Here is a 288,358-nt window from a genome sequence, read left to right as displayed (position 1 = left end):
TGAGAAATTCTGTCTTTAAGCTTCTATCTTATGTAATTATCTTTACATGTGCTTTCTTTTTATCCAGCTCAAAGTCGCTGTCTGCTATGGTTCCTCCCAGTCTGTTCATCTGGAGCTGTCTTTACTGAAGCACAGTTTGGTTGAGTACAGAGTGCCTGGGACACCTTCTTCAGGACTCTGCTTCCGACCTTCATTCTTTCCCATGAAACCTCCCTGCAGAGCAAATGCTAATTTGTTGTTTCCTTATACTTGATGAGTCATTTTTCTCTTGCTTTCAAGAATTTCTTTTTCAGCAGTCTGATTATATTTTTAAGGCGTGATTTTTTTTTGTATTTTTATTATTATTATTATTATTATTATTATTATTATTATTATTATTATTTTACAACACCATTCAGTTCAACATAATAGCCACAGAATCCCCTGTTCTCCCCCTCTCGCCCACCCCTCCCCCCAGCCCACCCCCCATTCCCACCTCCTCCAGATCAAGGTCTCCCCCGAGGACCGGGGTTGACCTGGTAGACTCAGTCCAGGCAGGTCCATTCCCCCCTCCCAGACCGAGCCAAGTGTCCCTGCATAAGTCCCAGGATTCAAACAGCCAACTCATGCCAGCCACCCCGGGAGGACCTGCCCAGCTTAGCGCCGGGTTCTGGCCACCGGGCAGCTCCCCTTCTAGCCCCACCGGGAGGGATCCCCATTTCCAAGCCCCCGGCAGCCCCTGCAGTCTCCGCGCCCTGCCCCCACGCCCATCTGCCCAAGACCCCAGCCACTTCCTGAGACTTAGAGACCGGCCCCCAGCTCCCAGCCTGTCCCCGACTGCCATTCTGGACCAGAGCTTGCCCCTGACTTCCCTTCTGGACCAAAGAGTTGGACAAGAGAACTCCCTTTTGGACAAGAGAGAGAATCTTCCTGAGTCTGTCAGCTCTTTGTGAAACAAGTCCACTGATAAGACCAAGAAGGAACCACAAGGAGATGGGCAGACGTCAAAGCAGAAGTACATACAGCAAAATGAAGAGCAAGGCGTGATTTTATTTTAATTTATTTTAAAGCTTGTTGACTTTGCTGATGGGAGAGATAACCTCTGTTTACTTCGGAGCTCTTTCCCCTCTCCTGTCTCCTTTCCGGAAGGTTCTGTTCAGTTTCTTTTAAATATGTCATTCCAGCTGGGCAATCTATGTTGATCTGTCCTGCAGCTCACCTCTTTTTCTTCCGCCATCTCAAATCTGCCCTCGGACTCCTCTTGTGGGTCTTTCGTGTATAGCTCTCTTTTTAACCTCAGAATTAAAGTTGTTTAGTTCAGTCGAACACTTAAACTTGTTTTGTTTTCCAGATCTTTATTGGCATTCTCTATTTCACAACCACAGCCATCGCACTTTCCTTCTGATAGTCAAATGTAGCTTCCTCCAACTCTGCCTGTTTATAGCAGCTATATCGATGTCTTTGCCTCGGGAGTCTGGACGTCCGGTCCCATTAGAAAGGTTCTGTTGACTTGCTCTTCTCCTGCCTGCCGGTGTTCTAAAGACTGGAAATCCCAGGGCCCGTGCGTGCTGCAGTGCGCCCTAAACTCCACTCCCCCTACTCCTCCAGGTTGCTGTTTTTGGCTCGGACTTCTGCTTCTGTTATTAACACACTCTCTCTCTGTGCTAATTCTCTCTGTCGGTCTCCTCTACCAAACACAGCTGAAGATGTGTCTGCTCATGGAAAGGAAAACTGGTTTTTGTTCTTAAGTCTGGCATCCCGTGGATGCACCTAGGAGGAGGCATGTCTTAGAGACCTGTCAACATCTGGGCATGGTTTGTGTTTCACACTCTTCATCGACTAAGGCTGATGGCTTTGCTTTTGAACTAGTGAGTACATTGACTGCCCAGGGAGTTTAGAGGTCTGCTTTGGCCCCTGATTCCTATTATCTGGCTTTTGTTTTCTGGATAAGAAATACTCTAATGTCTCCTTTAAGTGTTACATTCAGTTAGAAACAGAGAGTTGCTATTCTAGTTTGTTCAGCTGTAAGGAGATACCAGAAAAATAGCTGAATTGTTTCCCACAGCCCTGTTTGTTTCAAAGTCTCAGATCTAGGCTCTGGCTTCTGGTAGGGGTCTGGCCTCTACTTTCAAGATGGTGACTTGAACTGGATGGACAACACCCCCCGGGGGGGGGGGGAGAGAAGCCAGTTCTTCACGCAGCTGTAGCAAACCTAAAACCATTAGGATCTTCATAATGCCATTACTCTGGACCTAACCTCCCTCCCCATCAGGCTCCACCTCCCAGCCTGCTTCCCAGAACATGGAGTTTCCAACACAGAAGTTTGGGCACATTTGGACTGCAGCAGGAGGGTGACCCAGTTCTCCAGTCTCTCTGTGTATTTCTTGATATTAATATTTTCTTGGAAAACGTAGCTCATATCCCTCTCTAAAATTATTCTTAAATATCTTCCATTTACAATATTCAACGTTTTAAACAATGTTTATAAGACTTTAGGTTTTAAAACATATTGATATTTGCCGTTTAAAAGCCTGGACTCTCATAAATACACCATTATTGGTGGTAGATCTGGGACGCTCACAAGCTCACACACAGCTGTTTAGACTTAACCTGTTCTCATGTTCACAATGTAGAGAGCTCAGTCTCCCGTTCTCCACGTGCCCAAAGTTTATTCCTCTCCTTTGGTATATTAAACTGTTCCTCCCATTCTTACTACTGTGTATGTCCTAATATCCTCAGAGCCTTTTGAAGCCCATTGAACCGGGAGTCATCTTTCCCTGGTATCTCCAGGCTTGACCTATCCCTAGCACAGAGTCATGTACATAGTCGGCACTCAGTGGTGTTTGGTTCAGCGGGGCTTTTACCTTGCTGGAAAATTCATCTGTTTTCTCACTTCCCGTTCTCCACATGGGCCAAGAGGCCCAGAGTCTCCAAGGCCTGAGTGTCTCTGACATTCTCCAGCTTGTGCTTGTGAACATGTGCGGATATTAGTCATCTTATGCAGAGCAGGATATATCTGTCACTTCTCCCCATGTGAAACACTCCCTTCAACAAGATTTATTTTAAGAACTGTGTGAGAAGAGACAACTTCACAGGCAACCCTGTGAAAATCCAGTCGTTTGTCAACATCATGGAAGATTAAATCCCTCCTTCCATCCGACTGTTCTGACCCCTGATCACCAGGGGGCGCTGTGGATCCGGAAGCTCACCCAGTCCCCGCGGCTGGCTCAGTCCATGGAGGTTCCCTAACCTGCATCCTGCCAAATATGGTAATGGTGTTGGTATCCTGTTGAGAAGTGTGCTGTGTTCGTCTTTGACTGTTGCTGATCTTTGACACTCTGGGTGCTTGCTGGCCACTCCGGCCCCGTGTCACTGTCCCTGAAGTGACCGGGCTCAGCAAGCCCTTTACTTTTCCCCAGATAAAATCGAACCAATCCTATCAGAGGGCTTCCTCTTTTCCCTCAGTGTTGGAGGTACACAGAAAGGGAGTAGCGTGTCTCCCTCCTCCACACTCTGGGGCGGCTCAAGTTGGGTGAAAACCGCTAGGGGCCTGAATCTGTGCCGCCACAAGCTGCTCAAAGCTCCGTGCATCAGCTGGGAGGAATCACACCCCTTCCTCCACACACCCACACTGGGCGTTTCTATAGCAACTTCAGGAGAGGAATTTCCAGGGCTGTAGATCCTGTCACAGTAACCCAGTGCAGGAAGAGAATGTGGTATGTGGAGGGAGCTAAGGATCCAGAGCCCCTAGCAAAGCCGGCAGGGTGAGGCAAACAGCTCCAGACACAGGGAGCGGAGGGGTCAGGAACTCTGGTCCAGTCCCTCCTGGCTTCCAAGCAACAGGCATCTCGGAAGCGGTTCTTGAGCATCTTGTAGATAGTAATTGCACTTCAGAAGTGGTTGCAAGGATTAAATGAGGAGCTTTGCAGGCTTCTCATTGGATCTTTCCTGAGAATCTCCGCAGGCCAGACCAGAGTTGACTCCAATGGAGCGCTGCTTGTGGGTGTTTGTAGAACATAAAGGCAATTATACAACTGGATGCCTTCATGAGGAGACAAAAAGATGAGTATCAAAGCATTCTAGCCGTGGAGATGCTATGTTTTTTTACTTATAATAATGACACTATTTATGATAGAAAAAGTTTCTTTTAGCTTTTTACGTATCTTTGGACCCCAAAGGACACCTTTCAACAACGCAATGCTCCACATCACACATAAACATTCTTTAAAAAATTTATTTATTTTTTTATTTATTATGTATACAGTGTTCTGCTTGCATGTATGTCTGCAGGCCAGACGAGGCACCAGATCTCATTACAGATGATTGTGAACCGCCATGTGGTTGCTGGGAGTTGAACTCAGGACCTCTGGAAGAGTAGTCAGTGCTCTCAACCTCTGAACCATCTCTCCAGCCCTTGGACATAAACATTCCACATCTGAAAATCAGTGTGATTGTCTCTTAACACCCAGATACCGAGCATTGGAGATTTATTCCAGCTGTGAGTCTACAGGGCAGTCACACACTCTAGGGAGTAGGCAGCCCTTTCCCTTGTCAGCAGGAACCGGCAAGGGAGATAGGACCCGTGAAACGTGTCAGCCACTGTTGCTCACTTTCCCAGATAGCAGCCGTGCTCTGGGAGACCTGCCGAAAGGCTCCGAGGGACAGGACGTGTCAGAAAGGACTCAAGTGGATACAGAGCTGAGACCAGGAGGAAGTCCAGTCATGGACAGAGGCAAAGATGTGGATGCACAGGAGGAGTCAAGGACCTTTAGACAGAGCTTTTCCAAGGGTGACCCCATTACGCCCACACTCCCCCTAAGCCTTCTTCAGTAAGCCTCTGACCTCCTTTCTCTCAAGTGGGGGATAATACTCTCTTGGGCTTCTGAGGGGGGATTAAATAAGTTAAGAAGTCATCTCAGCTCCTGGCACTAACAGATTACATGAAAAACAATTTTTAACGTAGACACTTCAAACTATGAAAGTTGGGAGTTTATTCATAGGAATAAATCTAAGGGATTATCTGTGGGCATGGGTAGTGATTAGATGAGTAGACAGCTTTGGGACAGTTCTCTAAAAATTCTGTAATAAAACATTAGCTATCAGCTCATACCCAGGTTAAGTGATGCACTCAGAGTCCACCTTCTTGGCCTACATTTGGGCTGACTTCCTTCTCACAGTAGAGATGTTAAAACAGAGAGCCAAGCTTTGCACATGGATGTTTCTGGGACAAAGCGTTTCCCCATCCCTTCAGCACCATGCAGCAATTATTCATTCATTCATTCATTCATGCATTTATTCATTTATTTATTTTCTTTTATTGAAAACAGATTCTTTTATCATACAACATATCCTTATTACAGTTTCCTCTCCTCCCAGTTACTCCTTGCATCCTTCCCCTCCAGATCCACTCCTTTTCTGTCTCTCATTTGAAAAGAACATGACAAAATAAAATATAATATGATAACGTCATCAAGGCTGGACAAGGCAACCTCACAGAAGGAAAGGAGTCCCCAAGAGCAGACCCAAGAACCAGGGACCCACTTCTTCACACGCTCAGGAGCCCCGTACAAATACTAAGCTGAACGCTATAATATACACACAGAGGACCTGGTGCAGAGCCACATAGACCCGGTGCTTGCTGCTTCAGTCTCTGTGAGTTCATAAGAACCTTGATGAGTTGAATCAGAGGGACTTATTCTCCTGCCCTTCTGGCTCTTAGACTCTCTCTGCCTCCTCTTCCATGGGGTTCCATGAGCTCTGATGAGAGGGATTTGGTTAGACATCCCATCTAGAGCTGAGCATTCCAAGGACTCTCTGCACAAAGTGTCTGGCTCTGGGTCTCTATCTGTTCCTGTCTGCCGAAGAAGGAAGGTTCTCTGATAATGATGATAGCAGAATATCATTGGCAGTCATTTTATTGATTTTTTTTTAGACCAGTAGTGTTTGGTGTGGTAATTTATACTACTAGGCATCAAGGAAGATGTAGGGAGATAACCTGTCTGCTATCTGGGACTTCAGATAAGATTGAGATGAGGTATTGAAGGATGGAGCTGCAGACTTGACACACCCCTGTGGATAGTCCCAGCAGCTGGATGATGCCAGCACTGTTGACTCACCTCCTGGTCCCTTGGGGCTCTGTGGATGCTACTGGGTTTCTCCTCTGACTTTCTTTTGCCTCTCACAGAAGACACCTGACAGCTTCTTCAGATATCTCCCTCCAGGCTGCTGTGTCTACTATGTTCAGGGGACAGGCAAATGTGTATCCACATGGGACAGCTGTGAAGTGTAACTTGCCCTCCAAATGTTATATAAAAGAGTTCACATGCTGTACGGATTTTGCAATAAGAAATATTGAGCTCAACTTTGAATACAATAGGAAACATTGGAACCCATAATCAAGGATAAGGTAAGGATAGAAAATCAGGGGCTGGTGAGAAGATGGCTTCGAAGCTAAAGGTACCTGTTGCCAACACTGAGGACCTGAGTTTGGCTGCCAACACTGAGGACCTGAGTTTGATTCCTAAAATCTACTAAGTGGATGGAAAGAACCAACTTCTAACAGTTGTACTCTAACTGGAACATGCATGCCGTGGTTCATGTATGAATTTACACACACACACACACACACACACACACACACACACAGAGAGAGAGAGAGAGAGAGAGAGAGAGAGAGAGCATAAAAAATAACAAAAAGAAAATTGGTAAGATGAAACTCAGGAGCAAGGGGAATCCTGGCTAAGTTATCTGCTGCAAACTGAAAAAAAATAATATGAAGTAGGATTTCAGCCGATTATGACAAGCTAATACCTGGAAGAAGCCAAGGGCCTTCCAGAGGTCAAGCTGAGACTCAAGGAGTCTAGATGATATTAGCTCTTGAATAGTAGCCATTTTTCTGCAAAGAAATTTCTTGTGTGCTATCATAGCTTTTTTATTTAACTCGTTTTCTAAGAACCATGTGTTGCTTATTTATTGGGCACCATTTCCCCTATACAATGGAATATTTAGATGACCTTCTGTGATGACAGCTATACACAGCCAGAACCCCAGTTCAAGCCTCCCTGCAGCTAGCATCATTAGCAGTATCCGGCCAGGACCATCCCAGATGGATGAAAGTATCTTATCAGAGATACCTCTGTACTCTCTAAAAACAGACTTAAGCATCCAGACTATCTGTTTGAGAAGGCCTGGCAGATGTGCTAATTAAGCTTAACATTTTCCCTTTCCAAAGCTTATCTCTAGTTTTAGATCCACCTTTAACTATTAACTCACAACTAAAGGGTTTCTACTTACAGGTACATCAAGCTAACTCAGGCTGCCCAGTCAGGAGTGCACTCCCTTGCCCTGCCAGAAAACCACAGTAGCCAAGACAGCTTAGACAGATAAGAAAATAAGGGGTCAAAGGGAAATAAGGCAGTTTTATTTTCACTTGTCACTGATAGACTCCTAATACTTTAACCATTTTTTTTTCGAGACAGGGTTTCTCTGTGTAGCTTTGTGCCTTTCCTGGAACTCACTTGGTAGCCCAGGCTGGCCATGAACTCACAGAGATCTGCCTGCCTCTGCCTCCCGAGTACTGGGATTAAAGGTGTGCGCCACCACCGCCTGGCTACTTTGACCATTTCTAAGAACATAGTTGAGCACATAAAATCCCCCTTGCTCAGAAATCAACCAAATTCAGCCCTCAGTTGATTCTATTCCACATTAGTCACTTCCCTTTTGGGTTGTAGATGATGGCTGGCAGTAACCGTTCTTTTGAGTGGCTTTTATTGCCCCTTCTTTTGACCCTGAGAGAATTCAAGCCCAGTGGCCTTGCCTTAGCCAGAGCATTACTATTGCATGGGTATATAACTGTAAACCTCAGATACTTGAAAGAAGAGATTTGAAGAGAACTAAACTGGAGGAGAACTAGATTGGAGGACTAGAAGAGAGAACTAGAAGAATGAGATGGAATATGAGGAAGAGCCAGATGGGGAAGAACTAGGTGGGTAATAACGAGATGAGAAAGACCAAGATGGGGCAGAACTGAGATGAAGGAATTAAGATAGCACTTACAGGGAACAGCAGAAAGAGGTAGAGAGTATCAGGCAATAAAAGAACAATTTATGAGAGCAGAAAAAAAGCTGTGTAGAGAGCGAATTGACTCAGAAGCATAAAGTGTATGGACTAAAGAATTTTGTGTATGTAGATTTATTAGCATATCCCTCATATTAATCCACCACCGATAGTGTCTCTTTTGGAACTCTGGGTGAAGGCTATCGAGAGGCTGGACCTCAATAGCTTTCGTTACTTATCTAACAGGATTTCAGACAACAGGAGGCCGGGTGGAGCAGGCATCACTTGGGACAGCGGTGGGGATGAGCACCTGATCAGACAGCCAGAGAGGGTGATCATATATTTATTAAGGGTGTAGGATTCTAATGCTTCCTGATGCAAAAGTGGACTCATAAGCACCAGAGTCAATGATGGGGGGAATTTCAAGGGGTCGGACTGTGGGATCCACTTGATTTGACTCTGTGTTTTTGCCAGAGATTTTACCTTGCTCAGCCTCATCTGGTTTTCTGCCTATCTTCCTCTCTACCGTCCTGTTTCTTCTAAAATTATTCTCCTAGAAAATACCACTACAGGGTCTTCTCTTGGGCATACAGTCTTTCAAACCCTTGGTTTGGAAATGATTCTGGGGGGTACAGGTTTAACAATATGCTATAAGTTCCATTCATTTACAAAATGTATATTGATCATATTCTTCCACTCCTACATCCCTTCAAGTTCCCATAGCGCCCACCACCCATATCCCTCTCAACTTTGTGTCTTATTTTATTTTTTTATTTCTGTTATTGATAATGCTGAGTCCAATTAACCCTGCCCATTTATACATAGGCATGTAACTATCCATTTGGGGTGTGAGAAACTTACCAGTTGCCGTATTCCCAAAGGAGAGTGACCTGATCCTTTCCTTCTCAGCTGCCATCAACTGCCAATAGCTCATCTGATAATGTGAGGCTTGGGAGCCCCTCCCCCATCCACACTAGAATTTTGATTGGTCTGATTTAATGCAGGTAACCAAACCTGATGTAAGTTGATGCACACAGCAGCCGTCTCAGGAACAGCATCAAGCATTTCATGATTCTCCTCCACATTTGCCAGCTCTTACATTCTTCTGCCACCCTCTTTCTGCAAAGTTCCTTGAGCCTTGGATGGTGGGAGGTTCCTGTAGATGACCCATTCATAGCTGAACACTCGGAGGAATTTAGGAGTTATTTATACTCAGCACTCAACTTTGACCAGTTATAAGTCTCTGCATTGACTACTACCCACTGCAGAAAGAAGCTTCTCCAACCAAAGATGACATCAGTGCAAATCTATGGGTGTAAACATAAATATGTAGAATGCAGTTTGACAACATGATGTTTCAACAAAGTAACAGAAGTGGGTTCTTCTGTCAGGCCTATGATCTCCCCAGTCATGGGCTTTTGACATGTTTTTACAGCATCAGGGATACAATTCTTCCTTTGGTGAAGACTTTATATCCAATCACACAGCAGCTGGTATCACCATGACCACATTGTTGTAGCAGTCAGGGTCCAGCTCTGGCAAAGACCACTGATATATTTTTATTGGTTCAGTAATGATCTTGATAGGCAGATTATAAGACTAGGATTGCGAACTGGATCTTGTCACTGGTGACAGGTGAGGTATTCATAATCAAGATGAAGAGAGACAGTGAACAGCTGGAAGTTACGCTTATATTGCTCAGTGCTCAGGCATTGAGGACATTTTGAGAGATAGTAACTACCCAGACAGTAGAATTCCTTGGTTTGTGCTGATGCCATGGGTGCATTTAAAAAAGAAAGGACAACCAAAATTGGCTAATTATTGACTCAAAAGTATTAGTTCTAATAGTAGCTGGGCCAGATATGGTATTCTGACTAGTGTATTCAACATGGTTTCTAATAGGTGATGTGTGGGTGAGAATTGAGAAAATGCATTCTTTTTTTTTTTAAACATGGACCTTTTAGTGTGTGTGTGTGTGTGTGTGTGTGTGTGTGTGTGTGTGTGTTTCTCTCTCTCTCTCTCTCTCTCTCTCTCTGTGTGTGTGTGTGTGTGTGTGTGTGTGTGTGTGTGTGTGTGTGTGTAGCAGGATTCTTAGAGAGTCTTATTAATAAAAACAAATCCGGGCCAGGTATTGGGGTGAACACTGGAAGATCAGAGAGACAGAACAAGCCACAGCTAACCTCACCTGGCCAACTTCTCAGCTGGTCTTGTTTCCTCAGACTGGACACTTCTGTGTCCTCATCCTAATGGCTCTCAACTGAACTGTGCTGCTCAAAACCTAAAAGCTTAACCAGCCAAATGCTTCTAGTTTCTGGTCCTCATGCCTTATATACCTTTCTGCCTTCTACCACAACTCCCTGGGATTAAAGGCTTGCTTTCTGGGATTAAAGGCGTGAGTCACCATGCTTGGCTGTATCCTTGAACAGATGGATTTCTGCCTCTGGAATGCTCGGATTAAAGGCATGTGCTACCACTGCCTATCCTAAGTATCTAGTGGCTTTTCTGTTCTCTGACCCCAGATAAGTTTATTAGGGTACACAATATTTTGGGGAACACAATACCACCGTGTGTGTGTGTGTGTGTGTGTGTGTGTGTGTGTGTGTGTGTGGTATATGTCTGTGTGCAAGTATAAGTGCTAACTGAAGCATTTATAGCAGCCAGTGGAAGACATCAAGTATCCTGCCTATCACTTCTAGGAGGTGTTGGGGATCCAAAATTAGATCCCCATGCTTGTTCAGCAAGCACTCTTACCCATTGAGCCATTTCCCATCCACCAAAGCTGGACTTTGTTGCTAGAGTTTTCCGCCTTGCCCACAGTCAGGACAAATCTTTGTCACCCGCCAGTCCCACAGCCGCTCAGACCCAACCAAGTAAACACAGAGACTTATATTGCTTACAAACTGTATGGCCGTGGCAGGCTTCTTGCTAACTGTGCTTATAGCTTAAATTAGTCCATTTCCATAAATCTACACCTTGCCACGTGGCTGGTGGCTTACCGGCATCTTCACATGCTGCTGGTCATGGCGGCATCTGGCAGGCAGTCCTTCTGCCTTCCTGTCCTTTTATTTCTCCTCTCTGTTAGTCCCGCCTATCCTTCCTGCCTAGCCACAGCCGATCAGGTTTTATTTATTGATCAATCAGAACAACTTGACATACAGACCATCCCCCAGCACAGCCAAGTGCAGACCATCTCAAACACCTGCACTCAGGCCCATGGTCCTAATCATCCTCTATGCGGACCTGCTGGGTAACGCCAGAAAGAACCCAAGAAGGGCTCCCACAGGACATACAGAACATCCCACAGCAGGACTTTATTTTTATTTGCTTGTTTTTTAGAGCAACCTTGTATGCAAAGCGAAATTCAAGTGGTGTGGGAGCTTCCTATATATGCTTTCTAAGCCACAGCTGCCTGCTCTGTAAGCAAGTGTCATTTATTATGGAGTTTTCTTAAATATTTTCTCTAACTGTTGCCCACAAGATATACTAGGGCGATAGTGGAACAAATGTTATGGGAGTAACTGCCCACTCTTTGATAGGATTTAAGGCCCACTCCATGAGATGAAGCCCTCACCTGACACTGCTAAAGTGGCCATGAATTTGAGATTAGATAGGTCATAGGCTTTAGAGGAAAACCTATTATTATTCTGGTAGAGGAACATAGCAATAAAATGAGTGCTAATGACATATCCCTGTACCCATAGATCAAACCATTATTCAACCCCCATGAGAGAAGCTTCTTCTTACAGCAGGTGGTAATTAACATAGAGACCCACAAGTGGACAATGTTCAGAGAATAAGGGACTCTGGAGCACTGAGCCCTAACTGGAATGTCTTAATCAAACCTCTCCCTTCAAGGCTCAGGGAGCTATGTGGAATAGGAGATGGAAAGATTGTAGGATTGTAAGGTGGTAGCAACTCTAAGGAAAGGGCCTCTTCCCGACACAACAGAATGACTCCACATTTGACTCCAAGGGGACTGTGGCAGAATGCGCAAGACCTGCACACGTTCAAACCAGACAAAATCCAGCACTGGGGAGGGGAGTGGACACAAAGCCCCACCTCTAACCAGTAAGTTATTTCCAACGGATACCCGCTGGGAAAGGGAAATCCGTTTTCTCCAGTGCAGTGTGACTGAATGTATCAACCACACTCCAGGACAGACCTCATGCTCAATATTAAGTCGCTACCACAAAACGGACTCCACGTTTTTGTTGATTTTAGTTGCCATTTTGTTTTTTTGTTTGTTTGTTTGTTTTTGTTTGTTTGTTTGTTTGTTTGTTTGGTGTGTGTGTGTGTGTGTGTGTGTGTGTGTGTGTGTGTGTGTTTGTGCACCCCTACACATGTATGATATGTATTTTGCTTTGGTATTTTTTTGACATTCCTTTTTTGTTTGTTTTAATTTTGGGTTTGGGGGTTGTTTCGTTTGAGAGAGAGATGATGTGAGGTTAGTAGAGGAGGAAGATGGAAGGATCTGGGAGAAGTTGGGGAAGAGGAAATAATTTGATCAAAACATATTCCATGAAAATAAATTTTCAAATAAAATTATTACAAAAAAAGAAAAGAGATATTTTCTCTGCAAGCTGCCACCATGGCACAAGGCTGAAGCAGAGGGGACTGGAGTGGAAGGCCCAGGAGTTTGAAGTTGGCCTGGGCAACATAGCAAGACCTTGTCCCACAAAGAATTTTGTTGTTGGTGGTGGTGTTTTTTTTTCATGTGTTTACAATCACATAAGGAAGTATTAATATTTTTTCTTCAATTGTCACAGATAATTGAGAAAATTCACCAGGGAAAATATATTATTTTCATGCATTTTCTTTCTGTTGGAGAGTTTGGCTTAGTTATTTTATGGCTAGTTTTCCTTTGGGGAAAATATGCGTTGGGCCAGGGAGGTTGCTCATTAGTTAAACCACTTGCTGAACAAACAGGAAGATTGATTGATGATTGATGTGGAAGGTCCTAGCTCACTGTGTGCTGTGCTCTCTGGAGAGATGATCATGAGATGTGTAAGAAATTATGCTGAGCAAGCTCTGAGGAGCAAGCCAGCAAGCACGATTCTCCCTTGGGCTCTACTTCAGTTCCTGCGTCCAGGTTCCTGCCTTGAGTACCTGCCCTGAATTCTGTCAGTGATGCAGTGTGACCTGAGAGTTTTAAGATTAAATAAAACCTTACTCTTTAGGTTGTTTCTGACTATAGAGTATTATCTCAGCTATAGAAAGCCCAACTAAGGCACTAACTGAAGATATTTTTAAATTCTTAGTATTCAACCTAATGGATTTCGTTATATTCCATATACACCAATATAACTTGCTTATATTGTCCCTCTTTCTATTTTCCTTATTCTTTCTCCACTCTTTGGTCCCTGTACTGGCTGGTTTTGAGTGTCAGCTGGATACAAGCTAGAGTTATGAGAGAGGAAGGATCCTCAGTTGAGGAAATGCCTCCGTAAGATCTAGAGATTTTCTCATTTAGTGATCAGTGGGGGAGGGCCCAGCCCATGGTGGGTGGTGCCATCCCTGGGTTGTTGGTCTGAGTTCTATAAGAAGGTGGGCTGAGCAAGCCAGGAGAGGTAAGCCAGTAAGCAGCTCCCCTCCATGGCCTCTACATCAGCCCTGCCTCTGGGATCCTGCCCTGTTTGAGTTCCTGTCCTGACTTCCTTCAATGATGGACACCAATGCTGAAGTGTAAGCCTAATAAACCCTTTCCTGCCCAACTTGCTTTTTGGTCATGGTGTTTTGTCGCAGCAATAGGAAACCTAAGACAGACCCCCTCTTACACTCTCAAATAATCTCCTTTTTTATATCATATATGTGTATTTGAGAAAAATGCAATATTTTCTTTCTTCTGTACATTATCCTCTATCACAGATTCCCTCATTTAGACTCCTACATCTCCTTTCATGGTCATTTTTCTATTTTCATGTCATATATTTCACATGTAAATCTAGATTCTACATTTAATAAAGAGCATGTAGTATTTGCCTTTTAGTTAACATGATGAGCTCCAGCTCCATTAACTTTTCTGAAAAAGAATAACTCAATTTCATTCCTCTTTACAGCTGAATAATACTCCATTGCGAAGTGTTTTTCACTATCAGTTTTCAAGTTCCATGCCTTAAAATCTTAGTTCCATTTTCACTAGGGAGATATGGAGTCAAAGCCATTGCTCACATTTGATATTCTCCACTACTCTCCTCCATTCATACCCCTCCCTGATTTCATCCTCCAACAATATTTTTTGAAATATTGTATCTTTTCTTCAGTCTATGCTTTTGACACCTCTGTAAGCCTACATCACTTTGGTGTGTCTCTGGGCCTTCTATTTTATTCTAGCCTCTGTGTCTATGTGCTATCACCCTGTATGAGTCACTCTTCTGTTGCTGTGAAAAAACACCCCGACCAAAGGCAACTTAAGGAAGACATATTTTGTTTGGGCTTATGGTTCCAGAGGGCAAGGGACAAGCATGGCAGCCTCAGCAGGAATCTGAGAATCTGAATATTCAACTGTAAGCAGCAATCAGAGAGCTCAGAATGGAAAGTAGGGTGAGGCCATGGCATCACCAAGACCTCCTCCCATGGCATGCTTCCTCCAGCAAGGCTGTACCACCTGAACTTCCCCAAACAGAGCCAGCAACTGGGAACCAAGCGTTCAGACATCTGAGGTGATGTGGAGGTCACCACACTCCAACCACCATACAACACTCCCTGGCTCCCATGTAGCTTATGGCCATATCATAACAGAAAATTCATGAAGCTCAACTTTTAAAGTCCCCATAGATTTCACAGTTTCAGCATGGTTTAAAAGTCTCTTCTATGGCTCAAGGCAGTCTCTTCATTCTAACCTCCCGTAAAATGAAAAATCAATTTCTGAACTTCCAACATGTAACTGCGTAGAACACATAACTGCATAGAATATATTTATTGGTTTATTCTTGAGTATATTACTTTTTAGAGTTATTGTGAAGGGGAGTGTTTTCCTGATTTCTTTCTCAGGATGCTAATTGTTGGTGTGTAGGGCAGTTACTGATTTTGTATTCTGATACTTTGTGTTTGTCAGTTCTCAGTTTTGTGTGGCATCTGTGGGGCATTTTAAACACAGGGTCATGTTGGCTGCAAATAGGAATAATTTGATTTCTTCTTTTTCTTCTAATCACCCTTTCATTTCTCTTTCCCTATTGCTAAAGGTAAATCTTGGAGCACTGTATTGAGTAAGATTGGAGAGAATGAACACCGTTTTCCCATTCCTAATTTTAGAGGGAATGCTTTCAGTTACTCTCCATTTAACATACTATCAACTATAGGTTTGTCAGATAGAGCTTTAATTATATTGCAGTGTAGTCCTTATTTTCCTACTATCTTTAGACTTTTTTCCAGGAAGGAATATTGAATTTTGTTAAGGGTCTTTTCTGCATCTATAGATATGGTCCTGTGATTTTTTTCATAAGTATATTTATGTGATATATAACATTCACTGAATAGCATATGTTGAGTTATCTGTGAAAACCATCAAGGAAACCAAAGTGGCTGTGGTCTGTTACATTTTAATGTAACATTGACTTCTGTTTGCTAGTATTTTAGCAGGTGTGTGTGTGTGTGTGTGTGTGTGTGTGTGTGTGTGTGTGTGTATAGCTGGAAAGCTTTTCTCTGGGTCCCACCAAGTCTCCAGTAGTCCGGCAGCCCACTAATAAAATAAACACACAGACGCTTATATTATTTAAACTGTTTGGCCTAATGGCTCAGGCTTCTTGCTATCTGTTCTTATATATTAAATTAACCCATTTCTATAAATCTATACCTTGCCACATGGCTCGTGACTTACCAGTATCTTACATGTTGGTACTCATGGTGGCGGCTGGCAGCATCTTCTGACTCATCCTTCCTGTTCCCAGAATTCTCTTCTCTGCTTGTCCTGCCTATACTTCCTGCCTGGCTACTGGCCAATAAGCATTTTATTTATACAGAGCGATATCCACAGTGTGTGTGTGTGTGTGTGTGTGTGTGTGTGTGTGTGTGCGCGCGCGTGCGCGCGCGCACACACACACACCCATGATCACTGGGTAAATTGGTTTATAATTTCCTTTTTTGTTGTGTCTTCATCTTGTTCTGGTATCAGGGTAATCCAGCTTCACATGATCAGTCTGAATGTGGTTGTGTTTCTCTCACTCCTCTTTTGTGGACAGTTTTGAGGATAATTGGTTTTGGCATTTCTTGTGGTGGCTTTGGTAGAATTTGGCAAAGAATACATCTGGCTTTGGGCTTTGTTTTGTTGAGAGATTTTATTATTGCTTCAATCTCATTACTTGTTAGCAATCTACGAAAATTGTTTATATACTTTTGACTTAATTTGGGTAAATCATATGTGTCTAAGAATTTTTCCATTTTTTTTTATATTTTCAAGTTTGGGCAAATAAAAATGTTCCCTAAAGGTCCTCTGGATTTTTCTGGTGTCAGTTGTAACTTCTCCCACTTTTCACCTCTAACTTGAGTAACCTGTGTCCTCCTTCCTCTTGCTGAGCTTGCTAATGGCTAAGGTCATGTTTATTTTTCAAAGAACCAACTTTTGTTTCCACCAATTGTTTGTATTGTCCTTTTAGTCTCTAGTTTATGAATTTCTGTTATCTTGTTTCTCTATTTCATGAATTTCTGTCATGGTATTTATTATTCTTTCCATCTGTTACCTCCGGAACTAGCTTATCCTTTGTTGGTTGTTTATTTTCTTCTGGGTGCATCATTAAGTTCTTTTAACTCTTAAAGATGTCTATGTCTTATTTTATTTTATGTATACCAGTGTTCTGACTGCACATATGCATGTGTACCACATGTGTGTCTTCTGTCCACAGAAGTCAGAAGATCGCATCAGAGCCCCTGGAACTGGAATTATAAACAAGTGTGAGGCATCATGTGGGTTTTTGAAATGGAACCCAGGTTCTCTGTAAGAACAAGTACTGTTAACTACTGAGCCATCTCTCCAATCCCTGTTTTGTTTTTTAATACAATCACTTTCTCCTTAGAAATACTTTTGCTGTATATAAAAGATTCTGATAAGCTCTGATTTCCTTTTAATTCAGGACTTTTTAATTTATTTCTTTTTTCAGTGATCAATACACTGGTCATTCAAGCATGCATGTTAAATATCCAAATATTGTTATATTTTCAGTGATTTTTCATGCCACTGTCTTCTTACTTTATTCCACTATTGTTTGGTAGGGTATAAGAAATTGTTTCAATTATTTATATCTGTCAAGACATGTTTTATGATTTAAAATGTCACCTATTTAAGAGACTATTCCATGGGCTGTTAAGAATATAGGTTCCATATTGTTTAATGGAGTATTCTATAGATCTCAAGTCTGCTTTCTCCATGGCATAAACTAGCCTAATATCTCTCTCTCTCTCTCTCTCTCTCTCTCTCTCTCTCTCTCTCTCTCTCTCTCTCCCTCCCTCCCTCCCCCTTCCGTTTCTTTCTTTCTGCTTTTTTCAAGACAGGGTTTCTCTATGTAGTCTTGGCTGTCCTAGAACTCACTCTGTAGACCAGGCTGGCCTCAAATTCACAGAGATCCACTTTGTCTCCAAGTGCTGGCATTAAAGGTGTGTGTTACCACTACTGGCTCTAGTTTCTTTATTGGTGTTTACTTTGAATGACTTTTATATTGATGATAATGAGATGTTGAAGTCCCTCTTTTTATGTCTATTCTTGTTTACTCTATGAAACTGTGGGTTTTAATATTCAGTGCGTATGATTACAATTATAATACCCTCTTGGTTAATTTTCCATTTACTAATATATAGAGGCCTTCTTTATCTCTGCTAATTTTACTGTGAAGTCTACTATATTAGACATCAGAATAGATAAACAGGCTTCTGCTTGCCTTCCATTTACACAGTAAATAGGCTTTTTCCCCCCTGCTGAGTCTCTGAATGCCTTTGCCAGTGAGATGTGTTTCTTAAAGATAATAGCTAGATTTTGGATTTTTTTTCAGGTAATTCTCTAGTTTCAACTGCAACATTAAGACAAATTACATTTGGAATTATTTTTGGGAAGAATTTCTATAATTTTATTGTTTTTGTTGTTGATTCAGATTATTAATTATTTTCCCCTGCCCCTTATTTATATTGGGAGCTTACTGATTCATTGTGTTGGGCATTATGGATAATTTTTAGTTTTCTTTTGCTTGTCTGCTGCTTCCCATGCTATCTTTGTCCACACTCTTTGTTTGAGGTTTCTTTCTATAACCTCTATATTGCTGAATTGGTGGTTATAAATTACACTATTTTGTCATGTGATACCGTCAGTACTCTATCAATTTTAAAAGATAACTTTGCTAGATATATTAGTCTGAGTCCTGGGGGAAAGGCATTCGGTATTTGTAAAAATATTGAATCAAAAGAGGTTCTGTATTGCTCAAAGGACTCACTGATTGCAAAACCAAGAAATAGTTCTTTTTGTAAAATAAGTTAATCTTGTGGTTGAGAACATGGATTTAAAGTTAGATAAGAGTTGGGGTTGCAGAAAGCAAGTACATCCTAATATCTCTCTCTCTCTCTCTCTCTCTCTCTCTCTCTCTCTCTCTCTCTCTCTCTCTCTCTCATGGAAGGCAGCGTAAAGGTCCAAGGGATGCATGGACCCACTACCTGACTGAAATAGCCATGGGTGGATCAGTAAAGAAAAACCAGAAGACCATACATAATTCAATTCATTACTTTTTTCTGTAATAACCTGATTTGGCCTCAAGACAGCCAACAACCTGGCACCCGAACAGACAGTAATAGGCAGGGGTGGGTGAGGGACTAGAGAGGGAAGAGTGGGCTAAGGGAGAGGAGGGAGGGGGAGAGAGGGGTGCAGCACAGATCCAAAAAGATAGAAAGGTGGCAGGATTTGAGCAAAGTCCCTACCTAGTTTTGGTGTACATAGCGGGAAAGGGGCTTCCTAATATTGGGGAACAATGATGTATTTTGCCATTTTTGTTATAGAGTCTATGGTTCTTGGGGTCATATCATCTCAACTGAAATAGTTGTGTGTGTGTGTGTGTGTGTGTGTGTGTGTGTGTGTGTGTGTGTAAGTAAACATAAATTAATGTTTTCCTATGTCTTCCCTCTCTCTTCCTTCTTCTATATTGCTCTCCTTCCCTTCCCTAGTTAAAGCTCCACGTTTTTGACACATGTGTGTCCTACTGTCCCCATTTCTAGAGCTCCTCCCCTCCATCCCTCCCTTATTGTCACTTTTTACTTTCCTGCTTTCTGTGCTTATTCAAAATTGTATATTCATATCAAAAGATTTGGAGCTTAGATCCACAAAAGAGAGAACATGCATGGTTTATCTTTCTGGATCTGAGTTATCTTACTCCATATAATATTTAATAGCTAAACTCATTTATCTGAAGTTATAAATATTAGAGAAGAACCTATTGACGGGGACCAGGAGGTCCTTCATCAGTGACAGGGTCCAGAAAGAAAGGATGAGAAGATTAGAAGATAAAGTGGATAGAAGGTAGAGGAAAAAAGTTTGGAAATGGAGGTCTTGTGCAAAATGTGTCTTAGGTCATGCAAGCTTATTAAGAAGTACAGCACCTTATATGCTGTTTCCAGGGGGGAAATGTGACAGAGTCAACAGAAGCTATCTTAGTTGGGACAAAGTCAGGAGGAGGCTAACCAAGCAATGTTTCACAAAGGGAACACAGGGTATCCCCAAAGCATTGCATCCCAAGCACACAGAGACCTTGGGGCTGATAACTCCAGTCTCTTTAGGGCAGTAAGCCAAGTTCCCAGGAACAAATCTTTAACTCCTTTGAGACCCACACCTCATCTTCAGACAGATCTTGCCAAGTCCACTCCTGAGCAAGGACACAGTGGATTCCTTTTGTTCTTTCATGGGGGCCTCTGAGAAAGCCTTGGGTTGGTTTGGTTCTCAACACCTCCCACTGCCACTTTTTAAAAATTAGTCTATTGCTACCTGTGTTCTAACTACTTATCCTTATAACTGCAGAGAAGTGTAGCTTTCCCTCATCACAGAAGCTTCTTTTTGCAGGAGATGGAGATCATTACAAATATCTACAACTGGTCAAAGTGCAGAGAACAAATGACCATGGGGTCCCCAACCCCAGGGGATACATCTACAGCACAGCCCATACACCCAAAACACAGGGAACATTGGGGATGAGAGGATGAGAAGATGGTTAAGGTCAGTGGAAATCTTCCATGAGACTGTGCCTCCACAAAATGACAAGGACTCTTCCCCATGGTACCTCAACAAATATGGTTGTCTAAACAAGACCCAATGGTACCTCAATAAATATGGTCGTCTAAACAAGACCCGAGCAGGGACAACACCAATAGACACAGTAACACGAAAGGGGGAAGTCTCAAGAGGACCACCACTAGATAAAGGGTTACAGACAATTAACCGCTGGCAAGAGAGGAGGATCAGTCTTCTCCGGAGACAAGGCCCCATCAAAGGTTGGCCAACACCAAGTGGTCAGCTCTGAACACGTATATATATGAGCAACACTGAACAGACTCAGCAGGTTATATACTGCCTTAGTTAGGGTTTCTGTTATGATAAAGTGCCAAACAACTTGGGGGGATCTATTTAATCTTACAGTTTATAGTTTATCATCCAGGAAAGTCAGGACAGCAGCCTACAGGCAGGAACTGATGCAGATGCCATGGAGACGTGCTGCTTACTGGTTTACTCCTCATGACATCCTCAGCTTGCTTTCTTATGCACCCCAGGACTCCAGGGATGGTGTCACTCACAATAGGCTCGACCCTCCTACATCAATCATGAATGTAGAAAACGCACTACAGGCTTGCCCATGGGGCAGTCTGGTAGAAGCATTTTCTTAGTTCAGATCCCCTCTACCAAAATGATTCTCGCTTGGGTCAGGATGGCATAAAACACATAGCCAATACACATACATGCGTGCGTGCGTGCGTATGTGTGTGTGTGTATGTGACAATAATAATTATAGAAAGAGGTCTTGGATTTGAGGAATTAGGGGGTACATCGGAGGAGTTGATGGAGGCAGAGGAAGGGGTGGAAATGATGTGAATATGGTACTCATATGAAATTCTTTCTCTGTATACATATATATGTTTATATATAATTAAATCAGAAAAAGAAATGATAAACAAGATAATTATCCACAGTTTACTTTTTGGACTCATCTGTAAATGTAAGGTGGATCCTAACATACTTTTGGCTTAACAGAACAGGCCACTAGGTGGCACACACACATACACACACACACACACACACACACACACACACACACACACACACGCCAGATCTGAAGAGCTATGTGACTCAAAATGAAATTGCCATCAGAAGCAAGGCTCAAAATAGGCTGTGGGGGGTGGGATTGGCATGCGGAGATCCCTTTACTTGGATGTAAACCCCCCTCACAGGATTGGATCAGCTCATGTTCCATAGCTGGGATGAAGTGGTTTGCCACATGATGAGAAGAATAATGGAACATTTGTCATAGGTTTCAAAAATAACTATTATAAGGGTAATGAGCCTAGAAAGGAATGGACTTCCTTCCTTCCTTCCTTCCTTCCTTCCTTCCTTCCTTCCTTCCTTCCTTCCTTCCTTCCTTCCTTCCTTCCTTCCTTGCTTTTTTATTTTCTTCTTACTCTCTCTCCCCCTTTTCCTCCCCCACTCCTTTCCTTCCAGTACCAATCACATATCCAGGACCTAGCTTAGGCAAGCACTCTACCACTGAACTACATCCCCATCCACCCAAATCATCCTGATGGTGAAAGATTAGATGCTTTCTTCCTAAACTCTGGGAAAATGAAGAGTGAATACTCTCACACCTCCTAGTCAGCTCTGTTTCAGAAGCCTTAGCTAACCAAAGAAGACAATAAGCAAGTAACGTTAAGAGGGAAATTATACTGAAAATGAAAAAACAAAACCATCATAATTTGTAATTGACACATTTGTCTTTGTACAAATTTCAAGGATTGTACAGAAATGCTTTCAGAACAAAAAATGTGAGTCTAGAAAGACCGCAGAGTGTGAAGTCCATATGCGCATTTCTCTAAGCCTTCTGCACTCCAGCAACGAAGAGTTGAAAACTGAAAATAAGCAGAATAGGAAGAACAATGCCCCAGTTAACACAGGCCTAACACAAACAAACACTCAGCTGTCCCGGTTGTTCATGTCTCATACTCAAATGCTGAGAAGAGAAATCCAGGGGAGGCACACAGTATGACCAGTGGATGTGATGAATTATGAGTCATGATTGGAGATGGATGCTTACAATCAAGTCAGAAACTAGGCTTGTGAAGGACAGCAGAGAGGGTATGGATAGTCGTTATTAAGCAGTAAGTACTGACTCAATTGATGTTCCTGGGGGAAAGTAACTTTTACCGCTCTATCACACATCATGCAGGAGGTCAGTCCCAGATGGGGTTTAGACAGACATGTGAAAGGAAAGGTAAGGAGGGTGCTAAAGGTGGCCGCACCAGAGGTTACAGTCACGGTCTCAGCAAAGTCCCCACAAGAAGACACACAAAATAAAAGGAAAATGTTACTATATTTGAATTGGGATTTTGTGTCCACAAAAACAAGCCATATGAAAACAGAAAAATAAATAAATCAGATAGTCATCTCTGTTCATAACACACAGCTGGCAAAATACTGCAATTTCAAAGAAATTCAAAGATTAAGTTAGAAAAAAACTCAAGTTAAAAATTGAAGAATTGACTTATTTGCAATTGAACAGGAACTTTATAAAAGGGCTCATCCAAATGCCCAAAAGCATATGCAAAGGTGATCAGTTTGACAGTCGACAAGGAAATTATAACCTCTAAACACGTGCCTGCCCGCCCTCAGGATGATGTGTGAATGAGGTCCTGCAGTGGCAGTGGCATTGGGAAGCCTCACTCACAGTCATTCCCACTAGACCAAGCAGAACAGTGACATGCCGAGGTATAAAACTCCACACAGGACACTAACACGGGAGCTGCAGAGACGGCTCAGCAGTTAAGGGCATTTGCTGCTTTCAGAGGACTGGAGTTCAGGTCCTAAGTCCCAGGTCGGATGGCTCACAAGAGTTACTCAAGCTCCAGGGGATTTGATGTCCTCTGGTGGCTTCTGCTGCAGTCAGGGCACACACATAGACAAACACAGACACATAGATACATGCATATAAGTAAATGAGAAAATCTTTAAAAATCTGCTAAAATATGTTTGGAAACATACTCATAGTTACATTATGCATAATAATCAAGACAAAGCATTTCAAATAATGATCAACAACAGTATAAAGTAAATACATTCCATTAAGTCTTTAATGGAATTTAGTCTATATAATAGGTATTCCAAAGCTATGGAAAAAAAATAAGGACTTCTCTACAGTACTATATAGACAAACCTCACATATTTAATGTTATTTAAAGAAGACAGACAGAGAATGTACACTGTGATTTTATTTATATAAAGCTCAAAAATGGATAAAATATCTATGATGATAGCTTCTTAGGCAATGGATATCTCTGCAGGGTGGACTTAGCACAAGAAGGTGGGACCTGGTGATTACAGGAATAGTTTTGAAGCTCAACACTGTGTGTGTGTGTGTGTGTGTGTGTGTGTGTGTGTGTGTGTGTGCATGTGTGTGTGTGTGTGTGTGTGTGTGTGTGTGTGTTTGAAAGAGAAAGAAAGAACATAAAGCTGGGTAGATAGGGAGTAGGGAGGATCTGGGAATAGTTGTAGAAGAAGGTAAATATGATTAAAATATATTCCATGGGAAATTTTTCAATAGAAAAAGAGAAAAAAATGAAAGAAATGCAGTAGGGACTTGAAATTAACAGTGGTTTATGGATCTCAACACTTCACTGGTGAGCATTTACCTTTGAGTAATTGTTAAGAATAGCACTGAGACACTTATAATTTGGGTTGCTATTTTAATAGGATATTCAAGAATCATATTTTCTAGTTTTGATTGATTTGGTGATTTAAAGTATTTTAGTTTTTACAAACAACCACATTGAGTGCTTTAAGTGTACCAAAGTAATGTGAACCCAATTGTAATGAACAAAACTACAGACACATGCAAAGAAAAAGCCAATTCCATCCTTCTTTTCTCCTTCTCTGTAGAGTTCACTATACTTAATTTTTAAATAAATAAAAATGTACATGCATTGTCTTTCCTTCCTTATGCAAATGATATTAAATCAAGCATATTGTACCTCGGTTTTTGTTTTTAACATAGTCATAGGTATGGCTAGTAGCTATCATATTTTAAGAGTCATATAATATTTCATATTGTAGAAGATTAAAGAACTCCAAAAGTTATTTTCTAATCATTCTCTGTAGAGGCCTAATGTCTATCATCATAAATTTTGGCTGGACTGGATGACTTGCATACCCAATAGAAGGAAGCACATCCCTCTAAAGCTGTGATTCTCAACATTCCTAATGCTTTGACCCTTCAATACAGTTCCTCACATTGTGGTGATGTCCCAACCATAACATTATTTACCTTGCTACTTCATAACTGCAATTTTGCTACTGTTATCAATCATAATGCAAAATTTGTGGGGTTTTTTCCCTATGGTTTTAGGCGACCCCTGTGAAAGGATCATTTGACCCCCTTTGGGAGGGTGTGATCCACAGGTTGAGAACCATTGCTCTAGAAGCTTCTCCCTTGCTCTCTGGGCATGAGAGTGCATGAGGAGAGGAGGACCAAAGAGCTCTAAATTGAAGCGCACATGGAGAAATTCATGTGAGGAAGAGCCAAGGTTCCCAGTCACAGATAGAAGCCAGCATCACCTTCGCTAGCCAGCTGCACGGACTGTGTTCTCCGTGAACCTCTGGCCACAGCAGGGCTCTCAGCCAATGATGCAAAAGAACAGGACTATAGACTGTTCCCATCAACATAGAGCACATTGTAAAATTTGGGGCAAACTACACCATGAATCTTGTTTTAATCCACCAGATTGGGAGGCCGGCTATACATCAGATGGGTGCCCTGAAGCATAGAATCAGATGATGGAAAATTACTCAGTGCCACAGCACACTGGGCCTTATTTTATTTCTCCAGGTAGGCAGGAACCGTATGAAGAAACTGTGACATTGGTTCCTTTTTACACAGAGAAAAGGCGGTGTTTTGTCACGTTCTCACAACTGCTCTGATGATTTCATAGACCAGGCTGGAGGTGCCCCACATAACCAGCAGTTGGAGCATCAGAACCCATTTGCTGCTGCTGAGACATTCCAGGTCCATCTGAACTGATGGGGACAGTTAGCTCTGAAAGCACTCGATTCTCATTATTCTGGCGTGTAAAACATCACTATCTAACTTCAGACATTCCTTGGTGTTACAGTTCAACTGGAGGATGTCACAAGGAAGGCCTCTGAGTTCAAATTGGAAATAAAACACCCAGTGAGGCAAGGAAACCAAACAGCTTGTCAGAGGCTGACAGGATGGCATTCACCTCAGTATATTGGTACCATGAAAACAAGAGTCTCATTTGAGCAGTATGGTCATCAGTAAGTGGGAAAAGAATCATCTCTCAGTGACAATTCCTCCTGTTAAGATGACAGGCATGATTGAATACGTGTGATATTAGTATCCAGAAGATTGGGACAGGAGTATTCTGGGTCAGAGGCCATCCTTGACTATATAGAAAGACCCTGTTTTAAAACAAATAGATAAAGAAACAGGAAAAACCTCGGCTAGGCAGCACAGCAGAGCTGCCCAGGGGATGGAGATGTGGAGAAGACAGCCCCAATGCTGTGAGCAATGGAGAGCTGTCCCCATTACTCATCTGACATGTGGCAGCATGGGCAGAGGAGAAATGACGGCCCCCCATCAATGCCTGAGACAGGTGGAGGAGCTGGCCATAAAACCATAAGAGTGGGAGGGCTGTCCCAGTCCCTCATCAGCTGTAGCATTTGGGAAAGTGGCCCCTGTACATCACCTGGGCAACACAGTAGAGCTGGCCCTGGTGGTGGTAGGTGTGGGAGAGCGGACCCTGAGAGCGTGAAAGCAGGAGAACAGGTCCCACTCCTCGATCATTGCAACAAGAGGTGAATGAGCCTGGGCAATGCTGGAGAGCCCACCTTGGTGGTGAGGACAGGGGAGAACTGGAGAGTGGAATGACCCTGCAGCTGCCCAGTCATAACAGGGTTAACCCATAACTAGGGTTATGACTTGGCCTGTCCCAACATCCAGCACATAAGTCTGCACACCCAAAGTTGCAGGATCTCTACAACACAGGGCAACAACAGGAAGAGTCCTAGTGAGGAATTGGCATCAATAGTGTAGTAGAAACCAGAGTTCTTTCTTTCTTTCTTTCTTTCTTTCTTTCTTTCTTTCTTTCTTTCTTTCTTTCTTTCTTTCTTTCTTTCTTTCTTTCTTTCTTTCTTTTTTTTTTTGAAGACTTATTTATTATGTATACAGTGTTCTGCCTGCATGTATGCCTGCAAGCCAGAAGAGGGCACCAGATCTCATTGCAGATGGTTGTGAGCCACCATGTGGTTGCTGGGGATTGAACTCAGGACCTCTGGAAGAGTAGCCAGTGCTCTTAACCTCTGAGCCATCTCTCCAGCTCTGAAAGCAGAGTTCTTAAACCAGACCAATGACTCTCTGCAATGAACACTTGCAAGCAATGATATATGGACAAAGGTATACTGAGTGACTCACTGTGTCACACTACAACTTCCATGACAAGATTTTTTGCTTTTTCCTTTGTCCCCTCTTTTTTACTCTTAATTTTTGTGTTATTGGGGGGCAAGACAGGGGCAGATGGTAGATACAAAGGGACAGGGAAATGAATGGGATCAAGATACATGATGTAAAGGACACATGGAATAAACAAAAGAAAGTTAAAAGAAGCAGGAAAACAACTGAATAAGCAAACAAGCAAAGGGATACTTACACATTCACAATAATATCTGAGAAGCACATGTACAATGGCAACTCTTTTCATTTACTGCACCAACACATACCCTGGAATTTGCTACTTGCGGGCTAAGAATTTCTATAGAAAAAATATGCTCAAAACACTATAGATAAATCATTGTGGGACTGAAAACATATTCAAGCAACCCTAGGAAAGTTGGGAAAAGAAAACAGAGTCATTGATAAAGCAGAAAGAATAGCTAGAAAGCAGAATGGCAGACTTTAGCCTTCACAAATCAGTGATTTCATTGAATGGAAATTGTCCAAATATACCAACTAGAAGTACATAAGAAAAGATTTAAAGTTCTCGGTATGGGATAGTTGCTCAACAAAACCAGATGACGAGATCTTATTGCTTTAGATCTCTCCCCTCCCCCCTCTCTCTCTCTCATATGCGCGCGCGCGCGCGCGCGCGCACACACACACACACACACACACACATACACGTACACACTTTGGTTGAAAGAATTCAAATTCTTGTTTCACAAGCTTGTTTTCACAAGCTGGGACTGAACTGGAAAAAATTTCCCCATTGTTTAGCTTTCCTACTGCTAGAGGGTGCTATGGAGGTTACTGGGGGGAGAGAATGCATCAACGATCTTGCTCAGCTGTGAACCCCAAGTTTCACTACCAACTTGCCAGGCAAGATGTGCTCACCTTTGCAACAGTGGCACTACTGTTAGAGGTGTAACTGATTGCTCTCTGATTAGATTGGAAGCCTGATCTACAGGAAGGAACCTGTTCATGGTGCTATAAACTCAGCCCAAAACATAGAGCTGGAGAATTCACTGACCCTATGGGGAACTTACTACTGTTGCTTATTTAAACGGACACAGTGTCACACTGCCTTCCAAATATCCATGTTTATACTCTTACATAAATGTTACTCTTGGTCTTAATGAGTGAAGCCTCTCTTTTCCGTGAACTGAATGGCAGTGAATGCAGACTCATGGCTTCTCATAGTGCTGAGAATTAGTGATCGTTGGATGCTCAGTCCTAAACAAGACGTTTATGCTACTCCCTTTGAGGTTCAGGAACATGCGGGGGGGGGGGTAGGAAGAAGATAAGAGCTGGGAGATAGGCAGAAGGGCTGCTAGCTGCCATCCTTTGGGTGTTGCATGGCTGTTGCAATATTGAGCTCACAGCAGCAATGATTACTTGCACTGAGATGCACAAGACTGGGCCTGTCAACAATCTCTCATGGAGAGGGGAGGGGCTGGTGGGGCCCCATCTCTCCCTGCTAGTGAAAGGTTCTAGGAGGGAAGAATTCATTTACTCCAGTTGTGTGGCCATTGATGAGCCCACCAAACTGCACTGGACAGCTCCAAACCCATGGTCACACAAATGGCCTTGATTCAATTCAGTGGGTCACAAAACAGAACAAGAAGACATGCATGCAAGAATAGAAAGAAAAGGAACTTGTAGGGACGAGAGTGGGTTGATAGGACAGGAGGAGAGAGTAGTGCACGCATTTTACACATGGATGAAAGTGGGAAGAGTATATAGATTTTTTTGAGACAGGACTCCTGAAACTCACTGTGTAGCCCTGACTGGCCTGGCATTCATTATATAGACTAGGCTGGCCTTGAACTCCCATATGTTACCTGCCTCTGTTTCCTGAGTGCTGAGATTAAAGGTGTTCACCATGACACCTGGTCTGAAAGAGCAAATGTAAATAACTTTGAAAAAGTTTAAAAAACCTAAAGCAAAAGAACAAAACAGCACCGGGCAGTGGTGGCGCATGCCTTTAATCCCAGCACTCGGAAGGCAGAGGCAGGCGGATCTCTGTGAGTTCGAGGCCAACCTGGTCTACAGAGCAAGATCCAGGACAGGCACCAAAACTACACAGAGAAACCCTGCCTCGAAAAAAACCAAAAAAAAAAAAAAAAAAGACCAAAACAGCACAAATACTCTACTTCTTGGGCTAATGTAATGCCCAATAACAAATAAAACTTAAGCCACAGATTTAAAAAAGAAAAACTATGAATATAGTCTGAACTAAATGAAAGGCAGCATATAAAAACGACTGTGATGGAGATTTCTGCTTCCATACAGAGGAAGGGTACTTTTCCCAGTTCCTCCCACCCATGCAGCTAAAACACCTTGAATGTTGTACAGAAAGAAAATCCGACACCTTTGACAGCCGAGGAGAAGGCAGGCTGGCTAAGGAAAGTATGTCCCGAGGAAGGAGTTGGTGAGAATTCCCAGGGTTTTCATTTCATTCTGCATCCCACAGTGAGTACAGGAACCCCCAAAGTCACCAAGACAGCGCATACCGGAGGCAGGTCCTCTGCAATCAGAAAAGCAGCCTATGCAAGAGAGTGTTTTCAGGCAAACTGCGAAGATACCCACTCCCCAGACTCCACCTGTGAGCACCAAAGACAACTGGTTAGGAGACTCCCAGCCTTGCCAAACGGGAACACACAGCCAGTTCTCATGCATGTGGGTTCCTACAGAGGCCACACGGGAGGAATCTTTACTCCTGAGGGCTTAGCACTAATGAGGCTCTGTCTTCTGTCAGCCGCTGGAGGCCACATGAGGATCCGTACTGCGGTATCTTCCTTCTCTCAAACACAGTGGTATTAGAAGACACACAGTGGGGAGGGTGGGGCGAGTTCATCTCATTGGGTGTCGGCGGAGAACAGTAGGGCTCCGACTTCTCCCACCTAACAGTGCTGAGGCTGAGCCCCTCCACCCACAGGTGTAGTGCTACGAAAAGGCTAGCTAAGATTAAAAAAAAAAAAAATACATGAGTCCATTTGGTAATGTAATATCTCAAATGTCCACATTTTAATTCAAAATCAGTCATCAAACCCAGAAGGAGGAAAATTGCATCCTGAATGTGTAAAGAAACTCAATAGGCTTCTGTCTTCTTTGTGCTGTGATAACAAATTACCTCAGACACCAATTTATAAAACAGCGAGGGTTTGTTTTCTCGGTTTTGAAACGGGGAGGTTCAAGGTCACGCCTCTGTAGTTCGGAGTCTGTGAGGGTTTTTTTGTTTTTTGTTTTTTTTTTCCTACTTTCTTCTTACTGCATCCTCACGTGGCATCCGGGACAAACACTGTGACCTCACAGGTGGCAGGTACACGACCAAGAAGGGCCTGTCTAGATCCCTCCTGCCCTTTTGTAAGGCACTGATCCAATCCCGGGGCTGCTTAATTGCCCACCAAGACCCTACTTGTTAATACGGTTGCACTGGGAACGAAAATTTGGCAGGAATTTTGGACGGACACAAACAGTAAACCACGGCGGTGTCGAAACAAAGTGATGCCAATGTCGGAATTCCCTCTGCAGTCAGGTCACCCCGTGCTCACCGCCCTGGATAGCCACCCAGGACAGCCTGGCAAACCAGGGACTCTCATTCAGCGGAGGCTGGGGATGGAGAGCTAAAGACCCCTCTGGTGCTTTCAGGGCAGGGGCTCTTCGCTCCCTGCACTTAGCCACATTTACGAAGCTTTAGGGGTTTTTTTTGTTTTGTTTTTTTCTTACGAGGGTGCAGGCGCCTTGCAGGTGGCTTGGACCTACGGGTCAAATCAACACTCTCACCTCCGTAGGAACTGATACAAGAGTCATTGGGAGCGGCTGGTCTGATGCTGGAGCTATGGTTTCCATTTGGACTAAATCCTAGCAATTTCACCGGTGGTGGCCTGGCCCGCAGTCAGTTAGATAGCTTACTCTTTGGCGTCACCTAATGGCTGAAGACTTCAAGTGCAAGTCCCAAACTGAAGGGCAGTGCGCAAAGGTCATCTGTTCTCTGATTTCTGGACCCTCAAGAACAGCTGGGAGCCTAAGGATTCTTCTCTTGCTCTGCGGCCGCTTTACCAGGCACTCACAAACTTTGCCAGCAGACGTTCAGAATGGCACAGCCTCGTGGAAATAACTGGCAACAGCTAGCCAGATCGCATTTGCTCTTGCCCTTTGACCGAATAATCCAGGAAGCTGTAGCAAAGCTCTGGCGGGAGATACGTGTGTGCTTCTTCTACCTGCGTTATGATTTGTTGTAGTAAAAAGTCTAGGAAATGACTCAAAGATTCCCTCGATGGTGATACAATCCCACTGTGTGGTTTAGTTCTGCAGTAGAAACTGAGGCCTTTGAGCCCCAGAGGCTTGGCTACAGCTCTGCTCTATCTTCATGGGGGTTTGGGCCTGAGGGGCCGCTATGCTATAGCTAGCTGTTGGTCACAAGAGACAAGAGCATTGTTAGGGATTTCCCGACTTTTACTCGATTGCTCAAAATCGACTTTGTGTGCCGCAGTGTCTGGTATGGACAGCCGAGTGCCCAGCATGTCGCCTGCTGCTGTGTGCCCGTGTGTGTGTGTGTGTGTGTGTGTGTGTGTGTGTGGCTTTGTGTGCTTGCTTTGTGTCCCACGTTATGTGCTCGCTATTGTTTGTTCAGGATCCTGTAGTCAGCATCTGTGTCCAGCGCGTCCTCCTCCTGTGGGCCTGTCTTGTGGGCTGTCTGCACTAGAGGCCCACTGTTATGTTCCCGACTGTTTCTCACCCCTGTGTGCATTGTGGTCCAAAAGCCAGTGTCCTTTGTCATCTTCCAGATGTGTAGGCATATATTGATTCTGATACTGTCCCCATTGCCCTGTGCCTGTTGTAGGTGTCCCAAAGCGTGCGTCAGGCGTCAGTTACTTGAATCGGCGTGCCCAGAGTGCACGGTGTTTGTGTCCGGCACTGCCCGCCTAGGCTTGATGAACAATGTTGTGTGCTTGATTACTGTTACAGTTTGCACTCTGTCACTGAGACAAACATCATTGCCAAAAACAGCTTGGAGAGGAAAGCGTTTCTTCCATTGTACAGCTTAGTCCTTTATCAAGAGAAGTCAAGGTAGGAACTCAGGGCAGGAGCCTGCATACAGGAACTGAAGCAGAGACCAAGGAGGAATGTTTACAGGCTTGCTCCCCCTGTCCTGTTCAGTTAGCTGTCTTATACAGTTCGGTGCCACTTGCCCAGTGTGTGCACCCTGTGTGTGTGTGCGCCCTGTGTGTGTGCGCCCTGTGTGTGTGTGCCCTGTGTGTGTGCACCCTGTGTGTGTCCTGTGACCTAAGATGTACACTTTGTGATGTGTGCAGGTTGTTTCCTTGTGAAGTTTAGTCTCCATCTGTGTGCCAGTGTTGGAGACTTTCAGTTCCGCTTGGGCAGTGTTCAGGGTCTCATCTGGCCTCTGGCCACCCCTCTAACCTCTTTCTCCCCACAGTGAGCTCAGATACCTGGGTATACGTGTCTGGTCTCAGTTTCTCGTGTTCGACCTCTTCACAGCAAGCAGCTCCCCACTCCCCACACACTCCATTAACTTGGGAAGTGCTGGGAGGGTAAAGGGTCTGTCTGTCTGTCTTCACAGCCCACCCTGAGGGTCTCCAGGGCCTTTGAGGCTGGTGTAGGTGACAGAACAGACCTCCCTCCCTCTTTCGTGCTCTCTCCTCAGGAGACTGATTTATTTTTTCTCACAGCTTACACATTGCTCTTCTTCCACCTGGAGGGCACTGAGGAAGTCCTGTCAGGACCTGGGGGATAAACTCCACTTCCACTCAATGCCCTGTCCCATCTCATCCGCAGTCCCTGTCCTCTGACTGGTTCACATTTGTAAATAGGCTCACACAAGTCCTGGGAACCAAGGGACATTTGTTCTGGAAAAAAACTCTGACATTATATAAAATGAATCTGGAAGGCATAGGTGAAGTGAAACTCTCTCTCTCTGTGTGTGTGTGTGTGTGTGTGTGTGTGTGTATTCAAATACCCCATGTTCTCTCTCATAAGAGGAAGATTTTTTAAAATGTTTCAACCTTTTCCCTGGTGGTCTAGTGTTTACGGTCTGTGCTCTCAAAGTGGAATAGTCTAGAAGAGATGAAGTGCAGGGGAGGAGGTTGGATGATGTAAACCCAGTGATACAGGAAGCCTGTGTACCAGTGCTCTGCAGCTAGGTGGGGTGGCAGCTCACAGGAGCCCAGTTCGTGCTCTGAAGAGCGAGGAACTCGAAGGTGTGAGAAGAAATGCCAACCTGACATAATCAATTCAGAGCTTATCCAGGAAATGCCACAGTGTGTTGGAAAGATGCACAACTGTATGTTAATTGAAAAGAGAAATTAGACAAATAAAAGACGGTATAATTTCATTCCCCCATTCTGCATACCAAGTTGGGTGTCAATCTGCTGACAGAGAAGCCAGGGCAGTCCCCAACCCATGAAGGTGAGGGTATGCTGGAGAACTCCCCTCCTACCTCCTAATGGTCTTGGGTGGTGATGGGGTTCAGGGAGCCTCTGGGCCCCCAATCTGCTGCTGAGTTTTATGGCTCTGATTGTTGCAGTACCAGACAGAACCACGAGGTGGCAGAGCTGCCCTCTGTCTTGGGACACCAGTCCTCATAGGTTGCTGGAATGAAGAGCCCCCCGCTGGCCTGAGAGCACCCTCAGATCTCTTCCTTAAGGATGTGGGGGTATGACCAAGAGAAAGGGGTGAGCTTCATGAAAAGCAGAATTTAAAAGTATAAACTGGTGATTTTAAAAAGTCACTCTGAGAACTCCTGTTTCCTGTAGGTTGGGGCCATTAGAGAACAAAACATTTAACTTGGGTAGCTGAGTGTTTTAATTTGTAATGTCCCAGATTCGCTGTGTTTCCTCTGTGACAGTCTGGCGCCTCCTACCTTCCTACCTCTTCTGGGCCCCTGGTTATTGGGGCAGGAGGTGTGAAGGAGCATGGCCAGCTGTGACCTCTGGGGTTCTCTGTGTGGAGGGAAGAAAGGCTCCTGCACTTCCAGTGAATGCCGAAGGGATTTCAGTCTAGGACGCATGCTAATCACCATGTTCTCTGTGAGCTCTTGGCTTATCCCCACTGTCTAGGCTGTTGTCCCATCCTAGGCAGTTTGAAGGGTTTTCATTGTTGTTGTTTGTTTTGTTTATATTATTATTCTTTTTAATCTCTGTAACATTCGCTGTTTTTCTGTTGTGCTTTTGGGTGTGTTTTCTCCTCTTTACCAATTTGAAACCACAGGATGAGGATGGGCAAGCCTGTACAGTTCAAGACAGTAATTGCTTTGAGGATCAGCATTTTCACGTTTGCATTTTCTGGTTTTGCTGAAAACAACGAAATTCATAGAAGTCACAGATACTGGACGGGCACAGGGCCATACTCCCCAGGCTCATGGGGATCGATTCTCATGCCCTCAGATGGGCTATAGCGTTGACTATGCAGCTGTGTGTCAGCATTTGGAAGGTAGAGTGATAGGAGAACACACGGGGTGGTACTTATGTCTGGGGATTTTAGAGGACAGTAGCAGAAAGAGTGACAATCAGGACACAGACAAGAGCACAGCCTCAAGAATCCTGTCCCCGCCACTGTGAGGACAGTCTGCCCCTGGGAGTCCTCGTGTCTCTCTCATTGTTTGCTTGTGCTGAGCGCGTGCAGGTGTAACCTTGGGGCCTTCCACACCTGTTCGGCACACACTCGGAGGGCAGCCTCTGTGTAAACTGTACTGAAGGTGTCCTTCTGAGGACGGAAAAGTGTGAGTGTGTAATCTCTTTGAGATTGTGCAGGCACGGGGATGGTGTGAGCTTTTAGATAGACCTTCACTGATCTGCTTGTACACAGGAATAATTGGTTGCCTTTCCCACCCAGGCATCTGCCAAGGATTGCCTCTAAATCTCATTTGCTTTTCCTATAAAATGATTCATAATTTAGTGAACTTTCGGTGATGAGATGTCTTTTTGCTGCTGTGAAGAGACCAAGGCAACTCTTATAAAAAGAAAGCATTTAATTGGGGGCTTGCTTTCCCTTTCAGAGGTTAGCATCATGGGGAGCATGACAGCAGGCAAGTGTGATGCTGGAGAAGTAGGTAAGAACTACACCCTGATCTGTGGGCCAAGAGAGAGACTCTGGGCTTGTCATGGGCTTCTCAAACCTCAAAGCCCATCCCCAGTGACACACTTCCTCCAACAAGGCCACACCTCCTAATCCTTTTAATCCTTTCAAATAGTGTCACTCCCTGGTGATGAAGCATCCAAAGAGATGAGCCTATGTGGTTCACTCTCATTCAAACCACCACATGAAACTTTGTGAGTACAACCTTTGTCTTGGTCCTTTGTCCTCCGTACACACTAGTTCTTTCATGAGTTATGTTTTCATTCCTTTCCTTTGTGCTGTGGCTCTGCAAACTCCCTCCAAATCTCCCATGACTGCAGATTGTCTCTTTAAGGGTGTAGTGGAATGTGAGCTGGAGAAGGGTGGGGTGGCTCCCCTGTGGTGGCTCCTCTGGACCTTGGAGTGACTTAGGGACTGACAGCTGGACAGGGGTGACTGCACTGTCTTGGCAACAACAGAAACATGTGCTATAGAGCTGCAAACAGCTGCTGTGTTCAGGGGCTGGCTTGGATTTTATTTTAATTAATTTGGCAATGGGTGTAAAGGTTAGATACTGGTAAATAGGAGCTGGAGTTGGATCTTAAAGAACTTGTTAGAATTCAGCTCATAGAAGGATCATAGCACATGGGGAACATAAATAACTTCTAAAATCTTATGCATATGTATGCATTCTTCTGGTGAAAGTGGGTAGGGCTAACTGCCAAAGAAATGGAGACCCCGAGCGCTGACAGATCCACGTGTGCCATGGGACAGTTGGGCTCATTGCACTGGTCCTGGCTGAAGGGGGTGTCAGGGGTCAGGATTAAAGTAGGAATGAAGAATGGAAATTAGGTGGTTCCTTCTTGGTGTGTGTGTGTATGTGTGTGGGATTCCCAACAGGCAGAAGCAGGAAGCAGGCTGGAGGCTCAGCAGGGCAGGGTGCAGCTCAGGAGTCCAGCTGCTTCTTCGATTTATTGTTGAACTTAGAATCATATATTTGGTCACAGGCCTTCTTGCCTGAGAAATCTTTTGCCCACAGGAGAAGGGCAAGAGTCCCTTTCCACAACTGAATAGCAGTAATGACAGTAATAACTTTTAATAGCTTCTCCCAGTCTGTCCTTAGGATGCAGTGTGCCAGCCCAGGGCTCAAAATCTAATTAGCTTGGAAATACTAGGTGTGGGCAGAGTGTACATGTAGCAAATTACCACACTTTTATAGTATGACATTAATAGATACATTTGACAAACATTTACTTAGCACCACAGCCGGGTCAGATCATCCAGGGCGAGTGAGCCCAGAAAGCATAGACCTGTGCAGGGACATACTGGATGCTGCTCTTCTCTTTGTTTACTACTCCCTTCCAGAAAGAAAGAAAGAAGCTCCATAGCTAAGCCTCACCCTGCCCCAGGAAAGGATGGGGCACAGGCTTTCTCTAGGCTGGCTCCTTAGAGTCCTTCTCAAACTCCATTCTTGATATTCTACTATCGCTTATCTCAGAGAAACACACGACACCCAGAGGAACCTTGACAGTATTTCATAACCAGAGGAGAGATGCTGACAACATCCGGACGGCACATCCACTCAGGGCGTCTTGGCCAGCTGTGCCTTTTAGTGAGCCACAGAGCGGTGCAGACAGAGTCATTAGGAAATTACAGGCTGAGGATTAGCTGAGAAAAGGCAGGAAATTGAATGAAGTCAGTGTAAGGGCACCAGGAGGCATTTTTCAAGTTGTCTTCTCAGATAGGCCTTTGAAGCATAGCCAATGAGCACATATTAGATAAAAGGACCTTCTGTGCATCACAGGCAAACAACTGAGGAGGAGGGAACTTTCTAGATATGGCCCCTGTCCAGGTTCATCTCTACCGCCTGCCTGTGACTGGCTCAGAGTCCAGGGACATGGATCAAGCCAATCTTCAGTAGGCAAAAATGATTCATGAGATTACTTAGATGATTGCAGGCCCATGTGGGCATGTCTACCAAAAATGTCACCACGGAGGTACTGATGGTGGGTAATGTCTTAGCCTAGTGCCTTGAATGGACGAGCAGGCTCCCAACTCCACTTTACCTGATGGTGGAGTCCATGGCAGGGCACAACAGTGCCCCAGCAGCATGAGTCACTTGCTACTTGCCACAGGGCACATGCCTGGCCTTGTCTGGCCTTCCCTGTCCAGGCAGCTGGAGTCGCTTTAGCCACCTCTGGCAGTGACCAATATATTTCAAAGGACCTGGGGAATATACCAAAATGCGATAGACATTTGAGCACATGCTTCCTAGGCCTTGTTTAGGGGCTTTATTAATATCTCTGTCCAACAGCAAAAGCTCCTGCTCCTGGGGACCTGAGCATCCTTGACCTTAGTTTTCTTCCCTCTGTGCCCATGGACTGGCCTTTTCCATTTACCACAGTCACTTCTCTCTTAGGATGTGTGAATGCCTATGCCCAGTCCCATGCCACCTGCTTGAGTAAAGCAGGTGCCCCTTCAATTTCCAGGGTGGTGAGAAGCTTCAGACAGTTTTGAAGACCTGTATTGCAGAAGGGGCACCAAGAGCTCTGATCTCATATTTGTCCACTTTTTGAGGCACTTGAGGAAGATTTGGGAATGTTGGACCTGTCAATCACTTTAGCAAATAATTTTTGGGGGAAGGTATCTTTATAAAGGAATAATTTCATCCTTGTGATTTAATTTTGATGGGTCATATGTGTCTATAATATTTTCCATTTCTTCTAATTTCCCCAGTTTTCAGATTGCAAGTTGTCAAAGTATTCCCTAATGATCTTCTAGATTCCATTGGCGTATGCTGTGATGCCTTCTTCATCACCCGTGCGTTTATTCACATGGGGCTTCTTTCTTTCTTTGGGTTAGTTTGGCTAGGATTTCTCAAGTTTGTTTACTTTTTCAAAGAATGAATTCTTTGTTTCATTGGCTCTTTGCATTGTGTTTTTCTTGCCTCTCTTTCATTCATTTGTGCCCTGATCTTTATGACTTACTTCTGTCTTCTGCTTTTAGGTTTGGGTTGTTCTCATATTTCTAAGACTGCGGTGCATCATTAAGTTATTTGAGATCTCTCTGATCCTTTTTAAGGACATGGTCTCATGTATTTCAAAATGGCTCTGAATTTACTATGCAGCCTAATTTAAACTACTTGAACTCCTGATCCTCTTGCCTCTGTTTCCTCATTGCTGGGATTAGAGGATTATCAACACACTTTTTAAAAATGGCATGGGTGGTGCAATGCAGGAGAGATACCAATGAGCCCTGTAGGCTTCCCTCACTTAGTCAACCTCCAAGCTTGTCCTTTCCATGTTAGCTGGTAGAAATCCCCAGATGCTATTCCCAGGTAGGCACATTGGAGACTGGGTTCTCCTGCGTCCTCTAAAGACTAGTGAATAGTCTCTTGAACAAAAATAATGGGGGCGGGTGTAATATAATACTCTAAGCTAAATTTAATAGCTAAGGAACTGTGCCATGATGCTTAGAAAGGGACCTTGTGATCACATATATGTGCACATGTGTGCATGTGTGAGTGTGTGCATATTCATGTGTGGAGGGGCGTGTGTTGTCTGCCTGCTTCAATAAGGCTGAAAGGAAGAAGGAAGACTGAGACAAACAGTTCCTTTTTTTCTGATTCCTTCCTAACAGTGAGTTAGAGGACAGAACCTATAGAACATGCAAAAGAGATTTATTGTAGGAATTGGATCATGAGCCTGGAAAGACCAAGAAGCCTTGCTTGGCTTCTAGAAGCTGAAAAACCAAGGAAATCAGTGATTGTTCAGAGTCCCAAGGCTTGGGCGCAACAAAGTAGAAGACAGTGCCTGTTCATCTTGAGTTATGGTGATATTTTATTTGTACTGAAATGTGATTTTATTTGTATATTAATAAATAAAGTTGCCTTGGAGTCCGAGCTAATAGCAAGCGATAGCAGAAGCCGGGCAGTGGTGGTGCACACTTTTAATCTCGATCACTTGACAGGCAGATCTCTGTGTGTTCAAGGACACAGCCAGCATGGAGACACACGCCTTTAATCTCAATACCGACCACAGAAGACCTGGAGGTCTGTATAGACAGGCAGTGATGAGGAGGTCATGTGGTTGGGTTTACAACCAATAAAAAGGCAGAACAGAAAGTCAATAAAAAGACAGACACACAGTAAGTAGGCCTCTTTCTGAGGGGAAGGACAGCAGCGGCAGGAAGGGTAAGAAGGCGGTTTTAAGTTTCAACTCTCAGCTACTGCTCTGACCTCTTGGGCTTTTAATTCTGCATTTGGCTCTGTGTTTCTTATTTAATAAGACCCTTACATCTACATTGAGTGGCAAGAACAAGTTCTCCCTTTTAACTGTTGGTTCATTCAGGCCCTAAATGGACTGAGCTATGTCCACACACATGGGGAAAAGCATCCTGCTTTATTCAGTTCACCATTAGGATGCTCATCTCTTCTGGAGACACCTTCACAGGCACACCCAGAAATAACAGGTTGTCAGTTCCCTGGGCCTCTCCTAGCTGAGTCAGCGTCCATCACGAAGGATGCCATTAGGACTGGATTAGAGAGGATCCAAGGACGGGTCCTCAAGTTCATGATGCCCACTTTACCCAGGAAGCCGGAGGGTGTCCAGCAGTCTAACAGAGTACCAAAATTATGACCTAAGAATGATTAGGACTCAGACTGCCTCCCGAGTCCTTCCGTTCTGAGTTGCTGCTGAGTCGCAGGCATACCGCGTCCACACCAGTCTCTGCCAGTTTGCTGAGGCTGCGATTCCTCTGCTGCTCTCTGCCGAGATGAATTCTGCATGGGCCGCTGAGCGCGGTGTGATTGGGGTTGCCGCGATAGGCACATTCCTTCCAGCCTGCCAATGTGAGCTGAACAGATTCCAATTCTGCTAAGGAAACTGGAGATAATTTGGAGTTCTATTGAACTGAGTCCTTTTCAGAAGTGAAGAATATTTAAGTCGATTATGATTTGATATCCTTGGCCATTCGCTGTCGGGTGGTGGAAGGACGGAGGTAGCAAGTAGTAGAGTCGCTTCATAGCATGGAAAATGGCTTGTTTCCGGCTCATCTGAAGTTCCATGGCTTTTGTAATATGATTAAGCAAGACATCGATGAGCCACTGGCACATGCCCAATGCAACAGCACCCTTATGGGAATGTATTATACCCTAGGAACTGGGCTGTGTTTGCAGGATATAAAGCTGCAGGAGGCAGGAACAGCAGGATGCTACTCATCTTGTGCAGTATCACTATAAGCAAGACACCTGGTACTGTGGGAACACTTAGCAGAGGGCAATCAGTACTTGGAGAAGGTGTGTGGTTTTAGGATATGCTGTAGGAGAGATTGCCTTTGACCAAAACTTGAGTCAAACCAGGTGGGGCATGAGACAGAGGAACCAGTGGCTGGACATGAAGAACAGGTAGGGGTCTCCAGGAGTGCAGTCCACTGCAGATAGATGGAAGATGGAGTGAGTTGGGGGAGTGTTGTGTTTTGTGTTTTATAATGGCACTGGTAATAGTGGGAGGGGGAGGGCACAGACCACTGTCATTGCAAAGGGGTCAGCAGTTTTGCAGACAATGCTAGATTGAGCCTGTTGTGCTGTGAGTTTCTTTGAGGTTAGTTGTTTCTGTGGGTTTTCTTGTGATGTCCTTGACCCCCTGGCTCCTACAATCCTTCCTCCCTCTCTTCAGCAGGATTGCCCAAGCTTGGCCTTATGTTTGGCTGTGGGTCTCTGCATCTGTTTCCATCAGTTACTGGATGAAGGCTCTCTGATGACAATTGGGGTAGTCACCAATCTAATCACAGAAGATGGCCAGTTCAAGCTACATATTCAATTGCTAGGAGTCTTAGCTGGGGGACATAAAGGTCCTATCTCTTAATACCAGCCGCATGAGTGTCCGAGAGGAGAGACTATATTCAAACCATAGCAGGAATCATGCATACTGTTGAAGTCAGAGTAAGTAATCCCCAACTCAAGCCTGACTGAGCCTCTGTCTTTCTTTTTCTATTTCAAATATAACCCCCAGCCCTGCTCCTAATGGCTATTATAGTCATGTGGTATGCTCTGCTTTTGCCCCCAGCTCTTACCTGTGTTTTGCCTTTTTAGTAATATCTGACCCCTTGTGACTTAAACCCAATATTCTCTTTCTTTTATTTTTTATTTTTTGGTTTTTTGAGACAGGGTTTCTCTGTGTGGTTTTAGTGCCTGTCCTGGATCTCACTCTGTAGACCAGGCTGGCCTGGAACTCACAGAGATCTACCTGGCTCTGCATCCAGAGTGCTGGGATTAAAGGCCTGTGGTGCTGCTGCTGCTGCTGCTGCCGCCACTGCCCACCCCCCCACACCATTACCACCACCTGGCTCCCAATATTCTCTTAATGCGGTCAATGGACACCTTTGAGTTGATGAAAACACCTGCAGGTTCCCATCCACTGGAACTGTTTGTTCCCATAGTCTCAGCCTCCTTGCAGCTTTGGGGATGGTGGACCAACCACACCCCTCTTCCCCCCAGCTCGTACTTTGCACAAGACCACAGTCACACTTGTTTTCTGATCGCTCCTTTTCTAGTCTGCTTCGCAAGAGTTAGCCTTTTGCTTTGGGCTGGCAGAGTTACACACACACACACACACACACACACACACACACACACACACACACACACACTTTGGTGACCCACTTAACTTTTATTATTATAAGTTCCATCCCCAGTCTGCAGTTGAAGTTGGAATCTCTCTTCCGTGGGAGAGCATCTCACTGGGGACCAGCCTACCAGACTGACAGCTGCAGCCCTGTTCTTCCTCAGTGCTCCTGCCAATCCCCAATGGAATGACTCTCCTCATATCCCCCAAACCAAGCATCAGCAAGCTTTGACATCTTTACCAAACACGCTTTACTTCTCCCGGCTTCACTTGTACCCACTGACAGTCTTTCCTGACTGCAAAAGCCTCCATGATCTCCTCCACCTCCCATGCATCCTACTCAGAGACGGGGAGGCAGGCTTCTGCCATTGTAAGTCAAATGATGTCATTTCTCTGCTTCAGGCAAAAGGCACTTCACCCATTGCTGGTGGGAGTGCAAACTGGTACACAACATGATTCAGGGCAAGTGGGAACATCCATCAAAATGAAAAACGCACCTGCCCCTTGACTCTGCAGTACCTTCCAGGAATTTGTCTTCTGCGTGCATTTGCACACCCTCAAAATGATATATGTGTAAACTTATTCTCAGTGGCATTGAAACAACTCAAAACCCCACCAAGAGAAAGTCTGATTAATATGCAGCGGTATAACAAAATAGAATACTGTGAACCAATAAAAACACCAAAATAAAAACAACCAAGAAGCTCCTCATATGTTACTAGAAAAATATCTGTTGGCTATATGGCCATGAGAAAAAAGAAAGTGGAAAATAGCATCTGCTATGTTTTATAGGGAAGAAAAAGAAAGAAAATCAGTACGTTTGCTTCAAAGTGTGGGCGGGCTGAGCAGACAAAAGCAGAAAGTAAGATGAGTTACTACTGTATAACATGTTTTGACTCAATGCCGGAACCTTGTTGAGTGCATTTTTTATGTGTATGAAAATGGACTATTTTCTGAGATCAATAAGTGAACCTTGTTTCATGGCCACGGCTTCTTTTTCTGAGACTCTTGGAACCTCCCAGGTGTCCAGCCCAAAGACACTCGAAGATGGTACACAGCTAAATTTTCTCTCTGTGGAGCAAGACTGAGCCTTTCTCCCTGGCTCCTTACACATTTTTTTTTTAATTTCCCTGTTAAAAGTGAAAATATTGCTAGGATCTTTCCCAGTTTCTCACCATTTTTGCTTGATTTTCTGATGTTTCCTTTGGTATTTTCCCACTCATCTTTCTTCTACAACATGCACACTGCTCCAGGTTTCTGACACATCTGTCCATCTTGGGCTTTGTGCTTACTCTATTTCATCTACAAATCGCACCTGACAAGATTTCTCCCAATTCTCCTCGCCACATTTGTCTATAGATCCTTTATCTTTACTTGGTGCCTGTCACTTTTCATATCCATTTTGGACACTGTTTTCATCACGGTTTCTTTTCTTTTATAGAAAATAGATTTTTTTTTTTAAAAAAGACTCAAACAGAACTTTACTCCTGTGAATTATAATACAGAAAAATGAACAGTATACATCTTTTATTAAAGACAATTTTTAACTACTTGGTGCCCAAGAAGTTTCCTTTGGTCCAAATTCTTCCACTGTGTTCCCTAAGCAGTAACCAAAATTTCTCCATATTGTTTCTAGGATTTGAATCACAGGACATTGTGGTTTGGTGATTTAGTATTTGTTACCAAGTGAACATAGCTGCTGACTGTTGAGTCCTTTCTCCTCCCCTGTGCCCCTCCCCTTCCCTGCTTTTCCCTCATAGAAAATGGATTTTTTTTTGTACAATGTATTATGATTATGGTTTTCCTTCCCCAACTCCTCCCAGTTCCTCCCTGCCCTATTCCCTCCCATCTGGATCCACACCCTTTCCGAGTCTCTCAGAAATAAAAATAAAATAAGATAAAATAAAACAAAAAATTGGAATAGAACAAAACAAACAAACAAACAAAAGAAAAAGAGTATATAAAAAAAAGCACAAGAAACTCTTAGATGTAGAGATACACAGGCCCCATGCCCAGCAGTAGGTGGTCAACACAAAACAAACTCAACAGCATCTTTGGAGGTTCCTTTGTCTCATGATGTTGTGTCAGATCATTTTTTTTTTTTAAACTTTACAGGTCCTTTGAGTATACATTACAGCTTCTGGTTTTGTGTTTTTATGAGATCTCTCACTATTTCTTAAGTTCTTATTGTATCCAAGTCTTTTGTTAACTTCTGAATTCTATCAATGTGTTTTACTTTCTGTCTTGGTTGGGGAGGGTTGCATATGTTCTCAATGAGGGGCAAAGGAAGAAAATTCACAAAGGAAGCAACAAAGGATGGATGCCTGAGCTATGAAAACCTTGCTCACAAAGCCCTCCACATTCCCAGAACAGACCAAGGTGTTCCACATTACCATATAGTGTCATCTTGTGGTAACCAGTAGCCTTCTTCACAAATTGTGGCTAGTAATCCTATATTCAATAAATGTTAAGCCTATGATAAAGTAAAAAGGTGAGTTAGATAATTATGAACTTTGTCAAAATTTAAAGCTTTTATGCATCAGAGTAAGAATACAACCCACAGCCGGGCGTGGTGGCGCACGCCTTTAATCCCAGCACTCGGGAGGCAGAGCCAGGTGGATCTCTGTGAGTTCGAGGCCAGCCTGGGCTACCAAGTGAGCTCCAGGAAAGGCGCAAAGCTACACAGGGAAACCCTGTCTCGAAAAAACAAAACAAAACAAAACAAAAAAAAAAAAGAATACAACCCACAAAATAGGAAAGAGTAATATTTACAAGTAATAGATCTAACAAAAATTGATTATCTATACTGTACTAAGAAGTACTAAGAGTTCCTGCAACTCCACATGAAATAGTGCCTGTCCATAGCTTTTGCCCATTTTATAACTGGGCTTTCTTTACTGCTGAGGTCTAGACAGTCTATATTTACCGCAGCTTCCAACCTTTGGTTAGATCTTTGGAATTATTATTTCACAGCCTGAAGCATCTTCATCCTCTTCATAGAAACTACACTGAGAAAGGCTTCAGTTTTGATGAGCTCCAAATATTTTTACTTTTCATTGTCCAAGAAAATATTGTTTATCCTAGATTCTGAATTTCCTACCATTTCCCAAGACGTTTAGAGTTGACATGCTACATTTTAAGCTTTGAGGCATTGCTTTAGCTCTGGTATAGACTATGGGACTTGGGAAAACATTCATGCTTTCTTTCCCCATGGACACACAGTTGCCAACAGCCCTTCCTGAGGTCATCACTCTAAAACCAAGATGGGCAGATTGTATGGGTAAAGGTCTTATTTCTCTCTTCTGTTCTATGATGCCACATCACAACATCTTAATTAGTAGGAGTATCAGTAAACCTAAACCTTGATATTCAGTAGAATGTTCCCTTTCCCTTTAAGAAGTTTTAAAAATGGAATTTAGAGTTTGTAGCTTTGTGTACACATTTTAGAATAAACTTGTCTTATGTTTACAAAAAGAGATGATACATGAAGTTAAGAAGGAAAAGTGATGGTGTGGGGAATAGAGGAGGAACATGAGGGGAAGGAATCTGGGATAAATTGGATCCAAACACATTATATGCATGTGTAAATATTAAGTAAAATACTTAATTAAGGTATTCTTTGAGGGAATTTGAAAAGAATTTCTTTAAACCTATGGATCAAATTTGATAAAATAGTCATTTTACTCTCTAAATTTTCCACTCAATTTGCAAAATAAATTTTTCTATTTATTTGTGTCTTCTTTGTCACCATCATCAGTGTTTTGTAACTTTTAGCACATACATCTTACAGAGTTTTTACTTTCTTGTTTCTTTTTTCTTCTGCACTGGCTTTAAATTCGTGTCTAATATTTCATTGGGAAGGGGTGTGCATTACAAGCATTATTGTAGAGCCAGGCATGGGAACCAAGACTTGTAATCTCAGCATTAGCAGGCTAATACAAGAGGACCAGAGTTCAAGGCCAGCCTGGAAAACATGGTGAGAACCTAGATCAAAACAAATTAGCTTTTGCATATCCATTGATAGTCTGCAGAAATGTGGTCCATTCTTTACACTGATCTTGTGTATTAATCAAAGGGACAGAGATGCTGGAACAAATACATACTACAAAAATGGATTTATCAGCTTGCCTTAACTGGTATGGGATGGGTAGTTGTTGAACAATGTCTGTCTGTATACTAGAGAAGCTAAGAAACTGGTAGCTGCCGTTCACTGAGAAGCATGCCTCAGCAGTCCCAGTGGAGCACTGAGGCCCTAGAGCACTGGTTCTCAACCTTCCTAATGCTGTGACCTTTGAATATAGCTCCTCATGTTGTGGTGACCTCCAACCATAAAATTATTCCATTGCTAATTGATAACTGTAATTTTGCTACTGTTATGGATCATAATATAAATATATGACATGCAAGATATCTGATATGTGAACCCCAAAGGGATCACGACTCATGGGTTGAGAACTGCTGCCACAGAAGGTTCCTGGAAAGCTATTTGTCTTCAGTTCATGTTTGGTGGCCAAAGAGACAGGGCTCTGGTGTTAGTGAAGGACAGCAGCAGCAAAGGCAACACCTGAGTAGATGCTTATATGAGCAAGTAGCAAAGGTGAGCAGGTCAAAACAAGCTCTGCTTTTCTCTCAGATGTTTTCATATCTGGCCACTGTCAGAAGGTGCTACCCACTCTAGGGGAGGCACTTTCCTCCCCACTTAGTCCTTCCAGTAAATACCCTCACAGACTCACTCAGAGGCATATCTCTTAGATGTTCCTAGACACAATCTTGTCAGCCAAGCCTACCCTTGTCAGTTTGGTACCTAATCATATGTTCTTGTGTTGTACTTAATTTCCAAATGAAGACAACAGCAAGGTCATAACTCTACCTAACATGATATATTTATCCCATTGTATAACCACATATGCATGATTCTTCCCTCAAGATAGATGGTAATGTCCTTTGGGGAATGCTTGGTGTTTTATTACCCCATATTTATATATGACAATGCAGTTTTATGACTCTTCACTACTAGTATTATCTCAATTGACATTAAAATGTAAGTCAAAGAAATGGAGGAAAGAAAACATGAATATTCGATTAATGTATGTGTTATATGTGCATAAGCACTTTCTTAACAAAATAGGACAGACACACTCATGGCAGTTACAATTTGGTTCTGCAACTTGTCACATGATTTTAGCTGATATTTATAACTATCATTTTTCTACTATCAATTTCATGTTTCCTCCACCCTCAGCAAACACCTCGGTAGGTCTTTGTCTTAGTTTCAGGTTTCTTTTGCTGTGAAAAACACCATGGCCATGGCAAATCTTATAAAGGAAAACATTTAATGGGGTGGCTTACAGTTTCAGAGGTTTAGTCCATTATCATCATGGCAGGACATGGCAGCATGTAGGCAGACACGGTGCTGGAGAAGGAGTTGAGAGTCTTATGTTTTGATCTGCAGGCAACAGGAAGTGAACTGCATGTCACACTGAGCCTGATCAAAAGAGACCTCAAAGCCCACCTCCACAGTGACACACTTTATCCAGCAAGGCCACACCTATTCTAATAAGGCCACACCTCTTAACAGTGCCACTCCCTATGAGCTTATGGGGACCAATTACATTCAAACTACCACAGTCTTGGATCTTCTTCTGGAGGTATGACCCACACCTTCATTCCTAAAGGGTCTAGGCATTTTGTCATCCTGTCTGCATTGGACTGTTGTAGTTTCCCATTGACTTTAATCTCATGGATTTCCCACACTCCAGACATGCTCCTTGCCCTCCACTGTGGAAAACTTCTTCAGTTTTCTCATCAGTTTGCAACATAAATTATTCTATTAATTTGGTTCTTTTTGGAAACCATCATCAGCATTTTGCAATTTTCATCATATAACTCTCCCATGGGTCTTACTTGTTTATTTATTTTCTTTTTTCTATGCTGTTTTTTCTTGGTTGGTTGGTTTTAAATTCGTCAATAATATTTCATTCAGGATGAAATACTTAGAGGAAGCAGCCAGCTCCCCACCCCTGGTAGTCTAGAACAAGCAATGCCTTTCTTAGCATGTTGACTCAAGGACATTGGGAACCCAAAGTAGCCAAGAGGATATCTTAGCTTCCAGCTCAATGGAATGTTTGTCGTATCTCTTGGAAGAAGCACTTTCCCATCCAGAAGAAAGACTTCTAGGCCAACACAGCATAATCTGCAGGAACATAAACCAAAAAGTTGCTAGTGGGTCACTAGAGAAAATGGTGTTAGGTAACACCCATTGATCCCTGAACGAACCTAAGAATTTTGGCTATATGTATAACAATACCATAAATTGGACACTGATCAAGAGCATATATAGCTTTCCTTAGAACCATGACCCAGCATTCCAACGTATTGCCACCTATTTTGGCTTAACTGTGTCTAAAAGGCTACTCTATTCAACTGTTCCATCAAACCAGCTGATTCATGAGCATGGAGAATATCTTAAGACCTGTGGATGGCATTAGGCAACTGTTGCATGTCTTTGTCTGTGATGTGCACTCCCTGGTCAGAAGTAATGCTATGAGAAATGCTATAATGGTAGATAAGGCATTCTCTAAGTCCACAGATGGTAGTTTTAGAAGACACATTAGGTATAGGAAAAACAAATACATAAAACAAATAAGTATCTATTCCAGTGAGGTCAAAGTATTGCCATTTCCACAAAGGAAGTGGTCCAAGGCAGTCATCTGACTACCAGGCTGATCATCCCAAGGAACAGTGTCATACTGGGGGTTCAGTGTTGGTCTCTGCTGATGACAAATTTAGCATTAAGTAGTAGCCATAGCCAGATCAATCTCAGTGATTTTTCCATTCTATCTATCATGGTAACTTTTTTCATGAATCTATATAACAATGGCAGAGATGGCCAGGAAAAGAGGTTTACCCTTCCTCAGACTGACCATTCCATCTGCTTGATTGTTAAGCTTTTCCTCTGCTGGTCATCATTTGAGGAACAGTTACACAGGACACAAGCATCTTTAAGTTGTTTACCCATTTGAAGAGATCCATCTCATATCCTTTGCCTGAATGTCTTTCTTATCAATTTTCCAATCATGTTCCTTTTGAGTCCACAACCATCTAGCCAAACCATTGGTTACAGTCCATGAATCAGTATATAATTGCCCAGCTGGCAATTTATCCTTCTAAGCAAAATGTACAACATGTGCACTGCTCAAAGTTTTGTCCACTCTGAAGATTTCTCTTTGCCACTGTCTTTCAGGGTTGTTCCAGAAAAGGTTTGTGATGCCTCAGCTGTTCTGGGTGATGCCTGTATAGTCTGTAGAGCTATCTGTAAACTAGTCTTCCTACCTAAGTCAACTAATCATAGAGTGCACCCTATGAGGCCGTAGATGCATACTCAGGGACTGGTAGCAGGAGTAGGACATAGATAATTTGGGAATTTTATCTAACTTATTTGTGCCTTCAGGACCTTCTAAAGCTTGTTATTCTATCTACTTGTTCTCTTTGATAATAGATTCTTTGTGTGCATGTCCGTCTTTATGTCCTGGTGAGCCAGACAACAGCCATCTCATGGTGGGCAGCTCTAGTTTCATGGTGTTTCTGCTAAGGCTCACTGGGGGCCAAGAATTAGCTCTCAACGAATAGATGTTTGCAGATGACTACTGAGTCTAGCTTCAAAACCCCAAAGGCCTCCATTATGACTACTCCAAACAATATCTCTATCATCTGTCAGTCAAACTGTAAGTACTACTGGCTCTACTGGATAATATGGCCCATTCAGCAGAGCAGCCTGCCCAGAAGCCTGAACTTACTGAAGGGCAGTTCTGTCCTGTGCCCCATTCAGTACTAACAGTTTTCTGAGTACTTGGTATATAGGCTAGAATAACACACTCAAGTGATCTAGAAAAAATCATCCTGAGTGAGGTAACCCAGACTCAGAAAGACAAATATGGTATGTACTCACTCATAGGAGGATACTAGATGTGGAACAAGGATGACTGGACTGCTACTCACATCACCAGTGAGGCTACCTGTAAAACAGGACCCCAAGAAAGACACGGGGATCACCCAATGATGGAGAAATGGATAAGATCTACATGAACAGCCTGGACATGAGTGGGAGCAATGAAGGGCGAGGGTCGAGGGAAAGAGAGCGGGAGATCCCACCTGGATCAAGAACAGAGAGGTAGAACAAGGAACAGGAGACCATGGTAAATGAAGACCACATGAGAAAAGGAAGAAACAAAGTGCTAAAGAGGCCCACAGAAATCCACAAAGATACCCCCACAAAAGACTGCTGGCAATGGCCGAGAGACAGCTGGGCCTGACCTACTCTGGTGATGGGATGGCCAAACACCCCAATAGTTGTGCCATAAACCCCATCCAAGTACTGAGGAATCTGGATGCAGACATCCACGGCTAGGCCCCGGGTGGAGCACTGGGAATCTAATTAGCGAGAAAGAGGAGGGTTTATATGAGCGAGAATTGTTGAAACCAAGGTTGGATAAAGCACAGGGACAAATAGCCAAACGAATGGAAACACATGAACTATGAACCAAAAGGCTGAGGGGCCCCCAACTGGATCAGGCCCTCTGAATAGGTGAGATAGTTGATTGGCTTGATCTGTTTGGGAGGCATCTAGGCAGTGGTACCAGGTCCTGGGCTCGCTGCATGAGATAGCTGTTTGAAACCTGGGACTTATACAGGGACACATGGCTCAATCTGGGAGGAGGGGACTGGACCTGCCTGGACTGAGTCTATCAGGTCTATCTCAGTCCTCGGGTGTGGCCTTGATCTGGAGGTGGTGGGAATGGGGGGCGGGGCTGGGGGGAAGTGGATGGGGGCAGGAAGGGGGAGAATAAGGGAATCTGTGGCTGTTATGTAGAACTGAATAGTATTGTAAAATAAAAAAATATATATAATAAAAAATGTTTACAATAGAAAAATAAATAAATAAATAAATAAATAAATAAATAAATAAATAAATAAATAAATAAATAAAAATAAAACACACCCAAGTGAAGACTGTGCTTTCTCCAGAATCCAAATAGCCCCACTAAGCATTGTGATTCTTTCCTGGTGGTGAGAGAGGTCAAGTATTGTAGCTTATCTTTTATCTTACAAGAATATTTCTGTATGCCCCACACCACTGGTCTCCTGAAAAGTTCACTGAGGTAGAAGTTACTTAAAATTTTGTTGGATTAATTCCCACCATCTGGTGTTCATGTACTTTATCAATAAGTCCAGAGCAGTCTCTAGCTCCTTCTCTCTTAGTCCAACCAGCATAATGCCATCAATATAATGGACCATTGTGATGCCTTGTGGAGGAGACAGATGATTAAGATCTTTGTAAACAAAGCTATGCTGCAAGTCTGGTGAATTAATATATCCTCGAGGTAAAACTGTAAAGGTTTACATCTGGTCGTGTGAGCTGAAAGCAAATTGCTTCTGATCATCCTTATTGGTTTGGACAGAGGGAAAAAAATCTTAAGATTAATAGCTGCATACCAGGTAGAGGAAGATGAGGAAACCACAAACACAGTGCAACTGCAATTGGAGTAACTACTTGATCACATTGGAGATAAATCAGCTGCCATTCTCCAGGATCTGTTCATCCTCTGCAAAGGCAAATAGGAGACATAAAGAGCAACGTGGTGTGAACCACCATGCCTGCATTTTCCAAGTCCTTGAAGGTGTCACTGATCTCCATAACCCCACAGGGATGCGTGACTGGGTCTGTTGACTGTTTTCCCTGTCGGAGCAGCATTAATGGCTTCCACTTTGCTTTTACAACCATACTAGCTCTCACTACAAAGGTCAGGGAACCAGTATGTGGAGATTCTGCAAAGTTCTTCTTGTATGTGTCCTAATTATTCATTCTGAGTTGGTGGGAAGGACCACAGGATGGTTCAGGAACTCAATGGACCCATTTGAGTTGGATCTTAGCTAAAATTCCATTGAATGTTTGATCTTTATAAGTCTCTAGTTGTCCAGGTTAACTGGAGCGCCACCGTGTTGTTTGGAGTCTCCTGGATCAATAACAACTCAAAGCCTGTTTCTAGTAGTTCCACAAAGGTCTGATTATTTTCTTTTATCCAGTGTACAATTACATTATAAAAGGCTATGGGTTCTTTGGGAAAACTATAGGAGAAAGATTAATAGTAAACCTTTTTGATTCTGTATCAAAATTCCCCTCTGAGGGACATAGCCATTCCATAATTTGAAAAGTTCTGTGTCTATAAAATGATTCAAGTCTTGAAATTGGTTGAAGGGACATGTTTCTCTACTTCTTGACTCAAGATAGCCCTCCATTAATCTTTCCTGGAATTTCTTTGAGTACATAGAACAAGGAAGACCTTAGTAGGCTCCCTGCCTATTTAACTTTTGGGGACACAGTGATTAATTAGTACCAACAGAAGGCTGTTGTGAGCATCACTTTGCCTCTGCTGCCCATCATGATTGGGATTCTCAACTTGCCTTTGGGGATTCAGGGCTGCTATGTGGTCTTTGCTATTCTGAGATCTAGGGAAAACCATTGTAGCCAAGACCATCACTATGAGAGTTCTTAAGCACTCTGGTGCCCTTGTCACAAATTGGGCTCTTACAGTATTAGTGAAAGAGCATGTCTTCCAGACACTTTTCTTGTGGAGGAGTATGTTTTATATGGCAATGCCACTCCAGCATTCCAGTTTCTCAAGGCCTTGAATCCTTTCATCAACAGCAAACCACAGGAAATGGTGACTCTCCAGCTCATTCACAACAGACCATCTTTTAACCCACACTGGAACCCACCAAACTGTTGGCCCTTTTTTTTGACTACATGAATTGCAACACTGAACCCCAAATCTCTGTTCAATGGGTGCATATTCATAATCTTGGTTTGATTTAGGTTTATGTTTCTTTGTTACTTTATAAATGTAGAAGCAATCAGCCAGCAACGTTATATTCTTACTTTCCATAAATATTCAAACTTGTCAATAGGTAGTCATTAAACTCATTGTTCTTCACAAGGGGTAAATCAGTCTTAAATGCATTTATCTTGTGTTGGTCTTTATGTAGCTTACATCATAGGTTACCAGTGTTCTCCATGCTACCTGGGGTGTCCTTAGCAATTCTAGGTTTAATAGAGTTGAAGAATCTGCTTTGGATACCACCAAACCCACTATAGAAATTCAGCCTTGCAACTGTGTTTCCCCAGAATCATTCCTGGTATCACAATCTGTATGAGACAAGGTTCTCTAGAGGAACAGAACTAAAATAAATACATACTGGAATGGGATTTATTAATCCTGCTCACAAAATATAGGCCAGATAGTCCCACAATGGCTGTCTGCATGCTAGAGAGATGGAGAACCTGGTGTGTGTTTAGTCCTTAAGGCTGGATGACACGTGATTCTCTCAAAGTCGGGATATTCTTAGAAAACTGTTGGTCTGTAGTCTGCCAGGAGGCCAAAGAAACTGGGTTACAATGTCAGTGAAGGATGGCAACAGCAGAGGCAATATTGAGTTACATACATGTATCAGCAATAATAAAAGGTGGACAGACAGAACCCTGCATGGCTTTCTCCTCAGACCTCTTTATATCTGAGCTTCTGCCAGAAGTTGCTGTACACAGCAGAGGAGGGTCATTTCCCCACAGTAATCCTCCCAGGAAGTTCTCACTTGACTATTCTTGTTTTAAAGAACTCCAGAGGGTAGTCATTCTTTCTGGCCACTACGATTTTGTTTCTGATGAGAATTTATAGATATTCAATCTACAGTTAACTATTATTTCTCTTTAGCTACTTTCAAGATTTTTCTTGGTAATTTTCAAAACCTCACAGGCCTTCTCATCCCAGGGACATGTCTCTTAACTGACCCCAGAGCCAATCAGATTGATAACCAATATTAACCGTCATGCCTTATAAATTAGAACCTTACTCAACTTGTCAGTTCAAATGATTTTGAAATTGTGGATGTTTGTGTTTTGTCTCAAGATGCTGTCTGCCTTGGAGGATCTCCAGGTTTTCTCTGTTTGGTGTCCTGTTCTGCACACACAGTTGTCTTACTGGTTAAGATGCCCTTCCTTGTTTTCTGTGTAGTAGTTACCTCAGTCACAGGGCAGTGGTGCTGAGATCCCCAGCAGTCAACGTGGGTGACATTCAGAAGCATTGCATCTGCCTGGGCACAGATCTTTCATTTTTAGGGTAAGTCCCTTTCTCTCTTTGTGCATTTTATTTCCAATTAACCAACTCTGTTAGATGTCATAACATCACTTCTCATTTTAATAAGAACATTGATGTACATACTTTTCATATCCCTTTACATTCATAGTGCTTCTGATTTTGAACTGAGTTTCTCTTACGGTCTTTACAGCTGGACCTTGCTTTGAAATCCATTCTGAACCTCGGTCCTTTCATCGCTGTGTGAGGTTTTCTTCCTCAGAACTTAATCACTGACATTTGGAGCCTGCTGCTTTATCTTCCACCCTTAGTTTTTCCCCTCTGGTTTTCCCTCTTCTTTCTCCTTCCCTAACTTCATGTGTCCTACTGGAATGCTTTAAGTATTCCATCACAGCTTGTTCGCAGAGCCGTTGAGTATCCCTTGGTGTGCTTTTCAGTGGCATTGCTCTGGGCCTTATGGTGGATGCATGGGATATGGCACTGTCTCTTAGAATCATCATATTCTGTGTTAAGCACGGGAACTAGTCTTTTCAGGCCTCACTTTTACATACCATTGTCTGGACTCGTTTTCATTCTTGCTTCAATCATTAAATCGGTTTATGAAATTCTTGAGGAGAATGGAAGGGCTAATGCACTTGCTTATACTTTTGCTTTTCCCAATGTTTAGTCATCTTTCCCATTACTCCAAACTTCCCATAATAGCTGTCATTTGTGTTCTGTTTGACTGACTTCCCTAGATAGCCTTTAGAATAGGCTAAGTGGCACCCAAATTCCTACAGTTCTCTCTTCTCTTACTATGCTTCTATTTCCCTTCCTTCCTGAAAAACAACTCACCAGATCTAGGATTCTTATCTGAAAATTATTTTCTTTCAGGGCTTCAGAAATGCCTACTATGTCTTTCTGGCCTCCATCATTTGGTACTTGGCAAGAATATGGTTGATATTTAAATCTGTTTCCCTGTTGTTATTGTTTTACTTCTTGTTGGCTACTTTCAATTATATTCTTTTTAAATGATTTATTTGTTTATTTATTTGGACCTGCATGTGTGTATGTCTGTGTGAGCATGCAGGTACCCTGGAACGGAAGTTACAAACAGTTGTAAGCTGCCATGTGGGTGCTGGGAATTGAACCTGGGTCCTCTGGAAGAGCAGCTAGTGCTCCCAACCCCTAAGCCATCTCTCCAGCCCCTCAAGTATATGCTTCATCTGTAGTTTTCAAAACTTTTTTTCTGATTTTGTTTTTTGTTTGTTTGTTTGTTTTTGTTGTTTTTGAGACTATGTCTCACTCTGTAGCTGTGGCTGTCCTGGAACTCATTAAGTAGACCAGGATGGTCTTGAACTTACAGAGATCTGCCTGCTTCTGCATCCCAAATGCTGGGATTAAAGGCAAGCACCACTAAACTCAGCTAGTTTTCAAAACTTTGATATTATTAATACACATCTTTTGTTTTTTGAGACATGGCCCATTTATTCCAGGCCAGCCTAGTAACTGCTTTGAAAGCAGATGACTGAGTTCCTGATCCTCCTGCCTCCGTCTCCCAAGTGCTGGGATTACAGGTGTGTGCCACATACTTGGGTTAGATGATGCTGAGATGGAACCTCAGTCTTTGTCCATGGTGGCCAGCACTCTACCTACTGAATGGTACTTGCAGGTTCTGTTATCGTGATACGTTATTGTGATTGTGATATGATTTGAGGTTTATTTTTTATCTTTAATCCTGGGGGTGCTGTAAGTTGGTGGTTTTCATAAGTTTTAGAATTTTTCAGCTGTTATTTTTTCCTTGAGTGCCCTTTTCCCAATGGCACCTCTCTCTTCTCCTGGGACTTTGATGGTAATGTTTTTGGAACTCCTGTTATTGCCTACAGACCTCTGAGGCTTGGCTTATTTTTTTGCAATAAATTTTCTCCCTTGTACAGACAGGGAAACTTTCATTGATGTGTTTTCACTGGTTTTATTCTCTGGCATTTTTCTTATTTTTCAATTCTGTAATCACTTAATTTTTAGTTGCTTTTATTTCTTTGGTGAGCTTTTCTGTTTTAGTTTCTTAATATACATTAATATATATATATATAATATATATTAGAGATTTTCATACATGAATACAACATGTTTGATACTTAAGTTTCATTTCTTCCCTAACTCCTCCCAAATTTTATCTTCCACCCCCACTATCTGCCAGCTCTGTGTTCTTCTTTTTTTTTTTAATAGCCAGTTATTTCCAATTTGTGCTGCCCATATAATCATGGTGTGGGGCCATCCATGGCGCATGGGTCACCTTCCAGGGGTTACACTCTTAAAGAAAACTGAGTCTTCTCCCCAGAAGCCATGAATAGTCAATAGCTTGTCAGTTAGGAGTAGGGGCTCCTGAGACCCTCTCCCTTCTATGGTGGAATTTTGACTGCCTTGTTCCTGTGAAGACTACCATAGCTCTGAGCTCAAGAGTATAGTGATGCTGTCATAACCAGATGGTACTGCTTTGGTCCAGTATTCCCCAACCTATGACTCTGACAACTTTTCTGCCCCTTCTTCCATGATTGTTACTGGGCCATGGTGGGATGAGTATGATGCAGACATTCCATCTGCGTCTGAGTACTCTACAGATGTTATTCTTTGCATGCTGACCAATTGTAAGTTTCTGCATTAACTGTCACAGACTGCATGAGGGAAGTTCTCTAATGAGGTCTGAGAGCTGTGCTAATCTATGCATACAGAGACAGAAGTTTAGAGTACAGTTTGATACTATGTCAGTTTAGCAAAATAATGGTAGTAGCTTCACCCTGGGGGGCCTATAAGGCATCCAACCATGAGTTCTTAGCCAAATTTAAAGTATTGGGAATGTGTTTCCTCAAGTGGAGCTGGCCCTAAATCCAATCACCAAGTAATTGGTTATCCCTATAACATTCATGACACTAGTATACCCATGGACATATCTTGCCACTCAGATCATTATTATAGTTCTCAGGAGTTACAGCAGAGTAATATAGTTGCTTACAGTTCAGAGGTTTAGTTGATTATCATCCTTCTGGGAAGCACTATGATGTTCAGGCAGACATGATGCTACAGAAGGAGTGGAGAGTTCTACATCATGATCCACAGGCAGTGGGAAGAGACATTGAACCACTAGGCGTGGCTTGAGTTTCTGAGACTGCAAAGCCTGCCCCAGTGACATACTTCTTCCAACAAGGCCACACCTCCTAATAGTGTCATTCCCTATGGGCCTGGGGAAGCCTTTTTCTACCAAGCCACCCCAGGGGTTCATTCTCATTTAAACCACCACAAGGAGTGACACATATTTTCATTCCTGAAGGGTTTGGACCCTAGTCATCCTGCCTGGACTAGATGGCTATAGTTTTCTATTGACCTTAATCACATGACATGTTAACACCAAAGGACAACCTAAAGGATCTCCTGCACTCCAGACATAATAGACATACTCCTCCTCACCTTCACTGTGGAGAAGAACTCCAGTCCCCTCACCCTGTACTCTGGATCAATTCCCACTCCTAACACTGTAATTCCTTTCTTAGCCTGTTGGCTTAAGGGCATCAGAAGTCCAAAGTGTCTAATGGGACATATGTTGTATCTCCTAGCAGGAGCACATCCCTCTCAGGGGCTATAATTTCTGGACCAGAAAAACTTAAAGTTGCAGGAAAAGAAAGTAGGGTCCATGGGCTGAGATTCCCTACTGATATTGTCCAATATGGCATTTCTTCCATTTGTTCAAGAACTTTTCTCCTTATACATATGGAAGAAAACATAGTGGGCATCTTATCCACTTCACTCCTCAAAAAAACATCATGGACTTTGAGGTACCAAAGCTCCACATGTGTCACGCCACCATAAAGATCACGTTGCCTGTGCTGTCATTCTCTATGATCGGTCTGTCTTCTGCATGGGCCAAAAAGGAGAATTAAAAGGACATGTGGTGGGATCCACCACCCGTGCATCTTTCAAATTTTTAACGATAGCACTAATTTCTGTAATTCCTCCAGAGACTTGATATTGTTTCTGGTTCACTATTTTCCCTGATAGAGACAACTCCAACAGCTTTCATGTGGCCCGTTCACCCATAAAAGTCCTCACTCCGTAAGACGCAGAACCAGTGTGGAAATTCTGCCAACTTCTAAGAATAGCCATTCAAACTACATTCTGGAACTGGGGAAATAACCATAGAATGAGTGGAGGGATCCATTAGGCACACGGTAAGTCAGACTTCAGCTAAAATGCCATTAACCTCCTGTCCTTCATACGCCTCTACTTAACTGGAGGGTCACAGTGCCTTGGGGCTCTCCAGAATCAGTGTCAGTTCAGAACTAGTATCCAATAGACCTTGGGGTCTCTGATTGTTTCCTTTCCCCCAGTGTGCAGTTAGCCTAGGAAAAGGTCATAGTTCTCTCTGGAAAGGGATGGGACAGAGGCTAACAGTAAAACTCTTAGGTATTTTAGCAAGGTCCTTTCCTCAGGGGGACTTGGCCTTCCCTTCATTCAAGGGGTTCTGAGTCCACAAACTGGATCAAGTCTGGAAACTGACTTAGGGGATAAGTGTCTCTTGCTATGATCCAATGTAGAATTTCTTTTCATTTGTCCCAAGAATTTTTCTGATTATGCAGATGAAACAAAAACATAGTAGGCTTATTGTCTCTTTCATTTATGAAGGCGACTTGATTGAATAGCCAGTTCCAAGGGTCCGCTCAAGTCAAGCCACCAGAAAGATAATTTTGCTTGTGTTGCTCATTACAAGTCAGGCCATTATAGAAATTGCTTTGCCCATGCTCCCCATTACAGTAACTATGCTCACCTTGCCCCTGATGATTCAGTAGTGACACCTGGCTCCTGACTCTCTGGATCCTAATTAAACCCATTGCATTTAATTCATTCAATTGAACAGCAGTGTCTCCAACCCTAAGGTCTGTCACAAGGAGAAGAGCAGCCACAAAACTCTTCAAGTGTGCTGATGCCCTTGTCACCATTCTATATCTTAATAGCATTAGTGAAGGGTATGCGTTCTGGGCCTTCTCACGGTGGAGGATTAGAATTTACACAGTGCACCCACTCTAGCATTACAATTTCCCTGAGCCTTAAAATTCCTTCATCAACACAAAGCCACAGTAAACCTGGCATATCCAACTTCTTTTCAGTAGGCCATTTTTGAAAGATGCTTCAGCCAACCAGTCAGACTTTTGCCACTCCTTATACTGTGTAAGCTTCCATATTAAACCTAGGCTCTATGCTTAGTGGGCCCATGTAGGTAAACTCACCTAATCTAGTTTTATGACCCTTCAACCACTGTCCTACATCCTTAAAATCTATTCCCCCACATACTCCTCAGACTTCTACTTGAATGAATTAGCAAACTCATTAAGCTCTTCAGTGGTGTAATGTACCTCCTCACAGACTATGCTTTCTATCTCCCCTCTAGTATCCTGCTTAGCCTTGATTCTGGTTATAGATCTGGAGGCAAGTATTGGGGGTGCGTGTGTGTGTGTGTGTGTGTGTGTGTGTGTGTGTGTGTGTGTGTGTGTATGTGTAAATACTGAGAGGCACAGCAGTATTGTCTTGCCAGTCATCTTCTTCAAGGAAAATCACTGTAAGCTTCAAGTTTAGCAGACAATGAGAGATTAATTTCCTCAGCCAAAGGCAGGGAGGGCAGTACTTCAGGGGGTGGAGTTTGCATCCTCTACTAAGGGTGCAAAGACTACTTCATTGGGTGAGATTAAACCTTCAGTATCTGAAGGTTCAAAGTTCTCAGTCTTAGTAGTGTCCTCCCAACCCACGTTACAGGATTCTGTCCTTACCTATCAGTGTCCTTACTTTATCCACTGACACTCTTCAAGGCCAGGACTTAAATTTTCACTGGAATTCATCCAACATGAGGGCTTGGTTTTGATTTTCTGAAACTTTGAGCTCTAGGGCAACTAAAGAAAAGATTCTCCTTTGGGGCACATTTAGAAAACTTTAGGTTGTTTGTGTGAATCTGGAGCCAGTTCTCTTTTTTTCATGCTTTTAGTAAAGAGGCAAAATACAGAATGGAAAAAAAATCTTTGCTAGCTATTCATATGACAGAGGGTTATTATCTAAGAATATAAAAAATAAGCATCAAGAAAACAAATAACTCAATTAAAAATGGTCATGGAAATAATAGAGAGTTCTCAAAAGATAAAATACAAATTGTTGAGAAATATTTTTTTAAAGTGTTCAGAATCCCTATTCTTCAGGGAAGTTCAAATTAAAACTTCTTTGAGATTTCATTGTATCTTAGGCAGAATGATTAAGATAAAATGAAAAAAAATCAAACAACATAAAAAAACATAAAACAGATGACAGCCAATGGCAAGAATGTAGGGAAAAGGGAACATTTATTTATTGCTGGTGGGCAAGAAAACTGGTGCAGCAACTATGGAAATCAGTGTGGAGGTTCCCCAGAAAGCTGAAAATAGATCTACAACAAGATGCAGCTCTACCACTCTTGGACATGAACTCAAGGGACTCCATACATCTTACTAAAGAAACTATCTGTTTATCCATGTTCAGTGCTGCTCTAATCACAACAGCCAGAAATGGACACAGCCTAGATGCCAATCAGCAGATGAATGGATAATGAAAATGTGGTGCATTTATATAATGTAATATGGTTCAGCGGTTAAAAAATAAAATTTGCAGGCAAATGAATGAAGCTGTGAGCAATCATTCTGAGTGAAGTAATCCAATAAGACAACGATCGCATGTCAGATGTCAGATTTTAAGCTTTAGATACTACGGGACAATGCTGTAGGAGGGGATCTTTCGGGAATGGAGAAATAAAATATAGTGTTATAAAAGGGTGGAGGGGAAAAATCAAACATGAAGTGGAGGATGAGAGGGTGGGGTAGAGGAGGGAACATGGGGAAGGATAACTAACTGCTGGGGACCAGCCTCAGCAGTTTCGGGGGTCCGAAGGACAGGATACCTGGAAGGTGGAGTAACGACTCAGAGACAGTGCTCGTGCAAGCTTACAGGTCACTTTGGGCTTCTGCAGTTGCTAAGTAGCTTCTTTGCTACAACTTCTTTAGCTTCTGCTTTTGACTTGGTAACCTCAGCCTTTTATTTTCATAAGCAAGGGGAAACAGAAAGAAAAGGGGAAATCACTCAATTAGAATGTTCTCATAATTCCAAAGGTTATTCTTAGAAAATCACCAATATATTCATCATCACAGGAACTATCCCAGAATTAACACCAAAGCAAGCATAATCTATTTTTATTATTAATAATTATACGATCTTCTGAGCACTTGACCCAGAGGCTAGCAACATGCAATTTCGCAAAAAAGGTTTAGCTAGCAACATGCAATTTCGAAAATAAGAACAGTGATCAATGTACCAGACAGTCATTTCCTTCTCACACAGCCTGCTCCGACCTCAAGACCCCTGCAGCTGCCTAAGTTCCTCCTCAGGCCTCTGTAAACACCAAGCCCCATGACTGGTGGGCCACAATGACCTCAGACAAGAAATCTGCCCCTGCAAGTCAGCAACTTTTGTCCTTCTTATTCCAACAATTCCAAGGAAGACTTGATCCAATTTTCAGAGCTTCCATGAAAGGAAGCTCACCTTTCCTGGCAGCTCTTTTCAATCTAGGAACCCAAGAAAGCTTGTAGCAATCATTCTAACTGTTGCCACATTTTCTTCACACTCCTTCATGAGGAATCAAAATATCAGGATTAAAGTTGCCATGTCCCTTTTTTGGTGGAGGCCACTATTTTCCTCCTATTCTAAATTCCCACACTTCTAGTTTGTCATCCCATCTATATGTTACGGCATCCACAGTCTTCAGCCAATACCCCTTAGGGTCTCAAGTTTTACACTATGCCCTTGGAATATCCCCAGAAACTGAATTATTCATCATGGCCGATGATAAACATCATACCTTGTACTATAGTTGACCACACATTCGGTACAGTTTATCCAAGCCTAAAAAGATTCCCTAGGCTGCAGGTTCTTTCCCATGACCAGCATAACTACCTTAACCGCAGCCTGGGTGATCATCTCTGCATAATTTCCTATGAAATTTACTTCACTCCTTTCCTGTATCACAGAAATCACCATTGATCTAGGAACACAAAACATGAAGATCAGATAGGAAAAAAAGACTAACATTATAATAAGCAATTATATGGAGGAGAACATGACATGTGCATGCCATAAAGCATAACCTTGGTACATGTAGGCATTTCTGCCTTGACCCTCTAGAGGCATGCTAAGTAGAAGATCTGGAGGGGAATGCACAGAGGGTTGATGGTACATAATCTCGTGTCCCCTTTTCTCCAGTTTCTGCCCGCAGCACATCAGGCATCTTATATGACGTCCCTGGCAACTAACACTAAAGGCCTTTGTAAAACCAAGTGGAAACCTACTCCTACAGAAGCTTCCTAAAACATGTGTGTATGTATGTATGTATGTATGTATGTATGTATGTATGTATACATACACACACACACATATATGAGTTAAATTGAGTTATTCTATAATGGGAGATTAACAGCTCAACAAGACACCATTCACTACCAAATAACAAGCTCAGTACCAGGAACTGGTTACCTCTTTTGGAATTGTAGGCCAGTGAGTCCCAGGCATTACAGGTTATTTACAATGTTGGTTACTATCCAGGTCTTTACAATAAGGCCCAATAAGACACTGAGTACTTGAATCATAGACCAGCTACAAGGACATAATATCAAAACCACTCCTGATGACTTATCACGATGTCCGCAGAGCAGTGCATCACTCAGTCCTCTTCAAACTAACCTCTTCTTTCAGTAGCTGCTAATTAACACAGACACAACGCATAAGCACACAGAGACTGAGAAGCTCCAAATGCTCAGTCCTAAATGTGATGTTTCTATCTCATCCTTCCCCTCATGTCTAGGGATCTTTGAAGAAGAGCAGATGGAAAGATTTTTAAGAGGTAGAGGCCATTAAACTTCAAGAAAATGGTGTTTTCTAAATACAGCACAGCATATGACCATATAATCTCATAAAGATTGTGGTAACATGCACAAGACCAGAGTAAGCTCAAGACATACAAAATTGCAGCATGGAGGAAAGAAAGTGGGTCTGAAGTCCCACACCTAGCTGAGAAGCTTTTGGCATTTGATTAGTGTTGGGAGAGGGAAAGTTGGTTTTCTTTAATGATGTAACACATGGTATAGCAACCATTTTCCAGGACAGGCACGAAGCCTAAGAGTAGGCAACCAATACAAACTGGACTTGAAGTGTGGGTGGGAGAGGGAGAGGAGGAGGAGGGGGAGGGAAAGGGAGACAACAAGGGAAGGAGAGAAAGAAAACAAAGTTGAGTGAATAGGAGTTGGGGTGGATCTTGGAGGAGTTGGAAGAGATGAATATGATCATAATACACTGCATGAAATCCTCTAAGAATTAATAAATGCATTTTTAAAACATTTAAAAAACCAAACAAGATGGAGTAGCTATATTAATTTCAGACAAATGCCAAGCCTAGAATAAAAAAGATCAACCATAAAAAAATGATATATTATCATAAAGGGTCTAATTTACCAAGAGAACTCCAATTTTTAACTACATGTTACTTGCAATACTGCCAAAACACATGAAACAAAAGTTGACTGAACCTCAAAGAGAAAAAGATGAGTCTACTATTCCAGCTGGAGACTAATATTGTGTTAGGAATGGACTGATCCAGCAGTGAGGAAAGAATTGAATACCACTATCAATCAACAGCATCTAATTGACATTTATAGAATAATTCATTCAACAACAGCAGAATGCACAATCTTCCAATTTTACATACTTACCTTCACCAAAATAGATCATATTCTGGAGCCATAAAACATATTTAATGCATTTAAGATAATAAAATCAAAATTGTAACGTGTCTATATTGGCTTTTTGTACCATTCAATCCAGTAATGGATCTAGGCATTGGGTATCATTAGTGAATTTAGAAAAAGAAAATAATCTAGCTACAATCATCATGATAGGCCAAAGCACAACTTGTTGTCAAATGGATTGAATCCCAGGCTAACTGAGTCTCTGGATCCAGCTGCTCTTTTGGAGAACGTAGACAAGGCAGGGAATTGTATTGAGCTGCACAACGCATTTGTAACCTAAACAGGAGGAAATTCTACAGAGGAACCTAGATTTTTAACAGATCAATTGTGAGAAAGAGGTGGAGGAGCTACCCTAAGAGTAAAAGTTAACAACAACAATTTGGAAAACTAAGCAGACTTATAGTATAGTGTTGAGTGTATGTACTTGGATGGCAACGCCAGGCAGAAATGCAAAGATGTACCTATTACAAAAAAAATCAGCGTACTTAGTTATTCATGTAGAGGAAGGGGCTATATGTGCTTTGGGAGAATTTTTTTTTTTGACAGGGTTTCTCTGTAGTTTTGGAGTCTGTCCTGGAATTCGCTCCAAACCTCCTGTTTCTGCCACCCTGGAATCTGCTCCATACCTCCTGTCTCTGCCTCCCGAGTGCTGGGAATAAAAGCATGTGCCATCACCACTCAGCTTGGAAGAACTTTTAAGGGGTTGTTTCAAAGTATTGTTGCTCAGATGGCTACATTTGGCTTGCAATCAGAGTTAACTTCTCTGAACATTTGTTGTGTCCTAGTTTTCTGTTTCATTGAGGAAAAAAAAAACAATCAAGGCACACACAAACCCAAGAAATATTTAGTAGGGAATATGTCCATAAACTTGAAGGGAAGAAAATGCTTTGAGTGTGGAAACCCAGGTTCTCGTTTGTTCTCTCCTGGCCTTACGCAGGCTTAGGCATAGCACCTCACAATGAGTTTTCCTAGTCTTCTTTCCTAGGCTTCTCTGCTCAGCAACGTTTACCACAAATGTCACATCTGGGAAGATAACAGAAGGAATCTGAGTAGTGCTGATGAGCCAGTGAAGTGTTCCTCCCCAGGTTAGGTGGACAGAAGCTAAAGAAAGACCAGAGTCAGTCGGGTTCACCCTCTCCCACTCCCCTGTGTTCCTGGGAGGAGGCGGTGGGCACTAGAAGCATCTCCAGAATATTCTCCTTTTTGTCAACTCTTTTTTGGTTTCTTGCCTTGCAGTAGCCCGGCATTCTCTTCATAGTGTTCGATGAATTTCTGGGGCTTGGTGTATTGTTGTTTGTGTATTAAAACATGCCAAGAGTTGTGTGATATCAAAGCCAGCTTTTCATTAAATTTGAGGGTCCCTGCGTTAATCAGAAAACACTGCCTTAGTCCATGCTTTGCTGACCCAATGCTGGAATGTACAAATTATTTCCCAGCAGGATCCAGTCCATTTAAAAAGAATAATTCCAGCTTCAGGGGGATGACATTTCAGAAGTAAAGCCTTGGAAGGAGCCTCATGTACATGAGTCTTGTCTGTCAAATATAGCCTTGACTGCTCACAGTCAAACACATCAACTTTGCTTCTAGGTATAGATTTCACAATGGACATCCATTGCATCATGGGAATAAGGTCAGATTCATGCTTTCTATGTATTGGTCATCAAAATGCAACGGTTATTACGCTATGAGAGAATTGTCAAGCCATGAGATTTGAATGCCTATCAGCCCTGGAAATGGATATCTGCAGAGTCATGATAGTTAAACACTGTGCTTACATACAAGCCTGGCTTTGCATCTGCAGAATATTAAAACCTCAGATTTTCTCTCTGGAAATATTGGGTTTGATCCAAACTTTCTGTGACTACAAAATCTTTAAGTTCTGAGAATTAACAGACTCAGTCATAATGTCTTAAAGATGTGTCTGGAGATGTTGGAGCACTCTTCTCATGCACTCCGAGACTGAGAATACCAAGTTTATATTTGGCTAGGGCTAGAATATCCCATTATTTATGAAGTCTCTTTTGGACTAATGCATTCAAAGGGTTGAGAAAAAGGAAGGTACTAACAATGTGTTTGGTATTAACCACATATCATATTATTTACTTTTTATATGTCATTGACAGCGTGTGGTATCCACCCTCATTTTAGTTATTAGGACAGCACACCTGAGAGTAATTTTCTGTCAAAAATCAACTGGTAGATTTCATAGTCAGATCAACTGCATATCGATGTATTCATGTACACGTGTGTATATGTATATGTATGCATGTTTGTGTACCAAAGCTGAAATTTTAAAATATTTATTATATTATTTAATTGACACAGTAATTGTACATATTAATATGGTAGAGTGTGATATTTCAAAACATGTCTACAGTGTGTGATGAGCAGATCAGAGTAATTAGCATATCTGTAACTTTATACTTTTGTGTTGGGAATATTCAAAAACTTCTTATTCTTGTAATTATTGTTAATCATAGTTATCCTGCAATACTTGGGAAATTTAAAGTTATTCCTTCCATCCAACTGTACCCTGTACCTGCCTGTTACATCCTTTTTCCAGTATTCATCTGTATCCTTCCAATGCTCTGGTCATCATTGTTCTATTCTCGACTTGGGCAACAGCTTACAGGAAGTCTTGATACATAATGATGACAGTTGGGGAAGTAACAAGGTCATGGAGGTCTCAGGGGTCTACTTCTTGCCTGAGTCCCATCTCCATGACTTTCTAAGTCTTATCACTAGAGCCTCTGCAGTCTGGACAGAATAATACAAGAAGGTTTCATCTAAATAATGAAGTTTGAAAACAGTATTCTGTTGACTTATCTAGGATGAAAGCACGTATGTAATATTATACTTACCCTTCCAAATCTCTGGGCCACTCGGGAGATGTGTAGGAACAGACCTATCACTCTGCATATTTGAAGCATCTGCTACTCTTGAACCATTCAGACTAGTGGCTCTCAACCTGTGGCGGGTCTCAACTCCTTGGGGAGATCACATATCAGATATCCCTGCATATGGGATATTTAAATTATGATTCATAACAGTAGCAAAATCACATTTATGAAGCAGCAACAAAATAATTTTATGGTTGGAGGGTCACTACAACACAAAGAACTGTATTAAAGGGTTGCAGCATTAGGAAAGTTGAGAACCACTGATTTAGACCATAAGCCCCAAGGATTGGAACACCTGCATGTCCATTTTGTGAACTGATGACTACCATGTTGAGGAAGTGAAGGGAGTTATGAGTTTATTCTGTTTCTTCTTGGAGAGCAATGGTTTCACATAGCACTCAAATAAAGGAGGTGCTTAGAAAGCCGCCTAATTCAAATATGGAGCCGTGCTATGAAGATGTCTGGGAAGAGGCGGGGTTACATATTTCCCCAAACCTTTTCATACTTAGAGAGAGATGAGAAGACCCTGGAAGTTCAAGGCAGGAGCTCCCTGAGCTGCACATTGCTTTCCCGGGACGTTGTGGCCTGGGCCTTAGGCCTTTCCTCACCATTGTTTCCTGCCTGTGTTTAACCAGTGATGCTTGAACATATGCCTTTTGCAAATTCTACAATTGGCCAACCACCCAGTTTGTCCGAGATTCTCCCACGTTTATCTGTGAGAGGCATGTATCTCAGGGAAGCCTGCTTACAAGATGGCTGATCACTGTATTTATAGTTTAAAAATTTTGGCTAGTTTGTTTCCTCTTTGAATTTTCTGGTGTGTCTCTTTGTGTTCTCAGGCAAGACTCTTAAATGAACCACACCATGATGTGCCAAATCACATGGGATTCTGGGGACCTTCTCCACATGTGTTCTGGGATGCCATCCTGGTCTCCACCAGCCTTCATCCTCATCACATGTCTCTCTGTTTCACTTGTCTTCCTTGTTTACCGTACCCTGAACATCATAACTCTGTTACCTCATGTGAGAATGACACCATCAGTTTTGTCTTTACAAGTTAGTTAAGAGCATATGGCTTCTCACATACTACATGGCTCCTTGCTATAGATAACTTAAGTGTTAACTCTTTATCTTCCTGTTTCTACTCTTGAGTTGGTCTTCTTGATAGAAGCCAAAGACTACCTTGTAAGAGTTTGGGTGGGAGCTCCACCTCAACCCCTGGCACCATGGCATCTCTATACCCAAAGAGTCTGGAATGTTTGGAAGGAGTCTAGTGGAAGATCCACTTCAGCTCCCCTCCCCATCTCTTTCCCTAAACCCACCCCTTCAAAGCCCACCAAACACAGCTCCTCCCCCAGAGAGGCTGAAGACCACTCCCACAGGGTATATAAGCTGCATTCCAGAAAACAGACGTGTGGTTCTTCCAGTCTCTCAACCCTGTCTCCTCCCTGAGGGGCCGGGGAACCACCAGGGAATGCTTCACCCATTAAACTGGGACTTTTCCTGCTTCAGTCTGATTTGGATTTGCTGCGCTGGGCTGGTGGAGAGGCCTTCAGGGTGCAAAAACTTATCAATAAAGAGTAAGGAGAGCAAACCAATGATCGTCCCGGACTCTTTATATAACAGATTTTCTCATGGTACCTCAGGTAAGAATGCTGCTGCAGAGCACTTTTTTTTTCCTAAACATGGTTTCTCTGTGTAGCCCTGGCTATCCTGGAAATAGATGTGTAGTCCAGGCTGACCTTGAACCCAGAGGTCTGCCTGCCTCTGCCTCCTGAGTGCTGGGATTAAAGGTGTGTGCTACCATTGCCTGGCTCTCCAGAAGAATCTTAACCCCAACTATCCTGGATGTAAATGTCGAATATGGGGCTTTTGTAAGGACCAGGAATCTATGGACCTCTTATCCAGGTTCTGCTGGAATCACTTAACTAGATCTGGTTTGGCAAACAGGATCCTTTCTGCTGGGCTGCAACGTTGCCTTTGCTCCTCTTTGCCAAGCCTTCCATCTTAAATTTCAGAGAGAGAGAACCCACATCATTCTTTTGACATTCATCATACCTGCTAAGGAGAATCTTCCCACTCTACAGCAGACATTAGATTGGACCTCTAGCTGTTGAAGTGTTCACCTTGAGGCCATTGCTAGCCCTTAGTCCATCAGCTATAGGCTTAGAGGGATCATGATGTAGATACCTGTGCTGCACCCTGAGATAAGATAGCAAGCAGCCACAGAAGGTTATCTCAGTGGTGATGAAAAGAAAAGCAACCCACCTCAATACTGGAATACCTAATAAAGTGATCAAATCTCAGAACTGTGTGGATTCATATGGATAATAAGATTCAACTCTAGCCATTTAGAAATGTAAGGTGATAGGTTATATATTGAAAAAAAAAGTCAGAAGAAGTTGAGTTTGAAGTTGGGATTGTTTTTGCCAGTTGACCTTGTGAACGTTGCACCATCTTTCTTTCCTGTAAAATGTAGTGTGAGAAAACTTGACTTTTGAGACTGTCATAAAGAATAACCTCATAAGCACCTGGAGTACAACGGGGTCTTCATAACCACTGGTTTCCACCATGGACTTAGCACTTCATTCTCCTGTCTCTTTGTCCTCGGCTGTCACAACACACCATGATAAAGAATGAAATGGGCTTTTCAATCAATGATCAATTCTGTCCTGGACGAAGTACAAGCGGCTTGGATTCAGGTCTCCTGCAGTCTTTCATCAGTTTCAAGTCTGTTATGTAATACAAACACATGATCAGAAATCTTATACCTTAAACCTGAATCATCAATCTCACCACTAATGGGATATAGGAAAAAAAATGCTTTCCCCTGGAAGATCACAAAAAGGTCACAGTCTTGTTTTCCCCAGATAGATTTTCTGTCATATTAAATACTAATGTTCTGCTGGGAGGAGAGATTACTGTCCTTCTGAAAATAATAGGCATCTCTGTAGCTGTGCTACTCAGCTTTTCAGCTGGGCTGTGAGAGCCAAAGGTTTCTTGGTTTCTATCCTTTTGAACCACAGGTGAACAAAAGCACATGGCACTCAGTTTGTGGGAAAGTCACTTTCAGTTAGCATTGTCATCCATCCATTACATTCATTATCAATTCTGTCCTCTGTCCACCGTCTCCTTTTCCACTCTGCTCCCCACCCTGACATTTAAAAGGCGCACAAGTTACACCCAAAGAAAGCTTTTCAAACTATTTCTCTATGTTCATTAATATATACATGAGATAGAGTTTATGTTGTATAAAATAACGTTTCATTTAATTAGTTACATGTATGTTGATACATGTAAATAAAGTTCTGTACTTTGGGGCCCGAGATCTTCATTTTATAACATCTACATACCATTGTTTGTTTCAGTCAGAAAGGCCACCCAGATTAACCCCAGATCTTTATTATCCTAAATCTGTCTGTATGTCATTGTGACTATGTTCATGGTATAAGTGACAGCTGCTGATCTAATTTCATTTTTCTGTATGTAGACACCCAGTGTCCCAGTACCATTTGTTGAAGATGTTTTCTTTTCTCCAACTTACGATTTTTTGGCATGTCTGTCAAACATGAAGTGGCTGGCCTTATGTATGCTCGTGTTTGGATCTTCAATTTTGTTGTGTTGGTCTACATGTCTGTTTTTGTTCCAGTACAGTATTGTTTTTATTACTATGGCTTTGTAATATATCTTAAGATCTGGAATGGTAATTCTTCCAGCATTGAGTTATCTCCTCCCTAAGGATTTTTTCAGCTATCTGGTGTCTTTTGTGGTTTCATTTGAATTTTATGAGTTTTTTTCTATTTCTGTAAAGAATAAGATGGCGATTTTAATTGGGTTTTTACTTCATCTGTAAACAGTTTTTGATAAAATGGTAATTTTCACAGTATAAATTCTGTCAGTCCATACATGTGCAGTGTCTTTCTCTCTTTCTGGTGTCTTTCTCTACCTCTTTCTTTAGAGGTTTACATTTTCCTTGTAGAGGTTCTTCACTTAATTGGTTCAGTTCACTCCTAGATATTTTACTTACTTTAAGACTATTGTGAATGGGAGTGTGTCCAGGAACCTTATTGGTGGTTTGTAGAAAAGCTATTGATTCGTGCAAGTTGATTCTGTATCCTGCCACATTGCTGAAGTTTATTGTTTTTAGGAGTTTCCTGGTAGAAACTTTGGGATCTCAAATGTATAGTATAATATCATCTACAAATACGGATAGTTTGACTTCTTTATATGTATGCCTTTGATTTCATTCTCTGGCCTTATTGCTCCACACAGTACTAATAGCACAATATTAAAAAGGATGGAAAGAGTGGACATTCCTGTTTCATTCCTCACTTCAGTGGGATTGTTTCAAACTTTTATCCCTTTAGCATGATGTTGGCTATGGCTTTCTTGTATATAGCTTTTATTATGTTGAGGTGTGTTCCCTCTAGCCATATATTCTCTAGTACTTATATTGTGAAGGCTTGTTGGATTTCTTTTCTTTTTTTAAGATTTATTTATTTATATTTATTTATTTATTTATTTATTTATTTATTTATTTATTTATTTATTTATTTATTATGTATACAGTGTTCTGTTTGCATGTATCCCTGCAGGCCAGAAGAGGGAGCCAGATCTCATAACAGATGGTTGTGAGCCACCATATTGGTGCTGGGAATTGAACTCAGGACCTCTGGAAGAACAGCCAGTGTTCTTAACCTCTGAGCCAGTTCTCCATCCCTGGATTTATTTTCAAATGTTTTTTTTTCTGCATCTATTGAGATTATCATGTGTTTCTTGTCTTTAAGTCCTTTTCTGTGGTTTATTAAATTTAATACATTGAACTATTCTTGTATTTCAGTGATAGAGCCAACTTGGTCATGGTGGATAATCTTTTTGATATGTGAATATGTTCTGTTTGTATTTTATTGAATTTTTTTCATCCATTTTCATTAGGGAGACTGGCCTCTAGTTTTCTTTTTTGTAGTTATGTCTTTATGTAGTTTGGGATTAAAGTGATACTGGCTTTATAGATTGTAGTTTGGGAGTGCTCATTGTGTTATTGTTTTGGGTTTTTGTTTTAATTATTTTAAGAAGGGATGGTTATAGACCTCTTTTGAATATCTGGTAGAATTCTGTGAATCCATCTGGTCCTGAACATTTTTAGCTGGAAAATTTTTTTATTACTCTTTCAATCTTCTCATTTGTTATGGGTCTATTTATGTTGTTGCCTTCTTCTTGGCTTAATTTTGGTGGTTTGGTTGAATCTCAAGATTCATCCATTTATTTTAGGTTTTCCAGCTTAACAAAGTACGCATTTTAAAAATATTCTTGTATAATATTCTGAAATTCTTAGGTGTCTAGTTGCCTGTTCATTTCTGATTTTGTTAATTTGGGCCATCTCCTTTCTTTTTGTTAGTTGCAACAAAGTGTTTCAATTTTGTTTTAGCTCTCAAAGAACCAGCTCTTAGAATGGCTGATTCTTTGTATTATTTTCTTTGTTTCTGTTTAATTGATTTCTGCCCTAATTTTTATTATTTCTTGCCATTGACTAGTTTGTTTTCCTCGTTTGTGTTTTTAGAGTTTTTTTTAGTTGATCATTAAGCTATTTATTAGTGTTATTTCTGGTTTTTGATATATGCATTTAGAGCTACAAATTATCTTCATAGGCTTACTTTCTATATGCCCCAGAGGTTTTGTTGTATTGTATTTTCATTTTCATTTATTTCCAGGAAGTTTTATTTTTTTCTTGATTTCTCTTTTGATCATTTATCATTCAGTAATGAGTTGCTTAACCTTCATGAGTTTGCATATTTACTAGATGTTATACTTTTTAGTGTTAATTTTAATTTTTACTGCATTATGGTCAGATAAAATGTAAGGAGTTATTTTAATCATTTAGATTTTGTAAAGGTCTGTTTTGTGCCTCAGGATGTGTTCTATTTTAGAAAAGATTCCATTTGCTGCAGAGTAGAATATGTATTCTTTAGTTTTTGGATAAAATATTCTGCAGATATCTGTTAAGTCCATTTGATGTATGATGACAATTAATTCTAATGTTTCTCTGGTTATATTTTTTTTGTCTAGATGATCCGTTTGTTGAAGAAAGTAGGGTATAGAAATCACCTACTATTAATGGACCAATGTTCATCTGTGTCTTTAAATCCAGTAGCAGATTTTTTTTATGAAACTGGACACCTCTGATTGTGTTGGATACATATTTAAGATAGTAATGTCTTCTTGGTTAACTGTTCCCTTGATTATAGTGAAGTGTCTGTCTTTAGTCTTTATCTTTTCTGATTAGTTTCAGTTTAAAGCTTATTTTTTTTCCGGATATTAGAATAGTAACACCTTCTTATTTTCTGGTCCCATTTGTTTGGAGTTTTACCCATCCATTTACTCTAATGCAGTGCTCATCTTAAAAGCTAAGATGTATTTTATGTAGGTTACAAATAGACTTTTTTCTTGATCCATTCATTGAGTCTGTGTCTTTTGATTGGAGAGTTGAGGTCATTGATATTTCAAGATTTTAGTGAAATGTGCATGTTAATTGTGGTCATTATGTTATTGACCTTTGGTGGTGGTGGTGTGTTCTCGGTGATATTTTGTCTTTTAATAAGTATGGTCTTGTATTTATTTCTATAGTCTCTCTGCTATGCTCATTCCTCACTTCAGCCTGAAATATCATTTCATATTTTCTTTGGCTTTAGTTTGTTGGATCTAATTTTGTTTTTGTTTTTTGTTTGTTTGTTTTTTGAGACAGGGTTTCTCTGTGTAGCTTTGCGCCTCTCCTAGAACTCACTTTGTAGCCCACGCTGGCCTCAAAGTCACAGAGTTCTGCCTGCTTCTGCCTCCTGAGTGCTGGGATTAAAGGTGTGTGCCACCACTGCCCGGCTTGGATCTAATTGTTTTGGGATGATTTTTGTCATAGAAAGTTTTGCTTTCTCTTTCAAATATGGCTTATAGTTTGTTGGGTATATTATTTTAGGTTGGTAATCATAGTCTTTTAGGACTTGGAATGCCTTGCTTTAGACTCTTCTGGATTTTCAAGTTTCTGTTGAGAAATTGACTATTCTTCTGATGGTTTTCCTTTATAGGTGTGGCTTAGTTAGGTTTTTATTGCTGTGAAGAGACACCCTGACCATGGCAACTCTCACAAAGGAAAACATTTAGTTCTATTGGCTGGCTTACAGTTCAGAGGTTCAGTCCATTACCATGGCAGGCTGCATGGTGGCATGCAGGAAGATGTGGTGTTGCAGCTGAGAGTGCTACATCTTGCAGGCAACCGGATGTCAACTTACTGTCACACAGAGGGAAGCTTGAGCAAAAGAGACATCAAAGTCTGCCCCCACAGTGACACACTTCTCCAACAAGGCCTTCCTAATAGTGCCTCTCCTTTTGGGGGACCATTTTCTTTCAAACCACCACAATGTGACTTTTTTTCCTCTCTTTCAGGTTTCAATACACTTTCTTCTTCATTTTTTAAATCTAAACTTAGCATTTTAAATGCTATCTGCCATGAAGATTTTCTTTTCTCATTTTGTCTAGTGTTCTATGTACTTCTTGTATGGACTTGTCTTAATTCGGGGCACTTTTCTACTACAATCATGTTGAGATGGAGTTTATGCCATTGATTTCAGATTTATCTCTGCCTATAATTCAAGTTTGTTTTTTTCATCGTGTCCCACCATTTCTCCATGTTCCTTTTCTATTTTTTTTTAAATTTTTATGATCCTTATTATTTGGTTTAGATCCTTTGTTTCCTCCTGAAAACTGGTATTCTGTCTTCTGCTTGATTCATTGTACTTTAAAACTTTTGTTTTAGTTTTCAGCTTGAGTCTTCCTCAGGGTTTCCATCTCCTGCTTAAATTCTGTTCTCAAGTCTTGGATTGTCTTCATCATTTCCACCCGCTTTATGTTTATGTGTTCTTTGGCATCTCTCAGATCTTTATTCTTTCTTAAGCTCTCCCTCCTTGATTTTATTGAGCTGTTTCTCTGTATCTTCTTTAAGTTTCTTTCATTCTTTGATGATGTTTATGATTGTTCTTTTGAATTCTGTTTCCTGCAGTTCATCAAGGTAGTAGTTCTCATTGGCAAGCATTTCTCCAGAATTTAGTGGGTGTGGAGAGAAGACTCTGGCTTGATATTTCATATTGTTGTTACTCTTGTGATGAGACCTGTGCATGTGGACTGCCTTTGTTAATTCTAAGTTTGTTATGGGTAGAGCAGGATGGGGAAGAAGAGATGTGAAGGCAGGTTGGGTCTAGAGTTCAGAAAAGGCTTGGGTGGAATGAAGTCAGGTGGACAGAAGGGACTGGGCTAGTGTACAAGATGTGCTTCCTGTTCCATGCTGGGAGTGTGGGGTAGATAGTTCTGAGTTGTAAGGTTGGATGTGATGTGGGAGAGTCCCATGGTTTAGGTTGTAGGCATGCAGTTCCTGGCCCAAGCCTAGACCTCCTCTGCAGTGAAAGGTGGGGAAGGCCAGACTAGTCAGGAGCACTGATTGTGAGACCCAGCCTAGATTTGGCAGTTTGTAACAAACAAACAAACACATGGGAATGGAGTGTTTAGGAGTATTTACTAGTCTAGTCCTTGGCGGAGAACATGGAATGTCTGGGTATGTGGTGGAAATGGTGAAAAGGGACCTGTGGGTGATTGCAAGTAGGACAGATCTTGGTGGAAACATAGAGGATGGCCATGGTGCAGGCCCAGGTTCCAAGCTAGGCCAGGGCAATGTCTATGGGACCCAGGCTACATGCAGCAGGTTGTAAAAAATAAACTGGTATGGAGTGTTCAGGTGTATTCACCAGGCCACACCCTAGTTGAATATATGGGAAGTCTGGGTATAATGTAGGGTGGTGGTAGCAGCCTATATTTGTCTTTGAAAAACAGAAATTGCCAGCTCTGAATGAGTCTAATCTGACCATTTTTCCCTTTAGTGTATGTGTTTTGGTTCTTAGTTAAGAAAGATTTCTATGCTTGACTTCACAAGAACATTCTGCCTCTTTTCCTATTAGCTAAAGTTTATTTTCCTTATAAAACTTTAAACTATCTGATGTTTTATTTTTTATGTGTGTAAGGTAGGAACCAGCTTCATTTGTCTCTGTTTATTCAGTTCATTTGTCTAATACTATCTACCAAGCATATCCTCTACAATATAATCACTGATATAGCCTATGTCCTGAGCATGTATGTGGCTCTTTGGGGGGGGATCCAAACTATTTCATAGAGCTTATTTTCATTCAAATAGCTATGGACATATTTGGAGATAAGATCACTATATATCCCAGGCTGGCCTGGACTTACTGTATAGCTCAGGCTAACCTTAAACTCAGGATTTTCCAACTTTAGCTCTGAGTGCTGGGATTATGGACCTGCATGACATGCCTGCACTTTTATGTTAATTTAAAGTAATCTAACCACCCTATCATATGTTGTGTTTCTACAACTTGTTTACCAAATCATGACTTTCTAAAATTCATTCCATTTTAATATAATATTTTAATTGGGTTTTTGAGAAATTCATACATGCCTACAGACCAGAACCAGCAGGGCTAAATTCATAAACAGTGAGCTGTTGAGTGAGAGGACCAGGGATGAGGGATAAAGAAGACAAAGCAATAGTTGAGACCAGGAGGTTTTTTGCATAAGCTGATGACTTATGCCAAGCAATTTTATTAAGAACAATAGCATCGGCTTTTTGGAGCCCATTCCCTATGGAGGGATGTTGTTGGTTGTCTTTTACTCTTTTGCTCTTTTACTCTTCTGGGGGCCTGCCACCCAACTCCCAAATAAATCACACACAGAGGCTTACTGTTACTTATAAAATGCCCGGTCTTAGCTTGGCTTGTTTCTTGCCAGCTTTTCTTAACTTAAATTAGCCCATCTACCTTTCATTTCTAGGCTTTTACCTTTTTCCATTTCTGTGTATCTTCCTTTCACTCTTACTCCATGGCTGGGTGGCTGGTCCCTAGTTTCCTCCTCTTTCTCTTGCTCCTTCTTTTTGTTCTCTCACTCTTTCTTCCTCCCAGATTTCTCCTTCTATTTATTCTCTCTGTCTGCCAGCCCCACCTATCCTTTCTTCCACCTCATTATTGGCTGTTCAGCTCTTTATTAGACCATCATGTATTTTAGACACGCAAAGTATCGCAGCCTCACAGAATTAAACAAATGCAACATAAAAGAATGCAACACATCTTTGCATCATTAAACCAATGTTCTATGGCAAAAACAAATGTAACACATCTTAAAACAATACTCTACAGCAGTGAGATGCCTCGCTCAGTCTTGATGTAGGGGGAAGTTGGTCCTGCCTCAACTTGATATGCCAATTTCTTGACTCCCATGGGAGACTTTTCCTTTCTGAGGAGTGGACATGGGAGGCCAGAAAGGAGGTGTTGGGCGGGGGGAGGGAACAGGTGGAGTGGAGGGAAGGGAAACTGTGGTTAGTATGTAGAATAAATTTTAAAATATAATTTAAAAAGAACTATAGCACCATATATACGATTTTCAGGGGGTAAATAGCTAAGGTTAGCAGAGAAGTAAACCAGACAATGTTGGCAAAGAGAACAAAGGATACCTCAGACACAGCTGCCTGAGAACTGATAACCACAGCCCAGGGGGAAGAGTTGTGTCCCCAGAAGCTGTGACATTGACTCCTACAAAGGCACTGGCTTAAGTGTCCTTCTCCAGGCCTTGCCAAGGCCATTCCTGGAGAAGGACAAAGAACTAAAGTTCCCTTTGTCCTTTCATAGAGTGTCTGAGAAGGTATTATATTGGTCTGGCTCCCTACATCACACAGTGCATTTTGACCATATTCAGTCCCCACTCTTCCCCTTAACTACCCCCAGATCCTTCTCCTACTTCCTTCCAACCTTATTTCATTTTTAATAGCCTCCTCCTTCCTATTTGTGCTGATATATACTCATGTATATGGGCTTATCCACTGGAGTATGGTTGATCTTCCATGCACTATACCTGAAAGAAAATTGGCTCTTCCTCTAAAATAGTTTTGCTACACTGCTCACCAGCTAGGCTGTGAGCTTCAGATTTTTGACAGCTTTTATCCTTTAAAGCCCAGATGATGTGGGAGCTCATCAACTCTGGACCAACATTTAGGGAGCCTATATAGGACCCTTTGCATGTGTGTGACAGTTATGTAGCTTGGTCTGTTTGTGGGGCTCCTAGCAGTGGGATCAACACCTGTCCCTGGTGCTTGCACTGACTTTTGGGAACTCATTCTCCATGCTGGGTTGCCTTGCCCAACCTTGATGCAGGGGGAGGAGCTTGGTCCTGCCTGGACTTGATATGCTATGCTTTGTTGACTCCCATGGGAAGCCTGCCTCTTTCTGAATGGAGCTGGAGGAGGAGTGGATGAGGGAGTAGAAGGGAGGTGGGAGGAGGGAGCAGGAGGAGAGGAGGGAGGGGAAACTGTGGTCAGTATGTAAAATACAGTATGTAAAAAATAATTTTAAAAATAAGAAGCCCAGATGAATAAAAGTAACACATTCCCCAGTTTGTGGCACAATCACTTTCAGTCAATACTAATTTGCATGCACCAATAACTTCTCAGCTAGGGATGGGAGCTCATGAGCCACACCCACCTCCCTAATGGAATATAGACTGGCTTGATTTTGTACAGGCAGTCACAGCTGCCGTGAGCTCATGAGTATAGCAGTCCTGTTAGATCCAGAAGACTTTCTTTTGGGAGGGGGTTCTGGTCCTTCCTAACCTCTGGCTCCTATGATCATTCAGCCTCATATTCTGTAGTGGTCCCTTGTTTAGTAAATTATGAACTCCAATAATCCATTTCTTAATTTTCTATAATTAAGATGATTGCAGAAACAACTCCTGGTTATTAGAAAGAAACTGAATAGATAGGCTAATAGGCAGCAAGGCAATTTAAAATAAAACACACACACAAGTAAGGCAAAATGTCTTTTAAACAAGGTAAGTTGAATTTATAAGTTCAGTTCCTCTGAAATCAGAAAAAAAATGACAGAAACCAAACTGTCCTTGCAAAAGGCTGAAACAGAACTGGTGATGCTCACTAAGATATATTCAAACATTTGAAAAGTGTGAGAGTAGAGGGTGCAATGGTCAGCAGTCCCCAGAGTGTTAAGCAGCCATGGGCAGTAAAGTCAAATAATAAAACAGAGACTGTTGCAGCTGCAGAATAATCACAGTATGCTTTTAAAACTCACTGAAAAGCAGACAGTCTTAGAAATAAAAATGTGGTGAGAAAACAAATGTTTTATAATAGTGGAAGAAGATACAGTGTTATTATTCTCACAGAAAGTGTCACAAATGCAAACAAGATGAACTATAGTGGAAAAATGATCAATTTACAATTTGGGAGGGCCAATATCCAAATCACCGCCACTCTAAAATATGAGAACAGAATAAAAAGAAGGAATAATAATAATTAGTGTGTTATAAATACATCTGTGATAGAACACTTGCTTACCAAGGCCTTGGGTTCAATGCTGAAACACACACACACACACACACACACACACACACACACACAAACACACACACACATACACACACACACTACCCACAAGCAGACATTAAATAGTACCATAAAGATTGTTAGCTATTTTTAGCATGAGTCTTCAGATTAAAAGGTCATATTTCACACCTGACACAATATAAGAGAGGGAATTATCTAAAATTAACCACTGTGTTATTTTAGAACACTGCAGGAAAAGGCCAGAATATGTACCAGAAAGTGACAATTCAAAAGGTGAGCCATTAAAATGTCCCCAGGCAAGAAACAATTCCTTCACTTTTCTAAAGAAAAAATATTTCCAATCTAGGCTTCTATATAACTCACCCAGTCAATCTAAAATATATTTAGATATTAAAGTTTAGGAGATATCTGTTTGCCCCCTGCAGTGCCGTACATCCTTTCTAAGAATTATTTTCTCTACTAAAATGTGAGAGTAATGTTAACAAGCAGAGTTACACAGAAGTGTGTATGAGACCTAACACATGAGTACAAAAGCAAGAAGAATTTCTAGGTCGATGGTAGGAGTAAACTGCAGGATGGTGGTTAGAAATCAAGACAGGGCTGATTGTAGGCACCAGGGTAAGAGTCTGGAGGAAACCGCTAATGGCTTGGAACCACTCTGGCTTACCTTTCCCTCTGACGGAGAGGCTATGCCTTGAACCCGGGCGTCGCCTAAAGGCCATTTGTTGAAGGCTTGACCCCCGGCTTGTAATTATTTTTTAAGATTCATTTTTGTTTTTATTTATTTATTTATTTATTTATTTATTTATTTATTTATTTATTTATTTATTTATTTATTTATTGTGTGTGTGTGTGTGTGTCTTTTTCTCTCTCTCTTCATCACAGCCCCTGTGATGTGAATAGGCCTCTTCCAACATGTGATCTCCACCACAATGTGCAATGTGCTGCCAAAGAGCCAAAGCAACAGGGCAGAGCGACCTCAAGAGATCCCTCCGACACTAAGCTATAAACACGCCTCGCTTCCTTTTCGTGTGGACTGGGCAAGCTTAGCTGTTGTCGTTTTTTTCTTCCTTTCTTTGTCACGGGGATAGAAAGCTAAGGCAAAAGTGAAGCATTTACTTGCTAAATTTATGAATAAGTTTAACATTCATTGATAATTGAAACTGAGAAACAACCATAGAGAACTTAAATCTAAAACGCTAGATGATTTGGGAAGTTGTATGAGACAACTTCAGATATCAAGTCTGACACAAGAAAGAAAAATGACCAACGGTAAAAGTGTTAAAACAATGGTCAAATTCTCCTTCCACCCAATATGCCTCAGACCCATACAGTGCCATGTGAAAAAATTCTGCTGTACTCCCAAGGAATTTGTAGCTCGGAGTTGGCGCACTATGTTACAGGAAATAGATCTTGAAAATAAGCTTCCAAACTCATTTTATGAGTTAATAACCCTGGTGCTAAAACAGAACTAATAAATTACAAGTGAAGAAAATGACAAACCGATTTCATGGTGGACATTCACTCAGAAACCAGAGATGCACTGTTAGCTAATTAAACCCAATAGTGTAATTTAACACTAATGAAACAGAATGGTTGTATAGGGTTCATCCCAGGAGCAAGAACACACCCAGGAAGAGTCCGCATCAGACTCCTTCATATCAGGAAATATCGCAGGGCGATCTACAACCAAATGGACAGAAGAAGTGCGTTTGCTTTTCTCGGTATGTCCATAAAAATTACATGAAAAGTTCAGTGTTACATGAACTTAAAGCAATCTGGAACAAATTTGATAATCTGGCAAAATTGCCAAATAGGCAAAGAAGTCATAAGAATAAATTGCATTCCTCTAAGTCAATAATAACCACTAAGAAAATACAATAGCAAGATTTGGCTTATAGTAGAAAGTAAGTCTGTAAATATTTAGGACAATCCACCAAAAAAAAAATCATTTGTGAGATCTGCATATAAAAAAAATCTTTCTAGTAAAGGGCTTGCTTTTTAAATTAATTTACTTGAAAAACTTGTAGGTTCACATGAAACTGTAAAAAATACTCTGCACATTCTTTGACAGCTGCTCTAACTGTTCCCATACACTCAGAAGACAGACACTAAGAGAGCCCACTTGTTTGATTTGATTTCACTGCTTTATGTTTACATATATGCACCAATTTATGTGCTGTGTGGACCTGTGTATGCTCATATCTAGTCTGGTCCTGTGTGCAAGCTTATGTCTCCACTTCAGCAACAAAGGCACGGAACACACCCACAGAGTCCTCAAGCTCTCCTTTGGTAGCCGTGCTTTCTTGCCTCCCCTCTCTATGACTCTGGCATCCCTAACCGTTGGCACACACTGGTCTGTCTGCCCTTGTATGACTGTCATTTAAATGATAAGAGATAAGGGAAATTACTCAGGAGTTCATCTTCGGAAACTAGGCTTCTCTGCACTCAGAGTAATTCTCCGAGACCGGTCCAAATTGTTGTGTATTGATCAATAGGTTTTTTTTTTTTTAAAGATACTTTTATCACCTGAATCTGTAGCACAGATGTGCCACACTTCATTTCACAATTTTCCCATGGATGGACATTTGGTTTGTTTCCAGCATAGCATTTTAGAAATAGTTTCCATGAACACCCATGTTCAGGTATTATGGGAGCATGAGATTTCATTTATTAGAAATGAATGTGCGCTGGTTGTTTTTTGTCAACTTGACACAGATCTAGACTCATCTCAGAAGAGAGAACCTCAATTGAGAAAATGTCGCTGTAAGATTGGCTCATAGGCAAGCAAGCCTGGAAGCCTGGGGGACTTTTTTTTTTTTTTTTCCGGATGATGATTGATGTGGAAGGGAGCAGTGCCATTGCTGGGAAGGTGGTCCTAGATGGTATCTGAACGCAATCTACAAAAAACAAACAAACAAAACACAGTAAGCAGCGCTCCTCCACAGCTTTTGCTTGAGCTCCTACACTGACTTCCTTATATGACGGAGTGTGACCCAAGAGATGTAAGAGGAAATAAACCCTTTGCTCTTCAAGTTGCTTTTGGTCATAATGTTTTATCACAGTAACAGAAACTCTAATTTAAAAAAAATGCCTATGGTGCAATTGCTGGTAATTACATGTGTTTCCTTGTGATGCTAGAGATCAAAGCCAGGGCATAGTGCATGCTGGGCAAGCACTTTACTAGTAAGTGATGCCCCAGCTACCATTTGCTTGCCTCTGTAAGAAACCTCAGAATACTCCCAGAGTAATAACAACATTTCATATTCCCATCAACAATAAGGGCAGCTTTTACAAAATATAAACACAATTAAGGGTATGTTAACAACCTGCCTGGCACTCAGGAGGCAAATGCATGCAGATCTCTGTGAATTTGAGGCCAGCCTGGTCTATATTTTGAGTTCCAGGCCAGCCAAGGCTACACAGTGAAAAAACAAACAAGCAAAACTAACAAACCAGTTATAAAAGAGTGGGAAAGGTACAAATGTAGACGTGCCTCCTGTTGTGATGTGCTGTTATGAGCCCAAGGCAAGGGAACCAGGTAGCCATGGACAGAGACCTCTAAAATGGAGCTAAAATAAGCATACTCCAAGCTAATTATTTTAACTATTGTTATAATTGTAATAGGTGGCCCACTAACACAAACCTCAAATTCAAGCCAAGGCACTATTGAAGGATTAATTTCAGTCTTGTAGTTTTCAAAGTCTTGTAGTTTTCAAAGTCTTGTAGTTTAAACACAGAAAAACAATGTAAGCCAGATGGTGGTGGCACATGCCTTTAATCCCAGCAGAGCCAGGTGGATCTCTGTGAGTTCGATGCCAACCTGCCAACCTCTGTGAGTGCGAGATCCAGGACAGGCACCAAAACTACACAGAGAAACCCTGTCTCAAAAAACAAACAAACAAACAAACAAAAAACAACATAAGATAAATATAAACTTACAAATGTGCCAGTAGGCTGCAAAGCAGGGCAAAGTATCACTGCCTGAGAAATCTAGAAAAACAGGAGCAGGAGATCCATAGAAAACTTTGTTGCCTGGGAATATGGGTCATGAGCCTTATGAATAGTGATGAATTATGTAATCCTGATAAATGACAACTGACATAGACTTGTATGTGTAGTCACAATAGCTTTCATAGATTCTGGGAAGACTGAGAAAGCTTCAGTGTCATTCTTAAGGCTCCTGACTCCCCGTAGATACACAAAGCCTGGATTCTGCAATGTCAACTCTAACACCTGACAACCTGAAATTCCTGAGGTCTCAGAACACCATGGGGAACCACTGACCTCCCAGAGCATCTGTGGCTTCAGTAGAGGGAATAATTGGTGTCTAGAGATCTGAGACTGTTGTGAGTGGTCTTGGGGTACAGGGTGGTCATCTAGGGGCACCACTAAGTTCCTTTTGTAGGACTAACAGAATTACACATCTGGGAAAGACCCAAGATCGCGATGCAAAGACAGTAAAAGTAACGTGTTTGGGAGACAGGGCAAGTCTGAAGCAGAGAAAGTGAAAGTGGAGATGCAAAGGAGACAAATGACAAACTTGATCACAGCAGGAAAACAGCTCCTATTGGGATGGGAGGAGGTCCAGGTCTAGGAGTCTACTGTGTGGGCTTGGGGCTGGAAGTTTAATAGTATCCCGAGGTCTTTTCTTTGCTGTCTCCTTCCTGCTTGGTCCCACTAGGTATCCTCCCTTGGTAGACTCTCCCTTCTCACTGGTGAACTTTATCTTCCTGCTGTGTGCAACTACAAAGTCATCCAGAAACAAGGAGCAGCCCCCTGTGCTGGGCTCCCGCCCCTCTGTTGATCTTGCACTGCTCTTGTGCAGTGGTCCACATAGCCTATAATGCTGTGCTTCTCACAGGGTCAGAGTGTGCAGTCCAGTGGAAGGCTATGCTGCATCCTGGTGGGTGCTTGGCTTGCCTGAGCAGCAAGCAGACAGTGCTCACTTACCTGATGGTGGGACTTGAAGTCACTGGGGGTGGGGTAGGGATGTGGTCTCAGGCCTCTTCTATCTCTACCCCCATTGGCCCCAGCTTTGATCTTTGAGGCTTTGCCAGAGCCACCATACACAGGCTTGGATGCTGTGGGCTGCTGAAGTCAGGAACCCAGCCATCAAGTACTCAGCTGGGATTCTCCATTGCCACCTTGCATACACAGCATTTGTATGAGAGTGCTTGCTCACTCAGTCCTTCCTCTTAGAGATTGGAATGGGATGACCACTATGACTGCTTAATGCTGAGGTTACCCAATCCTTAGGGTATTGACCTGAAAGACAGGACCCTCAGGGGATGGGTCCTATCGTTAATCTAGAAGGCTGTCATGGAACTCAGTTGGCAGTGGAGATCCCAAGTACAGGACAATCATGTGATGATAGCATATGTACTTAACATATGTACTCACATAAAGCATATTATGTGAGTGAGGTAAGATCTGTAGCAGACAGGAAGTGAGACTGTCAGAATAACTATAATCCTCCTTGAATCATAATTTAAAAGACTGTTGGGAGGCTTTGCTCCTATTACGCGAAAAGAAAAGGCAAGAAAAACCTTCACAAAAGCCCTCTTCAGGATTCATCATGGGCTTCAGCAAAGCTGACACTGTTCCTGACACCTTTGTCTATGGGGAGAGGCACATCTTGACTCGAGTGCTTGAAAACCTTGTCAGTCAATGCAAGTTCAGCCATTGCACCTCTTTTGTCACTACCTCATAAAGAGTTTTGGAAGACAAGGTTAATACAGATAACTCTCAGCATCAGAGTTAAAATGTCTTGTTCGGCAAGATGAACTGTAACTGTGCAACAGGCTGAACTACATGCCAGAGCCCAAATATAATTCTTTTGTTTTGTTTTGTTTTTGTTTTTCGAGACAGGGTTTCTCTGTGTAGCTTTGCACCTTTCCTGGAGCTCACTTGGTAGCCCAGGCTGGCCTTGAACTCACAGAGATCTGCCTGACTCTGCCTCCCGAGTGCTGGGATTAAAGGCGTGTGTCACCAACACCCGGCTCCAAATGTAATTCTTAATGGGAGGGGACATGGAGTGCAAGCCTGGGAGAATTGAGGACCCCCCTCTCATTAGGAGAAAACCCAGCTGTCATGTTCCAACTCAGAGTCTAGGACAGAAATACAATCTCACTGGATTATGTTTTGTAGAAATACCCATGGGCATAAAACAGGTGTATCTACATTTCAGATGAGCCTGTTTTCTTTGGCTGTGGGTAGGCTCTCAATATTTAATCAAGCCAAGGGCAAAGTGCCCTGTATCTGGGCAGTATTTTCCTTATCAATCAGAAAATATGAGTGAGAAACAGCTGTCTTAATAACAATCCCATAATGTCTAGGGAGTGTGGTCCTTTGGACTGTTAAGAAACCTACCAATTACTTTTAGTCCTTGGTTGTGCTTTTAGGTTGAATGTTTAATGCCACTCAGGTGGCCAGAAAGAATTACTTTTTACTGTCCTCAGAGATTTCTTCAGCTTGAGAGGAACCTCTGACTTCTCTAGGTCTCTTTCTACCAGTTGTTCCATCTATGTGAGGATATGTCAAAGGCATTGCTTGACCATAAATGACATCTTAAGTGATTCCCCTATGATCTCCTGGGACACAGTTGACCTTGGAGTGCAGAAGGCAAAATTCTGTCCCTTTTAATTCCTTTGTACACACTGGTCTAACCTCCAAATATGCTTATTCAACACCAAGATGATGTTATACCCATCCACTACCTTTTTCCCCTTCCTTCCCTCCTTCTTCCTTTCCTTCCTTCCTTTTTTCATTTTATTTTGACAAGGTTTTACTGCGTATTCTTGGCTGGCCTGGAACTTGTTGCTTGTTATGTAGACCAGGCTGGCTTCATTTAACAGAGTTCTACCTGGTACTTTTAACTACTGTGTAATATTTAGATGAAGCTTGGACCAAAACCCAAAGACTTTTAAATAAACTTTGATTAGACGTACTGGTTTGTTCTTGTATGTACAGGCCAGTTCTTGTAATGGTTAGGAAGGGAAGGCCAGTAACTTCATTGGTTTAAGCTGGACATCACTTTATTTAACTTTAAAAAAAATATTTTGAGATATATATATTTACATCTGTCTTAGTTATGGTTTCTATTGCTGTGAAGAGACACCATGACCACAGCAACTCTTATAAAGGAAAACATTTAATTGGGCCTGGCTTACAGTTCAGAGGTTTAGTCCATTATTGTCATGGCCAGAAGCATGGTGGTTTTCTGGCAAACCTAGTGCTGAAGAAGGAGCCAAGTTTAACATCTGGATTAGCGGGCAGCAGGAAGAGAGAGTAAGCCACTGGACCTGGCTTGAACTTCTGAAATTTCAAAGCCCACCCCCAGTGACACACATCCTCCAACAAGGCCACAAGTCCCAATCCTTTCAAATAATGACACTCCTTATGAGTCTATGAGAGCCATTTTCATTCAAGCAACTACAACGTGTATGGGTGTTTTGGCTGCATACATGGCTGTGCACCATTTACGTGCATGTCTGTGTACCACGTGCCTGTGGAGATCAGAAGAAGGTATAGGATCTTCTTGGAACTGGACTTACCCTCTGGCTACTGGGAACTGAATTCAGGTTGTGGTTGTTTGAATAGGAGTGACCTCCATAAAGTCATAGATTTGAATAATTACTCATCAGGGAGTGGCATTATTAGGAGGTGTGGCCTTGTTGGGGTAGGTGTGGCCTTGTTGGAGGAAGTATGTCACTGGGGGTGGGCTTTGAGGTTTCAGAAGCCCAAGCCAGGCCCAGTCTCCTCTCTCTTCTCTTCTCTTCTCTTCTCTTCTCTTCTCTTCTCTTCTCTTCTCTTCTCTCTCTCCTCTCCTCTCCTCTCCTCTCCTCTCCTCTCCTCTCCCCTCCCCTCCCCTCCCCTCCCCCCTCCCCTCCCCTCCCCTCCCCCTCTCTCTCTCTCTCTCTCTCTCTCTCTCTCTCTCTCTCTCTCTCTCGCGCGCGCGCGCGCGCGCGCGTGCGCGCTCTCTCTCTCTCTCTCTTCCTCTCTCTCTGTTCCTGTCTCTGTCTGTCTTTGTCTCTCTTCCTGCTGCTTGCCAATCCAGATGAAGAACTCTTGGCTCCTTCTCCAGCACCATGTCTGTGTACATGCTGCCATGTTAGCTGCCATGACATTAATGGACTAAACCGCTGAACCGGTGAGCCAGCCCCAGCTTAATGTTTTCCTTATAAGAGTTGCCATGCATCAACAATTGAGGTAGATGGGAGAGCTGTCCCCATTACTCATCTGTCATGTGGAAGCATGGGCAGGGGACAGATCCCCCCCCCCCCCACATATACACACACACCTCAGGTGGGAGAAGCTGGCCCTAGAGGTCATAAGAGCTGGAGAGCTGTCCCTGCCCCTCACCAGTCGCAGCACTTAGGAGAGTGGCCTCTGCATCTCTACTGGCCAACACAGTAGAGCTGGCCCTAAGGTGTAGATGTGGGAGAACCAACCCTGAGGACTTGAAAGCAGGAGAACTGACCCCGCCCCTTGCTCATCAATGCAAGGGGTGAACTAGCCAGGGCAGTGCTAGAGGACTCACCCTGGTAGTGAAGACAGGGGAGAGCTAGCAGGCTGACCAACCCTACAACTACCCAGGCCTGGAACAATGGGATGTCCAGGAAGAGTCCCAGTGTTGATAGTGTAGCAGAGACCAGAGGCTTTAAATCAAACCAATGATTCTATGCAATGAACACCTGCATGTAAAGATGTTTGCATAAAGGGAGTTACTGCATGACTCACTGTGTCACACTGCAGCTTCCATGGTGAGATTTTCCCCTTTCTTCCTTCTTTTTTTCCTTGTTTATCTTAAATTTCATTTTGTTTTATTTGGTGGCAGGGGGTATGTGGGCAGACTGCAGGAGTAGAGGGCAGAGGGTGGGTGCCAGGGGACAGGAGATGGGTGGGATTGGGATGCATGATGTGAAAGACACAAAGAATAAATTAAAAAAAGAGTTGCCGTGGTCATGGTGTCTCATCATAGCAATAGAAACCCTAACTAAGACACTGGTCCTCTGAAAGAGCAGTTAGTGCTCTTAACCACTGAGCTGTCTCTCCAGTCTATGGAACTTTGACCATACAAATCTGAGTATCATATACACCATCTCCAAGTCGCATCTTTTACATGACTTTTACATACTTGCTCACATTTTAATAACCTGCCTGAGTTGTCTAGTTTTCCCTTCCATTCTGGAAATGTCCAGCCATCTTAATCCTCACACACAAATTCTTCTTAGTAAAAAATATTTCCACCTTTACCTTCTTTTAACACTTTATTTTACCTACTAACCAGTAGGAAATCCCTAATACCATGAGACTTGAAGAATACTAACAAATAAATTTACCATCTGTTGTGAGAATGTTCTGCCTAGCGGGGGACTACCCTTGTTTATCCCGTCCTCTCAAGGCTGCAAATGACAAGCCAAAGTTCAATTTTATCAGAGTTCATCTTAAGGAATTAATGAGCTTACTTATCGATATGGGTGAGGGGTTCCTGACAGAAGCATGGGAGACCTTAAAACAGCTAACAGGAAAGTTTTCACTCAGCCTGGACAATGGCTTTCTCACAGAAACCTAAGTGGAGCCCCCTCTCCCTAGCTGTCTTAGTTAGGTTTCTATTCCTGTGGTAAAGACATCCTGACCAAAGTCAATCTGGGGAGAAAGGGTTTCTTTCATCATGCAGCTTGTAGTCCATCATCCAGGGAACTCAGGGCAGAATCTTGGAGGCAGGAACTGATGCAGAAGCCATGAAGAGCTTCTGCTTGCTGGCTTTCTCCTCACAGACTTCCTCAGCCTGCTTTCTTATAGCACCCAGCACCACCAGCCCTCTTGGAGTACAACCCACAGTTAGTCACACCAGGACCCTACCATATCAATCATCAATTAAAGTAGGATAAGATAGAAAAACATGTTTGATACTAATTTATTGATTTGTTTAGTGATTTACTTAAGGCACTGCTTGTACTGCCTATTTGCCAAGCATGACTTAACTTGTTACCTGGGAAAAAAATGACCTGGAGAAATAGATGAAACAATGGGTCGTTGCCTTTAACAGCCTGCTGACTGCCATGTACTCTTCTGTGAAATCTTGCTTGTCTGCCTCCTCTTGTAGTTTCAGATTATAAGATGAGAACTCAAATTGGATCCAATACCTAGGACTTTAAGGAACGATCCTGGCTTCAGTCCACTGGTAACACCTTTCTTCCACTCTCATTGGTGCTGAGAGTGCTCATTCCAAAAAGAGCCATGAAACACAATTCAGAAAATGATCCACAGGATGGCCTGCAGGCCAAGGTGCTGGAAGCATTTTCTCTGCTGAGCTTCTCTCTTTCCAGATGATTCTAACTGTGTCAAGCTGACATAAAACTAGTCTGTCCAAATGATCCCTCGTCAACTTGACACGCAAACACATCAATTATTCTATGATTACTTTTCCATTTTCCTTTGTCCCCAAGACAACATGTTAATATTAAAATTACAATCAAACATTCCAACTTTGAAATGTCCCAGGGTCTTTAAAAGTTCAAAGTCTTTAAAACATCCTGTCCTTTCAAAGTCTCTATAAAATATCCAGTTTCTCTAAAAATTCCATTCTCTCTTAAATTCCAAAGTCTCATAACTGTAGGTTCCTGCAAAAATCAAATCATATTAAGTAATTTCTTACTCTAAGAGGGATGAACAATGTCACAGTCCAATCAAATAAAAAGAAAACCAATCTTCCACAGTGTAAAAACCAGCATCAGAGTCATGATCCTATGGGCTGCAAGAGGTTTCCTGTCTCCAGCTCCACCCTTTGCAGCACACACAGCTTGTCTCATAGGCTAGGGCTGGCTCCACTCCACAGCTGCTGCTGTCCTTGGCAGTCACCCCACAGTACTGCAATCTCCACATTGTAGGGTCTCCACTGGAACTGGGCTGTGCCTTCATAAATAGCCTCTCTGGGTTCTCTTTGGGGACTCTGTCACTGCCACATGGTGCCAATCTCTGTAACTGAAGAGTCCCGGAGCTTCTACGTCAACAAAGGCTGTACCTCCACCAATGGCCTCTCCTGGCCTTTCACAGCGCAAAGCATTGGCTGCTTTCCCTAAGCCTTTCATATCTTCAAAAGCAGTAGTATCTAGGAGATTCTTACACATTACCAAGTTTGGCTGCCAGCATGAGGTACAACTTGGCCACCATCTGGACCACAGGTTCAATGTGCTGACCCTGAGAAAATGCTTTCCAGAATATTTCACCTCTGTGAGGTTGGTGTCCTTTTAATCACTCTGGTTTCTCAGTTCCAGTAACCAGTAATAATTGTTCCAGTAAAGTGAAGGTTTTATTTCAGTGGTGCTGGTCTCTTGTTCATCACAGGTAACTCTAGATGCAGCTGACAAGGAACTATAGATTCTTAACATAAGATATCATATAAAGGCCCTTGTAGAGTCTTTCCTTCCCTCAAAACTTCAAAAAATAGGACTCCATCTCTGCATTGCTTTCAAAATACTTGTCTTCCAAGATCCCACTGATTTCTGAGCACTCAATGCTGTCATACTAATATCCCACTCCTGTTACTAATTTTCTCTTTTATTTGGGATTTTTTTTTTTTTTTTCGAGACAGGGTTTCTCTGTGTAGCTTTGCGCCTTTCCTGGAACTCACTTTGGAGACATAGCTGGCCTTGAACTCACAGAGATCCGCCTGCCTCTGCCTCCCGAGTGCTGGGATTAAAGGCGTGCACCACCACCACCCAGCTTATTTGGGATTTTTAATGCTTCGATAAAATACCATGGCCAAAAGAAACCTGGGAAGGAAAGGGTTTATTTCACCTTATAGTTTGTAGTGCATCATCCATAGAAGTCAGGGCAGGAACTCAAGCAGGGAAGGAACCTGGAGGCAGAAACTGAAGCAGAAGCCATGGAGAAATGCTGCTTACTGAATTTCTCCTTACAGATTTCTTATCCTGCTTTCTTATAGCATCAAGGACTACCACCACAGTGAGCTATACCTGCCCATATTAACCATCAATCAAGAAAATGTTCCATCTGCTTCCCTACTGACCTATGTAATTGGGGCATTTTCTCAATTGAGGTTCTTTCTTCCCAAATGACTATAGCTTGTGGCAAGTTGACATAAAATGAGCTAGCATTCTAGTCTTACTGTCTTCCGTAGACTATGTATTTTGACATCTACCCAATGCCAGAGGCCTTATACGGTTAGGGAGGAACTGCATATAACCAGATAAGAGGAGTGACTGAATACTTAGACAATAACCCTGTACACTCTTCATGTCTGCAAAAGAATAGCAACAGCCCACAAGCCCGGTTGTGATGATCTTTTGAAAGCAAGAAAGCTGAACTAATGAAGATGAAAGCTACTTAGCTCAAAAGATAGTGCCATGGAACACCTCCTAGGCAAAATAAAGTTGGATCTAAACTGTGTATGCAGGACAATGTAACACATTTTGATTACCTATACATATTTTTAGCTACCAAGGTTTTTTTGTTTTGTTTTGTTTTGTTTTTCCTGACAAGTTTTAGGCAAATCTTTCTGCTTGGACTTCAACATCTTATTCTTTCTGTGGCCTCCCCAAACCTGAGAATTACCTCTCCATCTCAAAAGTTTACATTTCATTCAGAGCCTGGGGACATTATCAAAATGATCTTGGTGTGAGGGAACACTCCCTGCAAATTAAAGGCAAAAAAATTAAGCACACATAGAGCAAAAAACTACTAACATATTAAGCCTAATTTTAGTTTTAGATGACAAAAGACATTTCTCACACTTGTCTTAACTTGGGTAGGAAGGAAGGCACAGTCTCACAACTCGATAAATCATTTTCCTGCCCTGAAATCTAGTAAAGGTTCCCAGTGGAACGCCCCAAAAAAGAGCCCCAAACTTACCTAAACCTCAGGAAAGGTTATGAGGGATGTTACTTTCTGTCCTTTGTTTTGCAGCTTTACAGTCCAGAAAATGATCTATGATAGCCATGCTTTGGGCTCTCAATGAGTATAAGTAGCATGGCCCAGGACACAAGTAAGTAGTTTGGAGTCTGAAGTGTAAGGGTCAAATCCCATCTCCAGAGCCAACATCCCAGTGAGCTTAACTAGCACATGGTAATTTTCCAACATTCTTTAGACCGTAAAGACATTTTTTTTCCCTCTATAAAACTGAACCAAGCTGTCGACACTGGATATCAAGCTTGCTGTTGAGTCTGAAGCCAACTGGCTGGACCCAAAGCACCTGTCCTTCTTTCAACCTTCACAGAGTTGTCCAAATTATTCTTATCCACTGGGTCTGATAGGCACTGACAAAAGGTAGAAAGCATTTTCTTCCCCTTTAGAATAAAAGAGTTAGAACACTTTGTTTTAGAAGGCCACCCTCTGACTTCTTTTAACTTTATAATACCAGGGTGACAGTGGGCACCCAGGATCAAACATCAAACAGGCTCAAGCTGATTGAAGCATCTGTCTTTACTAGTGTCTAATTTGATACCTTCCATGGCCAGACTTGGAGTGACCAACTGCTTGAAAGCTGTATACCCACAGTCAGTTTGCCTGTCCCTACAGATGGAGGTAGGTAATATGAAAACAAAAACCCTGATAAGTACTCACCCTCATACAAGAGATCAAGTTATACAGGAGGTTTATTTTTCTCCAGGGCAAGTGATTGATTGGACGATTGAGGGGCTAATTTTTCTCAGTGTCTGAAAAGGCAGCTGAATAGGAACTTCAGAAGAATTTGGAGCCTGGTTTGTCCACTCTTGTAAGGAGATGGGGGATTTGCCTTATCGAACCCACACTCCCTAGTCCATTTGGAGGGGTGGCTAGTGTGTCTAGTCTGTCCTGGGGAAAGTGCAGTCTGATGGCTTGGCTCTCACCACATCCTGATTTCCTCCCCTTTGATTTTCCTATGACAGAGAACAGATAGTGTGGAGTAGTCTCTACCAGAGAGTTTGGATTGAGTAGTTGGATTTTTTCCTTTACCTGTGGCATGTCTCCAGCCCCTTCCTGATTTCTTTTGATTTGTTTCACTTGTGGGGCTCCTGGTTTCAGAAGTCTGGTACCTGTCTGGTCCATGACAGTTCCTCTTATAGCCCAAGTATCTTTGGTAATGCCATCCCTCGAAACAAAAGATTAGTCTTCTGATTGTTCGGGCTACGGATGAATTGAGGAAAAACTAAAGCATTCTTATGCACTTTTGGAGTTTAGCTTGTTCCAGTTGTCCATAACGCAAGCTAACAGGAACCTCAAAGGATCTTGGAGGCTTCCATCCCCATCTGAGAAGTAAAGCAAGACTGGAAGAGACTGATGGAGGGTTGCTTAATTCTCCATGACTCTCTCATCTCAGCATCTGGGGAAGCAGCTCCTAGACTTTGGAGGGGAAGGTCAGTGTGTCCTAACAGAACACCCCTGGAATTGGTTCCCCATGTGAGACTAGTTTGCACTTACCCATACCTATGGGCCTGGTCCCTGACAATTTCATTCACCTCCTAGAAATATATTTCTGATGCCTCCATTCCAGAAAGTACACTCATTTTCCTCCAATCTTATTTGAGAATGGGCAGATCAAATTTGAGAAACCCCTGAAGTCTTGGAGACAGAATATTTTCTCTTTTCCTGGAAGCTTTATGATGGCTTAAGAGCCTTTTATTTCAGATGATGCAAATGAAAGTGACCCCTCATTTCATACAGAGCTGAGTAGGGAACCAGAGCATCTCAAATAATAGCCTGAACTAGTGATAACTAATGAGAGAGTACCTGACTCTTGGCTTGGCATAAGAGCAGTCCAAGGAGGACAGGGAAGGGACATGTTGCTCCAAGGGAAATAGGGCAGAAATCCCTTTCCCTTAGGGTATCCATAATTGTATGACCTCTCTCTTAATTCATAAATTCATGTTACATTTTTGCCCAATTAGGAAGCAAGTGGTATAAGCACTTATGGTGACTGATTTTCATTTAAAGAAGGTTATGAACACTGGGAAAACTTCTTACACATTTATTATCAGTGGCCATGCTAGGGGACCAACAGGGAGCACTGGAACTCATGGAACATGGGCAGTTGGCAAAGCCACTCCTGCTTGAGCCTTGGAGAGGCAAAGCTCGGAGGACTAGGTGTCCTGAGGACCTCATGCTGTTATTGAGCAGAGCTCTGATTGTTGCTTTCAAGGTCACTATATCCCTCATAATCTATGACTGGATGAAAACTCTCAGGGGGTTGCTAGCCCCTCACTGGGCAGTGTTAATGGTACTTAACAATAATAGTGATTGACTTTTTCCAAGCATTGCTGCTGGAGCAGATTAATGATTCAACCACCACTCTTAGAAACAATTTAGACATGTAGAATTGTTAGTAAGGTTAGGTTAAGGTGTTTTTATGAATTGTTTTGATATAGAAAATCTTAGGAAACAATTTAAAATTTAGAAAGCCACACTTTTAACATTTGAGTGAGGGACTCTTTGAGGTCAGAAAACTAAACAATGGTAGCCTGGCTATTGCTGGATGACGTACCTATCTTGCTAGGATAGGTTGGTGATCAAGGGTGATGATTAATTCCTTGTACCCATTACTTCTCTCAGATTCCTAATATAAAAAACTGATGAGTGGGTCTGTACCGTGAGGATTTAAAGTAGAGCCAACTGACTGTTTTTCATATATAAAAGTTTAGATTTGTGATTCTTTTAAGATTTCTTATAAGATCACCTTTTGAGATAAATAAAAAAGTGATAGGTCCTTTCTTTGTACCTGAAAAATGCAACGTGCCAGCCAAAGAACTCGTTGAGAAAAACACCGTGCTTACTTACATTCTGTTAATCTATAACAAGTTGCTTGAGTATGAACATATGTGGGTTCTTTGGACAACTTGTTTTTCACCTGTAATATGTAAAATATTTGATTATGTAAGAGATATGGGAAAACATGTTTTTTACTTGTATTCATTGTAATCATTCACTTAAAAAACAAAATGTAACCATATTGTAATTTTTATAGTGCTTGAAAGATTCCACTGGGATATATAAGCTGTAAGGGAAAAAGTAAAGACAGGAGGAAAGGAAAACACCAGCAAAGATGTAGAAGGAGGACATCAGGAAGCAGAAGGATGACATCAAGAGAGACAGAAGAATAGGACAGAAGGGTAGAGTAGAACAAGCAACAGAAAAAAATAATAAAATGAAGAACTAAAGCTTCGGCCCTCAGAAAAGTCCTCATGTGTCTGTTTTCTGTCCTGTAGCTTGCCTGCTCTGCATATCCTTTTCAGTTTCTATGGACTTCTGAAGGCTTTCTATTCATTGGCACCCTAGGTGAGATCCTGACATGTTGGAGGTGTGTGTGTGTGTGTGTGTGTGTGTGTGTGTGTGTGTGTGTGTGTGTTTCCTTTTTTCGTCATCCCCAGAGAATTAAGTTTTACTCCCTTAGAAAAGTCAAGTTGAGTGATTAGTTACCTGACTCTGTGGATCCCCCTCAATCCCTGAGCTGTTGAAGGCTGGTCCTCATGGCAGCAATAATTTACCACATGTAAATGGGATCTAAGTCCTTATAATCTAGAAAATACTAAACACAGAAAGCACTAAAAGAACTATCTATCTCTGGTCAGCTGTCTCTGGGGTTTCCCCCATCATGATCTTGAGCCCCCTTGCTCCTATAATCCCTCCTCCCTCACTTCAACTGAACTCTAGGAGCTCAGCCCAGTGCTTGACTGTGGATCACTGCATGTGCTTCCATCAATTACTAGATGTAGTTTCTATGATAGCAATTAGGGTAGTCACCAATCAGTTTATAGGGGAAGGCCAGTTCAGAAACCCCTCCACTGTTGCTAGGAGTCTTAGCTGGGGTCATCCTTGTGGATTCCTGGGAATTTCCCTAGCACCAGGTTTCTCCCTTGCCCATAATGGCTCTCTATCAAGATATCCCTCCCTCTCTGTCCCTCCCCCAACTTGGCCATCTCAATCCCTCAAGTTCCCTGCCCCCATCCCAGTTTATCCAGGAGATCTTAACTATTTTCCCTTCTTGGAGCCCTCTATGTGTGCCCCTCTTAGGGTCCTCCTTTTTACCTAACTTCTCTGGGGTTGTGGGTTGTAGCCAGTTTATCCTTTGTTTTGCATGTAACATCCACATATGATTGAGTGCATACTGTGCTTGTCTTTCTGGGTCTGGGTTACCTCACTCAGGATGATTTTTTTCTAGTTCCATCCATTTGCCTACAAATTTCATGATGTCATAGTTTTTACCGCTGAGTAGTACTCCACTGTGTAAATGTACCACATTTTCTTTATCCATTCTTTGGTTGAGGGACACCTAGGCTGTTTTCAGGTTCTGGCTATTATGAATAAAGCTGCTATGAACACAGTTGAGCAAGTGTCCTTGCAGTATGATTGAGTATCTTTTGGGTATTTGGTGGAATTATTTCTTTAGTCTACCATTGGTTCCCTGTATGGAGTAGTAGGTGTTTGTCCATACCTCCCCAGGAAACTTCTCCCACTACAGCAGGTGAGTGTCACTCAGAGGCAGATCCTTCATGGAGGATAACATCCTGCAGTTCTGTCTAGATTGCTTTTTCTTTTCCTTCTCTTGACTCAGTGCTAGAGATTGAACATAGGGTCTTGTGCATACTGGCAAGCACTCTATACTGTGGTACTTCCGCAGGCTGAAGTTTAATCTCAGTATTTTATCTTTAAGTTTGTCTGATAACTTGGTGGTTCAGCTCTTGTCCAGTTCTCTGTTTTGTTGCTTTGCTGGGATGAACACTCAGAACCATCCTCCCCAATTTACATGTCCAACAACTACAGTCACCTGGAAAGAAGGACCTGACCTGGGATGGGATGTGCAAAAATGCAAGTGGGTGAAATGTGGATTGGGTTTTAAAGCTTGTGGGGTCTAAAAGCATTTCTCTCTGAAAAAGGGTAACATTGCATGGCAGAAAATCCACCAAGGCATGTGGGGAGAGAGACCAGAGAAGGAAAGAAAAAGCTCTTATTTCATTTTTTTCTTTTCTGATCAAGAATCATACACTTTCATTTTGTATTTGGCCCCACAGATTGCATGCCAAGCTTGATGGTGGTTATGTTATAGAAATTTCAGCAGGCCAAGAAATGTGTGGTACAAGGTTGACCCCACCTTGGTCTGCTGGCAGTGGTCCAGAGGGTGCCTGGACCAGTCTACTCTGGTGGCCAGCCTAGCAAATAACCTAGCTGTCATCATAGAGCCTTTGTCCAGTGACTGATGGAGGCAGATATAGAGATCCACGGCCAGGCACCAGGCTGAGCTCTGGGAATCCAAATGATGAGAGAGAGGAGAGATACTGCAGGCAAGGGACGTCAAGATCACGATGGGAGAACATGCAGAGATGACTGGCCACTCTAGTGGAAGCCCATGAACTGTGGACTGGTGGCTGTGGAGCCCTCATGGGACTGGACTAGGCCCTCTGGATACGGAAGATGGTTGTTTGCCTCAAACTGTTTGGGGGGGGGGGCGCACCCAGGCAGGGGGATCAGTATCTGTCCCTGGTGCATGGGCAGGCTTCTGGAACCCGGTGCCTGTGGTGTGACACCTTGCACAGCCTTGGTGCAGTGGGAAGGGGCTTGGACCTGCCTAGGCTCAGTGAGCTGGGCTCTGCTGACTCCCCAAGGGAGACCTCGATTTGGGGGATGTGGGGATGCTGCATGGCTTGGGAAGGAGAGTTGGGGGGTAGGGGGAGGGAGGAGGGATGAGGAGGAATCTGTGGATAGTATGTGGAGCGAGTAGAAAATTTCTTAATAAAGAAAAATGAAAAAAAGAAACGTGTGGTAGTAAATGTGATCAATTCACAATGATACACATGTATGGAAATGTCACAATGAGGCCCATTATTCTGTATGCTAACTAAAAATAATAATACTAAAAGAATATTGTAATAAAGCACAATTTGAAAAAAAAAAAGTATGGAGTGAGGGCTGGAAGGTCTCAGCTAGGTTGTGCTGAACCGGAACTGACGAGGTCCTCTCAAGTCTTGTAACGATAATCAACTTCTCTTCCAGGAGAAAGCCCATGCTGAGTAAAACTGGTGTGAACAGCAGGACAGGCACAGCAGAGACAGGGAGAGGGACTGGACACCGGTCTATGGCAATTTTGTGGTATGAAAAGAGTTTGCCCCCTCCAGAACTCGTGGAGTTCAATGCCCTGTGTGCAGTATCAAGGGGGCAGAAGGCTGGAGAGAAGGCTCAGTGGGTAAGAGTGGTCACTGATTAAACATGAAGACCTGAGTTGGCATCTCAGGCACCCTTGTGAAAAATTGATCATGGCTGTGACAGCCTGTGACCCCAGTGCTTTGGGGTGAGGGTGGGGGTAGAGACAGGAGTATTGCTCAGGCTTGGTAACTGCTGATTCTGTCTCAAAGGAGTAAGGGAGAGAGGGATGTAGCTTGATACTCACATCCTACTCTGGCCATATACATGGGTGGTGTCTGGGGCAGCACATGTGTGAATCACATACACACACACACACACACACACACACACACACACATACACACACAGAGAGAGAGAGAGAGAGAGAGAGAGAGAGAGAGACAGACAGACAGACAGACAGACAGACAGACAGACACAAATACATAGAGAGACAGAGAATCAAGGAGAGACAGAGATACAGACACACAGAGAGATACACATACACAGAGAGAAAGAGAGGGAGGGAAGGGGAAGAGTTACAGAGAGAAATTAATCTCATGGTGGTAGTGCTAAAGGTGGGGTCTCTGTTGGCCAAATAGAATTAGAGTCAGCAGGGCAGAGCCACGGGTGAATGCTAGAGGCTTTGTATGTAAGAAGAGGGAGAGTAGGGGGCATATGCATGTGCAAGTATGCATACTTTCTCTGGCTCCACCCTGGAACTCTGCCAGCAAACTTGCTGTGCTCAGTTGTACAAAAGTAACCTTGGACCTGCAGAACTGTGAGTCAGGGTTAACCTCCTTTCTTTATAAATTACCCAGTCTGCAATTTGATTTTATTAGCAACAAAGAGTGGACTAAGGACAGGAAGAGAGTCAGAATCTTTCAGAAATCCAAATGTCAAAATTTCTGTCTTGTCTCAAAAACAACAGCTGTCAGGATTCCAATCAAGAGAAGAGAATTTGACAAGTAAGTGTGTATGTGTGGTCTTCCCTGGATCTGGCTGGTAGCTTTTTCCAGGGTGTTGCTTCTGCAGTGGATGGTTACTGAAGGTTCTCCGTAGAGTAAACTGCATAGAGGGAATGAGCTACAACCATCTGGAATCCAGTAGTGTGTACTTGGGTGGAGGTCTCTGTTGGATTTTGACCTTTGTGATATCTGTGTCATGCAGAGTTAAATACATAGATAGCCAGCCAGACATTGAGAATGCTGAAGGGGTGGTGGGAAAAGCAGAGCATGGATTCTGCTTCACACCAAGACCTGTAAGCATCAGGCTGTTGTTTTACTCACCCCTCCCAAGAGTCCCCTCCCTCCTCTCTAATCAAAAGCTGCAATGAAAAGGTTCTGAGAGGCATAGTTTGGCCATGTCAGTTAGACTCCATGAAGCCCTGCCACTGCATTCCAGAACTCATAACCACACTTCCGTTATGAAGGTTTGAAATACCTAATCTCAGGTAAAGTCAGTGATAGGAAAGTATTGACGACACACAAAAAATGTTTTCTTGTAGAGAAAATACAGTAAAAAGGATAAGAAAGAAAAGAAAATTAAAGCCTTGCATTTTAAAGAAAGAATTAAAATATATCAACTGATGAAACCTGTAACCGAGGGTGGTGTATATGCCTTTAATCCCAGCACTTGGGAGGCAGAGTCAGGAGGATCTCTGTGAATTTGAGGCCAGCCTGGTTTATAGAGAAAGTTTCAGGATAACCAGGGATTCACACAGAAACCTTGTCTCAAAAAAACAAACAAAGAAGCAAACAAACAAACAAAATAAATGAATGAATGAATAAATTTTAAAAACTGCTTGTAAAGGAAATAGATGCAAAAGATGAGATAACATAAATTAGGTGCTAGGACTCAGAGATGAAATATCTAAAAAGAACATCATTTTATAAATAGCCACAGGACAGATACAAATAATCACAATAGGACTCACCTACGGAAAATGTAGAAGAAAAAGATATTTAAAAAGAAGTTGTATGAAGGAGTTGAGAGAAGACTGATAATGTGAAAGACCTCTTCCTCCTCTAGCTAAAAACAAGAAAGACAAAAACAAAAGCATACAGATCAAAATAGAAATCCAAAACGAGGGAATGAAAGAAATATCATGGACATACTCATAACAAGCCCTAAAGACTTGAAACCTTACAAGGAAGGGTTTGGAAATTCAACCCAGAGCTGCTTTAGGATATGTGGCTAGAGTGGTTGACTTTAAAGCAAAAGAAAAAATGCTCTGAATATCCAGATAAAAAAGAATACAAAATAGAAAAGAAGGAAGGGGCTTAGATTACCATCAGACCTTTCAAGAACTGCACTCCATGCCAAAAGAAAAGAAATATATTTCAAGACATGAGGTTTTTAAGTAAATGAGCCCAAGAGTTTATGTTTAGGAGAAGTGACTTTCAAGCAGAGAGGGCACAAACTGTCAGCAGTGTGCAGAAGGGGAACGTTTTTCAGGAATAGCATCATATGAGCAGATGGAGAACAACCTTACCTGGTGCAAATACAGTAGGAGAACATTAAATGTATCTTCCTTCCTTCAGAGGCTTGGGAGGCAGATAGGAAGCAGAGCACATAGCATGAAATAGCTAGATACTTGGACAATGGGCAGTTAAAGCGTTTCTTTGTTTGTTTTATTTTACAATAAAGTCAAAGCCAAGAACTAGTTTTATTGGGAAAAGTATGTTACAGGCCCACCAGACCATCAATTCCGCCACGAAGTTGAAAAGGGCTGTAGTAAAATGTGCAATGTGCCCTTTCTCTCCCCAAAATATCTTAAATTGAACTCAAATATGTTTTCTTCCATATCAAAGATCTTGCTGACGTTAACGTTGGCACAACGCCCTTCTATTGCAGTGGTTCTCAACCTTCCTAATGCTACGACCCTTTAATATATAGTTCTTCATGTTGTGGTGACCCCCAACCACAGATTATTTTGCTGTCATTTCATATTTTGTAATTTTGCTACTGTTATGAATAGTAGTGTTTTATAAATATCTGTGTTTTCCGATGGTCTTAGGTGACTCCTGTGAAAGGGTCATTCGACTTCCAAAGGGATCGTGACCCACACTGTTCTATTGACTGCTGAAATGTTTACTCCTTCTCTGTCTTTCTCTCTGTCCCTCTTTCTTCCTTTTCAAATATCACCCTCGGAGACATAGACTCTGTCAGCTCTGATTGGACCAAGAAGTGAATCTCTATTCTCCTAGCCAATCACCCCAGCCTTTAGGTTTTAGGCTCAGGGGTACAACCCATACCCCTATACCCCCACTAATTGCAGACCCAGTTGCAGGCCAGCAGACAGGACTTCTGCAAGCAGGCCTGACTACCACTCTCCTCTTCACTGGACCCTGTAGCCTACAATTCCCCACTCCACCCCCCAAACCCACCCATCCCTTGAAACCACAGCTGCTCCCTGAGACACAGACTCGGCCACGTGGGATCAGACCAAGAGCTCAGATTGTACCAAGAGCTCAGATTGTACCAAGAGCTCTGATTGGACCAAGAAAGGCCCCCTCAGATACAGACAGTATTTGCACTGATTGAAGAAAGAGATGAGTAGATGCCAGTGCAAGAATACACTCAACAACATAAATATAATATGGCATCACCAGAACCTGGTAGTTCTACATCAGTAAGACCTGAAAATCCCCACATAGAAGAAGCATAAGAAAACCACCTTAAAATGACTTTAAGAAGATGATAGAGGCCTTTAAAGAGGAAATGAAAAATTCCCTTAAAGAAATCAAGGAAAAGACAAACCAAAAAATTGGAAGAAATCAATAAATTCCTTAAAGAAAGCCAAGAATAAGCAATCAAACAGGTGAAGGAAACAGTTCAAGACTTGAAAACTGAAATAGAGGCAATAAAGAAGACACAAACTGAGGGAATGCCGGAAATGGAAAATCTAAGTTACTGAGGATGCAAGCATAACCAACAGAATGCAAAAGATGGAAGAGAGAATCTCTGCTGGTGTTGAAGATACGAAAGAGGAAATAGATTCATCAGTCAAAGAAAACATTAAAGTCAACAAAGTCATAACACAAAATTCCAGGAAATCTGGTACATCATGAAAAGATCAAACCTAAGAATAATAGGGATAGAAGAAGGACAAGAATACCAGATCAAAGGCACAGAGAATATATTCAACAAAATCATATATGAAACTTTCCTACCCTAAAGAAGGAAATGCCTATGAAAATACAAGAAGGTTACAGAACTCCAAATAGACTGGACCCAAAAGTCCCCTTGCTGCATAGTAATCAAACCACTAAACATACAGAATAAAGAAAAAATATTAAGAGCTGATAAAGAAAAAGGTCAAGTAACATATAAAGGCAGACCCATCAGAATAAAATCTGACTTCTCAATGGAGACTCTGAAAGCCAGAAGGCCCTGGATAGATGATATGAGGACACTAAGAGACCATGGATGCCACCCTAAACTATTATACCCAGTAAAATTTTCAGTCGCCTTAGATGTAGTAAATAAAATATTCCATGATAAAACAAGATTTAAATGATATATATACAAATTCGGCCTTACAGAAAGCACTAGAAGGAAAAATCCACCCTAAGGAAGTTAGATGCACCCATGAAAACACAGGCAGTAGATAATCCACACCAACAAATACCAAAGAAGGGAAACATACAACACTACCACCAAAACATAACAGGAATTAACAATCACTGGTCATTAATATCCCTTAATATGAATGGACTCAATTTGCCTATAAAAAGACACAAGCTAACAGAAGGGATACAAAAACAGTATCCCTCCTTCTGCTGCATACAAGAAACACATCTCAATTTTAAAGACAGACACTACCTCTGAGTAAAGGGCTGAGAAAAGTCTTTCCAGTCAAATGGACTTAAGATACAAGCTTGTGTAGTTATCCTAATGTCTAACAAAATAGACTTCAAACTAAAATCAATCAAAAGAGATCAAGAAGGACATTACATACCCATCACAGGAAAGAGCTACCAAGATGAAGTCTCAATTCTGAACACTTATTCCCCAAATACAAGGGCACCCACATATGTAAAATAAACATTACTAAAGTTTAAATCACACATCAAACACCACACACTAATAGTAGGAGACTTCAACTCCTCACTCTGACCAATGGACAGGTCTACCAACAGAAACTTAATAGAGAAATAAGGGAACTAACAGACATTATGACTCAAATGGATTTAACAGACATCTACAGAACATTCCACCCAAACACAAGAGAATATTCCTTCTCGGCACCCCATGGAACCTTCTATAAAACTGACCACATACTCGGTCATAGGCAAACCCCAACAGATACAAAAAATTGGAATAACCCCTTGTATTTTATTAGAGCACCATGTCTTAAAGTTAGAAATCAATAACATAAATTAACAGAAGGCTACAAACTCATGGAAACTGAATAATGCTCAAATGAATCACCACTGGGTCAAGGAAGAAATAAAGAAATAAAAGATTTCCTAGAATTCAATGAAAATGAATTTACAACATACTCAAATTTATGGGACACTATGAAAGCAGTCCTAAGAGGAGAATTCATAACTCTAAATGCCCACATAGATAAGATGGAGAAATCTTACATTAGTGACTTAACAGCACACCTGAAAGTTCTAGAAGAAAAAGAAGCAAACTCACCCAGGAGGAATAGACAACAGGAAATAATTAACTGATGGCTGAAATCAATAAAATAAAAACAAAGATAACAGTACAAAGAATCAATGAAACAGAGGTGGTTCTTTGAGAAAATCAACAAGATAGACAAACTAACGCTTATCCAAACTAATTAAAAGGCAGAGAGAGAGAGAGAGAGAGAGAGAGAGAGAGAGAGAGAGACAGAGACAGAGACAGAGAGAGAGACAGAGAGAGAGACAGAGACAGAGACAGAGAGAGAATGAATGTCCGAATTAACAAAATCAAAAACAAAAAGGGAGATACAACAACTGACAATGAGGAAATCCAAAGAATTATCAAGTCATACGTCAAAAACCTGTACTCCACAAAATTGAAAAATCTAAAAAAATGGACAATTTTCTGGATAGGTACCACATACACAAATGAAATCAAGACCAGATTAAACAATTTAAATAGACCTATAACTCCTATGAAAATAGAAGCAGTCATTAAAAGTCTCCCAACCAAAAAATCCCAGGGCCAGATGGTTTCAGTGCAGAATTCTACCAGCATTTCAAAGAAGAGCTAATACCAATACTCCTCAAATTGTTCCATGCAATAGAAAAAGAAGGAACATTCCAATTTCTTTCTATGAGACTACAGTTACCATGATACTCAAACCACACAAAGATGCAACAAAGAAAGAGAATTACAGGCCTATCTCCCTCATGAACATTGATGCAAAAATACTCAATAAAATACTTGCAAACCAAATCCAAGAACACATTTAAAAAATCATCCACCATGATGAAGTAGGCTTCATCCCAGAGATGCAGGGATGGGTCAACATATGAAAATCTGCCAATGTAATTTATCATATAAACAAACTGAAAGAAAACATCCACATGATCATCTCATTAGATGATGAAAAAGCCTTTGACAAAATCCAACACCCCTTCATGATAAAGGTCTTGGGGAGATCAGGAATACAAAGAACATGCTTAACTACAATAAAGGCAATTTACAGCAAGCTGACAGCCATCATCAAATTAAATGGAGACAAACTCAAAATGATTCCACTGAAATCAGGAACAAGAGAAGGCTGTCCACTCTTCTCATATTTAGTCAATATAATACTCTTAAGTTCTAGCCAGAGCAATAAAACAACAAAAGGAGATCAAGGGAATATAAATTGGAAAGGAATAAGTCAAACTTTCGGTATTTGCAGATGATATGATAGTCTACATAAGTGACCCCAAAGATTCCACCAGGGAAATCTTACAACTGATAAACACTTTCAGTAATGTGGCAGGATACAAGATTAACTCAAATAAATCAGTAGCCCTCCCATACACAAATTATAAATGGGCCGAGGAAGAAAGAAGAGGAACATCGCCCTTTACAATAGCCACACATAATATAAAATACCTTGGGGTAACTCTAACCAAATAAGTGAAAGACTTGTATGACAAGAACTTTAAGTCCTCGAAGAAAGAAATTAAAGAAGATATCAGAAAATGGAAAGATCTCCCATGCTCATAGAGAGGTAGAACCAACATAATAAAAACGGCAGTTTTACCAAAAGCAATCTACAGATTGAATGCAATCCCCATCAAAATCTCAACACAATTCTTTACAGACCCTGAAAGAACAATATTCACCTTCATATGGAAAAACAGAAAACCTAGGCTCTAGATCCTCTAAAACCTAGGAACTAAAACAATCCTTTACAATAAAGAAACTTCTGGAGGCATCACCATCCCTGACCTCAAGCTCTACTATAGAGCTATAGTAATAAAAACAGCTTGGTATTAGCATAAAAACTGACATGTGGACCAATGGAATTGAATTGAATACCCTGACATCAATCTGCACACCTATGAACAGCTGATTTTTGACAAAGAAGCCAAAATTACACAATGGGAAAAAGAAACCATCTTCAACAAATGGTCTTGGCATAACTGGATGTCAAGATATAGAAGACTACAAATAGATCCATATCTTCTATCACCATGCACAAAACTCACATCCAAGTGGATCAAAGACTTTAACATAAATCCAGCTACACTGAACCTGATAGAGAAGAAAGTAGGAAGTGGCCTAGAAAAGATTGGTACAGGAGACCACTTCCTAAATATAACACCAGCAGCACAGACACTGAGGGCAACAATTAATAAGTGGGACCTCCTGAAACTGAGAAGCTTCTGTAAGGCAAAGGACACAGTAAATAAGACAAAACAACAGCCTACAGAATGAGAAAAGATCTTTACCAACCCCACATCTGACAGAGGGCCGATCTCCAAAATATATAAAGAACTCAAGAAACCAGACAGCAAAATAACAAACAATCCAATTAAGAAATGAGTGGCCTATTTAAACAGAGAATTTTCAACAGAAGAATCTCAAATGGCTGGAAGACATTTAAGGAATTGCTCAAAATCCTTAGTCATTAGAGAAATGCAAAACAAAACAACTCTGAGATACCATCTTACACCTGTCAGAATGGCCAAGATAAAAAACACTGATGAGCCCGGCGGTGGTGGCGCACGCCTTTAATCCCAGCACTCGGGAGACAGAGGCAGGTGGATCTTTGTGAGTTCGAGGCCAGCCTGGGCTACCAAGTGAGTTCCAGGAAAGGCACAAAGCTACATAGAGAAACCCTGTCTCGAAAAACCAAAAAACAAAACAAAACAAAACAAAACAAAAAATAAACACTGATGATAGCTTATGTTGTAGAGGATGTAGACCAAAGGGAACACTCCTCCACTGTTAAGTATGTTCTTTGTATTCCTGATCTCCCCAAGACCTTTATCATGAAGGGGTGTTGGATTTTGTCAATTCAGAAAATTGAGAATTGAGAATCAATCTACCTCAAGATCCAATGGTACCACTCTTGGGCATATACCCAAGGAATGCTCAATAATATCACAAGGACACTTGCTCAACTATGTTCATAGCAGCACTATTTGTAATAGCCAGAACCTGGAAACAACCTAAATGCCCTTCAACTGAATAATGGATAAAGAAAATGTGGTACATATATACACAATGGAGTATTACTCATCTGTGAAAAACAATGACATTATGAAATTTGCAGGCAAATAGATGTATCCAGAAAATACCATCCTGAGTGAAGTAACCCCAACTCAGAAAGACAAACATGGTATGTACTCACTCATAAGTGGATATTAGATGTAAAGCAAAGGATAATCAGACTACAACCCACATCTTCAGAGAAGCTAGGAAACAAGGAATACCCTAAGAGGGACACATGGATCACCTTGGGAAGGGGCAACAGAGGCGATCTCCATGGGTAAACTGGGAATGGGGGGCAATAGAGGGGAGGAGATTGGGGATGATACCATGAGGGAATGGGATGGTTGAGCTGGGGGAGGGATGGAGTGGTAGAGCAATGAAAGAGATATCTTGATAGAGGGAGACATCATGGGGTAAGGCATGCTAGGGAAATTCCCAGGAATTCACAAGGATGACCACAGATTTGACTACAAGCAATAGGGAGTAGGGTGCCTAAAAAGGGAAGGGGGGAAATGTAATAATAATTGGAAAAATTAAAGCATACTTTTAAAGCACATATCCACCACTGCTTTGGCAGTGTTACTGCTCTTGTTACGCTGATGGTGCTCTGCTTGGAGTACGACATGAAGTCAATGAGCAATGTGTATCAGTGCAATTTGATTATCCCATACCCTTTGGGAACCAGGGATTGCAGGAGCTGCAAATTTAAGATTGAAAAGTTTAAGTAGAAAGTCCTTGGCCCTGGATTTGATCCCTTGCAGTATTTCAGCACAGTAAGATGGATGCGTGGAGAGTTGAGATGACAGACAGGGAGATAGGTAATCGTCAACCTATTCACGAAAGAGATCTAAAAATAGCATTTAGAGCCAGCTAAGGGAAACTAGCATTTAAGAGCAATGGCTGAAATGGCTGATTCCTGGTCTAGGGCCAGAAGTGTACAAGATGAACAGATAAGCTCAGAATGCCATCTTGTAGCAAAAAGTAAGCGCATGGACCAAAGGGCCCCTTAAAGGACTTTGGAGCCCACCTGAAGGGTCACTCACTCACGAGAGAATAGGCAATCTGAAGAACAGTAAAGATAATGACTATAATCAAACAGACCACATAGGCACAAATGCATGCGCTCATATTGATGTTTGTGCTACTGCCGATCTGCCAAGACAGGATTAAATGTGCACAGAGTGGAGAAAATGACTACGTGTGAGAAAATAGGAAGCGAGCCACAAAGGTCTGGGAGAATTCCCAGACTAAAGCATATGCCTGCCTATAAAGGAAGGTGGGAGGGAAACCGGCCATCCAGAAAGGTTCAGGGCCACAGGCAGCCCTGGAGCCAAAACTGGTGGACAGGAGACTCAACATCTCTCAAAAACAGGAAGCAAGATGTCAGAGTTGCTGCCTCAACTCAAACAGCGAGATGGTTTCATTAGTTGATAATCTGGAATTCTTGTTCAGTTGTTACTTTAAACTGGAGATCTGCCTGGGCGTTTGTGAGTGTGCATGGGAACACACACACACACACACACACACACACACACACACACACGGACACGGACACACACACACACACACACACACACGAACACACACACTTGAACACACACACTCGAACACACACACTCGAACACACACACATTCTCTCTCTCTCTCTCTCTCTCTCTCTCTCTCTCTCTCTCTTGCACATACACACACACACTAATTAGCTAGTCTTATAGGATATTAATGAATACATTCATTGTTTTGAAGTCTTGTGAATAAAGGGAACATCTGCCTTGCTTTTTCTATGCAAATTACTGATGAGAATCTAAATGGCAGATCAGGGATATATTTAAGATGAGAAATTATGGAATTGAAGCATCATTTTTTTTTTTTTTTTTTTTTTTTTTTTTTTTAGTGTCTGCAATTTAAATAAGCACTGCCAACTGAAACCTATGACTGCTGGTCACAAGAAGACAGGTAAGCTGGCTGGCCTTCTGTGCCCCCTGACAATGAAGTCCACAGCAGTCATGAAGCAATCTTTCTCCCTGAGGGAAATTTGTATCAGATTTAGCTGAAAGATTCAGCTCCTGATATTAAGCAAACCTAGAGGCTAAACGGGAATGGCAAACTGTACCAGAGAAGCACAGTCAGCAGAATCTTCCCTCCACAGATATCTTCACCAGAAAATATGGAGGTTGAAAAGATATAAAGGGGCAGGAAAAGCATGTAAAAATCACACTAATCTGCTCTGTAGTGTTTAGGGGTCCTTAAACTAAGTAACAAAGCACTAATGAAAAGCTGTAAGAGAACCCCCATCAATACCCAGAGTAGACATCACTCTTGTGAGGGTAGCTTGAGCCTCTAGAGGCTGCTGTGACCCGTGTCACTTTGGTTTAAGATGAAAAGACATTTACATGATCGTACCTCTTTAAGTGGGGCATTTGATGTGAGTGATTTTCTGTATTCATGTGACCTTCAAAATAACAATGTGTTATGAATGGAAAATAGACATCTACAGACATATAATAAGGGAGGATTTACCTTAGAAAGATACTCACTAATAATGTTTGTTTACAAGAAGAGTAAACAGAAAAAAAAAAGAGTATAACTTCAGCTCCAGGAAATCCAAAATCTTCTGGCCTCTGTGTGCATCTACAGTCATGTGCATATACTTACACACACACACACACACACACACACACACACACACACACACACACACACTTAAAAAACAAATAAATCTAAAAATAGTTTTATCAGAGATGGCTGATGACTATACCAGGTATGTGATGACTAGGAATCCTAGATATTGCTCAGTCCTGACTGTTGACCCAGGATCTTTTAGGACATTCTGCCTCATTTATCCATAATGCTTACCATAAGCTGATCTGCAGTTTATGTGCTGCATGTCTGTGCAGTTGAAGAGAAGCTAGTGACAAAGGAAGCATGTGTGATCTGCTTACGGTATGTAAGAGCTGAGTGAGACCAAACTCAGCTGCTTTCTTGTGTTAACTTGTCCCTACGCAGCTATCACTCATCACTTTGAAAGCAGAATTCACACTGAAGAGAAAAGGGGAGACTCAGGAGCTGAGCCTGAACAGACAAAAGCTCCTGGAAGCTGGTGTGGCATAGGTTCTGCTTTCCCTCACAGCCTTCACTAATCATCAGAAAACTTCCTGTCAATAGGCAAAAAGGAGAAAAATGGATGCCAGAGAGATGTCTTGGGACATAAGAGCACTTGTTGTCCTCGCAGAGGCACCAGGTTCAGTTTCATGCACTCACATCATGGCTCACAACTATCTGTAACTCCATTTCTAGGAAATCTGGTACCTCTTCTGGCCTCCAAGGACACCAGATATGTATGTGGTGCATATACAGGCAAAACACTCATAAATATTCTTTTTATAAAGAGATAACCAATATTATCTTAATATATGTTTACCAATATTTTATTCTCACTTATGATTCTTTTTTAAAGATGAGTGTGGTGACACACACCTTCATTTATTTATATACTTATTCTTTTATGTATGAGTGCTCTGTCTGAGGATGCATCAGATCTCATTATAGATGGTTGTGAGCTGCCGTGTGGTTGCTGGGAATTGAACTCAGGACCTCTGTGGTGTTGTTTGTTCTTTCGGCTCTTTTGAGGGGCCTGCCACCCAGCTCCCAATTAAATCACACACATGTCTTATTCTTACTTATGAATGTCCGGCCTTAGCTTGGCTTAGTTTCCAGCCAGCTTTATTTAACTTTAAATTATCCCATCTGTCTTTTCCTTCTGGGCTTCTCCTGTTCTCTTACTTCTATAAATCTTACTCTTACTCTGTGGCTGGCCCCTGGAGTCCTCCTTCTCTGGCTCCTAGATTTCTCCTCCCAGGTTTCTCCTCCTATATAGTCTCTCTGCCTGCCAGCCCTGCCTATCCTTTCTCCTGTCTTGCCATTGGCTGTTCACCTCTTTATTAGACCATCAGGTGTTTTACCCAGGCACAGTAACACAGCTTCACAGAGTTAAACAAATGCAACATAAACAAAAGTAACACACCTTAAAATAATATTCCACAACACCTCTGGAAGAGCAGCCTGTGATCTTAACCACTGAGCCATCTCTCCAGCCCATCATGATTTTTTTTTTAATTGTAAAAAAATCTATCTGGAATAGAAGAAAGTTTATTTTCTAACTAAAAACAATTGTGTGGTCTCTGTACATGTGCCTGTGGATATGTGCATGTGTGTGCATGTGTGTTTGTGTGTGTGTGTGTGTGTGTGTGTGTGTGTGTGTAAGCCAGAGATGAGGTTGATGTCAAATAATTTTCTTGACTACTCTCAACCTTATTTTTTGATACAGGGTTACACTCAACCAGGAGCTCGTTAATTTGGCTAGACCGGCAGGCCATGCACTCCAGGGATCCACCTGTCAGGTTATCTCCCACCCCAACACTGGAATGCCACATGTGTGCCATTGAGCCTGGATTTTACATGGATGCTGGAAATTGAACTCAGGACCTCTGTGGTGTTGTTTGTTCTTTTCCCAAACTCAGATCTTCATGAATACACAACAGAGACCTTTTACTGCCTGAACCATCTAACAAGAATGGCTTGTTGTGAAAAGCCGGGCGGTGGTGGCTTTAATCCCAGCACTCGGGAGGCAGAGGCAGGCGGATCTCTGTGAGTTCGAGGCCAGCCTGGTCTACAGAGCGAGTTCCAGGAAAGGCGCAAAGCTACACAGAGAAACTCTGTCTCGAAAAACCAAAAAAAAAAAAAAAAAAAAAAAAAAAACCAAAAAAAAACAAAAAAAAAAAGAATGGCTTGTGTGAAATGACCATTTGAAAGAAAAAAAGTGAAACATAGCAGAGCAACAGGAAACTATAGACTAATACTTTTCTGTTTTGTTGCTGAGTTGAACCATGATTCTCCCACATACTTACGTTGAAGGCCTAAGTTCTGCGACTTTTGAATATCATCTTATTTGGAATCTATGAAAACAGAATCAAGTTAAGAGAAAGACACTCTGGTGGGTCCTAATTCAACATGGCTTATAGGAAGGGGCCACACATACACAGAGCTGTGGCAGAACCTGGGATGAGAAGCACCAACCGGGATGCTACACCCACAATTCCAAGGATGCCAAGGACTGCTAGCCACTGACAGTAACTAGGAACAGGAAGGATGCCACCCAGGCTCCCACACGGAGTAGGCTGAGGCTGGGTTTTCATTTTGTAAGAACCAACGACTCTGAAAAATTAAATTTGCATGTTTTAAATGGTCACATCTCTGTTACTTTATTAAGGAAGACCTAAGAAACGAAGATGGTGAATTACTGAAGGCCTTCTGCCTAAGATGGAATGGAGGCAATACCCTGGACTACCATTTTCTAGATAGTGTCAGAGTCAACAAAAAAGGCCAAGAAACAGAGGGAGAACAAGGATAATCTACTGAAAGACTCTATCACAATTAACTGGATAATTTAGAACTTCAATGGATATATGACTAATGTGAAATATCAACTATATTTCTGCAATGCAGCATTCAAAAATGAAAAACTAAATATGTCATTATGATGACATTGAAAAATAGTAACTATTGGTGAATAATTCTTATGATGAATAATTCTGAAATACCTACACTGAGAATGACGGCATATGGAGAAGAGCTATGTGGATGGAAGTCAGCATCATGTTTATGGATTAGAGGACAGACCGTTTAAAGACATCAATCATGCACCAGTTAGTCCAAAAACTCAATAGAATCCCAGTGAAAGTGTTGAGAAAGGAGCGACACAATGCTAGTATTAATCTAAAAGAATGTCTATGGGAATGTTGAAGGTATAAAAAAGATAGAAAGCCCACACCACCAGATATGAAATTCCATGATAATTCTATTATAATGAGTGCTATAGACCCAACCCAGACTATTATCTGGTACACAACAGTGACATGGCAATGAAGGAGAAAAAGATTATCTTTCATTAAATGAACTGGATCAATGGAATATCCACAGAAAACAATACATTTCTATTCCTAATTATTTATTTATAAAAATGCATAAAAATAAATTCCAGATATGCAAGAAATCTCAGTGTGAAGCTCCCAGCAGAAAACAGAGGATGATCTCTTCATGACCCTGGAGTAGGCAAACAGATCAGAAACCAGAGAGAAAAGTGCAGATGTGTTGAGAAGTGCTGATAAATTGTTCTACACTAAGAATAACTATTTCTCAAAAGATACCCTTAAAGATAAATTCTAAAGAGAAGTCTGTGGGGTCAGGGCATAGGATGGAAATACAGATCTCAGAAAACATAAAGAACTCCATGTTCAGTTAATATAAATAAGCATAAATTTTTATCTCTTTTTATTAGCTTCATTTTTAACATCCACACGTTGCTTAAATAAAAAATGACAACATTCCACTATACAGTTTACCACAATGTGGTTAAAAGACACATGATGATAATTGGACATTAAGTATTAAGTGTCCAGGAAGTAGTACAGTAATAAACATATTAGATGACAAAAGTAATGATGTGTGTTGCAACCCAAGGAGCAACCACTTAGCAAACAATATAAAAATGAGAAACTGAGAACTAAATGAAATAGTCTATAATTTTTAAATTTTACATTAATTTGTACTATACTGATGTGTGTGTGTGTGTGTGTGTGTGTGTGTGTGTGTGTGTGTGTGTGTGTGTGTTTTGTTATCTCATAGCACCTTATGAGGTCAAAGCAAAGCTTGTGGGAATTAGATTAGTTCTCTCTTTCCACCATGTGGATCCTGGAGATTTCACTTGCGTCTTCAGACAAATGACAAGACGTGCTCCTGCCAACTGGGCCATATCACTGGCCCAAGTAAATAAGAATTTGACTACCAGCAACAGTGAAAAAAGATGGCACAGTAGGAACAGAGGTACCAAAATAGATGGGACAAGTAGAGGCTAGATATCAATATGATAAATGTAGGGAGGCCAATAATGCACTGAATTTAAGTGGACTGAGAAGTAAATAATATTGGAATATTCAGAACAGAAGAAAGCTGCTGTATATGATCTCCCAGGCATACTTTAAATATGAAGTCATGAGTTGCAGGGAGAAGTAAATTTTAATAAGATGTGCTGTGCAAATGCAGGCATGAGACAGGTAATGTGAATTTACCAATATCAAAGAGACTACCAGCCTGTAAGTAATATCAGAATTAAAGAGGACTATTTTATAAAATAAAATGGCCCAGTTCACTAATCCAACAACCATTCATGCACACACAACAAATTAAAGACCTATGGGGGAAATGGCAGAGTTAATGGAGAATTAGAATCATCATTAAAGATAGTTCCTTAAAATGTAAAGCTCCGTGAAGAAGGGGCTATGTAGTGAGTCCCATGGGCCTGTTTAACTGACACTTGAATCCAACAACTTCAGAATACATATTCTTTTCAAGTGCATACAGGATGTTTTCCAAGACAGAACGTTTACTATATATCAGATTTTTTTTTAAAGTCAGTACAATTAAAAGGTTAAGAAAAAAATCAAGGAGAGTGTGTTATGACCACAAAGATTTAAGTTAGAAATAGACAAGAATCATACATATGGGAAAGAATAGCTTATTTGGAAACAAAATAGCACAAGGAAATTAGAAAATGCTTTGATTTGCAGGTAATGGATATAGAACACCAAAATGGCAGTACTCAGACAGAAATTTGCATCTTTCATCACATTTCAAAGGAAATCTCAGCTCAATGATCTCAGTGTATTCATTAAGAACTGTGTAAGAAACGCTAATTAAATTCATAGTAAGTATAAAAGCAATGATAAGCATGAGATGAAAACCAATAAAAGAAAAAGGTGAGGAAACTAACAAAGAAAATGTTGTTATCAGGGAAGATTAATAAGACTGATAGACCCCAGCAAGTGTAATTAAGAACAGAAATGGGGAAACAAGTGACTAGACGCAGGGATGAAAAGGAGGTATCACTTCATGGCTTGCAGACTGAATGAAGGCAACAATGGAGTCTCATAATGTTAGGCCCCAAATATCTGATTATTTAAATAAAACAGCTGAAATTCTCAAAATATTACAGGTAGTAAAACCTTTCCAGGATGAAATAGAAACTCTGTATTATTCTATAGCTATTAAGCTTTGTTGTTAACTTAAAACAAACAAACAAAAAAAATGTAGGGACAGTTGTGGGAGCCCGGTTTCAGGTTCCTCGTGGCTTTACCCAGCAGGTCTGCATATAGAGGATGATTAGGACCACGGGCCTGAGTGCAGGTGTCTGAGATGGTCTGCACCTGGCTGTGCTGGGGGAGGAGGTCTTTTGCTCCACCCCTTGGCGTCTCTATAAAAACCCTGGACCAGAGACAGTCGGGGCCCATTAGAATAGGTTCCAGGCCCTCTCAAGGCTATCCTTTATTTTCTATCTCTTTATCTCCGCAAGATTCTCCACAATAAATCCTTCTATCTAATATTTCCTGCTGCTCACACTCAAGAAAACTCTGGGGAGCTGTGGGGTTGGTGGGTAAACGCCCCACAGACAGTGAGAGCCCTGTAAGGGGGTACACAAGCCTGGTGGCCGGATACAGGTGGAAGGTGAGAACTGGCTTCACAAAGCTGTGAATGACCAATGTACACGCCATGTGCCATGTGTGACAGAAATACATCATACGACACTAAAGATAATTTCAAAAATTCCATAAAGAAAACTCCAGGCACACAACTCCATTTGTCAACCTCATCAGCATTCAAAGAAGAAATAATATCATCTATAATCAATTTCAGAATATGGAGGAGCTGGGAGTATTTCCCAATTTCATTCATGAGGCTATCTTCATTCTTGACTAGAATTAGATAATGAAATCTTTAAGAAGTAAAAATTATATAGCATTCTTTCTTCCAGGTAGGAATAGATGGAAAATCCTTTAAAATTCAGAAAAAAAAAAAAAAACAAACAACCTAGCAGGAGTCAAATCTATGATCAAGGGGACCTGTGGTTTGATGTTTCTTGTCAGTGAGAAAGTTTCCAGAATTTGTTCTTGGATATTGCCTTTGTCTTATATTTTCTCTCTACTTAAAGCATCCTGCATCCCTAAAAGACACAGAGAAGACTGTACCTACCCAGGAAAGCCATGCCAATTCTTCCACTACAGTGTAGGTTAGGAATACATCCCAGCAGTTTTAGGCCAAAGGGAGCATTGACATTATCCATCATGATCAATATGTCCGCATTTTACACATTCTAATTTTTATAATCTTAAAAAAAATTGTTCTATTATTTAAAACTGTTGGACTTCAGTTTAGAGTTTCTATTGCTGTGAAGAGACACCATGACCATGGCATTTTTTTTTTTTTAAGAGCTGAGGACCGAACCAGGGCCTTGCACTTGCTAGGCAAGCACTCTACCACTAAAACCCCAACCCTGACCAAAGCAACTCTTATAAAGGAAAACATTTAACGGGAGCTGGCGTATGGTTCCAAGGTTTAGTTCATTGTCATCATGAGGGGAGCATGGCCAGCATGCAGGCTAGACATGGTGCTGGAGAGGATGCTAAGAGTTTTACAACTGAATTGACAAGCAGCAGGGAGGGAGGGAGGGAAGGGGGGAGGGGGAGGGGGAGGGGGAGGGAGAGGGAGAGGGAGAGGGAGAGAGAGAGAGAGAGAGAGAGAGAGAGAGAGAGAGAGAGAGAGAGAGAGAGAGAGAGAGAGAGATATCCTGGCCTGGGTTTGAGCTTCTGAAACCTCAAAGTCCACCCCTTAGTGACACACTTCCTCCATCAAGGCCACACCTACTCCAATAAGGCCACATCTCCTGATAGTGCCACTTCCTATGAGCCTCTGGGGGCTGTTTTTTTTTTTTTTTCAAACCACCACAGCATCTTTCCTAATTACTCTCTTGTAATCTCAGCTTTAATGCTGACTGTAGCTCCTCTTATGTGCTGTCTACTCACTTGGATGCTTTTTATTTTTAAAAATTTTATTATTTAATGTGTATGGGTGTTTTGTCTGCATGTACATCTATGCACTGCATGTGGGCCTGGTGCCTGAAGAGGCCAAAGGAGGGCACCAGATTGTGAAGTACCATGTGATTGCTAGGAATTGAACGTGAGTCCTCTGGCACAGCAGCCAATGAAAGCTCTTAACTGGCTGAGCCAGGTCTCCAGCCTTGCTTTTCATTTTGTAATTTGAACTCACCGTGATCTTCTTTTGGAGTCTTGTGTGGGAAGCTGTAAAGTCCTCCCCAATACACACACACTCGGGAAAGAATCCTTGAATATAAACAGCACAGGCTCTTGACATCTGGATCTGCCCTGTGCCTGATGCACTGTGGCTTGTTGCAGGATTACCCTCCCCAGAGTCCAAGTAGAAAACATGCTTCCTCTCTTTTCCTTGGGATACAGTAGAGGTTTTCTAGTCTCTTATACAGAAGGGCTGTAATGTGAAATCTAACTGGTCTTCTAATAAAAAACCCAGAGCCAGATATTGGGGTAAATGCTCAAAGATCAGAGAGACAGAGGAACAAGCCACAGCTATTTATGACCTTGCCAACTCCACGAATCCTCTGACTGAATGTCTCTGAGTCTTCAGCTGAAAGGCCTCCAGCCGAAAAGGGCTTTAGTTCCTGTCTCCTCACACCTTATATACCTTTCTCTGCCCAGCCATATTACTTCCCTCCTAGTGCTGGGATTAAAGGTATGTGTGCTTCCCAAGTACTGGTAGCAGAGGCATGAGATCTCAAGTGCTGGGATTAAAGGCGTGTGATTCCCAAGTACTAGGATTAAAGGTATGTGCCACCACTGCCTGGCTCTTTTCCTCTCCTAGACTGAATCAATCTCAAGTAGTCCAGGATGGCTTTGAACTCACAGAGATCCAGATGGATCTCGGCCTCCCAAGTGCTAGGATTAAAGGCATATGCCACCACTGCCTGGCATCTATGTTTAATCTAGTGGCTTGTTCGGTTCTCTGATCTTCAGGCAGATTTTATTAGGGTACACAATATATCACCACAAAGGGTGCTTTGTTTTGGTCTGTGGATTTATGAAGAACTCTTCATCCCAGCTCTCTACCTCTCATAGGCACAAGGTCCGGTTTCCTTGAGGGACTTCATTAAAAGTCTAGACTTCCACCCTTCAGTTTGACCTTGATCTGCCTCTCCCTAGGCTATGGCAGCAACATCAGTTTGTGGGGTCCATGGGGTTTGTTTCCAATTCTAGCCTTTATGAGCTTGGACACAGTATATTTCTGTTTTTAGGTTTACCATTTCTTTATGCTGAGAAAGGGATTAAGAGGTAAGCCTACATATCCCGGTAGGTTCTGCTCTCAGATCATTTTACACTTTACAAATGAAAATAACTGGGTCTCACTGAAAACACTAGTATAGCTGGACTTACAGTCCTACTTATTGGCATTAGGGATACTAACCCCTCAGAACTGAGAAGCAACCCAGTCAGTCCCTTAACTGGGTTTGCAGATCCTCCAGGTGTCTGGCCAAGCACAGGGCATAAACAGGTACTGACCAGTTGTCCCACCCAAAGATGGTTATTTTCTAGGCTTCTGATCTTACAGGGTACAACATTAATGTTATGTTTTGGGCTCTTAAATGTGACTCCCCAACTCAGTATGTATGTAGTTGTGGTTTTTGTAATGTGTTCCCAATGGCCACACTCAGGGGAAGAGGCTCATCCCTCGGTGGTACTAGCCAGGGCTCTTGGGCACTTGAAGAGTGAGTGTAGGAGAGTGAGCCCTGTGCTTCCAGCACCAATGCAGATGGTCTGCCAGGGAGAAGCTCCCAGCTGACGATGTGTGCCTCCCCCTCTCTGCTGTTCTTATTTCCCTTCTTTCCTTTTTGGCTAGCAGCTAATACTTTGCAGCTCATTCCTTCACTAAGTGCCTACTTTGTGATGTCCCACTGCTGGAGATAGGATGGGGGGGGGTACCCGGGAACCAGATGTACACCCATCTGTTTGCCAGATGCTTCTGCCTGCTGTACCCTCCCCATGTGGAATACTGCTTCTCCTTGGAGGAGAGCCCTGGTCCGTTGTTCTTTTTTTTTTTTTTTTTTTAACGATCCTTCTCCAAAACCAGTTTTCCTTCTTTGCGCTTACTCTGAAGTTGCCAGAGTTTATATTGACTCTTTATACTCATATCAGTAAACAGCATGGATGTGCGTCAACATACTCATTACAAGGGTACGGCATGAAATTGCTCCCGCAAACCGAGTGGCTAGACTCACTACCCCATTCCCATGACTGGGGTACCTTCCAGCTTAGTCCCTTTTTGATAAGTCTGTCCGTCATTTTTAGTGTCATACCGTCTAATCCATAGGGGTGGCACTCTGATGGCCCAGATGCTCTGGAATCTGTGGGAAGACAGGGGTCAGAACCTCCTAAGGGAATGCAGGGTAATCTTCAAGGTGGGCTTTCTGTACTGTGCTTCCGGGCATAATCGGGGCACGGCATTCCTCCCTTCTGAAGGCTCTCCTCAGAACCTTCCTACTTTCCCAGAATCACAATGAAGAAGATTCTTCCGGGCCAGGGTCTCTGCGGCTGGTCCCCCTCAACCTCTCCTTGTTCATTTACTGTCCTTTGAGTCACAAAAAAGGCCTACACAACCAAGTTTTGTCTTGTCCTTCCAGTAATGGCTTGGAGTTAAGGTTTCAATCTTCCGATCCTATTTTAAAAGAAAATGAGACTAGATCAGGCTCTCAGCTGGGAAATATCACGCCATATATTTGTCATGCTCCCCTCTCCCATAGAAAGCCTCAGAAAGAAGCCCAAATAGAGCTGGTCCCTGAAAACAACCAGGTCTTGCAGGAAACGTCCGGGGTTACTCCTCCCTTGTCTACCTTGTCTGGCCGGAGAAACTTCCTAAGCCTGTGACGCAGATGGTGGCACCAGAGAGTGCTGGAGGACTGGGGTGGGTGGGTGGGTGGCAGGGGACTGTTCAGGTTGTGAGGACAGCACGCAGCTGAGAGCAGGAGCCAGCGGCGCGGGGTCAGAGGCCAGCGAGTAGCTGCGCAGGGAGGGATGCAGTTCCCGGGGAGGCCGCGGAGCCGCTCGGCCCTGCGAGCGCCCGAGAGGCGGGGGCGCGCTGTCACGTGTGGGGGCGCGCGGCGGCGGGCGCGCGCAGCGCTTTAAAGGCGCGGAGGCGGCAGGAGCGGCTGCTCGGCCCGGAGCGGACGGCGGCACCCGGCGGGCAGCTCCGGCGACATGTGCGGCGGACGGGGAAGCATTTGGCTGGTTCTGGCCGCGGCGCTGCTGCACGGTAACCGCGGCGCGGCTCCGACCGCACTCCCCCGGCGGACTCCCGGGAGCAGGCGCGGGCGGGCGGGCGAGCCGGCGGGCGGGTGGTCCCGGGTGGCGGCCGGGCTCGGGGGTTGGGCTGCTCCGGGGCGGGGTGGCCGGCGGCCGCGCGCTGAGGCCCGCTGGGCGCTCTGCTTCCCAAGTGTCCCTGCAAGGCGAGTTCCAGAGGAGGCTGTACAAGGAGCTGGTCAAGAACTACAACCCGCTGGAGAGGCCGGTGGCCAACGACTCGCAGCCGCTCACCGTGTACTTCTCCCTGAGCCTCCTGCAGATCATGGATGTGGTGAGTGTGGCGTGGCGCTCGGGCCGCACACCCTCCTGTCCCGGACCGGGCGGCGCGCCGGGCAGGACCCCCCAGCCACCTGTGCGTGGGCACCAGAAACTCCGGGCCAAAGTGTCCCGAGTTGGGAGTCAGTAGCAGGAACAAGCTGCGTTGGTCACTTTCGGTCTTCCTTAGAGAGAAAACTAGTGCAGTCCTACGCCCGCCCGGTATAGTTTAGTCACTTAAAGGCTTTTCTCTCTCGTTAGTGACTGCGTAGTGCTTTGGCGGGGGCCTGGTCTTTCCGTTGCCCATCTATCTGGATAGAAGGCTAGCTTGTGGGTGTTTAGAACCCTTCCCATTACGGTGATGGACATTGTTTTTATTCTGTGGACAGGACGGGTGCTGGCGATCCTTCTTGGAGGATTCCAGGCAGGCAGCTGATAGCAGTCGCTTCGACCCCCGTGCAGCAAGCAACTAGATTTAGGCGACACGCCCCTGCAGTACCCGTGTCAGCTTATTTTTTCTCTTTCTCTCTCTCTTTTTCTGTTAGCTAGGCTACTTGTATGATTTTTCATAGGTGGATTCTTCAAACAGCGCCAATCCTTAGAAAGTGTTCCGGTATCTGTTCTATACAAGGCTTGTAGTGGGTAAGGGTGGAGCAAAGGGGTGTTTGTGGTCATCAGGAGGAACTGCTGTGGGAGGAAAGAGGTGCCAAAATAACCACAACGCCAGGTAGGAGGTGCAGAACACCACTAAAGGGGCTTAGGTGAAGTGGCATCGCTCCTGCGCTGTTTGTTCCTCTTAATCTAGCTGTCATGATGAATGGCTTCTGTCCCCGTACTATACCCGTTAAACCTGCGTCTCCTCCTGTGGCAGGATCCTGCTTTATTAAGTAGTTGTGGGCAATGTGGGAGATTTATCATGAGAGATGTAAGACAGCTGCTGCCACATGGACAGTTGTTTTCTAAGTTTACAGAGCACAGACTTCAGGAAAGGAAGACAAAGAGGTCTTGTTGGTTGCGGGTCAGAGTGACAGCCAGTGAGAGAGGGGGATTCTGTCCTGGAGCAGAGTGTAGATCGGAGAGAAGTGGAGGTGGAAAGCTGTGAAGTGGAGGAGGCGCAAAGGCTCCTGGGCATTTTGGGGTGGGGTAGCCCTGCAGAGCAGTTAAGTGGCCGAGAAGTTGGTTTGTTGCTTCTGACTTTGCTGGTCTCGGGATGGTTGACTGGGAAGTTTCGTGAACACTTGCACCTTGACATCTCTGATAACAGAATGGACACCTAAGTACTTCACTGGCCATTGTGAGGAGCTAAAGACGATATGAGTGATGATGACAGATTCCCCAAGACCAGATACACAATTACCGTTATTTTCATGCAAAAACTACAGAAGGAAGGGTCAGGTAGTTAGGTTAACATGTTCCATAAGAGTCACACAGTAAGATGCTCTCCTCAGCTTCTCCTTGCCCAGGGTCTGTTTTGGCCAGCCTCTGGCTGGGTGGTTGTAAGCTTTATGGTATGAGGGCTGGGGCACTCAGCTGTGGAGCTTGTGTGAGGTGGAGCAGGCTTTCGAAGGCCATTGAAAAACTTTTAGGAAATCTGGCTAACCTGTTAGTAAGGTTTGCTGACTCTTAGGAAAAGTTATGGTGTAAAATAGGATTCATGATGTGGAAAAAAATTAGTTATATTAGGAGATTAGAAAAAAATAAAAAACAAATCATACACCTTTATGTCGTTACCATATCTGTGTTAGAAAAATGCATGTGAAGAGAGTCATGAGCAGAGGTCAAGGGGAGGGTAAGGTTTGGCAAGTCGTGGCCTCACCTTGGCCTCGGATCTAGCTGTGCACATACTGAACTTCCTACTCAGCAGTGCTACATCTTTGTGGAGTGGCCTTGAGAGAGCTACTTGCCTTTTCTCAGCTCCGCTTTCTCATGTGTGAAAGGAGAACAATCATATCCACTTCATGGGTTTTGAGGGGATTAACAAAGAGAGGTTCCTGCCACACGCTGGTAATTTGCTGAAGCCTTGCTCCATCTTAATTACGCAGTCATTCCTCAGAGGTCACGAAGGCCATTCCTAGAGAGGTATGGTCACCTGCCCAAGGATGCCCAAAGATGACAGGCAGTCTGCTCAGGAAAACTCACATGGACTGAGTTTACATGCCCTTGGCCCGCCATAAGCTGCTGCTTTTCGACTTGGTAACTTATTTTTTTCAGAACAGAGTCAACTGGATGAACTGTAGCTGATTGAATGTGGCCGTCCTAAGCTCCTGGGTGAGAAGGAGGTTTCTACATCAGGCATAAGGAAATATGCAAACATTTGTATTCCAATCCTGCTTGGCGCTGCCTGCTTTTGGAACAGAGCCAGGTCTTCCTTGCTGAAATCTCAGCACTCTGGACAGAGACACCAGCTCTCAAGAGGGTTATGAGTTGCAGTCTTGGCTAGTGTAATCTCTTTACAAATTCAGTGCTAGGGGGTCATTTTGCTCAGCTGTTCCTTAGACCAGGGTTGATTGTCCCCTGATTTATTCTTGTCGTCCCCCTCCTTTTTTAAGCATAGATGTCCTGCCTTCAGGGACGTGGAGATGGCATATAGTCGCATGCATGCATGCACGCACGCATGCACACACTCACTTTTCATGCAGGGTTGTTTTCACCATCAGCTTATTCTACCTGTGTTTGTGGGGCCCCCAGTGTAGGCCTTGTTAGTTTCGGAGAATTTATAAATGAATAAGAGAGGACTTCCACCTTTAGAGGCAACACGATCTGGCTAGCTTTAAGACCAAGAAGTAAATCTCAGATTTCCTTATGTGATGGAATGTAACATAGTTTGTAGACAAGATCTGCACATGTTCCTAGGGAAACATTTATTCCCAGTGACAGTGGCTGGAGTGGTTTCAAGAGCAAGAGGTTGGATTTCCGATAGGAGTTTTCCAGGTAGAAAAAGTAGGAAGTGTTTCCCAGGTAATGGAAGCAGAGCATTGGAAATGTGAGGGAGGAGACACCTTCAGCAGGGTGTTTCCATGAAATCCTGAATCTTGCCTTTAGCAAGATGTTTCCATAAGATCCTGGCTCTCTGCCTCCAACTAGGTATTTGCGTGGAATCCTGTCTCCGTTGATGTGTGCTTCAGGTTTGGTTGCAAGACTTCTCAGGACTTACATGCTTCTGCTTATTAAAAGTTCAAAAAATATTGATCAAACCATTGGTAGTTTTATCAACCCCTTTTCTAGTCTGTATTCTTTTTTTTTTAAAGTGATTTTCTCTGCTAAAAAGTGCTAGTGTGTAAGGTATCTTGAATATGCTGTAATGTTCACATGCTGGCCTGTGCTCTCCCTGTGTGTCACACACTGTGCATGAGAAGGTAGCAAGCCAGAGTCTTGTAAAACTGCAAGACTAGCTTGCCAGAACCTAGTTTCTTAGAAATGGAAGCATTCTAACCATAAGTTTTTATTAAATCCAATAAGTATGAATTATAGATTAGAATGAAGAAAAAATGTGCATATGTTTTAAAGATAAAACATGGGTCTTTAGAGGGTTTGCCATATCCACCGTGGTCTGTTCTAGTTATTTGGCTATCCCCTTGGTAAAGCACTCAGTAGAGAGTGGGAAGGCATGGTGAATTTCTGAGCAGGCGCGGGAAGTATCAGTATCTATATTTAGAAGATACAAAAGCCTCGAATGTGGGGCAGGCTAGAGAGGGAAGTTTGGGCAAGGACACGGAGATCTTTCTTGGTTTATTTTCTCTTGCTCTAACAAAATAGCTGAGACTATAATTTATAAAGAAAGAGGTTTATTTTGGCTCCTGGGTGTAGGAGCTGCAAAGTCCAGGATCGTGGTCGTAGCATCCTCTCAGATTCTAGTGAGGGCTTTCATGTTGCTTGAACTCAGAGCAGAAAGCAAAAGAACAAGTGTGCCCATGCAGAAGAGGCTAGACACAGGGACAGCCTTGGGCTCTAACTGCTTCTCCAGGTAGTTGATCCAGCCTCTTGAGAATTAACCAAGTCTTCTGAGAAAGGCATTTTTGAGGGCTCTGTCCCCAGAGCCCATACACCAGTCACTAAGGATCACCCCAACATGACTGTATTAAAGAATTAAAATTCCAATACATGAACTTTTGGGAATACATTTAAACCATAACAAGGTCAAACACAGAATGACCTTTGTGGCAATGTAGAGAAGGAGAAAGATTCAAGAGACTTTGGGGGTATACTATCCATGATACATAATTGTACAAAAGCACCATGTGCATTCACAGATCAGTTAAGTGAAAGTGGTCCCTTATTCCTAATGCATACTCGGGTTTATAGTGATTCTTAATTTACTTCATGGGCTTTTCACTGGGCTGAGAATGAGGTCATGCATCGGAAATCATTCTGAAGACTTGCAGATGGGGCTTCTGAGTTGACACTGGTTTTTATAGTGTTTCTTCTCCTCTGCCGCTATTTGGTCATTTACCTGGACCCATGCATCTAAAGGCCATCCTTAATATCCATTTGCATAAAATAAATACGCAGTTATAAAAACATCTCCAGAAGGTAATATGCTTTAAATGAATAATACAAATCAATATGTAGTTATGCACAAATACAAGACACATAGTTATGCATGAATGAATTTTAGAATTTTAAATGTTTTAGATTACAGCGCTTTCTGGAAGCTTTACTCACAGGACAGTGAAACTGGTAGTATATTTTGAGTTTGTTCCTGTAGAGGCAGGCATGGGGTGGAGCACAGTTCCCTAAGAACCTGGGATTTATTTGAAGTCCCTTTAGTGTCCTCCTGATAACTAACACTCAGCAGATTTTTGTGCTTTTTATTTACTAGCTGAATTTAAAATGCTGCACCTCTCAATAAAAATCATACTCACATGGGATGTCTAAGCAGAAATGGCCAAGGTGAAAAATCAGATAGTTACCATAATTTAATAGCTTTCTTTTTTTAGGGCAGTTCTAAGTTTACAACAAGTGCAGAGATTTCCCACCTGGCTCTCCTGACACCACCCCCCGCCTCTTCTCATTATCATTTCCTGTACCATTGTTTATATGCAAGCCTGGTGAGTCTACCCCAACATGTCAGCATCACTCTCAGGCTGTACTTTATATTTTTACTGGCAGTGATGTGGACTTGGACAAATGAATCTTAGTACTCTTGTGTCCACCATTGGAGCACATACAGAGTTGAGGCATTGCTTTAACAATGTTTATTGATGCTCCCTTTCCTCCATATCTTTCCCTCAAACCCTTGCCTCCACTGGTATTTTTACTCATTGTGTAACTTTCCTTTCCAGGGCCTGGGGAGTTAGTTCAGCTGGTAAAGAGCTGACCATGTAATCATGAGGACCTGAGTTCTGATCCCCCAGAGCACACAAACAGCTGCAGCTGTCACTGGTAATCCTAGTACTTGGGGTATAGGGAGGGAGACCAGCAGATCTCTGAAGCTTGTTAACTGGCCGGCTTAGCAGAACCTATTAGATTTGGGTTCAGCAAGGAACCCTGCCTCAGAACACAAAGGAAGAGCCCACAAAAGGAAAGATACCCAAGGTTGACCTGTAGCCTCCTCATCCACGTGCACACACCTATAGTAACAAGTATGTACACTGCACATACTATTCCACACACCACACACTACACCTCTCAAAAAAGAAAAAAATCTTTTCCAGAATGTGATAGGGTTACAGTCATCTCTTTGCAGCCTTTTTGAGATTTTCTCCTCTCTCTTAGTAACAGGCACTTGGAACCCTCCATATTTTTTTGATGACTTGCCAGCTCATGTCTTTTCTATGTTGACTAACAGGGCATTGTGATTATATTAGCTTATTTATCATTTCATCTATGGAGGCATGTCTTATTTGCACCTAAGTTTTGGCAACTGAATAAACAGCTGTGATATCTGTGTTGCTATTCTTATGCGGACTGAAGTCTTATGGAAATTACCAGGAGGAGCATTTGCCAGGCTCAGTGGCCAGGGCTTGTTCCACTTTGTAAGGAGTACTCAGGCAAGTCTTCAGGTTAGCAGTGAGCATTCTGTTACTCCATCCATAGCAGCATTTGGTATTGTTGGAGTCTTAGCTTTTGTTGATTCTAACCCTTGTGTAGTGGTACCTTACTGTCGCATGTGTGCTTGCCCCATAGATGATGTGGAGCATCTTTTCATGGGATTCTTTGCCGTCTGCTTTTCTTTAGTGTCTATTACAATCCTTGACCCTCTTTTGTGGTGAGATCTTTTTCTCATCAGTGCATATATTTGAAAAATAGTCATTTGTCAGATGTGTCGTTTAGAACGTGTAGAGTGGTTGGTTGGTCATTTTGTTCCAACAATGTCTTTTACACAGCAGAAAGTTTTAATTTTGGTGAAATCTATCATACAAATTGTGTCTTTAATGAATTTTGCCTTTTGTGGTTTTTTTTCCTCTGTTAGACTAGGATGAATACAGTTTCACATTGGTTTAGATCTGATCCAATTTGAGTTATTTTTGTGAAGGGTATAAGGTTTTTGTGCTTTTTGCTACACAGATAATATTTTTGGTATCATTCTTTTAAAAGTATCTGTCACCGCTGTTCACACTGTTGTATTTTGGGGGCTCACTCTTCTGTTCGACTGACTCATGTGTCCCCCCATCAGTGCCCCATTCCTGTGATCATGATATAATAGTCTTTAAGTTGGGAAGCATCACTCCCAAGCCTTGGTTGTGTATGATATTGTGTCAACTCTTCTAGAACGTTTATGTATGCACCTCAGAAGTAGGTTTCCCATATCCACAAAAAGTTTTCTTGTGACTTTATTTGGTGATTCTTTTGGATTTTATTGATGGCCGATAGTGTCATCTGCAGACACAGGCTGTCACAGTTTTCCTTTCCCAGTGTGTATATCTTTATTCCCTTTGTGTGCCTCATGCCATCGAGAAAGAGTAATGAGAGGAACATTCTGGCCTTGCTCGTATCCTTGACAGCGAAGCTTGAGTTTGTCACCATTAGTTACGAATTTAGCTGTAATTTTTTTGTCAGCATTCTTCATCTAACTGAGGAAGTTCTCCCCTATTTCTAATTTATTGAGCTTTCATATCATGAATGAATACAGAACGTTTTTAAAAGGCTTATTTGTGTCTATTCATATGGTAGTGGAATTACTGTTCTTTAGCTGGTTGATGTGATAGATTATGCTAATTGATATCTCAATGTTGAACCATCCTCACATATTTGGAATAAATCCCATTTGGTAATGGGGAACAATTCTCTTTGTACATTGCTTAGATTCAAGCTGCTCACATTTTGTTGTTGATTTTACATTTATTTAGTTTTTTTCTTATGTGTGTGTGCACATGTGTGTGTGTGTGCATACACCACAGTGCTCATATGGTGGTCAGAGGACAGCTTGTAGGAATTAGCATTCTCCCCCTACTATGTGGGTCCTGGGATACAACACAGGTCAGCAGACATGGGGTCAAGCACTTTCACTTTCTGAGCCTTCTGGGAGACTCCATCATTGAAGATTTTTATATTTGTGTTCTGGAGTTATGTGGCTTCATAGAATTATGCAGGAAATAATTCCTTTGCCCTTTCAAAGACATAATAGAGAATTGGTAATGTCTGAGCCTGGTGTTCTTTTTTTTCTTGAAAAAAATTAGTGATTGATTTTAATTTCTTTAATAAATATCAACCTATTCAGCCACCGCCCTCTCCTCGGTGTGTGTGTGTGTGTGTGTGTGTGTGTGTGTGTGTGTGTGTGTGTAATTTAACAAATTATTTATTTAAAAGAAATGGTCTATTTTACTTAGGCCATCAAATTTGTGAGTACATGCTTGTTCATGTATTAGTTTACATCATTTTAATGTCATAGGGTTGGGATAGTGGCCTCCTTTTCATTTCTGGTATTAGTAATTTATGCTGTCTTTGTTTTCCTCCTTGAGCTAGCGGCTTGTCAATTCTATTGATCTTTTCAAAAAGCCGGTTTTTAATGTTCATTTTGCCTATTGATTTCCTATTGTCAAATTAATTTATTTCTGTTGTAATTCGTATTTAGATTTATTAATTTGTGTTTTCCCATAAGGTAGAGACATTATCGATTATAGGTATTTCTTCTTTTTAAATGCCGCTTGGTGCTATACATTTCCTTCTAAGCACTGATTATCTTTGTCTTACAAGTTTTGAAAAGTTATGTTTATTCTCATTTAGTTAAAATATTGTTTTGATTTTTTTTTTTTTAGGCGCATGTCTGGAAGCATGGTCTTTAAATCTGTGTGTGTCTTGGGAGGGGTGTTTCTAGGTATGCTTCTGTTACTGGGTTCTAGTTAAATTCTGCTGTGGACCAAGCACAGGGTGTGACTGTTACTGGGTTCTAGTTAAATTTCATTGTAGACTCAGCACAGGATGTGACTGTTACTGGGTTCTAGTTAAATTCTGCTGTGGACCCAGCACAGGATGTGACTGTTACTGGGTTCTAGTTAAATTATGCTTTAGACACAGCACAGGATGTGACTGTGACTGGGTTCTACTTAAATTTCATTGTAGTCTGAGCACAGGATGTGACTGTTACTGGGTTCTAGTTAAATTCCACTGTAGACACAGCACAGGATGTGATACCGCTGTTCTTTTAACTGTGTAATAGAGTACTACAGTGTGCTGCAGTTAGAATGCCTTGACCTCACGGAATGTTCCATGTCATTTTAAGAATATGCATTCATCTGGTGAAGAATTCTTCTATAGAGAGATTGATTGCATCTGGGTGATTGGAGATCTCAAATCCAACTGTGTCCTTAACTGATTTTCTACCTGCAGCACAAGTACATTTATTTATTTTGTTTATAGGTAGGTAGGTAGATAAGTAGGTATGTAGGCAGGCAGGCAGGCAGGCAGGCAGGCAGATAGGTAGATAGATAGATAGATAGATAGATAGATAGATAGATAGATAGATAGATAGATAGATAGATAGATACAGAACACACACACACACACACACACACACAGAGGCACACAGAGGCACACAGAGGCACACAGAGGCACACAGAGGCACACTCAGAGACAGAGACAAAGAGAGACAGAGAGCCAAAGACAGGGTCTTATTGTATAGCCCAGTCTGGCCTCAGCTTCTCAGGTGCTAACATTACAAACTTATGCCACTGTGAGCAGCAAGCACACCAGTGTGTGTTCTAACAGAGGCCATTTAGCTGGGAGGGTGGGTTAAGCTGTTTGCAGTTTTCTGACTTCATGTCTGCTATAATCTGGTGCTCCATTGTTAGGCACATACGAAAGATTGTATGTCCTGGAGAATTGACCCCATTTTCATTATACAGCGATAGCCTCGATCCCTGACAACATTGCTGGTTTTGAGTTCTTGTGTCGATGTACTTTTCTTATATTTACCAATAGCACAGTGTATTTTTCCTTTCTACTTTTAATGTCTTTCTGTTTTCATATTTAATAAAGTTTCTTGTAGACAATACAGAGTTGGACTTTGCTTTTTCATTCACTTCATTTCTTTTAGTTGGTACATTTAGAGCATCAAACCAAAGTGGTGATTGACATATTTGGACCAATATATACAATTGAACTTCTGCTGGTCCCATGTTACACTTCTTAAATCTATATTTCTAGTCAGGGTACTTTTTTTTTTTTTTTTAAGATTTAATTTTTTTATTATGTATACAGCATATATGACAGCCGGCCAGAAGAGGGCACCAGATCTCATTACAGATGGTTGTGAGCCACCATGTGGTTGCTGGAAATTGAACTCAGGACTTCTGGAAGAGCAGTCAGTGCTCTTAACCACTGAGCCATCTCTCCAGCCCCCATGTTACACTTCTTTTGTCCTTTTTTTATTCATTCAATGTTGTTTTCAATGTTTCCATGGATGTAGTCTGACCCTCAGAGGCTCTTCTGTGGCACCTCTGTGGAAAGCACCCGATTTTTCTTACCAGGCTTTGGTCTTTAGCATTTCTTTGGGTTCTTCCTTAGATTTTTTTCTTTCTGTTTGTCACCATCTGTTCTTGCATGGCGTCTGCTTCCTCCACCAGAGCTTCCATATTAACAGCCTCTGTCAGTTTCTGGTCTTGAAAGCTTCAGCTCCAGCATCCCTGTCACGCCTGCCCTTTCTGACTCTTCAAGTTGCATTTTTTTTTTTGCCTTTTAGCGAGTTTTCTGACGTTTTCTTACAGCCAGATATGATGGACTGGATGGAGGAGTTCCAGGAAATTAGCCGTTGCTCATATGGATCCGTGTGGGAAGAGAGGGAGTGCTCCTTTGTACTGTGATCAAGTGGCAGGCTTTGCTGAGCCCCTGGACTATGGACCAACCAGTTCAGTCATTTTCTTTCTCATTAGGTGGCACAGACTGGCTAAGGCTGGCTGGAATTTGTATCATTCTGCTGTAGGGTGGACATTGTTAAGTAGAGGGCTTTCTGGTATATTGCAAAGTGCCGTTGCTTAGGGAAGCTGGAGGAAGAGTGTCTCTGTTTATTAGGGATCCCGGTCAGGCTTCTGGTAGTAAGCCTCCCAATGTTATGGGGTTCCTATGACTAAGTTCCTCTGGAGTTTGTAACTGTCAGGATTATCTGCACTGAGTCTTCAGCCGTTCAATGACAGACAGGTTCTCCTGTCCCGTTCTTTGCTCTGAGTCTGCTCTGGGTAGATGTGACTCTTTGTCTCCCCGACCTTGAGGGTAGCTATGTGTCCTAGGTTCTCCCCTCTCCTACAAAGTAGGCAAGGAATGGTTCATTTTCAGTCTGTTCAGCTCTTTACTTCTTGTTAGGACACAGTGGTGAATTCCAAGCTCATTACATGCAGAACCGGATAGCTGACCTAATAATGTTTCTATAAGTGACATTTCTTAAAATTACAAAAGAAAGATATGCTTTGTAGAGCAAGCCAAATCAAATTTTAACAAAGACCGAGTTGAGGAGGAGAAATTATCCAAATCACCATTGCTTAAGACATTCTGGTGTGGTTTATTTTGTCTTCTTTTCATTTTTATAAGTCTGGAGAGAAATATTTAAAAATTAAAGTACTAAGACACCATTTATGGTGCCTTGATCAATATTAAGCAGCATTAATTTTAAAGGGATGCACATAGGCCAAGTAGTAGAGACTGTTGTTTGGCTACTGTTATGTAACTCCTGAGTCACTGCATACCTAACCCTCTTCCTTTTGGTAAGTTCAGAAAGAATTTAAAATAGTTTTACTTGAATGATCGTGGTGTCTCCTTTATGAAATGCGCAGTGGGGCTGGTTCTGTGGTGTTTATTTACAACCCTTGTCTTTGGTTCCTCACTGGGTGCAGCAGCTGGGTTGAAGTCAGTTTTTTCAGTGTTTGCTGGGACTCCTCTGTTCGCTTCTCTCTCCTTTCTCATTTTCGCCCCCAGTTTGTTAGTCATACATCTCTTTCTTCCCGTGACCTACAGACTGCAGCAGGAATCCTTGACTAATGACATCCTAATGAAGGTCATAGCTCTTTCCGTGCAGTGTGCAGATGTTAGCACACTTTTCCACGTGGACTTCAATCTCACATTCTCAATGTACGTGCTTTGAATGCCATGCATTTTGTTTCTCACTGTATTTTGAAACTTAACATTATAATTGTCTGAGCTGACATATCCTTTAAAAAATGTTTTTAATTGAAATCGACTTAATGATTTCCCCTCCCCCTTCCTCCCTTCAGCCTCTCCCTGTTCCTCTCCCTTGAACCCTTCCCGTCTCACCACTCTGATTGTGTCCAGTCTCCTCTGACATAGTCTTTTGAATTTGCTCATCCATTTACATTTCTGCTGCTTTTGTTCCTGCCCGCATCCTTGACTTCCCATTGCCTTCTCCTCTTTGGTACTCCATTGTGTAGCTCTAGAAGTGGCAAAAATCTGTGATTTCTCTGTCTCTACATATATTCATAATGATTTCATTTTCAAATAATGGTTCAAAATCTGGGTTAGTAATTTATGTACCACATTTTTTTTGTTAGAAAATTTTTGTTACAATTATTTATCGTGTATGTGTATGTACACACATGTAGGTTTATGTGTGTGTGGCTGCAGATGTGTTGAAGTCAGGGGACAAGTTGCAAGAGTTGGGTTTCTCCTTCCACCAGGTGGGTCCCAGGGATTGAGCTCAGGTTGTTAGGCTTGGTGGCAAGGGCCTTTATCCACTGAACCATCTTACCAGCCCATTTCTCATTTTAAAACTCTTACCCCATTGTTTCTTCTTGCCACTGCTTTTCCTAAGGTCAGGTGAGTGTCATGTTCATCTTTAAGGTGCTTTGTTCTTATTTTCCTCTGGGTACTCTTAAAGGCTTTGTTGTTTGTTGTAAGCGATTTTATGTCATTTCTAGATTTGTGCTTGTTTTGTCTTCTTTTTCCTGAACACACACACACACACACACACACACACACACACACACACACACACACACACACACACACACTCCTCTAAACATAAACCGCTCTGTCTGAATAATGATACTTGTATGCATGTTTTCAGGGCTGACCATTTGGTATTGTATAACCAATTGCCGTGCTCTTCCCTGGGGAAGACCATTTCTCCCACCTTCAGTATTCCTTAGTCGCCTGCAGTTCTTTGTGTAGGTTGAGCTCCCTTAGGCTCCCCCCATCCACTTTGGCATGACTCTCGGTATTGTCTGCTCAGCTTACCTTTGGGCGGTGATGTTGGTGAGACTTTACAGGTGTAGCTTCTGACATTTCTAGGAGATGCAGGCTCACAGCAATCTTCCTGATCCTCTGGCTCTTACAGTCTTTTCTCCCTCCCTTCTACAGTGTACCCTTAGCCGTAGGTGCAGGAGTTGTTTGATGATGTATCCCTTGGCGCCAGGATCCAAACTCTACATTTTGATTGGCTGTGGTTTTTCTGTAGTGGTCTCCATCTGTTACAAAGAGAAGTTTCCTTGATGAGGGGGGAGAACTACATTTATCTGTGGGTGTAAGGACAAATGTTTAGAGTGTAGTTAGTGATTATGCTGGTTTTGTTAAAGTGGTGATTGTAGGTTCTTCTCTAAGATCCATGACTTCACTGGCCCTGGGTAGTTGGCTAGGCTTCCGGTATCGGGCATGATTTCCCTCCTGTTGAGTGGGTCTGAAGTCCAATTAAAGAGCTGTTGGTCACGTCCAAGGTGAATGTGCCACCACTGCACCCTCAGGGTTATCGTGCCATGTTGTTTTATGTTGTGGTTCATTGCTGTCATTGCTGGGTAGGATCATTGGTGGCTTCCCTCCTTTGGAAGCTTGCATGGTACACTCTGGTACCATGAAAGCTTGTCTTCAGGGATGAAGTATTCAGGTTTGTTCCTTCTCAGGGTGGTGGTGGGGGGGTCTCTGGGCACTGGTGTCTTCAGCAATAGGAAACACTTCCACTCTGAGACAACTAAGGGCAATAGCAAAAGCCTGTATGTGTTTGGGGGTCTCCTGGACAACCCTGAGCTCAAAATAGGGCTATGCTTCTGTTACATGGTTTCTTTCATAAATGTTGGAATGCCACACATGCCAAGTGTGGTTTCTGCTCTGTTTTCCCCTTACTCCTTTTGGGACTGTAGTTGTGTGTTTGAAACACTGTTACCCTCTGTATACAAGTGCATCCTTTCTAGGAACAATTGTGTCACCTAGGGGATGACCAGTCATGTCTTGAAGCACTTTTGGTTGCCATAGGGTGCTACTGACATTTCCTGGGATGGGACCAAGGAAGCCACTAAATGTCTCAAGTGTGGAAAATTTCCTGGGTGCAGCCAGGATGTACCTGGACCAAGGTATCAGGAATGCTGAGACTGAGCAACTCTGCTGTGCTCCCAGCTCTGATTTTTCCTGTATTTTGCATGACTCTCTCTCCAGGCTTCCTTACAGCTACCCGCTGGTGACTCATGTTCAGTCACAGATCCTTTCTGTCTGGTTGTTTTCTCATCTATTGATTTCACTTTCAAGAAAATTTCTTTTGGTTTTTCTTACATTTTGTTCATTGCACATTTCTCTTAAAACTCATATGTTAGTAAGAATCATTCACGGGGGCTGGAGTTGTCAAGGAGTTTAGTAGTTAAGAGTCTTCTGGAGGACCAGAGTTCAATTCCCAGCAGTGCCTCAAAATTATAATTCCAGTTTCAGGGACTCCAATACCCTCTTTTGGCCTCCATGGGCATCAGATACATATGTGGTGCACAGACAAACAAACATGCAAAACACCCATACACATAAAGAAATAAAACTAACACCAGAGAACCGTTTGCAGTCTCCAGTCAAAGGCTCTGGTGTTTGAGGCACACTGTTTCTACTGCTGATTTTCTTGTTTTTTTTTTCCCCCCAGTAACACGATGTACAGTCTTCTAAGCCAGGTGGTTTTTTTTGTTTGTTCTAGAAAATGTATGTAGAAATTATAGGCATTATCTGAAGGGCCTGTGAACACATTCTCAGTTCTGGCTTGCACTTTCCTCTGCTCAGCTGCCAGCGCACCGACACCAGCAGCCAGCATTCTCTCCATCCATTCAGAGGCTGTGGAAAGCAACTGCCCCTCTCTAACCCCTGGAAGTGCTTCTTGCTCATACATTCTGGGCTAGAATTCCCAAGAATTGACGAGGATCTTCCTTCGCTTCCCTGAGCTGGAGTGCCTGTTCTGTCCCACCCTCTTTCCGGGTGCCCTCAGATGTGTAGTCTCTCTGAAGGACACACCATGTGATCTTAGAAAAGTAGGCTGTTGTTCCCTGGGGTCCCCCACCCTGTTTCAGCGTGTCTGTGATCCCTCACTGCCCTGACAGTTCCCTGGTGCCTTCAAACTTGTGATTGCCTTTCTTCCAGCTTTTCCAATTGTTTTCGCTCAGTAGCTGGTGTCCATCTAGCTGACCATTGTTGCGTACTATTTACAATGCTCCTTTATATAATCAACCCAAATTTGTTATGGTAGAATTTTCCCCCCTCTCAAACCTGTTTATGGGTCTAGGAATAAAAACTTCCAAAACTGTTTCATCATTGTTGCTGGATATTATGGGCAGTTATCTTGCAGGAGTCTTTCTTACAAATGATAACTTTCAAGGCCACTCAGTACATTTCCCAGAGCTCCGGCTCTCTGTTTCATCCCTGACATGCTGTTAAAGAAAGAGAAATGGTCCTGTCATGGCCGAACAGTGATAAAATCTCTTCTCTACTGCTTATTTAACTTAAACATCAGGATTAGGTGGTGTTTACAGATAAGACAAAAGTCATTTTGTATCTGTGCAGTTGGTGTTGGGGATTACCTCCCCCATTTGGTGTTTTTCAACAGCTATTCTCACGCTGTGCATGTCAGTGATTTCCTTCATCACAGTCAACATCAGCTATTTTAGCAAACATAACACTCAAAGTATTGTAAAGTGATGTGTGCATATGTGGTGTGTGTGTTTGTGTGTGTGTGTGTGTGTGTGTGTGTGTGTGTGAGAGAGAGAGAGAGAGAGAGAGAGAGAGAGAGAGAGAGAGAGAGAGAGAGAGAGAGAGAGAGAGAGATATTTCCCTTACTTTTGCCCTTGGCATGCATTGATACATTGAAGTTAAAACAGAAACCTGGGATCATAGCACCTGGCAGGCAGAAATAGTTAATTAAAACAATCAGAAATTAAATACAAGGTTATATAAAATCCAAGAGAGTGGGTTAAAATGAACAGGGGAGGCTGGGTGAGAGACAAGGCTTTGAGTGGGGCTGAGCACAGGTCTGTCAGTCTGTAGATATGGCTGCTGACCTGTCTCCCCTGCAGGGGGCAGGCAACAGGGAATTGCACTTGTCATGGCTAAAGAAAGCCACCTGTGAGAGGTGCTAGGCGTAGGGCATTGACTTTTGGATCACTGAAAGCAAACTGTCTGTAAAGATTCTTCCTTGAGCAGAAGCAATGGTATCTCGATTCCACAGGGAGGGCATGTGAAGGGAGAACTCACTTTGTTTTTAGAGAGAAGGTAAACATAGGGTAGCTTTCCAGTTGGTTTCAGGTTTTAGATTATATAAAGAGTTTCTGGTGTAGCATATCTACTCTAATATAATTATAAATAAATAATGTTTGGTGATTTTGATTAAACAGATTAAGCCAAGACTGCTCACTGATCGTCAGAGTGTATTTGATTAACGTTGGCTTGATAAAATCTGCAATTTCAATCACTGGTCAGAAAACACAGTTTGCTATTCCATAAAGGCATTTTGTTGATATTTAGAGTAACTTCATCAAGTTAGCTCATGGAGGCTTAGATTTCATTCTGGAAGTTAGCCCTTAATCCTGTTTGAACACTTTGTGTTGTATTGCAGTTGGTATGCACAAGTGTGTGGCAATATCAGAATCCAGCCAGTGAATTGCCACAAAGGGACTCACCCAAGGTCCTGCCCCCCAGCCCAGCCATCCCATCCTCCAGGACAAACAAACCTGCTAACCTTATTTCAGATACCAGGTTTTAATCTTTGCTGCCTCTGGGACTTCTTTTATTTTTATTCTCCTCAGTACCAGGGCTTAAAGCCAGTGTGCTCCCGTCTACCACCTAATCCCTCTCTGTGGAGCTTTAACAGTATCTATTTCCTCATATATGGCTGCTTTTGTTCAATTTACTTTTGTGAGTCACCAAAGCTGTTGCCTGTAACTTCACTTCACTCATTTTTATTGTACAGCCGTAACAAGATTTCATATTATATTGATAGATACCTAGAGTGTCGGTAGATTTTCTGTTATAAAGAATACTTCCATGAATATTCTTTCAGCTGTTTCTTGGAGATTTACATCTGCATCATCTGCACAATGCTTATATTGTCACTCTCGGTTAGAGTGATGCTCAATATTTAAAGAAGATTTAATTCTCAAATTTCTCCCCAGCTCTCTGCCACACAGCTACCACACTTCCTTTGCCCTCCCACATGTCCCCAAGAAATTACATAATCAGTTTTGCTTGAATTTGATATGCGGTATTTATTTTAAAGTCTGTGGCGTCCTGTCCACTTCTGAGTCATGGAGTAGGCTGTGGTTGTATTTATTTTCCCTAGAGTTAGTGCTGTGGTCCTTCCTGTGTTACAGTTGCTCCTTTATCTCTGTCTCCCCAGTAGAAGTATAATTTCCCCTCTCCTGTTGAGATGTACGTGGAGTTCTGTCTTTTGTGTTCTTAGAACCATCTTGTGATGATTTCTGTCCTCTCACTTGAAAGCAAATTGATTGTTTCCTGGGCCTGTCCTGCAGCTGTCTCACTGGAATCTTCCATCTTGCCTCTATCACCAGATGAGTGTGTGACAGTCAGTTCAGCTTTGACACTAATACTACTAGGTTAGTATCAGATCCCACAGCCTAAAAGGGCTGATCTCCACAGTGACTGTTGTGCACAAGGCTTGCATTTTCTGAATGGTCCATTCAATGGAAGTCGGCTTGCTCTGCTAGAGAGTAGCAAGTCTCTAACTGTTTCAGATCGTTGCCTGACACTTTAGGAGAGTTGTAGTGGCTGTACATGCTCAAACACTTGGTGTCTTCAGTGATTTGGAATGTAGGCCAATGGTAAAGCCCCTGCCTGGCATGCTTAAGGTATGCTTAAGGCCCTGAGTCCATTCCTCAGTACTAAAAGTAATAAATTTGTCATTCTGGTGAGTGTGGAATAATATTTCCTGGGGTTTTAATTAGCAATACCTTGACTGCTAATAACATGAGATTATTTAATTTTTGAGAAATTTTTGTTCAGATCTATTTTTTTGATGTTTTCTTATGTTGCTTTGTTTAAAGCTCTCATGTATGAATTTTTATACTACGAATTTGTAACTTTTCTGTCTTTATTTTGCGCTGCTAGAAGACAATACGTGAATGTAACTGGTTCATTAGAGTAGAAATTGACTTCTTACCTTTCTAGAGGCTAGATGGTGTCCTGTTTTATGTTGGTGACATGGAAGGCCTCGAATGGCCTAGAACAAGAAGAGAAAGAGGAAGAGAGTGGGATGAAGATGAACTCCCTCCCTCAGTTAAGACATTAGTCCATAACTGAGGTGGAGTCCTCATGTACGCGTGTTCGTGTGTTTCCGTGCACACGCATGTGCTTGTGGAGGCCAGATGGTAACTTCAGGTGTCTTCCTTAGAACCTGAGATCACATTTTTTATTTCCTGCAGGCTGAATATCTCGTTAGCCTAGAACTCACCAAGTTGACAAGGCTGTGTGGCCCTGCCTCCCCAACATTGGGGTTACAAATTTGTATCTCTACACATATACCTTTCTCCCTCTCTCTCTCTCTCTACTTCCCCCTCCTTCCCTTCTCTCTCCCCATCTCCTTTTTGTTTGGGTTATGCAACACTCTTACTGACTGAGCTATCTCTCAGCCTCCAAAGACGATTTCAGCGCGATGTTTGGAGAGGGCATTCACACAGAGGCCGCTCGTTATGCTTTAGTGCCACTTCAAACGCTGGATGTGGGCTTACTTCCTAAAATGTTCTTTCGGGACACTTTGAATTGCAGTATCTTTTAGTAAACAGAAATTCCTAAATGTAGTATGGTTCATAAGTCCTTCTCGGCTGCTTAGGCACGTTGCGTCTTGTTTTTAGCCACTTTCTCACTGAAGTTCACAGGGACATTTTCTTTTGTCACAGGGAATTCATGCCAGGAATTCAGACCGCAAAGCACAGGTTCTCTCCTAGAGCCAATTTGATTTTCCCTTACAAGATGTTTTTAAAACCTTTCTTATCTTTGTAATCTACCTTAAATTTTTTTGGGGGGGTATGGTTTATATCACTTTTAAATAGTTTGTATTTTCAAGAGTAATTAAAGGTAAAGTGTCGGGTGATTATTTGAGGTCATACTTGGGCATCACATTTCATAATGACTGTACTCAAATGGACATTTCAGTTATTGAGGAGTGTATGATATGGAGAAAAAGCTTTGGCTCTGGTACCTTTTAATATTCAAAGGCATTGAAATGGCACCCATTATTTTGAGAGCTAACAGGAAAGAGGGGCTTATGAGAGAGAGCTTGGCTCCTGTCCTAAGAGGTTCACTTGCTGTCCATTCCCAACAGACAGCTACTGGGAAACATCATCTCTTTCCCATTGTTATATCTGTTGCACTGTTTGGCTCATATATATACACACACATATATGTATATGTATGTATGTATGTATATGTGTATACATATATGCACGCACACACATATATATTTATTTAACTGCATTTATTTATTTATTTACTTATTTATTTATCTATTTAATTTATTTATTTATTTACTGTGTGCTGGTGCTATTTAGAGCAGTAAAGTGACCTGTAAGCAGTATCCATAATGAAGGTTGGTGGCTCATGAATAAGACTGAAATGGATTTTCTTGGGGTTTTTTTTTTTGTGTGTGTGTGTGTGTGTTTATGAAATGACTCAGAAGGAAATCAAAACAAATTTTCATAGTGTCTTGGCCATCAAAACTTTTAATCTCTAATTAATTTCAAAGATTATAAGGCCAGTCTTTGATAGGAAATAAAGTTTGGTATGGTTAACTTGAAAAGCTTTGACTTGATATTCATAGCTTATCTGTTGAAAGATCTTTACGGACTTTGGAAATCACTGGTAAAAGGCATGATATTATTATGGATTGGGTGTTTCCAACTCCAGCTGAGTAGAGCCCGTCCCAGGCTCTTCCCTCATAGGCTGAACATCACAGTGGAAGATGACACAGGCTGTGGGAAATCCCTCCTCTCCTCCTCTCATTCCCTCCTCCTCCCGCCCCCCCCCCCCCCAGCATGACAGGATGATTTGGACTCTCCAGCTTGTTTTGTGCATTGAACAATTAATGCAGTGACAGTGACCCAGGACAGTCCTTTGACAATAACCATCAGGCATACATTAAAACAGCAGTGTGCAGATGGCACCTTCATTGTTTCTGACAGGGAAAATTATGGGCAGTAGATTAAAGTATAAAATGGAAAGGAATATTCATGATGGGAAGTGTTCCCATCCAGGAGTGTTTTGCATAGGCGAGAAGCAGCTGGCCATGGACATGGCAGCACACGGGCTCTGCTGGCTTCTTGGATTTTCACAGATATCATTAAAAGATACTGGTTTGGGAAGAAGTCCCTTAAAGTGCCTGTTCGGAACTTATACACAGAGAGGGAATGTAGAGCAAGGTGGGAAGTATTGTGTAGCTTTGGCTGGTCTCAGAAAATGGCATGCTTTTCAGAAATGCCACTCTGGGAGGCAATGAGAAATGAGATATTATCACTGATTCTTCTGGAAAATGTGGAAAGGGTTTGATTCCTGTGCCTGACTTTGTTTGTGTGACTTTGAGTGTATTTTCAGTGTCCACATTTGAAAACAGCCATACAGTGACATCATTTCTGAATCTAACCTGGAATTTGCAATGCACTTTCGCTCGTTTGTGTCCCTTGGATGATCATGGGAGATGTCATCACACTAGTTTGGCTGTCCTGCCTGCTTTACAGAGGACATTTGGGGACTTGAATCCAAATCTCATTGTCTTTCTTCTGTCCTAGGGATCTTGTCTTTGTTCCTTTGTCATGTTGATTCCACTGCATCTGCTCTTCTTTCTGGTGTCACACTGCCATGGAGTTGGCTTCTGAGTCTGTCATGGCAGTCTTCATGACCCCTGCCAGCATCTGCATTTTGGACATAAAATATTCAGTGAATTATCTCCAGGCTCACTATTTCACCTTGTATCCATGTACTGGGGCTTACCTTCCTGGAGGGGCTCCTGGATGGGAAGTTATATTGGGAAACAGTGATTAAGAACATCTGGAGATTCTGTTTATTGAAAGTATGAATGAATATGAAGGGTTTTGTTTGTTTGTTTTGTTGTTGTTGTTTTTCCTGGATTCCATGAGTCCTTCACTTCCAGTATACCAGGCAGGAGAGAAAAAAAACACAACCTCAGACTCATCTGGGAGACTAGAGGAGGAGCTTTCTCCAGAAGGACACAGGCAGAATAGAATCCACATCATCAAGAAAGTGCAGGAGTAGAGGGAAGCGGGGCCAGAAAGCCAAAGCTCCAATTTTCACTCTGTAAATCTCTGTACAACCAGTTGGATGAGCAATCCCGTGTCTCCTTTGATTGATTGGATACTAAAGCCCACATGCATATGCTCATCATAGTGGAGTCACCATACATGGAGAAGTGAAAGACAGCCTCCACCAGTACATCCAGCTATGACTGTCCATCTAGCCAGGACCTGGGAGGAAGCCAGCAGTGGCAGCCGAAAAGAGGGAGGGAGCAAGTCCAGGTTCTTGCCTTGCTTGGGGAGGACTGTTGGGATTGCTCAAGGTCTTGTTCAAAAGATGTTTTCTTGTCAGAATCAACTGTGATGTTAAAATATTAATTTATAAGCATCTACGGGGATGATTCAGAGAGAAACAAAAGATCTGAAATACTCAGAATATCATTTAAAAATGAGGTGAGAGTAAGCCAGGTATAGGGACACACTCCTTTAATCTCAGCAATGGGAGGTAGAGGAAGGAAAATCTCTGTGAAGTTGAAGCTGGCTTGGTCCATGCAAGGTGTTTCAGGCAAGGTAGGGCTACATGGTGAGATCTTATCTCATATTTTTTAAATTAAAAATGGACGGAGACCTTTGTGATTCCGTGGGCTCTGAAATGCCAACAAAGCCCTGTGTCCTAGTCTGTAAAATGCTGATAATAACACCACATGGTTGGTGACACTTCTTTGGGGGACCTTGTTTTTATTAAATAATTCTTGTTCACATTTTAAAAACTGGAAGGCAGACCTGAGGTTTTCTGTATCTCTGCCTCCATTACATTTCTCATAGGTAGCTGGCTCCAACCCATTTAGCGGTTTCTCTGAGATTTACATCCATAAAGAAAACAATGTGCTTACATCACCACTGATTGCTTTAGACTTATGTTCAGCATCTGAGTGAGGCCTTCCCAGTAATGAAGATGAAGATTTAATTTAGTGCTAGATGTTAGCCAGAAGGCCTAGATGAGATGAGAGGATTCAGTTCATATGCCCCTCTTCTTGGAACACATAATAATCACACTTGTTTGTCTCTTCCCATAGTTCCCCAAAGAAGCATTTTGGACAGTCTACAACATTATATGTGTGTGTGTGTGTGTGTGTGTGTATGTATGTATGTTAAAATCTATGAAGCCCCTATTCACCTCTGACCCATGGAATAGACAATAATTACATTTTTTTCTTAGAGTTTCTCTGTTTGTTCCTGATTATGGATTTTTCTTGTAATCACTATTTCCTGCCCAAACTCCAGTAGAAGTGGGATTTTCTCCCCTTACATCTAGAGGCATGTAGAGTTCCGTATTCTGGATTGTTAGAGCCACCTTGTGATGCTTTTTGTCCTGTACTTAAAGGCAAATGATATTGACTCTCAAGCCTGTCCCACAGCTGTCACCCCCAGACTCTCTTACTCTTGCTCTATCAGTGGTTCTGACGCCAAGTGGGTGTGCTTCAGTCATTCAGCTCTGACACTACCCAGAGTTAGCATCAGAGCCAAGGGACAGAGCCCACACCTGGACCGACCTGAGTTTGGACATGAGCCACAATGGGGTCTTGTCACACACACCTCTGCCCAGCTGACATCATATTTAATTTGGGCCTTCCCATGACTCCTCAGTTTTGATAATTCACTTAAAAGCTCCTGAGATTCAGAAGTGTCTCATTTGTAAGATCATCATTTTACTATAAAGGAAGCTGGTGGGCATCCAGATGAAAAAGAGCTAGAGAAAGCCTAGTAAATCCTCTTTAGAAGCTTCTGTCTCTGGAGCCTGGAACTCTGGGCTTCCCACCCAGGGGGCTCCCCAGGCTTCATCTAGAAAATTTATTGGAGTTTCATTCTGCAGTCATGGTTAATTAAATTGATTGAACACAGTTTCCAGCGCCTATCTTCTCCCCAGAGCTGTAATGAGAGTTCCAGCCCTCTAATCATTGGGACCATTTTTTTTTAAACCACCAACCCCTGCCCTGGACCTCTTTAGAGGTGTGTGTATCAATCTTATAGATCTGTGGTGGCCAGCTGTGGGGGAGGCAGAGATGAGCCAAGGGATTCCAGAGAACTTTCAGGGCAATAAAGCAACTCTTTAAACACTGAGAGTGGGTGGATACGTGTTGTCACACATATGCCCGAATACATAGACGACTAGGAGAGAATGCTAATGCCACCTGTGGACTCTGGGTGAAGGTTCCATGTCCTGTTCAGTTTCTGTGAAAATTACAGCACTCTGGGTAGTGTTAGTATTACATGGACCTATCTATGGATAAAGGGACTCTCTGTACCTTTCACTTAAGTTTGCTCTGAAAGAAAACAATACTCTAAAAATAAAGTCTACTAAAAATGAAACAACGACCCAATTATGAGCCATTGGGTACTTACATAAAATGTAGCAATATAGGCAAGATAAAATTAAAATGATAGAAGAAAGTGCAGCATGAAAACTTTAAGCAAACATCAGATATGGGAATATAGATATGAAGTATCCTCCGTAACAAATTACATTGCCAGAGTCAAAGGGGCTGGTGTGAAATCGTAAATGTGTCAGACCACAGAGAACACCCAGCAATCCTAAACTTGTATGAACCAAACAATAGAACTGAAAGCACATGGAGGAAAATGGACAAAATGAAACATCCATAGTGATAGCTGCAAATGCCGATGCTTCTTTCTCTCAGAAAGTCAGCAAGGAGACAGAGTAATCACTGTCAATCAACAGGATGTAATCAACACTTACATAAGGCTCCACTCAAGAGCAACAGTACATATATTTAAAATAAATGGAAAATGCACCAAGATATACCATGACTTGAGTTGTAAACTCAGCACATTTAAAATAACTGAAAATTTGCAAAGTTTGCTCTCTAGCCATGGTGGACTCAAACTAAAAACAAGTAACAAAAGGATAATGGAAAAGAATATGTAATTTAGGCAGCTTAGTGCTACTATAACAGAATACCTGCAGAGTATGAAGTACCTACTTATGAAGTAAGCAGAGGTGTATTTTGGCTCATGATTCTGGAAATGCAAGACCAATTGTCTCATTTGCTTGGGACAAGGGTGGCACATAGTGGTGGAGTAAACTCTTTACATACCGAGACTGAAAGATGGGAGTCTGTAACGAGGGCATTCTGTGTGACCTAACGAAGGAGAGATGAATATCTCTCATGAATATTGACTACAGTATCCTTAAGAAATGGTAGCAAAGAGAATTCAGGATTACATAAAAAGAATTACCTGCCACAGCCAGGCAGGATTTATCCTAGAGATTTGAGGTACTTTAACGTTTGAGAACTAATCAATATGTACTAATCACACAGTTATAATTGCTGCTAAAAATTGACAAAGTTTAGCTCCCCATAAAAAAAAACTTAAAAAAATGCAAACAGAATATACTTCCTCAGTTAATGAAGAACAGCTATAAAGAGCTTAATGCAGTGTTACATTTAGCAATTAGATGATTTCCTCCTAAACTAAGAAATGAGGTGGTTAGCTCTTCTCATGACTGCTGTTCAGCCTTCTACTGGATGTTACAGTTCTGGGCTGGAGGGGGGGAGGCGGGAGGAGGGGAGGTGGAGCCCATAAAGAGGAATGGAGGAAGTAAAGCTGTGACCGTTTGCAGAAGACAAAATGACTTGTATAAGGATTTCCCCAAAATTTGCCAAATATCTGCTAGAATTTATTCTCCTTATACATACTAAGTATGTTGATAGTCCTTCAATTAGTGTAATTTATATCAAAATCCTTGTAAGATACTTATAGATGTGAGTATTCAAAATCTGTATTGAAAATAAGAGAGAAGAACTAAGGCAGATTTGAAAAAGAATGTGAGGGTGGATTTCAATAGCTCTGGGGTGTGTGGTACTTGAGATGGGGTAAGTGCGTGGGTTAATGAGTAGCATTTAGGATCTGGAAGAAGACCAGTGAAAGGAGAGCCAGCTCATTTGACAGAGGTACAAAGTGGAGCACATGAAGAAAGGATCGTGTTTCAGACAGACTTGGATCGCAGGCTTAAAATAAAAAAAAATGAATTTTAACATAAGCCTCATATTTTATACAAATATTAACTTAAACTGGATTATAAACTTTAATGTAACATGTGAAACTATAAACCCTTTGAAGAAAATTGTGGGCAATTTTCAGGGCTTTTGCTAGATTAAAAGTCCCCAAACAAGAAAAAACCTTGATAAGCTAGACCTTATAAGACCTCATATAAGTATTTTTGGGAGAAAGACTGTTCAGAGACATAAAAGCAATCCAACAAATAAGGAAAAACTATTTGCAGTTAACTTAACTGACAAAGGACTTTTGTCTAGAATATATGAAGAACTCTTAAAAAGCCAACACTGAAGATCCAGTCAGCCAATGTTGAAATGTATCAATAGGAATAAATCAGATCAAAGAATGTCTATTGTTGGGAGATACATGGAAATGTCTGTTCTCTCAAGATACAGACAGACGAATGAAAGGATCACTCTTAAATCCTCTGAGTTTATTGGGGTTCTTTTCAGGAGATGACATACAGGTCAGTCGTTCACTTTGCATTATCTATGAGAAGCGAGGGCCTCCTGAAGAACTCTGGAAGTCTCTTAAGTGTCATGTGACCCTTGTCTTCCTCCAGGAGGGAATATTAATGGTCCCTATCCTGTGAGGGTGATCACTGAGTCATCACATCTGTGCTGCATCATGACAATTATGGTCTGGTCCAGCCTGAAGGAAATATCTACCCTGATGGAAATCTACATTCCAGAGCATAATAATAGTTTCATGAGTCTATACTACACTTAACTTATACATTTAAACCTTACTACTTTATAAAATTACAGTTCACTAAAGCTGTTTTTAAAAGTAATTATTTTAAATAGGCAACTATTAACCCACATTGAAGTGATAAGTACTTTAATTGAGATAGCTAGGTAAATGAGAACAAGAAGTACATTGTCTTCTTTGGGATTGTTTGCATTTTATTACACTGCTGGAGCTGTCATTCATGACCATGCTACAGAGCAACTAGCTGGGGCTGTTTGCTCCAGCCAAATACAGACAGACCACCAGTCTCAGGTCATTGAAGCATTCAAGGCTATGGGACTGCACTAGCAGACCTTTTGTGGCTTATGGCTAGCCTCAAGCCTAGAGTGTAGGAGTCTCGTTGTTCTAGACTTTGGAAGCCAGAGCCCGTGGTCTTGTCGGAGGCATAGGATCCTAGATTTTAACCAGCAGCAGCCCAAGCACTTGGTAATCTTCAGCTTCTAGCTTCTGAGAGCACCAGCTATGGGAAGTGCCTGCTAGTGTCACAGATCCTGAAGGGCTTGGGTAGGGGGACTCACTGCCTTTAGCAGCTGGTGCTATATACAGCTCTTGGGCTGAGGATGTTGGGACCCTGGCCCTTGTCAGTTCTACCATCTTCTCCTTGTGGCTATGACCCTTGAGGATTTTTGTTTTGTTGTTGGTCTTTTTTCAGTATATTTCATCTCTTGCATTTCTTCTGTGTGCAAATTCACTCATGCTTTACTCCGCTCTTCTATTCTTCTAATAGGCCCATCTATTTAGGTTGCTTATTGCTAAAACAACAACAACAACAAAACACCACAAAAAACCACTCCTGTAATGTTTAGAAATTCAGGTTAGATGTGAGGGAAGATGTTACAAGAAAGCTCACCATTGAAAACTCAGATCATCTTCTCCGTTACAGCAGAGAATGGGGATGGAATACAGAAACTGCAGAATGGGTTCTAACAGGTTTAAGCAGTGAGGCACTACAGACGTAATTTTCTGTTGATGCCTAACACCATTCTTCATTTTATTTTTTATATTATGAGCTCCTCCCGAAAATAAGCTAACAGTTATATAACATCCATCTTGTGAGTCTAGAACATTTTTTTAAATGGGAAAGTAGCTTGTTGATAATATTGCTAGCATTATAGCATCATAGTTAGGATTTTTGGTTTCTATGTTTTAGTGACTTAAAACTTAGTGTAATTTTTTTTAGATGTAGAATTAATGGTCTCAGAGTTAATGGTTTGTTGTTGTTTGTTTTTAAACTCTTTACATGAAGATCTCTAACCTTAGATTGCACTGAGGGAAATATGTGCTAGTTTTTACACATTGACTCAGTGTGGGGAATGCAGTTTCACCCTCATCAGCCTGAGTCTTATTATAAATACTGTTTTGAATGTAAGTTGAGTATTTGCATATTCTCATCTATGTATAACTACAGACGTAAAGAAATGACCCACAGTTAGGCAAGCCAATCATTCTTCTATTTTCTCAGTGTTATTTCCTATTATGCATAGGAACAACAGCAGCTGTAGGGGCAACCGTGAGCTGGTACCCAGCAGAGGGAGGAGACCCAGTATACAGAAACACACTTGATAGTTGTAGCCATTATTTATACATTTGATACCAGGATTGACCCAGTGAAAGGAGAGAGGACAAGGCACTGAGCGACAGTTACTTTTGCCTCATTTGAGTGTTTCAGGAGGTCTTACTGTACCTTCTCTCCTCCCTGAAGCAGCCACAGGCTCCCGCAGCCTTGGAATCACTGTTTCTTTTCATTGGGGACTTCCTTGGTTGCAGTTTTCTCTTCTGTTCCTGTTGTGTTTGGTTTGGAAGCACATAAGGAGACAGTTGGTTTCCTGGTGTCTTATTATCCTTTCCTGTTTCATCTGCCTTTCTGATGGAGGTTCGGTGTTGGGGTCTTTGGGGTCCACAGTGACACAAACTTGAGACAGAACAGACTTAGTCAGTGGCTTAGGAAGTCCCTCTAGAGACCAGTGAGTGCTGTGGCACAGGATGGAAGGCAGGGAGGTTGGAACGTTCACGTTCTTTGGTAGGTCGTGAAAGGCTGGAGAATAATGTGGTAATAGTAGTTGGATGAGACTTCCTGGGCTAGATCATTAAATGCCTGGGACTCTCCCTTCCCTGGGAATCTCTTATTTCCTATCTTGATCATCTGCAATAACCCAAATATAGACTCTATTAGGACAGTGCTTAGTCAAACTGAAAAGAAAAAGGTTATTTTTCTAGGTTACAATGAATATAGAAATACCATTTTAGCCCCCACGTGGCAGGATGGGGTGCATATGCAGAGATGTAGGCTAGAAACTGAGCAGGGACTCTTGTATAGATTTAAATGTGGCCTCTTCTCTGCTCAGCACCTTCTCCCTAACTACTTCAAGATTTGGACTGACTGGAAACATACTTTCCTGACGTATCAGGAAGCTAATATATCCCCAAAGGTCATTTGGAAAGGTTTTTCTTCCTTTTGGAAATGTATGCAAATTGCTTAATCACCTAAGTTATGAGGAAGTGCCAAAGTCATTCTGTCCTCGACCATGTGATGGGAACATTTTCCCTGGTAATTGGTGCATGTGCTTCCTGGCCTGACACTTCATTGTAAGAAAGACTCAGAAGAAAAGAAGCTGTGAATAAGTGGAATTTGGTTTTCTTAGTGCCTGCTTCTTCCATGTACAGAGGACACCTGGGTATACTCCAGGCTGGAAGGGAAGTAGAATTTGAGTCTGCAGCACAGAGAGGGGTGTGGTTTCTCCTAGAGACAAAACTCTGCAGTGATTAGTTAAAATGAATCAGTAGGGTATTTCTGGGCACAGTCATTTATTAGCTTTCCGCAAGTCTATAAGAAAGACTGGAGCCCAAATGTCTGTAGAGAAGGCATTATTTATTGATATTGGGGGGGGGTTATAAATACATAAGGAAGCTGCAAGTTTAATTAGATTTTTCTGGGATTTAGGTGACTACTCCTGGTGCTAACAGTGTGAATGGGGAGCTGTTGAGAAGGGTTTCTGCTGCTTTCTCACAGCTTACAGCGCCTGTCACAGGGGTGGTACCTCTGTCACAGTGACTCCAGCCTGGTGGCCAGTCTCTTCTGCTGTGCTGCTTTGGAGATCAGGACTGATGGCTGTCTGAACTTCAAATGCCCGAGGACGGAATCTTTGGCGCATGCCCTTGAGGCCGCGAGCAGAGCTCTGCTGGATAAGGACCGGATCTGTCTCTTTGTGGCTCCAAGGTTGGTCTGTGCTCCTACCTTTCTGCCAGGGGTCTTTCCAGAGCAAGAGACCTGGGTCAACTGTGTGAGCACTCTGTTCCATAGCAGCCTGGAACAGAGATGTGTTGGGCCAACTGCTCTGGGGAACTCCATAGGCTACTTTGAATTCAGTGTCATGGATGGCACCAGTTGCCTGGTCTACTCTCATGCCAACTGCCAGGCCTATAGCCAGGCCTCTCTCTCCTCTGAGCAGCCAATAATGATAATTTGTTCTAGTCCCTCTACAGTAGCCCCGCTGTCCGGCCTGCCTTTGCCATATTTGGTAGTGTTGGGGATCAAACTGAGATCCAGGAGTATGCTAAGCAAGCAGTTTTGCACTGAGCTGCCATGTAGCCCAGCCCCTATGGTTTTGATTCTTTTCAATATTTATCTTTGTCCTTTTTTTTCTTTTCTGAAATACTTAAGAGAGGGTAATATTTCTATTTTGCTCTTCATATTGATTGAAAAGTCCAGAATAACATAGAGTCAGGTCACTGACAGGTGATAGACCCTTATATTACCAAAATGAACCTTACTTTTCTGTCTAGTTGTTAACACATTCCTGTGTGTTAGTGCTATCTCTGTGTAGATGTTAGAGGCAGCTGAAAACATAGTTTTCTACCTTTAAGTTTTGTTGAAACATCAATGTTGGTTCTGGTAGAAAGCCCCCGTTTGTGCTCTTTATCCCACGAAATGTTCTTCAGACTCTATTGTTCATACTCTGAGATGGATTATTAGAAGTCCTGAGATTTCATGTATTTTCTTTACGTTTCATTGCTGTACAAAGAGGCCTATTCACCATACTTGATCCATTCAAAAAGTACATGTTTTTCACATTTCCACTTGAAAACTAATTGTATATATCTTGAAGTTGAATAGCATTTTAATTTTTCAAGTTTTTTGAGATTATATTATTTCTCCCTCCCCTTTCCCCCCTGCAAACCTTCCCATACACTCCTCTCCACTCTCTTTCAAATTCGTGGCCTCTTCTCTCATTAATTGTTGTTTCATACATGTATGTGTATTCCTAAATATATAAACATAACCTGCTCAGTCTGTATAGTGTTTCTGACCAAGCCTGCGCTTCCTGGGTTTCCAGTACATTCCAGCTTCGAGACATCCAGCTTCGCCCCATCTCAGCAGGAAGCAACCATGGACAACTTCTACAGCCCCTTTGTCACATACCCTTCTTTTTGAACTGAACTCTCCAGCCCAGGGACTGGTCTGCCCTTAAAAAATGTTCTATTATTAATTGTATAAATTTTGCTCATGATCCTGAAATGTATGTACTATTAGATATTCCCTCATATATTTTTCACAATCGTTCTATATGTAAGTCTTGTTATATATGCCCTGAGGTTATTACTGTCCTCTCATAGTTATAGTTTAATATTGCATTGATTACAAATTTGTATTAGGTAAGCTTCAGCTGCAGCCTTGTTCCCACAGATGGGCATGACTAATTCAGGTAATTTTATCCAACTATACCTCCTTAAAATACAGCTTAGCCAAATTTACACCACTACCAAAGATTAATAGATAGAGTCAATGTTCCAAACTAATCATTTCTTTTTGATAAGTCAGAATCATAGTATTTAGACACATTTGACCATATTATGATATACTAGCTAATGGTAGATTTTTATGTTATTCCTCTGTCCTCCTCTTGGGACAGAGATATTCTGATTATATACAAATATACCTATTAGATGGTTAAACTAATTCTCAGCTTGCTGTCTATATAGATTATTGATTGTAAATACACTTTAAAGATTGTAAATATATATTATTGAGACAAATATTCATCATATATCAAAAAATTTTTCATTTTTTTTAGTCATCTCCAAACTTAATATTTATCCACATCATCCATTGCCCTAGAGAGAATTAAACATCTCTTTTTTACTATACAAAAAAAAAAAAACAGGAATTCTTGCAGTCCACAAGAATATATTATAGAGATTCAGCTGTGTATAAAAGCTATACTTTGACTGGCCAAGGGTCCATCAAATGGGAAGCCATTTATCACGGAATATTTGGTGTTATACAGCCTTAATATTTCAGCTGTCTTCTGCTATGAAATTCTTGCATACTCAAATACTCCCAGATCATATTCACAAACAGCTAAGCTTTTCAGACCTGCGGAACTTCTAGGTAACTAACTCCCTTGCTCAGCCTAGGTGACAAGCAGGCTGTGGAGGCATAGCTTTGCTTCTTGTGCAAATGAAGCTCAGACCATCCTTTGCCTTCAAGCCTAATGGCATTCCAGAGCAATTGACTGAGGACAATAGGGTTTTTTGCATAACCAGGTGCAGTAAGGACTGGAGCAAAATTCCACAGGCCGACACAGAACCCAGTGGCTAGAGAGAAGAGAGGAAGACAGAGGTTCAGTAGAGGGTAAAGCAGATCTCGTGTAGAGTTTATCAGGGCCAGGGGTGAGGAGCCAGGAAGGATAGATGGAGGACGAAGGAACAGAGGACGAAGATCAGGTCAAAAGCATAGGAGCTTACTAAAACTATGAGGACAGGAAAACTGGGCACAGAGAGGAGCTGAATGTGAGGACAGAGCTGAAGCCATATGGGTAGAATTTTGTCATAGAGGAATAAAGTTAGCGAACAAGAGAGCATAGTGTATGTAGGTTCCTTTCCCTCAGATACCCCTTGCCATATGTAGCGCTTTCCCAGGACTCTGGGAGGAATTTTCTCAGGGTAGGAACTTGGGAAAATTCCTTTTTCGTTAGTATATATCTTGAAGTTGAATGGCATTTTAATTTTTCAAGTTTTTTGAGATTATATTATTTCTCCCTCCCCTTTCCTCCCTCCAAACCTTCTCGTATACTCCTCTTCACTCACTTTCAAATTCGTGGCCTGTCTCATTAATTGTTGTTTTGTATATGTGTGTATTCCCAAATATATACATACAACCTGCTCAGTCTGTGTAGTGTTTCTGACCATTTGGTATTGGCACTCATCCCTGGACACAAAATTTCACCAATGTGCCTGCCCAAGCCTCTTAATTTTGATGGGATGTTTATTTAGAGGCTAATCGGTACAACTGAGATTATCCACAAACATACATAAAAATCAACAGAAAAAAAGTTTCTCTTCAAATCCCGTTCAGAGTTTCTGTTATACAGAATGAGGATTTTATAACCCATTATTTTAAAACTCTGTTTCTTCCAGAAATTCATCCCTTTGGTGAGGTGGCATCAGTTTAAAAAAAGATTCCTTGTTTCTCTGAAATGGCCTTTATTTTGATTTGACTCTTGGTTAACCATTTGTGTGGGCAAAAATTTCACAGTTGAGTTCTACGGTTACTTTCCATAGTTTGTAAGTGTCCTTTCCTTGACTGGGGAAGCTGTTGAGTTCCCATCTGCTCTCTGGTCAGTTATCATACTGCACTCCCTTGGGGATAAACCATGACTTTGTGCTTTTACGATAGTGTCTTTTTATGTTACAGCTTTACTGCAGTGTGATTTATTTATTTTTGTTGCTGTCTTTCCTGTCTTTCTTCTTTTGAAGAAAGGGTTTATTTTGGCTTATGGTTCCAGAGAGATAGAGTCCATCATGGTGGGGAAGGGATAATAACAACAGAAGCAGGAAGCTGGCTGGTCACATCCTTAATCCATACAGGAAGCAGAGAGAGAGAACAGGAAGTAGGGTGAGGCTATAGATCTAAAGCCTGCCCCAGTGATGTGCTTCTTTGAGCAAGCAAGGCTCCATCTACTGAATAGTGTCACCACCTGGGGATCTGATGTTCAAATACATGAGCCTAAGGGGGACATTTCTCATTTAAACTATCACAGTGCCCAGGGGAGGGGGAGGGGGAGAGCTGTGTGTGTGTGTGTGTGCGCGCGTGCGCGCACGCGCCCACATATGCTCACATGTGAAGATCAGAGGATGGCTTGACTGTTGTTTGAGTCTCAGGATTACCTTCCACACTGCCCCCTTTATTTTGAAGACCGAGTCTCTCAGTGGTCTGGAACTCTCCAAGTCTGATAGTATGTCCAACCATTGAGCTTCCTCTACCTGTCTCCTCCTTGTCAGTTCTGGGCGTGCATGTCTCTAATCCTGTTTTGTGTGTGTATGTGTGTTGTGGCTGTTGTTAAATATGGTCAGGATTATATTTATAGAAAACTTTCAAAGATGCCTCTTATAGCCCTAATTGTTTCCTATTATCATCTTACATTAGTATGATATGTTTTATTACAATTAATGAATGTGAATAGATCGCTTATTTAATTTATTTTTAGATAGGTTATTTTACTCTAACTTCCATCCTTTGTTTTGTTTTCTTAGGTTTTTATTTGCATTTAATAAATTGAATTCACTTTACTTCCCAGCACCTATTTAGCCCCCTCTCCACACACACTTATTCTCAGTCATCAGAGCTTTATAGGCTCCTTTTCATTTTTACACTTTCTCAGGCTTTATTTTCAGTGAACTTGACATGTTTGAGGAGTGCTGGGAAGGCATTTTGAAGTGTGTCTCCATTGGGAATTGTTGGGCATTTTAATCAAGGTGCGACTGGAATTCTGTGACCGAGTGAGACAAGCCATAGATTAAAAAGTGTTATTGTCTTGTCCTTAAAGGACACATCTGTGGTATAAACAAAGACAACAGTAGACATGCTAATGTGGATGGGGGGAATGGAGGGAAGCCCAGAGGCCTCAACCCTAAACAAAGAATTAAGATAACTAGGCAATGTTGTGAGCAGGAGAAGTAGTCTTCCTTGGGGAAGCACACATTAATTGGTTATCCAATACCAAATGGTCAGCCCTGGAAATATATACAATTAACATATACACTGAGCAGGTTGCATTTATGTATTTAGGAATATATGTATATTATGTATAGGTAACAAAACAGTGAAAAAAGACACACTGAATTTGAAATAAACCAAGGACGTGCATATGGGAGGGTTTGGAAGGAGGAAAGGGACTAAGGAAATGATGGAATTATAATATAAAATTGAAGAAATAATTTAAAAGATAGGTAGGAAAAAGGACACATGCTATCCATAGAACCTACTGATAGATACCTGTTATCATGTGGCAAGCATTGCATTTTCATGTTTCCACTCCAAACTTACTCTTTCCCCTACTTTCCATACCGTACTCTTTGGAACAAAGTCACATGTAAAACTACCCTCTGTTGTAGAACATTATCTTAACTAGGCAAAGATGTGTTACATTTATTTGTGCTGCAGAGTATTACTGTAACTGTGGAAAGGTGTGTCACTTTTGTTTATGCTGCATTTTTTTAAAATTATGTAAAGATATGTTGCATCTGTTTCACCTTGCCTACCTAAGGCACCTGATTGGTCTAAGAAGAAGCTGCATGGTCAATAGCTAGGCAGGAGAAGGATAGGCGGGGCTGCCAGGCAGAGAGGATAAATAGGGGAGATCTAGGCTCAAAAAAAGAAAGAGAAGAAGAAGAGAAGGAGGAGGAGAGAATGAGAGACACATCTGGGGCAAGAATCCAAGAAGCTGTCAATCAGACAGACATGGAGACAGCAAAAAAGTAAGAAAAGGTAAAAAGCCCCAGGGCAAGAGGTAGATAAAGAGAAACTGGTATTTAAGTTAAAAGAGCTAGCCAGAAATAGAGCTAAGCTAAGGCCAAGCATTCAAAACTAATAAGTCTCTGTGTCATGAGTTGGGAGCTGGTTGGTGACGCAAAAGAAAAAGGCTGGTACAGCCCTCAATTGAGGAATGTGTTCTGCCACCTTAGAGGCAGAGTAGTTATATAATTATCTGGACTTTGTCTGCACAGGAGATTTATCTGTTGTATCTCATGTATTCATTTATTAAATCATAGTAGGCAATGATACTGCTTTTGTAGGCTTGGTTGTAATCCATATTTATTTTGTTCAAATTGTAGCTTATGGTTATAGGTGCCTTGCGCCCCTTCCATACACTACCGTTAGTGTGATATCACTTATACTTTCTACTTACTGTTCTCATTTTCTGGCTTTGCACAATGCTCCAGGTTCATTATAGGTAATGCTTGTCAATTACTCAAATTGGCTGTCTCTTTCTATTGAAGAATGATTAAAAAACAATTAAATCCAGGTGATAGGGTGCTACTGCGATTTCACTTCTAGACTTTCTAAGCTGACAGAGAAAAGACACCAATGTGCGTAACTCCTGTATATTTATATTTGTACACATCTGTGAGTACCTCTATGTATAGCCCACATATATTTATATATGCACATAACTGAGTGATTCTATAGCTAACATCTGTGCCTTCATTACACTAATGTGTATTCACATTTCCCTTCTAATTCATTGTAACATACATTGTCCTAATTTTTTCTTACTCCAGAATTAAGATATCAGACTTGTTGCTGGAGGGCTTCTCTCCAGGTTCCCCAAGCCCCGCAGTCCCACAATGCACATATAAAATAATCATTTAGACGCTTATATCACTTATAAACTGTATGGCCGTGGCAGGCTTCTTGCTAACTGTTTTTGAGTAAGTGCCTAAGAATTCAAGTGGTGGGACATTAGGTTAGATTCCTAAGAGGTGCTCAACTGCCTTTCCAAGTGGCCGTAAGAATTTCCCCATGAAATCATAGAGGGTTTCTCTTGCTATCGTCCTGTCCTCTCAGCTTTTCCTGTTTCTCACCACTGTCCTCTCCCTGCTTGTTGTTGTTTGTTTTTGCAGAGTGTCAGGTAGCCCAGGCTGGTGTGAGCTCAAACTTGACCATGCAGTAGATGATGAATGATTCCTATCTGATTTTCTTGTCTCTACCTCCCAACTGCTCCAGGCTCACAAGCATGTGCCACCACACCTGGACTGTACCATGCTGGAGCTCCACCTCTGGACTTGGTGTGTGCCAGGATGGCTCTCTACCAACCTAGCTACATTCCTAGCCCCTCTCCACCCCCCTACCCCCCACCCCCCCACACACACTTAAGCCCTTCTGAGAGAACTGAAACTTCTTGCTGTAGCCTACCATGGTTACTGTTTATGCTGGAGCTAGAGTATGGTGACATTGTAGAGGCTAGGGCAGATGTCCTAGGTCTAATGTCAGTCTTTTCCTGGGCTCCCCTGTGAGTTGTGACCTTCACAGGTGACTCCATTGGCCTGTAGCCTTTCTCGTCATCCAGAGAGGCGGAACTGCTACAGTGTTAGGGCAGGAGTGACTGACAAGGCTCTGTCAGGAGCAGAGGCTTTCTTACGGGAACGTTCTGGCATCTGTTCCCAAAGTTTCTTTTCATTTGCTTTGAGGAGTCTTGCACATTTACCAAGACAGCATGGCCCAGTTCCTAGAGATAAAAGCAGTGAAACTGTAGGGCATCTGGTGTCTATGGTCAACCGAATCCTTACTCTTGTTCAAGTTCACACTTAGTTTACAGTGATTATCAAATTCCCATTTAAGCACTGATACAAGTTCAGGACTCTAGGCTATGCTTTAGTATTTGCTGACATCCAGATTTTTGTGTCATACTTTACCATGTAACCTTAGTGCCTCCTGTGTCTTGAGAAAAGCCATTGATTTTTCAGTCTGCTTGGTGTTTTCCTTTGAAGTATGGGAGTGATTGATGGTAAAGTCGTTGCATGCTGGAACAGAAAAGAAATGCACTTTATTAGGTTTTAATTCATTTCCTTTCCTTTTGAGGATATTGTACTTTCTTAATCTGAGGATTCATTGTCCAGTTTTGGAAATCTCTCAGCTCTTCTTCTTTGACATTTCTTCTGCTTTTTTTGTGGATGTGTATTGAATCTTTTCAGTCTGTCTTTTAAAGCATGTTTTCCATCTCATTCTCAGCAAGTCATTATATCACATTTATCTTCTACGTACTGATTATCTTTTCTGTCTTTTCTAATGTGTTTTCCAGTCTATCTGTTATTAGGGTTTCTGTTGGTGTGATAAAACACCATGACCAAAAGCAACTTGGGGAGGAGAGGGTTTAATTCAGTTTATAGTTCTCAGGTCATACTCCATCACTGATGGAAGTCAGGGTGGGAGCTCGAGGCAGGAGCTGAAGCAGAGGCCATGGGGGAATGCTGCTTCCTGACTTGCTCAGCCTACTTTCTTATAGCACCCAGAACCACCTGCCCAGTGGTGGCACTGTGACCTGGGCACTCCCACGTCAATCATTAACCAAGCAAATGCACAAAAGACTCGCCCCCAGGCATAGCCTGTGGAGGAAATTTCTCAGTTGAGATTTCTCAGATGAGTCTAGCTTGGTTCAAGTTGACAAAACTGACCAGCACAAGCACTGAGTTTTTATTTTAGTTACTAAATTTCTCATGTTGGAAAACATTTTTTTTCAAGTATGCCCTTTCCTTCACACATTTTATTCTTTTATATTTTTATATCACAAAGCATTTAATTGTATTAATTGTGCTTATTCAGCGGTACCCTCTCCTACTTCTCTAGTCTAAATTTGTGGAGGTGTATTCCACTGATTTGACATTCTTTCCGTTAATTGCAAAGGACATTTCCTATCATTATGATATGCTTGTCTTAATTTTTTTTGGAATTATTTTAATCACTTAGTCAAATACAATTTTTCACCTAATATATTTTTTATTTCGAACTCAAGGATATTTTATTTATGTTTCTAAGCATCATTAATTTTTGTTTCGTCTTCTGTTTGGTCATTTGTTTATTCTGTTGATTCTTCATAGCTTTAGTAGTCTAGAGCTACCTGCATGCTTCTTCTATGGCTGGTAGAGTTCTCAGCACTAAGGACTGGTTAAGTTTGAACTCTCTGACCAAAGGGAGACCATATTCTTAGGAGGATGATAGTCCATCCTGTTTGTTGCTTTGTGTCCAGGCTGAAACTGACAAAATTCATTTTTGTTCTCCCAGTGGGTTCTTCTAGAACCCTGAGGAGGATGCACGTGGAGGGGAGGTTTGGTAAGAGGACACGTGTGGAGGGGAGGTTTGGTAAGAGGACACGTGTGGAGGGGAGGTTTGGTAAGAGGACACGTGTGGAGGGGAGGTTTGGTAGAAGAGGACACGTGTGGAGGGGAGGTTTGGTAGAAGAGGACACATGTGGAGGGGAGGTTTGGTAAGAGGACACATGTGGAGGGGAGGTTTGGTAAGAGGACACATGTGGAGGGGAGGTTTGGTAAGAGGACACGTGTGGAGGGGAGGTTTGGTAAGAGGACACATGTGGAGGGGAGGTTTGGTAAGAGGACACGTGTGGAGGGGAGGTTTGGTAGAAGAGGACACATGTGGAGGGGAGGTTTGGTAAGAGGACACATGTGGAGGGGAGGTTTAGTAAGAGGACACATGTGGAGGGGAGGTTTGGTAAGAGGACACGTGTGGAGGGGAGGTTTGGTAGAAGAGGACACATGTGGAGGGGAGGTTTGGTAGAAGAGGACACGTGTGGAGGGGAGGTTTGGTAGAAGAGGACACGTGTGGAGGGGAGGTTTGGTAGAAGAGGACACATGTGGAGGGGAGGTTTGGTAGAAGAAGACGCATGTGGAGGGGAGGTTTGGTAGAAGAAGACGCATGTGGAGGGGAGGTTTGGTAAGAGGACACATGTGGAGGGGAGGTTTGGTAAGAGGACACGTGTGGAGTGGGTTTGGTAGAAGAGTCTTGTTCTTTTTATCATGTAGGCACCTCCAGGTTCACCCTGGTGTTGCATGGCTCTCCTGCCTCTGTAGCTCATTATAGTATCAGTTCACACACTTGTCAAACTCTTTTAAAGAAGCAGTTCAGACAGGAAACCATTGGAGAGAGCCCTTACACACTGTGATAGAGATGCTGAATGCAGTTCTTCACAGGTGATGGCTCTGGCATGGGGGGAAGGACTCAGTTCTCTTTAAGGGGCTGGCCACTGGGAGTTTGGCCATGCTCCAGCGAGTACATGAGCAGCACGAATTGGACTTGGTGTATTTTTTTTTTTCTTTTGGGAGAGAGCATAAGGGTGGGAGGGTGGACCTAGGAGGAGTGAGAAGCAAGTATGATTGAGGTACATTGTATGAAATTCCTAAATAATCAATAAAAACATTATGTTGAAAAAATATTCTCTTTAAGTTTGTTGTTGCGATTTCTTTTTCTTTCTGGTGAGCTTAGATTTACTTTCAGACAGTCATTTTCCTTTATCTCCTGTGAAGATTCTGTGGAGCAGGCCTGCTGGTACTCAGCTTATGGAGCCCGCTGTTTTGCTGGACTCTGAGCAGATGCTCTATTTACCATCTTGGAACATTCCACTCCCCTCCAGGTGCTCTGCTCTCTGAGCCAACCCAGAGTGTCTTCTTGGTTTCATTTCTGTCTCAGGCTTCTTGCCTAATTGACTTAATCTCCATTTTCCATCTACACAAATTGTGATTACCTCATGCCAGTAACTCAATTTTTTTAGCTGTCTGTTTTGCCCCTTTTTTCTGTTTCTAACTTATTAACTATGTGATAGTGTTATTTGGGCTCTCAGATTATTTATTTAGGTCTGCAGATTTCCTTCTCTTTTCTTTCCATTATCTTGTTATCTCGATTTTAAAATCATATTTAATCCAAGACTTTATTGAATTTATAATAAGAACTGAGAAGTGTGCTTGAGCTTCTTGCTTGGACCTTTTCTAGGCTGTTTATTTTCTTGACTTTGTTTATTAGCTATGGGTAGCTGACTGTTTGCCTTCCTTTTCATTTTGAGGTTAAACCCTTTCCAAGGATTGTTTATTTATTTCTTCACTTCTTCAGTCATAATCATACCATGTTTATGAATGTGAACATAGTTTGTCGCTTGTTTTGATTTTTATTTTCTCATGTCTTATCCTTGTTCATAATTTTATTTTTGATGCTATAATAGCCATGAATTCTTTTTCTGGTCATTCTTTTTCTTATTTGTGCCTTTATTAAACCAATGAATATATATTATTTGTAGAAATATTAAACATCAAATGATAAAAAGCAGGTGAAGTTGCTGCTTCTCAATCTTGCTTCTAGGGGAAGGGACATAGGAAGAGGTCGGGCAGTGGCTACTGAGGTGGAATCAGATGATCTGATGTGGCATTGTGCATCATTGTGCATCTGGCTGGCTCTAGATAGAGCACTGTGCATTGCAGAAAGCCACAAGTAAAGCATTTGCATGGTTTCACTAAGAACTCATAAAAGCTTGAGGCAATGGGCATGTTTAATGTGGCTTAAACATTACGTGATGTATACATATATAATGAAGAGAAACAGCACAGGCGCTCCATACTTTATGTGTGATTTTATGATGTGTTTTAATGTATCAATTAAAAATAAATGTAAGCCTCATTTCATAGTGTCCCATGTAATCCCAGCTACTCAAGGAAACAGGCAATAGGACCATAAGTTCAAGACCTGCCTAGGCTAAGGAGTGAGGGTATAACCAGTGGCTTAGGAAGACTTGTGTTGTAGAATATTATTTTCAGGTGTGTTACTTTCCTTTATATTGCATTTGCAATATAACTCTGTGAAGCTGTGTTACTGAGCCTGTGTAAAACATCTGATGGTCTAATAAAGAACTGAACTGCCAATGGCGAGGCAGGAGAAAGGATAGGCAGGCCTGGCAGGCAGAGAGAATATATAGAAGGAAAATCAAGGAACGGGAGGAAAGAGATAGAGGGGTGAAAGGAAGGAACAAGAAAAGGAGGAGGATATCAGGGACCAGTCACCCAGCTACACAGCCAGCCACAGAGTAAGAGTAAGATTTACAGAAGTAAGAGAATGAGAAAAGCCCAGAGGCAAAAGGTAGACGGGATAATTTAAGGAAAGCTGGTAAGAAACTAAGCCAAGCTAAGACTGGACATTTATAATTAAGAATAAGCCTCTGTGATTTATTTGGGAGCTGGGTGGCAGGCCCCACGAAAGAACAAAAAGAAACAACAACAGACTTGAGCTCAAAACAAAATTTAAATCAAAGGGCTTTTCTAACACTTGGTGTTAGAACATCTGTTAATGTGAGGGAGCCCTGGGTTCAACCCCAGTACCGCTTAGTAAATAAGTATAATGTTCGAAAGATACTGAGCAAATGGATAAAGAAATTCTGTTCCTAACTTCTGTTCACACACTTCATTCTTTTCCCATTTATTTTTTTGTCTGTTGGGATTCCTTCCTCTGCGATGTCAGATCTTTGATGGATTACATGAGAGTGAGCTGGGAAAAGCCACAGGCCTCATACTGATGCTGTCTGAATCTCTGTTATCTGAGGCTTCCAGTGCAGGCACAAGGGTCCTCCGACTCACTTGCAGGTCTTTGCTTTCCACTTGTGACGCGTGTTTGTTGGGAACAGTGCAGAGATGCCCAGTGCTGGTTCAGGAGGGAGGATTTTTTAAGCATAGAGGTATACAAACCCTTGCTCCCTCTTCAGAATGTCTGAGCTGAATTTCCCTTTCTAACTTCTCCCTCCTGTTCATCCCCACTGCCCCTGCTTTGATAACTCTAAGGCTTCTTTCTGTTGGGTTCTGCTTCCACAGTCTACCTGCCAGGGTTCACTTCATGTGGGAGAATGGAAACGCCTTCTCTTAATGAAGGGAGCCTGTGAATGCAGGTGGAAATGCACCCTTGGATTCATTGGACTCAAGGGCATCTTTGGACATGCAGGCAGCGAGTGGGAGCACTTTCTTGGCTGTGTGTCTTGTTCCCTTTCAGTACTGTGAGTGAGATTCACAGTGGGGGAAATGACAGTCCACTGTCATTGCCTGGCTCAAGGACCTAAGCTCAGGAGACACCTGCCTCTGCATATTTGCAGTTATCCGCCTTGAAGGAGTCAGCCTGATTGGCTTGGTTTCCAGTTTGCTTTTCTGTTTTTCTGGGGTGGATGATGTCAGCAAGGAATTGAACACTGACCAGTAGGGAATAGTTAAAAAAAAAAAAAAATCTCTGTTATATTCTGCTTTGATTTTTAAAAATCCCTTAAGCCTTTTCTTCTGCATCACTCCTAAAAACAGTGCTCTTGAGCAATGCACAATTGGCTCTGGTAGTTAAAAATAGAATCAAAGAATTCAGAATCGCTCAAGAAGCTGTTGTTGCAGTAGTTTCTCAACGGCTGCAGTCTGCCTCAGTGGGGACTGTGTTCTGAGTTAAAGACTTCAGGGTAATGAGTACTTTTACTTCTCAGGATGTAACCACACTGTCAGAAATTTGTACATGTATGTCCTGTTTCCACTGGGGAAGATCTTTCGTGAAGCTCTCCCCCTGAATAAAGAGCCAGTAGGCAAGACTCAGACATTCCACTACACTCATTGGGGGGGAAAAGACATCTGTGGATGCATGTGTCACAGAGTAACTGTCAACCAGTTCTGTGAATGAAATGGGACCACTAGGCACTTAGTTTCTAGGCCTTGTCTTTAGCAAGAGTAAAAACAACTCCAAACACAGGCCCCTGCATGTAGAGGAAGTGCTCCCAATTTGGCCACTTCTAAGTGTTTGAGCTCCATTGTGCTAGCCGTGGTCCCGCTGGTCACTGAACTGTGGTGAACCACTTTGTGGCTTTGTGTTATAGATACTTTGGGTGACTTACTGAATTCTTACATTGTCACTGCTGGGGTTGCAGATAAGGAAATAGTCATAACAGAGTTCGGCAGCCTCTGGCGCCTGCACAGGCAATAAGTGGAAGAGACCGGTCAGCGTGTGATAGCCAGACTTTTCCCATCATTCTTGGGCAAGACCTTGAACAGTCTAGACTGAGACTAAGGAAGGAGCTGTCTCTGTGCCCAGAAGGGTCTGGGCCTCTGAGGTGAGAACCAGAGGGTGTTGGGAATGCCAAACCTGTTGCAGTGGACATCAGTCTTTGATGCTTAAAGACCCCTTTATTCTCTTAAAGGTTTTAAGGATCCCAGGTTTTATGTGTATATGTTAAAGCTTTCAGTATTTACAAGGTTGAAAAATTTTAAATATATATATATATGCAAAAAGTATATAAAGTCTATTCATTTATAATGATAACCCTATTAGGTTAAATATTATTTCCAGAAAAAAACTACTGTACTTTTTCAAAATGTAACACTTTGAGTGAGATGAGTTATTGTTTTATAGTTTTGCAAACCTTTCTCTAGCAGTTTGTTTAGTAGGTGACTCTTATGTATGTCTGCATTCAGCCTCAGGCCAATCACCTACCTGTAGCATGTAGCCTCAGTAGAACGCCGTCCATTGCTCACAAGCAAAGGGGAAAGAAGGAAGTAACATCATGATTAACCTCACAGAGCCTCTAGAGCAGTAGTTCTCAATCATCCTAATGCTGCCACCCTAATACAGTTCCTCATGTTATGGTAACCTCCATGCATAAAAATATTTTTGTTGCTACTTTATAACTACAGTTTTGCTACAGTTATGAATCTTATTGTAAATATTGTTGTAGATAGAAGTTTGGTAAGGGGGGTCACGACCCACAGGTTGGAACTATTGCTCTAAAGGCATCCCAGATTGCTCTCTGAGATCTTCTGTCTGGAACATATATCAAGTGTCAAGAGAAAGCATTTTTTTTTTTGTTATCATAATCAACATGTTCACTGTGACAACATGGGGTCAGGAAGATATTTTAGTTCAGAACACCTAGCTCTGGTCAAAGAGAGAGACGAGTTGCATCTCAGCTTAAGTTTCTTTAGACAGTGTTATCAAAGCACCAGATGTTATCAGAACAGTGGAAGGCAACCTTGGTGTGTTGGAGCCAAGGGGCCCTGGAAAGACATGACACCTGAGAATTTATTGGGGGGCAGTGGCACAGAGTGCACTCCTGAAGATAAGAGCTGAGGAGAGGAGGAATAAGAGAGGAAGAGAAAGGAAGAGGAGATGGAAATGGAACAGGGGAAGAGAGGAGATGCAGATGCAGCCTCCTGGGAAGAGAGAGAAGAAGGGGAGAGGGAGTTTGCCTTTAATAAGGGCATTTAGTGCATGCAGATAGAGACTACACATCCACGCAGTGCATGTGCACTGTGGCCGTAGGACCTGGGCTATCTAGGTATTTGCCTGAGTGTTAGCAAGTGCATCCTGTCAGGTCTCCAAGGGCTGAACCAGGTAATGCCTAAATGCTAACAGACAGGGTCTTAAATCTGTAGGCTAAGCTGCTCTCAAACTCTTGATCCTTTGTGTCAGCCTACACAGTGATGGGATTAGTAGTGTGTGCAGCTCATCCTCTGCCTTTATCTGTGTGATCCTAGGCCAGAGGTTTGCTGATAGTTCCACAGTTGACACGTGTGTGCATTCTCTTCACTTGATCATAGGGTGGTATGAGCTCATAGAAAAGCATTCAAAACAAACGGGCATAGGAAATGAAATTTGGGAGCCCACCTATGCATTATAAGTTACTTAAAATGATAACTAGCTTTATTGGATCGTCACAGCTAAAACATGGTTGAAAATAGTTAAAATAAGTCATGTTTGTTATAAACGATAAGAGTGTTAACCAAATGTGAATTTATATCTTTTCTGAAACAAGGATTTAGACAGGGTTGATATATGGCTTTTCTCCGAGTTTTGTAAAATACTGTTGAGTATCATCTCCCCTTAACTTCCAGAAGAGTGATGGCTGAAGAAATGGGATACTGCACAGTAGGCATCATCAGAACAGTTACAATCTACATCAGGTGCACCATAATTTAAGATTGATTTTTTTAAAAATGTGTCACACAAATCAAAGGATGCTCTCCACTGATGTGCTCAGGTTAAAATAGAATTATGGGGGGGGGGCAAGTCAGCTGACAATGGGGAGCTCATGCTGGGCTGGGATCCTTCATCTCGTATTTCACAGGAGAGCTCAATCAGGTGACAGCTTTGCAGTCTCTCAGGCTAGGTGGCACTGCTCCTCACCAGCTTCAGGAGGCCTTTGTGGTCGCTGTTACTGTTACTGGTGGGAGCTGAGATAGACTGTGCCCCTCTGTGTTGCTGAGCCTCTCATGGCAGTAAGAGCCAGATGGCAGCTTGAAGAAACCCATCCGTGAATCTGAAGCCCTCACCAGCTGCACCAGATCCACCACTCCAGTATATTGACCTCACACATCCAAACTGGAAACTGAGAAACAGTACTTGCTGTATTGTTTGTCAGCTTCATGGCTTATGTTTTCTTTTCTTTCCTTCCTTCCTTCCTTCCTTCCTTCCTTCCTTCCTTCCTTCCTTCCTTCCTTCCTTCCTTCCTTCCTTCCTTCCTTTGTTTTTGTTTTTGAGATAAGGTTTCTTTCTTTGTGTAACAGTCCTGGCGTCCTGGAACACACTTTTGTAGATCAGGCTGGCCTCGAACTCACAGAGATCTGCCTGCCTCTGCTTCCCAAGTACTCAACTAGGCTTATGATTTTTTCAAAGCCCATATTTCGGTGTTCAGCAGTGTTGTTGCTTCTGAACTTTTATTTTGTTTTATATTATGTTTTGCTTTGTTTATTTTTGAGGCAGAGTCTTATGTAAATCAGGCTGGCCTCGAACTTGCTACATAGCTGAATATCATCTTGAGCTCCTGAAATCTGCTTCCACAATTGTAATCCCAAGTTCTGGGATTACAATTAAGTGTTACCACAGCCAGCTGGTGTATAGTGTTTGTTATAACAGACCTAGACCCGGAGCCTGTGTTGCTTGTGGGGTACCCATGGCATGCTATTTTCAGAGTTCTACACCCTCCCTTAACCAGGGAAGTAGCATTCTTCTCCCCTGAAAGAATCGCAGTGTGTGGACAAGGTGGTGTCCAAGCTGTGAGGGAAGTAAACTGGCTGCTGCACCCACTGATGATGGGTGTTTAAATGAGTTCATATGCTGCATGGTAAGCTGGTGGGTTGGTGTCTCTGGAGGATACTTATGTGGAAGAGAAGGCATGCGGAACTGGCTCTCATCCCAATGTAGGTCTTGGCAATGTGAATGGCATCCATGTGGGCATTGTCCTGCCTGAACATCCTTCTGCTGGAGACCAGAGTGACATGGAGTGCCATATGCAGAGTCTCAAAACACTGAAGCTTGGTCTCCTCTTCCCTGTGGCAAACATGGAAATGTGCAGCCATGAGGCCAGGAAGCAAATTCAGGACTGGTGGTGTACCTGGGGCCCGCTGTGCACAAGGCTGTGTCAGGAAGCAGGGTAGGAGGGCTAGCCTTGAGTGGAACTGGGGAACAGTGGCCTGGGCTGAGGGATGGAGACACTACTTCGGGCCCAATTTCCGAGCAGCTTTTCAGGGACAGGAGATGGGTTTGCCTGTAAGCAGCTCATGGTCTTGCAGAGTTCTACAGGCTCACTTATGGCACCTTCCACAAGACCTCTGTGAGGTTGGGGTTAGGTTAGCTCAGAACCCTACTTTCCAGGAGTCTGAGGTCTGCCGATGTTGTACATCGTGTACTATGAGGTGAGGAAAGCGTGGACACAGGATCGTCTGTCTGGTACCTTGGCAGGCAGGACTGTCAGCAGGGCTCAAAGAACAAAAGGTTATGGCTGGGGTCTACATGGTAGACATGAGGGGACCCAGATACTGTGTTGTTGAGAGATCCTAGCATGTCAAAGCAGAGGCAATGAGTCGTAACCATTTGCACAGGTGTGCCATTCTTACACATGGGACCCTACTCCCACCTCAGGAGCAATGATAACTGACCACTGTGCACTTCAGTCCAGTGTGCTGATTGTAGTGGGAGTACTCCACCAATATTTGCTGAAAGAGTACGAACTTGGCTGGACCATAACTTGTAGAAAAGCCTTGAGTGATGCACTATGGACTTGTGTTTTGACCCTCTGAGGAGGGAGGTGAACATCTTTGTAGTCAGAAGCCCCCGCGCCTGCTCCCCCCGCGCCCCCCCTCCCCCGGTGGAAGCAAACTGACAGGTGATATATGTGTGGGTGTGCACCTGTGTGCCTGTATGGGAAGGAGCTGGATACTGTGTTGGGAAGGAAAGGGAGACCTTCTCACCTGACCACAGGTGACAGGAGAAGAGGAGATCCAAATGGAGAGTGGCAGCAGCCTGCCTGGTCCCAGACTTCCTTTGCAGTCTGGTGTGGACCTGGCATTGCTGTGCTGCCAGGTGGTGGCTGGCTGCTGCTTGTTGATTACAGTTTGAAGCGCTGTGCTTTGGTCCCATGCTGCTACGCGGCAAGGAAATCCAGTGTCATTCTAATGAGGTTTCTGTCCAGACTTTGGAAAGAAGAAAGGCTTTTAATTAGATTGGTAGTAATTGAGCTCCCAAACCACAGAAGCCTCTCTCAGGAGAGGCAGGCACAAACGCAATTAAAGGAAGAAAAGGGACCTGAATGGAACTCTTGCTAACTCTAAGTCCATTAGTAACAACAGCTGCCTAATAACTTGAGGCAACAGATACACATCCTGAAGAACTTAGCAGTGCTTCCCGGTAATGTTGGGATTGATCAGGAATGGGAATACTACCACAATTAAAGTGTATGTAACTCTGCCGGGGAAACATTTGCTCAGCATAGAACATGGGACATGTTAACCTGCAAATGTTTACCACCAAACATTGCAGCACATTTTAGTTTAGAAAAGTAGATGTATTTCTTGCTTTGATCAAACTGCATTTCTTTTGGACTCATCCTGGCTTGGGATCCTCTGGTGCTTCATCCCATGCCCTTCCACAGACAACCCAGTCTTCTCTCTCATAGTTGCTCATCACATCTTCATAGGTGCCCAGTGGATGAACATCTAAGCACAGGAACATCTATGAATCAGAAGTCTTGCTAATTCTTTATATGTGGGCTACATTTCCACTAGTGGCAGCGTTCAGTTCTCATGTGCATTCCTGGCCGCTGACTGCACCCTGGGATGTGGCCTGTGCTTTTTGCCAGGGGTCAGTTCTTGGTGAGTCTTTGTCAGTGAACCAAGCCAGGCAGCTACTGATACAAGAGTTAAAGGGTCCACTTCTTGGCAGGTCTTCATGAATACTTTCCCTGGAGGGTATTGGTTGTTAACTTTCCAAGTCCTTTAGGTTATAATTGAGAATTTCAAACTGACTGACAGCATTCTCAGTATAACTTGTGTCCTTGCACATTTTAATGGGATTTCCCCCCCCCCCCTTATGTTAAGGATGCTTAACATGCTTGTTTGCATGTATGTATATGCATCACTTGTGTGCCAGGTGGCCAGGGAGGGAAGAAGAGGGCATTGGCTCTCATGGAGCAGGAGTTACAGTTGTAAGTTGCCTTGCAGCTGCTGGGAATGAAACCAGAGTCCTTTGGAAGAGCTGCCAGTGCTCTTAACCACTGAGTGATCATCTTTCCAGTTCCCCCTTGCACTAGTATTTTGCTGACACAGCTGGGTGTGGCCAGCTATGAAAAAGGACTGGCCAGTTGGAAGGATTCTATGAGACTCCTTTAGATTGTGCGCTAGTCAGCTTTCTGGCACCAGAATAAACACCTGAAATAGTGAACTTACAAAAAGAAAAAGGGTTGGCTCCCAGTTTTTGAGGTCCCAGTCGGTAAGAAGTTGGTCCCATTGCTTTTGGCTTGTAGTGAGGCAGCACGTCATGGTGGAAGCCTGTGGTAGAGGAAAACTGCTCACTCATGGCCAGGAAGGCAAAGGGAAGAGGAAGAAGGACTGGCATCTTAGTGCATCTGGAAAGTGCATGTTCCCCTTCACCTGAGAACCTCCCTTTTGACCCCTCTTCTAAAGGCTCTACCATTTCCCAGTAATGCCAAGATGGAGATGGTGCCTTTAGCATTTCAGGGGAGACTTAAGACCCAAGACCCAAATCTAGGAGTTGCTCAGTGTCTGAACCAAACCATGATAGTTGTACTCTCCCAAATACCTGGGGTCGGGGTGGGTACGTGGACTTGATTCTCATCTGGATTCTGTTTTGGAAATGGAGAAATGGACTTTGAAATCAGAAAGATAGAAGTGTGTTGAGCCTACTTATAAGGTTGCCCTACCTTCCTGGTCCTTTATTTACTCACCTTGCTTATATTTACATTAGAGGCTTCAAGAGTCTAACATGTTGCCTGCTGGATAGACAAAGAGGAAAGCCCAGAGCCATGAAGAGATAAAGCAGACTGATGGCCCATTCAGATCCTTCATATTAGGCGGGGGCTCCCTGCGATCATGACTCTTCCTGGGGGAGTGTAAAAAGATAAATTGCCAAGGACTTAGCTGGCATCATTTCTGATGGTGGGATGGCCTGATTTTAATTTTCTTCTTTATATTTTGCTGTCCTTTGTAAGTGCTCTGTAATAAATGTGTATTACTTCAGAATAAATAGAAAAGCTTGACTCTGGGGAAATGCTGCTGGCATAGATTTGGAAGTGCCTGGTGCATTCTAATTCCACACACAGCACTGATCCCCAATGTCAGATTTGTACATGAATCATTGTTCATGGCTCCTTTTGTGAAGCACATAAGCCATATTTATGTCACTCTTTTCTTTTTACTCTTTAAGGATGAGAAGAACCAAGTTTTAACCACCAACATTTGGCTGCAAATGGTAAGTTCAGGCAGAGGCAGCCCTTGCCATGGGCCTGCCTGTTCCTGCCCCATGTACATGTGCTCAGATTGCATGGAAAGAAGTTCTGAAGAGAGTTGAGGCTGGTGCTTGACCCCACCCCCACCCTCCAGCCAACTGAGAGTGCTGGAGGACTGCATGCAGATTGTCCTGTCTGATGGGATGAGACCAAGGATGTAAGACTGGCAACAGCAGGACTCTGTGCTTGCTTGTATTCTACTGCTGGATGTTTCTAGGGCATTCCAAAACATCCCATGCCAGAGATAAATAATCAGATGCGGGGCCACGCCTAGAGACTGATGGCCTGTGTTGTAGCTGCTCCCTAGCTCATAAGCGCCTCTCCCATTGTCTGAATTCTCCAGAGCTGCATGTTTGAAGAAGGCTGAGGGATCCTTAGCCGGGGTGTTCACACTCCATGCTCTAGAGTCCTCTTGAAAGGATACAGAGAATCGAATACAGTGATTTGGAAGTCCACAGTCAGAAAATACTCTGAAGCACAAAACATTTTGATTGCCAAAGTGACACTCAGGATGTTTCAGATTCTGAAGCTTTGGGATTTTCAGATTGAGTATGCTCATCTAGCAAAATCTATGCAAACTGCTCCAAAATCCCCAATCTCCCGAGCCCCCAAACACCTCGGTGCTAGCATTTTAGATAAAGGATATTCAACTTGTATTTTATGCTTGAATTTTTAATTTGACATGCATATTTCTAATCTAAATTATTTAACTGTAAAATTTAAGTTCCATCAAAGTGTAAATATTGGAATCTGAGTTTAAGAGTGTCGGCCTCTATTTTAGGTGGAATCTTCATGCCACTGTGATTCTGTGCACATGTAATTCTTATAAACACAGCTCCCCGTCTCTCGTATATTTTACACGGTCTCCTTTCCTCTTTATATCTTCATTTCTTGCTTCTCTTCCCCCTCTTTCTTTTCCTATCTTCCTCCTTCTCTTTTAGCTTCTTTCTTTTCACTTTGTTTTTTCTCTTTTCTTTCTTTTTAAGACCTGGCCTTGCTATGTGGTTCAGGCTGGCTTTGAACTCCCAGTCCTCCTGCTTTACCATCTCAGGCTCTGGGAATGCAGGCAAGCATCACCATGCCTGTTTGTACACTTGCATTTCTAGTGCTTCTTTTTAATTAGAATTTTGTCCCATTGCACAATTTTATATTTGAAACTCCTTCATTAAATACTCTACTTGGATTTCTCTCACATGTAAATATTTATGTAGCATCATTCCTGTAGGCCATAATACATTAAAAAAAGTTCTTCTGAATTGATTTAAGGATGCTACTATTGGTATATAATTCACCAGCGTGAGATGGATTACAAAGTTCAGATTGGAAATTCTTGTTTGTCAAACATGACACTTGGTTTTAAATTGACTTATACATCCACAGGTGACCAATTTCTTTTATTTCTAGAAATGGGTGACCAATGAAGTTGCGGCCCTTGGTTCTATCACTGCCTTATTACAGATGAAGGGACCTGCAGAGTTGGAAATGATCAGTCTTTGTGCAGCCATGTTTCTTAGTTCCTTGAACTTACCAGGTTATTTGCCAAGAATAATGTTGTATTCTACTGATAATTAACATGCACCAGTGCTGTGGGTTGGCCCCATGCATGATTCTTGAGTCAGTTGAATAAAAGTAGGAATTGGGGTAAGTTGAGGGAAGCCTGTCTTTCCTTTTTTTAAAAAAAAATTTTTTTAATTTATTTTATATACCAACCACAGTTTCCCTTCCTTCATCTCATCCAATTCCTTCCCCCAACCTCCTTTTTACCCCCACCTCCCATCCACTCCTCAGAAAGGGTAAGGCCTCCCATGGGAGTCAACAAAGCATGGCACATGAAGTTGAGGCAGGACCAAGCTCCTCCCCCAGGCATCAAGGCTGAACAAGGCATCCCTTCATACGGAATAGGTTCCAAAAAGCCGGCTCATGCTCCAGGGACAGTTCTTGGTCCCACTACTAGGGGCCACAAACAAACCAAGCTAAACAACTATCACCCACATACAGAGGGTTTAGGTCAGTCCCATCCAGGCTCCCTAGCTGTCAGTCTAGAGACCGTGATCTCCCACGACCTGGGTCACCTGTCTCTGTGGGTTTCCCTGTTATGAGCTTGACCCACCCCATCCCCCTTGGTCATGTGATTTCTCCTCCTTCTCTTCAGCATGACTCCCAGAGCTCGGCCCAGTGCTTGAGCTTGTCTTTCTTGTAGTATAGCGGCAGGAGAAGTAACAGTGGAACAGAGGTGGCCCTTGGCAGGTGAGGTTTCTAAGGAATCCATGTGTAGTTGAGAGGTTAAAACGGGTGCTGGAGGTGCACTCAGCTCCAGAAGAGCCTTCTCACTGAGGGCTCTCACTATCTAGTAATAGTGTGGAGCTTTGGAGACAGTCCCCTGCAGGCGTTAAAACAACCACATGCCCAGGGGTGCCCCTCTCCTGGCCTCCTTTGTGTATGCCGGGATACATGATGTCTGGGAATGCCAGCTGCATCCTCCAGGGTTCTCATCCCTCCCCTCTTCGCAGTCATCTTACTCTGGCCAAATGGCAGCACATCCTCTCAGGCCAGGGATCCCAGTATCACCCTGAGCCTTTCGTGTTGAAAAACTTCTGGTAGCTCAACTTTCAAAACATCCTGCATCTAACCGTCGTCCACCAGCTCATGGCTTCCCCCGTTGTGGCTGCCTTTCTCGCCTCCATCAGTGTAGTCTTACAGCCAGCCAGCCAGCCTATTCATCCCTACTTCTCCCCTAGTTGTGTCTGTTCTCAGCACGGAAGCCAGAGTGACCTAAATGGAAATGAATGCCTCCAGACCCAGATCCTGCCCCTTCCGAGGCTCTGGGCTGCTTGGATGAGCTCAGCTGAAGCCCGGTGAGGTTACCTTCCTGGCTTGTATCTTCTCTTACATTGCTTCCGAGCTCTTCTTCCTTCATCTGTTCCCACTGTCTTGATGTCATCCACACCTGTTGCTCACAAATGACCTTCTGGGATTTTGCATGCACGGCTCTCCCTACCTAGAAAGCCAGTTGCTGGGTTCCCTTGCTCTCTTTTGTTGTCTTCCCAAACACCACCTCTTGAGATGCTTCTTATCAGGCTATATTCAGTCTATGATGTTTATCACCCCTCCCCCACCTCTTTTCACTGTTGTGAACAGAAGAGCATGGTAGACAGATGTTCTGCTACTGAGCTGTATTGCAGCCCCCAATTTATTCTCTTTGCTGCTCCTTTCCTCTAATAAACTTCTTCCCCTCTGACATGTCTGGTACCCACTTGTCCATTTGCTCCTTGCATTCAGGTCTCTCCCTTGCCGCTGACTAGCAACTCTCATGTGCTAAGGTTGAGCCCCACTGTATGTTCCTCCAGATCCTAGCTCACTGCCTTGACTGGCAATAGTCATTGAATAACCTTTGTTGAAGGAATGAACAAACCCAAAATTCTACATTAACCTGGGCAGGGGGACTAAGTTGATTCAAAATAAAGTCAACTCCTCTTACATCACAATGGGATGCTGTGTGTTAGTTAAGTTCTGGCAACTCTTGAAGTTGATGGCTGTTTCCCTGGGACCTGTGAGGAACAAAACAGCTGTTGACACCTTCCTTCCTTCCTTCCTTCCTTCCTTCCTTCCTTCCTTCCTTCCTTCCTTCCTTCCTTCCTTCCTTCCTTCCTTCCTTTCTCCCTCCCTCCCTCCCTCCCTCCCTCCCTCCCTCCCTCCCTCCCTCCCTCCCTCCCTCCCTCCCTCCCTTCCTTCCTTCCTTCCTTCCTCCCTTCCTTCCTTCCTTCCTAACCCATCCTACCCATCCTCCCCCCCACATATCTTTCAACATATCTTTCTCTGTGGCCATGGTTGGCTAGGTGCCTGCTGTGTAGCTAAGGGTGGCATTGAACTTGAGGTTATTCTCCTGTTTTAATTCCTCAAGTGCTGGAATTATACCCCACCATGCCATTCTACAGAGAGAAAGATGTGCCATGGACAGATGGACAGTTATCTGTACCTATGCCCACCTCCCTGGCCCTCAAAACTTCATTGCTTTCCAGTAATGTCTCAGACATGGCATGTGATTTTAAAGTGAGCTGGTTTCCAGGAAAATTACAGCAGGACTATTACAGTACTGAGCTCAGATATTCCATAAATAAACACCTGCTCTCTGAAGGCTATCACTAGAGAACTTCAGATTTCTTTGAAGCACAGCTTAGTTCTAATTAAGAGCTGCATTTGCAGAAATGTATAGAGTTTCACTTTTAAAATCCCATTTATCTATTGAACTCACCACTGGGAGTGCCTACTCTGTGGAAGGCATTGACCACAGCCACGGGAGAGCACTTAGAAATGTATTAGCCACATTTCCTCTTTCAGCCATTTATAATCAGGCTGTGTAATTAACTCATTTAAAGAAAAGGTTAAGCACTGGGGGATGATAAATGTTTGAAGAGATGGGATGCTAATTACCCTGGTTTGATCATTGTACATTATATACATGTAGTGTGTTAGCACACTATACATATAAATAAGTGCAGTTATGTGTCGATTGATGTTTATTTAATGGTTATCATAGCAAGTCCAAATGTTTCTCCAGAATATTGTAAGAATGGGTAGGTATACAGTGGAGGTCACAGATGGGAACAGTCCTGCCTTATCAAAATGGAAGACAGAGAGGCCTAACTCTTCTAAAGGGAAGATGGGCAATGCTGGCACTACTGTGTGTCCCTGTGTCAGTGAAGCCTACCCAGGTAAGCCTCTGCTTAGGCAGCTTTGTGCCCTTAGAAGACTGGGTGATGACAGTGGTGGTGGTAGAGGGCTATGACAGTGCCTCTCCACAGCGTTTTCAAGGCTCCCCAAGAATCTCGGGTTTAAAACAAATATAAACAGTTAAGAAATGAAAACCCATGTCTCTGTACCCTTGCCTCAACCTGACATTGCTTTGATTAAGTCCTAGTTGCAGGATGGACACTGGGGCCTTGCGTGTCACCAAGGGCAGGCTTGGGAGCGTCTTTGGGACAATTGATAACAGCCATCCATTGATTCTTATTTCTGTGTTCCCTGGCCACTCACCCGCTTGGCCTGACCTACTTGGACATGTTCAAGAATGAAGCTTGATCCTGAAGGTAGCAGGCCCAGAGTTCCCAGGAGAGCTGGCAGGGCAGGAGTGAGGGCTGCTGTAGTGAGGCAGGAGACAGATGGATAGTCAGGGAATGGATTTCAGCATCGGGTTTTAGTTCCCGAAGCTTCATTTCACTGAGTTCTGTTCTGAAATCTGATCCACATAATCTTCTCTCCAGGGTGTTTCAACTCTGAAGTCAATTTTCTGCAAATTATAGATTTTTCAATCCAGTCAAAATGGCAGAGTCACTGAAGTTTTTTAAAAATGGAATTCTTCTTGACCTACCCCTTGCAGATTTTGTTATCCCTGTCCCCAGGCGTCTTTCATTTCACATGATTGCGATTATTCCAACAGCCTAAAGAGTACAGAGTCGCTGATCTGAGTCTCTGCCTAGCCTGGGAGGAAGCTGCTCGTAGATTCCTCCTGCAGAGATTTTGCTTTTGGGAGACTGTTAGACAGCTTTGATCTAATTCGTGAGGAGATATGACAGAGGGCATTTCAGCGTCTGTAGAAATGCTGGAACCTTCCAGATTCCTGCATTTGCTTTTTATAATCCTCCCCCTCTTCTCTGGAATATCAGCCATTTTGCCTTCAGATTTCCCCATCTTTCTGTACTTACTCTCTATTTTTAGACTCCTAATTCTAATTATAGTAATAATAGCCTTCACATCACAGAATATTAGATTGTAAACCATAATTAGTTCTAAACTGCTTCCCTTTTAATTTTCTGCATTTATTATCTGTGGAGCAGAAATACCACACATTGTGTTTACACATTCGCCCCGAGTGGGCTGCTCAGTGCTGGACTGCAACTGGGACAGAGTGGGTGACATTGAGCATCACAGAGACAAAAAAAAAAGTCATCAGGAAAGGGTAGAAGGGACTCATGTTCTTCCTTTGAGATCAAAATACTTCATCAGAAGAATTTTCTCTCAAATTGGGTGATGTTTTCTGACACCAATTATGTGATGTAATTTTTAATACCAAGAGCAATTCTCTAACTCAGCTGGATATCCATTTAATTCAGTTCTGACATTGTCCACCTTGAGGTAATATCTGAATCCGCAAGCTCAAGGACTGTGTCCCACGAGGCTGTTCCTACTTCAGAAACACGTTGCAAATGTGGTGCCCGGCAAACGTGGTGCCCTGTACTCATCGCACGGACTCTGACGTCAGGGTTTCTACAGCCTTGGGTTCAGTACCTTCCTAAGATGGCCAACTCTTTGAGGTACGCATTTGCTTGTGTTTGTTCCTAAGGATGAAGCTCAGAAGCTGGTGTGCAAGAGGTACTATGGCTGGTGTTGAGTTTGGTATTCCCCTGCCTCTCAGGACATGCCACACTTCTGTGCCCCTGGTGAGCACACTCACCTGAAACTTCCCTGCTGTTTGTTAGGAAGTTTGTCTCCCTCCAGCCCCAACCCCACCTCCTAATTCCGGACTGGAGGAGGAGATGGGGTTGGACATTCCCTCTCTCTGATCAAGCAGTTTGCCTTCATGGGGTCCAGCGTTCTTCCTGAGACTGTGGGGAGTTAGTTCAGACCCCAAAGCTGCTATTTTAGCATAAGCTCAGATGGACCCCTTTAGCAAAAGACATTTCTGTCACTCAGTTAGTTATAAGAGTTTGAGGCGCTCTATGCCAAGAAAACCAAGTGTGTTTTTATTTTATTGCAATGTATTTTTAAAGGAAACAAAACTATTTTATTTCTAAATATATATGTTTTTTGAGAATTTCATGCATTGGTATTGTATATTTATATCATTTCTAGTCTTTCCTCCTCTAACATCTCCTGTGTCCTCTCCCAGTCCTCTTGAAATTATTGACCTTTTTCTTATCTTTTAGTTATTACACACACACACACACACACACACACACACACTCCTACACACCCAGGGAGGTTGAGAGAGGGAGGAAGAGAGAGAACAAAGGAAACTTACTGGGTCCCTTTATTGTTGCTCATCTGTGTATGTGTGTTTAGGGCAGACCACTGGTGGTTAGAGAACCTAACATGGGGCTGACTGGCTGTCTCTCTCTCAGGCAGCATGGGGCTGCCACTTCTCTGTTCATTCGGGTTCTTACCCCAATATCTGACTCCCGACTTTTTGTTGATAAAGAATAATTAGATAAACGCTTCCCTGGGATTTCCCCCATCTGTGTTGGCATGGCAGTGAGTGGTGTAAATATTCCTGCCTCATCTTCGGTGATGTTCCCTGAGCCTTAGGGGTTGTGCTGTAGGTGTTATCATTTGGGGTTAGAAATACCAGCACCAGTTGTTCTCTCCCTTTGGGCTAGTTGTGGGTTTCTGTGATGGTCTGTGTGCTTCACAAAGAAGCTGCTTTGATGAGGGATGAGATCTATACTTATTTCTGAGGATGAGGAGAAGTGTTTAGAATGCAGTTGAAAGTATAGCAGTTTAGACAAGAGGTATTTGTAGACTTTTCTTGAGGGTCTGTGACCTCACTAGCCATGCGTTGCTGGCTGGGTTTACAGTACCAGGCATGGATTTCCTCTTCTTGAAGGGGCCTTTAGTCTAATTATAGAGCTCTTGGTTACTCTTATATCTTTAGTGTCACTGTTTTACCAATGGGGGCCATCTTGCCTTGTTGGTTATTATTGTGGTTCCCAGCCTTTATAGTGGGGCAGAACTGCTGATTGCTTTTCTTCCTTGGATGCTTGCATAGCACCTTCATAAACTATGAGAGCTAGTCTTCAAAGAGGAGGCTTCCAGGTTGACTCTAGCTTGATTCCTCTAAGTCCCATATCCAATTAAAGTGGGTGGTATCTTCAGATCTGCATTTTACATTCATGTTCTGGGAAGCAATCAAGAGCACCATCGATAATCTATATTGATTTGGGCATGTCTTGGACTCCCTTGACCAAGAACTGCAAGTGAGGGTATTTCACCTGCCTGGCTCTGCCCAGCCCTGCTTTCGTGCCATGTTTAGACACACACACATTTAAATAAAAGTTCCCTGCAAACTCAAGACGGGCTCATAGAGGGCTGAGGCGTCAGAGTTGTGTAAGGAGTTGTTGCCACAGAGGAGCATCCTGCATTACCACCTCCCCTTCCCTCTGCCACTGTACAACCCACACACTTTTCATTCTGGGCCTTGATGTCTTTGGTTCATTCATGTGGTTTCTCAGGAGCTGCCATGTTGAAAGGTTGCCAGGTGCTATCCATAGAGAAATACGCCTTGGGCTCCTATCCCCACAGGCCCAAGATCTGAGTGGCAGAAAATGCTTTGAGAACACACATCCATTCCTGCTAGAACCAGACTGCCAGGACCTCATTCCACATGTTTTTCCCTAGGAAGCCTCCCAATAGGCAGCTTAAGGTCCATTTTTCAACTCCTATGTTGTGCTAGCACGCCTCCCACATCTCCCATGCTTTTTATACCATTGTTTGTATCTCAGATATTGGAGATACTGTAGCGCTGTGTCCTGTGGTATTCTGTAAAATGAAAGCATTATTTTCTAAATCCATCATTTGTTGCTTGCCTATGAGGACCCCATGATTTTGCCTTGATGCTGTGGTCTCATTTTACCCTAGAAGATAATTCAGCCCCTACGTTCTCCCAGCACATTTCTCACAGCCCAGATCTGTTTTTGCAGCCATTCCTCCTCACTGCCCGGTAGGTCAGGTTGGTTTTGACATCGGGGAGAGTAGCATGCACAGATCATCACTTTCAGAGACTGCATCTGTTCTGTGTTGCTATGGTGGAAGGCTTGTAGTACAGAGAGAACTTTTGCAGAACCAGCCCCGAGACAGCCCAAGGATTCATTTACTTGAGGTCTGATGATACAATTGAGTCTTGACTCACTGACCAACTTAAATCCAGAGCTGTCGGAGCTTTTTTTCTACCATCACATTGACGTGCTTGGATTGTGGTGAGCTAGGAGGCACACAAACAATGCTGAGCAAACAAAATAGCAGTGATATCACCTGCCACAAGACTGGGTAGTACCCTCAGCTGAGTATGCTCAGAAGCCAAGGGATGTGGGCAAGATGGGTGGTGTGAGGCAACTCTGACCTGGTCCCTGTAGTGGTCTTAAGTTTGAACAACTAGGTGATCCCATCCCCTCACTTCCCAACTCCTCCGGTCATCATGCCCTCGGGCTTAGGAGATGGGTCCTTGTCCGTCATGGCAGCATGCCTTTAAAGGAGGTTCTTGGAAACCTTGCCCCCTTGGTCACAATAATGGTCACAATGATTAACTCAGAGCAGCATCCCAGGTGAAGTAGAAGATGGAAGTGTGTTGATACCAAAGCAGGAGAGAGAAATGAAGGGGAACATAGAGCCAAGCACATCCAGATGGAGCAGGCTGTTACAAACATGGTTTGGCTGCTCTCCAGGAGCTCCCAGCAGACCACTTGAACCAGGCCAGAACTTCCTCAGTGTTCCACTCCCCATAAATCTCATCAACTGTGGACCCCTGCAGGAGAGGTGTTAATGTCCCAGTGATGCTGCTGCATGCTGAGTTAATGTAACATCCTTGTTTGCTGAGGTGTCCCTAGTTGTTAATAGCCCCTATTCTCTGACATCAAATTATTCCAGTTCTGAAGTAGACTGTAGAACACTGCCTGTCCTCCAGAGGATGGTTAGACCTTTGAGATCTGTCCATGGCTCTTCATTGCCATAATAAGTAGCTTTAGATCCACAATGCTTATCTGTGTATTCCAAGTCCAGTAGCTCTGACAGTTTGGTTCCTTTGGCTTAAATATTGTTTTATCTGAACACGTGGTCAGAAATCAAATGGAGATTGCTATACAATCGTAGCATTTATATGTGTCTTAGCATAAATAATTTGACTAAGTTTCAGGGCACAAATGAGAATATGTTTGATTATGGGGGGCACTCTGGTTCTCAGTGGAGGTATAGCACTTTCCTAAATCCTGGAAAGTCTGGATCTTGCCACATGAATGTCAACAGAGACACATACAGAGTTGGTGGGTCCTTTGCTGCCAGCCCTGAGACCTAATGGGGCAAGGCTGGTGGCCTGTCAGTAGTAGGAGACTCTGCCTGTGGTATCTCTATAGTCTTGGCCCTGGGAATGGCTGGAGGTACCTGGTTATTGGAGCAAGGATTGTAGGCCTTCCTGGGGGTGGAGATGACTCCATAGGGCCTGGCCCCAAGTTGCTGTACTTATGAATGTTCCTGGGTTCTCATCCCTGTGTTTGTGTTCTACTGCTGAGGCCCAGAGTTTGAGGTGTCAGCTTGTAGTATCAAAAGCACTGCCCATGCTGAGAGAGATGACTTTTAGAAAGAGAGATTTTATGGAGTCCAGTAGAAGTCCAAGGGAAACTTCCAGGAGTCTACAAGGATGACCCCAGCTAAGACTCCTGGCAGGAGTGGATGCCTAGCCTGAACTGGCCATCCCTTGTGATCAGATTGCTGACTATCCTGTTTGTCATCAGAGAGACTTTATTCCAGTGACTGATGAAGGCAGATTCAGAGACCCATGACCAAACATTGCGCTGCACTTGGACAGTCCTCTGAGGAGAGGGAGGAGGAATTGTAGGAAACAGGGGGGTCAGGAACATTGCAGGAAAACCCACAGAAACCACTAGCCTGGCTCATGGGAACTCAGAGTCTAAACCAATAACAAGGGAACCTGCATGGGACTGACCTAGGCCCTCTGCATATATGTGACAGTTGTGTTGCTTGGTCTATATGTGGAAACAGGGCTGTCCCTGGTGCTTTGGCTGGCACTTGGGAATCTATTCTTCATACTGGATTGGCTTGCCCAGCCTGAATACAGGGGGAGGTGCTTCATCTTATGGCAGCTTGATATGCCATGCTTTGCTGAAGCCCATAGGAGGCCTGCCCCTTTCTGAGCGATTACAGGGGGGGTGGGTTGGGGAGAGTGGAGGGGAGGAGTGGGGTGGGAGTGGGAGGAGAGGCTGCAGTTGAGAAGTAAGATAAATAATTTAATTAATAAAGAACTGTCCATAAGACAAAGTCAGAAATCATGTTTAAGTGTGCCCTCAGAAGTTCTGAGTGGTTCTGCTTTTATGAAAACAAATGGCTGACATTTCTATAGCTTGGTTTTATTTCCAGTTGGAATAAATGAATTTATTATTTTTTTTCAAAATGCCCTTTCAGGGAAAACTTTGAAAGCAGAACCATTGTTCATTTGCCTAGAAGCAACCCGTCTACTGAAGGAGGAGAAGCCTAAGCCTAGGGGTGTGCAGTGAGTCGGAATTAGCTTTAATGCCACCATCTGAATGTGGTCATGGTGACAGCAGGTCCCCAAATGTGATTTTTATGCTATTCTAGATCATTTTAGAAGGGATTATTTAATTCTCAGTTTCCTCACACTTTATAGATACCAGCTCAGTTGTAGAATAATGTCTGAACTCTTGGCTTTGAACTTTCCTAGTAATTTCTCACGAGAAATAGAAGTAAACTGGGGACAGCATACTGCTAATGCTCGATCTTTGTCAGTCTTGGACAGATCACTATTTGCAGTGGAACATGTCCGAGTACCCGGGAGTGAAGAATGTTCGTTTCCCAGATGGCCAGATTTGGAAACCAGACATTCTCCTCTATAACAGGTAAGCGCATCTGACAGATGGGAAATGATCTTCCCTTGCATGCATAGAGCAATAAAGCATATTTGAGCATTTTACAGAAAAGCTGGCTGTGTTATCTTTAATTTGGAGCCATTGCTCCTTGTGAGACTTTCCAAGTGGGCAGGTCTCTGGGAGGCTGCTCTGTCCCTCTGCTGGTATTTGCTGTATTTGCATGTAAATTCAGGTTGTCCCACCTGCTACCAGAGGTGCCAGGGACTGCACTATGGATACATAAGATTGTTCTCCACTTACAGGAATGTAAAGCATTCTTGAAGCAGTACCTTAGTATCTGAATGACAGCCATTACAATCCGCAGCGGAAGGTGCCAAACAGCGTGTGCACTGCAGACAACAGTTTAGACCTAGGCTCTCATCTGACTTGTTCCCCATTGCACACTAGATATCTGCTGCACTTTGACTGAGTTCCTGCAGAGCATGCTTCTCACAGAAGCATGTGCACAGGCTGAGGAAGATCTGTAAGAGTAGGATGATATTGATGGCAGTCATGTTTTTATCTTGCGGGCAAAAATTTAAAGGATTCATTTGTAATTCAAGGCAATGTGATTTGCAGACCAGATGACCAAAAAGCAAGTTTCTAGGCAGGCTTAAGTTCTAGAAGCAGTGGAATTCCTTATCACAGCTGTGTGGCTTGGTAAGAGAACTTTGAACATCTCTGTTCTAAACAGGATGGCCAGTATGATGTCATGCAAAGGCGAAGGATCCTAAAGATCTTACACCTTTGCTTCTGTCTGGGTAAAGAGAGGAACCCAGGTAATCCTGATTCAGGACACTGACCGTCCACCACTGCTCAGTGATCCCTCAGAGAATTGCCTGGGCAGCTGATATGTTCCACTTGTATTTCCTACTTCGAGGAGCCTGGACATCCAGGTTCAGTTTCTTGTATTCACAAATTTCATTGTTTCTGCCTTTCCCTTGAATGACTGAATGTGCCTCTAAAGGAAAACCACCTCCTCATTTGTGCCACTGTCTGCTTCTTAAGGTTCAGAAAACTGACTTTGTGTGATGTCCAAGGTCAGAATGAGTGGTCCTTTATTGAGTGGGTGAAGCAACTGAGGGTCAGGTCATCCATTTCCTGGAGACTGCACTGATATTCCAGGTCTGCTGTGGAATGGTGCCATCTTTTAAGGCCACTGCTTAATCAGTAGATATTTGTGTGCTAATGATTTTAAAGGATAAGTGACTTGTGTGTGTGCGTGCGCGTGCGCACGCGCGCGCGTATGTGTTGGGTTCTTGCTATATAGTGAAGACTTTCCTAGAACCTGTAACCTTCTGCTTCCACTTTTTAAATGCTGGGATTACAAGCATGCAACTCCACATCTTACTCTTTAGTTGATGTTTTCTGGGCCTGCCTCTAAATACAGTCACATTTCCAGGTACTGGAGTTTTAGAATTTCAAGGTAAAAATGTGTGGAAAAACAATTGAGAGTTTGTAAGGAAATTTCTGTAATGCATGCAGCATCCCTAGTGGGGCCCTCTGCAAAGGGAGGATATTCAGTACCAACATTCAGTGGCAGTTGTGTGTTTATAAGTGGGAGGATGATGATGTCATCTATCAACTAAAACTGTTTTGTAGTTCTGATGAGTTTTATCTGAAAAGTATGAGTATACTTTTTAATGTAGTAGAATTTCAAATGGGGCAATGAGAGATGGTTTTATGGCTGTGTGTACGACTGTTAACTCTAAATCATGACATGTTTGGTGATCCCAATCTTCTGGCTAATGAAGAGTTACTAATTAGTCTATAGAATTAATTTCAAGGAGCACAGATAGAGCAGCTTCCACCTGACATGGCACCAGGCTCCCCTTCAGAACACAAACCATAGTCTAGAATTCTGCTTGGATGACACACTTTAGCAGCTTCCCTGTTCTTTTCTCCATGTGACTGTTGATCATATCATCAGGGTCCCTCGTGGAGTTGAGAGGGGCCACCACAATTTCTGCTTTCGGTTTTCTAAGCAGTTAATGTTATTGTTTGAATCTGAAATGTCTAACACAGACTCATATGTTGAAAGCTTGCTCTACAGCTGGTGGTACTGTTATGGGAAATTCTGGAGACTTTGAGAAGTGAGCCTAACTGAAAGAAGTATGTCACTGGGAGGGGGTCCTTCAGGTTATAGTATCTCTTGTCACTTCCTGCCTACTGTCTTTGCTTACTGGTCCCCTGTAACATGAACAACTGCCCTCTACCAGAAGACCCCGAACGCATGATATTCTGTTCAGTCTCATGGGCCCAAACAGCCAGGAACTGAACCTTCTGAGACTGTGAGCTGAAAGAAATAGCTCCTCCCTTAAGTTGTTTCTGTCAGGTCTTTTGGTCACTGCAACACAAAAGTAACTCATGAAGTGGGATGTACAAGTTCCATGATGAATCAGCTGCTAGCTCTCTGGCTTTTATTCCCACACAACCAGAATGTAAGATGCACAGATCACAGAGACTTTTGTTTAAGCCAGCCATAGACTTGTGTCATTTACCTAGTGCTACAAAACAAACTACCTCAAACCGACTGGCTTGAAAAATCTCAGAATCTTACTCTATTATTTTTTGTGATACTTGGACCTGACCAGAACCATCTGCTTGGGTGTTTGCTCCATGTGACATTGGCAGACTGTGGTCACTGGGGTTGAAGGACACACACTTAGCCTGGGCAGCTGGCAGGGATGACAGCCACGGCTCTGGACTGAGCTTGAGCTGAAGACCATGCCACCTTGGCTTTATTCCTCTGTCCTTTTTCACGGGTCTAGGTATCCCAGCTTGATGGTGGGGGTACTGTAAGAAGTGGGGACTGAACAGAGAAGTTCCAGAGCAGCCACTCACTCCATTCCACTGCCCAGAGCAAACTGGTTCAGCCTCTTCTTGTCCTTTTGACACCAGATCTTCAGTAAAACTTTCTGAGTTTTACCCATTTTCGTCTTTTGGTGTGTGATAGCTCTTCTCCCAAGTTCGCCATCTGCCTGCCTTTCCTGCATGCCCAAGTGGACTGATTTCATTTCCCTTGACTGTTCTTCAGAAATTACCTTTTATCTTTACACGTGTAATGTGACACGTGCGTCACCCCCCCAATACATACATAGATGTATACACTATAAAAAAAAAAAAAGAGCAAAAGAGAAACAAAGGAAAGAAATCACATTAGCAACTCAGAAAAAAAAATCATGAGAGAGTCAAAAAATCAACAGCAGAGATAGCAAGCCCAGGCTTGTCTTCAGTAAAACCCTTGACCTTTTGGTATTTTATGATGGGGGATTTTGAGAGAGGTAAGCTTAATACTTTCTGCCTGTTTCAGGCACTAAGAATATTATGTTGGGCCCATACTGTGGTCGATCCATGCGTGGATGAAGATGTAATGGCTGTTCCCAAAGAAAGAGGTTAAAATGCCACCATTCTTTGAGCTAACACAGGGGCATCTGGAGATGCCTCACAACCATGGCTAATTTTTGTTCCAGTTTGGTGTCAAGAGTCCAGGCGTATAACACGATGGTATTGAGATCATGTTTCTGTGCTTAAAGAGGCTGGGTCACTGCAAAGCAGATACCTCTACACCATTTCTAGAATGGGCTGATGCGTTTTCTTGATGGATGGGAACCCAGGGATGTGCTGCCAGCCAGCTGGACTGCGTTGAGGAGAGGATGGGCTTTAATAAGAGCTCTGCCTGGTGCTGGTTCCAATCGTTTCTCCATCACTTTATTCTGCTTCATTTGGAGCCGTCGGTTCAAGGATTTTTCTGAACACAATCTAGCTCAAAGTGAGTGGCAATTATAGATGGCTTGTCACAGTTCCCCCTTTTTGGCTAGAGTTAGATGCCTTTCTGGTGTCAGTAAGTCGTCTTACAGAAGAGAATTCTGTATGGTGACGTGGAGGTGGCCCCTGCCCCATGCTTAGCCTCCCTGGGAATCTTTTTTTAATTGCCTAGTAAGAGAAAGTGTTTGTGGTTAATGAGAAACGTTTAATGAATGTATTTAAAGATGTGTTTGTCAGCTCTGATTTTGAGGACAGCACTGGCGGTCAGACACCTCTTTCATAGATTGTGTGGAGCTCTGTTTGCACACATCTGTAGGCAAGTATCTTTCTTCCCATGTCCCCGTGACCCCCTTGGTTGATGACAAACCTGTGGAGATGTGTCTGTGGGCTGCAGCCTGTTAAGACTCCTGATAGAGCTAACGAATGACACACCATTGGAACAAAATGTTTTCTCCCCTGTGGAGAGTCTGAGGTTCTTCTGAAATGAACTCAAGATTGGAATGTCAGTGTGTGTGGTTTATTTGGGGAGTGATACCAAAAGTGCTGGGCCGGAGGAGGAGTGTGATGGGAAAGGATGTGAAAAGCAAACAGCACAGGGGCAGCTGGGCCATACTCACTAGGAAGTGCTGTGTGGCCGTCTCACATCGCTCTGGGGAAGCTGGGGCTGAGGTTTGTACGAAGCTACCAGCTCCCTGGAACCTGGAACAGAGTCTTGCCCTGTACACGGACTCGAAAGCCTCTGGAGAGGCAGCTGTCAGGACCTTGTCGATGTTGTTTTCCCAACTCTACCCTCAAGGTCCAGCATGGCTATAGACCCAAATTCGACCTCCAGTGGGGATGACAGCAGCAGAGTGAAGCATTGTGTGTGGTCAGGAGGCTTCTTAGGAGGTGCGATGGTCTGGGTGTTCTCAGGCAGGCAAAAAGAAGGGAGGTAGAGAGAGAACTGAAAGCCTAGGTCTACATCTTAGTAGGTGGTTCCTGTTCCACCATGGGAACAGAGGTTCCACACAGGTTCATAAGTGAAATGGGATCTCAGGGAGTGACCACTTAGTGTTATGGGAATTAACACTTCTTAAATCATGGTATTTGGAAATAGAACTGAGGTTGGCCCATGAGTGCAGAAAGCCCTCCAGTCAGGGCTGAGCCCTCGTAGGCTCCAGGGCATGTCTCAGAAGTTACCAGGACAGTTCTAGGATGCAGCAGAAATCTCCTGAAGAGCAGTTTTGCCACTGTGACTTTTGAGAAGGAGGAGTTAACATTGTGTTGCTGGAGTATCTGCATTTTCAACTGTTCCTATCTCCTGGGGGTGCTCTTTCTAATCCGTGTGAATGGGAGGCAATGGTATGTTTTACAGAAGTGAAGGGAGCTAGCCATCTGTGTTAGCATCTCCAGACTCATCTCCCAGAAGGCCCACCACAGCTTCCCCTGGCTGCTGATAATGTTTGCTTTCCATTTGTTGACATGTTGAGCCAATCCTGAGTGAAGGCCCCACACTACCACTGTACATTGTGTGATGAACCAAAGATGCAGCCTTGTCAGACCAGATCATGTCCCTGTCCCATAGAGAACGGTGGAGAGCATGTGACAGGTTGTAGGTACTCCCAGAAAAAGAGCAGGGACAGAGACAGTGGGACTGGAGTCAGGCAGGGTAGAGAGTTTCACGGAACAGCAGGTTCTATGGTGTCAAGGAGGGAAAAGAGAGCCAGAGGGTTGTCCAGAGTGCTTGTGAGAGATACGGAGATAATGGAGGCCGAGACAGACACCCAGGGTCCACTGACAGCGTGGCTTAGTGTGTTCCCGGCACCAGCTGGCTGGCTGTCTGCTTCTGTAGTAGGCTATGCATGTTCCTGTCTGAATACTGTTAACTCCGGAAGTTCTGGAAAACGGCTAGCCAAGTCAATGAGTATTGTCCATGGGAAAGCAGATGGATTCTGTCTCCTGGGTGAATTCCTCTCTTCAGAGGTCAAGTGAGCTTTCCTGGATGACTGTGCATGAGTCTCCTTTCTGGATGCGCATCAGAATTGTTTTTAATACCTTGCTGTTCCCTTGTCAATGAATGACTTAAATGTCACCTTTGACAAATGTCCCATTTATATTTGTGCAAGTATCAGTCATTTAAAATTTTTTATGGCTCTGAGACAAGAACATGTCCCCTGGATCCATTCTAGGAATAGAAGGGACCCATGTGGCCAACAGAATTGGGTGGTAAGATAAGGTCAGCAACTGGAGAGAGAGTTAGGGAGAGGATGGAGGAGGAGGAAAACTGATAGCAAAGTAAATGAGTATAGTCCGTGGGAAAGCGGATGGATTCTGTCTGGTGGGTGGATGTGGGTCAGGGTCCTGACTCTGTGAGTGGAATGGGAGAGGCTAATCTTTTTCATAGAATTTCTGTTCCATTTCTCCTTTGCTCTGAATAAGTTACAAGTGCTTTTTCATAGTTTCCTTCTATCTTGCTCCCAACTGGTAGCCATTAGGCGACCTTGTCCAGACTGTACACACCTTGCTCATGGCAGTGAGCCCATGTGGCTTCTCTGGCCTCTCAGTAACTTGGAGAAAAAGGTGTGTCAGTGGCATTGTCGCCTGCCCCTGTGACCCCAGCTAATGTAGACTGCCTGGAAGCTGCTGTGTACACCAGAGTAGCAGACTTTTAGCACTGCCTGCCCTATTTCACACCTGCAAAAAGTTTCTGTGGTGTCTGTCAGCTGAACTCGGGTTACCGTCTTGACTTGCTACTTCAGCACACTGGAGCCAAGTCCAGTCGACTGGGCACTTGCTTGATGCCAGGGAGTTTTTTCTTCCTAGACTATGAAGTTGGCATGCTCATTCCTACTCCTCAAGGGAGGTCACTGGTGTGCAGAGATGCATGGTGCCTTTCCTAGAGTCACACAGCTAGCTCTTTGATAGTGTACCATCTAGTTTACTACTGTTTGTATCCCTGGTCCTGCCTGTAAAGTGTGTGTACTTTTAGAACTCCTAGGTTTCAAACTTGTATGAATTAAGTTGCATAGTAGGGTGAGTATTGATTATCGTAAAATATGTTTCCTTATTTTCTTTTTGTCATTGTAACAATTTGTCTTAGTTACTTTTCTATTGCTGTGATAAGACACTATGACCAAGGCAACTTATAGAAGAAAAAGTTTATTTGGGGTTTTGCCTCCATGACCATCATGGCAGGGAGCATGGCAGGCAGGCCTGGCACTGGAGTGGTAACTGAGAATTCTCATCTTGAGACACAGCCACAAAGCAGAAAGAGAAAGCTAACTGGAAATGGTTGCTTTTATGAACCACTGGTGGTCAGCCACCAGTAACACACTTCCTCCTCCAACAGGGCCACACCTCCTAATCCTTCCCAAACAGTTCCACCAGCTGGGGACCAAGCATTCAAATATGTGAGCCTATGGGAGCCATTCTCGTTCACACCACTACACATACCCGCACAACATAAAAAGAGGACAGGTTTACTGTGGCTCGTGGGATTGGAGGTTTTAATCCATGGTCAGTTGACCTCACTGCACTGAACCTATGGTGGCATACACCATGGTGGAAACATAAAGAAGAACACAGACACACTGGGGTCCCACAGTCCTCCTTAAGGGCAGGTCAGAGTATCTAAAACCTTCCCGTGGGACCCACCTCTTAAGAATGTCCGCCTCTTCCCATTAATATCATGAAGACTTTAATTAATCGGATTTGGGGGTGATAGTGATATCCAAAGTATAGCAGAGGGCTGTGCATTTCAAGAAAGTTGGAAGAAATGATTACAGATGTTCTAACCACAAAGTTAAAAAAAAAAAATTGAAATGCTAACAATGCATACTTTGCTTTAAACATTATGTGAAATATATAATAGATGTGTATGGTTTTGATGTATCAAGTCAAAATTGAAAATAAAAAGAGTAATGTGTGTGTTCCTTCCTCCTTCGAGCTGTCTGTATTCTGACACCTTCTCTGGACAGTCCTGCCTGCCTCAGCCTTCCTCTCATTCTAGGAGCGGACCGTTTCTCTCCTCCTAAGCTGCTGTGACATTTCCACACTGCCACTGCCTGCACTGTGTTCACCGTTCTTCTCTGTCTGGAGAAGGGGCTCTAGCCTGTTCCTGAGCTGCTGTGGGATTTCCACAACTGTCACTTCATAATGAGTCTTGTTCAGCCTCTGGTGCCTACCTTACTTTTGACCCAATCCCTGGTGAACGAGGAGCCTTCCTGTGATGGGACTTGGGGTGACAAGCTCCAATTACCCTGTGAGAGTTTGAGCAGAATTCCCTGCTGTGGGAGCTTGTACACATTTCCACTGCCTCTCAATAAGCTATCTGTGCATCAGTTGCCCACATGGAAGGAGAATATAGAGAGCTTTGGACCACAGGGTGTGGCTTCAGAGGGACAGGCTTACCCCACCTTGGGACCTTAGCTACATGATCAGAAGTGGTCCAAGCTGATATATCCCAAGGGGTGTTTCACACATTTAGATATTTTATATTTCCTAGCTATTGTGACCAGAGAGACAACAGACATAGCTGAGCAAGTATCTCTAGAGTAGGATATTGAGTCCTTTGGGCATATGCCAAGGACTCGTATAGCTGTGTCACATGCTCAATCTACTTTTAGTCTTTTCAGAATTGTCCACACTGATTTCAATAGTATGGACCAATCTGCAGTCCTACCAACAATAAAGGAGGGTTCCCTCCTTCCTACACCCTGGGCCGCATTTGCTGTTAATGTTAAGAAAACAGTTCTTAACATTAGCCATTCTGACCGGGGAAGATGAAACCTCAGAGTAGTTTTATTTGCATTTCTCTGATTGCTAGCAATGTTAAACACTTTCAAAGTTATTTCGTAGTCATTTTTATTTTTTTTTTCTACTGAGAAATCTCTGTTCAACTCCATAACCCATTTTTTTGAATGTGTTAACTATTTTTTTTGATGCTTTGATTTTTGAGTTCTTTGTATATTCTGGATATTATTCCATTACATGTATGACCAACAAAGATTTTCTCACAATATGCAGGCTTCTTTACTCCATCAATTGTTTCCTTACCTGTAAAGGACTTTCTTTTTTTAGTTTCATGAGGTTCTATTTGATAATTGTTGGCCAGAATTTATAGGCAAATGGAGTCCTGATTAAAAGTCCTTTCCTACACCTCTACCATGGAGTGTACTACCTGTTTTCTTCTTTCACTTTCAGCCATTTCAGGTTTCACACTGAAGTCTTTGAGGTATTTGGAGTTGTGTTTGTGTAGGGTGATAGATATGTGTCTAATTTCATTCTTCTGTGTGTAGACATCCAGCTTGTTCAAGATATGTTTTTGTCATCTCTGTCAAATACCAGCTGGCTGTAGATAAATGTACTCATTTGGGTCTTCTATTTTGTTCCATTGGACTATAAATCTGTTTTTGTGTCAGTACCATACTGTTTGTATTTCCAAAGCTCTGAAATATAACTTGAAATCTGATAGGGTAATCCTTCCAGTGATTCTTTCTGCCTGGGATTGCTTTGGCTATCCCAGGTCTCTTGTGTTTCCTTATTAATTTTAGGATGTTTCATGATAAAAGTCCCAGAGCATGTAGGACTGAAGGGACTATGCCTCAATGTAATAAACGCTTTCTATGAAAATATGTATTTTAGGATTTTTTTCTATCTCTGTGATGGGGTTTTGATTGGTATTTCACTGAATCTATAAACGTCTTCTAATAGGATGGTCATTTTCACAATGTGAATTCTCCTCATGCATAAACAAGGGGGGTCTTTCCATCTTCTTTCTTCCTCATGCTCTTTCCTCAGAGTATTATAAAGGTCTTTTCCCTTCTTAGGTAGGCTTTTTCCTGTGTGTGTGTGTGTGTGTGTGTGTGTGTGTGTGTGTGTGTGTGTGTGTGTCTGTCTGTCTGAGTGGGAGTGTTTCCATTTACTCAGCATGCTTGTTATTCATATTTAGAACAAATATTGGTTTTGTATCTTATATTTTGCTTAAAGTGTTCATTTCTAGAAGTTTTTTTTTAATTTTTATTGAAAATGGAGTTTTTCTCACGTAATATATCCTGATTATGATTTTCTAGAAGACTTTAATATCACCTGTGGGAATAATTTATCCCAGTAGGGATAATTTAACTTTCTCTTTTCCTATCTTTATCTCTTTAATTTTATTCTATGGTCTTATTAGTCTAGCTAGGACTTCAGTCACTATATTGGATAGGAGTCAGCATAGTGGACACAGCCCTGTCTCATTCCGAATTTCAGTGGGATTGCTTTATTTTTTTCTGTTAGAATAATGTTGGCTGTGGGTTTTTCAAATGTACCTTTTATTACATTGAGATATTTTCCTCCCAGCCTTGGACTTTTATCATGAAGCCATACTGGATTATATCGAAGGTTTTTCTTTATCTGTTGAGATGATCATGTAATTTTTGCTTTAAGTCTATTTATATGATGTATTAAATTTATTGACCTATGTATGTTGAACCATACCTGCATCCCTAGAATAAAGCCAACTTGATTATGGTGGATGATCTTCTTAATATATACTTGATTTGCAAGTATTTTATCAGTAATTTTTATATTTGTATTCATCATAGATATTAGGCTGTCATTTCCTTTTTGTTGTTGTGTTGTTACTTAATTAGATACCAAATATATACCAAATACTGGCTTCATAAAAGGGGGTTGGAAGTTTTCCTTCAATTTCCATTTTTTTGGAGTAATTTAAAAATTATTTGCTGTAGCCTTTCTATGGAATTCTGGTAGGATTCTGCTGTGAATCCATCTGGGCCTGGGTGTTTTTTTGTTGTTATCGTTGTGTGTTTTTTTTTGGGGGGGGGTTGTCAGAAAACTCTATTACTGTTTCAGTCCCTTATCTGTTGTGGGTCTCTGTTTGTTATTGATCTCTTCTTAATTAATTTTGGTAGTTGAGATGAATTTATAAATTTATCCATTTATTTAGATTTTTTAAAGGGATGTAGGTTTTTAAATTATTACCTTATAGTGTTCTGAATGTATGTGGTGTCTGTTGTGTTTTTCCCTGATTCTATTAATGAGTCTTTGTTTGTTTGTTTGGTTGGTTGGTTTTTGTTACCTGCGCTAAAGGTCTATTGATCTAGTTTATTGTAAACCAGCTTTTAGATTTGTTGATACATTGTATTTTTGTTGTTGTTGTTGTTTCTACTTCATTCATTTCTGCTCTGATTTTTACTTCTTACTGTCTACCTGATTTGGGATTGTTTTGTTTTTGTTTTCCAAATTCTTGTGTCATATCACTAAGTTGTTATTTGTTCTCTCTCTGGTTTTTAATGTATGTGCTTAAATCTAGAACTTTCCCCATTGGGGCTGCTTTTAATATGTCCCAAAGGTTTTGTTGTATTGTTTCCATTTTCATTTAGTTCCAGGATCTTTTTAAATTTCTTTCTCATTATTTTTGACTCATTCATCATTCAGTAATAATCTTCATGAGTTCATGTTGTTCCTGGAGAGTCTTCTGCTGTTGATTTTTAATGGTCTTCTGCATTGTTGTGAGATAGGGTGCACAGAGTTCCTTCTTTTCAATTTTATTGTTGAGGTTGTGTCCAGGGTGTTGTCTGTTTTGGAGAAATTTTTATAAGCTACTGAGTAGAATGTATGTCATTTTTTGTCCCCAGTCTCCAAGCCTGGTCCAAGTGGAGTTGCCCTTCCTGTTCCCTGGGCCAGCCTGGTGAATTTCCTAGATCCCGGCCTTGTGTGCTGTCCTCGATCTCTGGTCCTTGCTCTAGTTGACAGCTTGGGTAGTTGTGCAGCCTTGTGAGTGCCCCCGGTGCTGCTGTCTCCCACTAGGCTCACATTCTCAGAAATAGTGCAGGTAGCACAGAGACACACCAAGAAGACCTATGTGCTGTCTTGATTATCATTGAATTGGAATCACGTTACCTCATCCCTCCAGTCATCAATCAACCCTGAGTGGCTGAAAGACTGTCCTACCAACTCTTGATACCTGCTTTGAAATTAATCAGACTTGGGCAGCAACACAAACAAAATCACACTTTACTCAACAGAGGCAGGATAGAATCTTGCGTTAAACACTTAGCCAACAAAATAAGGCCACTTGCCTACATTCCATTGCAAAAACACAAACACTGTGTAAAGCCAAGACAATATGGGCCCCTAAACCCGCCAGCCCCGTAGAAATGTTCTCCAATGAGAATGACTTGGAAGAACCTCCAGACACTGAATTTAAAAGAATAATCATAAAATGACCAAATAATTCAAGAAATTTAAAGACTGCATGAACAAATACCTCAAAGAACTTAAAGAGAATAGGAATAAACTCCTGAGTACAAGAGGGGGAGGAGGAAGAGGGAATTGGGATGAGGAGAAAGAGGAGGAGGGGAAGGAAGAAGAGAAAGAAGAGGAGGAGGAGAGTGGGTATTTAAGGGGCAGTGAGACAGTCCCAGTGTTGAGTCCACTCTTCTGGCAAGAGTGGCACTTATACTGTCATGGGGATTGAGGTCTGTTAACCTAAACTCTTAAAAGTCCAGTCTGGAGGCTGGGGAGATGGCTCAGTAGATACAGTTGTTACTTTACAAACGTGAGGACCTGAGTTCAGTTCCCACAACCCACGTGAGAGTCTGTGTGTAGTTGCATGTGCTTGTAATCTCAGCACTGGGGAGCGGAGACAGCAAGCCAGCCCAGCCATTTTCCAAGTTCTATGTCAGTGAGAGACTTAGTCTCTCCAAAAATGGTGGGTGATACCCAAGGAACAACACTTGAGTTGTTCTCTGATCTCTACATGTATATGGACACACACACACACACACACACACACACACACACACACACACACACACGCACACGCGCACACACGCACGCACGCACGCACGCACGCACTAACACACACACAGTCCCACCTTTTCCTGTTGCTAATATTGCTATAATGGGAACTAAATTAAATTTTGATGTAAGTTTCAAAGAAGATAAATATCTAAAGACAACTTTTACTTCAAAGATCATAAGATCATTTGCCCTGGAGCCAAATATGAATGACCATAGCCTGGGAACACAGGTCTAGATTACCCCAAAGTTCATGTTCCAATGTAGTAACAGTTTCATAAGGTTTTTATAGTCATAGGACAGAGCAAAGTTATAAATCAAGGCGCTCTTTACATACATTGGTGGAATACTAGATGGGTGGGTTAACACAGACCAGGGGAACTCTGTCATAGGCCTCTGACATTATCTGACAGCATTCTTTTTTTGTTTGTTTGTTTTTGTTTTTCAAGACAGAGGTGCTCTAGCTTTGGCGCCTTTCCTGGAACTCACTCTGTAGCTCAGACTGGCCTCAAACTCACAGAGATCTGCCTTCCCCTGCCTCCCGTGTGCTGGGATTAAAGGCGTGCAGCCACCACCTCCTAGCCTGACAGCATTCTTAGTTTCTTGGTTGATTGGAAGCTAAGAGAGTCTGTTCATGCATTCCAATGGATGTAATATTAGATTAATAATGTTAGTTTAATAAGCTCAATTATAGAGGAGGGCAATAAATGGCCGTTAAAAGGACTGAAGATAGCCCCATAGAATTTGGCTCTGAATCTGGAGCATTTCAAACCCTGCACAGTCGTGGAAATTCCAGTTGGTTAACCAGCCTTGCTGAAGATTCACTGAAAGGTGTGGTGGTCTTTTGAGAAACTTTCATTCACAAAACCATAGCACATATACTATGAGCAGATGTTAGCAAAGAGAACACTGAGTCATAATGAAATCTAAATGCCTGACATATATTTAAGTGCAAATATTGACTTAGAGCTTTAGGTCAACAAGAGATTAGGAATAACAGGTAACAGTGGAAGTTTACAGATGAGCTTCTCTGATTTCTGTATGATAGACAGGTCCTAGTTAGATGTGTAAGTGAGAAATGTTCAGGTTAATATCTGTGTTTAGTGCTGGAGTAGCTATGTGAGGAGCAGAAGCAGTGTTGTGCTTTTCAGACCATTAGATGTTGAAGAAAAAACAGTAAAAAATGCAGCAAGAGCAAAATGAAGTCTAAATACCTCAATCTACTTGGACCACAGAAGTAATTGAAGGTGACTGATTTTGTTATTATTGTTGTTTTCGTTTGGATGGTGCTGGTGATGGATCCCAGGGCCTTCCTTAGTCTGGGCACATGCTGTACCACTGAGCTTTGCCCTGGCCCTAAAGATGATTTTAAACTAAAGCCACCTGACATTCAACTGGTACAGAAAGCCTTGTGAACCTCCTCTGTGGCTGAAGGCACACGCCTTTGGGAGCAAGCTCTCTGGATCCCTTTTCAGTGAAGTTTTGGTGTCTATGAAGAAGTCAGGGAAGGTCACTTGGTGCTGCATAAACAGACATCACCAACTCGGTTTTCTCCTCTCATCTGTAAACTCACGTGTTCTTCCATGGAAGCCTTTTCTTCCCCTTGCAGCTTGCTGAATCACTGCTCAGCTTGGGTTATTTGGAAAGTCACATTTTCCTGTGTGCTCATGCATCTATGAATAAGAATCTGTTTGCTCCTGCTAATCTGTCTTTGTTACTTCAGCCCACAGGTCTCCGATACTGAACCTCCAGGGCAATGGAAAGTTTCTTTCTCCCAAAATTTGAGGGAGTATGGCAAAAGGACAAATAATAGGAAAGCAGCCATTAGTTAAAAGCCACTAACCACAAGTAGCCTTGAATAATTTTCCCTTAGACAAAACTGGGCCATAACGCAAATCAAAATCAAACTATCAGATATCAACCAAAGGTGGATTTTAATCAAGGTGATCCTATGGTTGAAAGTAGAGACATTTGAAAGTCATGTGTGTAAAATGAAAGATGGATTTAATATTCTTATTTGACAAATAGGGGTTAAAGACAAAGTGCATGAGAAGACATGATAGATATTTCATCCTGCTTAAGGGAAATTCTGTTGACAAAACATCATGACATAGTCATGTGGCTTCAAAGGCCAAGCAGTCCATACTAATTCATCACCAAGGTGAAACTGGTGAAACCCAGTCTCGGGAAAGGTGAGTTGTCAGATAAGACAGAGTTAAAATATATAAAGAGGGATCTGTGCCCAAATCATGAAAGTTATTTTAAGCACACTTGAAACACTTAAGAAAGCAGTATTTACCTTCAAATCCCACTAAGACTAAATGGCAGTACTCACCACTGCACAAGTGCTGTACACAGGGACATAGCAAACACAGCCGACACTTGAAATATCAGATGGACCCACATCTTAGACAGGGGTGACATGTCTGAACTGTATATTTGTGCTTCTGACCCAGTCTTGTATTGAAATCCCAACCCCCAAGATAGTGGTGTTAGGGTTCGGGGTTTGGGAGGCAATGAGGTCATTGGGTGGGGCCCTCATAAATGGCCTCAGGGCCTGTATGAGAAGAGATATGCAGGGCTGTGCTTCCTCTCCTCTCGGGCAGATACCGTGAGAAGACATGCCTCTGCAAACCATGGAGTGGGTGCTTCTGGCACTGGGTCTGCTAGTTCCTTCATCTTTTATTCTCAGTTTTCAGAACTGCTGGAGATAAACCTATATTTTTAAGTTTCAGCTCCTTAAACTGCGTGTCATGAGCCTGATTGGGTTACATAACTGAATGTAGATAGACGTTTTGAAAAATTGGCAACAGTTAAAGGGCTTCTGAACAACTAAAAATTAATTGCACAGTGAATCTGTGGTGTTTATCGGTGCTAGCCTGTGTTGCATCACTGCTTCACTGCAGCCTGGTTCAGAACACACTGCACAGCTTCACTGCAGCCTGGTTCAGAACACACTGCACACACTGCACAGCTTCACTGCAGCCTGGTTCAGAACACACTGCACAGCTTCACTGCAGCCTGGTTCAGAACACACAGCACACACTGCACAGCTTCACTGCAGCCTGGTTCAGAACACACAGCACACACTGCACAGCTTCACTGCAGCCTGGTTCAGAACACACAGCACACACTGCACAGCTTCACTGCAGCCTGGTTCAGAACACACAGCACACACTGCACAGCTTCACTGCAGCCTGGTTCAGAACACACAGCACACACTGCACAGCTTCACTGCAGCCTGGTTCAGAACACACTGCACACACTGCACAGCTTCACTGCAGCCTGGTTCAGAACACACTGCACACACTGCACAGCTTCACTGCAGCCTGGTTCAGAACACACTGCACACACTGCACAGCTTCACTGCAGCCTGGTTCAGAACATAGCGCGCGCGCGTGCGTGCGCGCGCGCACACGCACACACACACACACACACACACACACACACACACACACAGAGACACTATACATGCTGTCACATCAGCTGGTGCTGATGAAATTATGCCTGAAACACCTCAGCTCAGATTCAAGACCATTGTGTATTGTCACCTGTGGATTTTTAAAACCACACAACTTTTCTACTCTTACAGAAACAGCAACTTAATAATATAAAACAGACTTTAATATTTTCCTATTGTCATTTTATAACATGTATCAAATTTGTATAACTTGAGTTATATTGTGTTAGAATGGTTGGTTTTTAAAATTGCTGTTTGAGTTGCTGACTTGGGTTCATAAAAAATTGTTAAATGTATTTTGGCTAGGGATTAGGATAGAATGTCCAAGAAATTTCTGAAGTGACCCTAAACATACTTCTGCTAGAGTTGTACCATTTTTGTGAGGTGGCATTCTTAACATTTATGATTATAAATTCAAAATATCAATCAACTGAAAATTCCCTATGACCTGTAGTACTGAATGTTCTGCCAAGATTTAATAATTAAATATTTTAGCTAAATAATTAAAAATAAGCCAGTGTATTTGTTTCATTAGTATGCCAATATATTTTCATCTGTAATAAATGTTAAAACTGCAAATAATTATTTTACAATACATTTTTAGTTGCCGGGCATGATGGATACACCCTATAGTCCCAGCACCCAGGCTGAGGAGGTAGGGGTTTCAGGAGTTCAAGGCCATACTCCACTAGATAGTGAGTCCAAGGATTGGGCTGCAAGCTTGGGCTACATGAGACCCTGTCACAAAGCATAAAACAAAATTATGATTTTTAAGTCAGTAAATAGGTGATTCATATACATATTTTATATGCCTCTCTACCCAGAGTTGTGTAAAACTGTTGGGAAAGAGTCACAAGTGGAAAATGTTTAAGAAGCTGTAGTTTGAGCCAACCAGAGTTTGGTTTTCTGCACAGCAGTTCCAAACCAACTTCAGCGGTGTACTGGTTAGTTTACCTGTGTACTTGACTGGGTTGAGAAATGCCTTGCTGTGCTGGTTTCCAGAGATACTGGGGAAGTGGATTGGAGAACAGAGGGGAAGGTTTGCTCTGCATGTGAGTGGCACGTGATAGGCTGTGGCTGGATGGAATGAAGGACAAAAGAACAGAAGCTCCCACCATTGCGTAGGGTGAGTGATAATCACTGCCATTCTCTGGAGCACCAATCAGACTGCAGATCCACCAGCCTTTGAATGTAGGCTCACCAGAGACCCTCAAGGAGCTTCTGGGCCTCAGCCTCAGACTGAGGAAGCATCGTTAGTACCTGTTATTCTGCAATCTCTGCTTTGTTTGAGCCTCTGTTGGTTTCCCCCAGCTCACAGGAATATCCACCCTCTGATCCTGTAAACAGACCTTTTAAGTCCCTGTATTCATGATATATTCTTTTGGTTGTGTCCGCTGGAGGTCTCCGAATAGCATAGGTAATAGCTACATTCCCATGCTTACCTCTGTGATGGAGACCCAAGCCAGAGCACCGAGAGAGAAAGTTAAGAGATTTCAATATTATGAGTGTGAGCCAATGATGTTATTACTTCCAGGTAATTACTCAGTTGATGAACTTGGACTGATACAAGATTCAAGCGTGGGTGAGTTAACAGCTGAGTTAGCTGTCGAGGAATGCTCAGTGAGTTGAAATGGAATGTGCCTCGCTTACATTAGTGCTGATAACCATGAAATGTGGAGGGGGAGAAGCTGGTGTCCATTCTGCAGATCATTTTAGGAGGCTACAAACTGGGGACTCGACGGAGTGAAACAGTGCCAGAGCAGATGTGTGCTTTTTCCCACACCCCGCTCCTAAGTCCAGTGTGCACTGGGAAACAGATGGATGTTGCAGCAGGATTGCTGTGTAAGGGTTTGAGGATCAAGGTTCTAGAAACCACTCCATTACTATGGTACCAGGTAGGAAACACTCACCAAGGTCCCTCTGCAGTCTTTGTGCACCAAGTGAATTAAGAGGAGATCTCGGACTGGCTTTGACAATCTTAGTGTGCTCCAGAATTCTTGTCTTTGAACCTCACATTTCCTTGTTTTAAGGAGCCTGTAACTCTTTGACTTCTGCCTCATGTTCTCATATCTCCAAGAAGCTCCTGAATGTTTAACAACCAGAGATTGCTCTGTGTCATGCGGGGTCTGATATCTCAGGTGTGGAATGTGAAGTTCCGTAATCTGCCACCTGAAAGTGGTCCTCCTGGATCCAACTGTGAGAGAGACTGCCCTGCTGAGCATGAATATCAGCTTGCATTCCTTTAATTAGGTGGAAGCTAGGAGGAATTGGGTGGCTGAAAGCTGTGAATTTCAGCCCATGCACTAACCTCATTTACAATCTTGTCTCCCTCCTGCTGTCCCTGGGAAACCAGCTGAATGATGAATAGTGCTCTCACCACAGGGCTTGTGGAGAAGAAGGAGCAGGACCTTGAATTTAACCATCTTGATGCTTCTGTCCTGCACTGGCTGTGCTGCTCATTTCTCCCATGGATGCATCAATACTTGACTCTAATGAGCCATTGCAGGATTCCACGCACATCTTTAGTTAATAGGAGAGGTGTGTTGTGCCTCTGGCAGTTCTTCTGATGTTCTTAGGAGGCAGAACATGGTGTGGACTCTACTTGCAGCTGACACTTCTTACGAGGTTAAGAATCAGCCCTATGCTCTCTGTCCACTGTCTGTTGACCTACTGGACACCTGTGCTTTGAAGGTTGTGCTTTCTGCCCTGCCATTGGGTTTGTCGTTCCCTGTATGGTGGCTTTGTTGACCTCATTTGTCAATGATCCTCAGATTTAGGGTAAAACAAAGAGAATGTTAGATTTCAGAACATGAGGGCTTAGGGTCATGGGAAATAGAAATTGTTTAATTTCTGAGCCTCTTTCTATTTTATGTATCTTCCTTCAGTCCATCTACTTAGTCCATTCTCTGTGGTTATGATAAAAGCATTCCTCAGTCCTCAGAAATGCTTTTCAGTATTCATACACTATCGTTTTAATGGTAATATTAAACATAAACATTAATATTCCATTGAGTTGTATACTAAGTCTCCATTGTTGGGTGCTTGGTAACTGTAAAAATTTTAAAAATTTTGAAATAATTACAGATCATAAGAAATTGGGGGAAAGGTAGAAGGAATCACATCTAATTTTCCTCAATAATAATGTTATTTTAAAGATTTCTATTTTTTTCCTTTTAATTGTGCATATGCATAAGTGTTCATGTGGGTTTATGCATATGTCCATGGAAGTCAGAAGAGGGTGTCGGATCCCCAGGAACTGGAGTTATAGGTGGATGTGAGTCATCCAGAAGTGAAACTGGGTCCTCTGTGAGAACAGTATGCACTCTTAACCTCAGAGTTGTCTTTCCAGCCCCTCAATAATAACATTTATTTAACCCAAATACTGTATCAAACCAGATAGTGTTACAACTCACAGGGCTATTCAGATTTTCCTGGGTTTGTATACATTGATTTCTTTCATTTTCCTTTTTGTTAGTTTGAGACAGAGTCTTGCTATATAACCCCAGCGAGTCTGGAACTTGTTATATATATATTCCTCTGTCCTCAAACTTGCATCGGTTCTCCTGCCTCTGAGCTGAGATGGCATGTGTGTACCACCTCACCTTGCTTACATACATCTGTGTAGTGTAATTCTAGGCGTTGGTGTTGCACATGTGAGCCCATGTAACTGTAACTGCAGGTAAGAATTCTCCCATCCCTGCAGAGGTCTGTCATCCTTCTCTTATCATTACATCCCCCAGACCCTGCCCTAACCCTGCAAAGCACTCATCAGCTCTCCCCACCCCGCCCCATGTCTATGACATTTCAGGGATATCGTGTTCATGGACTTAGGCAGTTCTCCATCTTCTCAGATTGGCTGAGTGGAGATTCTCAGTGTGGGTGGATCACAGTTTGCTTAAACATTTACTTGGGAGATTTACAGTTTCTATGACAGATGTAGCTACTATGAACATTCTTACACAGACTTTGTGTGTGTGTGTGTGTGTGTGTGTGTGTGTGTGTGTGTGTGTGTGTACGTGTGTACATAAATTTTTGTATCTCTGGACACATAAGCACTTGGTAGGCTGTGTAGTAACTAGATGGCTCCTTTCTTTCTAAAGCAGCTATTCCCTGTACCTTTCCACAGGAAACAGGAGTGGGTTTGGGGCGCTTCTCCACCTCCTCCCGGCCAGGACTTGTTCTCTTTGTTTTCCATATTAGCCATTGTGATGGGTGTGGAGTGATTGTATGTCTCACGGTGTTCTAGAGGCTAATGATGGTGTGTGTTGTCCATATATCTGCCTGATCAAATCTCTGTCTTGTCTATGGTCTGTTCTCTAATTGGATTACTGAGGGTTTTGTATTAAAGTTAATTTTTACATATTCCAGATGTGAGGCTTTTGTTGTGTATGTGATGTTGTCCTCTGATGGCTTATCTTTTCTTTTTTTTTTTTTTTTTTTTTTTTTTTTTGGTTTTTCGAGACAGGGTTTCTCTGTGTAGCTTTGCGCCTTTCCTGGAACTCACTTTGGAGACCAGGCTGGCCTCGAACTCACAGAGATCCGCCTGGCTCTGCCTCCCGAGTGCTGGGATTAAAGGCGTGCGCCACCACCGCCCGGCTATGGCTTATCTTTTCATTCCTAGCAGATTCTTTCATGGAGTAAAAGTGTTGTGTTTTGTTTGATTTCAATAAAGTCTAGTATATCAGACTTTGCTGGACTGTGTTTTGTGTCATGCTTTAAGACTTTTCCCCTAACTTTAAGCCCGAAAGATTCACACCTAGGTTTATTTTCCCTCCCAACCCCTTTAGAGTTAGAAGTTGGACATGTAAGTCTGTTGTCCATAATGTTATCACAGAATGAGCGTGGCATCGAGCAGTATTTATCTTTTCACCTATGGGTTTGTACTAGCTCTGTAACACAACAGTCTGCACGTCTTCTCTAAAGGGCTTCACACTTAGGCAGGAACAGCTGAGCGAGCATGTTTGCTGGCTCTATTCCTGGATTTTCAGTTCTGCGCTCTCTGTCAATGCCTATGTCTTTCCTGAGCTGATGCTACAATGTCGTGTTTTCTTTAGTTCCTCAGTAAAACTTAGTACCCTGTGATGGCTGGTCTTGGTTGTCAACTTGACTGTGCCTGGAATTAACTAAAACCCAAATGACTGGGCACACTTGTGAGGGATACTTTCTTCATAATATCAGTTGAAGTGGGAAGATCCACTTCTAATCTGGATCTTTGAGGTAGGAGGATAAATCTTTAATCCAGATATTTGAGGTGGGAAGATCCACGTTTAATCTGGACAAAACCTTCTGCTGGGAGCCTGTATAAAAGACATGGAAGAAGGAAGTTATCTCTCTCTTTCTTTTCTTGCTCACAAAGTCCATTCCTTCACTGGCATTAGGGCCTACCTCTTAGGGATCCCCACATATACAGAAGACCAGTTGAGGCACCCAGCCGCATGGACTAAACAACTATTGGATTCTTGGACCTTCCGTTTATAGGCAGCCATTGTTGGACTAGCTGCACCACAGCCAGTAGGCCATTCTAATAAACTATGTATGTGTCTGTGTGTACATACATACATACATACGTACACACACGTATATATGCAGAGAGAGACAGTCATTCTGTACGTTCTGTTCCTTGAGAACCCTGACTAATACATGCCAGTATAATGTCTCTCTCCATTTCATTCTAGAAATTCTTCAGATATTTTAGTTCTCTAATCTCTCTATATATAAATTTCCAAAAGTGTCTAAAAATAAACCCTGCTGGGATTTTGATAGAAAACTTGTAAAAATTTACATAGCATTTTGAAGGGCATCCACATTTTCACTGTGTTGTCTTTCTATCTGTGATCAAGGTGGTTATTTAAGACTTACATGATTTCTTTCACCAGCATCTTGTGCCCCAGGCTTTCTACATTGTGTTAGGTTTGTTTATTAAAGCTTCTTTGGGCACAGCCACAGAGGCTCTGTGTTTTCTGTTTCTTAAGGGGATTGCTTGCACATAGGCACACATTTTTGCATGCTGGCATTGTTTCTAATGATCTTAATGCTTTCACCAGTTCTAAGAGGGTTTTATTTTTATTTTTGGACAGGGATTCCAGTAACAGAAACAGTTCTGTTTCTATCTCATATCCATGCCTTTTATTTTCTTTACTTCCCTGGCTAGTGCCTTCAGTATTATGTCCAAAAGGTGTCAGCACCCTCTTGTTCCAGATCATAGGAGCGTATGTTCAGTCTTTCACAATTAAGTAGGATGCTAGCTGTAGCATTTTATTTTTCATTAAGATGAGACAGCTCCCTATATTTTAGTTTTCTGAACATTTTTATTACATACGGATTATTGAAAACCGTCACTTGTATATCCTGTATAAACTGATGTGATCATATACTTTCCCTTTGTTAGCTTGCTAATATGGCAGATTTTATTGATAAAATTACAACCATTGAGCCAGTTTTTACTCATTGAACAAACTATACCTATTGTGTGTGCTTCTTCGTGGCTGCTACTGAGCTGTATGTGCTGATCTTCTGTTAGGATTTTTATCTGGTTGCATGAGAGAGGGTAGATGCTTTAGTTTGGGGCTTTTGTTTTATTTTCTTCTTTCTGTACAGTCTTGGTGTGTTTTGGATGTCAGAGTAATACTGGCATCTTAAGATGTACTGAATTGGTAATTCTTCCCTCCTCTTTTGTTTTCTGGAAGAGAGTATAATTTCTACCAACTTTTCTTTAAATATTTGAAAGAATTCTCCTGGGCAACTACCAGATCTAGATATTTGGTTTTAGGAATTTTTTCAAGGATCACCTGGGTTCTGTTAGATTGTTTCAGAGCTCTTCGGGTTACCTGTATCCACTGGCGGAGTTTGAGAGAGATATGGATTTGAAGGAATAAACCTGTTTCATGTATGTTGTTGATGTGTGGGGAGGTTTGCAGGTCCCCCACCCCATGACCTCCTTTTGATATCTAGTCTGTAGGTGTGTGTGGTACACACAGAACCATTTCTTGGTTTGTCAACTTCGTTGATCTTCCCAGGAAGCTGATTTCTGTTGAGTTGGTTTTCACTGTCGTTCCTGCTCTTCCCAGTTGTAAGGATTTGCACTTCTCCTTCCTTCTTGTTACCAGGATCCTCTCTTGGCTCCTGGAGTCTCAACGTGTGAGCAGAGGGTGTGGCTTGCAACCTCTCTCTCTCAGTGGGAACACTGACTTTAGTAATAGTCTTCTCGCCACTTTCCCAAAAGGTCATATTTTTTTCTGTGTGTGTTCACAAGTGCATGTTCATGCCTATGGAAACTAGAGAACAAATTTTGGTGTTGTTATTTAGGTGCTCCCGGACAACACACCCCAGGGATCTTGCTGGCCCGTCTCCCCAGCACTGGGATTCTAAGCCTGTGACACCATGTCTAACTTTTTTTTAAACACAAGTCCTATTGATCAAAACTGAGTCCTCATGGTTGAGTAGCAAGCTCTTCAGCAACTGAGCTCTCTCCCTAGTTCCTCTTGTGACGCCATTTTTGTTTCTTTCAGTTCTTTGTGGGGTTGTTTGAGTTTCCTTGCTGCTTTCTCTTTGGGTCATGGATTCGAAATTGGTATTTCATTTCCACAGGTGTGAAAACTTTCCTGTTGTCTTCCTATAACTCACATTTGGTTTGAGTCCACTCTGAACAGATACCGCACTTTGATGTTTTACTTCTTTGAAATTTACTGAGGTCTGTCTTGTGGCTCAGGATATGTCTGTCCTGTTCAGTGCTTAAAGGTGCTGGCAGAAAAAAAATGTAATTTTCCCTGTTGTGGTAGTCAGTCTTGTAAATTCAGATTAAATCCTGTTGGTGGGCAATGTCCCTATGCATCCTCCACTGCCGCCTGGCTTAGGTGTCTTGACCTCTCTCACTAAGAGAAGTGTTGAAGCCTGCAAACACAGTGTAGGTTTCACAGCTTCCTTCTATGGAAACACAGTTTTGATTGCTGTGTCTTCTTGACGGATTGAGTTTTTATCACTAGGTAGATTTACATCTGTCTCTCTCTAACACACTTTTCTTTGCTCTAAGGTCTACTCTGCCTGATGGTCCTGTAGTCATTTTTGCTTTGTATGTATTTTATTCAACCATTTCATCTTCCCTGCCTTCCTATGGGTTAGCCTAAATACTTTTTAGAAAAAAAAATGAAAATGTGTTTGTATAATGTTTTGAGAATATCTGTTTACCTGTCCTAAGGTGGTTTTGGGTATTACCTGCTACATATAGATTGAGTTTTGTGGTATGATGGTATTTATATGTTTTTACTGGTTCAGATATAAAAATGTTACCTTCTTTATTTTCTGTTTTCAAGAACTTCCTTGGGGCATTTTCCCCTAAAGTGGTTTCCCTGGTTATCAGCTCACTTAGTCTCCGAGTTTTTTCATTATTCCAGAACAGTGTCTCCAGGGACAGAGTCCTTCGCTGACAGTCCTTTGCTCTGAGCACTTGAGGCACATTCGTGCACCAGCTCTCTCACCTCTGATAAAGTCTAGCATTTTGTTTGGTGTTCTCTTTCTAAGCTTTACCTGCCACTGCTCTAAGATTCCCCTTTCCATCCTGTTTTCAGGTGTTTGATCATGATGAGTGTTGGTTGGTCTGGTTTTCTTTGGGTTCAACTTAGGTTTTACTCAGCCTCTTAATTCTATAGATTTATGTCTTTTGCTTAATTTGAGGAAGTTTTTAGCCATCACCTTTTCAAAGAATTTTCACTCTCATTTTCTTTCCCATCTTTTGTTTCTGAGACTCTCTGGACACAAATACTCCTACATCTTCTGTTACCATCTTTCATGCACTGAAAACTTTATTCTCATTTTCTCAGATACTCTTCTCCTTGACCTTATGTCCATCCACCTTCAAGACACCCATTTGTTCTGTGGCTCTCCCTGCTCTGCTCCTGAGCCTCCCACTCTGTGTTTCTAACCCCAGTTATTGTATTTTTCACTCCCAATTTTACACTTAGCTTCTCTTTATCTACTATTTCCTTCTGAGAACTTCTCCTTTCTGCTTTGTTTCAGGGAGGTTCCTCATTGCTCTCTGGCACATTATTATGGAAGTCATTTTAAAAGCCATATCAGAGAATTCCAGAACTCTAGGATGTGCCATCTCAGTCACAGCATATACCACTTTTCTTCTTGGAGTTAAGAATATCTTAGGTTTTTGTTATGACTGATTTTTTTTTTTTTTTTTTTTTAGTGGAAGAAGAGAAAGTTTATTCAAACATGAGCTACTATGGCCAGAAGAATCCCGGATAGATGTTTCCCTGAATGACATGTTCCACTGTAGAATTAGTTACATGAGCCTTTATAGTCAGAAAGTGAAAGTCATAAGTCAAGGCATTTATGCATTGGCAGTGACATCAGGTAGATGGGTTACAATGTAGTAGAGAATTCTCTGCTGTAGGTCCCAGATCCTCTGTGGTGACATTCTTAACAGTCGAGATTGTAGACATTTATAGAATTTAATTTGTTCCAAAGGTTTTACCCAATAGACAAAAGGGACACTGGACACTTTGGGCATGACTTAGTGATACCCTATGTAGAGGAAGGAGGTATCAACTGTTGTTGACAAGCAGAGGTCATGCCCTGGCTTCTTAGGCAGCTCCCACTAATACCAGAAAGACAAGGGCTCTTGTTACTGCAGGAGGGGGCAGAGAAGTCCCAGTTCCCTGTGTCCTCCACTGCCACTGCAGAGGGAAGCTTGTTACTGCTGGGTGAAAACTAAGCCCTGTACGCTGACTTGGCCTTTTCTAGCATGGTCTTAACCGTATATAGGGAAGATGTCTCCTTTTTACCTGAGAAAATCAAAGGGCAGAAGACCTTCACTGGACCTGTGATGAAGGGACTTGGTTTCTGCTTTTTTCAGGGGCAGGCTACTGTCTATGTGTCCTTTTCCTAGAGAGAATGAGAATTCTTGGGAGTTAGTTTTGACTTCTCCTCTGTGGAGCATACTTTAGAGTATGTGAGACAAATAGAAAAGCCTGGCACATTATCTGGTGGCATTCTTCCCGGCACAGACGTTGTCTGTCACTCTTCTTCTCCACGTCTTTCACTGTCCTCGTGCTTTATGTGTTATGTGCAGCTATTTGTCCAGTTTAGAGGGACTAATGACGTATAGGCAGTCGGGGCTGCCACAAGAAGACACCATAGCCTTTCTGCCTTTAAACAACAGATTTTTTTATTTTCCTTTAGAGTCCTGAAGGACTCTGGGAAGTCCAAGATCAAGTTTGTTTGGTTACATAAAGAGAGCCTTCTCTGCTGTACAGGCAGCCCCTTCCTCACAGTATCCATAAAAGAGGAGAGATTAAGAGAGAGGTCTGCATACCCACAAAAGAGCAGGTAGGAACTTAGGCTGGAGCCAGCTTTGTTCTACCCCTGTTTTATATGACTATCAATCCTACCAATTAGGTGACTTCATCTAACCTAAACAGCCCATCACCATTTGAACCTTATAGCTCCCTTAAATTTATTTTTTGTTGTTGTTGTCATAGTGCTCCTATTTTTTCTCAAAGCATATACTTAGTTTATTTGGAATTTATTCAGATTAACATTGGTCAGTTTCTTTACTTAAAAAAAAAAATACTTAAAAAAATATACTGGGCCAGATGTCGTGGCTCACAATTCTAATCCATACACCTAAATGGTAGAGCAGTGATAGGCCAGTGTAGGCTATGTGTGGGCTATTTAACAAGATCCTGTCTCTAAACAACAGTGAATTAGACCAGTTACTTTCCAGTCAGTCATTAGCAAACCTCAGCATGAACTTTGTGCCCCAAATTGTTCAGGGAGATCTTAGTTTGCACAGGTACCCGGTCAGCCCCATTGCTGGGGAGCAGGCTGGCCTAGGGCAGCAGCAATGCATGCAGGTGAATTTCACAGCAATGAGTCTTAGAATGCATAATAACATTAATCATAATAGTTTCTTTTGAACTGGCCAACTTTTCTTTTCTCCTCTTTCCCCATTCCTTAAAGCTGGTAGACCACACTGGACCACATGATTTAGGAATTGAAAATTATTTTTATTTTTATCTCATTAACTCCTTCACACAGAATTCTGTGGGATAAGTGGAACTCGGTGTTACAAGAAATGTGAAAGCTAAGAACAGGCTAGTGAGGTTAAGCCCAGCTCTTCCTCCAATACTCTGTCCTGAATTATTCAGTCAACAGTTGCAGGTCACAAAGCTAATTACCCATCAAGGCAGGAGGCTAGCTTCCTCTCTCACACCTGATGAGGTATGTGGAACCCAGGAGGCTGAGATACTGCTCACTAGGAAGTGAGGATGAGGGAATTCCAATCTATAGCAAGGGAAGATGGAAAGAAAGCTTGATTGTTTTAGGCTGTGCTGGAAGTGGTCTGTTTCCCATGAGTTTGTAATGGAAAAGAGGTGCTCTCTGGTGCATGTCGAGTTTTGTTTTATATTATTAACATCACACAGGAAAGCCTTAGTCCACCTTCAATAGCATGACAAGTGGGATCTGAGGGTCTCTGAAGAACTTGGAGAGCAGTCCTTTGGGCCAGTCACATGGGATCCCAACAGAATGGCAGTAATTACAGAAATTCAGTATTAGACCCACTGTGCCAACCAGTAAGCTTATGTGCCCTGCGTCAGCATGGAGGTAGTGAGACAGCATTTGAGTCATGAACTTTTCCGACTAACGAATGGCTCAGGCTGCTGTGATGGTCAGTGTGGTGCTCAGTGTGGTGCTCAGGGCGATGCTCAGGTGCCTGTGCGGAGAGGCTGTGAGGGAGCCACAGACTCCACTCATTTCTCTCCTTCCTTGCTTACCCCCACCAGGACTGGGTCTGTGTCAGTCATAACATTGGATAGTAGAAGCTTAATCTTCTTATTTTTATTACAATTTTAATTGGTGTGTGTTTGTGGGGGTGCACGTGTGGGCATTCATGTGCAAACATACACCACTGCACACATGGCGATATTAAAACAACTTGATGTTCCCTCCTGCTACAGTGTGGGTGTCCAAGATCAACTCAGGTTTTTACATTTGGTGCAAAGTTAACTTTACTCTTGAGCCAGCTTGATGGCTCGTATGTTACCGGAAAAAAAAAGTTGCACAGAAAGACATTGGGGATTAAGACAATTTTAAAAACTGCTGAAAATGAACTCGTTAAGTTATAATTACAAAATAAAGAATCAGATCACTTTGAGTAAGCATTTACAAACACAGTAAAAGGGACGTAATTAAACACAATTAAGAGTTGGAAACACAAGAAAAGAGCTACATAGCATTTGAAAAGCAAGAATCAAGTAGAATGAGTAAAAATGAGAAGTAGTCAAATTAGAAAACTCAGCGTCGGCCTGGGATGCCAGGTGAGATGCACTTGATGGAGCAGAAGCAATTTCCTGCATGAGTCAGAGGGAAGCAGGAAGAATGGGGAACAGTAATTGGCAATGATGGGGCATCAACACTCCTGGCATCTCTGTGGAGGTCCTCACAGATGCTGCATATGCCTAAGTAGCCCTTGAGAGAAGGCACCATTAATTTTAGATTAGGTGAACTGTGGATTTAAAATGTACACAGTGTGTCCAAGGTCACAATACAACAGGTCAGTAAGACTGAGCTCTTATCAAGAGAGACAGGGCTCCTAACTCTGCCTAATCAGCTGGTGTTTCCCTGTAGCCTGGCTTAGCATTGTGGGAAGCAGTAATAGAAAGAATGCAGGGAAGGCATTAAAAATTGTCTTTAGAAAACTGGTGAAGGTCCGACTTTTACAGATAGAAAAGTGAGCATGTTTCAGAATGTATTAAGTCACAGGGGGAAAGGCAAATGTTTTGGACAGTTCAATGGAAAAGCCAAACCGGTACAGACTTACATGGCATAAAAGGATTTGGAAATGAACACTAAAATTGTTTATCTACAATGGGCAGGGAGTCAAAGCTCTACCAATTAAGCCATTTCCAGAAATCTCGTTTTCTACATCTGTCAATTGCCTGCAGTCTACAAACAGCTGCAGAATAGCCCAGGCAGTCAACATGGTGTGTGTTGTGGGGGGAGGGGAGTTTCCCACTGAAACTGTGCTTTCTGTCCAGAAGACATGATCCAAAAGAATTGCTGAGAATTTAATAACATCAGTATAAAACATAAATCCTCAGGTTCAGGAGATGTGAGTCTGAGGAGAGATGTGTAATAAGAAAGGAGCCAAGGAGATATGCCAAGCAAATAAAGCTGCAGAATGCTGAAGCCAAAGGAGGCTCTGGAAAAAGATAGAGAAAAAGGAACTCATAGCCTAAAAAAAACAATTAAAAAAAATAAAAAAAAACTAACATTTTTTTTTTCATTTATTTTACATAGGACCACAGTTTCCCCTCCCTCCCCATCCACTCCTCCTCAGTCTCCACTCAGAAAGGGGCAGGCCTCCCATGGGCTTGAACAAAGCATGGCATGTCAAGATAGGCCCCAAGCTCCTCCTCCTGCATAAAGGCTGGGCGAGGTAATCCACCATGGGCAACAGGTTCCCAAAAGCCAGCTAAATGCCAGAGCTTTTTAAAGGCAACATTAGGTGCCCCAAACTATCATAATTCTTTTAAACATTAAAAGAAAATAATTGTCAACCTAGAATTCTGTCCCAAGCTAAACCGTGCTCTACACCGAAGGTGAAATTAGTATATCTCCAGGGAAACAAAGACTGAAGAAATTGACCATGCAGGATGCACACTGACATCAAAGAAGTGACCAGAAGATAGATTTAGGAGTGAGGTTTGGGAAGAGTGAACAAAGTAAGTAGTTTCAAAATTCAGGTCAATGGGTGAGGGGTTATCTTAATATAAACAACTCTGAATGTATAAGATAATAAAGGTAAATTTATATTAAAGACAAAGGGTAGAACAATAGCTCAGAGATAGAATATCTGCTTAGTGTATACAAGGCTGGGGGTTCGAGACCACCAGCAGCCAAGAACACAGAAGTGGAATTAAAATATTGGAAAAGAGTGGTGTGAGGGGCAGTGTCCATACAGTGTGTAGAGTAAAATGCTCATCCAGCTGCCCAGGAAGACCATAGAATTTAGTAAGATAGATTTAAAAAAAGACACCAGCTTTAGTTAAATACACAATTTAAAGATGATTGAATACTTCAGGTAGAAACGTAAGAGTTGTATATTTATCCACCATACAGGTAGTAAGAGGGGAAGGGACAAAGAAAATGCAAGAGGCTAGAGAAAGGAGGAAATTCAGTGAGTGGAAAAGTCAGTCATAACATTGGATAGTAGAAACAGTCCATCACAGCTAATCAGTGAAAACTACATGGGTTAGTCAGTGGGTTAAAAAAGTAATAATAACAACAATAAGAACCCGACAGAAATCTCTGAGCAATAACTAAGGAAGAAAAAAATCTGTAAGCATGCACATGCAGGAGGTGGAAGCAAAAGCAGAAAAGATGTGCTACAAAAAGCAAGTATCCAAAGAAGTACCTACCCCAGCAGACACTATAAGAATCATTAATAAGTTTGCTTCCCATGAAAATATGTAGAAGCAAGTATCTTCCAATACTTACATTAGAAATGGTTTAAAGGGAAAATTCGTGACTTAAATACCAATCTCAAGAAGATATCGATAGTTTTAAGAGAAAAGGAAGGAATAATAAAGACTAGAAATTTGTTAAATAAGAAAAATAGAATACACATCTCTAATACTGGTTTTTGAAAAGAACTAATAGACACACCTTGGGGAATAGTTTCAAAAGTAAAGAAGGTGTTGCTTGTGGTCACTAGTGTCGGAGTTTGTGGCTGTAGACAGATATTTAAAACCCACTGACAACATTGTAGATACATTTGTGCCAATAGATTTCTAAATATAAAGAATATGAACTTCCAAAAGTAGAAATATGGATTAAAAAATCACATTGACTTTTAAATGTATATAAAGAATTTATTTTATGCTGCCTTGAATTAAATCCATGCCCTGCAGAGTTTACATGTTAGCCATATCCCCAGCCCTATATTTTATTTTTAGGGGAATTTTACAATTGTAGCTCCCTTGCCCACCCTCCACCCCCCACCCCCGCCATATGCACAGCATCCACCTCCTATCATTCATCCACTAGTGTAATTCCTTTGTTATAATTGATGGACTGATGTTGACGTTTCATTATCACCCAGAGTCCATAGTGTACATTACTGTTCACTCTTGGAGTTGTACATACTGTGCATTCAAATAAATAGCCAATGGCATGTTTCTATCATTATTCTACAGAGAACATTTAAGACAGAAGAAGAGGGTGTGGGACCTCTCACTGGGGTACTGACTAAGTGTAAAGTATTGTAAAGCACTGTTGGACTCTGTTAAAATCAGTGCTAGTGTTAATGTGTTCTTTATGTTTATATTGTAATCAGTCCTGATGTTCATTTTCCTGTAATCAATCAAAGATGTTGAGAACAAAGGTAATTTGACACCCTAAGTAGCACCTGTCTGGCTTTACCAGCTGTCTTGAGTAAAAATACTGAACTGTTCATTTAACAGTCTGCTAGACTCGGTGCATGCCATCATCAACTGTCTCAGTGGACTCCATGAGATAACTGTGAAGGTTGAGGCTGATTACCCTGGTTCTTCAGGTTCAGGTGCAGTCAGGGCTATTTGAAATGGTTTGATCCAGACTTTTTACTGTCATAAACTTCGATGAGCTCTACAGGACTCTACAACCATTCCACCTGGCCCAGGGAGGACAAAAGGAGAGCACATCCCCTGAGATAGAAAGGTATGATTTGTACTAAGTAAGGCTGTGATTGTCTCAAAGCATCAAGTGTCCGTGACTGTGGCAAGACTATGATTAGCCCAAACAAGTGTCTGTAATTTGTTCAAATACCTCTGCTACCTAAGCAGGCTTCTCGGGCTCAGGGAGTTGACTATAGACACTCATCTGTCCTGGCTCCAGGGGTGAGGTAGCTTTATGTCCAATAAAAGGCTTCATTGGAATTGCCATCTGTATACTTCCAAGGGTACAAGCTGAGCTGGCAATTCGAAGAAAGGAGCAGCAGAGGGTGGCTGGGGCAGCAGAAGCAGCAGTGGAACAGTGGTGGCCTGGCCGCAGCTGACCCACACTGAAACATGGCTGTGGGTTGTCAACCATCTGTCCTGCCTGGGTGTCCCATGCCTTAGTCATCCAGACTGTGCCTCGCGGTACACTCGCTTCTGAGCATTGCCAGGTACCCCAACTCTCACCCTGGCTTCCAAGTGTGTGGTCTCAGAGAAGGAAGACAGCCAAGTTTTCTTAGCAGTGGCCACTGGGGTGTGAAAGGTTTCTGATATTGGAAGAAACAGAACAGTTCAAGAGTGTCCCATACAGGAGGAAGAAGGGAACAAAAAGAGGGTTGCATGAGTTGAACTATCGAGGAACGGCTGTAAAGAACCAGAGAAGAGAACCTATAGATACTGGTAGTCAGGAGTTGCAGGATATCACCACATCTTCAGTGCCATGGTCTCAGAACTCAGGCTGAGAACCCCAACACTGGCTAAATTCTAAGGCCCTGGTATGCAAGCCCTGTAGAGAGACTCTAATATTTGAACCCTAAGCCCGCTGACTGGCAACATATCCATTGCCCATGAATGCCTTCTGTGTCTAACCTGTTCATCTTCTGCCTCCAACCCCTGGCCCTTTCCAGAAAGTCAGAGTTGGACCCATACAGTATGTAACCTTTTCTCACTGGCTTCTTTCCCTTAGTAACATGCATATTTGATATATCACAATCTTCTCATTTTCCTTTGGGTAAACTCCAGAAGTCAACTGTTAGATTTATCGATAAAGGTATGTTTAGTTGGGTAAGAAACTGCCAGACTCTTCCAATGCAACTTCCTGTTCTGTGTCCCAGCAGCAGAGGATGAGGGGAGGGAGGTCTTTTCTCTTCCACATCCTTAGACATTTGCTGTTGTCATCCTTCTGGATCGCGGCCATGCTGAAAGGTGTCTAGTGGTGTCTGGATTAGTTTGCACTTTCCAGGCTCTGCTGTAAGGAACCTCTTTCATATGCTCATTGCTGTTTTTCTCTTTGGTGATATGTCTGTTAAACTGGCCCATCTGTTCAGTGGAGTTGTTTCCACATTGTTGAATGTTAAGTGTTCTCTTGGTGGCTTGGTAACTTATTTTAGCCAGTTAGCTCTTTCGCAGATATTGTCTTTCCGATTGATTTACCTTTTCATCCTTTTAATCAATCTGCTTTTTAAAAAATTATAATAAAGTTCCCTCTAGTATAAAATAATACTTACAAACATAAATACTTAAGTTTTAATTAAAATGTTTCCCCACTAAATCCAATCATTGTTTTGGAGGTAAGATCTTGCTGATTGTCCAAGCTTTCTTTAAATTCATGATACTTCTTCTTCAGGTGCCCAAGTCCTGGGGTTACAGGCATGTATAATGCTGAAATCTCTTAGCTATTAGTAATCTCATTATGCCTAATTTATAAATCAAACTTCAGTAAAGGTATGTATATTCATAAAGAACACACATAGTAGCTAGTGCCGTCCGCTGTTTCTGGTGTCCACTGGAGGATTACAAAAATACTCCTTAATTGACAGTAACTATGGTATGTGGAACAGAATAAAATTGTTACTTAGTGCCATATAAAAAAATTCCTAGAAATCACATAATTTTAAATAATAAGAAAGCATGAAAGACTCGAAAAGGATAAAGTACATTGCTCATTGACTGTATTTTTCCCAGAGAGTCTTATCCACACAAAATGTATTACATCAGGGGTGTAGTTGGCTCTTTTTACTCTTTGGGGGCCTGCCACCCAGCTGCCAAATAAATACATGCAGACTTATTCTTACTTATGAGTGCCCGGCCTTAGCTTGGCTTATGTGTAGCCAGCTTTTCTAACTTAAATTATGCTGTTTCTCTTTAACTATGTTTTGCCTCTGGGCTTTTTACTTTTCTTTATTCTGTACATCTTTCTTCCCTTCTTACTACATGGCTGGCTGTGTGGTTGGGTGGCTGGCCCCTGCCGTCCTTCTCCTCTTCTCCTTTTCCTGCTCCTCCTCCTTTCCCTAGATTTCTCCTCCTATTCTCTCTATCAGCCCTGCCTATTTTTCTCTCCTGCCTGGCTATTGGCCATTCAGCTCTTTATTAGACCAATCAGATGTTTTAGGCAGGCAAAGTAACACAGCTTTACAGAGTTAAACAAATACAACATAAAAGAATGCAACACATCTTTGCATCATTAAACAAATGTTCCACAACATAAATGAATGTAACACATCTTCAACTAATATTCCACAACAAGGGGAAAAACAATGAACAATATCGAATACATTTCCATTCTCTTACAACAGACAGTTAGAAAATGTAACATGACAGTTTCCATGGCCAGCGTCTGTAGGTGTTAAACATTATCAACGTACACTGAAAAAGACCTTCCTAAATGTCTAGTTGCATTAGTGTGTGCCTAGAAAACACAATGCCATGAAGAAAGCAAATTTTCTCAAACAAAATTTAATGTTATTACAACTAAAGTTCCAACAGGATCTTTATGTGACTGGACAGATAGATCCTGCAATTTACAATGTGGATCAAAAGCCCAAATAGGTAAGAGAATTCTGAAGAGAAAGAACCAATTTGAGGGGCATGCCCTGCTATGTGTAAACACTTTCCTCAAGCTGATAATGTTCACCTGGACTCAGTCAGAAATGCAGAAGCATTGTTGATGCTGGATAGCATCATCCTGTGTTATTTAGAGCACTCTTAGAACTATCCAATGTTTAATCCAGTTATTACAGAAACATGCATGGTATCATATTGAATTTAATATGTAATTGGAAAAGAAGGGATACTCTAAAATAAGTTGCATTCTTTGTATTTAAGGTATAACAATAACCTTAAATTATAACAATAAATAACAATAAACCTTAAATAGGTAAAACAATATTAGCTGAGATATAAATGCAGAGAGATCACTGGACTGAAATAAATGATGTACCCATCATCTACTAACGCTACTTCATCCTATGTTTGTGTGTGTGGGTTTGGGGACAGCCAACTCCACTCATCTAATAGGAATTCCTAAACAGTGCAACTTTTATTATTTTGAAACTTCATGTTGTATATTTAGTTATTCACCCTGCCTAGCTGTTACTTTGTAGCCTCTGATCTATACCACCCCCCATTTCCTTTCCTTCTGAAACCCCTCTGCACATTGGTTGTTGGTTTTAGATAAATCATAATCATACTTCTCTCTCTCTCTCTCTCTCTCTCTCTCTCTCTCTCTCTCTCTCTCTCTCTCTCTCTCTCTCTCTCTCTCTCGTACTCAGAGCTCAGAGGGAATGGCCTGATTTTTCATGAGACTTCATTTATGAGGAGTCACCCCTAACTCGTGTGATGAATTTTACACATCAGTATCTGTGTCTATACACCCTCTGTGCAGCAGGACAGTACCGCTGGATGCCTTTTAAAAGTTTTCATTAGTTCTTAGATACAGTTTCAGTTTGGTGAATACTTGCCTCCATAGTGTTGGTCTTGCTGATCCTCCTAGAGATTAGCTACCTCATTGTTTTTCTCAGGCCAGTGATTCCTCCTGTATGGATGGCATGGTCACTTTTCACCTTCCTGGCATAGGAATGGTCTCTCATGCTCTGCAGTAGATGTCCATGCTATAGGGAGAGCTGAAGTAGGACAAGATTCTCTTTGGGTACAGAACCAGGCACTCTGTCAGAGCTCAGGGTTGTGCAGAAGGGAGATCCATAAGTCCTATCCTATATTGTCTAGCCGAGTTCTGCAGATCTCCTTTCTTATATTTCTACTGAATTTGTGAAAGCAAAGTGTGGAATCTCATGGTCACCCCCAGTTTGCTTCCAAGACCCTTTAACTGAATAACTGCTTGGGTGCTAGACTTAAACACACTGTATGGTCCAGTTTCCCAAGCTTCAATGTTCCATTTACCCCGAGTATATAATACAATTATGTCCACTGCCAGGGACATGGATACCTCATTTTCACCTGCAGAGCTCTGCCTAACTCACCTGACCAAGGCAGAGAACCCTAATCTGAATATCTGAGTTCAAGCCCCCTCATTGTCCTTTATTTAGTAGAGGTGGTGATGGAGCTCAGTGTTCTCCTCATACCACGTGCAGGCCATGTCCTCCTTGGCTGGTGGAGAGTTGAGGCATCCTGGAAAGACAGCTCTTGATGGGAATATAGGGCCAGATCTGATGTCCTCAAGAACTATGCACGTGCATTGTGTCTTCCAGTCATTGAAGAAGAAAAGGTAGATTATACCATTTTCAAACTATACACAAACCTCAGATACACACAAAAGCAGAGGAAAGAGTGAGGTGGAATTCTGGAGATTGTCCTGCCCTGGCCCCAGTGTTGATAGTATTCATAGCTTTGAGGCTGAAGATTCCTGCACAGCAGTTGCTGTGTTCTGGTGTCTGTAGGGCAGCTCTGCTGGCACAGGGCTGGGCCACGTGGTCACCTGCACAGATTCAGAACCACCGAGGTCTGTGACAGGCTTTGGATACTCAGCTTTCTGAGGGAGAGCTATTTTTTAAACTCAGTGTGTTGCAACAGGCCCTTTTTCTTTCCAAATCTGTCTTTTATCTAGCCTTAATGGTCAGAACAGATAAGTGGTATTAGCACAAATCTATTGCATAGGTTTACTTTTGTATTATTTATTGATGAAATCAATTTGTCTGTGGAACAGAACCGTGAAACGGCCGCCCTGAACACAAGGGTCTGTTTGGATAGCAGCTGCAGTGCTATAGTCCAGTCTATCTCGATGCCTGTTTGGATGAACCACATTCACAAGTCACCCTAATCATCCGGGTTTGCTGTTGCTATTGGCAACAGCGTTTTATCTTGTGTGTAGCCCATTTCTCTTGTGGTCTTGAGAACTCTTCAGTCAGATTGATCAAAATACTTGAAGTAAAAGCTTTTAGGGACTGTTTTTCTTTTTTCATAATTGAATCATGGATATTACAGATGCCCGTGGTGGTATTTATTATAAATATAAAAATCAGTCAGAAGAAAAACGCCAAACTTAATATAAAAATACTTGGCTTCAGTACTCATCTGACACTTTCTGTGGGGGTTGTGGATCACCAGCATTGGTAGGAACATGGGTTCCCTGTGAGAAATTGTAAGTACGAACGTGTACTTCTTAAAAGGGCAATGCCGGGCTGAAGTCTTAAGTGATGACTTGTGTAAGAGGTTCAAACGTGTGTGCATTCAGGGGGAAAAAATCCTGTTTCATTTTTCACTTGAAAAGGAGGAAAGGGAGCCACGTGAATGCACTGGTTGTCTTTGAAGCGCTGAGACTTCAGATCCTGTCATTGGAGTGTGGGCTGATTTTTATATCCATTTTCATAGACAATAAAAAGAAAATAAGCTGTTTCCTGAGATTCTGGATTGCCTCTCCAGCATCTCAGGGTTCCAGAGAACCAGTTGGGAAGTCACAGTACTGTCCTGAGTCGGAGTGGAAGCTGTGACGTCAGTGTGTCCCCTCCAGTCACTATAGTACGGCTCAGTGACAGTCATGTGAAGATGTAGCCAAGTGTCTCCCCCCTTTGTCTCCCTGTGGAGTTGGGTGTGTGGTGGTAGATGTGTTTGTTACTGTCCCGCCCATCCACGATGAATCGCTTCCCTCCCTCCCTTTAAACTTCATCATAGCTTTGTTTTGTATCTGTATCTTGACATCCTTGAACATTTTCCCCTTTGAGTTTCTGTCCTTTCTCCCCCACCCCTTGCTGTAAGATTGAAAAATGAAAGAAGAATAAGAGGTTCTTTGAGCACACTGCACAGAGAAGAGTGGACGTGGCAGTGACAGAACTGCCTCTTAGGAGGTTTGTTTTTTTTTTTTTTTTTTTTTTTTTTTTAAATGTGCCTCTAACCCGATCCATGATGTTGGCCAGGTGTGGTGCACAGCTGCAGTCCTGGCACTTGCGAGACGACTGAGGCAGGAGGATTCTGAGTTTGTGGCTAGGCTAGACTACACAGCAAAACACTGCCTTCAAACAAAATGAAACAAAATCAAAAGTCTGTGTTCCAAAACACACTTTCTTCTGTCTGATTCACATCTCATGCCAATCCAAGAGTGGCTCTCTCCAGTTTAGCCCCAGGTTTTCTAGTGGTCTGCATCACACATCATAGTGGCCCTGATCTCCCTTCCCAGTTGAGTGTGTAAATCTCTCTCTCTCTGTGTCACTCTCTCTCCTTCTCTCCCTCCCTCCCTCCCTCCCTCCCTCCCTCCCTCCCTCCCTCCCTCCCTCCCTCCCTCCCTCCCTCCTTCCCTCCCTTCCTCCCTCTCCTCCTCTCCCTCTCTCCCCCTCTGTCTCTTTCCCTCTCTCCCCTCAACTCTTTTTACCCTAGTATCTTCTAACCCTGCCCAAGGACAGGTGTGTGGGACTCTAGCTCTCTGCGGCCTTCATGTTCTTGTAAATATGTCTCTCTGCCTTCACACTTGAATGGTTTCCTTCGGCTTAGAGAATCCCCTTGTGTCCTTCCTCCTTCGGCGGTTCCCTCCCTCCCACCCACTCCGGCTGCTGTCTTGTAGTGGAGCTCTGTCAGTGATGTGGGCTCCGCTGGCCTTGTCCTTTGGGGCGTGCCTGCACCATTTCTGTTCTGCTGTCCTCCCTGGCGCTTACCAGTGGAACCTCCTGCTGTCTGTTGTCATTTCCTCAAGCACAGCTCTAGTTTCTATGTTGCTTTTTGTTTTCCTAATTGTAATATATTCTTGAATTTGGGGAGGATATTCCTCTTTTTAGGAAGTAATTTTCTATCCTTTACATTTATTTACGTTTTTAATTGTTTTAAAATATTGACCTATAGCATGAATCTTAAAAAGTTCTTATTAATAAGATCAAACCCGGACCAACCAGGTATTGGGGTGAATTCTGGAAGATCAGAGAGAGAACAAGCTGCAGCTAACCTCACCTGGCCAACTTCTCAGCTGGTCTTGTTTCCTAGACTGGATGCTTCTGTGTCCTCATTCCAATGGCTCTCAGCTGAACTGTGCTGCTAGAAGCCTGAAAGCTTAACCAGGCCAAATGCTTAACCAGGTCAAATGCTTAACCAGTCCAAATGCTTCTAGTTGGTCTTCACGCCTTATATACCTTTCTGCTTCCTGTCATCAGTCCCTGGGATTAAAGGCTCGCTTTCTGGGATTAAAGGCATGAGTCACCATGCCTGGCTGTTTGCAATGTGGCCTTGAACTCACAGAGATCAAGGGATTTCTGTCTCAGGAATGCTAGGATTAAAGGCATGAGTGCCACCATTTTCTAGCCTCTGTATTTAGTGGCTCTCTATTCTCTGATCCCAGATAAATTTATTAGGGTGCACAATATTTTGGGGAACACAATACCACCACATTGACCCATGATTGTGTGGTTCCCAGGGAAGATGGATCATTGGTGCCTTGTGACTCTTGAGTTTTTATCTGAGGGACCCTGGACGCAAAACAGACTGCCTGAGGAGCTGTCTACATGGGCAGCCCTAGGTGGGTCCTTGGTTGTCAAAGTGAGAGGAACTCTGTGGCTAGCGAGGTGACTGGATGCCTGGGTTTTCTATTTATTTAGAGGTGTATGTGTGCATGTGCGTGTGCGTGTGCGTGTGCGTGTGTGTGTGCGCATGCACATGTGCAGAGGCCAGGTAGAATATCCAGTGTCGTCTTCCTCTGTTATCCTTCACCTTGTTGCCTGAGACAGGTTCTCTCACTGAACTGGAAGCTCACCGTTTCGCCTAGGCTGGCTACAGAGCTTGGGGAGCCACCTGTCTCTCTGCCCACCAGTGCTGTAGTTATAGGTGTGAACAGCTATGCCTGGCTTTTTGTTTAGAGTGCTGGGTTCCGGTGACCCCATTGAACTGTCTCCCCATACCTGCAGGTGTTTACTTGGGGTAGTTTATTTACATAAAGGGTGGTGTTTTAAGGATACATAGAATTGACTTTAGTATGGTCTGATGTGGGAACAAGAACATGACTATCATTAAGCAAGTTTTGTTTTGTGTTTTTCCAAGGAGTTCCCAAAGCAAGATGTAAAGCACCCTGGGAGGGGAACATGGCAAAGCTCTGGGTAGGATGTGAGGCAGAAAGCGCAGAAGAGGAAGGAAGTAGGCAGTGGTGTTTGCTTTGGTTTCCTTGGGTTGATCATCCTGAAAGGCAGATGGGTTTACCATTGGCTAACATAAGTAATGAAGCAAGCTCTGGTGCTAAGAGACAGTTTCCACTTGGCAGCGTTGGGGTGAGGGCCCTGAGCATGAGAGGCCTATAGAGTAGATGGTAGGGGTGTGGCTCTAGTTTGGTCCATTTAGATTTAAAAGAGACTCTTGAAGCTTGGTGTGCTGGCAACTTTTTGTCACCTTGACACAAAGTAGAATTGCCTGGAAGAAGGAAAGAACCTCAGTTGAGAAATTAACCCCATCAGGTTGGCCTATAGATCTATCTATGTGATATTTTCTTGGATATTGATTGATGTGTGAGGGCCCAGCCCACTGTGGACTATGCTTCCTGTACTGGCTGGTCTTATGTCAACTAGACACAGATAGCCATCAGAGAGGAGGAAGCCTTGATTTAGCAAATGCCTCCATAAGAACAGGTTGTAGGCAAGCCTATAGGGCATTTTCTTAATTAGTGACTGACGGGGGAGGGCCCAGCCCATGGTGGGTGGAGCCATTTTTGTGCTGGTGGTTAAGGGATCCACATGAAAGCAGGCTGAGCAGGCCAGGGGAAGCAAGCCAGTAAGCAGCACTCCTTTATGACATCTAAATCAGTTCCTGCCTCCAGGTTCCTGCCCTGCATGAGTTCTTTCCCTCACTACTTCTGATGATGAGCTGTTACATGGAACTGTGAGTGAAATAAACCCTTTCTTCCTCAAGTTGCTTTTGGTCATGGTGTTTCATCACAGCAATAGTAACAAATACACTACTCTTGGGCAGGTATTTGTATAAGAAAGCAAGCAGAGAAGGTCAAGGGAGTAAGCCTCTCCTACAGTCTCTGCCTCTAGATTCCTGCTTTGGCTTCCCTTGTTGATAGACTGTATCCTACAAACCAAAGAAACCCTTTCCTCCCCATGTTACTGCTAGTTGTAGTGTTTATCATAGCAACGGTAAAGAAACTGGTACACTTGGTCTCTCTCTCTCTAGGAACTGCCTGATCCCAAGAGGGAAGCCCCAGCAGGGCCATCTGAGATCTCAGAACATCAGAATGTAGAAAATGTAAGAGATGGTTAGCACAGCACAAGCTGTTAGTTTTAACAGTTGCTTTATCTTTCTGGTGTGCTTGTGTTTCCTTTATTCCAATCATAACTTCTTTCTGTAGGAAGTTTAAACATAGGGGATAAAGCTGGGGTGCATTCACGTAAAACACTTAATTTGCCGTCCACCACCTTATCATCATTGTTGTCTGGAATCTCTGGGGCCCTGCTGGTACCCAGACCCTGCACCTGTGGTTTTAGTCATTCAAACAACATCTGTTAACACTAATCAAGTGTGAGCCCCATTCCAGAGATTGGAACTAGAGTTTTGGTCACCGGTAAATTCCCTGCTTCATGAGGTCTCCTGTGGGTATGTCTCATCTCTTGCCTTTAGGCTTCATGTTGGATAGGAGCTTTGTATTGGATACATGATGGAAAACATCTGTACTTGTTAGTCACCTGTCAACTTGACACAATATAGACTCACCTTTCAAGGAATTGTGTAGATCATGTTGGCCCATGGCCATGTTGGTGTGCATGGGAGACGGGTGTCTTGATTGCTAATTGATTTAGGAAGACTCAGCCCACAGCAGGCAGTACCATTCCCTAGGCAGGTGTTGTATAGCAGTCTCCTCAGAAATAAAACCCTGTGTCTTAGAGGGACGCTCACTGAGACATGAGATGTTCTAATACTCGGCAAGGAAGCCTGGAAGAGTCTCAGCCTCACTGAGCAGGAAATAGCAGGAAAGGACACTATTTAAACTCTTCAGTTCACGGCAGATGATACAGTATATGCCATGTTTCCAGCTTTTCTGAGCTCTCACCCACTCTGGGGTAGACTTTGATGATACAATATTTTTTGAGTCATTTCTGCCCCTGTAAATGACCCCTAACTTATATTCCTGTAATTGGCCCCCAATAAAGTTGGACTTTGGTGGTATCCTTACTTTGGTCTGTCCTTGGTCCCTTTGGATGAGTAGGTATTAGTTTGTCTCCTCAGGAATAATGTTATACAATGGCAGGGAGACCTGAGCAGGGTGAGAGAGGAAAAAGGTAGCTGGGAGAGGAAGATAATGGGGGGCTATTTGTTTATTCTCCCTGCTCTTGACTCTGCATGCGATGCTTTAAGTTATTGCCTTAACTTTTCTGTAACCTAGAATTGTGAGTCTGTGTTTTCTAAGTTGCTTTAATCACAACAACAGAAAGAAAACCAGGACATCACAATTCGTAGGAAATGGCTCTCCCAGGCAAGTGTGAGATTGTCCAGTTACAGGAGGAACCCTTCAAAAAGCTGCCACTCGGTGACTCATAAGCACAACAAATCTAAGGACAATAAGAAACCCACTGCCTGGAGGTTCTGGCTCATGAATCCTTTTCCTGTTTCTAGTGCTGATGAACGGTTTGATGCCACATTCCACACTAATGTCTTGGTGAATGCATCTGGGCATTGCCAGTATCTTCCTCCAGGTAAGATCTTTTCTCTTGGTCTCTATCCAGTGAGAAAATTTAAGCAAGTATGTGCATTAGTCCCAAGGACTGCTCTCCTCTGGGAGGACTGATGTCCCAAGGACTGCCCTCCTCAGGGAGGACTGATGTCCCAAGGACTGCCCTCCTCAGGGAGGACTGGTGTCCCAAGGACTGCCCTCCTCAGGGAGGACTGGTGTCCCAAGGACTGCCCTCCTCAGGGAGGACTGATGTCCCAAGGACTGCCCTCCTCAGAGAGGACTGATGTCCCAAGGACTGCCCTCCTCAGGGAGGACTGGTGTCCCAAGGACTGCCCTCCTCAGGGAGGACTGGTATCCAAGGACTGCCCTTCTCAGGGAGGACTGGTGTCCCAAGGACTGCCCTCCTGAGTGAGGACTGGTGTCCCAAGGACTGCCCTCCTGTGAGAGGACTGGTGTCCCAAAGACTGCCCTCCTTAGTGGAGAATTAGTGTCTCAAGGACTGTCCTCCTCAGGGAGTACTGGATCATGTTTTCTCTTCCCACCCAGCCCTTCCCTTCAAAACTGTCACACATCTCTTCAACTTACTCTGGTGTCATCTCTGATACTGAGATCACATTCAGAGGGTCTTTGCCAGGGTCTGTCTTATGTTCTTATTAATATTAACTCACAGTGGAGTAATTTTCAGCTCTTCTTTCTGCCCCAGAACACTATAGGCAGGCCTTTTCTCCTTCACCTCTTCCCAGCTGGCACAGTAAGTTGACAGGTACTGCGGTCCTGGGAAGGTAGTGGACATTCTGTGTTCAGGATCTCAAGACTGCTCACAAGGTAGATGCAAGACCCAGCTTCAAGGGAGCACTTTCTGGTGGCTTGTTCCCCAATTTTTCTTCTTCTCCTGGTGGTAAATGGCTTCATGGGGTTGATCTGTTCCCCTGACTGTCATTACTGTGGGACTCACAGGATCCCAGGCAGCTCATTGAGCAATCCACACAGCCTGGGAAACTGCTGCTTCATGCCCTTTGAGACTCATTCAAGGTGTGTTTTAGGATATGGGTATTAATTCTTTTCACTTTATCATTCAGAAGATATTTAACATATTTTCAAGAATTATATCTTCTTCACTGATGACACTGCCACACTGTTGCCACTACACTCAGAACACACTAACACACTCCCAACATCTGCAGCCTTTGAATATCCAACGTCTCATAACACGCACACACATGCACACACACCACCCTTCTCTAGTGTTCAGCCCGCCCTTATCTCACAGCACATGGCGATGCTGGCTTTGCCTATTGTTTACAACACTCTTCCTGTTAGCAGATGATAACAATTCTGTAGACAGAATCTCGGTTTGCTCACTTTGCAATCCATCACTCCTCAACTGCAGGTGGCTGTGTGTCAATACATGAATGAATAAGTGATTGAATCTAGCAGAGACATATCCCTCTCACTGATGTTTATATTGATTAAAGAAGTGTTGCTTCTCAGACTTTCTGTCTTAAATCATCTGCTTGCAGATTCCAGCCCTTCCTCCACACTGCAGGCACCCTGCAGAGGGGGTTGGGTGATGCCTTCCAGCACACAATGAAGTAATAATGGGTAGTTGTGAGCCACCATGTGAGTGCTGGGAATCAAACCTGGGTCCTTTGGAAAAGCAGCCTGTGTTCTTAGCCACTGAACCATCTCTCCACCTGCTTCATGTATTTATTTTTAACAGGCAGATGGAGTTAGAATTTGCATATTATGCATTTGCAGTGTCTGACTCCTTGAGTTTTAGTAAATTCTCAGAAGATCACTACAATTGAGTTTTAGAATGTCCCCATCATCCATTTCCTTTTGACAGTTAACTGATCTTGCTGCAAGCCTCAGACAACCTTTGAATCCTTTCTGTCTCCTTCTTGGGTCTTGTCATAGAAATGGAATCAAATACACTGTAGTTGGATTAGGGGAAATTTAGTCCAATAATAGTAAGGGGATGCCAGTGGTGACTTTCAGGCTCCTGTGGGCAGCTGAAGTAATTCTGTAAGTCGTGTGTGTGTGTGTGTGTGTGTGTGTGTGTGTGTGTGTGTGTGTGTCTGTCTGTCTGTCTGTGTGTGTGTGACTATATATACATACACACATACACAGTAGTACAGTATTGCTATTGAATTTCAAGCCTCATACATACTAAGTAGGCACTCTACTGCTGAGCTGTATCTCTGGCTGCCTTTCTACCTTTTTATTTTGAGATAGGATATCTATCACTAAGTTGCCGGGGATAGCCTTGAACTTGTCATCCTCATCTCCCCAAGTATCTGGGATTGTAACTCACATTTAAAGGACTTCTAAGGGACAGTTTATTATGTTTTCTCAGCATGGATGTGCAGTGGAGTGTACCTGTGTAAAGCGCTTCAATTCCTTCCCCCGTTCAGTCTTTAATTCAGCAGAAGAAATGTGAGATGCGTTGCCCTTGCTCAGCTAGCACTGGAGCACTTCAGCCATGTGTGCCTTCCAGGACACTCTGGGCTCCTGTGGCCAGGCAAGAGCACAGGCCACAGAAGTCTGGAGTGGATGTATGCGTGTCCTCACCATGGCCTTCTGGGAAGTCCATTTCTGGGAATTCCATCATCGTTCAGTGGAATGTTCCTTTGCATCCAAACTCTGTCTTTTTAATTTTGCATGTTATTCTATCCTTCCTGTGAAAACTGAACATGTTAGAATTACACTCTACATATATTTTCAGATAACTAGATGTTTTCTCAATTTGTTACAAACAAACAAACAAACAAACAAACAAACAAAACCAGCCTCTCCCTGCTCATTTCCAATTCTCTAACTCCTTCATCATTTTTATCAGCTTCTCTGAGATTTCCTACATCCTTTCTTTTTCTCATATTGCTTAGAGTCTGAATGTATTCCGGGCAAATAAAGTATATAATTAATTATTTGCACAAAGTTTCCTGAGAAAAGCCTTCCATAACAAAGGCTATAGTTATGTTTTAACTTGAAAAGGCAATGATGCTTGGCTGTGCTTCTCTAGGAGTTTTTGCAAAAGGAAAAATGGGGAGGAGAGCACCTTGGTTTGTTCCAAATAGGTCTAGCAAGATTTCAGGGTGTGTGTGTGTGGAGGGGGGCAGACTTTGGGAACCGCTGTGTGTTCTGAGCCTGGTTCGGTAGCTCCACTTCAATCTTCTGATCATTTCCCATGCTCACCTAGGCATATTCAAGAGCTCCTGCTACATTGATGTGCGCTGGTTCCCTTTTGATGTGCAGCAGTGCAAGCTGAAGTTTGGGTCCTGGTCCTATGGAGGGTGGTCCCTGGACCTGCAGATGCAGGAGGCAGATATCAGCAGCTATATCCCCAATGGAGAATGGGATCTCATGGGTAAGGCCAGCGAAAGACACAGACCTTGTAGCCCAGAAAAGAGGTGCCGTCTACCTGTGTGAGCTGAAAGACGTGGGGATTTTTCTACTCTTTCCTTTCATTGACTACACTTGACAGCCTTTTCCATCACGTCCTGAGAGCTCAGAATGAGAAGCAGAAATCAATTAGTAGGTGCAGCAAACAGCCGTGGCAGGGCCTGTTAAACCAGCAGTGCTAGTGTGGAATTTGTGGAATCCATTTGAACCCTACAGCCTGGTTGAACTGCACATTGCAGATGATGGTGTAAATGAAGAAAATCACAATTGGGGTTCGGCCAGAAGAATAACAGCAGCGTTTGGGCATAGAACAATACTTCACTTTGGGAGACACAGTTCATCTAGACGTTGAGTCAGTACTCTGATGAGAGGGGGTGGGCTTTGGATTTTAAATCAAAAAGTGCCTATGACAGTTTTGAATGGGTGCAAGGATACACAATGTGATTCAGGTAGTTTGAAAAAGGTGTAATCCAGGGTGGTTGTAAATTCCTAAGTCTATTGGCCTGTCAGGGGGCAAACTGGTCACTCTAGCATTTTTAATCTTCTAAAGGTAATGTGAGATTCTGAGAAACTGTTCCTTCTAGCACACACACTTCCTGACATGATGCCTGCATAGCAATTTTATGCCCTGTCGGCAAACCTCTAATTCTTAGAAAAATAGTTTGATTTTTTTTCTCTCTGTAGCCATTTTGACTTTTTTTTTTTTTTTACCTATACTGTATCATTTTAAATCCAAACCAATATTATTATGAGTCACTCACTATACATTTGGAAAAGTGTCATTATGCATTTTTATTATGTGAACATCATAGAATGCACTTACACTATACAAAGTAAGCCAGCTACAGAATCCGTAAGTGATACAATGTTATTGACTCACCGTTGTACATTTCTTCCATCTTTGACAGAAACACCATTATGTGGCACTTGTTTGTAATTACGTTTGTAATGCTGTAAAATTAACCATGTATAAGTACTTCTCATGCATCAAAAGAATGTCTCTCAGTTTGCTTGAATATCACTGAGATACCTTTAAACAGCTCTAGCATACCTGTAAAAGTTTGTTCAAACACCCGTCACCCACTTTTAGGGCTGTGCTCCTGTGTCGTACACACTTAGCAACAAAAGACAGTTGTGTCTTCTGGTGACCTGCCTTCTTTTTCCGGCCCCCACACAGGAATCCCTGGCAAGAGGAATGAGAAGTTCTATGAGTGCTGCAAAGAGCCATACCCAGATGTCACCTACACAGTAACCATGCGCCGCAGGACGCTCTACTATGGTCTCAACCTGCTCATCCCCTGTGTGCTCATCTCGGCCCTGGCTCTGCTGGTATTCTTGCTCCCTGCAGACTCTGGGGAGAAAATCTCCCTTGGTAAGTGTCCAAGTCCTTCTCTGAGGCAAGCTCTGCAGGACACTGTCGACCATGCAGGGGCCCCTTGTGACCTACCATACATGGACCCCTGTGCCAGGATCAGACTCACCACATCAGAAACTCCTGGTTCTGCCTCTTCGGGAGACAGAGTCTTCTCCAGCATTGGCAGGGTCCAGGGATTCCATGATCTTGTGAAGAAGACAGAATATAGTTTGGGACCGGATTATTTCTACCCTGATGGGCTGTGTTTCTTTTCTTGCTCACTGCCACCCACTTTGCTCCTCAGTGGCCAGCCTCCATTATAGATGGGAGACACATTAGCTTAATATCAGCTTGCATTTGTAAATTATCATACACGTTACAATAGGGATGCAATTCCTCGTAATTGCTTCCCCTGTGAAGATATAAAAAGTGGGGGTAAAATGAGCTGCTTATATCACAAAATTACTGAATAAACACATATCTAGGGCGTTGAAGAAAGCTTTCACAAGCCTTCTGTCTTCTTAGCACAAGGCTTAGAATATTAAATAGCTTACCCAAGGTCACCCAGCCAATTAAGCTGCAAAGTCAAGACCTGAATGAAACCAAGTCTTCTGGCCACATGGTTTCCTGATCCTGCCGTGTAAAGCTGCTTCTTAGTACTAATGCAGTAAAGACCCTGAGAAGTGACCATGCTGGTTGACGCTCTCAAATTGTGGTTCCTAAACTTGTCTCCGTTAGAGGGTCCTTTGGACTCTGGCAGGTGACGGGAACTGTACCCAGGAAAATGCATGTGGCTGTATGTACAGAAAGCACGGGACTCAGGGTGTAGCCCCAGCAGCCTACTGTCTTGAGCTCCTGTGGGGTGTGGCTTCAGCCTTGTCTGTTCTGCTTAAGGAACTCCTCACGTTTTTGTTTCAGGAATAACTGTCTTGCTTTCCCTGACGGTCTTCATGCTGCTTGTGGCTGAGATCATGCCTGCAACATCTGATTCTGTGCCCTTGATAGGTAAGGCAAGGACTCAAGTGTGCCTAGGACTTCCCAGCAGGTGCATGGAGGAGGTCCTAGAGATTTATTCTGCCCCTCTATGCTCTGCTGTGGAGACATGACTTGCTGTAACTATTGGAAAACACCGTGGCCAATACATACCTAGGCCCAAGCAGGAGGAAAAAAAGGCCAAATTTGTGGCTTGCCTTTAAACTGAAGAAAGGCCATGTATGGTGATACATACCTGTAGTCTCAGTATTTGTGATGCTGAGGCAAGTGGATTACAGAATTCAGGAGTTCAAGACTAGCCAGAGGAACATAGCATGACCCATCTGGGTGGGAGTGGGCAGCATGTGTGTGCTGGAATGTCCCTTCCTCCTGTATTCCTGCCACTCATACGTTCTGCTCCAGAGCCCAAGACTTTACAATCCGACATTCATTATTTTACCTGGATTATTTTTTTTTAAACTAAAGCACATATTTTAATTCTTAGCTCCTTCAGTGTCTATTTATTAAATAAGTGTCTAGAGAAATGGAAGTGGAACAGCCGACTTGCCTAGGTTAGGTGTTTCTGAGCAGGGATAAGTGACAGAAGTAGAAAGACCCCGTATTTTCATAGTTTCCAAGATGGAAACAAATGAGGTCGTGTGAAGGATGCTGTGACCAGGTTAGTTTCCATTCTCACTGCTGCAGCTGGGGCTCCGTTCCTAGTCCGGTGTGTCATGGGGATGGGAACTATATGCCGTCAGAGACTGTTTGGCTTCAGTGGGAGAGTCACTTCTGTTTTGTGGTAGGGAGTGAAGTCTTGGAGGTCTCGGCTGTCCCTTTTCCACCAGAAGTGTGGATATTAGGCTACAGCCTGTTTTTTCAGTATGACCACACAGGAGGCCCTGATAGGAGCGCATCACCCCAGTAGGTGCTGCTGGAGCCCCAGGTTTCACACTGCCTCTGTTCTCTCTACAGCACAGTACTTCGCCAGCACCATGATCATCGTGGGCCTGTCTGTGGTGGTGACAGTGATCGTGCTGAGATATCACCATCATGACCCTGATGGCGGCAAAATGCCCAAGTGGGTACGTCCTGTGCCCCCGTAGAGTCACAGCTCTCCCTGAAAGGGGATCCTCTCTCCGTTTCCTATTGTCTGGCGCCCCTAAAGAGATTTCACCCCTCTGTACCTTTGAGGATGTTGCAGTGGAGGTGGCAGTGTTTTGTACTGACATCCCAGATCAGGACTCCACATTGGCTGCTTGTGGGTCCTGCTAGCATTGTGTTTTAAAAGCTCCCCTCACACATGTCCACAGAGGAGTACTGGGTAGCAGTTGGAAGAACCAGGAGAGTGGCCATGAAGCAACATGGCTGGAGCTTCCCAGCAGACTGAGGAGTGAAAAGAATGAGAACCGGCATGAGTGTTTCTCGGGATCCTCAGGGCACCTGTTTCCAGAACCCTTGACAACAGGGACATCTGAAAGTGCCCAAGCTCCTTGTAGAAATGGTGTTGCACTTGCATAGAACCTGTACACATCTTTCAGTGTTCTGCAGACCATCTCCAGATGACTTACAGACCTACTGATATGTAAATGCCATAGCTGTAGTTCTTATGCAGCGTTGTTTAAAGAATGATAAAAGAGAGATATCTGTACTTGTTCAATGCACATTCAGGTTTTGTTTTCCTAAAGGTTTTTCAATGTGTGCTTACTAGAATTAATAGGGGCAGAAACCAGCATTGCAAAGGGCCAAGTTTCTATCCAATCAATACCTAGAGGTTTACAGTCTAACCCCAAACCTATGACATAAGATGAATGGTTCCCAGTGGGTAATGGACAGAGAGCAAAAGGCAATGGATGAGGTCTCAGCCCAGGTCACGTCATCACTTCCCTATGCCTGCAAACATCAGGCTGGCACTATTGTCTGCTGATTCTCACCTTCCACAGCATTTCAGGACCAGTATCTGAAGCTCTGCTCTTGGCTGATGCAGGGACCTTGACTAGAGCTCAGTCTGAGCCTAGACTTTCTCATACCTTTCCAGAATGAAACCCAAGGTAGAGGAGAGCTGCCCTGACCTGACATCACTAGTGAACCTTGCAGATACTAGTCTTCCTGTCTGAGGATAAGCAGAGCAGCCCTCTCCATCCCAAAAGGAGCCTGTCTGGAGACCCGTTCAGTACTGCTCAAGTCCAGAAGGAAATCTGGGAATCACCCACATGTCAAAATGCATCCCCAGCACAACAGATGGCATCTAGCCTTCTGAAGACAGCCAATGTGCAATGCCTTACAGTGGCCTACCTTAGGAAAGGGTACTTTTATTTTCCAGTGGCCTTGTAAAAGTATTAGTTCCTCTCAGACTCTACTTGCCCTTAAACATATAATAAATCCCAGGTAAAGTTCACAGTAGCAGCTGGAGCGTGTACTTAGCCTCAGTGGTTATGTCTCAAATGCCTTGACTGCAGTCCATGAAGCTTGTTTTAGAAGTCATCGCTTCTGTTACAAAGCTGAGATACATTCACCTGTATTCTCTTCTTTGTTAGCATCCTGATACACTGCAGGGCAAACTAAGCTAGGTTTGACTTATATGTCTTTCTGCCTATCCATCCATTTGAAACACATTTCACATTACCTGTTTCAAAAGCAAGAGTAAAAGCAACATCATACAAAAGACAGTTTGCCTCCCATTTTACTCCAGTCCTTTGTCACCACCACTTCTGACAACCATTGTATCAGGATTTTTCTTTTAGGCCACCAACCAGCTCCCAAATCATGACACAGAGACTTATTACTAGTTTTGAATGCTCAGCCTAGCTTAGATTCATTTCTGGCTAGCTCTTTTAATTTAAATTGACCTGTTTCTCTTTTTCTACCTCTTGCCTTGGGGCTTTTTACCTTTTCTTTCTGTATGTCCTGCTTTTCCTGCTGCTTCTGTGTCTGTCTGTCTGGCAGCTGCCTGCCGGGCTGGCCCTGGACATTTCTCTCTTTCTCCCTCATTCTCTCCTCTTGTCTCTCATTCATTTCGAGCCTAGGTTTCTCCTCTTATTTATTCTGTCTGCCTGCCAGTCCCACCTATCCCTCTCCTACCTAACTATTGTTCATTCAGCTTTTTATTAGACCAATCAGGTGCCTTAGGCAGGCCAGGTGAAACAAATGCAACACATCTTCACATAATTCAACAAATGTAGCATAAACAAATGTAACACACCTTTACACAGTTAATGTCCTGCAGCATAAACAAATGTAACGCATCTTTGCCCAGTCAAAATAATATTCCACAACAACCATTTTAATAAATTCTTTGTATTTCCTCCAGTGTTTATGCTAACACCAAGAAAAGTACACTCATTCTTATTTCTTTGAGTATTTTGCCTGGTGTAACGATAAAGGAACTGACACACAGAGACACAAAACCATTTTTAGTAAACTGGTACCACTTTATTCTCCCAGAATCTTAATTAAGAGCATTTGTCTATCACAAGCCTCTCAGAATAAAAGGTTGTTAAAACCAATTGACTGCAAGTAAAACATAAGTGTGTATTTGCTCTCATTTTATAAAGCATGCAACATTTTTCATTCATTCCTTGTGTCTTTGAAACATAAACAGTCTCCGAGGGACTCTTATTATGATCTGTTGCTGTTATGAAGAGGATAACTCCCGGGTGCAGTGGTATTATGTGACATTTGCACAAGTCACAACAAAACCGTAGGCTAACAGAAGAGGTCATGGGCACGGTTTGATAAGTACCAAGAGGCTAATTCCAGCTTTGGAGATGTGTTATCCTTGAAAGCTAATGATTCAGGCCATGGAACTCAAAATAGACTTGGCGACATAGATCATAGTAGTTGCAGATGCATCTCAGAGAACGCATGGACCCCCTGGCGGCAGGAAAGGTGACCAGCCCTACTCAGCTCTTGTGTGCACAGCTGCCTCTGGGTTCAGATCCACTTAGAGTTTGTCCCTCCTTTGAGATCTAGCACAGGCCTTCAGTGGTCTTCTGGAAGAGGGTTGGGCTAAGTCATAGGAGTTCTGAAGAGAAGTCTGGGGCACCTTTGTTAGGTGAGCCTTGCATCAGTCTAAGCACAGTAAAGGGTAGCCTTGAGCCAATTCAGTATCTTCTCTGAGTCTCAGTTGATCTGTAAGATACGGGATTTATTCTCATTTCATGACTCCAGATGACTGAGCTCTGTGTTCAGCCTCATGAGAAGGTAGCTGCTGTCCTCTGCTTTTCCCTAATTTTGAAAGGTCCTTACAGCCAAGACTTTCCCTGATGCAGTCTGCCACACTGGAAGATAAGGCTGGGAAAGGCTTCCCAGCTGTGGGGAACCTCAGCTCGACATTTCTTGTGCTTCTCACTGTCTACAGACCTCATTTTTGCATTTTTGATAAGATGCCATGAAAATGGCTCTCAAAAAAGCAAGCACTACAGACGTGCACTTCACGACATACAACCTCCTCTGCTGATGGGAGGCTGGGGAGGTTCTCCTGTGATCAGAACTCAAGATGAACATGAGGTGTGCATCTAGGTGTTTTAGGAAAAGGCCCACTGTTTACATGCTGGGACTGTCTTCAAGAATCTTCTTCTTTGTCCAGCTGTCTGAAAACACGAACCCTCTAACACTGCCCATTTATAAAACTCGAAGGGCCAGGTTGATAAACTCCAATACCCAACTACGACCTCAGCCTTTTAAACGTAACTTATAAAAAGGGTTTTTGTTTGTTTGTTTGTTTTTAAGGCATCCCTCATACCCACCCACTCGTGCACTCATATGTGCACACCAGCAGGGGGCGGTGCTGTCAGAGTGCCTCCATGGCCTGGACTGGTCATAGACGTGTGCTAACACCTGTCTCTGCCTCTCCATATACTGCCCCAAACCTGGTCTTACTTGCTCATCAGCAGAGCCTAATGAGCTGGGTTAGAAGGGCCTATGCTTTCTTCCATATTAACTTCTTAGCTGTTTTTTTGTTTTTTCAATAGGGCTCTGAGGCCCAGCAGCCCATTTACAGAGGTTAAAACAGATTATCACATGCCTTTGCCTTCACAGTTTGGCATCCACGGAAGCACAGGCACATCCTCTCAACTCCTGGGGACAGATTAGAGACTATCACCCTCATGTTCTGTTTCTCATTGATTCTCTTGATAATTTTGGCACAGTTTTTAAAACCCACTTCGCAAAGATATGGAGTCTCACAAACATGTGGTTATCTGAAGTCACAACCTGAAGGTGCTCCAAGCTGGGAGTCCACGCTGTGTCTGATGTATTACAGAGCCTCGCTTAGTTTGTAGTGACCTTACAGGCACCTCCTAGTGTGTATTGGAGCCAGGGAATTAGAGTCCCTGGGAGTGAAAAAGGCAAGTTCAGAAAAGAAAATGATTTTCCCTGCTATACACATCTCAGGCATTCTTGGGGAGCTAGCTACCTTTTTCCTCTCATAGGGGGTGTAATATGTCCATCCCAGGGGACCTTCTGTTTGTTCCCACATTGCTAAACGTACATAGGTCATATTCTCACCTCACATTTGACTCCATCCTTGCAAGGTTTCCTCACTGATTTGCTGTATACATTCGCTGAGAAGACAGAGAAGCCCAATCTCCCCAAGATCCGTAAAGCAGGCTTCCAATGTGTGGTCACATTGCTGTGAGGCTCAGCTCCTACACAACTCTGGGCAGCTCTTGACATCCTGTTGCTGTCTTTGCAGACCAGGATCATTCTTCTGAACTGGTGTGCCTGGTTCCTGCGCATGAAGAGGCCTGGGGAGGACAAGGTGAGGCCAGCCTGTCAGCACAAGGCTCGCCGCTGCAGCCTGGCCAGTGTGGAGCTGAGCGCAGGTGCCGGGCCACCCACCAGCAATGGCAACCTGCTCTACATCGGCTTCCGAGGCCTGGAGGGCATGCACTGTGCCCCAACTCCGGACTCTGGGGTGGTGTGTGGTCGTTTGGCCTGCTCCCCAACACACGATGAGCATCTCCTGCATGGTGCACACCCTTCTGATGGGGACCCCGACCTGGCCAAGATCCTGGAGGAGGTCCGCTACATCGCCAACCGCTTCCGCTGCCAGGATGAGAGTGAAGTGGTCTGCAGTGAGTGGAAGTTTGCCGCCTGCGTGGTGGACCGCTTGTGCCTCATGGCCTTTTCGGTCTTTACCATCATCTGCACCATTGGCATCCTTATGTCAGCCCCAAACTTTGTGGAGGCTGTGTCCAAAGACTTCGCGTAATATCACCACATAGGAAATGTACTGATAGGGAAAGTATCTGGAGGGTAAGACTTGGGGTCCTAACCCCATATAACAACTCTGAAGTATCCACGTAGCTGTCAGTCTTGAGACTTAGTTTCCTGGTTACTTTAACTAAAAAGATCCCAGCATCCTTCTGGTTTTTTCTTCTCACAAATACCATTGGCATATTCTTGTCTTCAGCAGGGGTACTAAGTGGTCATTTGCCCCCTCTGGACAGCCCTGCAGGGTATATCTCAGTGGCTGTTGTTGGCCGGTAGAGACCTGTCCAGTTGGTGTTGCATGCCTGCATGCCCCTTGTTACGGGCTCAAATAAGAGTTTACTGTCTGCCTGTGCCATGCACAGACCCAGGGTGAAGCCAATGCTGAGCAGCACTCACTGGGTCCATTTCAACAACTTCTTTGAGAAAGGAAGGCAACATAAATTCAATTCTCTGCAGGTTTTTTTTGTGTGTGTGTGATTTAACTTACCTTTTTGTCTTTATTAATGACCAACTTTTTACCACAGAGAAAGTTGGCCTTCTAAATGATGTTTTCAGCAAGCTGGTTCCTGTACCTCTGTACTGTCCATGAAATTAGCACACAGATTGTGTCAGTTCTAAACTAGGACTAGCCCTAGCCAAAAGCTTTTGGAGGCTGTGGTCCCTGTAGATATCAAGCTTCATGCTGTGCCCATGTCCTGAGGGATTACCTGATTCTGTTTTACTGTGCAAAAGCTGAAGGACAAATAGAGTTCTGAGTGTTAACAAGGGAGTAGCTGATGCTTCGCTAAACCATTTGATGTGTGTTTTTAAGATAAGAGTTATAACTGTAATTAATGAGGCAGTTCCACATAATTTATCTGGTAATCAAGAGAGATTTATTTCTGGGGTAACTTAACAGCCAACAGGGGTTGGTTACAGGATTCGGGAGAGATGAGGTACCATCCAGTGGAGAAACTCTGTCTTGGTCTCCCATACAGCTTCCAGGACCACGAGGTATCCAGAAGGGGCAAGCACATATGCACCTCGAGTCTTAAGGGTCTCCCTCTCAGCCACACCCCAGGGGCAGTTCACAGGCAGGTATGGCAGTTACCTGCTGTCACTTTAGGGGCAGTGTTTCAAGGTCAAAGCTGGAACAGCTACCCACCACAAAAAGTGTCTTAGTTGCTCCGCAAGTCAGACTTCACTGGTCTTGGAAGTTTGTGCATCTGTATAACTGCACATCACCAAATGAACATATTCAGTGGTTTTCCCCCATGTTGGAACTAGAGAGAAGCAGTTGAATCCCCTCTGGGCTACTGTGTGGCAGGAGCTGGAGAGAGGTGATGTTGCTGGTGACTCATTTAGATACAGAGCTCATGGCATCAGGATTTGGCTTCCGGGGAACTACCCTCCCATGGCTTCAGGTGCAAAGCTGACTCAGGGTCAGTGCATGGATTCACTGGAGATAGAAGAGCGGGTGTTGTTTGTATGTTTTTCTCTTCTGAGTTAAGGTCTAGCTGTGTAGCTCATACTGGTCTGTTTGCATTTCACATCTTATTTGTTAATGGGGTCTGAGGATTCTTCACTAAGAAAAACCCTGTTCAGTTATGTTGTCCATTTTCTTGAAGCTTAAAACTATACCATGTTTCTGAGGTGCCCCAAAAATTTAATCTTCTGACTCCAGAGATGGAATCATGCGGGAAGATTAGATTTCTCAGAACTAGAACAACAACAACAAAACCCACTTTTTCCTAGCCACTAATTTTACTGCAGGAAGATGAAGGCTTGGTGGTAGCCTGTGTGTGTGTGTGTGTGTGTGTGTGTGTGTGTGTGTGTGTGTGTGTGTGTTCGCGCGCGTGCGCGTGCGTGCCTGAAGAAAGAACATAGTATAAAGTGACTTGGTCAAATCTGGAGACTTCATTGATTTTAGCACTCACCATCTGGAGCAGGCCATTCCCAGCATGCATCTTTTACAACCAGTATCAACAAATCATGCACAATATTTTTTTTTGCTGGTGTTGTTTTATTTATTAAAGTAACTGGAAACAAATAGGTGTGCTTTGATACCTAAAGACCAGGCTTTGTGTCTTACTGTTAGTTAAAAATTGAATCCTAGTCTTTGCTTTGACTATCTGAGTAATTATTGCCATTATAAAAATAATGGTAAAGCCTAGCTGTGCTCATAGTTAGAAGATGTATATGGTTCAAAATTGTCTCCCCCTTGCTCCCATTTCCTCCTAGGAACAGTTTTAGAGAAGAAGAAAGGAAAGATGGGGACGAGAGAGGGAGGAGAGCTTGGAGGGACGTTGTTGCTTTCCTTGAACTCATGCTTGAAAGGTGCTTTGCATCTAGTGTTTTGTCCTAGAGAGTTTTCCGTAATGACATCTAAAGGTCTACCTCATTCCTCTTACTAGCTGCTTAGTGTTCCACTCCATTGGTGGCTTACAATTTGTTGGCTTAGCCTTTTACTGGTGAGCACGTAGCTACACTATTTCCAGGTTTTATTTTTATACACAAGTCTGTAGTTAGCATTTCAGTGCATACTTTGCCATATTTTTTTGTGACTGTATCTTGGTATAAATGCCAGTTTAGAAATGGAACTACTGGATGTAAGACTATGTGCATTTAGACTTTTGATAAATATTTCTAGATGGTCCTCTGTGAACTGGATAGCCCCACCCAGAGGACAGTTCAGGGGCCAGACTGTCAGCTTTCTGGTGTTAAATATTTTCATATTTAATTTTTCCCTTCCCAATCTGACTGGTAAAAATGATAAGGCAACAATATTCTGATTTTAGTTCATTTTACCATGAGCAAGGTTGAATTTTTCAAATATATTTTGGTAATTTCAATTTTATATTTCTATCTTTTATACAAATTTCAGTTTTTTAATTCTTTTAATTTTTATTTGGCATTTGTTTCTGATGCTGTTTATTGATTGCATATTTATTGACATATAGAAAGTTTAAAACTCTATGTTGCTAGTTTATTCATGTTTTCTTTTGTAGAACATAAGACTGCCCTCTAGGAGGTCTTCCCCATGTTAAGTTTACAAATAAATTGACTCATAGTTTCTTTCTAAACAATATTTTCATTTGTTCACCTTTATAACTAAACCTAGTTGTTCTTCTCCAAGGGTGGTCACTGGTACACCAGGCATATAATAAAGCATTTCTGTAATACAATGAGACTCTTCACTCTGTTCAGATTGTCCCCTTCTGTGTAAATTGACTTTCTTGAAGTGCTGTTCTGTTTTGTTGATTAATCTGCCTCGATGCTGTTGATTTCCAAAGCTTTATTCCTATTAGTATTAATATTTTCATGTGGATACTCTCTTCTGCTCCCTCCCTCTTATTCTCTGTGTCATAAAAGCATCTAATTGGGGTCACAGTGGATTCACACACCAGGTCTTCCTGTTTGGGAACTCCACAATGTCAGCTTGTATTTAGATCTAATTTTGTGTAGTCAGTAGGACTGTTGAGAAAAGTCCTACCAGTTTCTTGCTGTTCATTTCTTTGTAACTTATCAGTTGGTTACCATCTTCAGTCTGGTGGCATTAATTTTGTTTTCTAGCTGAATGTGTAGGAAAGTTGTTGGAGTGTGTATGTTAATGTTAATTAGTCACCATAATTGTGATCATTTTGTTTCTAAGGTTTTCTTTTAACTCATCCTTCCCAATATCTTTGTTTTCTTTTCTATCCAGTTGCACTTGAGAACAATAATTGGCTTGTTTGCATACTTATCTTGTTCTTAACGTTGATGGATATTTTATTGACTCACAGTTTTACTTGTATGAAGACATGTATTTTCTTCATCATAATAAAAATTATCCATGTATTCTCTCAACTATTACTGCTCTCTGGAAAGAATTGGGATAGTCTCTTTCTGTCAAAGCCCTCCCAGTATCCATAGAAAGGACCAGAAATTTCAATCTATCCAGCAGAAGGTTTCATTAACAAAATAATTAAGGTGATATTTTAATATATTCCTGAGGTGATGGCTACATTGTCTAATGATTTTGGCTGTCAATGTTCATAATTAAGATTAATTCATTTATAGTTTGTTTTTGTGTACCATTGGATTCAATCAACTGTGGATGAAAAATATTCAAAAGTCACATCTTTACTGAACATATGCAGCCTTCTTGTTTTTCCTTTGTTAATGCAATATAGCAAGTACATATCATTCACATTATAAATAACCTACAGATGTTACAGTATAAATGTGAGGGTGTGGTGGGGTCATATCCAAATATCACACCACTTCATGGGAGGACTTGAGCATTCTCATGCTTTTGTATGCATGGGAAGTCCTGAAAATAGTCCTGAAGTCACTGGGGGAGATTCTAATTGGTTTTAGAGTCATTTCCTACTTAAGTTTGCAAGAACTGCCTGAGAGCTGCCCATGTTTCCGATTTCTCACATCGAATAGATTAGCTCTTCCAGAACATTTGGTGTCCATTTTAGTTGTATGTGTGGGTTTTCTTTTGTGTGTGTGTCTGTATGTCTGTGTCTGTGTTTTCTAGACAGGAATTCTTTGTGTGTGTGTGTGTGTGTGTGTGTGTGTGTGTGTGTGTGTGTGTGTGTGTGTCTGTCTGTCTGTCTGTCTGTCTGTCTGTCTGTCTCTGTCTCTGTCTGTCTGTCTGTCTGTCTGTCTATGTCTGGGTTTTCTAGATAAGAGCTCTTTCTGTATCCCAAGCTAGTCTGGAACTCAGAAGTCTCCTGTTTCAGCTTCTGTGTGCTGGATCATAGGCATATATCACCACAGAAGATTTTAGTTGCATATTTTATTTTAAAATTAATCATATCAATTTTTATATGGAGTTGCATAGTTTTCAACATAAGCTTTTGGGTCTCTGACTTTCTTGGTATTTGTGACTTTTTTCACTTTTAATTGGGCGTATTTCTTCTCTTGTGCTCAATGGACACACACACACACACACACACACACACACACACACACACACACACACACATTTGGACACAGATCCTTAGACATTACTCTGGGGACCTGGCTGCTGGGTCCTATGTGCCCCTGGGATAAGCCAGTGCTTGCTAGTTGCAGCAGAAGACAGGTATCCTACTTTGCTTTTTATCCTGGTGTTTATCAGGGAGGACAGGGTTTATTTGGTTTGCACTTCCACACCCTAGTCCATCAGAGAGGTCAGTGCAGGAACTGGGATCTGAAGCAGAAGAGAGGAATGCAGCTTAATGACTTGCTACCATGGCTGGCCCAGCCTGCTTTTTATACCACTCAGGACCTCCTGCCCAGGGGTGGTATCACCAACAGTGGATGGGGCCATCCCACATCAGTCATTTGTCAAGACAATGCCCCACAGAATTATCTGGAGGCCAATTTGATTTGATAGAGGCACTCTCCCAATGGAGTTCCCTCCTCACAGATGAAGCTAGCTTTTGTCAAGTTGACCAAAACAACAACAACAAAACAACCATCACTACAACAGGGCTGTGCAAGTCACACAATTGCTGGAGGTGCAATCTTCTTCATCCCTGTTCCCTATTCAAGGGTCCACAACATGAATTCCAGCTATTGCTGAATGCTGGGAGCCACTGAAGCAAACCAGCAAGACAGTGGGAATGTACCAGGTGCCCATCCCATCACAAGAACAGCAGGAAGGAAGATCTTCAGACACTTCCACCACAGCATGTCTAGGGTGGGGTTCTACAAGTCTCAAGATATAATCCTTCCTGGAGGATCTTACATTCTCTTGTTCTTTCATATTCAAATGCATCCCTGCTTCCCAGTCCTCTCCTGACCTACCACTGTGGCCCCATTGTTAATTACCTTTTTCAACTTTTTGGCCTTCTGATATAGTACCTCATGAGTTGGAAAAGGAGCCCCAAAGTCCTGGCTATCTGCAAGTTCAGACTCTACGAGACTGTGCCCACCCCACCTTGTCAGTATAGTCCACTTTGGGAGTCATAAGAATATGAAACAGTACAGTTCTGCCCAGGTCTTCACCATTTCTTGCCTCTCTCTTTATTACTTAAGATCATGTGTCTTTCTTGAATTTAGTTTGAAGTGTGTGTCCCCATGTGTATGACCAAGAATGTGGAGTCCGAGGTTGATGGTGGGTAACTTCCTCAATCACTCTTAGCTTTACTTTTTGAGATATCTATCATGGAAGCTGAGGTTTACCAGTTAACCTAGACTGCCCCAGGGATGTGTGTCTACCTGCCAGCTCTGGAATTTCAGGTGCAGCCAGCTCTGGAGATAAAGGTTTGGTCCCCATGCTTGTGTGACCAGCTTTTTACTGACCAAGCCATCTTTCTGACCCTCCTAAATTTACTTTTTTGCTCCTCATGAGTTTGTGGTTACTTTGTCTGCTGTTCCTGTTTTTTTAATATTTTGGTTTCTTTTTCTTTCAAAAACATTTAGATGTGCTTATACCTTGGTAAAAATAACTTAAAAATGACCATCATAACCATTTTTAAGTACACAGTTCACTGGTGTCAGCTCATTCATGTCATGTGAAGCCATTATGACCCTCTAGTCCCATCACTTTTCATCTTGCAAGCCTGGAACTTCTCATCATCCACACTAGGTCCCACTTAATCTGCCTCATTTCCTAAAAGCCACAACTCTGCCTTCTGTCTGCATGAACTTGGCTATTTCATGAACGTTGTGTGAATGTCATCACAGAGTTCATCTCCTGGAGACCAACTGCTTTTTTTGTATCATGTCTTTGGGACTCGTTCATGTCAGAGTTTCTTGGAAACTGTGGTGGCTATTTAAGTCAGTCAGTAGATGCCTGTAGGTATTGATTTCCTTGGTTTTTTTTTTGTTGTTGTTGTTTGTTTGTTGTTGCTGTTTTAATTATGTTGAGATGGGGCTTTGCTACACTGTCCGTGCTGGCCTTGAATGCATGGTCCTCCCATCTCAGCCTCCCTAATGCTGGTGTTATGAGTTTACACCCCCAGGTTTCTTGGTTCTCTATATTCTTGCCCATTATATGATGACCTGAACTTTGTCATAATCAAAATTGTAACAGCCAGCTGTATGTTTTGATATATAGTACTTTTACTTTGGTTCTATTTAAAATCTTTATCTTGAATTCTCATGAGATTATTTTTAAAACCAAGCCCACAGCTGCCTTTTCTTAGTGGCTGCCTAGTAAGTCCTTACCTGCTTGTGGAAGCAGCAAACAGTTTCTTCTGTGCACTCACATGATATTTCTCAGAGCTTTTCCACAACTACTGATTTTCCAACATCTGCTGGGTGTTGTATTAATTTAACTTATTCCTGACACTAACTGCCAAAGTAGGGCAGACTTCGCAGGACTCAGACTTAATAGATATATCCTGTCCCTTGGGGAAAAAAGTGGTAACCCCAACTTACCCACAACTTTGTCAGATTTAACTACAAAATAGAGGTTCTGTAAGGCCCTTTTAAAGTCTAATCATTTGCCAGGCGGTGGTGGCGCACGCCTTTAATCCCAGCACTCAGGAGGCAGAGCCAGGCGGATCTCTGTGAGTTCGAGGCCAGCCTGTGCTAACAAGTGAGTTCCAGGAAAGGCGCAAAGCTACACAGAGAAACCCTGTCTTGAAAAACCAAAAAAAAAAAAAGTCTAATCATTATTTAGGAGAACTCAAGGGCATAGTTTAGCTGCCTTTCCATGTTATTAAAAGGTACCCACGTCCAGATGAGCCAAATGCACAGGTAAGATGTGGGCTGCTGGGATACAGTGATGGGGGTTGCATGCAGCTCAGAGTACCATCCCCCTTCCACATCCCTGTGGTCAGCAACCCAGAACTCTGAGGGTCTGCCACTCAGGAAAATTGATGGGGGGTTTGGCTACCTAGGAATTGCCCACTCCCAGCTCCTCTTCTTCCTAGGCAGATGGGCTGAGAGTCTGTAGTGTCTGATCATGGCCTGGTCATTCTGGCAACTTGTCCCTACCCAGGAGCCCATCAAGAGGCACTGTGTTCACACCTCTCCCCTAGAGCATCACAGAATTAGGGGCTCTGCCAGGAGCTTGGCTAATGACCACATTAGAACAAATGCTGCTCCTCACTCACCTGCCAGGTAATGACGAAGCCAAGACCTTCCCTTCGGTAGCCCAGTGTGAGGAGCTGGAGTCATAGCTAGTATATTTGTGACTGCTTCGCAGCAGATTTTATTTTTATTCTTCTAAGGCATTAGAAGAATATGTTTATCTGGAATATATAGAATCTATGTTTACCTTTTAATAGAAATGACATATACTTTAATATCTTTTTTATTTTCTGAAATGATTGTCTTTTGGATCCTGTTTTGGAATTTCTCTGTTTTGTTCTTTTGGCACACGTGTCATCCTTTTGGTAAAAAATGGAATGTTTGTTTTTTTGTGTTACAGAGGTTGCCGTGATACTTTTCCATAGAATTGAATCTATCCATAATGTATCACAATTATAATCTCTGTTACATTTTACTTTTTATCTCAAACCCTAGCATATTATTAGCTGTTTCATTGCTTCTCATCCTTCTGTAGTTTTCTTGCATAATTTACATTATATACTTGGATGTTCTCAATTCACAACAGAATCACATGCTTGCCATTTTAGGGCAAATTGAGAGATGTGGATGAGAATGTGGAAATTAATTCATTTTGCATGTAATCTCTTTTCACCAATTGTGATGATGTAATTATCTTTGTTGCTTTTACAATTTCACAAGTTATATTTACCTTCTGAAAGTTCATTTCCTTTCATCGCATAAACTATGTAAATATATGCAAAATGTATTTCCCTCCCTTTTCTCATTTTGGGTCCTGTGTATAATTAGGTCTTCTTCATGTCTATCGCCTTGGAAATCTGGAACTTTCCCTCTGCTGCTGACTTGTTTTCTTGGCACTGTCAACTTCGTTCCCCTCAGTTTCAGGTTTTCATGCTTTCCTTTATCATGTCTGTGGTGAAATGGTGGTCGCTGATGCTCTTCATTTGTTCAAAGTTCTGCAGTCTTCCATTGTATCCCTGCTTTTTTTTTTCTTTCTCTAACTCAGTTTCTCATTAGATTCTCAGGCACCATGTTGGAGATTTTCCTTCTGCTTGCTCAGCCATATTTGCAAATGGAGTCTTTGCTTTCCTTGGGCTGCACTCACTGTCTTCCTTAACATGGCTGCCTTGTTTTAGTCTCATCTTGCTTTTGTTTGACCCGGATGGCTCTGCAGGGGTCCATCTATTTCTTCTGAAAAGGTAGCTCTGGGCCTTCTTTCTGAATTCTCTTAATTATTCTTGCACTTAGACCCCAATTGGCTTGTGATGTCCTTGTTTTATTTTTGCCCCTTTGTGAGGTTTTGAGAGGAAGGTCAGCCTGCAGTTCTTAGGTCCTGGGATTTTCTGCCTAAGGCTGCAGCAGTTGGTGGTCTGTTTAGGGCCCATGATGTCTTAATGAAGATGCCTTGTGAAGAGACTTGCATTGTTGGTCCTTCCTCTTTTTCAGCATTGAACTCTGCTGTCTTTCATCTGGCAGGGCTGGTTTTTCAGCTCTCTCAGTTTAAGCTTTCTTTCACAGTTTTCCAACTCTTATCCTTTCGTTCATCTCCAGTAGGGGCAAAGGATGTCTATCCATTTCATTTGGCTGTGGGGACTGGCAGCTGGTGATGGTAGGTCATTCATATGTGTGTTGGTTGTACTAGGAGGTGATGCCCATGAGATATAACGGTCTAGAAGCTTTCTGTTGTCTGATGGGTTCTCTGGAGTCATGAAGGCTTTTTAACTCATTGGCTTTCCTGACTCTTTGCCCTAAGTCACAACTTTTTAATCAGCCTGACTTCAAATTGGCAATGTGGATCGGGGAATAGTATTTGAGTATAGCTGTTTCTCAAGTTGTGATGGATGACATGTGACATCTCCATCAGCCAGCTGAAGGCTGAAAATATCCTTAGTGTCTAGAATCTTGAATATACTTAACCTAGCAACACCACAGTAAAGTAACACAGTGCCCTAAAAGTTGCCCATGACTACCCAGCACAAAGAGAATGCATTTCAGGGAAAATTACCAGCCTGGGAAACAAACAAAATTTAAAATTCAAAGTAGTTTGTTGTTGTTATTGTTGTTGTTTTTCTAAATGTGTAATTACTGTTGTACTATCACAGAGTTTTCAAGAGGTGGGGGCTTTCTGCATTTGGTTTGAAGGCCTATGTAGGGTGGGGCAAGGACACACTGAGGAAGAGGCTGTGAGTTTCAGCCCACACCATTCACCTGTCTTTCTTGGCTGCAGCATTTTGATTGTGCAACTTGAGGTTTTATCCTTTCCCACATTACAGCCATGACCCTCTCCTCTACTCACGCCTCCATAAAGCCCTTGATTATATATTCAATAAAATGCTTAGCAATAGTAAGTACTTCCTGATAAATGCAACAGTCAAGATTTGCACTCACCCTTTCTGTTTTCCTTTCATTTGTCTTTCTTTCTTGTGGGAGCCCACAGAGGCTACCTATTAAGGCCTTACTCAAGGTCAGAGAATCTGGGCTTGCTTTAACCCAGCAGGGCTGCATAAAGAGATGATTTGGCTAGGGGTGTGTTTACCAGGTGTTTGGAAGGGTCTACACTTGGCTGTACTGTGTGCTTTGATCTTGCAATGGGGAGGTCTTTTGCCTCTCCCTTTGGCATATTATAAAAACCCCTTTTGAGTAAACCTCTAGGCAAGTGGGTATTGACCCAGGCCCTCCCAAAGCTATCCTGTGTCTCTGTCTTTCTCCTCTTCATCTAGGTCTATCTTTCTACCTAATATTTCCTCATTCCTCTCTCCTCCACCCAAGAACACTTCGAAAGGTGGGAGCAGTTCGGAGCTGCTCTCCCACAGACTCCCACACTTTCTTACCCTTTCATAGAAAGAGGCAGTTCTATCTTTTGAAGTAGATTCAGAATTTGCAAATTACACAGAAGCCATTAGAGCTCATTGATGGTGTCTGTTTCCAAACTTTAAGAAATGTTTTGATGAGCAGAAAAGCTCAAAATATCTACCCCATTTGGGTTCTTAGGGTTTGGCCTTAAAGAGAATTAGTGAAAGAACCATCTCAAAAACTGGAAATATTCAGGCATCTGTCACAAATATTTGCACCCATGAGGCAATGGACTGTTGAGGGAGGAGGCAGAGGTTTTCTCCCTTGTCTCTTTTGGGGAATGGGGGGATATGTTTCAGTCAGGGGTTGCTGCTGATGTGGTAGCGGGAAGCAGGATGTTTCCTGAACTCCTTAAGATTTTTCTGTGTCTAGAAATACATGGACAAGGAAAGCCATGAGCCATGGGCTGAGATCAACCCACAGCCCAAAATGTAGAGACCATAGAGTTAGACGTTATTGAAAACACAAGACTGGGCTGGGGAGATGGCTCAGTGGTTGAGAGCACTGCCTGCTCCTCCAGGGGACCTGGGTTCAATTCCTAGCACCTACATAGCAGCTCACAACTATAACTCCAAGATCTGACACTCTCACACAGACACACATGCAGGCAAAACGCGAATACACATTTTAAAAACCAAAAAACCCAAACCAAAACAACAACAACAAAACCTCACAGACTGAGCTCCCAAATGCTCACTTAAAACATGTTGGCCACTGTGATGAGCTGAATCACTTTCCTAGAAATCCATAGGCTGAGGTTCCAAACCCTACTAACTACTCCAGGTAATCTTATTTGAAGATAGGAACTGATAAGAATTAATCAAGTTGAACTTGGGCAATAGCAGTAGGTCTAATCCAATCTGACTGGTCTCCTTAAAAAGAAGAGATAAGGACGGACATATCCGATCAGAGAAAAGACCACACATGAGGTCACAGGCCACCAAGGAGCAGGAACAAGGTCTCAGAAGAGGCCGTCTCTACTAGCATGCTGATCTTAGACTACGGTCAGACCTATGGAAAAATAAGTCACTGTGGTTGAAACCACCCAGTCTTGGTAGACTTCCTTATAAAATTCATCGACAGCTAGAACTAAAGCATCTGCTGTCGCCTCTGTCAGGCGCGGTCATGAGAACACTTTAGCTGGAACAGTTAAAAGGAGCTCTTCCTGGGCAGGCACTACGCAGCATGGAAGCCAGCACTGGGCAGCCACAGTGTTTATCAGTGGCTCATCCCAAACTAGACAGGTCAGCACTTGGCCCCATTGTGGTTTCACACCACAGCTGTGTTTGAGCTGGACTGCAAGTGTCCGGGTGCTGCTTCTCTTTACTCCACAAATATTTCTCTTTATTTCTTTGGAAATAGCAGGGAACGGTGAGAGGTATCTCGACTTTGGCTCTATGGGACCAAAGGAACTGTAGAGATAATTTGTTTGGCTTAGCTCTGCTCTTCGTATCATTCTAGTCACTAATTGGTAAAATCTGGAGGAGGTGAAATTGAAATTTTATTTGTCTAAAATCATGTTTCTCTCACAGTTAGCTCTTAGATGCCATGGTTTTGGGGATACTGTTGGTCTCTAAAACATCTTTTCATCGGAGGCACAGACAAAGGGATCTTCGGAGATGGATGGCATGAAGGCTTTACAGTCATAACTCCTGGGGAATGTGTTAGGGCTGTACAACATGGATGGACCACGATAAAGAAAGCTTATTTAAGAGACTTCTCTGGCTTGCGATCTTTGTTCCTTGCACACTGTAGTACCTGGACTGCAGTGGTTACAAATGACCACCCTGGGGAGTTGGCTTCACCCCACCCAGTTCTGCTCCAGCTAACCGACCACCAGTACAAGATCACCTTATCCAAACCTCAGTTTCCCCACCTTTAAAAAGCAAGTGATGGATAGCAACTGTGAGATTCCAGAGGACAGCCTAGAGTGGAACAGAGTGAACAAGAAAGGTAAGCTGCCAGTGTGGCACACGAGCCAACCTTCGCACTCCTACATGGCAGACATGAATGTCTTTTAAAGCCTTCCCCAAACACAGGCTTCCTTTCTCCAGTGTAACCAACTCTTCTTGCTGTGACAATGACATCTAGCCACGCAATCTTGAGTGAAAGGGGGAAAGTTGAGAGAGATGTTGTCAGCTGCCTTTTCCTTGGAGATAGTTTTTCAGAATGCTAATGCCGAGAAGCATGCATAAAAAATACAGGACTTTTGGCAATGCCTTTGAGGAAGCTGGCAGGGTCATTAGCTATCACACATGAATAGCAGCCGAGACAATTCACAGAATGAAATATGTCCCGATGCCTGTGATAAGAAGAGGGAGAGATATACCAGGTGGAGCTGGAAGTTGGGTGGACAGTTCAGTGAACTAGCAACAGGACATGCTGACAAGTGGGAAGAGATGAGTGTGACAAGGTGGCAGGTGGCCTGGAACGGAGGAGCAGAGGCGATGCTGTCAGACAAGTCCCCTGGAGGCAGCCACCAGCTACCACACAGTCTTACCGGGTACCCAGAGGGAAGGATTGGGGCTGCCTTGTGGAGAAAGAGCTGGGGTGTCCTTGCAATTTCCTGCTGCCTCCCTGAAAGCAGCAGGGAGCCTCTGAAGGCTCTAAGCAGGGCAGAAGTGGAACTAAATTTGTCTTTAGAGTATTGACAAAAAAAAAATGGAATTCAGTTATTTCCTCTCTTTTCATAGAAGGGATTTGCTAAACACCATGCTGGGAAGCTGAATGAGTATGGTATCAGAAGAGCTCCTCCTTAATTCTCCCTCTCTCTCTGTCTCTCTGTCTCTGTCTGTCTCTGTCTCTGTCTCTCGGTGTGTGTGTGTGTGTGTGTGTGTGTGTGTGTGTGTGTGTGTGTGTGTGTGTGTGATGCATGCACCTGAATGTGTAAGTATCTGTACCTGTCTGTACACATGCAGAGGGCAGATGAGACAATCCACCAAGTGTCTTCCTCTATAATTTCTGCCTTATTTTCTTGAGACCGAGTCTTACTGAACTCCAAGCTCACTATTTTGGCTAGCCTGGCTGGCAAGCAATCTCCCAGGATCTGTCTGTCTTAGACTCCCAAATGTTGGGCTTACAAGTGTACACAACCATTACTGGCCTTTATAAGGGTGCTGGGGGTTTGAACTAAGGTCCTCAAGCTTGCACAGCAAATATTCTTGCCCACTGAACCATCTCTCCAGCCCCAATTCTCCTTAATTTTAGAGATCACATAGGGCATGAGACTTGGAGGTCAGATATGGGATAGAGAATTGCAACCAGGAAGACTTGGGTGATAAATAAACAACTCACACTCAAAGCTCAAGACAGGAAGACCCTTGAAGAACAATGTCAAGATGGTTTTTACAAGGAACAATTATAAAGAAATTTTCCTTCTTCCCCCCAAAATATGCTGTGAATCCTGACCCACTCGTAGTGAGTGTGGACAGGCATCAGGAGCACTCCAGTAATGTGAACATTGAGGCTGTCCTACAAAGAACATTTGAACAGGCCCAAAGCAGCCATGTGAGAAAGCCCTCTCCCAGCCATGACAGAGGCACCACCAGCAACAGAAAAGAGCTGCTGGCCTTGGAAGGCAAAGTGAAGCCTGAGTCTCTAGAATGCATTTAGCTTGAGAATCTTAGTTGCTGAAGCTTTTTTTTTTTTTTTTTTTTTTTTTTTTTTAAGCTACTTTAAAGTCTTAAGATAATTCCAACATCTGATTCATCTATGTTGGCAACAGCTGATTACCTTTCTTATTCAAGTTGTGGTTTTCCTGTTTTCTGGCACAGTGAGGGAATTTCAGTTATGGTTTAGACATTCTGTCTGTCACGTCGGGAGACTCTGGACCCCACTTAAGTCTTTTATTTTAGCAGCAGCCAATGGCTTAGCTTTCGTCCAGCCTGCTACTTACAGTCCTGTTCCAGTAAGAGTCTGATCCCCTGTCTCTGAGCAGTTGTTTTCTCCTGTTCAATTTATCTTGTGTCCCAGGGGATTCTACAGTCTCTTCCATTGTGTCCCTAGCCTAACCTGGCCCAGAGAGTCTCTTCTTGGGGTTTGTGGGAGTGCTCAGGCAGCCTGTTGAAGAGGTTTCTCTGACTGTATAAGAGGTGAAGGAATCCTAGTCAATGGGGGTCTCTTGGTTTGAGCGGGAAAGCCCCTGCCCTTGAGGAAGGAATGTGTGGGGCTCTAGATATACCCACTTATCTGTGGCTCAGACTGCCCTGGTATCATCATGGGGTTCCTATACTAGTTGCTGTTCTCCTTACTCTGATCCACTTAAGGGAGGAATTCCTTATTTGAGTTCACAGTGGGTAGAGTTCACCATGGTAGTGAAAGGATGATGGTGGGAATGTGAGTTGGCTGCTCACATAGTGTCTGGGCCAGGAAGCCTAGAGATGCAAACATTGGTGTTCAGCTGACTTTCATCCTCTGGTCTCATGGAAGTTGGCATCATGGTTTCAGCACACCCAGTGCACATTTGAATATCACAAGATTTGATGCCTTTAGCACAGACCCTGCCTGTTACATTTTCTTTATGCATCCTATGATTTGAAACATCACCTTCCAAATTAATTCTTTCCCTGTGTTTCTGAAGAAAAGACCATGGTAAAGCATGATTCAACAAGTGTCATTGTTAAATAATAACCACAGCCTTGAACTTTTTTAAGAAAAGAAAAAAGCATCCTTTGACATGCAGAAGCCAGTTCCTGCTCCCAGCTGGGCTTCGTTTCTTTCCTGATGGACATAAACAATTTCACAGAACATGAACATCAGAAGGGCCATTGGATGCCTAGGATGAATCAAAACAAGAACTCTGTTATTAGCCTAAAGTCAGAGAAAGCAGAATATTATCCCAATCACAAACTGACCCATCCCTTCCCATCCTGCTCACAAGTATCAGGGCTTCTTCTTCATCATTACTGAGATCCTGCTGTCTCTATCTGCTCTGCCCTCCTTCAGAAGAGAGGAATTGAGGTAGTTTAGCATGGCATTCCCTGTTTCTGAAAGCATCTAACCCAGGGCAAAGCTTTACTTCCTGGTACCTCCCAGTCCTTAGAGCTCACAACTGAATTGAGGTTCCTCTATGAGAGCTGAAACACCACTATAACAAGCCACAAGGGGAGCTAGATGGAGGCATGTGCCATCTTTCATAGAATTCATAATGGACAGTCAGATGCCTAAATGACTGACTCACTAGAGTCCTCTAGCAGGAAATGATTTTCTGGCCAGGCATTTGGTGGCTTTTACCAGAACTTTGCTTGGTTTATCATGCCTGACCATTGCTCTGGTATTGGGAGCCCTACCTGTCGTTCTGCCTGGAGTTCTGAGAAAATCCAGCCAACCACTGTAGGAAACAAGCTCAAGATTTACACCTACAGATTCTAGGCAGGGAAGTTGCCATGTTCCAAGAGGGCAGTCCTCAGTCCTTAGGTCACTTGAGGCATGAGTGGAGAGTTGGGGTAGGGGGCACAGATACACTGATTAATTATATCGGCATGTAAATAGACTAATAGGTCACTATTAGTTCATGGTCAAAGACCTGAATGAACCTTTTACATAATATTGTAGTCAAAGGAAACTTGCTATATTAGTCTGGAAATATGTGTCTAGATTCTTACCTCCAGACATTGGCTTGAGCTTTCCAGGTGTGAAGCAATCTTTAATATGCTGTCCACATTACACCTTCCCACACGTCACCAGGCATAATCCCAAGACCCATAGTGAACTTTAACACTTTTACTGAAACACCACATGGTTTCCCCTTATGTTCACTGAGTAAAGTCTTTTGTGTCCCAATTTGTTTAACATAGGCATCTTCATGCTATGTCTAGTTGCAGGGCATCTTCAGTTACAACATATTCACATGTTACAATAGGCTAATATCCATGAGTTCTTGAGTATTGTGTAAAATTGCTTGCATAGTCCATCTTCATCTACCCACAAACTCTCTAATAGCATAAACTGAGGACAGAACCGTAGCATTTGAACCCTGGGATTCTGGGACACTCGGAGTTTTAACTTCTAAGCTAAGACAATCCTTGCATCTTTTTGTAGTGTCTATCTAACAGTTGACAAAGGAACAACCTTATGAGAGTTAATACACTTCTTTTATTCATTCATCATACAATTCTACCAGTGATAAGTGAGAACTACCCAGTTATTTAAAGTCCTCAGACAGGCACTCTCTGACTTTCAATTATTCTTACCAAAGAACATTTTTTTTAGAAAACAAAAGAAGTATAATGTTCACCACCAGTCTATTTATAGAATTCCATAAAAATTGTGAACTCACATATTGACATAAAGAACAAACAGTAAATAAAACTGATTTGAAGTCTCTGGTTATTGAAACATTAAAATGATGCTAAGAGGGAATTCAGAGTCAGGGAATCTTTGTGGATCTGTTGGAGCCTATAAGCTATAGTCTATGTGCTACTGTATCTACAGTTGATGGTGGAGTTAAGGAAGCTTCAGGAGACATGCTCTGGTCTGCAAAGCCCTCCTCCACTTCCCTGAGTGTGAGAATAAAGAAGACATAGCCAAACATGGAACACTTGTTCTTTGTATTGTGATAGCTAACAAAACTCCATTTTATGCTAGGCATCCATCTTGGTACCCACTAGCCATTTGTCTTTGACTCCAGTCTCTGGGAGATAAGTTCCAAGTAACCCTGACTCAGTGACCCCTATCCAGAAATGTACTGCCATGGTCATCTACTCATTATGTTATGACTAACGCCTTTTTTTTCTTCTGTAACCTGTTTATTCAGACATTCAGGTTGCCTTGACTACCTAATCTTGGCAATAGCAAAACAGCTCTTGACTTGCTTGTGCAGATACTCAAGGTCTTCTTATGGTTTTCACCTTTAAAAATCCTTTTCTCATCCTGCCTTCTCACAGTGATCTCAAGTTTGGCCCAGAGATTATTGTCCTGCTAGCAGTAATCAATAAATATTTTAATTATAATTGGATTGAGTCTATGGTCTTTTCCCAGGGGAAACATTAACTCTGTAACAGTTTCACTGGACCATTTTGCTCTCAAGGAGTCCACAACTGAGCAAACAATCCTCAAACAATCTCCACTTCATTTGACTTTATGCACCAGAATACAATCTTTTCTAGTTTTTGTAGATAGTGAGAAGGGAACTATGGGTTCATGGGCTATAAGGTAGAACAAATATTGAGTATGCCATATTAGTGCTAGAGAGAATAAAGAGTTATGCGTGTGAAATTTGCATTTCTGTGGGTAGCTTGTGTCACTTGCTCATAGTGGGATGATCATAGAGAAAAACTATTAAAAACTAGGTAGGTGGAAATGATGTTCTAAGCTGAAGAATCCTTAGTTTCCTTTCTGCATGCCGTTCCTGGATGCTATGCAAATGGGTGGAGGTAGGAGAGGTTAGGCATCCTGCTTGTGAAATAGGAATTTTAGGGATGGCTGAAAGAGAACTTAATAACACTATATGTGACATGGAATTCCTTTATGATAGATCCCAAGAACTTACTAATTTCTTAAGTGTAGTTCCAGGCAATTGCCTGGAATGGTAGGTCCGTGGGATTGGCTGTATACTGGTCAGTTAAACCAAGTTGCTTCTACCTACAACTGCAGGTGTGTAGTCTGGTATTGAGACTGGCCAAGTGAGTACTTAACCTAGTAAATACTGGGGGAGTGAACATGTATTAGTTCAGATGATCATTTGAATTTCAGTTAAGTACCATCAGTCAAGTCATACAAACTTCCCTTTTATTTCTTTCCTCTTTTATTTGGCCAGGGGTGAGGAGGACTTGGTGTGCTTTTTTAAGATAGGATCTCATGTAGGCCAGGCTGACCTTGGATTCACTATGTAGGTGGGTCTGGCTTTGAACTCCTTCTCTTCCTTTCTCCTTCCTCTACCTCCCATAAACTTAATAGAGATGTATTCTGTAATAGAAATGTATTCCCTGACAGCTATGGTGGTCAGTATATGAAATGAGTCTTAAGAGAAGAAAAACCATATTGAAAGCTCTGGTTCCTTCTGGAGCCTCCAAGGGAGAATCTGTTTGTGGATCCCGTTTCATCTTCTGGACACCATCTGCATTACTTGGTTCATGGCCTCTTCTGACATCCCATCACCTTATCCTCCCCAGCTTGTTTCCTATCCTGATGTAGCTCCTACCTTAGATGCTAGAGGTGTGTTCCAAGATAACTAGTGAGTGCAGGTAGTATGTAACCCTGTATACACATGCTATAATGGTGTGGAAACTGCTAAATTACTAGCCAGCAGGCAGCATCCATGGCGGAGATGTGCTGGATAAGAATCTCATAGGTCCCAGGTGTGATGGAGCCGCGTGATATTAGAGCTCACCATGACACCCAGCTGGTGTATGATTTTTTAAAATATGAGCAAGGGATCTTTCCATTTAATATTTATAGGTGGTAGTTGACTGCAGGTAACTAAAATCTTGGAAGGCAAAACTGAGGCCAGTGGGGGGGGGGACTGGTGTATAGTCCCTCTCCATCTCTTAGAAATCTAATCATGCTTTCCTGTAGAGTGTTGTGTAGCTATTCCCTCCAAATTAAAACATTCTCCCTAGGGGGAAGAGAAGTTCATAAGCCTGAGTAAGTTAATTAAACTTAAGAGTCCCATGAAGTTTATGAAACTTACAAGACTCAGGAGTCCCCTCTAGATAATGCCATGAATAATTGATGGGGGGGGGGAGAAATAGTTGGGCCAAGCTGGCTGTAAATTGGGGAGGGAATTCCATGGGTGCAATTTTCCTGAATCACCTGTGGTGGGGTAAGCGTTTCAGTGATGTAGCTGCCCTTGAGCCACATCTGCCTCTGTAAGTAAGCCTTCATTTACACTTCTCTAAGTAGCACCATTTACCAAACTACACTCGGGTGGAAGTCTTCCTTTGGTCTTGCATTTGGTGCCCTGTCTTGAGGGACTAGATGTTTCTTTACATCTTCCAATGAAAATGCATGCAATCCAATTGGTGCTTGGACAGGGACCAACTGAAGCAAGGGTGTTTGAAGAGGAGCAGTTGCACAGCCATTGTAATGAGTGATGAGAAGTGTGACCAGAGCTGATCTAGCTCCAAGCGGAGCCTCAGTGGGGCAGCCTCTACCCTGTGATAAGGGGTTGTGTGCCTCTTTGCTGTACTGCATAATCCCGATGATAAGTATATTTAAAATATCCTCCAGTAGTGCGTAACTCCACCAATGCAATAAGTCAGATCTGGCCGAATTAATAAGACTAGGTTTCATCTGAGCAAAGCATTCCTGAGTGGTCTCAGGGGAAGTGGGGAAACCACGAGACTGTTCCCAAGGAGGAGATCTTAAATACCCCATAGGTGTGGTCTTTGAGAAGCTCTAGGGGAGGAGCTGACCCTTGGTGGGCTTTCTGAGGTGCAGGGTCTGGAGAGGGAAGAGTGGGGCCAGAGCAAAGATTTCCAACACTGTGGTATGACTGATAGATATGCAGTGAAGGCTGAACTGTCTGAAGGTGGAGGGCATTTGGGGAAGATGGCTAGAGTGGCCATTTTCCTTTATATGGCATGAGGTGGTACATCTCATTGATGAATAGAATCTGTCATGTGTGCATAGGGAATCCCTCAAAATGGCTGATGGACTAGAGAATATATCACAGTCTCTGAAAATAGCACATATGCGACAGGATTGTAAGCAACTGTGTGGCGTTAGCTGGAGGTGAAAAGATGTGTAATGAGGGTGAGCTATATGTCCAAAAATAACTTACCCTGGTAAGGAAGGAATTAGACCAAGAAGAAAATATGCAGATGTTACCCTCATCAGTCTTTGATTTGTCAGGAAATGTATACAAAGAAGAGATGGAGATGTTGGCTTGTCCTTTTTCTTTTCTTTTCTTTTTTTTTTAATAGATGGAAGGATAAAAGGGGGGCAGAAATACAAATTGTATACACAAACTTGGAACTCATGGGGAGAATTGGACAGTAGAAGATGGATACAGCAAGATGGAAGTGATAGGCCTGACCTCTAATGTAGAGGAAGCGGTGGGGGGTGGGGGGTGGGAATCCATGTTCACCATGCAAATGGGAGCCTTAATAAGGAAATCATTGCTTGAATAGGGAAAGATTTTTAAAAACAAGTATTGGGAAAGCTCTTGACAACCTGGTTTGTGAGGTTGTAGAGACATGAGAGATGATGTGGTCTGTTTGGGAGCCATGGAAACAGAGAATCTGAGTAATGTAACTACTCATCCCTGCTTGAAACAAAGGTTGTATAATCTGAATCAACATGAGGGAAACCAACCCCTGACTGGCTGGCTCACACAATCCAGTAGGTAGCTGAAAGTTTCTCCTGCCCTGCCTGGCCCTGCAGTCAGGATCAATCTCTCTCACCCGCTTCCCATGGCCACTTGGAGAGTAAACACACAAAGGCTTATATCATTTACAAACTGTATGGCCTATGGGTCAGGTTTCTTGTTAGCTAGCTCTTTCATCTTAAATTAACACATTCCTATTAATCGATATGTTGCCACACGGCTGTGGTGTTACCAGTCTGCTGGCATGTTGCTCCTTGGGCAGTGGGCTGGCCTATGGTAGGGCAGGATGAAGCCATGTGGCTTCATCCTGCCCTTCCATAGGCCAATGCAGCTTTATTTATCAAACAATCAGAGCAACACATATTCACAGCATACAGAAAGATATCCCACAGCAATACATTGTTATTGCTAATTGAGATTCCCTTGGTTAGCAGGGCCTGGAAGACAACGGAGAAAGAAAAAGCATTACTGAAATATTTGGACATAGGAGAGATGGTGTTTGATGCCCAGCTTACTTGGCCCAATAAGACTGAATACACAGGTCAAAAAACAAAAACCAAAACAACAACAAAACCAATTTAATAGTGACCCGGAAGCTGGTATGGGGCTCGAGTGACTCTGCAGAACTTCATGCTGGCATGTCACCTCTACAGGGTGGGAGAGGCTCTGGCAGATCTGAATGATTTAGCCTTACACATAAATCAGTTTTGTAAGCAGCTAAAGCACTCAAGAGGGGATTAGAAGAGGGGAAATTGGTCAAAGAGGTCTATTCAGGTCACTCCAAAACAAATGAAAAGATTTGTGCAGTACTGAAGTTCCTAAGGTAAAATTGACAGAAAGTCAAATCCTGTGCTAGTGAGCTTTTAGAAGGCTTTAAAGCTTGAGTAACTATTCACAAAAGACATACATGATAAAACAGGGCATGCAAAAATGGTTTGTCCTAGGAGTGGCCAGCTCTTCCCCTCAGATTATGTGTACATTTATACCTTGTAAGAAAATATACTGTAGCCGGGCGTTGGTGGCGCACGCCTTTAATCCCAGCACTCGGGAGGCAGAGCCAGGCGGATCTCTGTGAGTTCGAGGCCAGCCTGGGCTACCAAGTGAGCTCCAGGAAAGGCGCAAAGCTACACAGAGAAACCCTGTCTCGAAAAACCAAAAAAAAAAAAAAAAAAAAAAAAAAAAAAAAAAATATATACTGTGGTTGGAGACTGTTCACACAGCTCAATATTCTTGCAGCAGCTAGGCATGACCAACAGAGAGGTGGAAGCTGTGATGTGACCCTGGATCCCAACAGACCCAGAAGTTAGCTCCAGCTGGAGGCATGACTAGCAAGAGCATGGCCCTGCTCTCATATCACCCTTAACTCACACCACAAAGCCAGTTGGAGTCAAGGAGATGTATGGTGATCCATCTATAGAAGTGAAAGGAAGTAGGATGGTTCATGCAGAATATTATAGAGTATGAGAAGTTAAATAAGATGTACCATCCATCCCCACCATTACACTAGCTTTATTATTTTGAAGAAGCCATTGATAGAAGAGGTTATTTTCACGTTATATTGTGTCTTACTATTTTAAAAATGGATTTAGCTGCTAACTCCCAAGATGGATTGCTACCTACTTGGAAAAAAAAATGGTAGTAAGCATTCAGAGATCCTGCCTTTGGAAAAAAAGGTTTTTGTTATACAATATTATTTTAAGATATGTTACATTTGTTTATGCTGTGGAACATTTGTGTTAATGATGCAAAGATGTGTTGCATTCTTCTGTGATGTATTTGTTTAACTCTGTGAAACTGTGTTATGTTGCCTGTCTAAAATACCTGATTGGTTTAATAAAGTGCGGAACAGCCAATACCCACATAGGAGAAAGGATAGGCAGGGCTGGCAGGCAGAGAGAATAAATAGGAGGAGAAATCTGGGAAGAAAAAGATCGAGAGAGAAGAGAAAGAAGAGGAAAGGACTTCAGGGGCCACCCACCCAACCACCCAACTACAGAGCAAGACACAGAGTACAAAGAAAGGTATTCAGAAATAGAGGAAGGTAAAAGCCCAGAGGCAAAAGATAAACAGGATAATTTAAGAAAAGCTGGCTAGAAACAAGCTAAGGCTGGGCATTCATAATTAAGAATAAGCCTCCGTGGTGCGTGTATTTACTTGGGAGCTGCATGGCAGGTCCCCCAAAAAAGAGAAAAAAAAACTACAGGTTTTATTATGTAATGTATGTATTTATTATATATTACATATGTCTTACTATGTAGTGTCAGCCCTTGGATAACTTACTAGTTTTGAAAAGCAGCTGGAAGAACAGTAAGAACAGCAGCTGAAGAGTTTTATTTTGTCTTAAAGACATCTTGGATTGAAAGGGGCATTCCAAGAAGCCATAAGGTTATTGAATAAAAATCCCAGTGCTGAGGGGTGAGTTACTTCCTTATGGGACTTTGGCTAGAGAGGCCCCTAAGGCCCCACAAACCAGTGGCTCGCTGTCAGCACTAGTGCTTGTTTGGCAGCAGATGAAGATGCTCTTGTTGAAGACTCTGCACACTAAGGGACATGAAAAATCAGGCTGGGACTGACCTGGGAACTCTTTCCCCGCTGGCTGGCTCTTATAGTGCTAGAGCAGTGGTTCCTTCCTAATGCTGCGACCCTTTAATACAGTTCCTCATGTTGTGGTGACCTCCATCCATAAAATTATTTTGTTGCTACTTAATAACTGTGATTTTGCCGTAGCATGAATCTTCAAAGTTCTTATTAATAAAATCAAACCTGAGCCAGGTATTGGGGTGAACATTGGAAGATCAGAGAGATAGAACAGGCCCCATCTTCCTCACCTCGCCAGTTCCTCAGCTGATGCTGTTTCCTCAGACTGGAAGCCTCTGAGTCCTCATCCAGAATGAATCTCAGCTGAACTGATGCTCCAAAGCCTGAAAGCTTAACCAGCTAAAAGCTTCTAGTTTCTAGTCTTCACGCCTTATATATCTTTCTGTTTTGCCATCACTCCCTGGGGTTAAAGGTGTGTGTCACCATGCCTGGCTGTTTCCAATGTGGCCTTGAACTCACAGAGATCCAGAGGGATCTCTGCCTCTAGAATGCTAGGATTAAAGGTGTGAGTGCCACCATTTTCTAGCCTTTGTATCTAGTGGCTGTTCTGTCTCTGACCCCAGATAAATTTATTAGGGTGCACAATATTTTGGGGAACACAATGCCACTACATTTCCCCTGTTATGAATTGTAATGTACGTATCTGATATGCAGGCTATCTGATATGTGACCTCCAGATGGGTCATGACCCACAGGTTGAGAACCATTGTGCTAGAGGCACTAGCCAGGCTTTTAGAACTAGAATTGTGGTTGTCAGTACTGTTTGGTTATGGATCTTGCATACTGCACTAACAACATGCTAAGTAAGATGTGTCTCCTCGTACAATAGTAGCATGACTGTTACAGGTGCAACCAATTGGTTTCCTTATAGATTCGAAGCCACTCCACAGGAGGGGACTTATGTATGGCAATGTAAGCTATGGCAAAAGCAATGATTGGGGAAAGCACAGTCTTAAGTGGGGAGGGCACTCCTATTGTTTTTTTAAATGGATGTGATGTGTATATATAGATTATTATGGCTACTATCATTGATTGTGAACAGAAATGTTTCTTTTTTGCAGTGAGTGGGGATTATTATAGAGATTCATAAATGGTCAAGCTGCTGATAATAAATGACTGTCATTGCTGCATAGTATTCCAGCGCTAAGCCATAAATAGCATAGAGTTGACAGACATCTAGATCAGCCCTTACAAAGCCTCGAGAGCACAGGAGTGGGGAGAAGGTACTGAATGCTGCAGGAAGAGGTAGAGTGTTATGTAATTATTCCAACTATTTCCTCTGAAACAACACAGTCCCTCCTCCAAGGAGGGAGAGGCCCTTGTAAGACTCAAAAATTACAAGGCCTCTCCCCATAAAGCATTGAACAGTTGCTGGAGAATAGAGACTCTTTGGTAGAGCTGTATGCACTTTGTACAAGAAGCTCCAGGGATACATCTCATGAGTTGTCACTCATGTTGGAGTGGGCTCTTCTGTAGCTGTCTTTGGGTCACTCACACTCTTATGTGTAACCCCTCACTCATGCTCCTGTCATGGAATCATTGTGTGGCCTATTGTCAGTGTCCTACTGAAGTGAATAAACATGTATTCACACTTCTCCAGGAAACAATACAGTCACGCAACAAGGGTCCTTCTACATAATCCAGGATAATCGCCTCACCTTGAAGTGAATAGTTTAATAGCATTTGCAAAAAGCCTCAAGACCCTATTCTCAGATTGAATCTGTGCCTCTTCCAAGGCAGGTACAGGGATTTGGAGTCCATGCTCCTCACAATGTGTCTATACATAGTCTCTCTCCCCGATCCGGCATGATCCTCACAACAACTCACAACCCAGAAGTAACCTTCATATCATTTTACAAGTAGAAAAATGGGAACGCAGTTGGCCTTGATTAAATTATTTCAATGTTAGGGGGATATGACTAGGCACAAACTCCTATAGAATCACCAATTTTCTTGATCTCCCTGTAATCTTGGAAGCAACAGTTTTATTCTGACTTTGAAGATAAAAATAAAACGGATACTCTAGCAATTAGCCCATTGATATAAGACTGCAGATCCGGAGGTGAAACTGAACTTGATTCCGTATCTGTTATTTCCAGTCCTCAGGAGTTCCGTCATGTCCAGCATTCTCTGTGCCCTGTCTTGCCATGGTTTGTGAGGTGGCGGCAGCTGCTAGTGGCCTTCGGGATGTTCCTTTGTGATATGCGCTAGTAATATTCTCAGAACATCAGGGCAGAAAGGAGCATTAGATAAAATCTACCCTGGGTGATTCTCAGGCTGGACTGTGCACAGGACCATCTGGAAGCTTATAAAAGTAAAAATCCCTAAGCCTCATTCTCCAAAATTGTAATTGGGTAGATCTGGGAATGAGGCACACCATCCAGCTTTTTAACATGCCCCAAAGCTTATTCTGATATAGCTGGTCAGAAAAGAAGGGCATCTGGATGAAAGGGATAATAAAATATCCCTAGAAAGTACATTATGCCCCCCCCCCAGGAGAGCACATTTGAGTCCTGTGGAGGCTGATAAAGGTGACTCATATCATTAGAAAATGGCACATAATGCTTAACATCTTCTGGCAAATTAGTCAGGCACAAACGTTTTGGCAGTTTGAGCTATGACTGAGTGAAAGAAAAAGTCAAAGTCAGACCACACATTGTGGAAGGAGTGAAACATTTGGAGTTGCTAGAGTCCAACTTGTGCACCATTTGGAAAGAACCAGCAAGTATTCCAGAGAACCTAATGAAAGGGACTCCACATTCCAGAACACAGCACCACCTAACTGCTGAAGAGTATCCTAAGAAGGGGATTCATGGGCACTACCCAGAACCATACATTCACTACAGGTACTGGTGTAGGCATGCAGTTGTTATTGCTTAGAAAATTAGAAACAAAAAATTGGACCTCAGTTTGGGCTCTAGGAAAAAAACATCAGACAGGATACCTGAACATTTGATGGACTTCACCACAAATGAAGTTGCCTTGATTAGATTTATAAAGTCAGCAAGGTGATACCCTAGGCTGCATTCCCTAACTCAACTCTGTGGCAGCAATGCAAGGTGAATATGCCTGAGTGACTTCTTCCTCATTGAAGAAACAAGATGCATGAACAATGATTCATGACATAGCATGAATAACAATATGACCATTATTGGATCTGGCTTAGCATTTAATTTGGCATCATTACAAGCAGATTTCATAAAAGAGCTCAGAATCCTTGCCCAGGATGTCGTTATTGGAAGACTGTGCTCTGAATGTTAGAGAAATGTTTCTCTACAGATCAGTTCTCAAGTAGAGTCAGAGTTTTATCCAGTGTGCAGGGCCTCCCATTAAAAACCCAACTCTTCCTTTTCCAAAGTTAAAGGACCTAGCTGGGGTTTCAGGAGATAGTAATTTTTCATGGCAGGGTCAGCAAGTTGTGCTAAGTGTGTGCCTTGTGATCTTCATAAAAGGGCTTCATTGAATTTTCTGTCCACTTAGCAGTTGTGTCTGTTAATGATGGGCAAGTGGCTTGCATTATTTATGGAGCACTTTGATAACTCAGCACTTTATGGAGGATATATGAAGAAAAGGAACACTTTATCTTCTCATAAAATGCTACATAATAACTTTAGCACTAAACTTTTAAAGAAGGAATTGTGGTTTTTTTTTTTTTTTTTTTTTTTTTTTTGTGGCCATGCAAAAAGGACATATTGGCATTTTCCGTTTAAACCAGCCTCTCACCATCATCATGACTGTGTGCACATGCTTGCCAGTATAGTGGAGTATTACTTCAAGAGTGAGGAGATTTATTCCATCTATTATAAATTCTTCCCAAAGCAAATAGCCATCTTATTAAAATGCTGTAAGTTCATCCATGTGGAATTTGGGTGAAGGTAATTTTGGACAAGCCACTGTGTGTTGGTAATGAGAACAGAAATGAATTGAACCTTCTAATGGGAAAGTGACAAGAAAATAAATTAATCTGTGGGCTACCCAATTTTAGAAAATGATCTAAGACAAAGCACAACTTAAACTTGAAAAGAAACATTAGGAGGCTCCAGGCTTTCTTACAGAGAACTTATAATTAAAAGTTGTGAAGCAGCCATGTTGTTGAGCGGGAGAAGTCTTCCCCAGGGTAGAGCCCCTCCGCTGGTTTTCCAATCCCAGGTGGTCAGGCCTGAAATCCTATACATACAAGTGAGTGGTGTGGACTGAGCAGGAAGGTTGTATTTCTAAACTTCAGAGTATATATACATCAGCAATTAAAGAAAAAGAAGCCATGAATTTGAGAGAAAGCAAGGGTGTGCATGAGAGGGTTTGGAGGGAAGAGCGGGAAAGGGTTAGATGTATAATTATAATTTAGCTTCAAATATGTATTATATATTAATAAAAAGATAAATAAAATACAAAATATATTTTTTAAAAAACCTTGGGCAGCATCATCTAGGACAACTCTAAAGCTTTGTGCCCAGCCTGACACTGCCTCACGTGCTGGCCGTAACCCCTTATTCTCGATTCCCTCACCAAGTATGAATAAAATTGGTATTTGAGCATTCTCGGCATGCAGTGTCACACTGTGCCGGCTGACGGGCCAGGGAGCCCTTGGTTTTGTGGTGAAGTGATCACAACGGGCTAATTCCAGGAAACAGAAAAGTTATGTGGAAAAAACATACAAAACTATGCAGAGTGAATTATTTCTCGGTGTTTAGGAAACCAAATGGGCTATGGACCGATTTAGAGAATGGGTAAAAATTAGGTTTCCTTTGGCATGATGATGTAGCTGCTCAGCCTGAGAATTGTGGCACACCTATTCTATCAGCTATAATTTAGAGCTTAGACGCCCTCAAAGTCTCAAGTGCTAAAGACTTCATGCCCAGAGTAGCACTGTTGAAGTGTGGCAGGTCCTTTAAGAGGCAGGGACTAGTGGGAAGGTTTTAGCTTTCTAGGGTATGCTCTTGAAGAGGATAATGGTATCCTGGCTTTTTGTCTTCCATTATTTGACCTCTGGTGAGCAGTTTTGCACCACCACACATCTGGCCATGAAACATTGTCCTGTCACAGGCATAAAAGCAAGCAATGGACCACAGAATTATAAAAACCCCTTCAAAACTATGAGCCCTTTCCCCACCTGAGCTCTTCATAAATGGATTATCTCATATGGTGATGGGAAGCTGACTAGTCCATCAATCATCCTTTGGATGGTAAAAAATAAAGCGTTTTGAAACAGGAGTCTTGGATGCTCACCTTGTCCACAAGTGGTCCTCCTCCCTGAGCCTCCTGGGTGTGGGACCATTGCTTCACATTATCCTTAAACAAAAACTTCCTTTCTCAGGACTTGCTTTCCTGAAAGTACACCTTCTCTCTTGCTCCTTCCCCTCACTTGGTACCTGTCCTGCCCGGCCACCCTCATGAAAGGCAGCCTCATCAGTGATCCAGCCCAGCAAGTACCAGCTCCGCCGCCAGTGCCACCGCAATGAATGTCAAGACAGTCTTGAAATGAATGTACAGAGAAGAGGAAGAGGTGATGTTCCTTTAGGCCTCACGGTGGCCTGTGTTCCAGTGGGACAGCACAGGATGTCCCTGGAAGGAAGTCCTGCTAATTAAGTTAGTTGGTTAGGACAGACCTCACTGTCTAGATCTAGGGAGCTGAGCCTCTAGGGAGCCAGGAAAGACCCTGGTTTAAAGCATTTAAAGGCTTCTTTTTCTGAGTCCACATAGTTTTGAAACTACTTTTACCCACGTACTCCCCAAAATTAGTTATGTGTCTGGCAGAGAGAAAATTCTTGTACACACCTCGAAACAAATATGATGCTATATGTATTTCCTTTGCTAAAACTATTGCAGTAGCAATTCAAAAAAAAAAAGGAGGCAAAAAGAAAATGTTTTATCCCCCTTAACAAGTATAGCCTTCGTAATAACTAAAAAGTTAAAGAGGAAATCACAACCCAAATTTCCAAGTGATTCAGAAGCATATACACATAAGAGCATTCATTAGTATTCAACCCGTGGGACAAGGATGGAGACATCAGATAAAGGAAGTCTATTGTCTTCAGGACATACATCCGAAAGGATTAAAAATATCGACATCATGTTTGTTAATTACATGCACAGTAAAAAACAAAACAAAACAAAACAAAAAAAGCTTTCCAAAATTATGGTGGGTGAAATGAGTTGGTACTGATGTCAGTGAGGTTGGTTTCCATATCAAATACTGATGTTCTAGATTAAACCATCACACATTTTGGCTTATGTACTTTAACCTGTCTGTCGAAACCAAGGCTGGAGTTTTCTACAGAGGGCAGGAATCAGTACACATTTTTTTCAAAGATTTTAGTAAATGCCTTAGTTATGGTTATCATTGCTGTGATGAAACACCACAAGCAAAAGGAAGTTGAGAAGAAAACGGGAAACAGTGTATTTGGTTTACACTTATACTTCATAGTCCATCATTGCAAGAAGTCAGGGCAGGAACCCAAACAGGCAGGAACCAGGAGGCAGGAACTAATGCAGAAGCTGGGGGGCGGGGTGTCCTACCCATTTCTCTGTGGGAGGCCTGCTCCCACTTTTTCCCCAGGGTGCTCTTGAGGAGGGAGGAATATTTAGATAGAAAGATATATAGAGAGAAACAGATAGAAACACATAATAGGCTCACGAGGGCCTGGATCAATACCCACCCACCCCTCCTGTTTCTTCTAAAGGGCCTTTTATAGGAATGCCAAGGGGTGGAGCAAAAGACCTCCTTCTAGCACAGCCAAGTGCAGACCTTTCCAATCACCTGGTAATCACACACATGGTCAAGCAAGCAATCCTCTAATGTAGCCCTGCTAGGTAAAGCAAGCTCAGACCTTACTAGGAAACTTTTGTGAGCCTCCACAAGAGGCCATGGAGGAGTGCTGCTTACTGGTTTGCTCCCCATGGCTTGTTCAGTCTGCTTTCTTATAGAACCAGGACCACCAGCCAGACATGGCATCACCCACAATGGGCTGGACCTTTCCCCCATCAATCACTAATTAAGAAAATGCCCCCAGAGGTTTGCCTACATCTGATATTTTAGAGGTATTTTCTCAATCAAGTTTTCCTGCTCTCAGGAGTGGATGGAGTCAGGAAGGTGGGGGAAGGAACGGGAGAAGACGAGGGAGGGGAAACTGTGGTCAGTATGTAAAATAAATGGAAAAAATTAATAATTAAAAAAAATCCCTCCTCTCAGATGACTATAGAGTGTGTCAAGTTGACATAAAACTAGACAGCACAGTAAACAAGTTCAATGTGTCAAAGTGAAAACACGTGAAACCAAGTGAGAACATCCAAATAAGATTGACTGGGAGGAGACCAAAGCTTATCTTACGAAGCAGGGAAAGAACATCCTGAACTTCTAAAGCACAAACTCAGAAACAGAAAGAGGTACTCAAAGGTGAGTACAGAGCAATATTATGAAAAGCTGACTAAGGAAGCAAGTAATGGTCAGTGCGTTCAGTGGCTACAGCGATAGGAGATGACAGGGACAGTAACAGAGTCAGTGAATTAGACAGCAGCCGTGAGAAAGTCACACAGATCACAGAGGATAGAGAGATGGGGAGTAAGAATGGCAACCATGATATAGAGGGAGAATGTAATCATCTAGGAGTTTGGAGAGGAAGATGATGGGGAGAAGGAAATGTGGAGGGAACAACTGAAAAATTTGCATAACTGAAAAGCTTACTGAGAGGAAAATAACAGGAACCTAAGGAGAAAAAAAATGAGATATTATTTTTTCTTTCTTTTTGTTTCGAGACAGAGTTTCTCTGTGTACCTTTGCACCTTTCCTGGAACTCACTCTGCAGCCCAAGCTGGCCTCAAACTCGCAAAGATCCGCCTGCCTCTGCCTCCTGATTGCCGGGATTAAAGGCATGTGCCACCACCGCCCAGCTGAGATAAAAAATTTTAATACAAAATGATTAGCTAGTCAACATTTAGTTCCATGTGCTAACAAGAGCATCTATTAAGTAAAAATATTATGTAACATCAATATGAACATAGTTACAAAAATAAGGCTAGTCTAATTGCTTCTGGAGCATATTTAAAATGTAACAAGCAATTTAAAAGTATACCAACATGTTTGAAATATAGATAAAAATAGAAAAAAAATCAAGGAAAATATAAATTACCAGTTTCAACATGATATAGAGTCCAAATTGTTGAGTTATGAGTTTTTCAAAGTTGAAAAGATATTAAAAAGGACAAAAATCCATAAGAATGACACCAGATGGGAGTCACTCAAATACATTTCAGTGGCCTTACCTTGAAGACTGGATTGCCCTTGTGTGGTACCAGTTGTAGCAGCTGGGAAACAGCTTACATTGTCCCACCAGAATTGTTATAAAACTAACTCTTAAACTTGGCAAGACTGACAGGAAACTAAAGACATTGACCAATCTCTCTGATACATGGAGGCTCAAAAATTAAATACCACATCTCCACCCCTAGGAAAGTTTTCATAGCTATGGTTCTTAGCCTTTATGTATATTGCAAAGCCTTGTCTTAAAAAAAATAAAGAACTTTTATTAAAATGTATTTTTAATGACATAATATATTATGATTATGGTTTCTCCTCTCTCACTCCTCCCAATTCCTCCCCACCCTCCCATCCAGATCCACACCCTTTCTGTCTCTCATTAGGAAACAAACAGACTTCTAAGAGATAATGATAAAATAAAATATAAAACAATAGAACAAAAACTATCATTGAAGTTGGACAAGACAAAGAAACAGAAGGAAAAGAGCCCAGGAGTGTAGCTAGAGTTTTCCTGCTTGGCCCACAGTCAGGACAAATCTCTGTCACCTGCCAGCCAGTCCCACAGCCACTCAGACCCAACCAAGTAAACACAGAGACTTTTATTGCTCACAAACTGTATGGCCGTGGCAGGCTTCTTGCTAACTGTTCTTATAGCTTAAATTAATCCATTTCCATAAATCTATATCTTGCCACGTTGCTCGTGGCTTACCAGCATCTTCAAATGCTGCTTATCATGGTGGTGGCTGGCAGTGTCATGTTGTTCTCTCCCCCCCCCCCCCCTACCATCACCTTCCTGTTCTCTCAATTCTCCTCTCTGTTAGTCCTGCCTATACTTCCTGCCTGGCCACTGGCCAATCAGTGTTTTATTTATTGACCAATCAGAGCAATTTAATATACAGACCATCCCACAGCACAAGAGAAGGCCCAAGAATCAGAGATCCATTCACTTACTCAGGAGTCCCAAAAACACTAAACTGGAAGCCATAATAAGTATTCAGAAGAACTGATGCAGACCTATACAGGCCCTGTGCATGCTGCTTCAGTCTCTGTGAGTTCCTATGAGCTTTGATCCAGTTGATTTGGAGGGCCTTGTTTCCTCAGTGTCCTCTATCCCCTCTGGCTCTTATATTCTTTTGCCTCCTCTTCTGCAGGGTTCCCTGATCTCTGAGGGGAAGGATTTGGTGTAGACATGCCATTTAGAGCTGAGTGTTCCAAGTTCTCTCAGTCTCTGTGTAATGTCTGCCTGTGGGACTATATATTTGTTCCCATCTGCTGCTGCAGGAAGAAGTGTCTTTGATGATGGTTAAGCAAGGTTAAGCAGAATGTCATTAGAAGTCATTTTATTGAAATATATATATATATGGTACTTTGTTTTATCCTAGGTCCCTGGGCCCCCGGCTATCTAGTCTCAGGTTCTTAGTCACCCAGGCAGTGTAGGATATGGGTTCCATCTCATGGAGCAGGCCTCCAGTCAAGTCAGACATTGATTGGTTTCTCCCACAAGCTTTGTGCCGTCTTTACCCTAGCATATCTTGCAGAAAGGACACTATTGTAGATCAAAGGGTTTGTGGCTAGGTTAGTGTTTCATTTCTCTTAGCAGGCTGCAAAGTATCCTTTAGTACCAACAGAATGGAACATAGAGGTAAAGGCTCTATTTAAGATAAATAAAAATTCAATGAATTAATATAAAATTCAGTGATTTTTAAAAAGCACAACCAAAATAGTAAAAGCTAGAAGTTAAACTTTCTTAACTTGATAATAGAATTCTGAAAAATGGAAGCCAAGGTAATACTTTCTGATGAAACATCAGAATTGTTCGTACTAAAACCATTCAAAGGAAAAGACGCCTGTCATTACTGTGACTGAAGGAAACCCAAAGAAACCCTCTAACTTCACTTGTCACAGAGCTGGGCAGTGCTGGTCCCATGAGCTTTGCTATAGCTGACATGCTGACCTCAGCCCTCAAAGGGCTCAAAACTGTTCTTGAATACCCTGCCTTCTGTGAGGAAAGCTGCATTTCCCAGTCCTCTGAGGGAAAGTGGAGTTTTGCTGTTTCCCTCTGCTCCCCGGGAAAGAGACCCTTTGCATGCTAATCACCTACTGCAGCACTGCAGAAGTTTCCCACTGCTTCCAGGGAGAAGGCACTGAGGAGACACCACCTCTGAAGTGTTCTTTCTTTCTCAGGCTGGGAAACTCACACAAGGCCTCGCACACGTTAGACAAATGCTCTACCACGGTGCTATATTCCCTGCAGGCGAGGATCATAGATTTTTCTAATCACTGGCTTTATTTTAGATTTTAAAAATGCAGAATGCCTGGGGCCCTACAAATACTAGCAGTTTGTGAATCAGTAGACAACCCAGAGTATGTAGCTACACTGGTATCCACCTGTGTGACAGATTCCTAAAGTCGTTCGTTGTCCCTGCAGGCCCTGCAAAGTTGGGCTTGTTGGCAATACCCTTTATCTTCCATTTCCTAGCTATTCAAAGTAGTATATGGGAAATGTATGTTTATATAACACTATGGTGATGCTAAATTTTTTTATTCAGTGTTAAGTAGAAGGGGTATGTAATCATAAACCCATGTTCTTTTTGGGACACCTGAAAACACCAAGGACTGGACAGCAAATTTTTGGGGTGATAAGGAGAAACGTTTGATGTGTTCATTATTGATCGCCATCAATGTTTTTAAAAAAATGTATTCACTTACATTCTAGGTTTCTTCGCAAGCACTTCTTCAGTTATATCATCACTTAGATTTTGTTTTACTATGTTTTTATTTTTAAGTTATCTCTTCTGTTATTGACATATGTTACTTACATAATGGATCTCATTGTGATATTTTTGTGTGCAATATGTTATTTTATCATATCCATGCCCCTTACCACCCCCCTTCCCATTCCCATCACTCCCTTCTTTCCAGCCATTCTCTTTACTATTTTCATGGTTTTTCTTTCTTCCTTTATGAATGACCCATTGCATTTTCAGGGTTTCTTTCAGTATCCTGGGTGAAGGGGTATTTGCCAGAGCATAGGGGTGCCTTACCAACAGTTACACCACTGAAGAAAATAGGTTTCTCTTCCTCTGTGGCCATTAATTTTTAAAATATTTCTTAAAATAAACATTTGTATGTGTATATGTGGATGCAGGCACATGCCTGTCATCACATGCTTATGAAGTCAGAGAATAAGGTCAGGTGTATTTCTTTGCTCCTGCCTTGTTAGTTCGGGTTTCTCGTTGTGGCTCCTCTGTGCACACACCAGCCAGCATAGCTAGCACGGGAAGCTTCAGGGATTCTGCTGTCTCCAGCGCCCATCTCTGTAGGACTGCTGGCATTACGGACACTCTTGCTGCATGTTCAGATTTCACGGGCGTTCTTGGGATTCAGACTTAGACCTCATTAAGAGTGCTTCAGAACTTTAAAGCGTTTCTTAATTTTCCTGTAACTAAGTGTTTCAGCTATTATTTGTGACTACGTTGACTTCTACAATGTAGCTGTGAGTTCCCCAGGTTTTTCTGTTACCGAATCCCTGCTTTATTTCCTTGTAATACTAGGATCTAGCAAGTGAGTGGGAGGTCAGCTTGGGTGGTAGATTTTGCACATCGTCTGTTTCTGTGCTGCTTTTTTTTTTGGTCTAGCTGTTTTTATCTTTATTGAAGCTTCATCTTTCTGTGCCTCAGACTGAATAATTTCAGCTTACCTATCTTCAGTTAATGGATTCTGTCTCCTGCCCCATGATATTTGCTGTCATTTATTGAATTTTTCATCCCATTTTTATTTCATAGATTATTTTGTTATTTTGAAATAATACTCTCTATTTGTTTGGGTAGGCTTCTCACAGCTCCTTCTTATTCTTTACATGTGATTTCTTTTAGTTTTATGAACATAACTGATTTATAGTTTATGAAATCTAGAGTCTGGGCTTTTGTGGGAACAGGTTCTATTGAGGGCACATTTCCTTGGGTGGGGTTGGATTGTTAGCACTGGAAATCTTGGTAACAATAAAAGACTACAAGTATAAATAGTGGAAAGAGACAAAGCTGTTATTTTCAAAAGTGATGCAGCATCATCTCCCCATAAGTTCCAGAGAAATAGTTGACCATACGGTGATCTTGTTTACTATGAACATTTATGAAATGCTTACCCCAGATAACCAATTAGAAAGCACAATGGGAAGAAACAAATACAGAGAATCCTGAAGCTCTTTTTTCTGAAGGTGCTATGATTTTTGAGCAGTTAGAGATGTTGTCAAAACTGCCCTTTCTTGACATAAAAATGTATCTGCAGCCTTTCCCTTGCATGTGGCCTTCATTCAAGCTATTTCCCAAAGGATAGGCCCAAATTGTTCTGGGGCAAGATCCTGCTGCTTACTTCATTTCCAGCTAAGGGGTAGGCATTGAGGCAAAGATGTTAACTTCAAAAATCCAACTGGTCAAGAAAATTGGACACTCTTGTTGCAAAGCCCATAGGATCTAGAAGCAAAGGGTGTGTGAGAGTGTGTGTGTGTGTGTGTGTGTGTGTGTGTGTGTGTGTGTGCATATCATGTAAGTGTATGCATGTGCGTGTGCATGTGTGTGCATATGTGTGTATGTTTGTACAGGTATACACATATGTGTGCATGTACAGGTGGAAGTCCAAGGCAGATGCCAATTGTCTCCCTCAATCATTTTCTATCTCATTTTTTGATACAGGGTCCCTCACTGAACCTTGAGCTCACCAATTCAGCAAGCTTGGCTGGCCAGCAAGCCTCAGTGATCCATCACCCTGCCTCTGCCTCCCAAATACTGGGGTTAGAGGTTTGAGGTACTAGGCCTGCTTATTTTTTTTTTTTTGGTGTGTGTGGGGGGGACAGGGCTGGGGATCGGATCCCCATGCTTGCATGACAAACATTTTACTGCAGATCCATTTCCCCAGCCTCTGATTTAGGTTTTATTTATATTTTTCTTAATGTGATATCTGATGGTGTTCCTAGGCTGGCTTGAATCTTCCCACAGCTGGTAGACCAGATGATATATATTTGATCTTTATCATCCAGTCATGATGGGATTTTCTGCAAATCTCCAAACAAAGATGATGATTTCTTGGGAATGTTCCTGTCACCAGTGATTTATGTGGTGCCAAATGGTTAGACATGTGGTAGGGGTAGGCAGGGGTGACAGTCCCAGACCCTTCTGCTGATTTCCAAATGGCCTGTCATCCTTAGTGCACTATTTCAAATTATAACAAGGTACCCTTTCTTCCCCATTGACTGAACCTGGACCCCCAGCATTAAGCTTGAACTCCATGCCATGGCAGAATGATCCCAGTTAGAAGCTCTCTTCAGGAGCTGGGCAGCAGATTGTGCCAGGAAGCCCTGCAAACACTCTGTTCACAGCTGTTGGCGGGTTCAATTGGACAGGACATTGAATATTCATCAGATCTGAGCTCTGGAGAATTTCCTTCTTTATACTCATTTCTTAGTGGCCCTTGGCTCTCTTTTGATTCCCACATCATTAGGCTCACGCCTGGACTTTACAAACACGGTAGGATTGGCTGCTCATCCTCAATAGGCCAATGAAAGAGTCAATAGAAGAAAGTAGAGAAAGGAGGTTTACTCAATGTGATCACTGGGAAGAAGAACAGAGAAGTCAAGGGACTCCCAAGTCTACCTTCAGGGTCTTGACAGAAAATTTAGTTAAGAATGTTTTGCATCTGTACGTGTATGTAGTATACATGTATGTATATGTGTTCACACACACACACACACACACACACACACACACACACACACACACGCACGCACGCACGCACGCACGCACGCACGCACGCATATAGATATATATGCTTGTGTGTATGTGGGCCCATGTTTGACAATGGGAGTCTTCCTCTATTGATCTCAGTCCTATACATTGCATCCTGGTCTCTTGCTGAGCTCAGAGCTCCCCAGCATGGCTAATCTAATTGTTCCTTTTGCTCTGAGGATTCCCTGTCTCTGGGTCCAAGAGTCTGAATTAGAGGCAGGCTTCCATGCTCACTGCTGGAAATGCCAACTCTGGTTCTCATGTTTGCACAGCACGTACTGTGTTCACTGAATCATCACCCCAGTTGCCTGTTCTGGTTTAAACAATATGGCAAGAGGTAATCCTAACTGAGCAGTCTTGGTCCAGGTGAGGTCCTGTCCACCACTGTCACATCATTGTCTCTGTTCCAGTCTCTCCTACAAGGTGGTCTGAAAAGTGGTCAGAGCTGTGTGAAATCTCCCTCTTTTCCGCCCTCCATTTCCTTTCATGGCTATAGATAAAGAGGGCATTAAAACTATCATTTGGAGCCAGGTGGTGGTGGTGGTGGTGGTGGTGGTGGCGGCAGCGGCGGCGGCGCAGGCGCAGGCGCAGGCGCAGGCGCAGGCGCAGGCCTTTAATCCCAGCACTCAGGAGGCAGAGGCAGGTGGATCTCTGTGAGTTCGAGGCCAGCCTGGTCTCCAAAGCAAGTTCCAGGAAAGGTGCAAAGCTACACAGGGAAACCCTGTCTCGAAAAACCAAACCAAAACAACACAAAAACTATCATTTGGGGGTGGTAAATGTACAGAAGTTTTGTGACTTTTTAAAATTATTTTATTAAAATATTTCATACAATGTATTTTGATCACTCCCCTCAAGTCCTCCCAAATTCTCCCTACCTCCATACCAACCCAACTTTACCTTCTCTCTCTCTAACAGACAAATACAACCCAAAACGAAACAAAACAAAACAAAAAGACGAAAAAAGACCAAACCAGAAAGCTTACACATACAAAAACATGGAGTCCATTTTGTGCTGGCCAGCTACTCCTGAGCATGAGACCTGAGTGTGATTGAAATACCTACTGTCATTCCATTGGTGCAAACTGATTTTGCCTAGAGGTTTCATATCAATTATCCAAGTGGTACCAATTTGGGGTTTATTGCACAGTTCTGGGTTTTCTTATGTGTAAGGTTTCTTTGGTAATAAAATTTCTTCCCAAACCGTATATGATTCAAATACAATTGTTTAACAATTTCACATGTCATAAGCCATATTCCAATTTTCACTTCAACTGATACTTAAATCAAAGTGATCTCTGTTTTTTATTTGGTAAATCTGTGCAGCTGGCTAAACAAAGATCTGGGGACTTGCTGAGTGGTGACTATCTGTATGTACCCAGTGGCCAGGCTTCATATGCTGAATCTAAGTCTCTAATGTGGTAGCCTGAGGATGGGGGAATTTGGAGAACAGACCAGATTGTCAGGGAGGAGTCCTTATTAGTGCTTTTAGAAGAGACCTGACACTTTCTATGTCTTTCTTTTCTAATAGTTTTCATCTGCAGTTGGTGGATCCAGATTTGGTACCCACCAATACACAGGGGTAGTTGTAGACATCTGAGATAACAACCCATAAATATCTATATGTGTGTTAATATATTTCCACTTAAAATGGCTCAGATATAACACATTTTAATCAGTTTTTTTTTTCCCAGAAAGGTATTGCTATGTAGCTCTGGTAAGCATTAAGCTAGAAACCCTTCTGTCTGGGTCCCTGACTGCTGGGATTACAAGAATGTACCACCACTCCTGGCTATATTTTTCCTGATTTTAATTATCACAGAAGTACAGTGATGTGAGGAGAGAGGTGTCCTCCTGGAAGACAAAGTATTTCCGCACTGAACTTAAGCAGTAGTGCATTTGAGCTAATTCCTGTAATTACCACTGATGCTGCAGGTGGGAAAACCTATTAAATCATTGGACTTTAATAGCTCGATGCCTCGAGCCTTCCGGAAAACATTAAGTGTGGTCCTTCAGAGTGGACGAGTAAGTTCACCAGCTTTGCCCTTTCAGTCCTCACAAAGACCCCTGCCCATTCAGCCAATGCCTTTCCATCAACTCACTGGCGTTTCAGCTGCAGACAGATTCCCAACACAGCCACAAGTCAGCAACTGATGAAACTTCAGGCCCTCTGAGATAGTTCCTGGACAGATGTGCCTTGTCCTACCATACAGCCTTTGCTAATCCAAACATACCCAAGTGGGGCTGAAGCCAAAAGGCACCAGTAAATGCCTAATAATGAGTATGCATGCCTGCAGAGCTACTAGTTATTGTCAAGAAATCTATGAAGATTAAAACAGACCCTTATTTCTATCCAGAACGTAGTGTTTAGACACCTGTCCTTTTAAAGTTGAAAAATGAGCACAAACCGTAATAGCATTTGAACTCATTCCTCAGAGCTGTGCCCTCCTGCCTCTCTTAAGAGTGAAAAATATGCATAAAAGGCAGAGCATGTGACTGTTATTACATCTGATGTGAGGATTTAGGCTTGATTTGGTATGCCCTTCACTGTGAATTCAATGCTGAGTGAAAAATGGGATTTCAAAAACCCACAGGAGTGGCATTATGATTCAATTATCAGCCGTGGTTCTGGGGAAGAAATACCAGCATTGATAGGAATAGGGCCTCTGGTGTCGCTCTGACATTCTCGTAGTGACTCCAAAGCTGAAGGGATGAGGGAGGTGGTAGTCCTGTGCACTCTCTAGAAGAGTAGCCGCAGGACATGACATGCTCCCAGGAAACCCAGCTCATGACCAGAGGAGACTCAGGCTCTGCAGTGAGAGCCACTAAACACGGTTGTTTTCATGCAGCAGCAAAGGAGGTTGGGCTGCTGTAAGCCAGCCCTGGAATTTGCTTGAGTATCTCGCATGATTCCAGTGTAAGTTAGACTCTCGGAATTGCTGGGCAATCTAGAGTGAGTTAAGCCGTAGCTGTGCTTTGAATGACATCCTAACACTTACTGTTAGACGCTGATGGGAAACTGGGAAATTGTGAACCACAATTTTTTTTCTGAGACTTTCTATTAAAGTCAACCCACCTACCGTGTCTGAAGACCTTTTAGTGAGTTCACATGGGGAGTGCCCTTTCAGGATGGTGTATATAGCTAGCCCTTAAGTGCCACCCTATCACCTATTACAGCCTTTAGATGCCTAATTAGGATTATAAGCATCAAGTATACACCACGACAAATGCAAAGCCTGGCTAATGGGGAGACACAGACATCATTGAATGTTCAGACTTATTTTTCTTTCGGTGCAACATGCTTCTCAAAATCCCTAAGAGAAAAGAAGAACAGATAAAATATGCAAACCTCAGTGAAGTTGAACTGCTCATGGGAAAGGCAGGGAACCTCTTGAGGCAGCTGGAGGTAGATGAGACTTTCAAGCCTGCTGACCATTCCATCTCTCAGTCAAGGGCAATGGGAGCCTGTTTGTGATTTTGCAAAATAAACACCTTGAACTCCTGGAGTCACGTGGGCCTTCCCTTGATTGTAGCCTGTCATGTGGTACCATCAACTGACTGTAACCCGTTCTACCTGCTGTGACGAACAGCAGGTGGGCAGATGGGACTTCCTCCCACCTCCAGGAACAAAGAAACTTCATTTCCTTTTCTTCTTAGCTGGTAACTAGCAGTCTCACACACTTTACAAACACGTCTAAAGGACGTTTTGTTCCCCTCCGTGTCTGAGAAGGACTTCTGTGTAATGTATGCTCAACCTCTATCTCAGGAAAAATACTATTTGCTTTACTAAATTGCCTTACTGTTTTTATAAGTTGTATTAATAGACCAATAATTATTTTAAACACCACATGCACACTGGCTTTGCTCCCTTCTGACAATCTCAAGGAGTTCCCAGTTCTAGACAAAGTTTCTACTTTTCCCCTTACTCTCTAGGCTACTAGTAACTCATTTATCCCTGAACCCCTTTGTTAGGTTTCAAATGAGGGACAAAAGGTTGAGGTACCTATTTAACATATCAAAGTGAACCTGGCCTCCAGTGTCTCCCAGCAGCTCCCAGTCTCAACCTGACTGGCATACCCCATCCATACTCTGAACTCTCCAACCCAGGGGCTGGGCTGCCCTTCCAGCATAGGCTCTTCCCCATATATTCCCTTTTGGCTCCTTTCTATCTCTGTAGCTTTGGGCCTCCAGCTGCTGCACTTGGTTCCACTCGCTCCCTCTCCTCAGCCCCCTCCTCAACATGGCACAGCTCAGTCTGGTCATGTCCACTCTGGACTCTCCCAGATGTTCCTGCCTCTGACTGTGTCTCCCTTTTATCTACAATAAACCTTCTCCTCCAGCATACCTAGGGCTAGTTATATTTCTTTCCCTTTTTATTTATTTATCTTTTAATCACCTTCAGCCATCATTTTCTATAAGGTTTCTACCCACAATGAGTCTTTGAATTGGCTTCTCTGAGACCATGCCCCTAGTAGCACGAATAACTAAAAGTATGGAATACCTAACATAATAAAGGCTGAGAAGGTAGTACTGATGTAGATAAAATTTCCCTGATGTTTACAATTATGTGCAATTACTCAATCTTTTTTATTTTAATATTTTAATATAACTTCTTTATTTGATGTACATTGATGTTTTTTAGTAGCCTCGGACTAGGAGTTACAGACAGTTGTGAGCTGCCATGTGGGTGCTGGGAAATGAACCCAGGTCCTCTGGAAGAACAGTCAGTGCACTTAACCACTGAGCCATCTCTCCAGGCCCAGCAATTACTCAATCTTTTGTTCGCATCCCTTAACATCCGTGTGCAGAGGGTACCCTGGCCTTCTTTCACAGGCAAGCAAGTCACCAGTTAGAAGCCAAAGTATTCTAAAGTTCTGAACTAAAACAGGAAGGCTCAGGATCTAACATAGACTTGTTTGTAAAACCCAATGCTACAAGTCTGTAGTGCATGCAGTAGAATTCTGATAAATCTCTACTGGCTGCTGGAGCAGAGAAGGTAGCGCACAGACCAACATACAGATTTTTAAGAACTCAACCTGCCTGCAGTTCATGAACTGCTCTGGAACCCCTTCCTTGCTCCCAAGATGTAGACAGTTGCCAAGATGCAAACAGGCCCCTCTGCGCGCCCGACTGCTTTCTTTAAAACATCCTTTCGATTCCATGAGCAGTTGCTCTAAGGGTGCTGTGGGCTGTGTGTTCTATCTTGCTTTTTAAAATGATCTCTCCAGATGTGTCTTACCCCTTTTTGGAAGGGAGGACAAGAAGAGCTGCAGATGAAAGCAAAACTCTTCTTCCTGATGGATGATTTTTATGTGTTTGTTTGAGAAGCAGGAATTCCAGAACGGGAACCGGATTCAATTTTGAAAACTAATCCTCTGCAGAGGCTGCCAGCAGCAGAAACCAGCTTGGCTCAGCCTGTTCAAAGGTCCCCCAGTTCTGCCTTTGAACTTTGAGGTAGAGGTGAATAAGGGCAAAAGGTCTTATCTGATTCCCTCCCTCCTGGGAATTTGAAGCAGAGTGGAAATAAGCCAGCCAGCATTTGGGCCAGGGCACAATTGCAATTCCCTGAGAACCAGCCTTGTAGCCCCATCACTTATGAGCTGAAGAAGGGTGACAGCCACAAGGGCCTTTAAGGATCTTGGTATTCAGGCTGGCAAATTCCTCGGAAAGAATGCTGAATGTGGCAAAACCTCCTTGGAATAGTATCGAATCATTGAATTTCAATGAAAGAGCTCCCAGAGGCATAATATTTAGTGATTTTGGCCTGCATTATTTATTGACTGGACGACTTGGGGGTTTAACATTTTATTAATATGGTACTGGGTCATCAGAGAAACTTGCACCCATGGAGAAAGCCCCCTGAAGCAATTTTGGTTTATCCACATTGTACTTTGATGACTCAGCAGTCTATGTATCTGGGGACAAAGGAAATGCTGTGTCTTGTACAAGCCTGTGCTCTAGGGAGTGAAGACAATCCAAATGTCCCTTCTTTCTGTGAAGATATCGAGGTTCCTCATTCTACGCTTGCAAGTCCATGTAGGGGGAAATCTGTATTCTCTATAAGGTAAACTGGGGCCCCTAACTGGATCCTTTCTGTAATTATTAAGTGACAAGCAACAAATAAAGTTTATATATGAGAATATAGAATCGAGAAAAACCTGATCCACATCCAAAGGGACTTGAGATGAGAGTAAGTCTATATATAGTACAGGATATCAACAAGCTATAACTTAGCCACTTTTAAAACCAAAGGAAAGCTTGATATTTAGAATTTTCACACAATTTTAGAAAGGTGACACACACAAAAATAAAAAGCAAAACAAAAAACAAAAATCACCTGCTATCAGTTGTTTTCCAGAGATTTCCATTAGAGACAGCTTTAATTTAAATTTTCAATATTTCTATGAATTTGTGTTGGATCATATGTCAGTATTCTAGCATATCATGTGGCAGATTAAACAAAAGTAAAATTGCTAATAATGGCTTTGTTTGAGTAGTTAGACATTGCTAACACACACACACACACACACACACACTCACACACACAGATGCCTTTCTCAGTTCAGTGCAATGGCTGAGATCAGGGGGTCTAGACCTACACCATCTGGTCCAATCCTTGCTCACACAGCTGAGTGCTCCAGCACAGGCTAATTTACCTTCCCCTCTTTAGCCTAAGTTTCCTTACTTGTAAGCTGGAATGCTACTAAGCATTGTTAAATCCCTACTTAATACGCCTGTCTAGGCTGGCTCAGTACTTGACACATAACAAATGCTAAGTTTATTTGCTAGCATGCTCGTATGTTTTGTTATTATTGGCACTATAGAGGCAAAGGACATTTATTATGCATTAGATCAAAGCCTCTCATTAATCTGATTCCCGCTTCTTTCTTTTCACACACATTATCCACATTCCCAACTCCATGTTATCCCCCTAGCCCAGGTCCCAATTTAATAAAGTAGGGATTCATTAAGACATATATATATATATCAGAGTAAAAATATGTACGTTTCTTTGCATTTGTACCTGCAATTAGATAAATGTGATTTTACTATATATCCCATTCTACTTTTTAAAGGTTTGTTTTATGCATTTTATGTATGAATGCTTTGTCTGCATGTACACCTGTACACCAGGAGACAGCATTGGATCTCATTATAAATGGTTGTGAGCCACCATGCAGTGGTGGGGAACTGAACTCAGAACCTCTGGAAGAGCAGTCAGTGCTCTGAGCCACTAAACCATCTCTCCGTCCACTCACCTTTTAATTTATCTCTTGTGTATGTACTTTAAAACATACCCTAAGTATATATACATCTTGTCTGTAGCAAGTATCTACCATATTTTATATGTTTGGTACCTCAATTATTAGTTGAATTGTATACCAAAAGATATATTCCTAATAACAATCTAGACATTTGTTCTTATAGCCACAGATAAATATAATCCTCGCCCTTCATCAAGGAAGCTTCTTTTTGCTACAGACAAGAAAACCACAACTGATCAAAACGCAGAGTTGCAGAGCTAGTCCCAATGGATGCATTTACAAAATACTCTCCCGCCTCAAAAAAAACAAAAAACAAAAAAACAAAACAAAAAAAAACACCACACAACAAAAACAAAAACAAAAACAAAAACAAAAAAAAAAACACCTCACACCCAAATCTCATGAAATATTGCAGAAGAGGGGGCAGGTAGATTGTAAGAGCCAAGAGTTCATTGTGAGATTTTGTCTCTGAGTAACATCAGAAGCTGCAGCCATAATATCTTGCCAACATGACAGCCTAAACACGAGCTGTATAAGGATGACTCCAATAGACATAAAGTGGACAGGGGAAGCACATGAGGCCTGAACCCTACACAAAGAACTATATAGGCAACTGAGGAATTCCTTGAGTGGGAGAAATAGTCTTCCCCAGGGAATAATACACCAGTCGCTTATTCAATACCAAATGGTCTGCCCTGAAAACATGCATATGAATAATACTATACAGACTAAGCAGGTTATATTTAGGAATGTACTATCTGTATATATACATATATATGCATTTAATAACAATTAATGAAAAAATAGAGGCCATGAATTTGAAAGAGAGCAAGGAGCTGCAGATGGGATGGTTTGGAGGAAGGAAGGGAAGAATGATGTAACTGTATTATAGTCTCAAAACTAAAAGAAAAAATGATATACCAAAGTCATTAATTCAGTACCTATGTGGCTTTGTTTGAGAGTAGAGATTTTGCAGATGTGACCAAGCTGAGATGAGGTTATATACGATCCCAAGACTGGTATCTTTGAAAGGAGCAAGAGATGTGAAGACATACGTGTCACAACTCTAGCGGCAGTAGGACCTAGGAGAATGGAGCTGATAAATGAGACAGGCTAAAGTTTCATGCAATAGCCAACTTTGTTCAGCACCTCAGACAATTTATACTCTGAGGGTTAAGAAAGGTCCCACGAATAAAGTCTTCATTAGTTCGAGCTGTATACAGCCGCATGGATAAACCACACATGGCAAATCATATTTTTCCATAGAGGTATATAAAGGACTGTTTGAACATTTAATTGAATAACACCAGAAAGCAATAACGAGTAAGTCAATGGAAGTAAACTCACTCCTATCTGCTATGCCTGGGGAGAAGCAAGACAACACATTCCAAGAACATTTCCATGCTTTGAAGAAACTGAGGCCACAAGACTCTTGTTCTCTTGGAGTGTTCTCACAAGCACTCGGAAGTCTCACACAGTTCCATTCCTGGACTGCGTTTCTAAACATACCCACACAAGAGAGAAAAGGATGTAAAGATGGGAGTAGTGTTGGAGTCATGATGCCACAAACCAAGCAAGGGAGGAATCCTGGGAAAACTTCAAATGTGGAATAGCTGTGTAGCTTTTCATCACCATAAAAATATCCAAGATAGCCTCGGCTTGTCAAGAGAAAAAACTAATTTTTTTGACTCACATTTTAGATGTTCCAACCCATGCTTGCCTGGCCTTGAAGCTTTGGAGCCTGTTCTCAGACAGAACACCATGACAGGAGAGTATGACTGAGCAGAACTGCTTAGATCAAAGTCAGGGCGTACAGAAGGGCAGGGGCAGGTCATTGTCATCACAGTCTTCCTCTCGAAGGGAATGGCCCCAAAGACTTCTCCTGGGCTGCACATTTTAAATGATTTACCACTTCCTAATAGTGTCACCAGAGGCCAGACCTTTAACTACAGCAAAGAGGCGGTGAAAGATGCATTCTAGAGCTCTGGGCAGTGTAGTGGGTAGCTGTTCCAGTTTTGACCTTGAAGCACCGCCCCAGTGAGGCAGCTGGTAACTGCCATGCCTACCTAGGACCTGCCCCTGGGACATGGCCAAGACAGGAGCCCTAAAGACCTGAGATCCAGACGTGCCGGCCTTCTTGGCTCTTTGTGATCCTGGATGCTGGATGGCAGACCCAGTCAGAGTTCTCCAGAGAACCCTGCTGGACTGCACCTCACTTCTCCTGGATCCTGTGACCAACCCCTTTTAACTATGTGGAGTTGCCTTGTTAAATCCCCACATTAGGTCAGGGCCTGTCCTGTTGGCATCTTGATTTTTGGCTTCTAGAGTTCAGACTCATGATAGGATATTTCTGTTGTTCTAGAAAACCAGTTCAGACCCTGCTTTTGTAGAATGATTTCTTTCTTGAATTCTGTAACTTTTTAGTATTTTAGGGTTCTCTCATTTGCTATATATGTGTTTGTAACCATCATATTTCCTTGATATATTGATCCACTTATCAGTGTTAGATATAAACTTTGGCTCCTATAACAAATTTTCACTGAAAGGCTATCTTCCTGATGATCAGAGAGTCACCCTAGCTTCACTGGTTACTATTTGAAAGAGCTATTTGTATTGAGTAAACAGTTTCTACTATTTTATATCTATATCAAAAGTGAGGGTTTCATACAGAACCTTCTTGGGCTATTAAAAAAAACAATTCTGCCAGTCTCTATCATTTAATTGGTGAGTTTAATCTACTTACATTTAAAGTGATTACTGATAAGAACACTCCAGCCATTTATCCATTTAAGTCCTATCTATCATTTATGTCTTTGTCCATTCATTTCTTCAAGCTGCTTCTCAAGTCATCACCAAACAAGGATACCAGTCATTTCTGGGAGAAGCTACCTGGAATTCAGTCTTAGCTTGCATGGATCTAGCTCTATGCCTAAAGAATGCCAGAGATGCACACATAGAGTCCTCCCAGTCCTTTCTATGAATAGGTCCATTCCTGGTTTGGAATTACCCTTGGTTCTGCTTTATATTTGGGACCCCTCAAAGGCTTTATTTCTTCGAGAGTATGCCTCCTTATCCATCTCCTCCTTTGGCCTCTGGGTTGCCTGCTTATCTCTTTAGTTACATCAGTGTCACTTTAGCTGAGGGGAAAAGGCAGCTGTCAGTTTCTATGGCATCTATCTCTCAAGAAGTTTCTAGACAACTAAAAATCTACAAACACAATTTTTGAAAATAAAATCCATGTTTTTTACACAGCTACTTGAATACCTATACCAAGCCATATCATGGAGGCATGTGTAGTCTGCAGGGCCTCTGAAGAGCTAGGGAGTAGAAGATTATTGGCTGCACGTATAAAACCACACCTTTTCCTCATTGAAATGGATCTTTACTTTTTCATTAAATATTCTAGTTTCTGGGCTTGATTACAATGTGCACTTAAAGATAAAGTTTTACTCTGTATTTCTCAGATCGGTGTCTGCATCCGTGGCATGACTAATCGTGGTGCACTTTGTTAGACTCACCACATTACCACACTCTTAATCTTTTCAAACAAAGAGCAACAGGAATGAATAGAGGAAACATAAAATTCATTGACTCACTCCTTTGTAACTTCTCTAGAATATGACTTCTTCAAGAAAAAATAGTAACAATGAATGCTATTAAAATATATAATTATAATGTATAAAACAGTACACAGGAAAAAATGAACAATTAGAAACATGCATGTGTGCACACACATACACATACATCCTGTGCACACAACATACATATTCACACGTCATGTGGTTTTAGTCTTATTTTCTTACTTTTTAAAAATTATTACATGTGAAATATAATTCCTTTGTGTCACATATTATATATTGGAGAATATGAACTAATCTCAACCTTCTTTAATAACCCTTCTTCATGTCAGCACAGGCTTGTTTATTGATAAATTAGTCACAACTAAAACAGAAGGACTTTGCACCAAGTATTGAAGTGCTTGATGTTTGAATACACTTGGACTCAATTTCTAGGAATGATACCCAAAGATACTACCAGAAGTATAAGGGAACTGCTTTTTTGGATTTAGTGTTATGTTGCAATAGTGAGATTGTATTGAGATAGTTGAGGTTCTCCCTAGAACAGATCTGCCTGTCTTTCTGCATATCATCTATCTATCTATCATCTATCTTCCTATCTTTCTTTCTTTCTTTCTTTCTTTCTTTCTTTCTTTCTTTCTTTCTTTCTTTCTTTCTTTCTTTCTTTCTTTCTTTCTATCTATCAATCATCTATCTGTCACCTGTATTTTTTCTTGTTACTGTGTTAAAATACCTTGACAAAATCAATTTAAGGGAGAAAAGGTTAATTTTTGGACCACAATTTGATGTTACAAGTCAATCATGGTGGGGAAGGCATGGTGGTAGGAGCATGAAGCATCTGTCACATTATACCTTCTGTCAGGAAGCAGAGAGTGATGAATGTATGTTTTTTCTCCTTTAATTTGGTCTAGGACCCAGCCTATGGAATGGTTCTGCCTGGGGTAATGGTGGATCTTTTCTCCTCAATTTGTGACATCCAGACAATCCCTCACAGGCATTCCCAGAGGCTTGTCACCTAGGTGACTCTAGATTCTCTTAAGTTTGACAATAGTGACATCACACTATATTGTGTGGTGGTGTGGTGGTGGTGGTGGTGGTGGTGGTGGTGGTGGTGGTGGTGGTGGTATGTGTATGTATATGTGTGTATGTCATCAAAAGAAATTGGTACATGTAGTTATGAAGACTACTGAGTTATTATCTGCAATATGGATCACTAAATAGACCCAAGAGAAGGGATGGTGAAGATAGACGTTCAAAAACGGCCTTGTAGAGAATGACGAACCTTTTCTTCAATTTCAGCATTTAGATCAACGGACAAGGTCCGCCTACATTCTAGAGGGTGATGTGTTTTACTCTATTGATTAAAATCGTTATCTCTTCCCCCAAGCATCTCCTCAGAAATACCCAGAGTACCTTAAGACCAAATACCTGAGTGAGGCAGTAGTTAGCTTAGCATAGGCACTAAGAGAAAAGCAAACATGGTGGACACTACATCTTCATCACACACGTTACCATGAAAACAGATGCTGGGACGGAAAGAAAGCTTAGGGTTAAAGGAACAAAGCTGGGCACACAGAGCAAGGTGAAGAAGGAGATGTGAGGTAGCCTGAAGGCAGCTCTGAGAGGCAAGGCCAGGGGCATTGGGTTGGTTGGTGAGTTCCTTGAGTTCCCTTAAACATATGCAAAGCATTATTGCCTTTTCACATACTCATGCTTCTAATGCAGCTCATTGTCACAAAGTAAAATCCAAGGAAGGGTGGCTTCCCAAAAGGCTCCACCCATTTCAGGAAAGAGATCCACAGACAGCCCCAAGAAAAAAGAATTAAATATGAAGTAACCAAGAATAACCCCTTTCTCTCTTAAGTTCTTTTTGTTAGAACAATTCATAACAGCAACAGGAAAAGAAACTAAGATAAGAGTCTCATTTGTTCTAGATATACTCCCCCTTATCTCCATTACAGAGCACAAGTCTAATTTTCCTTAGAATTCAGAATCAGGCAGTATAGTGACTACCATGCTTGTTGATTCTGAGGCATGATGAGCTCCAGATGGGGAGGTGGTAGTCTTACTTTTCAGTTCAAAGCTTGACTGGAGATCCTCCTGGCTGAAGGCAATAGACAAACAGAACACGGGCCAAGGGAATAGACAGGCCGCTTGGTGTCATAGTAAACCATGCAGCTGCCATTTCTACTCCTTCATGTCTGGACCTGTGAATCCCAGTTATGGGAGAAACAGTACTGTGTACTAGAACTGACTCAAGAGTATGCAACCCCTGCTTAGAGCTTTGCCCTAGCCCTGTAGGCATTGCCATCAGTCATTTGTACTGTAACTACACTCTCAGAAATCCATGCAATTGTTCTCTCTACCAGCAACTTCGTGACAGCAGGAATCATGGCAAGATCAGCGAATTCTATTAGCCTAAGCCCGTCGGTGCACTTGGTTTGCTGTAAAGTGGGTTTCTTGTTCAGAACCAATGTTGTGTGAGAGACTGTGGCGGTAGATAAGCTGTGTTGTTCGAACGTTCATGGATTGACATTTTGGCTGAAGCATTGCATGCAACAAAGGCAAATTCATATGCAGAGTGAGTACCGGTACCAACCCGTAAGAACAGATTGCCGCCATTTTCATCATGGGAACAGTATAATGTAACTAACTTGATCAGGTAGCAGACCAGTTATTCTGAGTAATGATGCTGTCTTGAGACTTCAGTGTCAGTCTCAGTCACCGGCACACAATCACAATCAGGTAGGTTGGTGACCAGAAATACTTGTTGCTGAGTCCATATGCAAGGTCCACCTCTGTCTTCTGGGAATCACAGGAGCAGCTGGAAGTACTGATTGTATCCCCAGAAAATAAATATCCTATCTACTTGATTACTAAAGAACTCCTCCATCAAGGTCACATTTTGGTGGATCCTGGCATGGGGCACAAACACCCTCATCATCCTTTTCCCCCTCAGAGAAGTCTATTCACCACACCTTTTCCATGCTACAGATCTTGCAGTCATATTTCTTACTTCCTTACCATGCAGCCCAATCATTGGCTAAAGCACACAAATTTTTATATAATCACAAGTTGTGGCCATTTCTCCTTGCAGGTCAAGCATATAAGCCACTGTCCTGTTGGAATTTCTGCAAACTGGGAAGATTTCCCTTTATGACTGAGCTTGAGTTTTCTGAGTGAGTGGCTTGTAGTTCTGAACCCACCATCTTTGGGATGCTGTCAACACATTACCCAGGACCAACTCTGAACCAGGTGTGAGGTGTCCCTTCTTCTTTGATTAGTTATAAGAATTCCCTATTCGGCTGACATGCTATCTGGGGGAAAGAAGATAGCACAGTAAGAGAGATAGCATGAGTTCTCTGTCCACTTCTTAGTGGACCTCAGTTCTGCCTCCAGAGTCTTAGCACTTAGCACTTAGCACTTCCACTGAGTAATGGAGTATTGTTTAGTGCATGTCACTCTGCTTAGAATATAGGAGAACATGACATTTGTAGTGGCTAGCTCAGGCTGTGTAGACCCTTGGTGCCCATGGTTAAATATTCAGCTTTTACAAGAGCCCACTGGCTTGCTAAAAGCTAGTTCTCAAAAGGGTAATAGTTATCCAGAGATGACTGGAAGACTTTGCTCAAAATGCTAAGAAAACACTTGAGGTTCACCTGTAGTGGACATCAAAGGCTCTAAACAGCATCCTGTCTGGCTCCAGCATCCCAAATATCACTGAGCAGCCTGCAGAGCACCTTGAATCCATTGTATCTTCCTCTCTTGGGTCCTATTAAAACCAGCCCATTAGGAGCTGGAACAGAGTAATACACCTAAACAAAGAATGTTTTGCTTCCAAACTCCAATGAGGCCCAACAGGAGTTAGTTATATAGAATCCAGGTGCAACCAGTTATCAGTTACCTTGGAATATCTCAACATGCTGGCACTCTTGCTTCCAAGATACCTGTAAACTTTAATCAGATTCATATTTCACTCCCTAGCAGTTAATTGTCTAGAATAAGTCTAGAGTGTTGCCTGTTTCTCAATCCTTAGGTAACAGAGTGTCATCAACGTAATGTTCTGTGTGAAACCCTGTGGAAGGAAACATGGTAAGTTCTTTGGAACTGAATTATGACAGAGCTAGAGAGTCAACATGCCCTAGAGGTAGGTATTCATGTTGCATTAATGGAAGAAAATAACTTCCTTTGGGTATCTCTAACAGAGGAGGGAAAAAAGGCATTTGCCAGGCTATTAGCACCATTTCAACTACAGGGACTATGTTAATTTGATTAAGCAA

General features: G+C 42.5%; 1 protein-coding gene across 2 annotated transcripts; it reads left to right on the top strand.

Moving 5' to 3' along the window:
• Nucleotides 1-119,592: 119,592 nt before the first annotated feature.
• LOC102923597 (neuronal acetylcholine receptor subunit alpha-7) lies at nt 119,593-239,337 on the top strand. 2 transcript variants are annotated; one of them, XM_076544102.1, is made up of 10 exons: nt 119,593-119,744; nt 119,926-120,065; nt 169,256-169,300; nt 180,864-180,973; nt 223,511-223,590; nt 226,768-226,935; nt 228,148-228,342; nt 229,243-229,329; nt 230,272-230,381; nt 234,992-239,337. In XM_076544102.1, the coding sequence occupies exons 1-10, from the start codon at nt 119,690-119,692 to the stop codon at nt 235,508-235,510; spliced, it is 1,509 nt and encodes a 502-aa protein (XP_076400217.1). In that variant the 5' UTR covers nt 119,593-119,689; the 3' UTR covers nt 235,511-239,337. The 2 variants fall into 2 exon arrangements, with proteins under 2 accessions (XP_076400217.1, XP_042133385.1); XM_042277451.2 differs by lacking the exons at nt 119,593-119,744; nt 119,926-120,065 and adding an exon at nt 148,857-148,969.
• The last annotated feature ends 49,021 nt before the right edge of the window (nt 239,338-288,358 follow it).

The sequence above is a fragment of the Peromyscus maniculatus genome, chromosome 1, assembly GCF_049852395.1.
Source record: "Peromyscus maniculatus bairdii isolate BWxNUB_F1_BW_parent chromosome 1, HU_Pman_BW_mat_3.1, whole genome shotgun sequence".
Classification (NCBI taxonomy): domain Eukaryota; kingdom Metazoa; phylum Chordata; class Mammalia; order Rodentia; family Cricetidae; genus Peromyscus; species Peromyscus maniculatus.
This window is presented reverse-complemented; position numbering and strand designations above follow the sequence as displayed.

What these genes read in the sequence shown, in the direction of transcription:
- LOC102923597 (XM_076544102.1), top strand. Translation starts at nt 119,690, where the DNA reads ATGTGCGGCGGACGGGGAAGCATTTGGCTGGTTCTGGCCGCGGCGCTG. An exon ending in TCCTGCAGATCATGGATGTG is followed by an intron (nt 120,066 to 169,255) that starts GTGAGTGTGGCG and finishes TTACTCTTTAAG; the next exon opens with GATGAGAAGAACCAAGTTTT. An exon ending in TTGCCAGTATCTTCCTCCAG is followed by an intron (nt 223,591 to 226,767) that starts GTAAGATCTTTT and finishes ATGCTCACCTAG; the next exon opens with GCATATTCAAGAGCTCCTGC.